This window comes from Ursus americanus, chromosome 4 (assembly GCF_024610735.1).
Source record: "Ursus americanus isolate L20-20 chromosome 4, mUrsAme1.1.p, whole genome shotgun sequence".
In the NCBI taxonomy this organism is placed as follows: Eukaryota; Metazoa; Chordata; class Mammalia; order Carnivora; family Ursidae; genus Ursus; species Ursus americanus.
The window spans coordinates 73,354,039-73,642,396 of record NC_142130.1 but is presented as its reverse complement, the minus strand read 5'-3'; the positions used below and the strand labels follow the sequence as shown (position 1 = coordinate 73,642,396).

General features: G+C 36.0%; 1 protein-coding gene across 6 annotated transcripts; it reads right to left on the bottom strand.

Annotated features, from left to right (window-relative positions):
- Positions 1-132,338: 132,338 nt before the first annotated feature.
- On the bottom strand, positions 132,339-271,045 carry USP25 (ubiquitin specific peptidase 25). Of its 6 annotated transcripts, none has more exons than XM_045785447.2 (27): positions 270,560-271,045; positions 248,505-248,582; positions 244,901-245,045; positions 240,455-240,538; positions 232,299-232,422; positions 223,039-223,201; positions 214,204-214,290; positions 206,476-206,613; positions 204,547-204,623; positions 197,782-197,855; positions 191,362-191,510; positions 185,684-185,811; positions 185,193-185,288; positions 183,753-183,911; positions 182,932-183,158; positions 179,761-179,831; positions 178,872-179,100; positions 177,045-177,245; positions 167,671-167,810; positions 162,506-162,619; positions 160,522-160,617; positions 150,053-150,231; positions 149,068-149,146; positions 145,924-146,003; positions 141,854-141,977; positions 140,435-140,630; positions 132,339-140,133 (listed from the first exon to the last, which is right to left on the bottom strand). In XM_045785447.2, exons 1-27 carry the CDS (start codon positions 270,602-270,604, stop codon positions 139,961-139,963), a joined length of 3,456 nt encoding a protein of 1,151 aa, XP_045641403.1. In that variant the 5' UTR covers positions 270,605-271,045; the 3' UTR covers positions 132,339-139,960. The 6 variants fall into 6 exon arrangements, with proteins under 6 accessions (XP_045641403.1, XP_045641406.1, XP_045641405.1 ...); XM_045785450.2 differs by having other exon boundaries at positions 244,901-245,040; positions 270,560-271,043; XM_045785449.2 differs by lacking the exon at positions 160,522-160,617.
- Between the last annotated feature and the right edge of the window lie 17,313 nt (positions 271,046-288,358).

Genomic DNA, 288,358 nt, shown 5'->3' with positions numbered 1-288,358 from the left:
CTGTGGGCTTAAAAACAAAGCTATTATTTAAAAATTTTAAAAGAACAAGCATACCAGCAATGCTATATATTTTTATCTTTTTTTATAATAATTTTTTATTATGTTATGTTAGTCACCATACAGTATATCCTTAGTTTTTGATGCAATGTTCCATGATTCATTATTTGCGTATAACACGCAGGGCACCATGCCATATGTTCCCTCCTTAATACCCATCACCTGCCTATCCCAGTCCCCCATCCCCCTCCCCTCTGAAGCCCTCAGTTTGTTTCTCAGAGTCCACAGTCTCTCATGGTTCATTCCCCTTCTGTTTACCCCCCCTTCATTCTTCCTTTCCTTCTCCTACCAATCTTCCTGCTATTTCTTATGTTCCATAAATGAATCAAACCATATGATAATTGTCTTTCTCTGCTTGACTTATTTCACTTAACAATCTCCTCCAGTCCCGTCCATGTTGCTGCAAATGTTGGGTAATCGTTCTTTCTGATGGCTGAGTAATATTCCATTGTATATATGGGCCACATCTTCTTCATCCAGTCATCTGGAAGAAGGGTATCTCGGCTCCTTCCACAATTTAACTATTATGGACAATGCTGCTATGAACACTGGGGTGCACATGGCCCTTCTCTTCACTGCATATGTATCTTTGGGGTAAATACCCAGTAGTGCAATTGTTGGATCATAGGGTAGCTCAATTTTTAATTTTTTAAGGGACCTCCACACTGTTTTCCAGAGTGGCTATACCAACTTGCATTCCCACCAACAGTGTAAGAGGGATCCCCTTTCTCCACATCCTCTCCAACATTTGTTTTTTCTTGCCTTGTCAATTTTTGCCATTCTAACTGATGTAAGGTGGTATCTCAATGTGGTTTTGATTTGAATTTCCCTGTTGGCTAATGATTTTGAACATTTTTTCATGTGTCTGTTAGCCATTTGTATGTCTTCATTGGAAAAGTGTCTGTTCATATCTTCTGCCCATTTCCCTAGCAGGTTGTTGAATATATACTGCCTCTAGCATTTTACACTCCATTTATGAGCCCATAAAAAGAAAAATCCTATATTTGAACATGTCAACATAGTAAACATGCATTACCATATAGAATTTCTCAAGCCAATTATTTCTATATTTAGTACACACACACACACACACATACACACAACACTTCACTGAAATATGTATTTTCCCCATATCAAATACAAGTGTATAATGGAAACCTTTCTGCTATGTATTTATCCCATCTCTACTCATTCCAGTATTACTGAAGAGAGAACAGCTGGCTACCATCTTCTTAACATTTAATTTGTATATCTGCATATAACAGACATATTTCATACATGTGAATATATGTATTGATAGTAATAGTATTTGTGAAAGCTGTACTTTTGCTTCCATATAAATAAATTCTTCAAATATTACACCTACATATGAATAAAATGTTAAAGGTGAACAATATGGGATATAATATTTAGGAGAAAACATAATAAAATATCATAATTCATAGAAACAAACTTAGAGACAAGATGATTAAAAGCACAAGAAAAAAAATCATTGAATGTTACAAATGGACTTGCATAAATCCTAACATTTGACTATTTTGCATCTCCATTAATTATACCAGGGAAAACAGATATATAAAATGAGTAATAAGGGAGCATATACTGACAGCTTCCAACATGCAAAGAAATGATGCTCTGAAAGCTTCTCTGTAAGTAGATCGCCGGAATCTCAGAACTTATTTTCATTGTTTTCTTTCCAATGTTGAATCATAAAAATTCTAAGCTTTCAACAAAGTTGAAAGAATTTCACAATGAATAAGTGTCTCCTCCCCCACCTAGATTATCTCATTAATGTTTATTATAGTCACTATAGCATATATCTCAAAATAATTAAATAATTACATTTTCCTTCCGATGGCAGGCTGCTGTTCTAGGTCACATAAATTGAATGAAGCTAACAGCACGGCAAGAATTTACATTAGGTTGTTTAACCTTCTCCAAGAGAGAGTTTAAGTGGTGGTGGTGCATTTGTGTGATAGAAAACTGGGAAACGTAAGAAAGTAGAAGAGATGGGCCATCCATAACTATATCAGCAAACATAACCACTGCAAATACTTACAAAGCATTTGAAACGTTTTTATTTTGCTTTACATAGAACTAATTTTTTATATAATCGCGATTATGTTTGGTAATTTTCGTAAGATTTACATATAACTTCTGCTCTCATTTTAAATACAGTGTATTAACAACATATTGAAGGCTAATAGCCTCTTGAATGCTTGTCCAAAACTTACTTAACCATTACTGAACCATTACTTAATTCCCTTGTAATGCACCATTTGGGTGGTTTTCATTTCTTACTATCATAAAAATGCTGCAGTGAATTATTTTGCGCTTCAATTTTTCTCCCTCATCCGGTTTTTCTTAGATTCAGAAGTGAAATTACTGTTCTAGTAGGAGAAAAAATTATTCTTATTTACCCAATTCATATAATGCATTAATAAACACTCCATTTTTTATCTATTTGTAAACTTCCACTTTTGATATCAAAGGATGAAAAAAACCAATAACATCCATCTTCTGATATTTAAGATATGTCTCTTTTAGGGCACATATGGCATGGTGCACTGGGTGTTATACGCAAATAAGGAATCATGGAACATTACATTAAAAACTAAGGATATACTGTATTGTGACTAACATACATAATAAAAAATTATTATTTAAAAAAAAGATATGTCTCTTTCCCATTTCAACAAAAATGTTCTATTTCATACTTCTTTACAGGAGGAGGGCTAGTAATCCAAAAATATAGTATGTTTTTGAAGTATACAGAGAAAAAAATCTGGAAGGAGTATCTGTTGCCACAGATGGAGATGGAAAGATAGGAATACGACCACTCTCTACACTGGAGAGCCATCCATATATCACAAGAGATACATTAAGGTAACCTGTACTCAACAACACTGCTGTGTGTTTCAATTTGACTTGGTGCTCATAAGCTATTAAAATTATGGAAAATAAAAACATCAAAAACTTTAAAGTAATTTATGGCAGCTTTTAAGTTGCTGTTTTAAGTTGCTGTTTTAAGTTGCTGCAGTGTGAGAGTTGTGTTAAGAGTAAAAAGAGGAATGATTTAAAGACGATAGGAAATAAATTATTGGGTGAGAAATACAGTAGTCCTCTCTTATCTGTGGAAGATACTTTCTAAGATCCCCAGGAGATGCCTGAAGCCGCGGGTACTACTGAACCCAATATATACTATTGGACCTGTGATAAAGTTTAATTAGTAATTAGGCACAGGATGAGATTAACATTACTAATAAGATAGAACAATTATAACAATATACTGTAGTAAATGTTATGTGAATCTGGTCTCTCGCTCAGAATATCTTATACTGTACTCACATTCCTTCTTGTGGTGATGTGGACGACAGCCTGCCTACGTGATGAGATGGAGTGCGTCTACTTATTCAAAGTAGATGTTCGGAAGCAGCAGACGCTACTCTGGCCTCCTGACCAGGAGCCCAAAGGAGGATCATCTGCTTCCAGACTTGGTTGACTGGGGTAACTAAACCCAAACCAAAGAAAGCGAAACTGCGAAAGCGAAAGCTCAGATAAGGGGGACTAAGGGTAAAAGTGAGAGGAAGTGTCTGGCAGATTCAACACCAGAGGAAGCAGTACATTCACAACCAAAGGACAGAAACCTCAAAACCTCTCTGTTACACATCGTAAGACTGTTACATCATTATGATTGTTGCCTCGGAATGTGCAAAGGTTTGTACCAGTGATTAAAAACCTTGTTGTCTGTACAATGGAGGAAGAGTTCTTCAAACTCATTAATAAAAAGCATTCTCAGTCCTAAACACGTTTATCCAATTCCAAGGTCTTAAAGCAACTTTTGGAAATCCTTTCAGTGATAATCATTAGAGAAACGGAAAGCTTACTTTATACTGGCTCACAGGGAAAGATGTCCCACCCAGTGTCACAACTGCAGGCTCCATATAGAATACTGCTTCATAAAACGTTACATTAAGGCCTGCACACTGCCTGCTTACATCTGTCCCCAGCCCCAAGACACATCATTTGAACTCAACCATCACTACCTAAAATCTAAATTTTAAAAAATTGTGACTATATCACATTGATGGGCAGCTAACCTCCTTCTCCGTGTGCTACATTTCCCCATTCTTAATGGAAATTCTCATCGATTACTTAATCTTGTTGTGCTTTTGCTAAGTGAATTAATATGCTTAGGATGTTAAATTGAAGGATCCCTGTTCATCTGCTTTAACTTTATATTTTCACCAGGTTGACAGATTAATTTCTAAGAAAAAACCATTAGCAATAGTCTCCTCCCTGCTATTAAACATGACATATGAAATGAAAATAATTTGAAACAGCTGGAGCAAGACTTTCCAGGATAATACTTAAGGACTATGCCAAGTGAAACATGAATCCATATTATTATGCTGGAATAAGTTTTGCTATACAATACAAAGTTCGACATAACTTTTAGAGAATTGTCACGTATCACTGGAATGGAATGTACAGCAATGGAAAGGAGTGACAGGTCTCCACTGACCCTAGCCAACTACAGAAAAGAAGAGACTAGAAACTCAGGAGAAGTGACTAAAAGGATAATAAAAAGATATTTGATACACTTTCATTATAACCGCTTTTTGCTACAAATCATTGCTATTTGTCGAATGTCAATCAAATTTTAGTTTTCATATTTAGAAATCACTCAAAGTATACTATCTTAAGTCAAAGAAGTATTAGAAGTTCATTTCCTAACATAAATTTTTACAAACCAATTGGACTCTTTAAAAGGAAGTGCTGAGTCCTTGAACCTTAGAGTTGGTGAAAAAATACTGAAGTATTTACAGACAAATTGATATGATTGATACTTAAGATTTGCTTATTTCAAATAAACACAGCAGGGTGAGAGGATTGAGAGGAGTGCAGAAGGTCAAGTTAGCCATGTGTGGACAGTTGTGGAAACCAGGCAATGAGTACATGAGGGTTTTCATATCCTCCTATCTTATATATTCATCATCCACAAAATGGGTGTTTTTTTAAAGTACCTTTACAGCATTTATTTAAACCAACTCTAGTGACAACATATGTAAACATACGTGTGAGAGAGAAACAAAGAAAAGAATACCCAAAATGCTAAAAATACTTTGTTTCCTAATAGACAAGAAAGCACTCCTCAAGAAAATACTGAAGCCAGAAAGGCAAACTAAACTAATGACCAGGTCAACAAAAGTAATCTAGAGATCAATGCTAAAACTCTACAAGTAGTGAGAACTTCAGGAATTCTCTCTTCTGGTTCCTTCTGAGCAAACTGCACCCAAGAAGTAAACTCCACATGGTTGGCAGTTAGTTTTTTGGTTAACAAAATGTTGTTGAGTACGGAACATGTGCTAAACACGGTACTAGGTGTTGAGGATACCAAAAAGAATAAAACCATCCCCTTCCGTGAGAGAGACAGGTATTCAAATAGATGATTACAATATATATAGTAAGTAATGTAGTAGGATTATGAAGAGTACTCCAGGAGGAGAGAGAACAACCTAATTCTTTACGGTAAGACCACAGCAAATTTATGACGGAGCTGAACCTGGAACACATGATTTCTTATTCCTAGTTTAAGGTTATCTTTGTCAGAACCTATTGGTTCAGGGGGAAAAAATCCTCTTCAAATTCAATTTTCAAAAAGATATGTCATAAGGATACAGAGAACACAACTGCAGAAAATATAGGAATAATTGCAGAAACTAGAGGAGCACAACTGCAGAAAATGTGAGAAATATAGTAAAATAAAGGATTTATCAGACAGGAACTCTGGGGCCACATTGTTTCTCATCTCCACATGTTTCCTGTGCTTGTTTCTGTTTCTACAAGCGAGTATCTCTCCTCACTTATATGCTTTTATATGAACCATATCATGGCTACCCTGAAGTAAAAGGAAATCTGTTTCATCCCAGCCCAATCTCCTACAATTAATGGACTTAGTCTAGGACTTCATTCCAAATTTCCTGGAGAGGGAATGTTATGAGTCATATTTACATCAAGTGCTCTCCCTCACGTCATCTGCTATGGAAAAAGAGACTATTGGAGCTAAGCCCTTCCAAGCTGTGGCTGAGATGCAGTCTCTCAGAAAGGAGCCTGGTAATGGTAACTATTTCCTGGTGAAGAGCTGTGTCCACTCCTTCCTCAATAAGTGTGTTATGCAAATTAATACAACCCTAACAGTAAGCTCTCTGAAACTGCTAAAGAAGAGAGTTCTCTGGTAATATTATATTACACTATGTTAACATAAGCTTGTCTTTTGAAAAAAAAATCAAATGATAAAAAAACTAAATCAAGAGAGATATAAAGTACCTTGTTCTGTTCAAAGGAGATTGGCTGATACTTTTTGAAAGGTCATCAAAGCAAAACAAAGGTAACAACAACAACAAAACAATACAACAATAGGGGTAAGGTTTAATTCATGTTAATGAAATTTCCCCAACCCCAATTCTTTAGGGTTCATAAAGGATTAGAAAATAATTATATAGGGGCACCCGAGTGGCTCAGTGGTTAAGCATCCAACTCTTGATCTCAGCTCAGGTCTTGACCTCAATGTCTTGAGGTCAAGCCCTGCATTGGGTTCCACGCTGGGTGTGGAGCCTACTTAAAATAAATGATGATAAAAAATAATTACATAAAGATACAAACATTATGGTGTTATACTCCATCTTTCTTAAATCTACAGATTATATGATATTGTATTCAGAAAGGGCAATGTTTTTCAACACAGAGAAAGGTTATAAATTATGCCTTTACCATATACTTGTTCAACAAAATAGGTTTTGTAAACAAAAAAGGAAAAAAAATTAAAATGTATTCAGGATCAAATGTGCTTCATTTTCTTTGCCAGGAGCAGTTTGTTTGACATTTCTCTGATACTTCAGGCTATAAAACACATATTCCTAAGTAGTTTGCAGCAATGAGATCATAGGACGGATTATGTGTGCGAGAAAGAATCTCAGATCAACAGAGGGGGAATTAGGAAGAATCTCATGCTGGGGAAGAGATAACCCCAAAATAACATCTGCCCACAGAGTATGGGAATGAATTCGAGTAGAACAAATTAAGTCAAAGGACATGCACATGCGCACAAACATCGCCACCACCAACGAAATATTAGGGATGGCTATCATCTAGATTATCAAGCTACAGAGTTCTAGAAAGTTGCTGGTCACTTGTGAAAGGGAATTCCGATAAAAATGGAAATTTAAGAACTAGCTTACAAATAACCCTATACCAAAAATTAACTGAAAAGACCAAGTAGAAACTAGAAGAGAAAGAGAAACCCTTCTAATACTCACTTAGAAAAATATTAAAACCACATGTCATAACTTAAAGGGACTTTTATCAAATACACACGATTTGGATAAAACTGAAAAAAATATAATAAACTGAAACACAAGAAAGTGTTTTATAGTAAATAAGCAAAGAAAGTTCCAATGAAGCTAATACCCCCAGCTTGGAAAAACAAAAGAAGGGGGTGTTATACAGGGCATGGGAGACTCAGGCCCTCCTTTCCCTCCCACTGATCAACAGCCTTCCACGGGCTTGGCACGTGATGACAGCGGGCCCGTCCTCCAACCCAAATCCCAGGAGGAGAGGATGGATTGTCCCATGACTGCAGAGGACCCAGGCCTACCTGCAGAAGCGAGATCTGGGGGCAAGCAGAAGTCTGAAGTCATCAGAAATAAGAACTAACTTGGAATAATTTTATACTTGCAGACAGAGAGCAGCAAAAGACGTTGGGACAAAAATATGTGGAGTCTTAAAACAAACAAACAAACAAACTAGTAGTCCATAGCCTTCTATGTTTGTCTCTCCAGTGTGGTTAGTCAAAGAATTAGAATCCTGAAAGTCACCCGCCAATGAAATAGCTACCCCTCCCCAAACCAAGAGACATTTAAGTATAATCATTTCTATGAACATAGAGGAGTAGTTTTCAAAGACCAGTTTCTTCAGCTGTGACTATTCATGGCTGTACGCTTTCCTCATGTCCCACAAGCCGTGAAACAATTCAAGAGGATCCTCCAGGGATCTTGGAAGAAAATATAAATGGGGGCAGTCATCAAGAAAGTTGACTAACATTGTTTTGGGGCAGGTAGACCTAAATAATCCTGGATAAACCAAGTCCCAATGTACACACACACACACACACACACACACAGTAGGACTCACACAAAAAATTCTGCAGAACAAGAAGTAAAGAAGTAAACAGCAGGGCCTGACAAGTGGCTTCAGAAAATTAATTGGCATTTTTTTCCCTGCGTACTTCTTCAGCCATCCAGATGTAAGGAAAACACTGTGTCTTCACTGACAACAACCACCCTTCTGGAGACAGTGCTCCGAACCCCGCATGGTGGCCAAAATGTGTTTGAGGAGAGGGACTGATGACAGCCCCGCATTCGAAGGAATACTTTTAGGACAAATAGTTGTCTGTCCAGGAATAGAGTAAGCCCATGGGTGTTTTGAGGTTTCAAAGGGAAAGTAACACAACAGGGAGGTGGATTCTGGGGATGCAGGAAAGGAGGACTGTGGAACTGAGTACATACACAAAAAAAGAACCTTATGTCAACTCCAACACAGCACCCTAGACCTGACAGCTGAAGGAGTGAGTTTTCCAGGCAAAGCAAATGAAGAATTTCTGTGAGAGAAATTGTTTTTATGGATCCTGTGGAGGCAGGATCCAGTCCCTACCACTACACTCTGATCTTGAATTTTTAGACCAGCTACTAGATACGGAATGAATATGACAGGGAGATAAGGTGATCAGCATGGGGCATATAGTCATGGTACTGTAATAGTGTGTATGGTGACTGAGGGTAGCTATCCTTGTGGTGAGCATAGCAGCAGGTATAGACTTATTGGAATTACTATGTGGTACATCTGAAACTAATTTAATGCGGTGTGTCAAATGTACCTCAATTTAAAAAACACAACCCAGAGGCGCCTGGGTGGCACAGCGGTTAAGCGTCTGCCTTCGGCTCAGGGCGCGATCCCGGCGTTGTGGGATCGAGCCCCACATCAGGCTCCTCCACTATGAGCCTGCTTCTTCCTCTCCCACTCCCCCTGCTTGTGTTCCCTCTCTCGCTGGCTGTCTCTATCTCTGTCAAATAAATAAATAAAATCTTAAAAAAAAAATAAAATAAATAAAAATAAAAAACACAACCCAGATACTAGGATCTTCCCTGCTCCCAGGCTCCGGACAAACGCTGGGGCTGCCTTGGCTACACTGTGAGACAGGGGCAATAATGAGCTCCGGACATCGGCACTAGCACAAATACCTGAAGTCACCCTTCCCTGCAGTCACTGCGGAACCATACACAAAACATACATAAATACGATTGTACTCAATTCTCCCGCACAGATAATCCTAAAAGGACTTTCCAGGACACGACAGATAGGGTGTTACTCTGATCATGCTACTAGTACCTGAAACTGGCAAACAGAGGTGGTGGGCGGTGCACATGCTTTTGAACTCAGAGGCAGAACTCATGCAAATTAGCTACACTTTTGATTACATGGCTTGTCTTAGTCTGTTCCAGTGGCTACAACAGGATTACATAGACTGAGTGGCTCATACACAACAGGAATTTGTTTCTCTCAATTCTGGGGTCTGGGAAGTCCACGATCAAAGTGTCTGCACATTCAGCATCTGGTGAGGAGGGAATGCTTTCCGGTTGACTGATGACACCTTCTAGTCTGATTTCCCATGGCAGAAGGATAAAGGATCTCTCTTGGGCCTCTTTTACAGGGCACTCATCCCATTCATGAGGGCTCTACCCTTGTGACCTAACTACTTCCCAAAGGTCTCACTTCTAAACACCAGCACATTGGGGTATGAGGTTCAATACACGGATATGAGGGGAGGGACACAAACATTCAGTCCAAAGCATGGTTATAGCGGGAGGCACACTATTTACAGGTATAAAGAGGAAAATCTTACCTGTGAAGATGTAGCCCGAAAAGGAAAAAAATTTTAAACAGTGACTGCTTTGATCTTTCAATATTTTAAGGGTTAAATATTTTAAGGGTCCTATATACAAAAGATATGGAAAAAGAGATAATAAAGGATCTCAAAACAAGGGACAGCCAGGAAACAAATTAAAAGGATAAAGAACCCATTCAAATCAATAATAAAAAAAAAAGACAAACAGCCCAATTAAAAGGGGGCAAAACCCTTGAATAGGTACTGCATAAAAGAATATATCCAAATGGTGTCTAATATATGAAATATGCATTGGGGAAAAAATAAAACTGCAATAAGCTATTACTAGACACCAAAAATGACTGCTATGAAAAAGATCATAAATGGTAATGCAGAGCAAGTTGAACTCTTTCTGACTGCTGAGGGGGATATAAGCTGGGACAAGCGCTTCAGAAAGCATTTGACATTAAATGCCAAAGACGTACATTCATATAACCTATGACCCGGTAATGTTATCTCTAGAAAGGCACTCATGTATGCAACAAGACATCTCAAACACGTGCATAGCTTTATTCTTACTGGTCTCAAACTTGCAGCAACCCAAATGTCCATCAACAACAGAATGGATAAATAAATTCATACAAAAATACTAGATATCATTGAAAATAAACACACTAGTGCTACATTCAAATATCAAACAGATGTAATATTAGGCAAAAGCAGCCAGACACAAAAGAGTACATATTCTAGGATTCCTTTAAGTGAAGTTCAAAACAGACAAAACTAATCTGTGGTAAAAGAGGTCAAATGGCTGTCATTGGGTGGTGGTTCTACAGGCTTACCCATTCATAAAAATTCATCTAGCCTGCACATAAGACTTATCAACTTTACTATAATTATACCATACTTAATTAGAAAATTAAGAAAATGATTTAAGGAATTAAAAACACTTGAATCTGCACTAAAAATGGCCATAGAAGGAGGCAAGTGCAGAATCACTGTTACAGAAAATTAAATCCATCGAATCAAACCGTCCAACAATACAAATGGAAATGAAAATGAAAAAAAACGTATTGCATGGTGCACCAGGTGTTATACACAACTAATGAATCATCGAACTTTACATCAAAAAATAAAAAATAATAAATAAATGTGGTCTATTAGAAGATAAGATTATGGAAGGCATATAACCATGACGCAATCTACAATTGTTAATTTAAAAAAAAAATAACATAGCAAAAGAAACTAAAAAAAATAGTCAAATACATAATAGATAAAATCCTGACCAAAGTAAAAATGTGAATCTTCGGATCAAAAGCATTCACAGTGTGGTGGGGCTAAATGGCAAAACACGAAGCACCTAGAGAGTCTGGTAACGTATTAAGTTTTAAGGATAAACGAGGGATTCTACAAGCTTCTGTTCATTAGCACGAGTCATCGGAAGTCTACCTTCACCCACGCTCTTCCCTGGAAAGATGGCAGAACAAAGAGCTACTCGCTGAGGACAAAAATCAAACACGTAAGACTTCCTCATCACTCTTAGAAGCCAGGAGATGGGACAGCTGAAGATAACTGACAGAGTGAGTAGATTTGAGAACGCTATTGTCATTCCAGTTGATATTCCTTTAGTAGAGCGACACAAAGAATGAAAAATACAGGAAAGTAGGAACTATATATCTTCACTGTTTCTCTTCCATGGGAAAAAAAAAAAAACTTATCTGAGGAAATCTAAGAATAAATCCAAATATTGAACAAACAATTTTAGAAGTTGACAGAAAAAAACTACCTATAATAATTTGCTATATGGAGGGTGCATGGGTAGCTCAGCTGGTTAAGCATCTGCTTTCGGCTCAAGTTATGATCGCAAGGTCCTAGGATCGAGTCCTGCATCAGGCTTCCTGCTCGATAGAGAGTCTGTTTCTCCCTCTCCCTCTGCCTGCCACTCCCCCTGCTTATGCTCTCTCTCTATCTCTCTGTCAAATATATAAATAAAGTATTTTTAAAAATTTAATAATTTATTATATGGAATTTTTACTTTGAATTTTAAGACAAGAGTCTAGGTGAATTAAATCAGATCTTTAGTTTGAATTATAGATGGTCACCAACTTACAACAGTTTGATGATTTTTCAACTTTACAGTGGTGTGAAAGCTATACACATTCAGTAGAAAATATACTTCAAATTTTGAATTTGAATCTTTTCCTGGGCTAGCAATATGTGATATGCTAGCATGATGCTGGCGATGGCGGTGAGCCACAGCTCCTAGGGAGCCACGTGATCACAAGGGTAAATAACTGATCCACTTATAACCATTCTGTACTCACACAAACAACCTGTTTTTCACTTATAGTACAGAATTCAATAACTCATGAGATAGTCAACATTTTATTCTAAAGTAGGCTTTGTGTTAGATGATCTTGCCCAACCGCAGGCTAATGTAAGTGTTCTGAGCATGTTTAAGGCAGGCTAGGCTTAGCTATGGTTGGAGGGGTAAGTGTATTAAATGCATTTTTGTCTTAACAGTATTTTCAACTTATAATGGGCTTATCAGGACACAAATCCATTGTAAATCAAGAAGTTCTGTATATTGTTCAGTAGGGAGGTCCGGGGGGAGGAATAAGGAAAAAACATTAAGTTTGCTGTAATTGTGTTTATAGGATGCGGCTGTAGCTGATCAATTTCAGGGAATTTGATCTTCAAAATCTGAAGACTTGGGTGGTTGTCCCATAGGTACTTTGTTGCAGCAGGAGATAGTTTCCTGGGCTGTCTATAGGGTTTTGCTTTGAGGGTAACCTCTTGGATGGAAAAGATGGTATAATTCTCCAGACTCAGGATTTTTGAGATGACCTGGTCAGAGAACCCTGTGATTTACAGCAGCACAGAAGTGACTGTTGTGCCCTGTGCCTGCCCCCTAGCTTTGTGCCTTTTCCCCATCGACTTATCACACAGACCTCACAAAAGATACAACTGCTTTCCTATATCTTATGTTTTACTTCCCCCTCACTGTATGATAGTTAAAATACTTACAGCGACAACCAAGCATCAAATTCATTTTTTAAAAGTAATAAACATGTAAAAATGGTTATACAGTAAATGCCAACATTAAAATGATATACCCTGTATGATAACATTCAATGTGAAAATGATCATTTTAGTCAAACGGACGGGGGCCCAAATCTCAGAGCATATCAAAATGTGAGATGTGAAGGAAGCAGGAGCAGATAAGAGGAAACATAAGTGTGTTAGCTATCTAAAATTCCATAGAAGAAATTAATACAATTTAGTCCTGAAATTAATAAGTTGCTGAATACAAGTAGAAGCATGTTACTTATATCTATAAAAGAGCCATTCATACAACAACAACAACAATAACATCTAAAGTCTGTGTGCCTTCCGTTAACAGATGACACGGATCAACACAGATCCTCTACAAAAGGTTGTATTCCAGCTGTACCCGGGCTAACTAGATTGGGCAAGTTATTCCTACCTTCCCAAGCGCACTGTATAGGAAAACACCTGTAGGACTGTGGGAGCGATATTTAAGTCTCAGAAATATTCATGAATCTGACATAGCTGGTGAGAATGTAGAGTCCCTTTAACCACAGCGAGAACTCGCATTGCTCACAAATCAATATATCTATCATTAAAGGAATGGTATTTAAATACTTGCTTGTGTCAACAACCCAGGACGGGGAATTACATGAACTATTTTCTGTCTCCTGGTGACCACCTTGCCCCCACCAAAACATAAATATACAGTTTACAAGCAAAAATAAAATAAAATAAATTAAAATAAAGTAAAAGTAAAATAAAATAAAAACAACAAAAAACACTGAATTCCAGAACAATTAATTTCAAAGGAAGTTTTCCCTAAGATCTGCCCAAGTACCCATCGACTTTCTTTTTTTTTTTTTAAGACTTTATTTATTTATTTGTCAGAGAGAGAGGGAGAGACATATACAAGGCAGAGCGGCAGGCAGAGGGAAGGGGAGAAGCAGGCTCACTCCTAAGCAAGGAGCCCGATGTGGGACTCAATCCCAGAAGTCTGAGATCATGAGCTGAGCTGAAGGCAGATGCTTAACCAACTGAGCCACCCAGGCATCCCACCCATCAACTTTCAGAAGACAAGTTCTTTTTTGAAATTTCCCCAGTATCCTGAAAAAGAAAAAAGCACCAGGAGAATGAAGAATGGAGTCCTTGAGTCAAATGGTCGTTAGAGGAATCTCCTGTCTCCCAGAAAGCAGATTAAGTATCCTGGTTCTGGGAGCAGCTCATAACCAAGCGTGGCCTCATCACAAACACGCAATAGATTTTGCCTGACTACGGCCGTTCGTCGATTATATTTCCCATAATTAAATACCTGTGAATCCATGAACACCAAGCACTTCAGGCTTTTGCAAATAAACAAGCTGCATTAATAAAAATTTAGGATGGTATTCACAAAAGCTTTTTCTGTCAGGAAATTATTTTAAAATAAAAGTCTCTCTCACACACGTGTGCATGCACACACACACACACACACACACATGCACACTGACTCATGTACATTGTTCTAACAGTGTATCGACCACTAAAAAATTAGCCCCTGAGGAAGAATGGAAAGAAGGTAGATTTCTTTCTATAACTTTACCATCCCTAAAAGGATTAGACTAATAAAAATATGTAGATTGCTTGCCTTGCCCTGAAGTTATTTAAATCTGAAGGGAAAAAGGAACCTAATATTTTTCCTAGATGTATTACATATGTTATCTCAGACCTCCTCATAATACTATTCTGATATATGTATAATTACCTCTCTTTTCAGAAATGAGGAATTGGAACTCCAAAGATTTTTAAATTGGCTTAGCACAATCATTAGGTTTTAGACCACAGTCTGGCAGCCTTTAAATTTATTCTACTGTACTCCTTTAGAATCTTCCAAACAGTTTTAGACTTAGAAGAAATAGAATTCAAATTACTAAGGAAGTGAAATTTTACCACACAATATAGCTTATAGTTCTAAAAGACACAAAAGAAGAAAAATTCAGATAAACATACTGCTACAAAAATTCTCAGAGACCACAGAAAGGAATTCATTACATAAACTATGAAAAAAAGAAGAGATGAGATATACTATTTGGCAATTATTGACATGTTATTTATCCCAGAATCCTTATTAACTATGTAAAGAGAGAACAATAAATTCTTCACACCATGCAGACATGAAGAGATTGAATATACCTCATTTGTTTATCCAAACATCTATGAATGTTTATTTGAGTTATTTTCAGTTTTAGGCTACTATGAAAAAATTTATTATTAACATGAACATACAAGTCTTTCTGGGACATCTGTCTCATTTCTCTTAAACTATCTACAAATGGAATGTATAGACTGTAACAAAGGTGTATACTTTTTAGTATTAGTTATTCTAATGCTTGTGTAGTGCTGTTTCATTGAGATTTTAATTTGCGATTCAATAATGATTAACGCAATGGAGCATATTTTTATGTACTTACTTGATGTTTGTATATCTTCTGTTCAAATATTCATCTGAGGTGAGTACTTTCCAGACCATACACTCGCGCTTCCTTGTTGAGTTTGTTTATTGAGTAACAACTAACATTATTGAGATTCTGCGGCACCAGAGAACGGGAGCCAACCACATACCTCTTCCAGGTATAACAGCTGAAAGTGCCCACAGAGTTTATGGCTTCTCTGAATTGAGGTGTTTTAAACTTGCCTTAGTTGCTCTCTTGTGATCACATTCATCTCAACAATAAACTAAGGATATCAGAAGGCATACTTAGGAAACTCAAGACCTCTGATTTATTGTTGCCATTCATGCAGTGTGGCCTGCCACATATCCTGTCTTAAGGCCAAGTAAAATTAGTCCTGGTTGAAACTTATTTTGACTTCTGAATTTGAGAATCCATCAGAACTCAAGAGCATGCTCCTGTTCAGGTGGAATGGGCATTACACTGATGTTCTGTGAATCACTGAGAGCTCATGTGGTCATAACTGTAAAAGTTCTACAGAAATCCTAGAAAAGCAAATTCAACTGTGCAATAATGCTTTTAATGGTGAGGAACCATCTCAAATGGGCTTAGGTATTGGCCCACAGAAATCAAAATTCTAGAAGTAAACTTCAGGTGGAATTCTAGGTGGGTCTGCCTCAGTTCTCTAATCTGAATTCCTCCTCTATGTGCTTGCTGGCTTTGTCATGGGTATGAAACAGGTACACTTGTTCCCAGCATTGAGGCCGGACCCTTGGTTCCTGGACCTGTTTTGAAAGTATAAGCAGAACTATAGTTGTATTCATTGCATAAGTAATTTAGCTTCACGTTCTGTTTTGTTTCCTACTTAATTATGTTTCATGCACCTCTTAACCTCATGCACAATCAGTCATTAACTTTGTCTTTTTACCCCTACTCCCTGTTTACCCACTGATTGTAGAAGCCTAATGGGGACGGGAAAGTAACATTGGTCTTGACGTATCTGATTGTACCAGGTCTCAAATAGCACTTCATTGTCTGGAAGAATGCTTACCTCCAGGTTTTTCAAGACCACCCCCATCTCAAGGTTTCAAGGAACCCCTTACCTTCTTCTCATGTATATAAGCTGTCCCTAGGGTCAACAGGGGCAAGGCAGCTTTGGGAATGATCCTGTGCCTACTTGTTGGGCTGTCCTTCTAATAATACAGCTTTCTTTGCTTCAAAACTGGTGTCTCAGACATTGGCTAACTGCACATCAAGTACATGGACAAGTTTGAATGACAGTAACAGTATGACATCTTCTTATAAAACCAACCAGAAATAGAGTCAACATCTCTCAATTAAAAATATCAAACGAAATTCATGGCTTCATGCCGCAGAATCTCTTCATTCTAAGAAGTTTAACAGTCACCATAGTCAGAGGAGAGATATGTACTAATGGCTTAGACCCAGCCTCCATGTTCATCACTAAAGCAAACATTGCAGCATGGGAGAGACGATTACACTTGCTGGGTTTTGTTTTGTTTGTTTGTTTCAAGGGTGGGGATGAGAATAGATATAAGATACAGAAGCTCTTTCTTTCCTTCCCAAGTGAAGAAACAGAAAATAAGCCACAGGGACAGATACCTGGAGAGCAACGTGTCAGCCATTTTTTGTATAAACTGAATAGAGAATATGGCTTAGATTGGGACCCAATGGGTTTGCTCACATTTCAGTCATAGATCTCTGGCAACCTTTATATAGGCAAAGCCTGCACTACTAAGTTTATCCATGCTGACTTGCTGAAGGGGGAGAAAATCCAACAAGAGAGAAAAGAGTTGAGTTGAGAACACAAAGTTTCTTTCTATTCACAATCAGCTATCATTCTTTTTCCACAGGAAGACTAAGTGAGGAATGGGGAGTGTTACTCCATCTGAAATCTCTCCATATGGAAAAATAAAGCCATGAACCAGAAGATTCTTGACCTTCCCCATCAACGATGATGATTAGCTTGGGTCAATAAGAGCCCACTCCGTCAAAACTGCAATGCTGGTAAATCTGAAGTCTTGTTAACAATGGGTAAATTCCCTGATGCCAGGGGAGTTCATTGGCTCTGTCTACCACAGACAGTATAAGCATGTATCACGACAAAGACTTCCTGAAAAACATGGCGGACACATTTCTCTCTGCTTCCTCCCCAAACTTGATTAAAATGGAACTTACATACTTAAAAAATAAATAAATAAAAGCATTAACACACAAGACCTTGAAAATGGTAAAGGAAATAAAAGCACTCTAGTGAAGTCAATAAAAATTGGGAGGCATATGGATGGAGTAATAGTAACAAAAAGCTAAGTGACTTCTTGGAGAGATGCCAGCATAAATGAGCCAAATCACATCATAAAATTCTAGAAAGGCTCAGCAATGAAGATACCCATTATCTCCAGAGAAAGGGGAGTAGGGATGTGCGGGTAACCCATAAAACAGGAAGATAGGTAGAGAGTCTGAAACAAAAATATTTAAACCACGGATGCCCCTTTTCCGGCTGTGCAACAACATGATTAACCATTCCTCACCATAGCTGACATGTTGATTTCTAAAGAAGCTGCCCCACAGAGCAAAGAAACAGCTGATAATAAGGATAAGATGTTATACTGTCAAAAAGGGAGTAAGTGAAAGTCTGAGTGCCGAATTACGAGAATACCCCTCCAAACCCTATCGATATCCTGACAACGACCTCAAGCAAAAGAGTGTTGGGAAAACTGACCAGCCCATAGAGAATGCTCGGCCTCCCTTGATAATCAACCTTCATTAAATACAAATGGTTTGCAAGGCTTGCCAGAGCACATTGAGCTTCCCATAAGCATTTTGGTCAACTCTTAGATCTAAATAGATTGCCTAAGCCATAAATATTTGACTAAAAGACTCTATTATTGTAGCTATTTTCCCTTCTGCTTCTTTTCAGATTTAAAAACAAACCAGTAGATGGGATTTAGAACAGCAGAACAATTTATCATGATCTAAAAAATTTAGCTCAGAAATTCCATAATTTTTCAATGGAAAGATATCACAATCACAATTTAAGAAATAAGTGCAAAAATATAATAATTTCAATGAATACCTTTAAAAATACATTGCTCAAATTCACCACTTATTCATAAATAAAAACAATGAAATGGAAATAAAATTCTGATTACTTGTCATGATAAAAAATGTCTATACTAAAGCAACTGTCACCATATTGAAAGGAAATGTACATACCTACAAGAAAGAGACATATCATTATCAAGAAATCAAACTAGAACATGTAATTAAGTATAAGAATGAGACAAGATAATAATATAATACTCAACAGCATCCCTAAATAACCAAGTAGGATAGTTAAAAAATGAAAATGTATCTCATCACAATATTAACTAAAATTATAATCATAATTTAAAAATCTGAATGAGAAATACATGTGACATACTACAAACACTAAAAAGTTCTATTGAAATAAAATTATATTTGACTAAATGTAAAGATACAACATGTTCCTGGATGGGAAGAGACAGTTATGTATAATATTAGTCATTTCTAAAATAATATAAATATTTAATAAAACATAATCAAAATCATAAGCTCCTTCTTGGACCATGGCATTCAGATGACAACAAATTCTATTTTGATGATTAATTAATAAAGAATATTTCAGAACATTCTCAAAAGAAAAATAATGGGGGACTAGATTTACAATATTAAAATATATGCTAACCAATCAATAAATGAAATAGTGTGGTACAAAAATCAGCACATGATATGGAAAAGTTGAGAAAACTAAAAACTAACCCATACATCAAGACAGAAAAAAAAGTTTTTTAATAAATTAAATTATGCTTAGACAATTCTGCAAGTTTGAGAAAAAAGTCTATTCAGAAAATAATAATCCATCACACACACAAAAATAAAAATAACCCATCCCTAAATATACTCTAAATGCACTATGGATGATTATACAAAACATTAACAATATCCAGAATGCCTCAAATAAAATAAAACTGGACATTTGTTTAATGTGGGGCAATATGAATTGTGGTCAATAACTTTTGAATTATGAAAGAAAAAAGGTAATTGCCCTCAAAAAACAAATAAAATTATATAAATTTTTGAAATTTCTGAATTATAGCCATTAAATAAAAATCCAAAAAGGCTAAAAGGAAAATCTAGAGCAGATGTAACAGGAAAAGATTAAAACTTAATTATAATTATTATTTTAAAATTAAACTGAGCATACCAATGAGCAAAGTCATGAGCAAACAATTTACAAAATAAGTACAATTTTAGTAAATAAGCATTAAAATATTTAGCCTAGATTGTATCTCAAATGCAAACTGTAAACTCAGGGATATAATTGCTTACTCTATTAGTAAAATTAAATTAAACGATGCATGCTTTGGCAGAAATATCTTAAAATTGGCACAACCTAGAGAAGGCAAACGTGTCCCCTTATAAAGACAACACAGAAACCCATGAAACATTTCATTTTTAAAATAAACATTAAGAATAGAGAACACAAGCCTCAGTTAATATAAAAAATGCTAAAATCATAATAAAATAATTCACCAAAACACAAGGACAGGGATGTACTGTATGGTAAATAACATAATATAATAAAAATATTACTATGAAAAAAACACAAAGTAATTTGGCATTTACTATAACTATGAAAAAAAATTCCATTATTAATTCAGATCAATGCAGCAAATATTTACCATTCATTTGGTATGTGTTAGGCATTGTTCTAGTGCTACAAAAAATTAACAGTTGAGCAATAAATGCACAGCCCCACTTTTTCTCCAGAAGCTTTTGATCTGCTGTGAATCTAAAAGGGGTAGAGTAAAAAATAAATAAATAAACTTTAACTAAATGTAATACATAATGTTGGAGAATAACAAAACTGATATATACCGTATCATGAGATACGGTATCATGAGATACTGTGTCTTGAAATTTGGTCTAGGGAAATACATTCAAAAGGAGGAAAAATCATAATAAATTAGTTTGCTTATTGAGGTTATTGAGGCAGTCAGAAACTAGAGAGTGTTCCTTGGAAAACTGGTTACATTTAATAATAATTATCAATATCATAGCAACCAAGAGGAAAACTGTTAGACCTACGTAGAGAAAACTTAAGATACATAATTTTAGTATTCTGTTAAATATGTTTTAAAAGTATATATTTGGGGGAAGAATGTAGAAGGAAATAACATAGTAGAAATGAATATGCTCCAAGGTGATTTTTATTGGTATTTGACAACTTTTGTCTTGCAAAAAATATAGACTTCCTCTGGGCAAACATTCTCTAGAGCTATTTAATGCTGTTGGATTCTTTAGTAATTAAGATAATGCAAAGGAGTTTTAGACACTTTGCTATACAAATTTTAGAATCCCAGATTCTCATTGTTTTATCTCCAGTAGAAGTTATATCTTAACTTGTTTGCCAGTTAACTGCTGGAGAACTGAGTGGCAGAGAACAAGGCTAATAGATGGAAAGCCTTCAAGGATTTGGGGAAAGCCTTCAAGGATTTGGCCAAACCCCCACTTATCCATTGAAACTTGACATTTGTCTCTCAACATCCTCAAAACCGGACTTGGATTGGAAGCCTGAACTTCACCCAAGATTAAAAAATCAAAGGCAAACTGGTCTTGTCCAATAACGTAGAAAAAGTGGGAGTAGAACACCATATTCAATGTTGTATATGTGGAAGGAGGGAAACGAGAAAAATTTTACATCTATTTACAATGTGTTCACTCAGAAATTTACTGTGAATAACCTGAGTACCAAACAATAGCACTGACTGCTCTGTGCCTAGAAACAGTCTCCCAACCTTCTCCTGACTGATTTCTTCCAAGAGCGGACACAGTCCTTTACTTGACACCTAGCCCTCACCTCCAAAGCACAGCCAAATGAAATTCCAAAGAAACCTCAGTAGTTCATAGTATACGCCTCAAAGTTCCAGGTGTTCTGACTTAAGTAATCTACATTAGGCACATACAGTACAACCTCAATTTCTCTCTCTCAGAAAAACCATTTTTTTCTACTTTCTTAAGCAAATGACCAGTATTAAAACTGAACTCAATTTAAATTACTTAACCAAGCATTTCATATCCTGCTTGAGATTTAAGTGACCTTTCATTTCTCTAAGGGCAAGGAGTAATAAATTACTTAACTTTGCATAATTCAAAATCCATCTTGTTGTCATTTTAAGTCTTAGATCACAAATAAAATCAACTTCATGACAAGAGACGGCATTTGGGTTTTGATGGGTTAGAATTAGAAAACATTGCTCCAGAATAACTTAACTGAGGAAAAGGGTTTAGAGGCTTTATTCTGCTTTGCTGGTTCAGGGAACTAACTATACTTGGTTCAGAGAGATTTGGGCTTTCATACGGGCAAAGTAATATAGCAGGGCACGCAGCTAGAAATTCATATCAGGAGCTGGCCACAGAAGGCTAAAGGTGCCACCTATGAACCTACATTGCTTGCATTGTGTATGACAGGTGGCCATTCCCTCTTCATTTGAAGCCCCAGAGCACAGTGCCAAGCCTGGCAGATCTGGAGGCATACCGTCGGCTGAGCCTGAACTGTCCAGGATCTCAGCCTATGCCGGTCAGTATCTGATGTTCCCTGAGCCACAGAGACCAAGTTTAGAATATGCATATGATGGGGCGCCTGGGTGGCGCAGTCCTCAAGCATCTGCCTTCAGCTCAGGGCGTGATCCCCGCGTTCTGGGATCGAGCCCCACATCAGGCTCCTCCGCTAGGAGCCTGCTTCTTCCTCTCCCACTCCCCCTGCTTGTGTTCCCTCTCTCGCTGGCTGTCTCTCTCTGTCAAATAAATAAATAAAATCTTTAAAAAAAAAAGAATATGCACATGATAGCTCTATTTTTAACTTTTTGAGGAACCTCCACACTATTTTCCAAAGTGGCTGCACCAGCTTGCATTCCCGCCAACAGTGTAAGAGGGTTCCCCTTTCTCCACTGCTCTCCAACATTTGTTGTTTCTTGTCCTGTCAATTTTTGCCATTCTAGCACTACCGGGTATTTACCCCAAAGATCCAGATGTAGTGAAAAGAAGGGCCATATGCACCCCAATGTTCATAGCAGCATTGTCCACAATAGCCAAACTGTGGAAGGAGCCAAGAAGCCCTTCAACAGATGAATGGATAAAGAAGATGTGGTCCATATATACAATGGAATATTACTCAGGCATCAGAAAGAATGATTACCCAACATTTGCATCAACATGGATGGAACTGGAGGAGATTATGCTAAGTGAAATAAGTCCAGCAGAGAAAGGCAATTATCATATGGTTTCACTTATTTGTGGAACATAAGAAACAGCAGGGAGATCATTAGGAGAAGGAAGGGAAAAATGAAGGGGGGAAACAGAGGGGGAGATGAACCATGAGAGAGAGACTATGAACTCTGGGAAACAAATTGGGGGTTTTAGAGGGGAGGGGGGTGGGGGGGTGGGTTAGCCCGGTGAAGGGTATTAAGGAGGGCACGTTTTGCATGGAGTACTGGGTGTTATACGCAAACAGTGAATCATGGAACACTACATCAAAAACTAAGGGTGTACTGTATGTATAATAAAAATAAAGAAATAAAATCTTTAAAAAAAAAGAGAAAAAAAAGAATATGCATATGACCCAGTCTGGATCAAGATGCCAGCTTGGAGGGTTTCCTGCAGAAGGAATGAAGTTTTCTTGCTCTCAAGGGAAACCTACTGGAAGATTCTCTCTCTTTGGCTGTCAGGTTGTGAAGATGCCCAAACAGGATTGCTTCAACCACTTTGCCACCAGCTGGGAACACTATTGCTGAAGGACAAATCCACACAGATGAGAGTGAAGCCAAAGGAGTTAGGAAGAAATAGGTGGAGACGCTGGCTGAAAGTTGCTGTGAATCTCTTCCTGCCTGTCTCTGGACTTCCGTGTACAGGAGCCAATAAAGCCAAGTAGTACTCAAAATACAAAACAACCCGTATGCTGTGATACATGGGTACATATACCAACATATAATAAATTGCTCATACATATATACTTACACATATTGAAGCTGCTGATTAAGTGATATATGTTGTCACATAAATATAACTCACAAAATATGCAACTCATAAAATCATTTGAATAACTTCCAAATTGATTTTTTAGAAGTTAGAGCTCTGATATGGCTGCCTCTAGATAAATGATGCCTGTATTTGAGTCATAATTTGACTTAAGAACTGTATCAAATTCTAAAACTTCCCCATAAATTGTTCATTACTATTCTCAAGCAGAGAAATGTAATTCATTATATTGAATCCTCTCTATGTCTCTGCTAAATTAGCAAAAGTTATATGCAAATTATTTCTAGCGTATAATACTCTGTGGTTTTTATATATTAAATATGTCTATTACTAGGACACTTGGGAGGCTCATTTGGTTAAGCATCCAACTCTTGATCTTGGCTCAGCCTGATCTCAGGGCCGTGAGATCAAGCCCCACGGCGGGCTCTGCACTAGGCATGGAGCCTGCTTAAGATTCTTTCTTTTGGGGCACCTGGGTGACTCAGTTGGTTAGTGTCCAACTCCAGTGGCTTCCAGCCCTCCGCTCAGTGGGGAGTCTGCTTGGGGATTCTCTCCTATCCCTCCCCCACTCATGAGCTCACTCTCTCTCTCTTAAATAAATAAATAAATCTTAAGAAAATAATCCTTTTTCCCTTTCCTCCTCCCCCCACTCTCCCTTTCTAAATAAAAATGTCTATTACTAATTAATGAAAAATTTTTAAATATAATATTTAATTAATGCTGACATTTATTAAATATTAATCCATAAATAAACAATATTATTTGAAAAAAGCTAAGACTCAATAAACTGAAACCACTTAGAAGTTTATTTAATATTTCACTTGTGATATCAATTTTATGTGATTTATCAATGAATGTAATAGCCTTTTCATTAGAATTAATTTGCTTCAAATGTTATAACATGTGCCTTTATTTCTATATCTTGTTCTCTTTTCCAACTTTATTTAGTTTGATAGATTTAATCATTTTTAGCATGCATTCAATTACTCTGTTAGCTTTAATAAAACAACTTTTAATATAAAACTAAACAAAGTAGTGAAAGCTATAAGACTATTGTTATTCAAACCTGAATCTTGAAGAAAATAAGTCCCCTTTCCAAGTTTTTAATTATTTCTCTTTCAAGTTTCCCAGATAGTGAACATAAAACACTTAAAACTTCCAAACCACATTTGCTGCTCTAGAGGCATCAACTGCCCATACAGGTACAAATACTTTTTCAATTTTCATTATGTGAACTTCCAGTAAGTTAATAAGTCACTCAGTTCTAATGTTTATCTAAGATATGATGAGTATAAACCTCATCAAGAAAGAAAAGTAATGATTTATTATTTACATCTTCTAGTGCCTTATCCAGAAATAACTAAATGTGATAATGTAGTGCTGAATTAAAACATCCAGAAACTTTTATAGAAATCTGTCTTAAACTCCATACTTTCTTTCATATATTTTATACAACTATGATAAATTATATCATAAGATTTTCATGCAGATATTTCTCATTTAATTTTTTTTTGGCCACCACCAATAAAAACAGATAGATTATTTCAGATAATATTCCTTCCAGTTCCATGATCAATGAAAACCATAAAATTACCTTCAGTCCTGAATTTCACATTTAATTGTCAATCACTCTTTTGTAAAACAATTGAAGATTTAGCGAAGAAAATTGAAATTCTATTTTATGTAGCTTTTTCCAAAAAAGCGGCAAAGTTCCAAAACTGTTTCCAAAAATAATTGTAGGTTTCCCTACAAGTAGAGCCATAAATCTAGATTACAATAATATGTACATATTAGTACTATTTTTGTGAAATGTTATTAATATTTTATATCTAGAAATCCTTGAATATTTCTAATATAAATTAAAGTTCTGATGACAGTTTCTAATTTTTTTTTTTACTTTATTGACATTCTTTGAAAAATTCTTTTTGGAAGTTCAAATTATTTCAGTTTATTATGTAACACTGATTGACGTGATATTACGTGAAACTGAGCTGGTGACTGATTAATGATTTCCCCTCTATGATGGTTGCAAATTTTCTTTTTTTGAACCATGAGCTTTAATGGACCATGATTAACATTCTGGTGAAATACATATGCTTGGCCCTTTCCACTTTATTGACAGAAAATTTAGCATTTTTTCAATACTAAAAGCAATAATAAGCTACTCACAAACTTTGTCAAAATAATCAAGATGTTTTTCATTCAAGAAATACAAATGACTTGTTTTTATATTAATTCTTGCACACTATCAAAACATATTCCAGACATTTCTGATTTTTGTCCATCATCAGAAGATATTCCAGGAAGCAGTTTATTATTCTATTTCATAAAATCTTTGCTGTGCTCCCACAGATCTTAAAGATTCATAATTAGGGGCACCTGGGTAGTGCAGTCAGTTGGGCACCCAACTCTAGGTTTTGACTCAAGTCATGATTGCAGGGTCGTGGGAGCCAACATTCAGCACAGTCTGCTTGACACCCTTTCTCCCTCTCCCTCTGCCCCTCCCCCTGAGCACACTGTCTCTCTCTAAAATAAAGAGGTGGATCTTTAAAAAAAAAAAAAAGATTCATATTTATAACACAAGCATCTTTTATTATCCAAACTCTCGCTATCCCAACAGATTCCTATAGTAAGAGGTCCATGTATTTCAAAGCAACAATGATGAGTTAAAGGGCAATGATAAAATGCTGATTCTCCTAAAGCACGGGACACTTTGTAGGCAATGCCCATACTATGACATAGACCTACATAGGAGGTACAACTGCAAATGTTTTGGATCTCACCATAAGAAGACGACTATTTCCCAATAGATTATTGTGACATCAGTAGCTATGGTGACATGTCCTATAGCATCTACGTTAGTTTAATGAGTTTGTTGTGGTTTGGTTTCATCAATGGCCTCACCGCTTTACCACTCTGCATATCCGTGTATTTTTGCCACGTAACTTTGCAGGGCCACCCTACTGTCCCTGGGCCTCACCAAGTGACTTGCTTGGGCGAATGTGATATTGGTAAGTGTGATGCAAATAGAGACTTGGAAGCATGTGTGTGGCTATCTCGCTCCCCTGTCTTTACCATGAGAACACACCTGGGCTGAACTTCTAGAGGATGACGCCTGTGTGGAACAGAGCTGAGCCAGTCTATTTACCCAGGCGAGGGCCATCACAAGAGATATGAGCAAGACCAGGCAAGATCGGAAAGAAGCTAGTTGACATGCAGCTGACAGCAGCCAGTGAGCAAACCCAGCAGAGATCAGCTGAGCTCAGATGAGATCATCTAAATTGTGCAAAAATCATAAGCTAAAAAAATTGTTTTGTCGTATGCCACTGAGAGAGCATATGGCTATAGAGAGCACCTACAAGTTTTATATACTAATTTCTTTTCATTAATTAATTTTACTACTTATTGCCATTACTATTATGATTTTTAGCAATCAATGAAAAAGTATGTCAATTCTTAAAAACCTAGTATAGCTATTCTAGGAAGAATTGGCTAAACATCAGCCCAACTAATGAGCGTCAGAATTTAGTGCTGCTTGAGTGCATTTTCTGTAACCTACAGCCAAAAGCAACATAAGCGATGTGATTTGTGCCTTTACTCCAGGAGCAACGACAAAGCACTGAGTGATGGCAACACTTCAAAGTCTCACAAGGAAAATGGCCGACACTTTGCCTACATTCTCTGCACATCTACTTGATCCAGAAGCAAATTTTCTTTTTTTTTTTAATTTTATTTATTTATGTGACAGAGAGACAGCCAGCAAGAGAGGGAACACAAGCAGGGGGAGTGGGAGAGGAAGAAGCAGGCTCCCAGCAGAGGAGCCTAATGTGGGACTCCATCCCGGAACGTCAGGATCATGCCCTGAGCCGAAGGCAGATGCTTAAGGACTGCGCTACCCAGGCGCCCCCAGAAGCAAATTTTCTAATTTGAATTTGAGTATCTCACCTTCTCGCTTCCTATTGTGAGTCAAGTAGGATCACAGGACTTTTAACAACTTAGAGTCGTCGTCATCACTGAGGTCAACATCCAATGGGGTCATATGAGGCCAGTAGAAACTTCAGTATAACCAACTTAACTTTTATAAATTTGATAATTACTGAATTAAAAATATTGGAAAGAGACTTTCAAAAACTATTATGTGGCAAATGGAAATCCACATCTGTGCTACATTTTTAGACCTTTTGAGAGGAAATAAACCTGACAAATATTATCTTAATTCTAGGAAAATAATTTCGGAAAAAGCTTACGCTGAAATATGATTTGTTTCAATAAAATGACATCTAAAGTGGTAATGATATCATCAGAATGAGGAAAAAAATAATTTTGAAAATACTGCACTTAAAAAATGAAAACAGGGCACCTGGGTGGCTCAGTTGGTTAAGTGTCTGCCTTCGGCTCAGGTCATGATCCTGGGATCAAGTCCTGCTCAGCTGGGAGTTTGCTTCTCCCTCTCCCTCTTAACTTCCCACCCACTCGTGCTCTCTCTCGCTCACTCACTCTCTCTCAAATAAATAAAATCTTGAAAAAAAATAAAAGAAAACACCAAACACCTTTCATCAAGTCAGGAAATACTTACAGTAATGATAACCGTGGCTGGAGAGGGTAGCAAGGTGTTACAAAGGTTTTGGAAACAACTTATCAATGTGAATGACAAGACTGAAAAATCTTCCTTCTTTCTGGGCAAATAGATTGTGTACATTAGCTCTGCTGACACTAACTTAAGGGAAAGCAACAGCCACTGGTTATTCTTTCAACTGGGTAGTTCTGGTCACTTGGGCGTCAGCCTCGGCTACCATTCAGGGAGGCTGCGCTGCTTCTAGACAATTGGCTGGAGCAACGGGGGCCCATGAGTTATGTGCCTCTCGTTGATCAGCCGCTGGTTGAATAGCAGCTGGGATTCCAAGAATCAGGACAGAAGCTGCAAGGCCTCTTGAGACCTAGGCATGGAACTGACACAGTTGTCATTTCTGTTGAATTTTATTGGTCAAGGGAAGTCACAAGTTCTGCCTCAGGTGGTCGGGGAACAGATTTTCCTCCCTGTTGACAGAGCTGCAAAATGACATGGGAAAGGGGTGTGGGTGCACGAGGTGTGGAGAACTGTGCCCAATTCTGCAAACTAATATTTATATTCTGACAGTATCTTCTAAGGAATTATCCTTAGTATGAAGGTTGGCAGTACTCCATGCACAAAGATAATTATGGAAGTAAAATTAGGGGAAACACTATTTCTAACTCTTTGCAAAAATGCGCACATACGTTATGAGAAGTTTACTTTGTGGAATAAGATGCAGACAATACTAAAAATACCAAAAATAAATATTTATAAAGTCAAAAAACAAACTAGAAATGAATGAAAGTAGTAAGATTACACCTATATCAAAATGTATACAGTAAAAGTGGGGAACAAAACTATGTTTTTTTTAATTGGTGTATTTTCCTGAATTTCATATTTCTCTGCATGGACAGCCTCCAGGATATTGGACATAAAGTGATTAAAGAATAAAATCCCCTTATCTTATTCTTTTAGAAGCTATTTTAAAGATGATACATGGAAAGTAGCCTCACACTTCAGAGTGGGGAGAGAGGTCTTTTGTTTCTTTTCCAAGCAGGAAGTGACCCAGACCACCTGGAACTCCAAACCTATCACGATCCTGGAGCAACCAGAGAGAACCCAGGGACAGACATAAGGCACGATGGGGAGAAAGGCAGAGAACTTCAGTAAAGAAGCCCACAATTCTCATTTAACATGTAACCTCAGAGCTGTTAGCTGGTAGAGACTTAGAACCTTAAGCCACTTTGAGGAAGTGCATAAGTAAAGATTAAGAGAATTCTGTCATCAGTAACTAGGGTCTTGACGCCAAAGTACTTACTCAGCCCCGATCAAACTACAGAAATTGGTAGTAGAGAAAAAATCAGATGGACAGAAAACTAAGACTTTAGCTACTCCCATTAAGAATTCTAAAGCTACGTAGTGAGAATGATATAAACATTATATATGCTTAATAGCTTCTTAAATACCATTATATATAAATAGCATAGAGCCCATAATCACAGTCACAGTCAACAAATTAGGAGCTTTTGAGGGTGTACAAGGTGGGGAATAGAGCTATGGTTTTGCTGTTCTGTGCCCGTTACAAGGCACAGTTGGGCCCTAAGCAAATGTTCTTTTTTTTTCTTCACTAGTCTACGTGTTCCGCAGATCTTTAGGATGATGGAGAAAATGGTCTTCCAAGATCCTTTCTAGCATTAAACTTCTATGATTTGAAGGTTGAGGATTGAATGTTCATTTCCTAAACACTGGGTCTTGCTGGGACAGCACGTTCACTCGTTGGCTTGTTTAAGTTAAAGTTTAGGGTTTGAGGAGGTAGGCACCTCTTCCTAGGAAACTTTGTCTCATTCTGAAGAAAGTTGTCCAGTGCTCTTAGGTAGTCCTAGAAACGGTTAACTACAAACATTAGGCTCTAGACCAGGATGAAATAATCATTATGTTATCTTTCTAGTCAGTCGTCCATCATCGGTTTTCCCTTAGTCCCCAGACCAGAAACTGACAGCTCCTATTTCTCAACTGGACAGGTGTTTTTTTATACATAGCATTGATCTTGATGCCCTGCAAGTCCAGACAACTATTGTTATTTGGACAAACGAATCTATGCTAACCCATGGCCTTTCCAACGGTGCGACATGTCATTATTAGAATCAGACTGGGGTTTGTGGTAATTTGTTACGGCAGCAATGGAAATGAATACACATAGCGCAAAACCATCATATAGTCGGCAAGGACTGAAGTGCGTATATATCTTCTATATTTCTACCTACGTTTGCTGTTTAGGCCCCTGGAATGGACTTGACCAAATTTTGACATTGCAGAGAGTAATATATCCCCCTGAGGCACTGTATTAGAAAGAGTTGTTTGCATTTTATTACCCAGAATGTATTTTATTTATGGGGAAAACCACTTAAGGGAGAGTGACAGGAAAATAATAAAACTCTTCAGAATTCAGAGAGACACACAACAAACTAAAAATCTTCACAGGAAATAAAAATAGCTAAGAGCAACCAGACTTAAAATATACATCATGATGGACAAAGGAGATATATAAAATAAAAAAATAAAACAAGCGAACAAGGGAAAGACCACTGTTCCTTTTCTACTTAATGTTTTGATTATCCCCAGTCTTCCAATGAGTCATGTTTTATCAGATAGATGGAGCATCTTTAGTTGCTGAACTTTTTTAAAGGTTTTTACATAGTTAACTTGATAAATTATACTATTTCTAAATGAAAATCTGGCCAATTCATTTTTATGCCAGCTGAAATAAACAAGAGTGAAGTATTGACCTTTTCTCACTGTAACAATTTTAGCGATTGTCTTATGCTCCAAGGAGGAACTTTCAGTTTGCTAGGGAATGTTTACTTTAGAAGAAACTAATCATCTCAAGTTTATCAATTATGTAAAGAACAAGATAATGAATAGGAAAAAACACCTGAAAATTAATTGCATAAATTTTAATAATCACTTCATCCAGCTAGCTATGGAGGACTTACATGACAGAAAAGAAAAATCATATTTTGATGATACAACAGAAATAGAACAAAGGCATTTGCCGATAGTTTAAATTCAATTTCTGACCTTCCCACAAAATACATAATTCAAATCCCTACACACTTAAGACCACAACTATTTTTCTAATCCAATCCCATTTTTTCTACGTTTTCTTCTTACAGACCATATCGTAAGTCAGTAAATTAGATTCTAAAACAGCCTCTGACTGTTCAGCAGAAGCAGAACCGAAATGCTAGATTACATTAAGTTTTTTAAACATATGGTGCCTTCTTTCTTTTAATAAAAGACTTTTAAAATGTCAATTCTTAGATAATATGACTATATGTAAATTGTTAAAATATTATATGATTCAAGTTACCCTGTTTACACCTCCTATCTATTTCATAGATCACAGCACAAGTAAATTTTCTTTGTCACTTAATCAATTCAAAACGAAAAGTATATTTTGTCCCTTCTATTTGGTAAGCCAGAGATTTTGGTAATCTTTCATAAAAATACTCCCATGTGCTTTAGCAGAAGTAAAAAGTTCAACATAGTTTATAGGTGATTAAAATAAAATTGTTAAAGTGGATATTTATTTTGCAATCTTCACTAGAATGGTAAAAGATTGTACTTCATTTAATCCTCTACACAAACTAGATCATACTTTATGTGTTTATATCAGGCATAGATGCTGGAAAGAACATGTGAAGAAGAAGGGTAAGAACAAACATGAGAGGAGGGGTCTGACCACTGAAAATCTTCGATGCCATAGAAAATGAGTGTGAGTTTGATTCCATAGGGATTGTGAAGCCATTGAAAGATTTTACATAGAAGAGTAGCATGACATATTTATATTCTAGCAAACTCATTCTGGATCAACAGGCTGGCAGCATAGAGAGAATGATCCTCAAATCAGGGAAAAGGGTTCGGTGAGATAAGAGGAAGTTCTATACTATGATAATAGTAAATAGACTTGACACGATAATGACTGATTCATGCTGGGAGCTAAAAGAGAAACGTAGAGAATTATCCACTCTTTCTCCTTGGGTAGCTAGTTGGAAATGCTCGCTGACATAAGAAATACAAAAAGTCAGAAGAACTGTCAGGGGCAAAGGGTGAAGGCAAAGAGTTTGATTTGGGAAGGAAGGACTGCATATGCCTGTAAATAGCCAGCTGGAAATGTCTTGTAAATTGGAACTTGGTAAACAGGTGGAAGATGGAAACACAGATTTCATGATTATAGCTGATTGATGATCCCATGAGAAAGAAGGATGTTGGTTAGGACGGTTGTATAATTAAGAACATGTTCAAGAACAGCCTGGATGATACAAATACTTGGAGAATGGGGGGAAAAAGTCCAACAGGGAAATCTGAGAAGAAATAGAGAGGTAAAAAGGAAGAAAGAAGGGTCAAGAAGAGAAGAGTGGTCAACACCATCAAATACAAAGAGGTCAGTTGTGATAAGGACTTAATAAAATTCATTGATTCCATTCTCTGTATTTTAATAACACAAAGCCTTCTGATATATTAAGTCTCTTGCCAATTATTCAGGTAGAAATATTTTTATGCCTATTTCAAAGAACACAAGACAACATTTTAGCCCCAATATGAAGTCCATTTTGATTAACCGTTATGTTCTTTTTCTCCAGTTTCCTAACAATCATTAGTAGAAACCGATCCTGGACACTCTTTTTAGTATGTCTACACAAAATACAAACACATAAAATAAACGTATCTGTTTTATATAAACAAAATATCCACTTCCATTCATTAGGTCTTCACAGAATAATAGTCATAGAATAATATTCACAAACATGCACATTATGGCCTCATTTCTCTAATCAAAGATGTTGACCCAAGGGCCAGTGATGACAACTGCAGTGAAGCACTCCATGAACTTGCACACCTCTCGAAGGAAAGGAAAGTGATCAGTCTTAAGTATTGGGAAACAGAAGCAAGAAACCCAGCAGTAGGGGTGGTCCCAGAGGATGTAGAGAAGCCGAGCTATCATTCACCAAAGCCATGCTAGTCAGAGGAGAGAGGACGGAAATGCCAAGCAGAGCAACCACAGAGCCCAGAGCAAGCTGGAGCAGGAGACAGGACGCCTAGCCTACTCCTGAGAAGACTCCATTTGCAGTCCCTAAAGACTCATAAGAATCTCCCTTGTACTTTCAGGTAACGTGAATGAATCTATTCCTTGCAACCAATCTGTAAAGACAAAACCTATCAGATAGTTGACAGGCAGGGAAGAGAATTTTTAGCTCCAGAAAGAAAAAGCCAACAAATGCACAAGGAAGCAAAAAGAATACAGCAAAGCTGCTCGGAGAAGGTAATATTTGAACTAAGCCTTAAATATGCTGGCCTGTCTGGCAAGCTGGTTTGCCAGTATGTCTTTCAGATGGGAATTTGAGAGTCTTAGATCAGGCCTGTGATCTCCAATGAAGAGTATATTGCATTAATGAACTCGATAAATATTTCCACATTGCAAAAAGGATATGGAAACATGAGAAATTGTCACAAAAAGTTCACTTCAGTACAGCTAAATATAAAAATAAGTGGTTCGGTTATAAAGACAATTTAAGAAACCGTTAACAAAGATGTCTCCCCACATTCCTTTAGTCCTGGAATTAACAGACCATTTTTACATAAAAAAACACCCCAGCATTTCTCTGAATGTTGTTGTAACCAACGTTTTATTCCATTAAGGACAAAAAGAGCAAAAATGGCTCCCAAGCCTTTTTAAACATGTCTTTTATTAATGTTGTATCCTCCATCCCAGATTTTAAAACCAACCGAAGAAGTTAAAAAAAACCAAAAACCTTAGTCTCACTAAGCCAATTTCATGTTTTTTAAATTCCATGTTGCTTGTAAGCGTATATGCAACTACTAGAAAGATTTCAAAAGCTAAGCTAAATAACCCTGTAAACAAGAGGACTTATGATGGAAATATTTGAAGTTCCTGATCGGTAATGGGGTTGCTATTGAGAGCAATCGGAATATCTCACAAAGGATTCTAAATATATTGTGTCACTTTCAATAAGCAAAAGTATTTTATTCTTCCGCATGATTCCTTAGCAAACAATCTCATCCCCAAATATCATGGCACAGGGGAGAAGTGGTGTTGGTTTAATTTAGATTTGATTTATGTGCTATATCATCAGGAACAGATAAACCTGCATAATAAACAGCATATGTTGGCCTTAACCAACATGTGGATTCTGTTATATGAAAAGCAAATGTTCAAGCAACAAAATTAATATTAATGTGTTTTGCAAAATCAAAGTCAGGAGTTACTTTTGGAGGAGCTGAATAATCAGACCCTACTGTAGGCTAAATCCCACTTATTTAACATAATAAAAGAGACCTGGTGGTCTCCAGTATGGGATCCCACAGGTCTAATAACCAAAACTAAGGTTTTTTTATTCTTCATATAGAAAGTTCCTCCATGAGAAAAATAAGTTTTATAAAAATGGCAACTATAGTCTTTGACAACAAAAATGGAATTATGCGGACGGTAACCACCACCGTTGCAAAATTCTTCCAAGCCATAATCAGTTACTCTGTGTTCGGGTTGCTTCACATCATCTTGGAATGCTCAACTGCAAAGATCGTAATAGGCAAGAATAAGCCAGGAAAGAAATTCCCTTTAAGGACAAGGGACAAGGCAACCGTGTTCAATGTTACCCAAATCTTTGCCACTGGAGACACATTTGTGATCACTTAAAACTTCTACAAATTATAAATGAATGTTTGAAACTTTTAACACAGCTTAACCCCGAGAGGCTAGATTCCCTGCAATCCCATGTTTTGATCTCACTTTTGATTTCTGGAATCCCATTTACTCATATATATCCTATGCACACTTCTCCGTATTCACTGCTTCTCTTCTTGGGTCTTTCTGTATCTCATTCTGTCCACTATGACAAACAACAGTTGTCAAGGCTCCGCTCTCTCCACAGATGGGACATGGAAGTGGTTTTCTTTTTTTGACTTTTTATAAGACAACTCCTCCTACAGTGGGCTGACAGCCAACCTGATTAGAACCAAGTGTTCCATTGTCGATATTCCTCCAAAACAGTCAGAAATAAATCTGCCAATTTAATATTAATGTGTACTCATATATTTAGAAAAAATCAGAATAAAGCACCTTGGAGTTCTATCACTTTATCCAACAGAGAACTTTTCAAACATATCCTGTGGTTTTCCCCATCATTAAACCACCCAAATAAATCCCCTATCTCAGTGCTTCAAAGTTCCCTATCTCTTACCTCATGTGGGCGGGAAGAGTAGAATAGAAGTAAGCTGAGAAACTATCAAAATGTTCCTATGTTTAGTTATTTACAAAAGCAAAAAAAAAAAAAAAAAAAGAGGCCACTCGCCAAAAAGGCATTTGTTTGTACTAATTTCAAAATACCAATCAACTATTTTAAGATGTGGTTTTAAAAACCTGCTGCTGAGGTCCTATGTCAGAAATCCAGGCATTGATGATGTCATTCATTTCTTAAAATAGGGTTATTATGTCTCAAATATAAAAAATATGCTTTCTACAAAATAATTCACGGGAATAAAGCAAAACATGGGGAAATCAAGATAGCCTGTGATCCTTTACCCAGATATAACCATTATTCGTTCTTTTATTTATGCAGCTTTATAGTATGTATGTGTGCACGCGTGTGCGTGTGTGTTACAGAAGGAGGATCATACAGTTGCATGAGCGGCATTTTACACATGTCAACAAATATGTCATGAGACTCTTTTGCCTCTAATAAGTCTATTTATAGATCACTTTTAATAACTACACAGTATCCCATTGTACACCTGTTGCACAGTTTTTAAATTGGCAATTAGGATGTTTCTAATTTTTTCCTATTGAAGATAAGGCTGTGTTGATGATAGTTGAAAATACATCTTGGGACACAAATCTCATTACTTCCTTAGGATACGTTTTTAGAAGTGAAATTGCTGAGCCAGAGAATAAGCACATTTTAAAATTTGAACCATATTGTCCAACTGGCTTCCAACCAACGATAGACAGTTGAGCTCCCTTGTCCTGTCTCCTACTCATTTTTCATGGAGACAACATTCATCGCATGCTTCCGATGTCCTGGAGTCTTGGTACAAGATAAGGAGATATGGAAGGACTAAAACATGTTTCCAGCCAACTTCTCCCGCATGGTTTAGTAATAGTATATACACGGAATTTAAATGCAGATTATACCTGACAAAGTCTTAGCCATATGTGCACAGCTGATTAAGGAAGATAAATAACATTCTTTAAATATTCACTGAACTTGCTTTAATATGTGTTACCTCATTTTCTCTTTTTTAACGATTTTTTAAAAGATTTTATTTATTTGAGAGAATGAGAGAGAGAGAGCACGCAAGCAGGGGGAGCAGCAGAGGGAGAAGGAGAAGCAGACTCCCCGCTGAGTGGGGAGCCTGACATGGTGCTCGATTCCAGGACCCTAGGATCATGACCTGAGCCGAAAGCAGATGCCTAACCCACTGAGCCACCCACATGCACTCTTGTCACCTCATTTTCTACTACAAACCTCATAAGAGATGGGCCTTATTATCTTCATTCTACATAGGAAAAATCTAAGACCCAGAGAATTTAATAACTTCCACTGGCTTGGCTGCTCTGGTCTCAGTTCCATAACTCTTGGACAAGTAAACACCTCTAAAATAAACCTCAGTTCCTCATGTCTAACTTGAGGATAAAACAAACTTCCAGATTTGTAGCAAGGACTGAATTAAGTGTGAATTCTTGTAAAGCATTTGGCATAGTGCTTAGTATACAGTAAGTGCTCAATAGATGTTATTACCCTAAATACTTCCGCTGTCTCTACTAATATCCCTATCACAAAAAAGAAAGACTACTCTGCTCATGATCTATTTCATAATCAAAAATATTTCTTTTATGTTCAATCTAAATATCTTTAGTGGCCTTCAGTGACATGAACTTCTCTTTCTTAAGTAATGGAAATATCTCTAATGTTTTCTTCCCATTTATTATTTACTGATTCTTACTTAAGTTATTTTTATGAAAATCCCACTGTCTCTTAAAGATACACCAGAGTCCTGCACTTGGTTTTCAGCATACGAAGTTCTTCTAAATAGAGTTCCTAAAGTAATCTAAAATATATTTTTAAAAATGTTCCAACAGCATGAACAATGAGCTCACATCATTATCTAAGGGCAGGAAGAACAGACTGCAGGAGAGTTAAGTAAGTTACAGATGTAGAGGTTTTGTTTGCTTGTTTGTTAATTTTTTAAAGATTTTATTTATTTATTTGAGAGAGAGTGAGAGTGCACAAGCCAGGGGAGGAGCAGAGGGAGAGGGAGAGGAAGAGACTCCCACTGATCAGGGAGCCCAACACCAGGCGTGATCCCAGGACTCCAGGATCAGGACCCACGTGGAAAGCAGACGCTTCACTGGCTGAGCTACCCATGTACCCCAGAGGTTTAGAGTTTGAAGGTAAAAAAAACCATCTTTTAAAAAGGCATTTCAATTTTAGCATTTCTCATTCATGTAAATACATAAAAATTCGTAAGGGATATACTCTGAACCTCTCAAGTAATCTACTAAACCAGATCCTTTTTTCCATAAACTGTTCTAGAAATTGCTTACAGTGCAAGGCATAGCTGACATTTGGTTCTCTTGTTTTAATTTTGATAGTGTTTCTAAATAAAAATAAGCATGCTACTTTTGCTTATTTTTTGTTAAATAGAAAGTTTTGGTTGGGAGAAAAGTTTTAATTTGTATTCATGCTTGCAATATTCAAATTGATCAGTTAGGAGGCTCTATTTGGTTTTGGAGTATGGATAAAATACCCCTCAAAGTGAAACTATCTCAAGCTTTCTAAAGATATAGAGATGTTCCTCATCAAACGTGTACAAATGCAGGGAAATTATCTGCCTAAAAATGCTCAAGTATGAGTCTAAGAAAGGCTAATACCAGTATCTTAAATTGTACTATCTAAGGCATCTGACTACTTAAACCATCAACTATTTGTCACTTACCTAAAGTTAGCTCAGTGGAGTGTTTCTTTAGTAAGCTCACTAATTATCCTTATCATTTTTGAAATATTATTTTAATTTCAAGATTTAGAGTAAACAGTTTTGGTGGAATATTTGTCCCAAATTCCAATATAATTTTGCTTTTGTTTTCCATAATTTAAGGACTGTGGATCACTAAGCCTTATTTATTACAATAGCAAAGAAATTCATTTAAATCATCTCAACAAACAGTTATCCTTAATGTAATATCATTGCAGTGGGAATCTGAGGGCTCCCATTCTACCTCACTAGGAAACATACACAAATGACCTGCAATTAATGTAACTCATGGAATAAAAAAATATTGTGTTTGATCTGTTACTATTAGCATGAATATTGGGTTTTTAAAGCCATTTATAAATTCAGATTGCAAAACAGCAATACAAACCTACTCCTAAAAATGAATAATACTCACTTCTTTTTCCCATGTGAAGTACAACTTTAGAGAGCCTCTCTGACCTGAAGAGAACCATGTTACCCAATTGTAGTAAACATCCTTTTCCTAGAAACATCAACCTTGCAAATGCAGTATCAGTGAACTCTATTACATGGAGCTTGAAGCCCAGCAAGCTCTGGCTCCATAGGGAGGGGGGAAAAAAGATTTATTTTCTCTAAGCGTCATACATTCCTTCGTTGACTTCAAAGTCAGACCCATTTCCAGTCCTCTAAGACATAAACTGCAGTACTCACGCCAAGTGGATTTTCTAGTGGGTTATTTATCTCCATCTGTCTTATGTTTGTGGGCAGGTTGAATAGATCGGAGTCTGCTTGAGAGAGAGATGAAAGATGGACTCTAAAGCAAAAGCTGAGTTTAAGCAAGAAAAGAAGACTCCACGATAGCAAATGAAACTTAAAAACCTTGGGGAAATTCTTATTCAGGCAATTTTATGTGCACATTTTAACCCGCAAATACTGAAATTTGACCATCTCTACATTGTTATATATAACAGTGAGAAATGATAATTTATGTAAATGAAAATGATATGTCTGAGTATTTCCTAAGAAGCACGTTCAAGGTGAGTTTTACCCGTTGAATTTCTCATTGTTCTTGTAAAACTGCTTCAATTTCCCAAGGTCCCCTGCACACACACCATCCACTCTTACTTAGCCTTCGCGTCTCCTTTCATAGGAAGTTCCATTCTTTGTTAAAACTTTGCACCAATAATTAAGCAGAAAAATAAATGTTCTGGTGCAGTTGCACGCACCAGGTTCTCGACTCCTCATTACACATTAAACTCGCACACAATTTTTGTTGGTGTTGCGGCAGACTTATGTCCTTTGAACCTTTTTAATAAGCAAATGCTTTATTTCCCTAACGTAAACACGGCTGCTCGTTCAGATTCTTATAAAATATTTAACAAATTACTCTGGTGTCCTTAGGTAAAAATAAATTAACTTACAAAATGAGGCCAGCCTAATTAAATCACATGCTAGGTAGCTTTCTACCTGTCCATAATTATAGATGAAAACCAATACTTTGTATTAAAAAGAAAAGACATACAGTATTAATTAGTCTTCTAGGATGGCTAAAATGTTAAAAAAAATTAGATGTATTTAGAATCAAATTGACCTCCCTGTGATTTAGGAACAATTGTCAGGGGCATGAAATACAGTGGGAGGGGGTCAGAATCTGCTGCATGGGAGCTTTTAGCTTTCTCCTAGCTCAAATCTATACTAGACAGTTTTTTTTTTGTTTGGGGCAGCTTTTACTTTCTTATTTAAGTGATCTACACCAATGTTTAGTGGAAACAACTCCAGGTAAGTTTTCCAACTAGAAAACCTTTGTAAAATTGATTAAAAAAAAAAAAAGATTAACTCCAGATCTCAATGGCTTAGCACAAAGTTCTCTTCCTGCACACAGTGTTCAAGTCTGACCTGGGTAGACTGATCTTACCCAGGGATTCAGCACTTGCCAGAGCAAGGGGAGAAAGAGCTGAGAGAAATCGGCCACTCCCAGGAAAAGCACATCCTTTCTGTTCACAGCTCGTTGACATAAACTCCAAGGGATGTTGGGAAATTATCAAGCACAGGGAAAAATAATCAATGATGATAAAGTCTGGTAATCTCTATCACCTTCTATTCACTAAATGTTCAGTTCCCTCCTCTTCCCACGCATAACACACACTCGGCAGCTCCGCAAGGAGACAGCCTGAAGACCATCCAGTCCAGCCCCTCTAGATAAAATTCAAGCTCCTCTGTGGCTTCTCGTGGCTTGGAGACCTAGGAATTTAAGCCAAATCACCTGCTCCTACACACGCACACACACACACACACACACACACACACACACGCACACACACGCACGCGCACGCACACACGCACACTCAATCCACAAAGGTGTGACAGGGTCAGGATAACTACAATAATATACTCACTTTTAGAAAGAAGACAAATGGGACACAATCAGCAGCTCCTATAACTCCTGAGTCCTGCTGAGCATGCAGCGAAGGCCCCCTACCAGTATGTGACTTCGGTCTCCACCCTATGACAAGTTCTCTTTTACTTCTAGTCCCTTCTTTGACTGTGTGAAATAAGTGTCCTCAGGGCTGCACCGTGTCCTTGCTCACATGAGGTTGTGTGCACAAAGTTCATTGTCAGCTTCATACAAAGGTGTCGTTAGTCCAGGCTTGTGTTTCTTAGGCAGTACATTTCTCCCCAATACTTAAGAGGTTTCTTCTCCATTTGTTTCCAATTAGTTCCACGTGCAGTAACCACACCCACACTTTAAGATACCTAGTTCTCGAGGCATCTGGGTGGCTCAGTTGGTTAACCATCTGCCTTCGGCTCAGATCGTGATCTCAGGGTCCTACGATCAAGCCCCGCATCAGGCTCCATGCTCAGTGGGAAGCCTGCTTCTCCCTCTGCCTCTACCTCTCTCTCTCTTGCGCTCATGAATAAATAAGTAAAATCTTTAAAAATAAATAAATAACATTTAAAAAATAGGGGCGCCTGGGTGGCACAGCGGTTAAGCCTCCGCCTTCGGCTCAGGGCGTGATCCCGGTGTTGTGGGATCGAGCCCCGCATCAGGCTCCTCCGCTATGAGCCTGCTTCTTCCTCTCCCACTCCCCCTGCTTGTGTTCCCTCTCTCGGTGGCTGTTTCTATCTCTGTCGAATAAATAAATAAAATCTTTAAAAAATTAAAAAAAATTAAAAAAAAATAAAATAAAATACCTAGTTCTAATCTCCGGTAGTTCTTTGTTTTCTTGACCCCCTATCTTTTCCTACCAATTTGATGGTGGCTACCTAAAGCTCATCTGTAATAACAGATAGGAAGACCTCCCTTTTAAAACTTTCTCTGCCTTAAGTACTATACTCAGCTGAAAGGTTTTGTTGCACATAAACTTTCTTTGTGTTCTGTTTGGGTCTAGAAGCAGTTGGCTTTTCCAATACCGTAGGAATCTGTATTTCTATATCCCCTTTATTTCTTCTCAGTCCTGCTTGTGAATCAGCAAGTTCTTTCCTGAATTCACCTTTACCTTTGTACCTGGCCAAACCCAATGGCAGTTAGCAGCCACTACTTTGGTTCTGTTTTTACCTCTTCCACAGGAGCTAAATTTACCTAAGCACACAATCTGCCTTCCAAATTCTGACCTACAGTAGTTTCACCAAATATTTTTCCACTCAATTACATACATATTCTTTTTTGTCTCCTCCAGGATCATTTTTCTCACTGTATGTCCACTGCCTTTCAAGTACACATCAAGTAATTTAATTATAATACAGCCCCCCCCCCATGTCTAATACTAATTTCTAAGTTGATGAGAATGGTTGAGGTTATATAATCACAACAAATTAGTCGTAGAATCTAAGTGGCTTAGATTCTATGGACACAGGTCCATTTCTTGTTCAGGTAAGTGTACAAGTTATGAGGAAACTCTCCTCCAAATAGTCACTCAGGGAACCAGGCTATTGGTGGCCACATTGTCTTCAGCTCTGCCATCTCAACCTGTGGCTCCCAACATTGGTCAAGAGGAACTCAAAATCATGCTTAAATACCTCAGACATGAAGTGACGCATGTCACTTCCTCTCATAGCCAAAGTCCACAGTTAGACACATGACCCTGCCCCAATGACAAAGTAGGTAGAAATTTACATGGAGGGGGAAAGGAAGGAGAAGAAAACTGAATGTTGTGGGGTCTAGCTATTTCTCTCTCTTTGTATGTTTAATGTTCAGATAAATATGGAAACACAAAGAAGCCACAGTAACATTATTTGATCACCGTGATGGAGAAATATTTGTCAAAGTATTGGATCATATCCTGTGTATAATTGGGAAGCACGAATTTGATCCATTTCCTCAGGTATAAAAATACCTAGGGACTAACAGGTATTTTAAAAAGCTACGTAACAATCTAATTGGCTCTTAATTTAAAAAAAATAAAAAAGACTCCCTCAGAACTAATGATACAACTTGGAAAACAGATTGAACAAAAGCAGACACTAGCAGGAAATAATAAGAAGCAGAAAAAAATGGAGGAAAAAAATGAATGAAAAGGAGAAAGGAAAGAGAGAAACCATATAAAAACGTTCAAGAAAGATTTAGAGTGTTATAAAACATAAGGGATTACTTTTTTAAGATTTACTTATTTGAGAGAGAGAAAAAAAGAGTGAGCAGGGGGAGGGGCTGAGGGAAAGGGAGAGAGAAAATCCCAAGCAGACTCCTTGTTGAGCAGGGAGCCCCATGCAGGGCTCCATCTCCTGACTCCGAGATCAGGACCTGAGCCAAAACCAAGAGTCCGCCGTTTAACCGACTGTGCCACACAGGCACCCCAAGGAGTTATTTTTAATAAAGCCAGAAGTCCATATGAAACAATGCTTTACAGCACCAAACGTTATCATAGCTAGGATATCAAGGTTCGGTACAAATAGAAGGATCCTAAATGACTCTCAGAAATGGATTTTTTTTTTTTTGAAGATTCCATTTATTTATTTGACAGAAAGAGAGAGAGCACAAGCTGGAGGGAGCGGGGGTAGGAGAGGGTAGAGGGAAAACCAGACCAACCTGCTGAGCAGGGAGCCCGATGTGGGGCTCAATCCCAGGACCCTGGGATCATGACCTGAGCTGAAGGCAGAGGCTTAACGACTGAGCCACCCAGGCGCCCCAGAAATGGATATTTCTTAACATCCAGGTCAAGAATGAGGGTTGTGAACATTTTGGTGTGAAAGTGACGAATCAGATAAAAAAAAATTGGCCCACCCATAGTCATTGTAGAAAGGATAATAGCAGCCCTTCTAAGTTAATGAACACTACATGTGTCATTCCAGCACCCCAGGCTCAGGGGGTTTGAGAGAAAGAGGGAATAGGAATCCCTTAGAGGAGAAAATCGCCTGGGCCTGATCAGGCAAGAAAATCACTTGAAATAAAATATCTGCAAGAAATATTTCAAGCAAGAGTTAAAATCCTTACTAAATAAATAGCTCGTTCAAATTGATAAAAGCAGGTCTTAAAAACAAGACCTCTAAAACATGAGGAGGGGTCCTCAAACTCTTCCTGTAGAAAATCAGAAAGTAAATATTTTAGGCTTTGATGGCCACACAATTTCTGTCATAGCTACTCACCCCTGCTGCTGCAGCAAGAAAAAAACACAGATGATATGATACATAAATGATGGGCCTGGTTGTGTCTTGGTGAAATTTAATTTACAATAATAGATCATGGCTGAATTGGCCAGCAGCCCATAGTTTGCCAACTCCTGCTCTAATAGAGGAAAGGGTCAAGAATTGTAACAAAATTGTAAAGTAAACTGGTCAAAGCAAAACAATGTTCAACCCTACTAGTAATAAAAGGGATGCAAAGGAAAACAATGAAATCTATTTTTCCCTAAAATATTATAAAATACCATGATACGTGACTAGGAGGGAGAGCATACTGACATAAGCTTCACAACATTTCTGTAGATCAAATGCACATATATGTGTGTGTATGTACAGACACAGACATATATTTTATACACACACACACGCACATGTCCAAAAACATAGAATTAGAATTTGGAATTCTTACCAAGGATGCATGGGATTTAGTTTGAATTTTAGAACTTGAATTAGTCCAAAAGCTATTTAGAGATGAATCGAGAATAAGACAATACTTCTTGGGGCCATAATAATGATTTATTTAGTAATATATATGCCCCTTCCTAGCCCCATTATTTACCTGGAGAACAAAAATAGGTAAGAAGTGGGAAAAGTCATACAACCTGTCTTCTAGTAGTAGGAGTTCTTAACAATGGGACTATGATGTCTCCTACTCAGTCTCCCCCTCATCACCTTCCTTCATCCCATGGACTAAGAAGCTTCTGAAGAAATCATATTAAGCAAAAGGAAGAAGCATGTACTTCTAGCCATAGGACTGTCCATCCCATATGAGGAGTTTTAATATCCCCATCGGTCCATAAGTCCAACAATTTTTGCATAAAAATACTTTCCTAATACCTTTGAACTGTAAGTAGAATAAACTACAAATTACAAAGTTTCGTGGGTACTAAAAAAAATGAAGATTCCACTAAGATGTAAAATTCAATTCTGATACACTCTCAACTATTGTGAAAGACATAGATTTGCAAAGAATATCATAGCTAATATTTTTTCTTTTTGAAATTATCTTTCTTTCTTCCCTGTTCACAAAAGTAACCATGAATCACAATCAAATTTCACAAAGAAAGAACTTAAAAGAAACATGATGCCAGTACTTAGAGACAACTACTCTTGATATTGTGAAGTACGTGACCTCAGATTTTTATATTCGTGTATCTGTGTGTATTTACCAAACTAAGATCTACTAAACAAATTAGTCTTTAATTTGCTCTATTTCACTTAAAAATAAAAACAAGTTTAATGTACACAGGTAAAAATGAGATCTTCCCCCTTTTAACCACATTGCATTCCACTGGAGTATATGCCATAAATTATTTATGTCATCTTCTACTGATGGACACTGAGGCTACAAAATTATTTTCACCATTTTCCACTGTAACATGAACATTTCAGTATACATATTTGAGTGAGTTTGCCCTATTACTTCCCTTAGGGTAAATTCACAGAAATGCAATTTTCTATGTTGAACAGTATCTAAATTTAATATTTTGCATTATATTAATAAATTACCCTCTAGAAGAGTTGTAACAATTTACTCTGTCCCAAAGTTTCCCATATGAGTGTGTTTAAATAAATTATGGGATTTTCCACCGACTAAAATACTGTGTTTCAAAAATTAATGACATGGCAAGCTACACATCGGGTTATATCAAGTAAAACAAGATACAAGATGTAAGAAAGCATACCATTGATAGGATATATCAGTATATGAATTATTATATGTATATGTGGAGAGGAATAACAATGTTGTATAATATATATGTGTGTCAAGATGTGGCATACTTAGGGAAAGGATTAGAGCAAAATTTTTAAATTATCTCTTATGTTTTTCTATATTTGCTAAATGTCCCAGAATTTGTGCAAATTTTAGTTATAATCTGAAAACCAGTAGGTTAAGGAAATATTGGAAATCACAAAGCTGAAGAAACATATTCTCACATATTTTGTAGCTTGCCTGATATTAGACCTACAATTATAAAACAGAAAACGCCTAATGTACCCCAATCAGGAATATTCAAACATACCAGACTGGACTACCTTTTCCCCAACAAAGGGCTTGTTCTAATTCATGAAATGTCTTCATGCCTAACAGCAAACAGAAGAAAACCTTTCTCTTCTCCACTGAGAAGACAAGTAAGCAAAACGGTGAGTCTCTGAAAACAGAGGAAACTAGCTCTCAGAGCTAGCTCTAATCCTGGCTGCAGGCATTTTGGAAAGCGTCTTGCAAGGGAACAAATCATTAATAAAGACTCAATACTTACAGTGACCTTTGAGCAATTCCAGATGTAGACGTGCAGATTTTTCCACAAATAATAAAGACGGGCCGGCTACAAGAAGTGACAGTCCGAAACAGACTTGCAGGAGGCTAGAATTACATGGGACACAGAAAAGAGACTGAGCAGAAATGAAACAACGCAAAAAGAATCCAGATCCTTCACCAAACAACCAGAGATTTATTCTCTTACATGAGTTTTTACCAATTCTTTCCTTCGTGGAGAGGAAATACTGTGATTTTATATTTTCTGGGTATGATTATGGTTTTATCAGTCTTGGTGATGCACTTCGTCTCCATCCTAACACTATGTTAAGTTTTTATACAGAATGACTCATTTAATCCTCATATAAACCCAGCTTGGTAAAGACGATTATTCACATTTTATAATTAGAAAAGTGAGGCACAGACATTTAGGTAGCTTGGCCAAGATCGTGCATCTAGAACAGGGGTCGACAAAGTTCTTAAAGGGCTAGAGAGTAAATATTGGATTTGCTGATATCAGGTCTCGGGCACAACGGTCCGACTCCGCTGCAGAGTGTGAAAGCATGTGGAGACAGTCTTCAAACCCGTGAACGTGGCCGTGTTACCCAAACAGGTGGCCGGTTCACTGGCTGTGGTTTGCCAACCCGTGGCCTAGAAAGTCGTAGAGCAAGACTCAAACTAAGTCTGTGCCTGTCATAATTAGACTGCCATACAATAGGGGAAATAAAATCAATGTGATTCTCCTTCCATAGTCTGGGCTCACTCCTTCTCAAGTATTCTTTTGGCTCTCATACAGTCCTGTTCGAAGGAAACTGACCACTTAATGTGAGTTGCCACTTACTGTGATTTGGTGGACAAAAAGAGTGGGATTCCCAGAGGGCATAAACAAGGTAGGTAGCTTTCCTAACAAAATGGGATTTAGCCATATTTTATCAGGATAGACGTACAGACCTGAAATCTGGGCAATACTTGGCCTTTGAAAATGGAGGGGGAAAGGAGATGATTTGGGGCCCATTCTTAATTTAGAAATATTTAGTTTAACAAGTCTTAGGACCTCAATACTTTTTCCTTAACTTCAAAACTATTATCACTGAGCAAATTTGTCTCATTAAGTATAATAATATTGGGAAACATAGCTGTACTCATTTTAAATTGCTGAAAATTCAAAGTTGTGAGCAAAAGACATTTTGATAATATTTAGCTTTTCTGGAGTTTATGGAGTAGCATTGAAAAATAACTGAAAAACTGTGCCAGTTATTTGATTTTTTAATAATAAGGTCTTTAGCAGAATTTATTTGAAAGCTACATCCATGAATACAGAATGCATCAAGATTACATAAGACTGCTAAAATAATTGAGAAGTTACATGATCTATAGACAGGAAAAAGAAGAGTCAGAAATTTAAACCCTCAGCCTTAATGTTATTATGGCCCAGTCAACCGACTTGAGCCATTCTCTTTAAATCTGAATCTTCCATGGGAAAATGGCATTAATAATCACCTGCTAACTGACCAGGGCTTTCGTGAAATTTCTATGAAAAAATGCAGAAAGTCACTTTGTAGATTTAAAACACTATCTTCATTAAGGTAGTCGTCTAAAACTTACAATTTATTTTTACAAAAAGAAATATCTTTTTTTTTTCTTCTATCTTTCACTTAACTGTAATTTCTTTCACCAGAAACATAGTAAAGAAGACACCCAGAGTTCCGAGTCTAGGCCAGCCTATCACTGTGAAAAAGCGAAATCAACCCATAATCCTATTACCATTTCAGTTTTCAGGACCTTTAAAATTTTTTCCTTACCATTGATAATCACCATCTCTAAATATTCTACTTACTAGATTCCTAAACGTTTTCTCAAAGGCTAAATAAAGACTAAATCACAAGAACATTTAGAAGAACACAAATTGTTTTAAGTAGTTTACACAAAGCGATTAACTAAAATTTTAGCTAGATTTCCAATATCATAAGGATGCTGTAACAGATTGTGTTATTTTTCTAAATATTTGCAGCCCAGCTCTTGGGAAAGATTATACTCCCCCACTTCACTGATGTCAACCTTTGTCATATGACTCGTGAAAAGTGAGAAGTAACATGTGTCACTTCCAAGTAGATATTTAAGAGCCACTATAATTTGCCAGTTTCTCTTTACTTCTGTGCTAGAAGCCTAGATTATTCCAGATAAGGGCTCCATCAAGCAGGGGTCCAGAGTGAAGACAACATGGAACAGCAGCACTAGACCACCCATGAGACTATGTAGAATGAGTGAAAAATAAAGTTTTGTTCCTGCTAGTCATGGTATTTTAGGTTACCTGTTACCACAGGATAATCTAGGCTGTCCTAAGTGACTAATTAGAGAACACCAAAGTCCAATTACATGCTGTACTTTGACACTTTAATTATAATAATATAAAGATGGCAGCAGATAAAACATCTCATTTATTCAGAAAGAAGCATTTTAATGTTTCCTATACGTTAACACAATTAAAACAGGATATAAAACTAATTTTTGTCTGCACGAAATGACAAAAATGGTATAAGGAATTCAGAATCCTAAAGAATGTTTAAGTTATTTACAGGATAGGAAAACATATAATCAGAGAATCACATCCAGAAATAATGATGGCCATTATTAAGGGGTTATCTTTAACCTGGGAAGATGGGGCTCTCACCATGCCTTTCTATAAGCACTTTTTTCTTTTCTCCTTTTTAGCCAAGAAACTTCAAAACTATTTTCAAGGAAAAGAGAAATGACTCTCAAAATGTATTAGCAAAATTCAATAGATTTCCTTAATCCAAAGACTAATAATATGTACATTTCTTTGCCTAGAAGCTATGCCCTAATATTATGCAGGTCATATCAAGATTTCTGTTTTTAATAAAGAGTAAATTGTGTCATCAGTATTTTGTTAGACCTAATATCTCTAATATCTGGCTTGACGCAAGACACATACTGTTTCAGGGATAACATTAGACATGCTTTACAATTTCAAGAACTTATCAACACAGTACCAAGGATACCCTGCCCTCTGCTGTCTGTATTATAATTTTGCATGTTTAATAGTTAAATCGCTTCATATAAAATCCAGTTTTTTCCCTCCACATTGTGGTACTTAAACGTTGTTTCTATTCTATTAGCTGTTTTCTTAAACTACGTAACCTGTATATTTCACTTAAATACTAAAGTCGTTATACTGCTCCTGAGTAAAGGAACCAGAGTGCTTTAATGCTAACTAGTCATTTCTCAAGTTGGAGTCTCTTGTTGGTTCCACACTAATTTCTCTTATTTTTACCCCATCAATTATAAGATGTGATTATTTCATGTGGTAAATGTTGGCTAATAGTCGCACAGGCATTTTCTATTTCATGTAATTGCTTCCCTCCTTGCATGTCAGACTTTCCCTTGAAATCACTTCATATTTAGTGCGGACCTGATGTGAAATGCTCCCTATTATTATTTGCAAAAATCTCTAGTTTGTCCTTCTTTAAAGGTTCCGTAGAAATCCATTCCAGATAAATAATTCTTTTCCCTGACTCCTTGGAGATAATACTCTCTAGTCTTCTAGTTTCCATTGTTGCTACTGATACCACTCATCTCCATACTCCAGCTCGCCTCTCTGGCTCATTTAGCTATTTACCAATAAGTTGCCCCACTAACAATTGAGTCAGGCTTTTGTCACCACCGATTTAGGGGAATTTCCCAGAGAATTGGGAAATTTCATTTTTTCATTGGCTTTCAATATCACCTGTATTGTAGGTTCCTCCATTCTATTCTGTTCCTGTCTGTATCTGTCATTTCATATAGTTTCTAGAATTTTAAATGCAGATTTAAAATGCATGGTTTACATAACCTGCATTTATGTCAATGAAGAGGAAATGTGTTCATGCACCACCATTTAGTATTTCACATTTTCTTGGTATTCTATACATATCTCGATGGTGGTCTTATACAATAACATTCCAGTTTTTTTAAATCGCATACTTGTATTTGTCACAAAAAAACACAGTGCTCTCCCCCAGTTATCATACTTTTTTGCAAATTACATGCAGTACTGGTATTAATCTTAACATTAAATAGTAATGAACACATTTTTTAGACAAGTAAATTTAAATAGAATATATAGAATAGACTTGCATAAAATCTGAAGTGCATATGCCACCTGGTATCATAATGGGTCTTCGAAACTTACACAGGCAGGCTTTCTGTTGGGCAGTCTACCTCATAGCAGAGCTAGCTAGCTGTGTCCTTTGGACACTTTAGATAGCTTCAGACACTTTTAGATAATTCAAGAAATAAGTCTGAAAAAATGCACACAAAGTATTATTATTCTCTTTTTTTTAAGATTTAGTTATTTATTTTAGAGAGATAGGGAGGGGTGGTAGGGGCAGAGAGAGAGAGAGAGAATCCTCAAGCAGACTCCCTGCTGAGCACAGAGCCCAACGTGGGTTTCGGTCTCACCACCCTGAGATTATAACCTGAGCTGAAATCAAGAGTTGGAGGCTCAACCAACTGAGCCAGGCGGGGGCCCCTAAAGTATTATTATTATTATTATTATTATTATTATTATTATTGATTAGTAAATATGGTACCACTCAAATAACATTATGTCCCAACCAATATGCAAACAAAATAGGTGAAATATTACCACGAGTCAAAGTGGCCCTCACTAATTCAACAAAATTTGTCTTATACCTGACATGTGCTTGATAGAAATGCCAAGTGATAGAGCAGGAGAAAGCAGGCCTGCCTGAGGTCATAGATTGTAGTCTCCTACGAGAGAGTAACGATTATCAAGCCCAGACAGTAAAGTGTGGGGAGGGCTACAATGGCAAAAGTAGAGCCCATCATGTGAGTTCTTAATTTCAGAAACATTTTGAAAAGATTCAGGCTCTTATGATTTGGCTTGAAATCGCACCATAGACAGAAACTTGAAAAGCATCTGTTTTATTTCTTAGCCCTGAGAATCACATCATAACTCATTTGTTCTCTCTACATTATTTGAAATCCTAGATGGCCACTAAAAACGGTTCATAAAAAATTAAAACTTATTAAAAATGTTAGTGATGATTTACAAAGCTTGGTACAGATAGTTGCAAGTCAATACCAGTTTGAAAGGGTATCTCTTGTGATGGATGGGTTCACTCAAAGTGCAGATTATTGGAGATTTGGTAAATCATACAAATATATCTGAGTTCTCTGGAATCAAGACAGAGTGAGAACACAGCAACTAAAAATAGGTAAGAGAGGATATATGAACCAAATATACTTTTAAAAGTGTACTGTATCAGTTTAAAATTTAATTGGTGTAATATAATCCTGCACAAATTTAAAAAGCATAGAAAATTATCAGGATTAGAGACTCATTAAAATGGAGGTTCTATTTTAAATACCACAACCCAACAAGCATCATCTTGCAATGAAGTGAAATGACCCATTTTTTTTCTCTTTGTCTTCTCTTAACACAGGGAAGTTAAAGCAGCAAGGGGGTAATGCACATACATGCTCTCAGAGGTATGCAATGATGTGTTCGGGAATTCACCAAGTCAGAGTAAAAACACAGCTCACCTGACTTCCTGGCACGTAAGATTTACCTAAGTGTATTTAATTGAAATATTTAAATAGATTACATAGAATACACACCTTTGTGTAAAATTGTGATTGGATATATGACTATATGGTTGACTTGTGTCTGCGGTTGGCCATGTCTGGTTGTGGCCTTTCCTTGGGGCTATGTGATCACAGCCTATCCGGGTGTATTTCAAGAGATCTGAAATGACCATTGCTGAGAAGGAGCACCCCGTCAGACACAGAAGCCTGGGTTTAAGGATCCCTCTTACACTGAGTTTAAGGCTGTGGACAAGGCCCTAAACCTCTGGGCTGTTGGTCACGGTGTCCAGATCCCTAAAATGGGACCTCTGCGGCCCTTCCTATTCTCACAGTCTGTGTTTGTGCGTGGTTTCTGCTGAGGTTTATTAAGTCGCAAAAGCAGAGGCACTCTACCTTCCTAAAAAATATTCTTTGAGTACCCCAATATAATAATGGACTATATTTATTCACTGCCAGCTCATGTTCAAGGAATTTATAAGGTTGGGGCAACTGGGAAGGATACATGTGTATAAATATCTATACTCAATATTGTCTTTTATTAGTCTTCTAATGTTTATTATCAGTCTAATGTTTATTCATTAAATTATTTCATCCCAGACGGTAAACCTTACATTGTAGGAATTATACTTTTTATTCTGCCATCCAGACAGTAAGTTCTCAGGAATTTCTTGATTAATCACCAAGTCAGCTTTAAACACAATCAAGCAATTATTTGGTACTTAGAGTTTTTACCCGCTTTACTTCAGACGAAACTCTGAGGTGCATTTCTTAAATATAAAATAAGAACTTAAATAGTACTTCTCACTTTTATTCCCACAGTAGTTACTGGAGGAAGAAGGTAAAGAAAAGAATGAAACATTTAATTCTAATACAAGAGTGGGCAACACTATCATTTTATTAATACAAACCCATACCTGTCATTTTCATGTTAAACATTTAAGATTAGTAAATTGGTACATGAATTATTGGTAAGGAAATTTTTCATGAGGAAAACAGCCTTTAAAGTAAATCTTGTGCAGTGTGTAAGAGTATGTGCATAAGGAGATGGAAGGCAACTCTCAAAGGAGAAAGCTGTCTGAGCTTTTAGGTATGAATATAAAAAATCTCCCCTCGTTTCACCTCTTTCCTCAGGGCCAAATTGTTCTGTGAACTGAGCCCATTCCAACTTGAATATACTTAATATGAATGAACATTATAGCAAATGTTAACAAGGCCAAATTCTGCTACCACAAAAATTTTAAAACAAATAATCACCATAAGGAAAATAGTCATAAACCCTGGCTTATGGCCCATGCTTGGTTGGCTTTCTAAAATATGCTACTCAAAATAATTCCACACAATTTTATCAAGTTCTTAACACTCATTACTCCAGTGGCTTTCAAGTTTTTACTGTGACCTCCAGTAAAAAATATACTTTACATCATGGCCAAGTGTATGTACTTATGTGTGTGTGTATATATATTATGTAGAGTTATATATATATATATATATATATATATAAACTTCATATATATATATGAAATTATAAAATGGAAAAATGTTTTATAAAACACACCTACCCTTACTGCATGCTATACATTATACTTTATATTCTCTATTTTCTTTTTTAAAAAGGCTGTTTAAGCCCTAGTTAATTGATTTTGCAACTCAGTACTGTATCATAAACCAATGCATAATAGAAAACAGGGACAAAATATTCTTTCCAAGAACATGGAGAGCAAATGAAGGGGCACCTGGGTGGCTCAGTTGGTTGAGCGTCCAACTCTTGATTTCCAACTGACTCTTGGTTTTAGCTCAGGTCATGATCTCAGGGTCTGGAATCGATCCCCGTGGTAGGCTCCGCGCGGAGTCTGCTTAAGATTCTCTCTCCCCCTCTGCCCCTCCCCCCTTAAAAAAAAAAGAGTAACATTCCATTTCATTCAGTAACTCTGAGAAGTCAAGGGCTTTTTAATTATATTTATAATTTATAAATTTTTATTTCTTTAACTGGCACTTAGTTCATAAGATTACTCAACAACTGTGCAAAAAATATAGACTTCAGAGTTGGAAGCCCAAGTTTTAGGTTTGAGTCCAGGTTTTATCACTCTTTCAAAAGGGTAAAGGGCAAAACACAGTAGAAACACTTCGTAAATCAGATCCCCAAAACAAAGTAGCCAACCCTCAGCAATGATAGCACCATTATATTTTCAGTTGTTTAGAGTTAGAAAAAACTTTTCCATAGGAGAGCCCATTTATAATACGAATCTCTTTCTCCTTTTTCTCAATCATTCTAAGATCTTCCCTTTCAATTTTCTGGCTGCAAAACAGTCCATTCATAAGATTTGACTTTTTACTTGCCTGTTACTTCAGAAATCCCCTCTTCTGATCTGCAGGACTCAGCAAATATCATCTTGAAATCAACCCGTAATAAAAACAAATGTTTAGATTAGACTGTCTTTTGAAATTAAATGATTCAGAATCTTCTACGCTGCAGATATTTCGGTGAAGTAGTGGTCTTACTTTTTCTTCTATTAGGCTGAGACTTGGTAAAAAAAAAAAAAAAAAGTCTGTACCTTAGTGCATTTTATTATCTTCATTACTAATTATTTTCTAGCTACTCTACTTCTGTAGTTCTCAAGGCAAGAAAATCTTTAGATCTGAAACCGGAGGGAGCTTTTGAAAACTATGGGATGAATCGGTCTCATTTATCTGCCCTGGGGTGGGCCTTGGGCATTGATTACTTAAGTTCCCAGGTGACTCAACTGGGTAGACAAGATTGAGAACCACTGCTTTCGTTTATCCCACTAATTAAGAAGCAGCTAAGAGACTCAAAATTCAGTCAAGAGACTCAAAATTGATTCCGTCAAGAAACTCAAAAATTACATCCTTACATTCCAGTGAGAGGAAGTTATAGCCATATCAAAGATCTACCAAGAATCACTATCCCTTTTCCTACATCAATAATTTTTCCCTCTGAATATTCGGGGAAGCATAGAAACCATCATTTGTCCCATCTTTAAAAAATTAAAATGAAAAACTTTTCCTAATCACACCCCCTTCTCATCAACACTTCATTTTGTTTTTCTTGATACCAAAACTCTTCAAAAAAGGATTTATACTGGCTGTTTTCACTTTCTTTCCTCATTTTCTCTGGAACTTACTCCATTTGTGATTTCCCCCACTACAATCATGTCCTTGAAATTGTGTGTTTCAAAGTTGCCAATAATTGGCATGACCCTAAATAAAACAGCTAGTGCTCAGGCTTCCACAGCCTTTGGTGGAAGTGGCGGAATTTTGACAGCTCCTCCCTTCATTACACACTCTTCCATCACTTCCAGGATAAAGTTTCCCTGGTGGCTATTCCCCCTCCATTCCCTTCACTGGCCTATCCCTTCTAACCAGCTCCAGCTGACGCTCAGTACTCAGTCATTGCCCCTCTGTGCTCATTTCGTTTCTGGTTCCCAATCATTCTTAGAGCGTTAAACACCATCTCCCTATTGAGAACCAATGAATTTAAAAGTCCGACTCTTTTCTCCTCCCCAGTGTTTTTATACCCAACTGCCTACTTGACATCTCAGTTGAGCATCGATTAGGCATTTCAAGCTTACCATGTATGAAAACAAACTCTTGCTATTAGCTCAGACGTGTTCTGTCTCCTGGCTTCCCCATCTTGTCTTCCCCATCTTTCTAGCTCTTCAGGCCCCACACCTGCGAATCATCTAGGACCACTCATTCTTTTATACACACATTTGTTCATCCAGCAAGCCCTGTGGAGTCAGAGTCTACCTTACAAACAGATCTAGAGTTCAAGTCCAGCCGCCTGTACTGCTTCCTCCCTGACCGTTCCCTCTCACATGGGTCACTACAACAGCTTTCTAAGAGAATCTCTTTTCTTCTTTTACTGTCTACAGCCACAGAGAAGCCAGAGGTAGCATTTTCAAATACATGTCATATTTTGTCTTTCCCTTGTCCAAAAGATTTATATTCTGTTTTACTAAGAACTGAATTCAAAAGATTTGCAATTGTTGATAAGATCCCATGTGTTTTAACTCCCTATTCCTTCCCTAAATTCATTTCCTGTGCTTTCTCGTCATGCACGCTGCTCCAGGCACATTGGTCTCCATGATGTTCTTAGGAGCTGCAGATACGATGTCATGTCATGGCCTTTATGTTGGGCTCTTCTATTTGCTAGAGATTCTTTTGCAACCCTCGCCTAATACACCCAGATTCTTCTAATGGTTTGTCTCTCAGTTCCTTCAGGTCTTGCTCAATGGTCTCACCCGGCCAAACTACAAAAATTATAATACCTCTCATAATCTCTATACCCCCTTCCTTGTCAGCTGATCCATGGCACTTATTAACTTATCACCATCTAATGTACTGTAGGTTTGGTTGTGGGATTCCCACCCCCATGAGAATGTAAACTCCATCAGGAAAGAAATTTTTGATTTGGTTTTGTTTTGGTTTTGGGTTCTTTTAAGGTTCTATTTTTTTTTTTTAGCTCTATTGAGGTATAATTGACAAATTGTAAGATTTTTAAAGTGCACAGTGTGATGGCTTGATATGTTGTATATTTGAAAGGATTCTCCCCAAAAACTTAATTAACAAATCCGTCCCCTCACTTTTGTGTGTGTGTGAGAGAACATTAAAGTTCTACTCTCTTAGTAGATTTCCATTATACACTGTGGTCACCATATGATACATCAGATCACCAGAACTTACTCATCTCATCTCGTAACTGAAAGATTTTATATTTTAACCCCTCTCTCCCTTTGCCTCTCCCCTCTTCCCGCTTTAGCCCTTGGCAACCACTTTTCTACTCTGTATGTATGAGTTCAACTTCCCCCCCCAAGATTCTACATATAAGATTTGTTCTTTGAGGTATCTTTTCAGAAATCCGTCTCAGTTTCATTGTCTTTTTATTGACTTCTTAGTGTCCATTATGTCCATTCTTACCTTTGTTATTCCCTTCCTTCTGATAACTTTGGGCTTAGTTTGTTCTTTTTCTAGTTCTTGAGGTGTAAAGTTAGATTGTTTATTTAAGATCTTTCTTTTTTCTCAATGTAGGCATTTATTTCTACAAACCTCCCTCTTCAAACCGCTTTTGCTGTATCCCATAAGTTTTTGTGTGTTGTGTTTCCATTTTCCTTGGTCTCAAGATATTTTTTGATTTCTCTTTCGATTTTTTCTTCGACCCATTGGTTGTTCAGCAGCATGTTGTTTAATCCCCTAGTTGCAATTTTTCCAGTTTTCTTCCCGTAATGGATTTCTAGTTTCAAACCATTGTGGTCAAGAGAGAGGCTTGATGAGAGACACCTGATATGATTTCAATCTTCTTAAATTTATTAAGGCTTGTTTTGTGGCTTAACATATGATATATCCTGGAGGATGTTCCTTCTATACTTGAGAATAATGTATATCCTGCCAGTGTTGGATGGAATATTCTATAAATGGCAGTTAAGTCCATCTGGTCTAATGTGTAGTTTAGGTCCAATATTTCCTTACTAATTTTCTGCCTGATGGATTTATCCATTGTTCAAATTGGGATATTCAAGTCCCCTACCATTATTGTACTGCTATCTATTTCTCCCTTAAATTTTGTTAATATTTGCTTTATATATTTTGGTGCTCCTATGTTGGGTGCATACATATTTATTAACTTTATAACCTTTTGATGAATTGGCACCTTTATCATTATATAATGACTTTTGTTTCTTATTACAGTCTTTGTTTTAAAGTCTATTTTGTCTGATGGTAGTATAGCTACCTCTGTTTTCTTTTGGTTTCAATTTGCATGGAATATCTTCTTCCATCCCCTCACTTTCAGGCTATATGTGTCCTCAAAGCTAAAGTGAGTCTCTTGGAGGCTCTGTGCCTGGGCAGGATTTATGGTAAAAGTGTGCCTTCATCATTTCTACCCATTTTGAGGTGGGTATTTTCTCATTTGCCCAATGCGTAAGAGTCACTCAACTAGTTTCTGCATTTCTTTCATAGGTAATTGATCTGTATGTCGTTGTCCATTTGGCATGTCCCAGAGAGGAGGGGAGTTCAGGATACTCTTACGTCACCTTAATCCAATCAGCTTGTTTTTGTTGGATTTTTAAACAGTGTAAATAACAGTGCATAGAACTATGCTGAGCAAATAGTTGGTATTCAATATTCATTTGTCAAATAAATCAATAAAAAGTTTCAACTTTGTACTGGACACTTTAATCTTATAAATTTGTCCCTAATCTATATATTGGCAATCTCTAAATTCCCTCTTGGCTCCAAAGTTATATGACTCCAATGGTAACATGTGCTCAGTCTGCTTGATGACCCTTTTCCTGATTCACTACAGCCAAGTCATTGTGCTCCTCTTTCTGCCTAGAGCATTCGATTCTTGCTTATAATATTAGCGTTTATCATAATATTTACTGCAAATTAGACCAACATTTAATCAAGGGCAAGGCATGTTTTTATGTTTCTTCACATCCTTACTATAATATACAGTGGTGTCTAGCACTTATAGTGTTAGGCTTTCAATAAATACCAATTCAGTGAGTGAGATTTGTATAAAATAATGCTTTAGGGGCTGGGAGAGAAATAATGTTTCTTTTTCATTTTTTTACATCTAGCTGAAGAGTAGAAATGGGAATATCTGCATAGTGGGTCATTGAGAAGCCTTTTTAGATTTCCACTATTCCCCAGTCTTGAAAGTCAAGCACTCAAGCAGCACATTTTTTTCTTCTCTAGGATGTTTTCCTTTGGGGGAATTTAAAAGTCATCATATCCTCTAGTGCCCTGCTAGGAAATTAGAAGTTTCATTTAAAAGGAGAGAAGCATATCTAAGTCTGGCCAGGTAGATAAGTGAGAACTAATCCTAAAGCTTTCAAGAAATAGATATTGCTTGAATCCCCCATTTTTATATTTTATTTCAATAATTTTTGAAAAGAAACAAACTAGGAAATACCTATCACTGAGTATCCTTTTAATTGCATACTCTAAATAACAATATTTTTAAAATAAAGGGAAAGACATAACTTTGTACAATAAAATTTTAAAGAAAATTTTTTTCAATTCACATGTCTAAGCTTAAAGAACAACAAGATTTATGTATTTCGTTTCATTGTACATCTATGATATGAATTCATACTTCAATAGTTATTGCAGTACAAAATAGCATTATTCTGTCAAAAGAATGGAGTTCAAACATGTTTAATTTGAGCTTATCATTCCTTTCCTAAGACTTACTTGCTATGCATACAAAATAAACTAAATCTATTTGCAGTTGAATTTTCTCCTCTTTGAAAATATCTCACCTTTACCAAAGCAAAAATCAGAACTCTCTTAAGTTTGTTTTGTTTTTAACTTTCCATGACTGAAAGTACTGACTCACCCTAATTCCAGATATATTCAAAAGGCAGAAAAATCAGTTATAATACTAATAGCATCCACGATCTAAATATATGCTTAAGTTAAAGGAAGATCTTATTAGAATTTATTTGGAATTTGCACTCTAAGTCAAAAGAAAGTTGAGGGATAGGACTTTTTCTGATATAAATTTGTCTTCGCATTCAAAATAGTCATTATTACTTTTGAGAATTTATGTTTTTAATCACACTGGGGAAGGATGAAATTAAACATCTTTAAAAATGTCTTTACTAAGCCAAACAAAGCTATGTTTTTATTGGAGGATTTATCTAAATTATCTAAACTACTCAAATGAACATTTTCTAAATTTTTCAAAATGATGAATTACTATCATAAAAAGCTTTCATCTAATGAACTATAGAAATGATCCCTGAAAATATAGTCTTTAAAGCATCCATCTGAATAGCTCAATCATTCCCCTAGTGAAAGCAGAGGACTTAGACTTTCCTTGAAAGGATCTCTCTAGATCATCCCCATGCTCTGTTGGACACACATGCATCCTATAATCCTTTATCAAGCAACTTCTGCCATTGTGTACCCACTTTTAAAGATCAAAATTCTTGCTTCCTTCCATAAAGAACCAACACACAAACAGCAAAAATAATTAAAATAAAATAAATGCTTACTAGGTATGAAAAGTCTGCGACACAGGATAATCCAGGTTTTGTAGGGCCTGAAACTTACTCTATTTGAGGGATATTTTTTATGAAAGAGAATATAAACTTACAAATATAAACGTAGGCGTGTATGTGAATATTTAGGATTAGAAGATAAATCATGAAAAACTGCAAAATTTTTAAAAAGCTGAAAATACTACAAATTTTACAAGATTCGGTAATTCTAGTATAAAGATTAGTCTTTTCTCCACTATAATTTATTGAAATTATTCCAGCATTGATAGTTGAGAAAACTTATATCTTCACAACTTGTTATTAGTAATGCAATAAAAATGTTTAGGATTGTTACCCAATTTAGAGAGTCTTTTATCAAGTTTCTTTCATACAAATAAGATTTCAGGCATTTCAAGTATGCAAATATACATGGAGCATCTCACATTTTCTGAGTTGACAACACGTATCAGCCAGTTTGTCACAAACATCTTCATTGCTTTGATGTCTTTAGGAGTTTCATGTTATCCTCATCAGAGTCAATAATGATGTCCAATCAGTAATAAATTTAAGTCTTTTTCCAATGGGCTTCTATGACTCATTCTTTTTCATTAATTTGATTATCTAATGATTCTGTAGCTATTCATTCCCTTGCCCTGGAAAATATCTCCCTCTTTTACTAAGTTACTACTTTAAGTATGATTTGAACATGGTTTTTTACAATTTGCTTCTCATTGTCAAGATAATTTTAGGTAATTTTAGTGAATTTAGTTAATTATTCCCCTTTTTTGCTTTTGTTTGCATATTTCATTATTTTTACATGAAGTTTCTCCCATTTTTAAATATAAATGCCTCAATTTATCTATAATGTCTCACTTGTTAGATCAAAGCATTCCAAAAAGTATTTCCGTATAATAGCTAAATGTCTTCCCCTTAGCTTTATCCTAAAAATGCTTAGTGACTGTGTCTAGTAGAACAAGACTCAAATCGTAACTAATTGCAACTGAACTATCTTTTACCTCATAGTAAATACGCATTTATGGAATGGAGAAATGGAAAAGGAAACCAAATCGTACCAGGTAAGCTCTTGGAAGGCATCACAAGGTACATGAATATTAATGCCGACTCTTAGAAAATCAGTTAGTGTTCATGAAGCAGGGAAGAACTGTGGGCAAGAATTTGTGCAAGAATTTGTGCAAGAGTTCAAAGCCCCACAGCACTAACCATGAACCCAAGGTTCGGACCCTGACGTCACCATCTTTCTCTTCTAGTTAGTTATCCAGCATCCTTGTTTCTCGATTTCTACCTCCTCATGTACAGTAGCAATTGTGGTTATTATAACTTGAAGGCAATTAAAATAAGCCATGTGACATACAAATTTCTAGGTGAAAATAGGATAAAAGCACTTTAAGATGTTGGGGTCGTAAAGGTAAAGACCATGTGATGAATATATTTGAAACATATGAAACCGTGAAGGACATGTTTGTTTTCAAGCCCATGGTACCAAAAAGGAACCATGTTCTGGAAACTTGAAGGAGGTATTTTTGGAAAATGAATGCACAGTTTTATTCAGTGGGTTTCATCAACCTGGAAGGAGTTTCAAGAAAGCTTAAATGACATCATGGATGAGAGATCTTTATGAAGAAGAAATTGTATCTACTTCTAATAAGGTTCTAATATCCACTTCTTGTGGTAAAGATCAAAGAAAGGGAAGGCCATCCTCTCCTCATAAGGGGTCTTATGAAAGTCAGATGCTCTGGCTTTGGATGGACTTTTGCAGAGACTATATGATTCCGATGTACTTAGTTTCTCAAACATCTCTAAAACCTCTTAGAAAAATAGATATCAACATCAAATCCCAAAGATTGGGAACAAATGTGCACTACACAAATGGTTTCTTTTTTGATTGTGATGGTTAATTTTATGTGTCAACTTGACTGGGCCACACAATGCCCAGATATTTGGTCAGACTATTCTGGGTGTGTCTGTGGTAGTGTTTTGGGATTTGAAGATTAACATTTGAATCAGTAGACTGAGTAAAGCAGACTGATTACTCTCCCCTGCTTGAATGGGCCCCATCCAACAGTTGAAGGCCTGAATACAATAAAAGGCTGACCCTCCCATGAGAAAGAGGCAACTTCTCCTGCCTGACGCTTTGACGTGGATCACTGGTCTTTTTCTGCCTCCAAATTCAAACTCAAACATTGCCTCTTCATGGGTTTCTGAGTCTGTCTATCATTTCTCCTGGTTCTTAGGCCTTCAGACTTGGACTAGAGGCTCCCCTGGGTCTCTAGCCTCCTGACTGCAGATCTTGGGATTTCTCAGCCTCCATTATCATATGAGCCAAATCTCTCTACAGATAGATAGTTATCTAGATATATATATATAAAAATATAAAATTATATACGTACATATATACCAAAAAATCTATCTTTCCATCTATGTAGAGAAAGATTTTTTCTATTGATTCTTGTTTCTCTGCAGAACCCTAATACAACTGATAAAAACAAGGCAGAATTTAATAAGGTAACTAAGAAGAGAATGTCTAAATTAATATTCACACACACTTTAACTAGTCTTTATGTTTGGCTGGGAGATACGGCATAAGGAAACAAAAGCAAATCCCATCTAGCAACATACAATCATGGAAGTGATATTTGGTCCACTTCATAGATAAGGAACACGAAATGTAGTGAGTTTAAATATTCTCCCAAATATATACAGCAAATCAGTGGCAGGACCTCAGTAGCACACCTTCCCTGAATTCTAGCCTAGTGTTCTGTCCTTCACACCAGGCTGCTAATTTCACACCTGATTCTTCTTATACTTCAGTGGTTTAATAGGTAAAATGATCTCGGAAGCTAACTCACGCTCTCCTTTATTGTGCACCAATCTTTTCTTTAGAATAAGTGTGTTCCGCTGAACAAGACGGGATCTTAGGCCGGACAAGAAGTGTGCTGATATTTTAGGGAAGGTACGGCAGCGAAGGGCCAGGAGAGATGAGCAGAATGCTTCTGGCTCCTGCGAGTCAGTCACAGAGAACACTCTGTTGTCCTCTCTGAGATGGAAGGGAGTAAATACTGAGCTGGTGCCAAGGTACTCAACTGCAAGGAGCAGGGAGGGGAGGATGCCAAGGCCTACAGAGAGCCATTGTCCCGGCAGCCTCCTGAAATCACCCCATCTCCACAGAGGGCTCTGGTGACCTGAACACGCCATAAACAAAGCCGACACTGCCACTACTAAGCACAAAAACTTGTTTCCAAGGACATCGCCTGAATATTCTTGTATGAGGCCCTCACTGTGCGTCAACTGACTGCTTTGGGTAAATTTCACCACGATGCTTATTTAATTTTCACGCCCTTGGAAGTCTCACTCAATAGTTAATGATACACTGGCTTGGCAAAATAAAAGAAACTGTAGATTATTCCTGTAAAACACATCTGCTTGCTACAGAAAAAAAGGTGTGGAAAGAAAAATAAGACATTGATTCAAATGTCCCCGGACAGCTTTTAAAGCCAGCTGAGAAAAACAAATCATATCAAAGAATACTTTCTAATTTCTAAGAAAGCAAATAAAACAGCCATTTAGTAAGTGTTTATCACAACTAGCTATACATTTTTAGTCAAATCTATAATAAAAGTTTTATTTATGTAACTGGATGTTCAGTATACTTTCCCTGGTCTACGATTTCAAGCCAGATTTTGAAAGTTAAATTATTGTAGATGTTTACAGGTGTTGTATGTTTTGCTGGATCACTTCTCCATTGGGCCCCTGGTCAGAAGTGCAGCACCTACCACCCATCACAGCTGTTCCTATGGGAAAAACCAATCTTTTTGACAATGGAATAAGTCATGACAATTTCCAAGAACATCCTCTAGTGAAAAGCAAGGATGGTTTGTTATATGTCTCGCCCACATAGAAAGGACCAGAGGGAGCAATATCCCAGTGTTTACTTTGGATAAATCATCCAGATTTTATGAGTCCTTGCATAGATCCATTTCCTCCATCAGAACCAGCCACATGTCCCTGAGAGGGTTTTACAGACCTCCATGTGCTGCTGCACTACGGTGTCCCCTGTCCGTAGGTAGGAAGGTCAATATCTAGGATGACTCAGATGAAGTGTTTGACATATTCTATGGTCAGTGTTGGATATATTCAAGAGCTTGTTATCAGTGACCCTCATTGTATATTCACTCCTGGTGCCCCTCTCTTTGGGGATGAATGAGGGATAAATTTAGGTGGGCACATACATGGAATCAAATGCTTACTCTGGATGGTGGTGAGATACTCAAGAAGAGGGGCAGTCTCATTAGAAATAGTCAGATATGAAGAATAAACTGTATCAAACCCACAGAAGTTATTTTTCCAGAAGGATCTGTGGCTTAAAAGGTGTTTGTGACATCTGGACACTTATTTTCTGACCAAGACTGTCATAAAGCAAAAAAACCTAAATAAATATATCAAGACTTAACAAATTAGATTCCACTCAAAACTGTCCTTCCCACATGATGCTAACTTCCATTCCTATCCATCACACCAACCCCTTCATGGAACCAGCCTATCAGTTTCTTGTCAGGAGTCATGACAATCTGACAGTGGATACTGATTGCTAAGTGAAATGACAAATTTTGTAAAAGATGTGGGGTTTCATGAAGTCCACGAAAGTGATTTTGGAGGGCTGCTTTTACGATATGCACAGACACTGACAATGAAAACACAGCTGGCTTACTTTTCGTTACTAATTGAAAAAAAATTGACTCAAAAGAAAATGACTTAAGTATCAAAAGGTGAAGAGCAAAAAAGAGAATTTAGGAAACTTCCATTGTTTTCCAAAATATTACCAAATATTACCAAAGCAAACAAACAATATTTTTTATTATCATAGTAGTAAATAATACAAACTACAGAAAAGAAAGCTTATGAAATGTTGTAAGTGGTAATATGCATACAATTCTGTGATTTTTAAGAAGGTTTATTTAATGCAATTAAAAAGAAGGGAAATTTGAGAATTTTTTTCTAAGCTGCCTGTAAGTAGAGAAAGGGGGAGAAACACTGGTATTTGTAAACAGGCAAAAATATTTTAAAGTTGGGAGAAAGCAAATAAAATCCATCTAGTCATTTGAGGTTTGACCAAATCTACTCACTCTAATCGTTTCCTCTAATCAAATGACAAATAAGCTGATTTAAAGGTGGTGGATCTATTTTGACATTCTCTCCCCTCCCACCTGGATTCAGACCGAGCCTCTAAAATTGGCTCCTTTATCTGATGAACAAGGATGGCCAGGGAAAGGCAAACATACACATAACCTCTTTGCAAGCTCAATCTATGTTTCTATGTTCTCCTGAAGAAACCCTAGTGTTCAAGGCAAGTCATGTATTTACATTGGTCTTAACTATATTTATAAAAGCAGAGCAGAGTTCCTCCCTTGATCCTATAACTCATTCTGAGTTCTGGGAGGTTTGTATAAAGGTCAGCTGTCATAATTGTTCATTTATATGGGAAAGTATTTTAACATTTTTATTGAGATCTTGGGATTCCTGATATAGGGATATAAAATTTCTTTTTTTACTAAGCCCTTTGGACAGTCTAGGAAACAGTACGGGATTTAAGCAACAGAATTTTGAAGCTAGACCAGACCCTAGAGATCATCTCGTTTCCTCATTTTTATAAATACAAAAATGAAGACCCAGAAAGCTAGAGTCTCAGGCTCATGCTTCCACAGCCATGTTGCAAAGTAAAAGGTAAGACTGTAATTCCAGGAATCTGAACTTAAATCATTACTCCACTATTTATAAGCGTGAGATACTGGACAAATCATGTAATCCCAAAGGAAGATATTTTAATGTGACTAAAGTTAAATAATTTATCCATCTATAAGATTAGGACAATGATACCTAGCTTTCAGGATTATTGACAGAAATACAGATAATATTTAGGGGCGCCTGGGTGGCTCAGTTGTTAAGTGTCTGCCTTCGGCTCAGGTCATGATCCCGGGGGGCCTGGGATCGAGCCCCGCGTTGGGCTCCCTGCTCAGTGGGGAGCCTGCTTCTCCCTCTCCCACTCCCCCTGCTTGTGTTCCCTCTCTCTCTCTCTCTCTCTCTCTCGCTGTCTCTCTCTGTCAAATAAATAAATAAAAAATCTTTAAAAAAAAAAAAAAGAAATACAGATAATATTTAAAAATGCTTTTAAAATGTTAACTCTATTTTTACTTATTAGACAAAATTCAAAAAAAACCTTGAATCTCAGCCTTTTGCTCTAAGAGTATGATGTCAATATGAGTTTTAAGTCAGATTCAGGGGTGCCTGGGTGGCTCAGTCAGTTAAGTGTCTGCCTTCAGCTCAGGTCATGATCTCAGGGTCCTGGGATCAGCCCAGCATCAGGCTCTCTGCTCAGTGGAGAGTCTGCTTCTCTCTCTCCCTCTCCTTCTGTGCTTTCTCACTCTCTCCAATAAATAAATAAAATCTTAAAAAAAAAAGATAAAAGTGAGATTCATATTTCTTAAATCCTTTTAGTAAAAACCTCCTATTTCTTGATAATGTCCTCCAACAACTGCATAATTAGGCCTAGATCACTGTTTGACATGGAATGGGTCTCAACAGCACACTCAGAATGCTCCAGGAAAAATTATGCAAATAATTCAGGAAACACTGTATGCTATGGCTCTAAACTAAGGAGAAGCAGAGTCTATGAACATCCAAAGGTTTCTGAAAATCCTGCAGCAAAAAAAAAAAAAAAAAAAAAAAAATCTGCATATACTAGCGTAACCAGTTTCTTTGCACACTTAAAAAGTGACATCTCCTGGGATGCCTGGGTGGCACAGCAGTTAAGCGTCTGCCTTCGGCTCAGGGCGTGATCCTGGCGTTATGGGATCAAGCCCCACATCAGGCTCTTCTGCTACGAGCCTGCTTCTTCCTCTCCCACTCCCCCTGCTTGTGTTCCCTCTCTCGCTGGCTGTCTCTATCTCTGTCGAATAAATAAATAAAATCTTTAAAAAAAAAAAAGTGACATCTCCTAATATCCCCCACAGACTTGTGTTACGTGGACCACCTTCTTCCCAAAAATAACTTACAAAAGTGCTGCTAAAGGCACAAGGTAACTAAAATAATATGTATGGATAACTAAAAAATAATGGCTTTAATGCCTTCTAAGTGTTGAGTAAGTAAAATATCAAGTCGATTGATTTATTTCTACCTTGAGAATTTCACACATAGGGCTACGGGGTGGGGGAAGCGGGGGGGAGACCGTCCATGAGTTCAGAGTTTTACCTTGGGGTTGTACAACATTATCAGTGTGCTAAATGACACTGAAGTACTTCCTTTAGAATGGGTCCATTTAGATTATGTGAATTTTAACCTCAATAAATTATCTTTTTAAAGTTCACAAATGCATAAAAAGTTCAACCTCGAAGTATTAAGTCTAAATATTTCAAGCGTTGTATGAGAAACCTACAAAAAGTTTCACAGATTTAAAACAGGTATTATCACACGTATCGACTCATTACGTTGCACACCTGAAAGTAATATAATGCTATGTCGATTATACCTCAAGTTTAATTACCAAATCAAAGAGCAAGTTTTCTAAATGGTCTCCAAAATGTCTGTATGTATTTATGAAAATAAAAATCAATGTTTCCTTTAAGCTCTGAAATTGCAGAAGCTATATAATAAAGTCAATACTAGGGGGAAAAAAGGTATTTTCTACAGGTAGCTAATATTTTACAGGCAGATTACAAACCATCCCAAAACACATATTGACAGAGATTGACTGTGCCTGGTGTAACTTAATCTCAGCAGTCGTGATCTCAAACCTCTTGAGTCTCACTTCATGGTTTATGATATAGTTACATCACAATCCCTCAGTAGAATTACAGCTTTGTCACTAATCTCTCCCTATCAGTTACCCCGTGAGGAAGGAAGCTGCAAAGGCACCACTAGAAAGAGGCAATGGCATGAACGATTGCATTCAGTCTCTTTCCACAACAATATCTGTAAGTCTGGGAGTGATAAATGGCACCCAAGTTATAAACGAGCAACAAGGTCAGTAGCACCAAGCAGCCAAGAGTTCAAAGAAAAGTCACAATTCTGACAGGTTCAAGAAAAGGCCACATACTGCTGGCATGCATCAGCAGAGATAAATCCTCGGAGATGCCTTACTGCAATTACACAACAGACTTAGAAAAAGCCTACTATTGAAGAACAAAGATTTTTGTCCAGTAATTGAATGAAGACATTTATTAGCATAAAAGTCAATGTTTTTATGGGGAAAAAAATGATGAATTTAGTAACATTCCATGACCAGTCAAGAATCTTGATAGGAAATATCTTAAAATGTTAAATAATTCTTTGACAACGAGAGATATGACAATGAACAGCACTAATTTTCTTCTTGTTCTCTTTTCCTGAATCTGTCAAGTATATTTGTAGAGTCCAGAAGAGACATGGAGAGAAATGGCCTCTCAAGGATTGTGTTGGGCTGTGTCTCTATCTCTTTATACATGTCCTTAATGAAAGTGATTTTTCCCTATAAATTAAAATATACAAATCTTCTAACAATATGACAAATAAAAACCACTCACTGAATGGTATAATGGAAAGTCGCCTGAGAATTCTTATTTGACCTTTCACGTAATTGGAGACCCAGAAATGCTGATGGTCCTTCCCAAGGTCATGTCACTGGTAACTGGCAGATTAGGATTAAAATCACTGAGTTCCTGATGTCTTCATCTATGTTCTTTCCACTTAATAAAAGTTCCAATGGCTCAAATAGATAGCTACTGAATCTCTTGCAGCATCTAGGTCTCTCATCGGATGGCTGTAGTCTTCAAACTTTTATGTTTTTATATAAATTTGTAATAGATTTCATTAATCTTTGCTATTTCTCATTTGTTCATGGGGATCAAGACAAATTGTATCATATCGGAAAATTTGCTAGCCCATTGTGAGGCAAAGCTGAAGAATACAAGAGAAGACAGTCATTGGAATCTCCACTACTCCTCAGAGAAAGAAGCCTTAAAACAGAGTGGTCTTGAAGATATTGAAAGAGTTTCCCTCCATCTCACTCCATTTCCTCATGAGGAGACTCACCATATCCTAGGACAGCCACGGGGATTCTCTTCCTTATTTTAAGAAGCCATGTTTAAATAAAAATATTTCATTTTTTTAATAAAAATAGGATAGAATATTGGATAAGAAAAGGACAAAAAATATTGCATCACATCTCCCATGAGTGATTAATATTAACATTATGATTAGCACAATGCTTTTCCCTGAAGCAACAAGATATGAAATGTTAAAAAGCTGTTTGTTGCATCCAGCAATGGTAATTTAAGGCATATTTTGTATATGTGTGCTTTTAAGATTCAAGACGATTTTACAAATTTTTAATGACGGGACACCAACCAATGAAAAAATACAGTATATTTTCAACAGCAGCATAAAACTCTAATTAGTGCTAATCAAAGGACATGGGAGATCTTATTATCCAAATTGGTGGACAACCCAAGAATGACTTACTTGTCTTTAAGACTATTTTTATATGTAGTTATTTTGTGCATGTCTAATGTTCTGGAAATACTTCAAAGTAAGTACTGAAATTTTACCATAAAGCTTTGAAGATGTATTTTCCCCCTTGTGTCCCATAACTGCCACTACAACACTTTCCAGCTCTTCAGGAGAGCACCTCTCTGACTGGCATGTGATCAGGCCCAAAGAATTTCTGCAAACTTGCTGACTCACACCTCTCCTGAACATGTATAATAACGGTTTTGCTTCCAAAGTATCTCTCTCCTTGCTATGCTAAACTTGAAAAACATAAAATGGGTATTTCAGTCAAGCACATAACTAATAAGCCTAGAACATGAAAGTGAAATTTTTTTAATGGACAATGAAAAACGTGGGTGATCAATAGAAAGCCACACAGCTTCACATACGTGTGAGAATTACGGAAAGTGCTCGCACGGGGCAGGAAGATCAATAGAAAATGCAACCACTGACATGTTCTGTGTGCTCTAGATTCTAGAAAAATTACAGTCCAAGGCAAATCCTTCCACAACCACTTCAAAGATTGTCTGAATTCTTTCTTGGTGCTGGAATGTTCTAATTATGATGGCTAGAAACACCAAGTTACAGGATAATTAATCACCTTCTCAGTCAGGATTGGACTAAAATAAAACAGACCTCAAGTGCCCCAGGACTTCTCTTGGCACCTTTTCTTTAATTTGAGTAGGTTCCTTCATGAATATGCAAAATACAGAATTAACCGTCATTTCGTTACTCCATGACAGAAATTGCTCATGCTAATTTATCATGTAAGCAACGCGGCGTGTACTGCTTTGCTTTTTTCCTCTTTTTGCTGTGGGTCCAGGGAAGCTGTTCACTCAGTGTCACCGTAAATGCTTCCTTTAGTCCTTGCTAAGCTAGAAAAACCTGTGCTCCATTTTCATGGGGGGACATCATGAATAGAGAAAAACCCAGCCAAAGCGCTTTTTAACTTAATTAAGACTAATACTGTAATGAGCACATTAAGGCATAAACATTGTTGGCAATTGGCTGGAGCTGAGAGACTTTTTTTAAACCTGTGGTGGATTTTATTTTGTAATAATGGTTTTTACCATAATGAAATTTAATGCATTACCAGGAAAGAGCCATGCCCTGTGGTAGGGCGCTGCTTATATCCCAAAACACGTTAGTGTGAAGCTACACTAAGATCTAATAATAGAAATGAACTTGCCTAAAGATGTATTGATTTTTATATTAGGTCATGTTGCGAATTTACAAAGAACATCTAGTCCATGAAAAAAGAAATCCTCTTGAGAATAGCATTGATTGCAAGAAGGGTAATATTAGAAAAATGGAAATCCCTCCCGAAATGGTGTACATTCATATAATGGATTAAGTGCACTAGGTAGTTTAGGAAAGGTCATCTTTCAGATAAATGATAAATTTGATAAATTTCAGTAGATTTAATCACCCCCTGAGGTTTGATCAAAACAACAATGAAGTAAAAAAATAAATAATATCCAGCTCACCCATATAATTTGCTTATTAAAAACACCTCACCCATATAATTTGCTTACTTATTCTAACTTCTGAAATTTTAAAAATTATTTCTATTATCATGAAATATTAAATAAAATTCCCCACAAAATAAATTCCTACCATGTTAATACATACTTTAGTCATGGGATGACTTCAAAGAAGATAAAATTATCTCTCAGGCAAAATACCCAGAAAGAGAGGGAACAGAGTGTTAAGGCAGTATTTGAATCTATCTTTTACAAAACCAAAGACATAAGAGACTAGAGAGGGAGGGTTACTTTCTTATGCCCACATTAGAAAGTTGGAATCAGCATTTAACAGTTTACACATATGTATATATTAAAAAACAACAACACTCTGCTAACAGTTTTTTTCAGAGTTGTGTATTTCTGCATTTCCAGCATTCTAGTTTATGTTGTTTATCCATATTCTCTACTATATTCTTAATGTATTTTGTTTTGAAATATTAGGTCAGTTTTCATTTCTTGGTGGGCATGCCTCTGGAGTGTTTTCCTAATCTGTAGGGATATTCTGCTGCTCTCTACTCTCCTTTTTTCCAATATTAAATTGGTATGAGACACAATTCACTTTTTCTGTTGTTCAATTTTAAGTAAAATGAGCTTTCACGTCCTTTTCGAAAGAAGGGATGAACCAACTTCACGGCTCTAGAGCGCCCTCTTTTGTTGCTTTCACAAAGTGATTAAAACAACATGGAGTCCTACTCTCTGAGATTAGTTGCCTTTGCTTTCCTTTCCTATTTTTACCCAGATCAAGGGAGGTAAACCACAGCAGGTGAACGAAATATGGACCTCTGGCCTGTGTTTGGTACTTCCCTCAAGCTAAGAATGTTTTTAAAATATTCTTTAAAAACATAGAAAAGAAAAAAGGAAGGAAGGAAGGAAAGAAAGGAGGGGGCAGGGCTGGAGAGAGCAGAGGAATAAAGGGAGGGGTGAGGGAGGAAGGAAGATGATCCAACAGAGAATACATATGGCCCACAGTCAAGCGTGGATACTTACTATCTGGCCCTTTCCAGAAAGTTTGCCATCTCCTGAAACCTATGTCAACATTTTCCTCTTGAACTTGTTGTCATTGTCCTGTTCAGTTTGGATTCTACTGCCAGAATTTTCTCCTGGTTCAAGACTTTGACCTGGAAGAAAGTTTCCATCTTTTATTAGCAAGTATTCTTGGGGTCCAGACCTTACAGTGGTTGCCACCCACTAACTAGTAAATCAGATCCAGAGAAACCCCTCTAGCTTTGCTGTTGTCAGATTCCACACTTTTCAGTTGGTTTTCTGTCTCTTTATTGGTGGGAAGTCAGGGAGAGCCGAAATTTAGGCCACTGCTTCCATCTTCCCAAAACCTTGAGTTTTCGGTTTTTGTTTTTGTTTTTTTTATGATACAGAGGACCAAGAAAGACGAGGAATCTTCTGCATTCTCTTTATGAACTGAAATGTGGTTTTTTTAAAGGACTAAGTGTGTGTTGAGTAAATGCTTATTAGTTTGTTTCTTCTTTATCTTTAATAAAATATTCAATTTTTATATGTTAGTAAAACTGAAAAAATAATTAAATTTCAATTTACATGCCAGTCTACAATAAAATTAAATTTCCCTGAGAGATAGCAGAGTATTTCCACTGGGTTAATTCTCTGTATCATCTAATAATAAATGCTGCAATCTCAGAGAGTTTAAGCTCTTTTACTCTGCTTCAGATATCCTTTTCAAGGATGAAGGCTAATATGAACCATCATAGTTAAATCTATTCTAGGAGTGTGATAGACCCAGGTACTATATTGGACCCATGGACAGGTAACTATTCAGAATTCTGCACCAAGTATAAGAAGTAACTCCTAGGAGGCCCGTTAGAGTGAGCAAGAGCAGGAAGAAACTGGAGGGCATTTGACTCTCTCAGGAAGGAAAGGAGCTGCACCAGGACAAGTCGTTGTTCGCTAGCTTTGCACTGAGTCTAGGCAGCACCTCGGGGAGGGGGGGGAGGGGTGGGGACGCTCAAGCCAGGCTCAGGCCTGCGGACTGCAGAAGTCAGAGCGTCAAGTTTGGGCTGCTAAAGGGCTGAACACCGAGAGGGAAAAACCAAAGCTCAACACCACAGAGCAAAAGATCCTCGAAACCGCATATACACTCCGACCAAAACTCCTGGCTGATCCCTGGGTATAGCCTGGGTGGGAGATGGGGAGCTGCTGGTTTGCCACCTCGGGAGCTCCGCTGGTGCGATCGGAAACTGGCCAAAAAATGAAGGGCAGAGAGAGACCGAAGAAAGTGGCAGCCGCTCCAGATTGGTAGGTGGCAGGTTTAAAAAGCAAGGGCACTTACGGGGCTTTTCTTGGGTGGCTGCGAGATGCGTAGACGTGGTATATAGAAGCTGTAACGCGGGTCCGTCGCATATACGTCCCGGAAGCCGCAGCACATTCCTCTCTCAAGGCTGTGTCCTTGAGGTGGCCCCTAGGGTGGGAAACGTCAGGGAAATCTACATTCCACGGGCAAGGGAGGGGGGAGCCTCCCATTGTGGGGGTCCAGCTCTCAGGTCGACCAGCGGTCATGCCCTCCGGACGGCCTCCTCCAACAGGAACTTCGAGGTTTTGTGTCAAATGTAACGACTGGGGAGGCTAAAAGAACGAAGCAGTTTCATTAGCGGCTTATTTCAGGTCAGTTTCGAGTTTAAACCCAGTCAAAAATGAACTACCTGCTAGGACAAAAATCAGCACTCTTCAAGGTTTCAAAACCCAGAGTCTCTCAGGGGGAAAAGCAGACAATAGACCAACCCTTCACCTGAATAACCCAGATGTTGGAATAGCAGACAAGCGTTTGAACACCTATTATGAAAATGTGCAAGGACTTAAGAAAAAATACAGACATAATCAATGAACGGGGGAACATTATAGCAGAGAAAGTGAAAATCTATGAAAGAATAAAATGGAATATCTAGAACCAAAGAGTAAACTATATTAAAGGAGAAAGTACCTGAATAAAGTTAACAGCTAATTGGAAATGACAGAAAAATTATTATAAAAATGTAATTATTAAATTTTTTAATTTATTATATTTATAATAATTAGTATTAAATCATAATTATCAAATTATAAAATATTAAAATATAACATTATATTTTCATATTATAATTTAATTATTATTAAATATACTCATATGTGCTGAAATATAAACATTTATGATGAAAATTGCCAGCTACTGTCAAAGTCTGTTTCTAAACACCAGGTCCTGAATGCTATCTGAAACTCGCTCTTCTTTCATATCAACTGAGTAAACCATCTAATACAGATCAACACAAACACAGAGTCAGTCATTTATCTGTGAAACCAGGAGGAAAGAAAGACCATTATCTGACCCTCATCCACAAAAGGTTTTCATAACAAGTCAGTTCAGACTATGAACCTGAACCTTTAATCTAAGGCCTGAAAGTATGATCATAGGAATTAACCTAGGTTAGAGAAACATGATTCTTAAAAGTCTGGGGAAAAAAATCTTTTTAACTGTCTTAACATCTTCAATTTAATTTTTAACTACCTACAATATATGTAACTTTGCCTAAGAAAATCCCCACTATCTCACCATTTATTTATTCATAACTTTGGTAAAGACCTGTAACATGTCCTGAGATTGCACCATGGGAGATACAAAGTGAATGAGACAAATTCTCAGCCTTCGAAATAATTTAAAATCTAGGTTAGATGCTAACGTGTACATATACACAAGCAAAAAATAAAAACAATCTGATAAGTAAGTTAAGAACAAAAGAACCAGGGGACTGTAGTCATTCAGAGAAGGAAACATTTGCTTCTAGGGTGATTGTCTAAAAAAGATAGCGTTTTAGGCAGCTTTTGGAAATAAAAATCTCAGTCTGAGTTTTGGCAGGTGCACATGTTTGTATAGGGCATTCTAGTGGATAAGGCCATGTTGATAAATGTGGGCGAGTTAGATAAAAGAACAGGTTGCAAGTTCAGACACTCTCTTTACACCATCACTATTCTGCCAAGACTTATGTAATTTGAATTTTATGTAAAATAAAAATAACCTACTTTTAGATTCACCCACAAACAAATCTCACTACTTTATTAATGTTATTAAAACCAAAGAATCAGATTTTAATCACCAGCATATTCAAGAAATTTCTCATGATTGCAATTTGAGTTTTAGGTTAAGTTAAAAACAGTCTCTTTTTATATTCAGTCATGAACAAATCTCACCACTTTATCAACATCATTAAAACCAAAGAATCAGGTTTTAATCCCAAGCACATCCAAAAAATCCCTCATAACTTACTGTTTTTAGAAATAGAAAAAAAGAAAGAAAATCATACAAAGGTATGAAATTTATGCATGCTACAATCCATACACTACTTCTCAAGTGAAAATAAACTGCATTAGTAATGAGCATATCCCGTGTATCAGGCATAATGGGAAAGCAATTTATGGGAATCATGGTTTCATATATGTATCTACTGTATGCAAAGTACTATGCTAGATACTATAGAAAAAAAGAATACAGGGCTCCATCCTTTAAGGAGTTTGCACATTAATAAGGGAAACATACAAGTTCAGTTATGCCTGAATCTATGCATTTATCAGTTCAAAGTTGTAAAAACCCTTGGCTATTCAGAAAAAGAGAACATTTTTCCCTTCCCCCCATCTGGCTTATATCCTTTTCATCAGAATCTCCATTATAGTACTCTTTCTGCATCACAACACTTCTCAGGCTGCATTTTAATTGTGTGCCTGACTTGCTCTGATGGGCCAGGCCAGAGCCGCCCCCTCTTCTTGCCTCTCAGAATCTGGGAAGTCCTTGAGTACTCCATTATACAATAAATATTTCATTAAAGGAGGAATAAATGCATGAGTGGTAACTTCAATTTTTTAAAGATTTATTTATTTATTTGAGGGAGTGAGAGAACACAAGCAGGGTGAGGGACAGAGGGAGACAGAGAGAGAATCCTCAAGGAGACTCCCCACTGAGTGGAGAGCCCATCACGGGGCTTGATCCCAGGACCCTGAGATCATGACCAGAGCCAAAATCAAGAGTTGGTCGCTTAACCAACGGAGCCCCCAGGCAACCATGAGTGGTAACTTTAAAATCATTTCTGATTGTAAACCTTGATTTAACAAAAGAGGACCACGCATGGTTATGACCATAGAAATTACAGAGCTATAGAGTAGAATGGGATCCCAAAATATCTAAGGCATTTAAATATATACACTGCAAAGGATAACCTATCATATATTTTGGTATTATATGCCAAAGTTCAATTAAATATTTGGATTCATACTTAATCTAAATTCTACTCATAGGAAAGTTCTCATCTTTACTCCATAATAGAAATTGGAACCTAACATGTGATGCAAACCTTTTTCTTATAAACGTTCCATGTCTTCCTTAGCATTTAAAATAATAACAAAGTTTTTCAGGTCTTTCCTACTTTTTCTCTTTTTTTGAAAAATACAGACTGTTTTTACATGAGGGCTCACTCTTGATGGGGTACATTCCATAGCTTTTGACAAACATATTCTATGTATCTACAATTATAATATCATAGAGAATAGTTTCCCTGCCCTAAAAATCCTCTGTGTTCTGGGGCGCCTGGGTGGCTCAGTCGTTAAGCGTCTGCCTTTGGCATTAGGGCGTGATCCTGGCGTTCTGGGATCGAGCCCTGCATCGGGCTCCTCCGCTATGAGCCTGCTTCTTCCTCTCCCACTCCCCCTGCTTGTGTTCCCTCTCTCGCTGGCTGTCTCTATCTCTGTCAAATAAATAAATAAAAAATCTTTAAAAAAAAAAAAAATCCTCTGTGTTCTGCTTATTCATCCCTCCCTCCCCACAAACCCTTGGCAACCACTGATATTTTTGTTTTTTATATACAGATTTTATTTTTTATGGCAGTTTCAGGTTCACACCAAAATTGAGTGGAAGGTACAAAGATGTCTCCTCTACCTCTCGCCCCCATGCAAGTACTTTTTCTCTTTAATCATTTCCATTATACAAAAAGAGGTTAATGCAGAACCAGAAGCCAAATATACTCATTTTAAATCATGTGTTCTTCCTTTCATTTTATAGCAAATCCACTGTTCTAAGCAGAGTCCCCACTGTAACAGGCTGGGCCTTTGGACCCACTGTGTACAAAGTTCATTCAGGAGTGATTATGGCCCTAACTAGTTTATTAAAGATTCTCCTGAGAGAATCATAAGTTACACCATTGCAATCTTAACCAAATTTTGGTGAATACAAATAATTAGCATTCAATTTTTTGTGAAGGCTCATCTCTCAGAAAGAGTTCTGTGTATTCGGTCTACGCTTTCCTTCAAAACGGCATATCCTGTTAATAGGAAGTCAGTTACCTGGTAAGGAGTCAGTCAACAAAGTTCCTTCATTTGTAATAAAAAGACTTTAGGACTAAATGACATGTTGGTTTCTTTCCAGCAATAAATTTAGTGACCGCACCATCCCTTTCCCCTACAGAATAAGAATCTCTCAGAAAGGGGCGCCTGGGTGGCACAGCGGTTGGGCGTCTGCCTTTGGCTCAGGGCGTGATCCTGGCGTTATGGGATCGAGCCCTACATCAGGCTCCTCTGCTGTGAGCCTGCTTCTTCCTCTGCCACTCCCCCTGCTTGTGTTCCCTCTCTCGCTGGATGTCTCTGTCTCTGTCAAATAAATAAATAAAATCTTTAAAAAAAAAAAAAAAGAATCTCTCAGAAAAAGTTTATTAATTTAGAAAATTTAAATGTTAATAAAATATTTTTCTATTCCAGAAGTGATATCTTCTTCCAAGATTCAGCAAATGGGATAAGATTATATGAAATCAATTGAACAGTGTACTGGATGATATTCAATTATTGATAACAAAAACTATTATTTAGATAATAATTAGTTATATAGGAATTATATTAGTTTTTATAATGTTGGTTAATAATAATTATTGTCATTATTATTATTAAAATGAATTGATGCCAATATCAGAAAATAAATAAAAATATTAGACCAGTGGAGGGCATTTATATGTTTGTAGAAAAGGTAAAATTATCATTGGAATCTGCTAGGAGACAGGATGTCTGAAGGAGAGGTTTATCAGTACTTCCCATCAAATAACAGACTTCTAGAAATAGAGTGACTTACCCAGATCCCACCCAGCCCCAAGATAAATTGGGGAAGAACCTTGGACATATTGGAGAGGAACTTCCCTGTAAGTTGTTGATAAGACACCCAAATGGGCAATGCACCATCCAAAGCTGTACATCTGACTGGAGCACAACATCTCTACCGACAAGAGAGGTTGTGAACTCCCCCTGCATTGTGAAAAGAATGTGCTTCAAGGCCAGAACCTCTCAGGAGCATTCTGTTGGCATCATATACAAGGCTGACTCTTTCATGAGATTGTGGAGTCCACTTTATTGATCCAACTCAAAACAAAATGAGAAACCATGTAGATGGTGGTGGTGCCTGGAGGTGGCTGGTGAGGGGAAATACCTGGAATTTGGGGATGAATAAATCCCTTTAAAATTATAATTTTGTGTCCTAAGGTACCTTTCTTAAACTGTCCTCTGAGATTAAACACTATAAAAAAATTAAAATGTGGGTTTTTATCTTTAATTACTCCATGCATCTTAAGCATGCTGGTTTTTCAAGATGCTTATATTTAAAAAATTGGATACTATCTGTAGTTCAACTTTGTTTCTACCTGAAAAAAACGCTACCAAAGATCGAGGACGTCACAGGTTAAGATATGCAATGAAAGGTTGCAGCTCAGTGACCATTCTGAGTGTGAAAATGAAGGTGGAAATTCCAAAAATACCAAGCGTTATTTAATGATTCATATGGCTTTTCCAGTTTTTATTGAAACTATCAAGTGATGAAATTGGTTTTATAGAAACTAACTTCTGGCTTATGTGTGAAATGATCCAATAATCCAGTTTTATTCCTAGATAGTAGGATTTCACATAGCCACATACCCACCACCCAGAGATCTGACCCTCTTGAAGGGAAAAAATCACAGTGGCTCCAGGAGCCAGGGAAGAGGCCAGTGTAGGCACTGCCCCCACTTCAGAAGAAACCTGACTTCTCATCTTCTTTATAAAACAGTTCCTAAAACTTTGTAAGATGATGATTTATGCCTCCTTTAATCTGAAGCTAGTCAGGTTGGTTAAGTGATTGAAACAATTACTCTTGATAAGGTAATCATATACTTGAATGCTGGTAAAATGGCAAAGGACGTTGGCTAAAATGAGGATCACAATCTTCTGATTCCAAAAACAGCCTAAGTAAAGGTTGCTTTAGCCTTTGCTTCAGTTGAGCTATCTACATAGCTCACAGATGCAGTCAGACATTGCATCCTCTATTGATGAAAAACAGGAAGTTCAAGTAAGTTCAAATGAGAAATGTATACAGGAAGAAGTTCAGGGTATGCTTGTATGACAGAGTCGATTCAGCTCAATGCCTCATATTTTCTAAATCTGAAAAAAGGACTATAACTGATTTTAAGGATTAGCATGAAAAACAAAAGTTGTTTTGTAGGACATATGGAGAGGGAGATTTTATGCATTTAGGGAAGAAAGGTTATCCACCAAAGAAACCCAAATGATGCTAATATTTACAGGGTCAGCCATGGAATTACTAGAAGTTTTTAAAGTGAAATGTGTACCCTGACTAATCAAGTCATCTCTTGAAATTGTAATTATCCATTACATCTTATTTCTCCAATGAATGAAGTTATTTTGAATAAATATCAATTCCAAAGGGAGTAAAAATATAAATCCCAAAGTGAATAAAAATAAACCCCAATAGCACAGTGACCTAAACTTCTAAAAAATTAAGAACTCTTGAAAGCAGAATTTTAAATCACTTGTCCCAACTCTGCACCTGTTAAAATACTATACTAAAAACACTCCTTTCCTGCTGTTGTCTATCAAGTTACTGTACAGGTCATTATTTACTTGTCAAATAAAATATTTAACACTAAAATTAAATAGTAGCATAGCAGGGCCATCCCAAATATAATTTTTATCCCTGAGACCTAATCAACAATGGAATACAACCTTTTTCAGCTGCATCTGCTCCTTTTCCCCTATCCCACTGCCCCACCTCCATCATATCCTCTTTCCCTCACCTCTCATCATAGACGCATTCACTTACAAATGTATTTCCCTGCCCTTCACTTCTGAAATCAAACACTCCTGCATGTTTAAACAGTTTGCATAAACTCTCTCTTCTCACCCTACTTAAAACCTGGCTCTCTCCTGAATATACCATTTTCTCTATAAAAATTCTGCAATTACAGGAGCCACTGTAATCCAGATAATCTAGGGCTCCATTCTATCTCTGCACATGGAGTCTATACAGACTGGGAGAGGAAACAGTAAAGGGCATTGATCTTGTGATTCCTCAAACCATAATCATCTACTCCTCACCGCAGTCACGATGTTGGTGTTTGATGATGATGATGATGATGTGAGCTGACTGGGAAGGAAAGGAGAGACTTCTCCTCTGTATGTCATTTATACCTCATCTTCCATCTTTTCCCAAAGAGAATTGACATTACATCCCAATGACAGATTAAGCTGTTCTTAATTTAAAGTTGCACAGAGTTCAAGAATGATATTAAAAGTAGCAAATACAATCTGAAACAGACACCTGGCAATCAACCACACATTTTCCTGGAATTCCCAACAATATCTTGAAACAGTGACTAAATCCCTGCTCCTCTTGTGTATTTTATAAAGTTCACAGACTCTGTCAGACACTTTCCAAGGCTTTTCTCCTCCATCAGGTGTGCAGTAAAGATGGAGGAGCTTTGGTCTCATTGTGTCTGTTGAATGGGGATATGAGGTTTTCCACTTCAGGCTGCATTTTGAATCATCTAAGTTATCTAAAGTAAGGCATCTCTCACACTGTGGGAATTAATTTCCTTCAAATAAACTACATAAGATACTAAACTTTTTCCTACTTAAGTAAGCTAATCTCCAAGAATAACCCCAATAAATTTTTCCCACTCTATCTGTACATGCTACTCTTCACATCAAGAAATGAATCTGATTTCCTGTCTCCTTGAATCTGGTCTGGGCTTGGGACTAATTTTGGCCCAATGAAATGCGACAGAAGTGATATTCTGGGACTTCCAAGCTGTGGCCTTAAGAAGAATGACAGCCTTAATTTCTTACCTCCTGTGAGAATCTCAAGCCACATGGATTGACCACATAGAAAACAGTAAGGGCACTTTTGTCAGCAACCCGAGTTGAGCTACCAGCCAACAGTCAATAAAAATTGCTAGCCATACGAGAACACCATCTTGGATATTCCAGCCCAGTCAAGCTTCCAGATGCCGCAGATCCATCAAGTGAAGCAGAAGAATCACGTAATTGAGTCCAGTCAACTCACAGAATTGTGAGAACTAATAAAACTGGTTGCTGCTTTAAGCCACTATGTATAGTACTAGTTTATTATGTAATCATAGATAATCCAAATACCTACTAACATAATTCTAACCTTATGCCTTAGGAATTTAGTTTATTAAATGCATAAAATAAATGCTGATGTTGGATTAAGTAGGCATTGCATTCAGGAATGCTGAGTAAAATACTGAACCCAAGAATTAGATTTACCCACTCATTTATAGACATACTAGGACTTGCAAGTTATATAGCATTTGGAGGGGAAGAATGAAAGTTGTTTCTAAAAGGAAAAAGAAAGAGTCTTGACAAGACCTCCTTAGGTTCTTCTTTCAAATTCATTAGAGTATGGTATTCCTCTGCCTCTGAGAGAATAAAGAAGAGAACACAGAGGTATAGGAATATTATGATAACAAACTTGCCCAAATATGAAAATTATCAGAAGTGAGAAAGATATTGCCTTCTACCACCCACCTATCATTGTTCTTTGAGTGATATCAAATGGTAATATTAAGATAGACCAATAAAAAATAATAATAAAATAAAAATGAAGTAAAAAGATAGACCAATAAACTTTCACTTTCAGTTGGATTTTGAAGGGCTTAGAAGAGCTTTTCTCTGATTACAATAACAAGAAAATCCCAGATAAAATTAAAACACACACACACACACATCTTGACAGAGTTAGAGAAAAGCAGTTGATGCAAGAAAATGTTCAATGACTGGTCTCAAAGAAATGGACTATATCAAATCATGGAGCCACCTGAGAATTAAAACTATTTAACTAAACAAAAATAATTATGAGATTATGAGACACAAGATGAGCCTTTTACATGTAACCAGAGAGTTGCTCCAGTGTCAATGAGTTCTAAGACAAATTCTAGCAGCTAATATATGTGTATATGAGTGGAGAGGGCAGAAAAAAATATTTGAAAAAATAATGATCAAAGATTTGCCAAATTTGATGAAAACTATAAACCTACACAGACAGTAAATTCAGCAGACTGCAAAAACAAGACACAAAAAGAAAAGTATACCAAACTATAGCATAATCAAACTCTGCAAAATTAGTGAAAAAGAAAATCTTGAAAGTAGTCAGCATTAAAAAAAAAAAAAAAAAACCATTACATACAGAGGAACAAAGTTAAAGATGACAGCAGATTGACATCAGTATTAATGACAGTCAGAAGACAGTGGGCCAATATCTTTAGGGTCTTGAAAGGTAAAACAATCTAGAAATCTACATACAGTGAGAACAGCTTTCAAACACAAAGTCAAAACAAAGACTTCTTCAGATACAAAAATTCTGAAAGAACTTTCATCATATCTGTACTATAAGAAATATTAAAGAATCCTTCGGGTAGAAGAAAAATAATACCAAGATGTAATTTCATATACCCAAGAGAATGAAGAGCATTGCAAATTATTTGTAAATATAGAAGACTTTTTTTGTTGTTATTAAAGTTCTTCACAAAATAATTGAGCATATAAAAGTCACCAAGCTGCTTGATAAATTATTTAACATTGCTTAATAGGTCTTGTCTATACTCTGAGTCAAAGTAAAACCTAATAATACTAATATCCTATAAATAATTCATGTTGAAGTCTTAAATGACTAGTTTAGTTCATCAATTAAAATGCAATGTCCTAGGAAAAAAAGTGTCCAAAATCACAGTAGCTTAAATAAGGTTTCAGTTATCTCATGCAACAAGTCTGCAGGTAGATTAGTATTGGATTTAGGCTGGCTACTCTAGGGTAACATCAAGAACAGAGGCTCTTTCCATCTTTTTGTTCTCTCATCCTTACACGGTAAGATTTTTTTTTCAGGCATATAACTTCCTGCTGCAAAAAAAAGAGAGAGAGAAAGAAAGAGGAAGGAAGGAAGGAAGGAAGGAAGGAAGGAAGGAAGGAAGGAAGGAAGGAAGGAAGGAAAAGGAAAGAAAAGAAAAGAAAAAAAGAAAAAGAAAAAGAAAAAAGAAAAGAGAAAAAAATGGCTACCACACTTCCAACAGTCACATTTACATTCTAGGAAATAAAAGGGAAAAAGAAAGCAGCATCATATATGCCTCTCACTTTCAACAAAATCTATCCCGAAATCCATCAATAGATTTTTCTTAGATCTTACTTGCTGAAATTTGGTCACATGATCCCCCTAGGTATAATAGGGCCAGCATGTGGCAAAGAAAAAGAGGAATGCCATGTGTGGCGTAAACCAATAATATTTTATCATGTGGGGCTGGGAATGTTGGCATCCGCCACAAATCAGGAATCTAGTAGCAAGGAAGAAGATAGAAATGGATGTTGACTAAGCCACTGTGCTTACTAGTCAGTGACTGCAAATTACCCATTGTGAAAAGACTTAACGCTAAAACTTAAAGAAGAGAAAATGGAGAGTTGCATGTTGTTCTTAATGGATGACTGCCAACATTTTCACGTTTCATTTCTTCAGTGTATTGTGTAATAATTCTATGAAACTTATGAGATGTGGCAAAAAAATTTTAACAGGATGACAATCAAAGGAAGAGTGATAGAGTGGAACGTCTTACTAGAGAAAAGTTTGTCAGTTTCATCAGATAAATTGCCTGGCCTGATGTCCAGGGCTTCTAGTGACTATCTACCAAGGCAATCTACTCCATATTTGGAATACGGACAGGAGTTATTTCTTATATTTGACCAAGTAAGAATGTGGTAATGAGTTTATAGCTGTGCGTAAAATAAAATATCTCTATTTTCTGGTGGAAGGTAGAAGCCCCTCTCAGTAGGAGTTATGAGATTAAATTATAGGCACTCTGCAGAATAACTGACCTTTTACTCCTAGAGAATAAGGAGGAAAACGTGCTGGCATAAGATTGACATAAGTCTCGCAAACTCCAGGAAGGCACTGACATTAATCGCTGATGAGAAATCAACAGAGACCAAAAAGACCCCTTCCAAGCTGACCAGCACCAGGAAATCCCAGCATGACAGCCACCAGGTGAAACAAGTATACTAAGAAGAAATAGGATGCCAGCCTGTCTTCCTCTATTACAACATTTAAAAGTCATTATATGAAAAAAGAAGTCATTAATGAAGTAAAAGGAATCATATAGAAACAAAAGTAAATGGGAAATCTTATGTCTCACAATCTCATTATTTTTGTTTAGTTAAATCTCTAATTCTCAGGAGATGCCATGATTTGATATATTCCATTTCTTTGGGAGCTATTACATCTAATGGGAAATAGTTTTATAGGCAGCTAAATAACAGTACGAGAAAATGATGAATGAATAGGTTACATCATCAAACGCTTTGTTTAATAACTTTCTGTAACTAGTTATAGAGTTTTTTCTAAATATGCTAGAAGTCTAAAAAACTAGAGGCTTCTTTGCCTAATAGTACTGCTAGGAGCAATTAGGTAAAGCCTAAGAGATCAGAGTTTTCTAGTGACTATACAGCTCTAAGGGTAAAAAAGCATGATCACAGAAAAGCTAAATGAAGTCTTTCAAGTTAAGTTAAAGATCTTTCACTTGCTTATAGCCTTAAACACAGGGGTGATAATGATTCATCTCACTACTCAGAATTAATTCAATGTAATCAACACGTAATGACTAGAGTTGGCCATATGTTAATTGATCAAACTAAGCAACAATTTATAAATGGTTGGCTAAGGAATTCATCAATATTCTAATCAAGAAACGAGTTCTGTGACCAAATTTGAGTTGAAAGTAGGCAATATTATTAACATAATTTTAAGGTTATCGGCAAAAGAATTAGTCCAAATAGAATATTTGGGGTAAGAGTTATCGAGTCGGGCCCAGAATTACTCCACACTCTTTAGCAGAGTCTTGAACATTAAGGCCACATCAGCAAGGCCTTGTCTACAGAGTATTTAAAGTAAGTTTTCTTGTGCAGAATATCTCTTATTCTGATTCTTTACTCACTAAGTGAACTACCAATTATGATTGATTAAGGTGCCTATAAGTAAAGAACATTATAGCCTGCCAATATCTTATCTGGCTGTATAGAAGTAACACTTATTTTTTAAAAACAAACAGAAATTGGCATTTCAATCTATGCCTTAGACCCCTGTGAATTTAGATTAGATAACTGATAATATATCGATTCTGGCCTTCCAAACCAGAAAACTTCCAGAGGGCTAGCCGCCTTATGTTGGCTACATTCCTCTTCCTCACCCTTTCACATCCATTATCCCACACTGTCCTCTGAATCTGAAAATTATGTCATTCGTCTACTCTTAATAAGAGGACCCTAGCAATTCCTCTAGAATTCGAGATAGATTGTGCTGAACAATCAATAAATAGCCTTTTACCAATAGAATATAATTGAAACTCAATCTGGAAAATGAAGGTATGACCTATGGCCAATTTGGGAGACTGAACCTTCAACTTTAGCCTACTTAGTACCTACTGCCAACTCATACCAACCCAGACGTTATCCAATAAGGCAGCCTCACTTGGTTGCCAGGGAGGACATGGATCTCTGGGTAATGCTAGCAACATACTGAGACAAGACCCCCTTTTTATTCTCTCATGTATTTTAAAAATTTAATCATCGTCTTTTTCCTGTTGTTTTTCTTTTTGACTACCTGTTACACTAATCATAATTACTGTAACATTGACTTACGTTTGCTTAGCAAAAAATTTCAATAATCTTTAGCAAAATGCAGAGCATTTTATGTCTTTTTGATGATCTAAAAGATTAATCAACACCAATTAAGGCATTAGTTTTCCTGTTGCCTGGTACAAAAATGTATAGATTCAAATACAGGTTGTTAAGTAACTTTCAGAGACCATCAATGGATGGATAAAATAAAGGATTTCTGATGTTTCTGAAATTTAGCTCACGTTATGGTCTGTCCATATCACAATCAGAGCGATATTTGGGGTCGTGAGCCAGCTGGAGGAGAATCAGACTTGAAATATAATAAACCCAGGAGAGGAAGCCCAGGACAGGAAGCTGGAAGCAGTATGGTGTTGGCTACTGCCACACTCAATCGTCTGCTAGACTGAGCTTTGGCCAGGTCAGCTAGCTGGAGGAAAACGGTGAAGCAGAAACGTGCTCATTATAGAGGTGTGAGGTGACTAAAAACAGACTAATACTACTTAGTAATTATCACCTTTCCTCCAACCGGCCCCCTCAACACACATCTAATAATGGATGGATATATTTGACCACAAAATGAAGAAGCAAAGGGTCCAGGAATTGTGTCTCAGGAAAGAGCTCAAAAAACAGACACTCTGAAAATCTTCATTTTGCTTCCCTAAGTTTATTGATGATGGTGTCCTCAAAGGACCAATTAGGATTCTCTTCCCAGATTCAAGAATCCTTCTAGGTCCTTTTTTTTTTTCAGACCAAAAAAATCTAATATTTTGAAGCACTTACAGCTAAGAGGGGAAAAATTTCTTTTTATTCACTCTGTAAATGACCATTCGCATTCGTATTTTGTCTCCTAAAATTCTTGATAATGCATGGTAAAAGTAAAACAGCAGGCATAAGATAATGTTTTAAAGTCATACAATAAAATCTCGTTGAGGAATGTTGCCCTCTCCTACCTTCAAAACATAGAAAGATATTGACCCTGATACATAATAAGTAAACTGTCACTGCATTTATAAGGGAGAAATAGGGCATTTCCTAGAGACAGAAGGATGTAGACTAGACATTTGTATTCATACAGCACTACTGAGAAACTGTTAGCATTTTTTGGAAAAAATATTTACTTCGCAGAAGAACCAGAAATCGGTGTCATCAAGGGTTGCACACACCTGATTCCTTGTTCCTAACTTGCCATTGTTATCCCTTTGCTTTGACAGTCTTCGTATTCTGTAATTTGGCTCTATAATTTGGGTTTTGACCCACTTCCTGCTTAATAGCCCATGCCCACGCTTATAGCCTGAACCCTAACCAGCAAGGGAGACCTATGCCTACAGACAGTTTGGCTCTACAGTGACCACCTGTACACTTGGCTCTCAGTAGTTACTGTTTTCTGATTTACCTGCTACTGATCTGACTGGAAAATGACTACTATCTGCACTGCAAATTAGACTGCAACGCTCCTCAAAGATGGAGCCCCCAAAATTCATCCCCTTATACCATTAGCATCTGTATCTGAGCACTGCCCCTGTCATTTCTTCCCCAGAGAACAGATTTTGTGCTGACACCCAAACACGTGAAGAACAGGTTTTCTGCTCTGTCCTGGCTCTAGAAAGACCATCAGTATTTGGCATGAAGTTATCCCAGGATGTGGCATTATGGTAGGGATAATTCTAAACATTAGAATTATGTTCTAATTGGTGGGAGAATCTGCCCTGCCAAGATTCTCATCCCCTGATTATTTAAACACTAATCTAGGCACCGTTAGGAGATGTAATTAAGGTTACTAATCAGTTGACCTTAAAATAGGGAGTTTATCTTGGATTATCTGGGTGAGCTCAATATGACCCTATGAAGAGAAAGATAGAAGAATTAGCTTGGAGCATTAGAGGAGAAAGAAGAGAGATATAGCAGAAAGAGGAAGTCAGAGAGATTCCAAGCAGGAGAAAGCTGTGACTGTACACGTTACTGGCTCAGAGATGTGGGGGCCCACAGGCAAGAACCTGAGAAAGATCTCTAAGAGCTAGTGGGGGTGCCTGGGTGGTGTAGTCGGTTGGGCCTCCAACTCTTGGTTTTGGCTCAGGTCATTATTTTACGATCCTAGGATCGAGTCCCGAGTCTGGCTCCCTCTGGCTCCATGCTCAGCACAAAGTCTGCTTGAGATTCTCTCTGCCTCTCCCTGCCTCTCCTGCTTGTGCACTCTCTCTCTCTCAAATAAATAAATCTTTAAAAAGAGAGAGAGAGCATGCGCTAAGGGCAAATCCCAGCCAACAACCAGCAAGGAAATGGAGATCTTGGTCCTAAAACCATGAAGAACCGGATTCTGCCAACAACCTGAAGGATCTTAGAAGGGGATTCTTTCCCAGAGGTTCCAGATAAGAGCCCAGCTCTTGATTTCTGCTTTGTGAGACCCAGAGCAAAGAAACCTATGAAGCCATTCTGAACATAAGACCTGTAGAACTGTGAGTCATACATTTGTATTGCTTTAGGCCATTAATTTTATGGTAATTTGTTGTGGCGGTAGTAAGAAAATGCTTACAGACATAAAATACATTCACACAATGTTTTGTGAAAAAAAATTTTTTTCCTTACGAAAATGATACCTCTGGTTAAGCTTAGCATCAATATTCTTTTTTATAAACACAGTTAGGAGTTTAACTTTCTTAAAGTTCTTCCACCCCTGAACTATTAGCAGCTTTTTGTAACCATGTATTTTTTCATTCATTAGACATTACTGAGCATCTCCCACATCCAAAGGTCTCCAGCATGTACAAACCATCTCTGCCTACGGACCCCTCCTTGTATGGAAGATGAGCTGACCTTGACAGAACAGAGTCTAAATACGATAGCACAGCACACAGTGTTCCATCATCTGCCGTCTGCCTGTGAGTCTCCACTCAGCCAGTAAGACCCAGCCACACGTGACATCAGCTGCTTTTGTAAACCCTTGCTTTCCTTTCGTGCCTTGAAAACTCGCAACTTACAGTGTCATACGTCAAGGTGGCTTTTCCTTCATCTGGAATTCTCCTCCCCCCGATATCCAGAGGACCCTCTCACTTCAATTCTTTGCCATATTTTGCTCTTTAAAAAACGTCTACCCTGATCATTCTACTGACCCTTGCAAACTACCTCAACTTCACACTCCAAATCACCCTTATCCCTGCACAAATTTTACTCCATAACAATTAGCAATTTCTAATGTACTATCTTGCTCATTTATTATACCTTTTAGGTGTTGTCTCTCTCTTTCCCTGATAAAATATAATCCTTTTATCTTAAAGTGACTTTTATCTGTTGTGTTCACTGAGTGATCCTTAGCACCCAGACAGTGCCTGGCTCATAGTAAATAGACCCTTTATAAATATTTGTAGAGCAATTGAATGAATCTTTTCAAGGCTACAAATAGTTTTTTTAAATAGTTACTTGTAGGGTGGAGTTTGGCAGAGCCCAGTTAATGTCCATGCAAAATGGAGGATTCACTGGGAGATGCACTGGTCACTTTGTTAAGACCAGGAAATAGGCCTAGGACTCCACAACTGCCAAGTGTTGGTATGCTAAGTGTTCTTCTAGAACTGGTCTACAAATAGGGAGAGCATTGTTAGACAGGTTTTGGTGAAATGAGGGCCAATCTTGCATTTATAGAATACTACCAAAAATGAACATCCTTTGAATTCTTGAAAGAGAACAGAATAGTTTGAGTCTCACTCATAAATTCGTTTCCCTGTTTGTCCCTTTATATTTCAATAAAGACAAAAACAATGCTGAATTGAGTGCAATATTTATTACTGCTCTAGTGCTATTCCTCTTGGCTGCCAGCATCCTTTCCAATACACCCTTTAATCTATGAGGGACGGTTTCTTCTTGTCTTTTTTTTTTTTCAAACCATTTTACCTTGCTATTCATATACCAGGAATGCAAGGATGAAAACTATAAAAATTAGAGAAGACTTTTTCTTTCTTGTTACAAATGCAAGTTGTTCAGTTTATTCTTTAATATTTTCTAACTGCTGACTCATTATTCTAAGTTGTATCTAGGAGAAAAAAGTTTGCAAACAGCTATCAAGCACCTACAAAGCCATATATGGCTCCCCACACGTAAGCCAAAGCCACAAATTGATATTTAAAACTTCAGAAGTTTAAGGAGATTCGTCTGGGATATGTGGCTGGAAAGTACTAACACTGTCAGTGACAAGGAGCTAGTGTGCTTACCGGTAAAGAAATTCTAGCTCACACTGGCCTTGAACAACATGCTTGAACTTGCCCACCATTTAGTAGGTTATAGTTTGCCAACTTTACAAAGGAAAGGTTTATTAAGGAAAAATTCCAAGCTCTCCATCTTTAGCCTTCTGTATCTTGTCCAAAGCCGTTTTGCCAAAGCCAAAGGTTTAAGGGCTGGGCTCAATTTCTCCATTTTAAATAGGGACCACAAATAAACCTGTCAACCAGTAAGAATAAATGTAGTGAGCTTCTTGCCCAAAGTGGTAGACTTAGTTTGGCTAGCAGTGCCAGAGCAAATACATCCATAGGGCTCATTCAAAGACTGACAAATTTTGACTTGGTCCCAACAACAGCAAGTGGAAAAAAATCAGTCCTTAAATCACCTCCTTGTGGGTTTGCATGTTGCAAGTTATGCCTGCTGCTGAGGCTTAACTAGCAGCTATTTCAGACATGTTTTCATCCCCCAAATCCTAAAATGGATCTAATCACAGAGTTTCGTACTTAAAAGCACAACAAGAAAACATGACCAATTTTCCCTTAAAGCTGGAGGCATAGCAGATAAACAAAGATAGCTTGAAACCCAACATGTTTAGGCATGAGGGATGAAGGAATCAGCACTTTATTTCAAAAATCCATGAAAATTCATTTTTTAAAAGAACTTCAAATTTGCCTGGCAAATTTCAATTTTAAAAGCAATCTCAACAGTCTGAAAACTCTATAATAGATACGCCAAAGGGTACTCGCAGTAGAACAAATGATATTACTACAAAACAGTTGATGTTTGCATTTCCTAAGGTAATGGTTGTCAGTACTGACTATTAGAACTGCCTGAGGATTTTTTTTTTTTTTTTTAATCTGATGCCCAGGCTCTTTAGACTAGAATTTCTGGGAGTGAGGTCCAAGTGACTCTAAAACTCAGCCAGGGCTGTAAATTGAAGTCTACAGACAAAGGGAAGGTAATAAGAATTGTAAGAATGTTTTCCATCCTTGCCTGATGATCAGTGTTTCCTAATACCCACCCGGACCTACTATGTGCCATCCTCTGGGAAATGTATTTTTAAACAGCAACACAATCGTATGTATCATCAGGAATCTGGTCCTGTAAGGAGAATGTGAGTCCTTGTAAGGGCTTTAGCAGAGATCTGTGGAAAGCACTTGAGAACAAAATGTTACTTAATCTGACCTCCAAATCACCACCTGAGCCTTTTCAGGAAAGTTGAGGTCTGCATTCACCGAGGCACGCTCTAGAGAAAGCTCAAGTTTACCCTCATATTTTCAGTGCACCCCCAAGGAAAAGGAGATGTGAAAAAAGTCAAGAACAAGACAGAGTCTTCAGAGTCACTGAGCCAAGGTATTAGAGGACGGGCAGAGATTTTAGTGGGAAGAATTGGATTGGAGCAAATCCTGTGTCATTCTCTTGTCCTGACATAGAGTCAGTCTGTTCACCTGACACCGTATTGTTCAAGCCTTTGTGGATTGAGCCAGGGCCTGGAGCACCTTCCAGTAGCCGGTGCCTCCAACTTCACAAGGCCTGAAGACTCAAGGCTGCGGCCATGTAATAGAGCACCGAGAGATAGTCGTACCAGTTTAAACGGCTGCATTCTACTGTCTATTTGTGTTTACTATTTTTTCTATTTTACTCTTTTCCTTTTACTAACTTGTTTTACTCTTTCCCCTTGCAATACTGGGGTATAGCAGTATTCATTAAGTATCCCTCTAACACACTACAACCACGAAGAGAGAAAAGACAGGCTTTCCCACTGCACCACTGAATTCCCTACATAATCTGCCCTGCGGGACCACATGAAATCAGTGGCAATGCCCAGTGGACCAACAGAGAAGCCTGGTAGGGACAGGAATGTTCTGCAGCAGGCTGGAGGGATACATTTGTACTAGTAGGACATGGTAATACCAAGGACTGCACTGGGAGGGATGCAAAAGGGCACCTTAGGGGCAAAGTATCCACTAGCATATTCTGACAAAACTTTGCTGCAATTTGAATAAGACTTGAGGTTCTATAAAGAAGATGAAGGCAAAAGACAAAAATTCTAGAGGTTATCATACTCAGAGTACCCTTATCTCTACCCAAAGGCAAATGAGGCCCAAAGATACATGAATTTAATCAAAGGTGTTTTTTTTTAAGTAGGATATTATAACATATACCAAACAATTTCAGTTTTGTTGGAGAAATCTGGGTGCATATTTTAAAAATTTAATGATGTAGGGGACATTGTTAAGTGATTATCTCTGAGTAGCGGGATTATGAATGATCTTAGGGATTTTTTTTTGGCTTAATTTTATTTCCTAAATATTCTACAATGAATATTTATGTTTGCAATAAGACAAAATGTTAAAATTATAAAAATATTGATTGTTTAAATTTTATTTGTATGCTATAGATCTGTGATTTAAGAAAGTTACATTTTTAAACCTCAAAATCTAAGGTAATTTGTTGGTTTTAAGCCATTCACATAGTGACAGCTTGTTAAAGAAATAAATGTGTATACTATGGAATTCAAGTTATACTTCAATTCAAAAAGGTAGAGGAATAATTAAGTATTCATTATCAATTACAAAAAGTTGCAGGATTTTTTTGCTAAATACAAAAATTTTTCTAAAATAATTATTCATTGCATTGGCTAATATTTTTTCACTCCAGTCTTATTCCATTAATCTAGCTTGTCTCATGAGGCATTAATATTTTCAACATCATTGACAGTGAATAAATGCAAGACTCAGGCTCTTTAGTTCTGGGACCCAAATCCTAGCACTAACTCAACTGTCCAGCATGCTCACCATCATAGGGGAGGGAATGGGATGATTTGAGAACAATTGTTTCAACTAAAAGTCATATTTTTAAAAGGCAGAGTAGAAAATCCATGGTTCTATTTGGTCATTTCTTAAAAAAAAAAAAAAACAGAATTTCATAATATACTTCACTATAATCTATCACTATTTATATTGAATTAAATATATTAACCTTTTGACCTTAGTTAAAAAATAAGGTATTTTGAAAAAGGTTGCTGTGGCCGATGTCATAGAGGTTGCTGCCTATGCTCTCCTCTAGGATTTTGATGGATTCCTGTCTCACATCGAGGTCTTTCATCCATTTAGAGTTTACCTTTGTGTATGGTGTGAGAGAGTGCTCAAGTTTCATTCTTTTGCATATAGCTGACCAATTTTCCCAACACCACTTATTGAAGAGACTGTCTTTTTTCCACTGGATGTTTTCTCCTGCTTTATCAAAGATCAGTTGCCCAAAGAGCCGAGGGTCCATTTCTGGGTTCTCTATTCTGTTCCATTGATCTATGTGTCTGTTTTTGTGCCAGTACCATGCTGTCTTTGTGATCACAGCTTTGTAGTACAGCTCGAAATCTGGCATTGTGATGCCCCCAGCTTTGTTTTTCCTTTTCAACAATTCCTTGGCGATTCGGGGCCTTTTCTGGTTCCACACAAATTTAAGGGCACATCTCCAAAGGCAAGAGAAACAAAAGATAAAATGAACTTGTGGGACTTCATCAAGATAAAAAGCTTCTGCACAGCCAAGTAAACAGTCAAAAAAACTAAGAGGCAGCCCACGGAATGGGAGAATATATTTGCAAATGATACTATAGATAAAAGACTGGTATCCAAGATCTACAAAGAACTTCTCAAACTCAATACACAAGAAACAAATAAACAAATCATAAAATGGGCAGAAGATATGAACAGACACTTTTCCAATGAAGACATACAAATGGCTAACAGACACATGAAAAAATGTTCAAAATCATTAGCCAGCAGGGAAATTCAAATCAAAACCACACTAAGATACCACCTTACGCCAGTTAGAATGGCAAAAATTGACAAGGCAAGAAAGAACAATTGTTGGAGAGGATGTGGAGAAAGGAGATCCTTCCTACATTGTTGGTGGGAATGCAAGTTGGTACAGCCACTCTGGAAAACAGTGTGGAGGTCCCTTAAAAAGTTAAAAATTGAGCTACCCTATGATCCAGCCATTGCACTACTGGGTATTTACCCCAAAGATATAGACGTAGTGAAGAGAAGGGCCATATGCACCCCAAAGTTCATAGCAGCATTGTCCACAATAGCTAAATCATGGAAGGAGCTGAGATGCCCTTCAACAGATGACTGGATTAAGAAGATGTGGTCCATATATACAATGGAATATTACTCAGCTATCAGAAAGAACGAGTTCTCAACATTTGCTACAACATGGACGGCACTGGAGGAGATAGTGCTAAGTGAAATAAGCCAAGCAGAGAAAGACAATTATCATATGGTTTCTCTCATCTATGGAACATAAGAACTAGGAAGATCGGTAGGGGAAGAAAGGGATAAAGAAAGAGGGGGTAATCAGAAGGGGGAATGAAGCATGAGAGACTATGGACTCTGAGAAACAAACTGAGGGCTTCAGAGGGGAGGGGGTGGGGGAATGGGATAGGCTGGTGATGGGTAGTAAGGAGGGCACGTATCGCATGGTGCACTGGGTGTTATACGCAACTAATGAATCATCGAACTTTACATCAAAAAAAATTAAAATTAAAATTAAAAATTAAAAAAAGGTATTTTAACGAGTAACTATTAACTATTATATAATATTCAATTCTTGTTACATGTAAGAATGACATAAAAATGTCATATCTTGAGGATTTCCATTATAATTCATATTTTCTCTTTGCTAAGCAAATACTGAAGTTTTTGTAATCACAACTCAATAGCTATTTTAAGAGAGAAGTTACAGTACAGTGCCTGGATGACAGTATGACCAACAGAAACAATCTCGCATAATCTTCAGACCTGAGTGTAGTGGGTGACAAAATAGGGAGATAGAGTTACTTACCAACATAGCATCCTAAACTAATAACAACTAAATATACTCATCTCCTCTCTTTGTGATAAGGTACATTCTGAAATGGAATAAACTTTTATCAGACCCAGTAGGATGGAAGTGTCTACCGATTTAAGAAAATTACCTAATGAAAATTTAAGTTAGCTAATTTTGTTAAACAGAGAGATATATAAGGGCACATCTAAAATATTGCCATTTGAAATTATAAGTTTATAAGATATAGCATACATTTCATTATTCTGTTGATTGATGTCTATGTTATTGGTAAATTACCAGAATTTTGTTCAAGCCTCTGTAATTCTCAAAGACTTTCCCGGGTGACATTCAAGAACAATATGCCCACCATTCTCCCCACGGCAAAAGTCATCATCAACAATATTAGCAGCAGCATCATTAAAATTATGATCATAATAATCCTAGTTATAGCAAATAAACTATAACCAGAAGCCACCATTTTGAATTTTATCTGTGGCTTAAGTCCTGGTATGGCACCCTCCTGCCATGTAAGGTTAGCCTTTTGAGAAATAATATTCAAAATTAAAGATGTGAAATACCAAAAAACAGCTAATATTTTAAAAACATATTTCGTATATGTATCTTGAATCACAAGAATATAAGAATTCAAAGACATAATTTTTATATATTTAATTTTATATTCCTAATTTTTAAAAATGCCATATTGAATCCCTTCCCCTGTGCTCTTATTCAGTATCTTTGAACATTATCATTGCCAGTCTGTTATCATAAGGAGTCTTTCATTGGAAAATAAGTTAAAACTATGGAGCTGAATGTATAAAAATGTTGGCAGTAATATCACTTGTAGTACTGAGGATAAAAATGGGTAAGTATAACTAGAGAGAGAAAAAAACGTGAGTAGAGATTCACTGAAGCTCAGTCACAAACAATACATAGTAGGTGGAAAATCACTGTTGCCAACAGAACTGAATGCTCCATAGCCATAAGAAATTTTATTGAGCCATATTTTTAAGCAAAGCTACAGGCAAAATGTATGTCTAGGAGGCATATTTCAATTGTGATAGACAGTTGAATAGTGACTATAGCAATGGGTATTTGAAGAAAGACTATACTTATACTCCAAAGCATAACATTCACCTGTGAAAACTGGCCTTTCTAATCCTACCTGAACATGCAGTTCACACTTTTCACTCAAGCCAAGCCCATCACTAAAACATGAGAGGATAACAGGATATATTTATCATAAGGGGCCAGGATACAACCATGTTGAACATTGCTTAAACTAATCTGTATTAAGGAGACTGATGGTCAAGAAAGAGTCAACCAAGAATTATACAGGTGGAGGATCAGTTGACATATGTCAGTGACTAAAACACAGAATTAAGAGAAAGGTAAATAGCAGGCAGTACAAAGGAACCAGCCCTGTTTTGATTCAGGGGTACTAAGCGAAGAAGCAGCATGCAGTAGAGAGCACAGATAGCATTCATGATAGTACTTCCCATGGTTTGTCTTTTCAATTTCTTAATGGTGGCATGTAGAGGTCATTTAATTTTGTTCAAGTTTAAATTATTAAATTTTTATTATGAATTATGCCTTTGATGCTTTCTTTAGGAAATCTTTGCTTAACCTAAAGTCATGAAGATTTTCTCTTTTTTTTTTTTATTCTAGAGGTATCATAGCTTTGCCTATTGCATTTAGGTCCACGGTCCAGCATCATTTCTTGATAAGACCAGACTTTCTCAGTTGGATTACCTAAGCAATTTGTCAAAAATCAATTGGTACAGACTTACTATTTTAAGATGGCAATATTCCAAAAATTGATCTACAGATTCAACACAATCCTTATCAACATCCCAGTTGTTTTTTTGTTGGTTTTTTGTTTTGTTTTGTTTTTTTAGAATTTGACAAGCTAATCATAAAACTCATGTAGAATTGGAAGGAATCCAGAACATCCAAAACAATTTTGCAAAAGGAGAGTGAAATTGAAGGAATAGCTCTTCCTGATTTTAACACTTACCAAAAAACTACAGTAATGGAGAGTCCAGAAATAAACCCTTACATTTATGGTCCATTGATACTCAACAAGGGTACCAAGTCCATTCAATGAAAAAAGAAAATTCTTTTCAACAAAGGGTTCTGAAAAAGCTGCATATCCACATGACAGAAAAAACAATAACAACAACAAAAAACTTGGAACTCTTCTTTATACCGCACATAAAAATAAACTTGAAATGATCACGGACCTAATTGTAATAATTAAAATTATAAAACTCTTAAAAGAAAATATAGGAGTAAATCTTCATGACCTTGGATTAGGCAGAGCCTTCAGAGATAATGACAACAAAGCACAAGTGACAGAAGAAATATTAAATAAGTTGAACCTCATCAAACTTAAAAGCTTTGGGGCTATAAACTATATCATCAAGACAGCAAAAAGCCTACAGAGGAGGAGAAAGTATTTTTAAGTCATGTATCTGATAAGGGAATTATACCCAAAATATATAAAGAACTGCTACAACTCATTAATAAAAAGACAAACAATCCAAGTAAAATATGGGCAAAGATCTGAATCGACACTTCTTCAAAGAAGATGCACAAATGACCAATAAACACGTGAAAAGTTGCTCAACATTAGAAACACTAGCCGTTAGAAATACGCAAATTAAAACCATGATGAGATACTACTTCATGTCCATGAGGATAGATATAATGAAAAAGACAGATAACAAGTATTGGCAGAGATGTGGAGAAATTGGAACTCTCACACATTGGTGGTCAGAATATAAAATGGTGCAGCCACTTTGGAAAACTGTTTGGCAGTTCCTCAAAACGTTAAACACGGAGTTACCGTAAGACCCAGTAATTCTACTCCTCAGTATATATCCACAAAAAAAATGAAAACGTGTCCACACAAATACTTGTACACAAATATTCATAGCAGAATTATTAATAGGAACCAAAATGAGAAAACAACTCCAGTGTCCATCAACTGATGAATGGATAAATCAATGTGATATATCCTTCCAATGGGATATGATTCTGCCAACTGATATTTTACAAGGATGTAAAAACAACTCAGTGAGGAAACCTTTTCAACAAATGGTTCCGGAGCAATTCGACTTCCAAAGTCAAAAATTTGAATCTCAACCTGAACCTCCTATCTTATACAAAAATTAAGTCAGAATGGGTCACAAACTTAAATTTAAAACTATAAAACTTTTGGAATAAGACACAGGAGAAAATCTTCAGGATCTAGGACAAAACAAGCAGTTCTTAGACTTTATACCAAAAGCACAATCAATAAATAGAAAAACTGACAAACTGCTCCACATCAAAATTTAAAACGTTTGTGTGTTTAAAAACCCTTTAAAGAGGATGAAAAGACAAGCTACAGATTGGGTGAAAATATTTGCAAAACATATATCCAAGAAAGGATTAATATGTAGAATATAAACAGCTTTCACACCCAACAGTAATAAGACAAACAATCCAATTAGAAAATGGACAAAAAACATGAACAAATACTTCACTGAAGAACTTACAGAGACAGCAAATGTGCTCATGAAAAGATGTTCGAAATCATTAGCAACTAGGGGAATGCAAATTGAAACCAAAATGAGATATCACTACATAGATCTCAGAATAGCTAAAATCAAAAATAGTGACAACATCAAATACTGGTGAGCATTGGGGAAACCGTCACCCATACATTGCTGGGGGTGATGTAAAATAATACAGCCATTCTTTAAAATAACTTTGCAGTTTCTCATGAAGCTACACACATAACAACCGTATGACCTCACAACTGCACTTTGGGGCATTTATCTGAATGAAGTGTCGTATGTGAAGTTCATTCATAAGGAATAAGGCTGAGACAGAGGCTGCTTCCCGTCAGCCCCACCCCCTCTACATTCCTTCCTAACTTCAGCTCAGCCTGAATATTTTTTACTTGAATGATTTGGACAAAAAGTATGGACGTGGATGGGGGAATGGGGAAAAACAGTAGTGAGCTTTATCTCCGATTGTGCAGTGAAATTCCTGCACATATGTTTTTCATAGCACTTATATTCTGATAGCTCAGTAAATAAAATATAACATATGAAAAACATTAAATTGCAAAGTACCAAGTACGTATATAAAGATATTCATTGTTAAGGCAATACTTTTGGTTAATTTTTAAGAAAGATTTATTTATTTATTTGAGAGAGAGAGAGAAGGAGAGAGAGTGGGGTCGTGGGGGAAGGGAAAGAGGAAGAGAGAGAATCTCCAGCAGACTCCCCACGAAGTGCAGAGCCCAAAATGGGGCTCAGTCTTACAACCCCGAGACCATAACCTGAGCCAGAATCAAGAGTAGGACGTTTAGCCGACAGAGCCAACCAGGTGTTCTGCTTTTTGCTAAAATTTTACTGAGTAACACGCATAAGTTCAAAGTTGTAGAATTTCAATTGCATTGGATATTGACATAAGTACTTACATTTTAGGATTTGTGAGTATGTTTATAAAACATTGTTTTATTAATTGTTACAATGATATGGCATATTCTAACCTTACCAGCAGGGACTCTGTTAGGCAAACATAGTTTAATGGTATATGTTTGGAAAAGAAAGCTCTTGAGACAAAAGTCTGCTGCTTTCTAAATTGCCACCCAGACACAAGAGTTCCCCCAGTTCCAAAATCCAACAAGGTTGTGTGAAATGACTGATATTTGCTTGAGATAACATTATTTAGCGTTGAGCATCCTGAGTTTATATTTTGCCTGAGCTTTACATTCAGAATAACTCACGTTTCTTTAGCATGTTTTTGCAGTGTCTGTTCTACCTAAGTCGGTTCTGTAAACATGTCTTCATTTTCATTAGTTTCATAAAAACATTTTCTAACAATACAATTTTGGGTTAAAAGGGATTGTGGAAGGGGCGCCTGGGTGGCACAGCGGTTAAGCGTCTGCCTTCGGCTCAGGGCGTGATCCCGGCGTTATGGGATCGAGCCCCACATCAGGCTCCTCCACTATGAGCCTGCTTCTTCCTCTCCCACTCCCCCTGCTTGTGTTCCCTCTCTCGCTGGCTGTCTCTGTCTCTGTTGAATAAATAAATAAAATCTTTAAAAAAAAAAAGGGATTGTGGAAGAATTTTAATATACTCTCCCATTACCCTTATGAAGAAACCATTCTTATCAATAGTTCAGACAGTGGAAAGGGGGTCCCCACGAATCCATTAGTTTTCTCCCTCGTCTGCATAGATATTTATTAATTACTTGTGATCATTTCATCCTCTGTCACCACACCCTGAACAGCCGTAGGAGACACAGTAATGCACAGTCTTTTCTCTTACCACCGTTTGCAAACTGTTCACATGAAACTGAGGATCCTTTCATGTTTATTAAACTCCACAAGATTTGTCCACCTTTGAACAGTTGGAATGGAAGGAGTTACTTTCAAGAAGTGTGTTTTCAAAGGCAGCAGGACGGGAAGGACTGGGCAGCCGCCTGGTGAGCAAAACACTAAGAGTTCCGTTGTCATCTCGACCTCGGTGACCCCTTCACTTCACTTCCCTCAGCTGCAAAAACACTGAAAGCTGCATTACCCTTGCTTATGCGTGGACATGAAAAGGAAACCAGGCAACAAAAACGAGGGGAGGTCAGATTTGGCCGCGAAGTCTTGTGTGAAGGGGGGAGTTGAGGATCAGAGGACCTGCGCACCGTTCTCTGCTCTCAGGACGATGTGACCACCATGAGGCAACACTTTCGTGTCTTCGTCACACAATGGCCACAATCACAACCATCTCAAAGTGAATTGCAGACTTTGTAAAAGAGGAGCACTTCCGTAGATACTCTAAAGTAGAAATAAATGCTGAAGTAATTTCATGCAATTATCAAATAAATAACAGAATGAGCTCTGACCTCATACTTCATTTTTCTAGCTTTGAATAGGAACCAAATGAATTTTTAGTCTTAATGCAAATGTCCTTTAGTCAAAGGAGTTCTAAGGTTTTACTCAATAGGGAAAGAGATTACCAAAAAGCCAAAGAGCTTCCTAAGGGACATTAGTTATTGGGTATCAATCTTTAAAAACAAAGCTGTGATAATACACTGAAGTGAATCAGAACCCGGTAGACTGTTCTGTCAAATGATTCTAGAAACAAAAAACGTTTACTCAGCTATGATTGGAATTTTGAGAAAGACAAATATGAAACATATCTTATGCTGTTTTTTCTGATGCTAATAGTTTGTAGTGATGTGTTGAAAATTACGTTAAGACTTTTAAAAAGATGTCACTAAAAAAATGTAGCAATTACCTTTAACTTGAAAATACCTACTACCTAACAATTAGCTAGCATTATTGTCATTTTTCAAACTCAAGGATTTTTAATGACTCCAGCAAATCAACAGCTTAAAATCCATATCTTTATATGTGCTGTCAATTCCAACATACAACACCTAAAGTCAGTATGAGTTAGGAATAGTATCTGAGGAAGCTTAGAAATGCCACACAAATACTTTCAACTTATCTGCCTCTTTTCTTGATCAGAGACTACAAAATGCCATGCACTTACTGACTCTTCCTTCTGAATATTAATAATAATTTAATCAAAATATTATGTACTATTCAATAATCAAAAACATAATCTTGTTTTATTCTCCTAACTGCATTAAGGCTGCAACATTTTCAATACAGATGGTCTTCACATTATATGGGCATTTGGACACAAAATCGTTTTCAGGAAGTATTGAAGTGACTTGAAATCCAAGCAGGGATGAAAGGGAAGTGACTGAGTTTTACCCACACCGTAGTTCTCTTTTCCTTGCTGAGCTGCTTGCTCTCTCATAGAAAATGAAATTATGTGGAGAGTGAATGAAATAGTAAATGTGTATTGCGACTTTAAAAGGGGGGGTTGGGGGATAACAGAAAACCACTCATGGCAAGTAGAAACTGTAACAGAGAATTGGAATGCAAAAACACAGAAAAAAACAATTGCCTTACTGAACTCAAACATTATATCTTTTACTACAGTAATTAAATAAACTGAAATCATAACCTAATTTTTGCCTAATTATAGCTTATAAGATACAATTATAATTGAATTTATGCCATGGTTAAGTGATGACTGTTTCACTCTAGGCTGTATCATCCGGGCTACTCTGAGGCACTTACTCCCAATCAATGTTAACTCCGTATGAAAGGAAGAAAAGTCTTCAGCAGGCTGTTCATGCAATCATCCTCAATTGAGTGAGTTAAATGGTAGTTGGCAAATTTTTGATACAGTAGCCAAGTGTGGGATACCAAAACAATGGAGCTTATATCTGTGAAATGTTCCTGTTATGCCACTGAATTAATAAAAACTTGAGCACAATTTTTAAAAATATATATGAAACTTTAAAATTCATCGATTCATGGAGCTGTAGGGACAAAATCATGATCACTTCTAACCAAAATAGCTAAAGCATCTTTTTTACTACTTCAGCCAAATTGGCTTTTAACCAAAATTAGCTAAAGCTTCTTTTCTGTTATTCACCCACTGGCATCAAGGAAGTAAGGAAGCTGATATTTCTGGGGCACCTGGGCGGCTCAGATGGTTAAGTGTCTGCCTTCGGCTCGGGTCATGATCTCAGGGTCCTGGGATCGAGCCCCACATCAGGTTCCCTGCTCAGCGGGGAGCCTGTTTCTCCCTCTCCCTCTACTGTTCTCCCTGTTCCCCCTGCTTGTGCTCTCTAGCTCTGTGAAAAAAATAAATAAAAGCTTTAAAAAAAAAAAAAAGGAAGCTAATATTTCTGGCATCTTCTTTTTTATAGGAACTTTTAAGTACTTTCTCATTTAGTCCTTACAATAATCATATGAGTCAGCTTTTATTATTTTTATTTTTCAAATGCGGAAACAGAGACACATACACAATTTTCCTATGTAGAGGACAAGGAAGTGATCAAAATTCATTTAGCTCAAAGAAATTTTAAGGCAAAAATGCTGAGAAAGTGTGATAAAAAGATAATTATTAAGTGGTATTGTTTTTTTCTGTATTTTCCCCAATTTGTGAGTGATTTCATAATACAAGTCACATCACCTAAATAAGGGTCAGCAGCTGTTTACAAAGCAGTTAGTATATTTCAGAATCAGATCAGTGCAAGGAAAGACTGACCACTCCATACGGATAACTACATTTGAAATGATGTTCTGTATCATTCACTAGTGCCATCTGAATCAGTTTTTTAACAACAGAGGCCCTGTGAATTCTCCAGAATATTTTAAAACCTGTTTTATTTGTTAATTTTTTTAAATCACATTGATGATAATCTCAAAGTCATTAATTGCATGAGCACCAACACTGCCTTCTGTTCTGGTCTTGGTGCCCGCATCTCCTCATATGTAAGCTCTACTGATACACTTCCTAGTACAGACAACGGGAAAGCAGAAACCAACAGAAGACTTAACTGATGTGTTCACACAAAGTGAAAGGCAAATGAAATCAACATATACTGTATACATGAAGTTTCCTGAAAAGAGAGAAAGGCCTGGGAGAATTTATAAACCATGCAATACATGGAAATACAGACATGCTAAATATTTTTAAATATACAACAGGAATCAGAATTATACCCTAATAAGCAACATTTTAGTTTCAGGAAAAGAAATCATCTGTCATATTAAATTAAATAAAATGCATTATGAGGTATTTATTACACACACACAAAACCACTTCAGGAATAATTTAACAACACATGAGCAACTCAAGCATTGAAAACTGCAGAACACTGATGTGAGAAATTAAAGAAGGACAAATTTGGAAGACTTTTAAGCTACTGATTTCAAGACTTACTAGAGCAATTACAGTAATTAAGATATTGGTGAAAGTGAGAACAGATAAGTAGATCAAAGTAATAGACTAGAAAGTCTACAAATAGACCCACATATATATGATTGACAGATTTTCAAGAGAGATAGGAAGGTAATTCAACAGGAAAAGGATAGTGTTTTCAACAGTGCTGAAGCAACGAGGTCTCAGTTTAGGACCAACTATCCTCGTTGCTCACATCATACTATGCAAAAATATTAACTTAAAATGGACCACAGATACAAACATAAAAAGACCGCATCAAATTTAAAAGCATCTGCTCTTAGAAAGACACCATTATGAAAATGAAAATGCAAGCCACAGTCTAGGAGGAAATATCTGTAATTTACATATCTGACAAAGCACATGTATCCTGAATATATAAAGAAATCTTACAACTCAATAGTAAAATAAAATAAAATATTTATAAGGCAAGATTTTGAATAAATATTTCATAAAGATATATGAGTAGCCAAACAAGAACATGAAAAGATGCTCAACATAGCTAATCATCGAAGAAATACAAATTGAAACCACAATATGATATCATTCCACTCTTACAAAATAGGTAAAATTTAAAAGGCAGACAATACCAAGTGCTGACAAGGAGGTAGAGCAATAAAAATCTCAAATATTACTGGTAAAAGTGTAAAGTTATATAAGAATTTTAGAGAACTCTTTGGCCACTTCTTATAGAGTCAAACATCACCTATCATGTTACCCAATAATAAGTAAAACACCGATATCTAAAAAAGATTTGTAAGTGGAAGTTTATACCAGTTTTATTGAAAATAATAGCTTGAAACAATGCAAATGCTCACCAACTATTGAATGGACAAATAAGTAATGGTATATGCATACAACGGAACCCCACTCACGAATTAAGAGTCAGATTACAGACATACACAACATGGATGAATCTCAAAAATATTACGTTCTCCAAGAACCCAGATACAAAAATGTGGATATTGTGTGAAATTCTAGAACAGGCAAAATTAATCTATAGTGGCAGAATGCAGGTGAGTGATTGCCTGGGTAGGGTGGGTAGGGAGGAATTAACTACAAAGGGACGGGAGGGAACTTTTTTTGATAATGAAAATGTTCTATATCTTGATTGATTTTGTGTTTGCATAGGTACATATGTCTGTCAGAACTCATGTACACTTAATACAAGTGCAATTTATTGCATAGAGATTATGCCTGAATAAACTGTATTTAGAAAAACAAAACAGCACCCTGAATAATGTAGATACAGAATGTCCCTGAGACTTGTTTTCTTGGTCAGAACTGGAATAATGTGTCATGGTTGAAAACTGCCTTCTAGTCCCCTCTTATAGAACTTTTTGTTATAATTGTTTTATCACCCATTTGCCGGAGTCTAAAATGTCTTTATGCCCCACCTTTAAGGCGAATCAACAACAATGGTGAGGACCTGTTGGCCCCTGTGGATGCCAGTGTTTGCTTCTGCAGCTTTGGTTTAGGAGGGATAGAAAGAGAGCCTGAGAATTAAAAGGCCACAGATTCCAAAGGAAATACTGATGATTCTATAGTCACGGGGCCATATAACCACAGGAACTGGTCTTAAACGCGTCTGATCCACCAGTGACAGTTATACCACAATGGTGACACAATCGGTTTTAAATCTGTCTACTTGGTTGGTGACAATTCACTTCAGTGAATATCTCTCTATAACCAAGAAAAATCAGGCTCTCAGAATGCCATCACCCTCCTGATTCCATTAGCAACATGCTTCTGTGATTGACGTCAACCCACTCGTGCCTCTATAACTGGTACAACCCAACACAAAATCTTTCTCAAGACTGTCAAGCTAATGCTCTACAGAGTTATGCCCACTCAGCAGAGCTCCTTCCGGTATGTGCTGCAGTTTGGGCACTCAAATTGCACATATTGAGCAAGACAGTGAGTCTTACCCTTGGGCAATTCCCAGATCCTATTTTATAGATGAAGAAAATGAGGCATGAAGAAATTAAAGAAAAAAATTTAAATAAATTAATTTATATTAATTAATTAACTAAGAAAAATGTTTTTAATATAACTAATGATTATATAACTAATATAATCCAGTAGGAACTAAATGCCCGTCTACTGAGAGGAGATCTGGCAGTCTCCTCTAGCAGTCACATATGTACACGTGCACACACGTGCTCAGACATAATGGATAAAAATTTTTTTTAAATAATATTCACTCTATAAATTAGTTCCAAGGTTACTCAACCTTTTCTTATTTAGGAATAAAGAATCCAAAGATGAATAATATGCCTCCTAGTACCAACAGGGTCACAGTTTTGTGAAGGAGACATGCGAGTAAGAAATAATAGCAAAATAATATGGTAAATAGAAACCAGATAAACCAGATTTGTTCTAGACTCATTGTTTATTAGCAATATAATGCTGAATAAGTTACCTGTCATCTCAGAGTGTCAATTTTCTTACCCATAAAATGCAAACAATAAAACAGACTTTGAAAGATTATCGGGGAATTTGAAGATTCGTAATAAAATAGCTAAAAATCACAGCGACAGAAACAAAAATCGTTGCTATTCTCATTTTATCAACACCATCATTCCTAATAAAATAGGTAGGAAGTGTTTTGTTAACAGACATGAGAGAATGGTTGCAATTTTGAAAAGAAGGTAATATATGGTATGGGCTGACAAACTGGATGAGTAGCAATTATTTGAGTGGAAAGAAAGCCTGAGGGGGGAGTGGGAGGTAGTAATGAAAGCATCCCAGGCAGTGGCTACAGGACACATAAAACCCCAGAAGTACAAGTAAGTGTAAGTAGTATTTACAGGATCCACGCTCTCCACTAGGCACTGTGCTCTCATTAATATAGTACCCCATTCACTGCCTACAACAATCCGAAGAGGTAGGTGCTTCAGTACTGCCATTGTACAGATGAGAAAACAGGAGCACAGAAAGATACTGTACCTTACCCAAAGTCACAAAACTATTCTGTCGGAGGCCTGGGAATTAAACCTGAGTAAAACATGATAGCTAAAACTCTAATCCATCATACGATGATATGATAAAGAATGTATTTTAAGGTATATATTACTTTATATAAATTTCAGAACTACCTATGTCAGTTAAGTTTTTCAGAAGCCAATGAAAGCATTTAGAAAGCTAGCATATTAAAAAATTTAACAAATCCTTAATTTCTTTTGCAATACAATTAAATAATTATGTGTTGTAGGCACAAAACACAGTATAAAAATCCAGGTGTGCACAAAATGCAATTTTATTTTTCTATTACTTAATTTTCTGTAATAAGCTTCTAAGTAGTCAGATCACAAAAATTTAATATTCATTAAGTATCCAAATCACTGGGGTGGGTGGGTAGGAGTTGCTGGGCATCTGGCCCTTGTATTACATTCTATTCACGCTGGCATCTCCTGGAATTGGCTGAAAAATTCATAAGTCATTTTCCATCAATTTCTGCCCAATTTCTGCTAAGTCATTGGTCCCTCCCATTCAAGAGGCCTCTTTCACGCATCCTCTCTCGAGGCTACCTCCCACGTCTTTTCGGGTATGTAGGATCATTCCGCAGCTCCTCATCTCACAAGTCACAGAGACTTGCAAGATGAGAGGCTATCTATGATCTCTCATCACTTCCTTGCTCCTCTTCGTTTCAGGGGATGTTTCTATTTCTCAGGTACTAACCTAGGGTGTGAACAAAGTGTGTGTTGTCATCATTTGAACAGAGATGTTTATCCACTTGAATTCATTTTATCTTTTTCCTGGACCAATATTCCATCCTCCCTTGCTGGGAGAGGGGACCATATAACTGAGTTTTAACCAATGGGACATACAAGCAGAGATCATATGGGCCACTTCCAGCCTACCCCCAAACCTTCCACACAGGCTCTTCTATGTTCTTCCTCCCTCTGTTGTCGTGACACAGACAGGAAAGGCCCTAGAAGCTGCAGAGATACAAGCTGCACAAGCTAGAAAGGGCCTTGCTTCCTAAATGAGAGTCATAACCCGGAACAACCATGAGGACTGCTACTGATCAAGAAATGAACTTCTGTTGGAGATGCCTGGGTGGTTCAGTCTGCTAAGGTCAGACTCTTGATTTCAGCTCAGATCATGATCTCAGGAGCATGAGATGGAGCCTTGTGTCAGCCTCCATGCTCAGCTGGGAGTCTGCTTGTCTCCCTCTGCCCTTGCTCTCTCTCTCTTAAATAAATAAATAAATCTTTTTTTTAAAAAAAAAAAAAAGAAGAAGCATTATGTTTTTGTCTAGCCATTACTTTATTAAGTCCAAATTACTAGATTAAATCTGTTTTGTACCACAGGCTAGTGTATCCTAACTAATACACAGAGCCATCTGATTAATATGCTAAACGGTGGTTTCTATTCTGTAATGCTGATGTCACCACGGGGTGTTGGGAAAGAGCATACAGGTATCACTTGTACTCCAATCCCTCAAACTTATCTGGAATGTCTGAATGAACCCCTGAGTTCCTCCAGGACAAGGAGCCATCTCCCTTTTCCTAAAGGACTCCTGTTATTTATCCACTCATTTCTTCTCTATCTTATTCCGCTCTCCTCCCCGCCCTCCAGCTCCAAGACCCTTTATTATTTCAATGGGCAGGTAGAAAGTTTTGGGTTACTCATCAAATACGCTTTTTTGTAAAAAATCGTTGAACACTACATCAGGGGGCGCCTGGGTGGCTCAGCCATTAACCATCTGACTTCAGCTCAGGGTGTGATCCCAGGGTCCTGGGATCGAGCCCCACATCAGGCTCCTCCGCTGGGAGCCTGCTTCTTCCTCTCCCACTCCCCCTGCTTGTGTTCCCTCTCTCACTGGCTGTCTCTCTCTCTGTCAAATAAATAAATAAAATCTTAAAAAAAATCATTGAACACTACATCAAAAACTAATGATGTACTATATGCTGGCTAACTGAACATGATAAAATTAAAAAATAAATAAAAATGATGTTGAAGAGATTAAAAGATCATAATTGATTAAATACTTTGGAAATAAGTAAGGAAATAAAAATAATGTTCTAGTTGATTGAGAGAGTATAAAAAATAACAAAGGTAAGAGAATCTCTATTCATAATTCCAAATATTAACCCATAATATTTGTGGTGTTTTATCAAATAAATCACACACCTAAGAAGTGCATTATCTCTTAGGGTCTTGGTGATAGACTTGAGCTCTACCCAGAATGTGGGGAACTGTGATATTTGAAAATTATTATTTTTTGATAGTGAGGAATTTGGTCAATGAACACATGTTTACTGAACGCCTAGTATATATACCAGTCACTGTTCTAGTTATTGAAATCTTCAGAAGTACAAATATTTGTAGTGAAAAACCAACAATCTCTATTTTATTTCAAAATACAAGTAGCCCATAGAGATACCCTCCCTCCTTCAAGCATGACCCACACTGAAAGGGGAGAGCAAGACAGAGACCATGGCAAGTTTTTATAAGTTTCCACAGATGTTTTTATAAATTCATTTAAGGTACACCTGGAAACATCTAGGTATGCTGAGATGTGACAATATGAGTGTATTATTATTACTTGCATTACTTCTAGAAAACAGAACCCCTCAAATCCAGTTCTTGACTTGTGACACATTTTCTTTTCTCCCCATCCTCTGCAGAAGTACACCTGAAGTTTTGTGGTGTAGGACTCAGATATCTAAGAAAATTGCTAACTGCCTCAAATTCTCTTAAGGCCGGCCTCACTTCCTAAACTTGAGTAAGGGAGCACACATTCAAACTGTATACTTGACACATGCTTGGACAAACCCTAGTTTGCTGATTAAATATGCAGAGCAAATTCCAACACTGGTCCCAGGTGATACATTGGGTGTTAAGTTTCCTAAAATAATTATTTTATTGATTTCTCAGTCATGAATCTCTCTTGGTATTAAACATCAATCCATACTGTGCAAATTCTCAACCCAGCTGGCTAAGCTAAGAGAGTGAGAAATGAAAATCAGATATGATTCTCATGTTTTATTACATGAAAATTGTGACTTCAATGATGGAACACTGGAGAACTGAAGGCCAGGGGATTTTTAGGTTTCTGGGGAACTTCCTTCTTCCAAAAACAACTTGATTTGCATGGGTTGGGATATTTTGAGGTTATGAGTTGTGGGTTAAAATAAAAGCTCAGGGCTCACAAGTCTGGTAAAACCATGAAGTTCTCTTTTAAATGGAATTTCTGGCAACACCAAGATTTGTATTGCTTTTACCTGGAACCATAATGAGGGAAGTCAAATTTGCAAATGGGTATAGAAAAAAGAAAATAAACAAATAACGCTTGTTTATCCCGTAACCAAGCAGGCACGCAATAACCCTGGTGCCAGGTCTGCCCAGCACTTAAGCAAGAATCCTGGAGAAAGTTTCGGTGAGCCACTACTATTGCGTTAGCCAGTTTCTCCCCAAAGATTTGGGCATTTCCATCCCATTGTCCCAAGAGAGGGCCTAGGGGTAAGTCTGCATATTTGTGGACAATATGACCATGGTTGGGAAATACCATTGTGAGAACATGCTGGTTACAACAGCCAATGTACAATTTCACCGTATTCAGTCAAATTCATCCCTGTCTCCTGTCTCTCACTTTTTTGCCCCCACTTTTTAAATGATTTCCTTTCCATCCTACTCCCATGTGGCTCAAGCCTCCTTTCTTTTTCTTTAATACCTTTACAACTAATCACTAAAAAACTCATTCTCAATTTGGAAAGATGGGTTAGAGGCACTTTTCCCTATTTCTCCTACTAGGTACAGCTAAATATTCTGGATACTATATGTAACAAAAGAAGGCTCTGAACAGTGGAAAGAAGAAGACAAACTGGCTAAAGGCTGTGAACCCAAGGAATGATACCACGGTGAGATCCCTGGGTTTTCTTTCTGCTTCCTATGCCCCAGACTTGCAACCGAGAAAGATGGCAAACAGGAAATGCTAATGGGCACAGACAACTAAGCCTCAGCCAGTCTACTTTTCTCTGCCCAAAGGACCAGGAAAGGGGCATCTTAGACAGTCACAACTCAACACAAAACAAATGCCACAGAAAAAAACTGCCACCCCCATGCCAACCCCACACCTCTGGGTCAACACGGGCTGACTGAAAGGTCTAGACTTCCACCCTGACCCTGACCTGTTGGTGTGGTGTTGGAGAAGACTGAGTGAGGAGGTGGGAAATCCATCTCCTTCCAGCATTAATGAGTTCCACCCTACTCTGCAGGCGTCAGTAAACTCTGGACTTCTACCCCCAACACTGTGGTAATAAAGTACCCCTCCCCCCCATGTTTCAGTGGTGTCAGATAAGGACTAGCGGAGAGTCAGAACCCTTAGCACTTTTAAAAATTAGAGAAGGAAAAATAATCTATAATCCTTCTAGATAGATCCAATATCATGTGGTTTTTGATATTATAAAACTGTCATTTCAAATGCATTCAAATAAAGAAGAATCATGGATTACAAACTAATAAATAATAGATAATCTATATCAATCAAATACAATAGAGAGAATAATTGGGTTTGAGTCTTGTCTACTCAACTTCCTCAAAATGTATTGGAACATGTTCATTATTTTTTTCATAACATGTTGTTCACTAATTCTCTTATTCATTAATAAAGCTTATTTGGTTTTTTCTCCCTTCATACAATATATCATCTTCCAAATGGTGAAAAGCCAAAATTTTGCTTTCACATCTTTTTACTGTCAGTGTCCCCAGAGCAGTATACATTAAATTACTTACCTTGCTATATTCTTGTACTTGAATTGTCAGAATTGTGTAATTTAGTAAGAATAGAATAAAAATTTAACTTTAGCTCTAAAGTAGCATCTTTTATTTTTAGTATCGATTTTCTTGTTTCTTTGAGTTAATAAATTAGTATTTTCCAGAGTTACCCAGGTATTATTGAAGTGATGGTTTTAGTTGAATGGATAGAATTGGTGTCTATTAGGAGAATCATACAACCTCATTGCAGAGACCATATCGGTGGGGATCATATCTTAATAAAGAAAACTAAAGCATATGTGTGGTCACAACCAATCCTTGTCATTATGCCATGAAAGCCATAGGATTTGTGATCAAAGCAATGGGCTTATCCTAAACTGGGATATAACCTCTGGTTGAACCTTTTATTTTGTGGGATGATACACTACATTTTGACCATGTTACCTGCCTCTAAGACCCATCTGCCTAATTATATGAAAGAGATTAAAATTATTGTCAGCAAGAAAAAGAAAAAAAAAAAAACCTTAGCACTGCTCAGAGGTAATGAAGCCACCTCTATCCTTGCCCCACATATCCACAGAGGCCACTTAGGAAACAATAAGCAGGCATTCTAGACAAGAGAGGTATCGGCAAAGGTTTAGTGGAAAACCTGAATTTTCACCCTAACCCAGAAGTACTAAAGTACCCTTCAATAATCCACCCCCTGCATCCAACTAGGGTGTCAATAGAGGCCTGGTGGGAAACCTGGATTTCTACCTTCTCCCAGCATTACTAAAGAGGTACTCATATCCCTTGCCAGTGTTAGAGAAGGCTACGACAAAAGATTTATATAAGATCCAGTTTCATAACATAATATTCACAATGTTCAGGATACAATCACAAATCACTCTTCATATCAAGAACCAGGAAAATCTCAACTTGAATGAGAAGACAGTCAATAGATGTCAATAGCAAGATGGCACAGATGTTGGAATTATCTGACAAAGAATTTAGTATCATTCTTAGTTAGCAGATTTACTGTAAACAGTTTCTCAGTGAAGTGGGAAGCTCACCTAAAATAAGTCTAACGAAATACAATTCACATGTAATGAAATGTATTTGTAAAAATGGTCACTCACTACCAGCAACCATAAAGAAGTTAATGACAGCAATTAATGATGGCATTTGACAAAATGAGACTGGAATATATGTTAAAATATTAAGAACCAGGGTAATAAAGTATCCATGTTTTACCTCATCTACACAAATTATTATCAAATCATTGTCCACTGAGTTATATGGATTGGGGTTCATTTGTCCATAAGCACTTACTTCCATATTCTCTTTCACCATCCCTCCCAACCCTGCTTTTAAATTCCATAATCACTTCCAAGTGACTATCTAATTGCTTATAAATTAGAATTATTCAGATACAGTCAAACACAATTATGAATATTATTTTTTTGAGAATGGAACCTAATGAAGATTAGGGCTCTCCAGAGAAACAGAATCAATAGGATCTATCTATCTCTCATCTATCTATCTATCTATCTATCTATCTATCTATCTATCTATCTATCTATCAATCTATCATCTATCTTTCCATCTATCTTTATCTATACATCTACATGTCCATAACTATTTCTATATGTTGAGAGAAGGAGAGAAAAAAAGAGAGATTGATTCATTATGAAGAATTAGCTCACACAATTATGGAGGCTGAGAAGTCCCACTATCTGCTGTTGGCAGGCCGGAGACCCAGGGTAGATGATGACGTAGTTCAGTCAGAGTACAAAGGCTTGAGAACCAGGGCAATGTGTGGTGTGAGTTCCAACCAGAGGGCAGGAGAAAACCGATGTCTCAGTTCAGCAGTCAGGCAGAAGGGGCAAGCTGTCCCTTCTTTCACCTCTTTTGTCCTATTCAATGGATTGGATGATGCACATCCATGCTGGGGACGGCGATCTGTTCTACTGAGTCTAAGACTTCAAATGCTAATGTCATCGCGAACCACTTTCACAGACCCACCCAGAAACAGTGCTTAGCCAAAAATCTGCACGTGCTCTAGTCAGGATGATACACAACACAAAAGACAAGTGGGCCACAAACTTTAAGTTAAATAGTTAATTTTGTATTTGTTCCAAACTACTTTCCTTCCTTAAAGAGTTTTCTGTACCTAGTTCTTTGAAAAACAAGCCCCAAATTATTTCACTGAATTTGATAATCTTTAAGATACCATTTCACTATAAATAGTATTCCTCTCTCTCTCCTTTTATAGTCAAATTTTATTGAGTCTTTATTTACGAAATAATGTCATGATTCAGAAGCAATACAAGGCTTTTTATAGATTGTTTTTCCCTCCAAGATAAGACTATGAAAGTTCTCATAAACCTCTCCACTCTTAAAAGCAAGAGTTGGCAGAACCTGCTAGGGTTTCAAAACCGTTGGATAGCTTCAATTGCATGGTCATTTGTCTTAACATGATATCTTTCACCTGGTTTTTAATGTCAAGAGAAAAAAAATTGTGGATGACTAAATTTTTCATTTAAACAAATATAAAAAGATAAATTTATCATTCTCCACTTTTATCAGTTTTCCTTGGAGTTTTGTAAATCTCAGGGTTGGGTCCTGTAATGAAAAAGAAGGAGGACATTCAACCTGAATATAAAATAAAAGAATGAAGGAAGGAAGAAATGTAGGAAGGAAGGAAGAAGGGAGGGAGGAAGGGAGGGAGTCAGTTCTTTTCTTGTGTAGCAGCTCTAACATGTTACCATATTTGTAAGGAATTGTTTCTTGTCTTATAAAACAAATAAGACCGTCTGACTGAACTAACTAACTGTGAATAAAGTTCTTGAAAGCTGCCCAAAACACAGAAAATGTAACTTTTCTACCCTGGACTCAGTCGTATTACAGTTTTCTCTGGTAGAGTACACTGATTATAATTCTTTCCAAATTAGCAAACCACAAAAACGTAGGAAGCAGAAAATTACTTGCAAGCAAAATGAAACCAGTTTTTACAGTAATTAAAAGATGAGGAGTTTGGGAGGGATTAATTTAAAGAGGGCGAATCTATACTACTTAATTAGATAACAACACTGTTACAGAAACTCTACAGAAACCAGCATGTGCTAAGCAGCCCACGCTCCACTCTCTGGTACCCGAGACATCCCCCCTTACAGCTATACAGTTTAGATGGAAATATGCGATGCAAACACTTTGGCTTTACCCATGCTATATTTCCTTTCTGCTTAAATTATTAATGATTATGGGAATCATGGGAATTGGGAATTCATGCGAATTGGGGAACATGGTAGTGATGTCTAGAAACTCTTAAACCTTTATGAATTAACTTTGAGATAAGGTTAATCCTTATGTTGGTAGGTAAACTCTGGAAATCTTAGCACAAAATGAAGAACTTAGAAAACTTTCTTTCTGATCTTTGGGTTAGTCATATTTCTGTGTAACATCTTGGGAAATAGCAAACCTCGGCTCCAATCAAGTTCTCTGATTGGTTCTGCAGTCACCTCAAAACAAACTCTGGACAATGAGGATTCGGAACATTACGAGGGTAGGATGAAATGCCGGGATTTCCAGAAAAAGGCCTGGGGGAGGTGGCAGCTGTCTGAAGTTCTAATAATGTTCAGACCCACTTGGGCAGGAGTTAGTTTTCCTGCAGATGATATCGAGAATCTGTTACTTTATAGTAAGTTCCAAGAGTCCCAGAGTCATAAAGAGTAAATTGTTAGTTGGCCCACCTGTTGAGCCCTGCCATGTCGCTTCAACAGCTTTTAAGAATCATTTCTGAAAGTAGAATTGGAACAATTTTATGGGAGTTAAATGACATTGGAGAAAGCAAAGTCAAAACAGAAATCCTTATGGAACAGCTTTTACATACTGCTTTACAGTTTACAACATGTTGTACAAGCAACCTTAGCCAATGGCCTAGTTATTCCCATCCAATCATGTTGGATGGGATACAATTCCATGTCTAGATGAATCAACAGTACATAAAAATCAGCTTGGCCTTCACCATGCAAATACAATCTGAACTCAATTTTTAAGAAACCACAGATTTTCCCCTTAGGGAATGGACCGTTTGTGGGCAGGCTGTCTCCCTTATAAGAAAATTATTCTCCAACAGAGCTTTTCACAGACTAAAACTAAGAATTCCAGTATTTTCCTTGCATAAATGTACCTAAATATTTCAAAAGAATATTCCAAAACTTAAGCATGATTTTTTTTTTTTTTTTGCTAGTTTAAACACCTATATGAAGCTCTATGTAAAATTCTACTTGAGGACTGATTGCTCTGATAGGATAAATTAATGGACTCTAAGTTTTAAAAAATCCTTTGCTTTTACTTAGGAAAAAGGAAACAATCTTACTGATCTCGTGCCGGTGATCCATTGATTGCGTCTCATTTCCAAATCCATCTGCCATCACCCTACTTATGATATTGGAGATGGATCCCATAAACATGTCCCTTTTCTCAGGTGACACAATAATAAATGTTGTCAGCAGATGGCTAGAAAGAACACTGCAGGAAAAGCGAGGCTCGTTCCACTGTGTTTTTCTCTGCTTGCTGCTGTGCTGCACAATATCCAGCAGTGTGTAAGACACCCAGTGGTGTCCCCTCCCCACCACTGAGTTCTGCTGCATGGCACTTCCCCATGGAGAACTTCCTCTAGCATTTCAGAGGGCAGCTTCCCAGCAAATTCCATGAAGTAATACTTCCCTATGGACACTTTTCCAAGCACCTGGAAGGTGGCTTTCTGGCAATTTCTGCTGGCGTTGTACCTCAGAGAACCTCACCATCAAATGGGTCATGGCCATAGTCATACCACTCCATTGGAGGGGAAGAGTCTCTCTTTCAGATTTGTTCCCTTGTGCTTTGCCTCTCCAGCTTATAGGTAACAGTTTTTCCCTGTATCTGTTGTTCTATTATTCTTCAGTTTTTTCTGTGGCAAGTAACTGGCATTGATTATAGTTATTCTTCATATTGAAGTTTCTTTGTTAAAATTATGCGATTCCTCTCTCCTTATTGGACCCTGAATGATGACCCAGTTTTTAATTCAATAGTACCTGCCAATATAAGCACGAAATTGTCTCCAAAAAAATCATGGCATAATAACACAGAAAATCTAAAACACTATCTTAAAAAAATATGATCCCACAGTTATTCTTTAAGTAGACATTATTTTTAAAGTATCCACTTACTGCCAGCATAAATATACCATTTAATAGAATAAATATTATCAAACTAATTTGTTGATCTCTGCTGTTTGAAAGAAAATTTCGTTTAGAGGAAATGCTGCTGAAATATCTACACAGGTATTGATTAGTAAAAAGGCCAAATGAAATGAGATCGACTCTGTACTTTTAAAAAGAAGTAGATTTGCTTATATGTTAGATTATATAACTTAAAATATGTCTGAACCTGCCAGAATAGAAGGCTGCCAATGCTATCACTAATGGAGACATTTTAAAGCACACGGAACAAAGGAATTGGGATAATATTTAGAGATATTAAGGACAACTTTTGCCTTTAGCCAAATAAATATGTAGGTTAACATTTCTTTTCATAATTTTCACATTATTCACATAATTTCACATAATTTCACACCTCTCCTCCAGGTGCAGAATACCGTCAAGATGTCAAAATTTAGTTTTGTAACTTCTTGTAGATCTAAGGTTATTTAGTTGCAAGCAACAGAAACTTACATTGTCCAATTTAAGCAAGTATGAAATTGACTTTAATGTTATTGGGCAGTTTACAATATTAGCAGGAAGTCGGGTTCTGGGAAGTCTGAGGGTCAGGCTCTGGAGAGTCTTGGACCAAGGGCTTCTCTGGAGTTCCAGGCAGCAGGCATACTCAATAATCCTGTCAAGGATACCTGCAAGAAGTAATGAGTTACGAACACTCTTCCGTCCTTAAGTCTCTCTACTCAAAAGTCAAAGTTCTCAGGATGGAAGCCCAGTTTCCCCAGCCATATGCCCATTCCTTGCTTGGAAGAGAGAGCATTGTGATCTTTCAGTCTCACCAAAATGACACAAATTGGGAGAGTTAATTAACTCAATGGAAATTAGGATGACATTAGCTGATATAGGGTGAAAGGATACTGGAAGCTCAAAAATCTTTTTCACTATATACACCATCAAGATTAAGTCTCTCATTCCTTAAGCATCACAGCTAACAGAAAAGTGATAGATGAAATACACTCCAATAGTAATTGACTATAATAGTTCACAGTCTAGTAAACTGAGTTCCTTGTGGGCTATCTATGTTAAAAGAGTAAGATGACAACCCAAAAAAAACCACCGAAGGGACAAACCTAATTTGCATGTTGCTCATGCATGCTTCATCCAGCCAATAACATCAGACATGATAATATAGCATCCATGACTAGAATGTTCTCCAAGGAGGATAAAGGAGGTCTGTCCTTTCACTGTCCTTAGGACCCACTCCAAAAAGACGCTCAAAGAGTCCCTGAGTGTATTAGTTTCCTGTAATTAGTCTAACAAGTTACCACAAACTTGGTGACTTCAACTGACACAAATTTATTCTCTTACATGTGTTGGGGCCAGAAGTACAATGTCAGTTTCCCTGGGCTGAAATCAAGGTGTTGGCAAGTCTGTGCTTCCTCTAGAAGCTCTTGGGGAGTATCCATTCCTTGCCTCTTCCAGCTGCTGGTGGTTACTGCTATTCCTTTGCTGTGGTCCCATCACTCTGCATCCATCTTTACACGGTCTTCTCCTTTTCTGTCTTCTCTTCTTCTGTCTCAATTTCCTTCTCCCTCTCTCATAAGGACACTTGTGATTGCATCTAAAATTCATTCACATAATCCAGAATAATCTCCAATGTCAAGATCCTTAATTTAAGCACATAGGCAAAGACTCTATTCTTTTATAAGGTAACATTGTTATGTTCTAGGGATTAGGACCTGATATCTGTGGGTGGCCATTATTTAGCCTACTACACTGAGCATCACCTAGAGAGCTTTGACTTTTGTCTAATAATGTAATAGCTGAATGACTCCAGGCTATTTTCCTTGGTGAGAGGGTGAATGTGTTCTATACTGGAAAGAAAAAGATGGATTATGAAGCAGCTGCCCCACTAGCATCTAGATGTAGTCTTGCGACTAGTGTTGTTCAATGAAAAATGAGTGGAAATGATTGACATATGTCATTCTGGGCCAAAGATACTAAAAAGCTAGTATACCTTCACAACAGTTTCTTTTCCTTTCTGCTGGCTGGCTGAAGGCTATGAAAAGTGAATCATTGAGACACAAAAAGAAAGAACTGAGTCCCTCAATGATTATGCAGGTGAAAAATATCTGTCAGTATCTCTCAAACAGGAAAAATACAAAGAAATATACACCTGGAAATATTGTAGTGAAAATGTAAACACCAAACAAATAAAGAAGATTTTAAAAACATCAGAGAGAAAAGGCAGGCCACCTACAAAGGCATGAAGATTGATTGATGATAGACAGATTAATGATAGAATTTCCAACATTAATAAGGGAAGGCAGAATATACCAGAAAGACAAAATGTGAGGAGAAAATACATCAACCAAGAATTGTGTACCCAGCCAAACTCTGTTATTAGAACAAGGGTAAAGACATTTTAGAAATCAGAATCTCTGAATGTTTATCACCTTAATGAGAGGAACTTCAGATGTACTTCAAAAAGAAGAAAATTATTAGAGGATGACAATTGGAACATAAGAAATATTGGACAAATACAATGATTAATGTGCTTATAAATATAAAATAACTTGCCTGTATAAATTATTAATGATAATATCTACTTTTAAAAATTAAAAAAAGGAATAGAACTAAACTACTAGGTAGCTACAGCACAGGAGTTGCAAGGCTGTTACAGTTGTATTTAAGTCATCAGCCAGTTTAATGTGTACACTCGAAATTTAGATTCTACCACAGGTTACAGCAAAGATCTGGCTGGGGATGCCTGTTAAAAGAAATAACCAAGGAAACTACTTACTGTTATGAAATGAATTTACTTTCATTCAACAAATTAAGCAATCAATCAATTAAGCAAACAAGCCATGACAGCTGATAGACTGGGAAGGGATGTACTACATTATGTTTATTATTTGACCAGACATTCTATCTCCTTCGGCCATTGTTTATTTCCAGCTGATCTTTTGTTCACAAGTATTCTCTGCCCAAACAGAAGTAGGTGGTCATAATAACCTCACATAAATGTCTTCAGCAAGATCAGTGCATTCTGGAGACAGGCAGGGAGTCCAGTGTTGTTCTTGTCTGTTGGGTGTCAGGCTAAGCACTTTATGCTAACTACGGACTTAGGCATATTTGATATGCCCTTACATGGACTGGTTAAAAATTAACATCAACCTTATCAGTGCCTTTATATTCAGAATAAATTAGATCTATACAACAGATCTTACTTGTTTACAAATTTTCTATCAGGTATCTATCGATATCAATTTTTTCAGAACTCTGGAGATTAATCAATCAAAAGTTTTCCATTAATGGTGGAGGAAAGTTCTATCAGAGGATGCAACTCACAAGAAGTACCTATAAAACTTGGACTAATGCAGAAAGGCAATGGAGAGGGACCTGAGACAGACAGAACAGGATGTGTAGTATACCCTCAAGGGAAGGTAGTGGAGCAATTAGAAGGACGCACTTTTAGCCTAAAGTTAATTGCAGTCCTTGAGGCCATCCAGCGGTAGTGGGGGCACTTGTAAAAAATCACACTGTATTTCTGGCTGAGAAGAGCCAGAAAACTGATACCAGGAAAATACCACTGAAGTGAGAAAAGACTCTGGGAAGGAAAGAGACAGCAAAAGAACATAAAATCCATATCTCTAACCTCTGAACAAACTCAAAATGGCCCTCTTCTCATATGTGTTCTGCTGGACAAATTCCAGCAATCTCAGCCTCTGTGCCTTCTAATTTCTGCCTTCTCAATTTACCAAGACCATCATACACCGCTTGATTTTCTTTTTGTGAGAGATTAAGGTCTTCTTAGATCTTTCCTGGCCTGGACATACCATAGCCTTGCCCGTGTGCCTGACCTTCTACATCCCCAGGACTTTGTCAGAGCTTTTTAAAACCTCGTATAAACATCTTACTCTCCAAATCGCCCTTTTATGTTTTGGGGCAGGCTCTTGTTTGCCCCAGCTGGTATCACCACCTCAGTCAGCTACCTGGATGTTAAATAATTGTCACTGTTTTTCACAAATGCTCTGGGCATAGGACCTTTCCCACTGAGCAAAGTCTGAGTCAGTTCAACTAAAGATAAATCCTTTGAAGTGGACTTCCAGGTAGCTGCCAGACAGGTGAAGTAGTAACATTTATCTTGGGATGAGGCTTTTGGAGAGTACCAAACCCAATCTGTCCCCTTCAGCAGTTACTTAGCCCCTGGTTTTCAAGGCTACTATGCAGTGGGAGGAGGGGGATGGGAATAGGGCAGGTTAAAATGCCACAGAGCTCATTCTTCTTACCTAGATTGTCATTTTTGCTGAATATACATTCCTCAGATTGTTACAATCCTTTGATTAATTTCCAGAGTGCTAAAAAAAAAAAAAAAGTTGGTTTTGACCATTTTCTGTAATGTTCTGATAGTTTTTCTGGAGGAATATATTTTCAAAGGTTCTTATTCCACCATTCCAGAAGTGTTTTTTCTCCCATATATTTACTTTTAATTTTGCTCATCATTCTTTCTTACATTTCTAATTGCCATTTGAAATTTTCTATTTTGCCAATGAATTCCTTCCTTGAACCTATTTATAACACTTAAAATTTTTAAAGTCTTTGCATGATCTTTTCATGATCTGGTTCTCCCATGTATCTTTTTCTACTGATTTTTCCTTGTCATTTAAATTCAAGGTTGTGTCTTCTTTTCTGCTAGTTTTTCTTGTACTTATTTGCTTTGTCTGATTCAGCTTGCTTGACATCGTATGTAAAGTTTGAAGAGACCATATCAGGCTCTGAATGATGTATCTTTTATTTCTAGCAGACAACCCAGCTAGAGATGCTAGCAATTCACAGTAATCTCATCGTCATTGAAAAGACTCAAACCTGGGCTTTAGTCCCTCCGAGGGCCTATTTCTCTTTACCCTTGTTCTTGAAGTATAACCTTTCAAAGTGCCAGCACAAGGTGTTTTCCAAGGTCTCTCCCTCTATATGGGTCCCGAACTGCAATCCTTCCCATCCTCTCAAGCTTCTGAAGTCAGCCAAAAGCACTGCTCAGCTACACCACCTTGGAGCTGCCTCTTTAGGAATTAGTAAATGCATCGAAGAGAAAAGCAGCACCTGATGCTGGGCTTATCCAACTTGATTCTTTCCTGGATTCAAGCCTGTGCAAACCCTCCATCTGCATTACTTAGGTAGTTCTCCAATGCCTTCACATAGCTATATGTGCTTCATTTTGTGCAGCTTTTTTTTTTTTTTTCTTTTCCAAGCAGGAATGACTGCTTTAAAGCAACTGATTATGCCATTCCCCCCAAATAAAATCTCACTCGGAAATTTTGTTCTTGATCTTAGTTTTCTGAATCAATTTGGGAGAGTTATTTTTGTTTATTTTTGGTTTTGTTTTATCTCAAGTAAGAGTCACTTCCCACCAGTTTTATGGAATCCAAAAAAGAGAATATTGGCCTATTCATGCCACAAGAGACCGCCTTGCTTAGAATCAAATCTGCTGACCCAATCTTTGTGTGTGTTGCTTAGATTTGCATTCTACAAAGTTCCTCTTTCGTTTTTAAGCAAAGGGAAGATTTGAGAACATTTGCACTAAAGGAAGAAACCAAAAAGATCATCCAAACATTGGCTGGTTTATTAGGTTATGAGGGTTCCATATCAGAGTACAACAATTTGAGGGACTTAAAAATGGGAATTTATTTTCTCACATTTCTGGAGACTAGAAGTCCAAGAACAAGGTGTTGACAAGATTGTTTTCTTCTGAGGCTTCTCTCCTGGGCCTCTAAATGGCCATCTTCTCCCTGTCTTCACATGATCTTCCATTTCTACGTGTCTGTGTATATTGCATTTTCTCATAATTACCCTTTAATAACCCTACCTACAAATACAGCCATATTCTGAGGAAATGGGAAGTTACCGAAATTGTTAGTAAATCTTCATGTTAAGAGAGCCTCTAGTTCAATCATTTTTCTTTGCTTTTTTGAGTACTATTAACCAGGATGATCACACCTGGATGAACTAGTTTGGATTCAACTTATGGATTTTAAGGAAACACAATTCAACTATAACACCTGGGGTAATGGATCTTGGCTCTCAAGGAGAAATATCATTATTTCTCTACATTGGTGGCCATTACAACGTAGGGTCAAATCCAGAGGACTCCTATGGAGCCTTCAGGAAATGGTTCTTCAAACCACTAAGCTCAGTGATAATGTGTAGAGACAACTTCCCCAATGAATGTCAATGGTTCTTATGGGCTAAGTCCCTGAGACTGCCTTACTTTTTGCCCTTGCAAGGGCCTGAGTGTTCAACATTTTCTTGAAAGTAATGGGACATCTCAGTATTTTTTGAAAACTATTTTTTTAACTTAAAATGATCTCATCTAAATTTTTTAATTTCAGAAAATAGAAAGTTAAAAATGCTTTAACTTCTTTAGCAGACTTTTAAAAAATAAGTGAAATACTTATAACTTTTTTCAAAAGAATTTATATCATTCCATTAAAGACCAACCCTATGGGGAACATACATCTACAGATTCCTGATGACTGAAGTATCACAAGCATTAAATTACCAAAATAATAGACCTCATGCTGTAGATACCTAATCTCTGGCATATGGGAACATTTCAAGGAGAAGCTAAGTATTTAAATTTAAACCTTTGTGGGGTTACCAAACAAACAAACCCCACTAATCCATGGGCTCTATCTTCAAGGGGTGTATCATCTAGCTGGGAGATGCCGAGAACATGAAATGTTACAAGGCATGTTGAGAGTCATCCTTACCCTGAGGCCATACTATCTCTGAGTTATAACTATAATACATTAGCATGTAGTATATTGTCCAAGCAAATGTAAGGATTACTAAAGAGTAAGGTAGGAAAATTAAGACTACAACCGATTCAGCTAGAAATAGCTGGATTTCCCGCAAGGTCAATCACTTATGATATAGATAGTTCAAAAGTGTAGCTAAAAGTAGAAAACATTTTCAGTGCAAAATAAAGGTTATAATGGTCATAATGACAGGTCCTGCATTCCTGTTTGAATTCCAGAACAAAAATAGTTTCTTTTTTCATAAGTCTAAGATATAAGAGCAAAAAGAAAGATTCCGGGAAAAAAAAAATTTTGGAAACATTTTGGCCGTCCTACTCTTCTGATTGTGTAGTCTTGTATAACTCCAGAGAATAAAAGAATAAAATGCTGTCACTTACTACATACCCTTTGTAAAAATATGAATTAAAACATTTCACAAAGAATTAAGGTGTTTATAATAGTGCCACTTTAGAAGAAAAAGTAAAGAAGCTTCTAAAATGAAAGTACATATAGTTGAGCAAGTATATTAGCGTTTTCTTTTTTTTTTTCCACTTTATTTTTTTAAAAAAATCTATTCCCTAAATACAGTATTATGACACCACCTACTGGGAATTTAGAAGACAACAATCAAATTATTGCAGTGTAACTATCCCTTCTTTAACTAGAAGTGCTTTTAAAATTATCAATAAAGTGATCAAAAGAATGCCCAATAAACACACACCAGCGAAGGCATAGAAAAATTTAACAAAATTGCGAGTAAATTTTCATGTTAAGGGAGCCTCTAGTTCAATCACTTGTCTTTGCTTTTTTTGGGTACTATTAACCAGGATGATCATACCTAGATGCACTAGTTTGGATTAATTAAACTGATTATAGATATTTATTAACCAGAACACAGACTTATTAACCTGTAATGAGAGATAAACTCTTATAAAATGAACTTAGTGCTATTTTTGCATCAATATACTTGAGAAATCTATCTATCACATCTAATTGGGTAAACAATGTCACCAACTGAATTTTTCCAGAAGCTTGCACTGAGGCAGAGTCTGTGTGCAGAAAATAGATGATCACCTGTGGAAGTGATGGGGAAGCCAGAAGTAGATAGCGAGAGAAGGACAAGAGTGAGGATCAAAGCCTTTGCCAAGCCATTGGGAGAGTCTGGAGCATACATGGCCCTGCACTGGGCCAAAATGGCATGACCTTTATTTACCCCATGCATCTGTGGGACCCCAGTTGTGGGCAAGGCCAGGATGGGCCTGCCCTTGGATGAAGCAGCCCTTTGCCCTGAGGCAGACCCTGTAGGACTGCACCCTACCAAGGGAATCTAGGCAGCGTCCCCCTCTGTACCCACCTCAATGTGGGATAAGAGAGAGTTGCTAAAGATATTTTAAGGCTGCGTTTATTGGAAGATTTATCAATCTGATAAATGGGATCATATCTGTTGTGCTATTCAACCCTTCTACTTGCTAAAATTCTTCCTTCCTAATGCCTAACTGCCATCAAAACGGGGACAAAGTCTTTTCCAGCATCAACATCTGAAAGGGTTCTTTATGCCAATTTCTGCAAATGTTTATATTTACCTCTTGGTCATGGCTTATATAAAATGAATTTAAAAACCATGTTGCTGAGGGCCAACATTTTTCATTTTCTATTTTCAGTCCTTCTGGGTATCAGTTGCTGGATGCACAAAGGATTTGAATTTACTCCTGCTGCCAGATTCCTGCTGCCACTATCAACCTGGCACCACTTCAAAGGAAAAAGTTCTCATCTTGAGTTTTTCAGACCATGGATGCAATGTCAGTTCTAGCCTCAAACCGTGTCCCCAGACAAGCAGCTTGTGGCTGTGAATTTCTCCCTCCATCCAGAGCAAAGGATGAAAAAGACACATTTCTTTACTGCCTTCTTTGGGAAGAAAGTTTTTCTTCTTTTCCCTAATGCTTTTTCTTTTTCCTGGGCTTTATGTTCTTTCCCCAGCTTCCTGGCCTGAATTAAATTTTATGGGCCCAAAGATCCAATTTATGGTGGGAGGAGGAGCTTTTAAACAGAAAATGTAAAATTATGTAGGAAAGTTAGTATTTACTGGAAGAGGAAAAGAAATAGCAAAAATTATAAAAATATGACAAATACTAAAAAATATAATTAAATCCAGTCATCTCAATAATTTTTTTCTGACATTTTTGGCCACATCTCTTCACATGTTAATGATTTTGTAATATTTTCTATGGGGAGACTAAAAAAGTAATTTAGTCTTCCTTTTGGCACAGTTGATCTGAATGGATCCAAGCTTACATGGTTCTTGGCCATTGAGAGTATTCCTTTCTTCCCAGCCTGAGGGATGCATTAAAACTGCTCTAATATTTTATCCAATATTGTAAGTATCTTGTTAATGACAGTGCTTTCTAACTGCACAGTCCCTGATGAATTCTTGAAGACGTGCTATCATGCCTTCTGTCCCCGCCACTCCACTGAGATAACCCTTGTCAAGATAACTGACTCTTCTGTCCCCATTTCACTCAGAAACACTTCTTATAAGTGACCAGTTCCTACTTGTAAAAAACTCTTCTGTCTTAGACTAAGAGACACAAGAATTTCCTACTTCATTTGATATTGTCTATTTCCTGGTTTTCCCTCGAGCACAGGTCATTTATGCTTCTCAAAACTCAGCCCTGGGCCCTCCTCTCTTCTCTCTACATCATCTTATTACATATCATGGAAATTCCCTTCACTTTAACTGCATCTCAGAGGTGATTCTCAAATTTATATCTCCAGGGGACAATTCTGCTCCAAGCTCCAATTGCAAACTTACATACATACAGAAAATGAAAACATATCAGATCATAAGAAATTGGAAGCAAGTCTCCCTGATGTCCTTTTCCAATCACACATCTTTCCTCCCTCCTCAGAGTAGCCATTGTCCTGACTTATATCCTTTTCTTGTTTTTTATTTCAATGTTGCCATTCATGAATGAATTCCTATATGTTTTGATTTTACCCAGGGTTTTTTTGAACATTAAATAAATAGAATGAGACTGTATATTATTTTGTCTTGCTTCTCTCACTCAGTGTTATCACATAAGATTCACCTATGTTGACATACACAGCTGTTGTTTGCTCCTTTTATTGCTGTATAGTATTCCATTATGGAAATATACTACAATTGATCAGTTTACTGTTGATAGCTATTTGAGTTGTTTCTAGTTTTTGCTAGTATGAACAATGCTTCTAAGAACACTTTTGTGTGTGTAAGCTGATACACATATACCCAAACATCTTTAGGAAAAATACTTAGGAATTGCTGTATAATGTACTTGTAACTTTAGATATTCTAAAATAATGTTAAATGTTAAAAAAAAATGTTTTCCAAAGTGCTTACACTAATTTACACGCCCACCAGCATAATTTGACTGTTCCTGTTGCTACATGCACATCCCACCAACATTTGGTAGTGCCAAAAGTTAATTTTTTTTGCCAGTCTTGTGGGTGTTTGGTGGTATCTTGTGGTTTTAATTTGCATTTTCTTGATTATTAATGAAGTGGAGCACTTTTCCATATTTACCAGTAATTTGGATTTTTTGTAAAACCACTATTCAAGTTCACTTTTTTATTGGCTTCTCAGGCATTTTTATATAACATATGTTGTATGTATGTACACACACACACACACACACACACACACACACATTTGCTTTGTGGCTATTTCCCTTCCGTGCCTTCATCATAGCCTGAGGTGTGTCACCTGTTAGAGCTGTAAGTCCTTTCCAGAATTCCAATCCAGAATTTCCTTTTCTGTGTGGTTGCTAGTTAGCATTGGTCAAACGAATCACAAGATTGGGAAAGTAGAAGAATTGGCCTTTCTTCTCTGAAGGCTACTGGTTAGATGTGGTGACTAACACACGCAGAGATGCCAATATGTTCTAGTTTGTATCTGGTCTCCTCCACTCCACACTCAGCTCTTCGCTAACTCTGCTGTCAGTTGCCCCAGGACCATCACCACGGCGGAGGTGGTAGTTAAACAGGCATGCCGTCTCACAGATCTCCCTGTGAGCTTCTCCCCAGAAGCATGCTTGGCTTCCCGGGTTGACTGATCAGTGACATTTTCTGTGATTTCTCAACTTCTCTCCTAGAATTTCACTCTCGGATCCTCCCCAAATTGTGTAGTTTTAATTATCATAAGTGTTTTTATCTCACAACTCATAGTAGTTCTGCCTCCCTCATTCTACCTCATAAATGCAGTTATTGGTATCAAAAGCGGTTCCAGGGTCACAGACTCTTCAGTGTGATAATCTGTAATTTTTATCCCCAATCTGATTAAAGTGAATTAATGTTGCTTATCATAAAGGCACCGGTATGAAGGGGACACTGGTAATCCATTGATTGCAATGGCAAAATTGTGACTTAAATTATTACTTGAAATCACCTATGTTTAAATGCTTCTAGAAGGCAAGACTTTGACTTGTAACTAAGTAGCTGCTGCCATATTTTAGTGAAATTGGAGTAAAAAGGAACTGATTGGTTACTTTTTATTTAAATTCAATTAGCCAACATATAGTACACCATTCGTTTTTCATGTAGTGTTCAATGATTCATTAGCTGAGTATAATACCCAGTGCTCTGAAGAATTTGAAGAAAGAAAATTATGAGATCGGGGCCTTAAACTGCCACCTCAAAGTCTGGGTAAAGGACAAGAAAGCTGCAACTATCTTACATGAAACCCTTGTCTCCTGTAGCCTCAAGGCCATTTCTAAAACCATACCTGAAGTTTAATTCTGTGGGTGGCTGAATTAAAAAGCAAATTGAATTCACAGAACTACAGGAACTCTTATGTTAATATTTAGGTCATTGATTGGGAAAGAGTAGGACCCTGAAAATTGGAATGGGGACATGGGCAGTTTCCAAAGAAGCTGAGGGCCTTAAACCCTAAGTTCTACTAAATAAGAGCAGCCTCCCTCCCCTGTCTGAGGCTGGATATCCCTTGCTTGGAGAACCTGAGGCAGCTGCCTTGTAGGAAACTGCTGATCATTTTCAACATTTTCACACTTACCACCTCTTATTGCTTGTAGGTCTATGTTCAGACTCAAGTCCCAGTAGGTCCCAGGGTTCAGCTGTGAAGTGTGACCTAAGAGGAGACATCACACACATAAAAGTAATGCAAAATTTTGTCAATTTATATTGACAGAATACAAAGGACTATGTGTGAAAATGGATGTTTGATCAGGGTGAGGGAATATGCTGTTGGATTTGGCGGAATCTACTGATATGAAGCACAAGCAGACTCTGGACTCAATTGTTGGCTATGAAGGCTAGGAGCAGCTCTAGAATTTTCTTGGTTATTTGTCTGAAACTTGGACTCACACATAGCCAACACCGAACAAAATTGAGATGCCAAAACTTGCTTGGTATACCACATATGGAGTTGCCAAAAGTTTAGGGAGATTGCAATGCTGAAGTAGATTTACTATGTAAGACCTGCTCACTCACCTACTAGGTCTACTGGAGAGTCCAGGAAATACTCGAATACTCTGCTTATCAAATCCTTGGGAAACATATTAGTGAAGTCATCACCAACATTCTTGACAAACTCTTGGGGCTAGTCTCTGTGCATCAGAAATGACAATGGGAAATGTCCTAGAAATAGGTTCCCAGAATTCAATGGGAATAATAGGATCACAGAGAGGTAGGAGTCATGTAGATCACTGAGGTAGCGGAGACAAGGTGGGAGTGGTTACTTTAATGGCACCACAGCCAAAGTCAAAGGAACTGGAAGATGTGATCTTTGGCAACATCTAATTGTTATGGTGTCCCAGGACTGAAATAGTTAAGTGGCCAGTTAAAGAAGAAAAGATTGTAAATCTGTTGAATGGGAGTTCAACTTGAATGACCAAAATGAAGTCATGGGCCCTCAGCCAATCCCAAAATGCAAGAGTTTGTAGCCCCAGAGCAACCTGAAATAAGGGGAGAGTTAGTCCCCTGAATAAAGTTCCCAATAGTGTGGCAGAAATATAAATACTCCAAGTCATAACCTTCCCCTAAAGGGACCAGTCTCCATTTACCAGCGTGACTGTGCACTGGGGGAAAGATACAATTGAGCACTTCAGGTATAATAGACACTGTATCTTCACTAATTCCTAGGAACACAAGAGCGCTGTTATGCTACATCAGGAAGAGTAGGAATTTATGCAAGTCAGATGATTAATAGTTTTGGGTTAGGTCCATCTTAACTGGATTCTATTCCCAGCAGCTTTTCCCCCAGGATGATTTTTGTCCTTCTGAAATAGAGTTTTGTTTCTGACCATTTTTTTTCAATTTCCTTGAGGGTTAGACTGCCTCAGCCCCCTCTGATTTCTTGCAACACCTTAGTGCTCATGTCCTTTTGTACTCACCCACATACTGAAGCCAATGGAGGCTTCTGTTTTGCTAATTGTTCTCAGATCTATTTGGAGAAGATTCCAGATTGGGGATCTTCTCCGTTTATGGATATTTAATGGTAATTTGTTTTCTGGATGTCTTAGGACACACGGAATTTCCCTTTTTCTTTACTCTGCTAACTCCTCACATCTGCAAAACCTGACAAGTCTTGCCAAAATATTGTGGTCCCCCATAGTTTGATTCCATATACTTGTATTTTGTACTTTATGAGAATGCTTTGTCACTTAGTTTTGTTGAAAAATGCTGTCTATTGGTTTTTCTTAGCGATCTTTGTCGATTTTTTAATGGTAAGCATCTGGGAACATTTCAGAAAGTATGTCAGATTTATCTTACCCAAGCCATAAGTCCATTCTTACAACATTTTATTAATGCATTGTCATCTTTCATATTGCAAATATCTTCCTCCACTACATTGTCTTGTCTTTTCATTCTCCTTAGGGAATCTTTTGATGGATAGAATCCTTAGTTTAATGTGATTAAATTTATCAAAAATTTCCTTCATGTTAAATTCTTTTTCTGTTAAGAAATGCATTGTTATTCCAAGATCTTAACAATATTCCTCTCTATGCTATCCTCCCAAGAATTTATAGACTTCTGTGGTTTAGCCATCATGGAACATTTGATAACAGAATAACTTTCCTGTCATCAATAACCATAACTGGATAGAAAAATATGAAGCAACCCTTTTCAGTGTTTGGATATTGGACAGTACAGGGTTGCAGTAATTGAGGGCAGTAGGTAAGCTTTTTTCTTAGAGACATTTTCAAAATATGTGGTAAAGGAAATGCAACCCAAGCAAAGAGCAGTTGTCTTACTGTGAAATTTCCAGGACTACTGAAGGGGTACTAAAGTTCCAAATTGTTAAACTTGGACAATTTTTATTTTTCAAAGAAATGAAATGACTTCTTTGAAAAATTATTCCTATTTTTAAAATCAATTTTAGTGTTTGCTAGTCTGAGTTTTTTTCATCTGACACAATAAAATTTTTTAAATTTAAATTCAATTAACATATAGTGTATTATTAGTTTCATAGGTAGAGTTCAGTGATCCATCAGTTGCATATAACACTCAGTGCTCATTATATCACGTGCCCTCCTTAATGCCCATCACCCTGTTACCCCATTCCTCCAACACCCAGTCCTTCAGCAATCCTCAGTTTGTTTCCTATGGTTAAGAGTCTCTTATGGTTTGTCTCCCCCTTGGATTACATGTTGTTTTATTTTTCCCTCCCTTCCTCCAAATTTTAATTCTATGTGTTGTATGGAAGTGTGAACACACCATAATTCTTTTAAATAAGTGTTGGGGGCTATTGTAGTTAGTACTTTATTTCAAGACTCAGGCTTATGGTTTAAGCACACCAGCCTCCAAAAGAAGGACCAGGAAAAAACCAGCTATTTTTCAAAAATATATTATTTTTTAAATTATATTTAAAATCAATTAACATATAGTATTTTATTAATTTCAGAGGTAGAGTTTAGTGATTCAACAATTGCATAAACAGCCAGTGCTCATTACATCACATGACCTCCTTAATGCCCATCACCTAGTTATCCCAACACCGACCCACTTGCCCTCCAGCAACCTTCAGTTTGTTTCCGGTAGTTTAGAGTCTCTCATGGCTTTTCTCCCTCTCTGATTTCATATTATTTTTCCCTCCCTTCCCCTATGTTCACCTGTTTTGTTTCTTAAATTCCACATGAGTGAAATCATACGATAATTGTCTTTCTCTGATTGAATTATTTCACTTAGCATAATACCCTCTAGTTCCATCCACATAGTTGCAAAGGTAAGATTTCATTTTTTTGATAGCTAAGTAATCTCTCTCTATATATAAATACACACCACATCTTCTTTATGCATTCACCTGTTGATGGACATCTGGGGTGCTTTCCATATTTTGGCTATTGTGGACATTGATGTTATAAACATTAGGGCACAGGTACCCCTTCAGATCACTATGTTTGTATCTTTTGGATAAATACCCAACAGTGCAATTGCTGGTCTTAGGGTAGTTGTAGAAAATATATTATTTTTGTTAACATCAATGTTCTGTTGATATTTTATCACTGTAAAATTGATATTATCAATTTTTTACCATTTCAATTCTAATATGGTATTATCAAGATATGACTTGCCCAAACAACAGCTCTTTTAGGTCTTCAATAATTTTCAAGTGTGAAGAAGTCCTGAGACCAAAAAGGTTGAGAGCTGAAATTCCATTCCAAAAGCATTCAATTAGAAAACTTTTTTTTTAAGTTAGAAAGAGAAGCTCATTCATAACCACCATAAAAACATTAAAACACAAATGAAAATAATTTCAGAACTCCAACTGAGGAAACTATGAACCTAATAAAAAGACAGACAATATTCTTTTTGGATAGTAAGATTCAATATTGTGAAGGAACCATGATTTCTCTATATGCCAATATAGGTAGGCCAAAGTAATTACAATCAAAATGCCAAAAAAAAATTTATTTGAAGATTAAATAATTCTAAAGTTTATCTGTAAGAGTATAGAAAATTCTGGGGAAAAATTAGTATTAATGGTGTACGTGCTGGGGAGTAACACTTGATGTATTAGATAGGAAATTGTTTATTAGTTATAAAACAAATATTTTAAATCAATGTTAAAACAATAGTGATTAAATTAGTAATGACAGTTGAATAGACAAAAACATAAATGGAACTGAGTGTTTATAAATATCAAATATAAAAATTTATTATCATCTAGTGGAGATTACATTTTAGATCAGTAAGGGAAAAGAGGAATTGTTTTATAAATGGTATTAGACAACTAGATAATCTTGGCAGAAATTTATGAATCTTTACCTCACTCCTTAAATTAATAAAATTTCCAACTGCATTAGGAATTGACATAAAAAATAAAATCATAAAAATATCAGAAGAAAACATGGATGAGTATTTTTATAATCTTGGCCTGGGAAAATTCTTTGTAGACAGAATATCAAAGGCAGAAACTATAAAGCAGGTCAACAGATTTGATTACATAAAAATAAAAAGTCATAAAACAATAATATTATAAGCAAGCTTAAAATAAATGACAGAAGAAAAATTTTTGCAATGTGCATAATAATTAATGATTTCTAATATAAGCTACTATAAATTCAGACATGAACGACCCCCATAAAAGTGCAAAGCAGTTAACTACACACAATAAATACAAACAGCTATTAACATATTAAAGTATGTTCACTCTCACTAAAAATAAAAAAATAATACAAAAATCTTTTGTTACTGAAAACTATCAAAAACTGGTAATATTCTATGTTGAACCTGTGGAAACAGACTCCCATGCTCTAGTGGTGGCAGTTCAGATAGTTTTGGTGAAGGTCCGTTTGACAATTTAGCTCAAAATTTTAAACGTGGACACTCAGTAACTCAGAAATTATACTAGAAATTTACTGGAATGACAAAAGGCATGAAAACAATATTAGTAGGCACATAGACATAAGTAGCAGCCTATATTGTATGTCCATGAATAAGCTATAGTTCATTTTCCTTATAATCAAATGCTGTAGAGCAGTGAGAGATCTATACACCTTTTCTTGAAAATGTCTACATTATATTTTTAATGAAAATCATTGGTTATGTGCATGTGTACATGTGCACATACATAGATGTGCAGAAGGATCAACATAAAAATGTGAATAGTCTCTAATTTCAGGTAGATGGATTTGGGTGGATTATTACTTTTGTCTTGCTAAGTTTGTCTTATGTATGTACTCCTGGTAGATTGTGTGGTATGTGGCATGCATGCAAAAAAAAAAAAAAAAAGAAAAGAAAAGAAAAAATATATATGTGAATGAATGGTTGGGAGTGAATTCCTTCTGATACTGATTTTAAAAATAAAGCACAAATGGATCATTAAAAGGTTTCATTTGATAGAAAAGAGCAACATGATTTCAATTAGAACCAGTGCATTTACTCTTGAGGTCCCAGAGATAGTCTACAAATATATTCCTGAATATTTAGCATTTTCGGGATTAACATCTTTGGGCAAAAAGGAATTTTTAAAAGGAAACTAATGTGTTCTTTACCTATTATCTCTCAGCTCCAGTTCCACCTTTCTATCCTTTGCTCTGTGATGCTGGGGCTGGGACTCCATAAACTGCATTTTCCTGACCCCCTTGACTGCTGCATTCCATTTAGATTCTGCCAGTAAGTACTAGAGAGAAGATGGAAGGTAGGAAGAGGAAAACAAGATTTACTTCTTTATCTTTGCTTGCCCAGCCTACCAGTGTGGACCTAATAATGTCAGTTGATTCCAGTCTTCAACTACTTTCCGAGGGTCTGGAACTATCTTCACTGCATCCCTCAGAAGTAGCAAGAGCAGGTGGGTGGTGAACTGTCTCAGAGCTTTGTGCACTAAGTCCATGCGGACTCCTGTTTAGGAGCTCCAAGGTTCTGTCAACCCCAACTCCCCCCCCGCCCTCTTATTTCCTCACCCCCAGGAACAGTGGCTACCTCCTGCAGTTAGGATCTCTGGATTGTCCTCTATGCCTCCACCGCATCTCCTTTGTTCAAACACCTACTGTGGGCTCTCCCAACATGCGCTGAGAGGTGCTAGCTAAAGAGCAAATGCAGAAAAGTGATTAATGGCAGGATCAAGATAAAAGATATAAATGCTAAAGACTGGTTTGCTCAGGTTAGCGCTTTAAAGGTGCCTGAATATTCTCATGCTGTCAATAAAGGAAAATGTCCATATCAGCAAGGGTCTTTGGCAGCTCCGTTCAATAGAACTTTCTGTGGTAATGGAAATGTTCTAAAACATGTTATCCAATGTGTTGCCAGTAATTTCACGTATCTATTGAGCATTTGGAATGTGGCTAGTAGGACTAAATAATTTTAACTTTATTTGGTTTAAATTTAAATAGCCACATGTGGCTAGTGGTTATCATATGGAACAATGTAGGTCAAAGATGGCTGGCTAGAAGGCCAGAGAACCTGTAAGACTACAGTACTCAATATTAAGTTGCCAGATAATTTAAGAGATGCTGTGGTTACAAACCACAATACTATTTCTCTCTAAAGGAGTTCTGTCCAGCAATCCAAGACAAACATGTAAAACCTCTTTGAAAGATCGTTCTGCCAACAGTGTAGAAGATGGACTTTAGGGGCAAGATCAGTGACAAAGAGGCCAGTGTACCAACTGTATTTCACCTAAAACAGAGGGCCATTCAGGAAAAAACCTAATTGTCCAAATTAAGAGATGAGAGATCTCATCAACAGTACTAGTGAAGAAATGCATGAGCAAGGTATTAACAATTTTGACCTGTTGACACTTGTTAATCAATGGGAAATAAAAGAACTGCGAATAATTCCCCATGTCTGGATTATTATATCATTCACCAAGGGAATATAAAAGAACTAGGTTTGGGAAGAAGTGATGAATTCAGTTTATGTGCAAAGTTTGAAGTACCTGTGAAATATCCAAGTCTGTATGTTGACCAGACAATTGGAAACATATATGGGTCTAAAATGCATGAGGTTGGTTTGGCTAGAAATTAGAGACACAGACTTGTGAATCATCAGCACGCAGGCAGTACAAGAAGACAAACTAGTAGACACGACCATCCAGAAAAGGTGAAGAGTTAGAAGGGAGTCAAGTACAGAACCTTGACAACACTCATATTTAAGGAATAGGAAAAAAAAAAGAAATGACAGGGAATGCAGGTAGGAATGAGAGTAGCCCAAAGAAACCTCAGGAAGGCAGATTCTGAAAATCAGGAGTAAACAATAGCGACAAATTATTAAAAAGGCTAACATTAATTGAACACTTACTATGTGGCATTTTCCAAGAATTTTATATATAGAAACCCATTTAAACTTTTAAAAGAGTCCTAGTAAGGGGGCGCCTGGGTGGCACAGCGGTTAAGCGTCTGCCTTCGGCTCAGGGCGTGATCCCAGCATTATGGGATCGAGCCCCACATCAGGCTCCTCCGCTATGAGCCTGCTTCTTCCTCTCCCACTCCCCCTGCTTGTGTTCCCTCTCTCGCTGGCTGTTTCTATCTCTGTCGAATAAATAAAAATAAAATCTTAAAAAATAATAAAAAAAAATTCTTAAAAGAGTCCTAGTAAGGTATGTTATATTACAGTCCCATTTTAGAGATGAACAACTACAACAAGGCACAGAAAGGTCCAAGAATAATAGCTGGTCAAATAAACAGCTGACCCAAGATCCACACTAGGCAGTCTGGTTCTAGAGCCTGCACTCTTAACCACTCAGGAAAGAGCGAGAAGTTCAGTAAGTTGGAACTGAAAAGCATTTACGCATACCTTGGCTACAGCACATACTAAAATGGACATGCTCTATGGCTGAGGGGGCCATCGGCAAATGTAAGTCCTTTCCCTTTTCATGTGACATACAAGAATGCAAAAAGCAAATTTTTCCATCCTGCTTTAGCCAGGCTTAATCAGTCTCTCAGGGTAAGAGCAGAGTTGATTCCTAGAAAAATTAATGTTGGAGAAACACCTACCAAATGGTTTCAAACTAGTTCTCACTTAAAAGTCTTTTAAGAATCCGCATGCTGGATAGGCCCTAGACCCCTTTTTTAAAGAACACTCCTCATGTGCTTTTGATGCACAACCAGGGTTAAGAATACCTGCCTAGCCCTAGATTACTGAAAAAGCGAGAACCATTTGCTAAATGGCAAACTGATGTTTTATAGGCTTTGGGCCAGTATAAGGCAAAAAGTTAAGCTTTTTGAATCTTACAGAAGAGCAACCATGTCTCCCAAATAATGGATGTACTTTTAATTTTTAATGTGTAAGTTCATTTTACACTACATTTGATTTTATATTTTCCTCATAAACGGTGGGTTATCAATAATACCCATCCCTTAGTACATCTTGGTTAACTAACTGTAAATGTGTGGGTATGATGTTATAGTTGAAGGGTATCATACCCAATGGTCCCTTTCCTTGGTGAGGCAAAGGAAAAATCATCCTGCTTTACTGGAGCTGGCATCGAATAGGAAGTGGAGGATGGCAGTGATTTGAACTAGCCATTGAGAAAACCTGTGCGTAGAATGAATAAGGATACTTGGAATTCCAATGTGTATGCATGTCTGTATTCAACTATGCACACAGTTCCCTCAGTCATGACTCATTTACTTTTATTAGTGTCATAGTTTTTATTATTATTTGATCACTGCCACTTCTATCAAAGTTCATTAGAAAAAGAAGGAACTGAAGGCCAGAAAGTACAGGAGAGAGGAGAAGAAAGGATGCATAAAATAGATGACCCTTTCCTCTTCTGCTCCCCAACAAAAACCCAACACTTTTGTGTATACACTGCATAACATTACCCAAACATGGAAAAACATGCGGCCACAGTGGTTAACAATAGTTACCTCCAGGCTGGGGGTGGGAAGGGGGATGGAAAAGGGAAGTGGAGCAGGTAAAAATAAAAACACTAGCAAAATAGAAACAGATCCATGGTACTAAGTGGAACTGATGGGAAAAAAAAAAAAAAGAAGAAGAAGAAAACCCACATAAATAAGGGCAGAGCAACATAGACTACTTCATTCATTCAGTAAAGATCTGTTCAATGAAAACACACTGAACTGATACTGATTAGATGAATGCATTGTGAGCAATTCCTAATTTCGTCTGCTATAACTTTAAAATAGTTTTAGAACACCATGAAAGTAAAAGAAAACAATAAAGCAGATGTAACAGCAGAATTTTAGATATGTGCATTGTAATCATGAGGCTAAAGGGAAGAGGCTAGCATACTTTTGTGTCTGGAAAGGAGGTACATAAACTAGGCCGTCACACACTGTGGACTGAATTGTGTCACCTACCCCTAAAATTTTATGTTGAAGCCACTCCTTCCAGTGTAACTGCATTTGGAGATAGGGCTTTTTAAAAAGACTGAATGAGGTCATAAGGGTGGGGGTGGGGTCCTCACCCGGTATGACTGTGAGAAAATAAATTTGTTCCATAAGCCACCCGCCTAGTTTGTAGCGCTTTGTTACGGCAGCCCTGAGAGAATATACATACTCTGGATGAAGTTATCATGGGCACAACAAATGATATTTGATCTGCTTAATGATGTACAATAATTTTTTTAAAAAATGATTACACAAGGCTATCCCTACTCACTGCCCGCAAGCATCGGAGTGACTGTACTTTTGGGGGATGGCAGGATTCAGAGCCAGAAGTCAACATCTCTGAATCACAGACAAAGACACTGAACTCTGGGGAATTAGGTATAGGAGGAGAAAATCCACCTTAGTCTCAATAAATCTAAAACTAAGAAAACAAATTTTTAGTTACTTCCTTGAAATTGCAACTGAAGGAAATACTGAAAAGTTTCCAACAAACAAGGGATCAGAGGTAAATGGAAGTTAAACAGCATCAATTTAAGTGCATAAAATGTTACTGACTGTTTCATCTAGTGCCCTGGTTCTAGTTTAGACCAGACTGAAACTTACTGATGCAAAAACAAGTTGCTTCCCCAGGTCTTCAAAAAAGTCACTTTTTAAAATAAGTAGTTCAGGTTTATTAATAGGAATGAATAAACTGGCTTTCAAGTAGAAAAGTAAATACAATAATAATACTTACCTTTTGCACAAGAGCCACATATGATTCCCTGGATGTGCCTTGGGAAGGGAGTAATTTCCATACGGTGTTTGGACACTTTGTGTCTCAGTAGTCAATTACACACATAAACACAACCAATTTTACCATTAGGGTAGAATATCATAAAATACTGAAGATACTTTACAAATGCTTTGATGATACCTATGCAGTTCTAAAACTTTGGACAGGACCTGAAAACCAATGTAGAATATTACTTCTGCTCGGTAGAGAATTTAAATCTAAACCAAAATACGTTCTGATAGCTTCAATGTGCAAAATCTAACCTTACAACAGAAACAGTACCAATTCCTTGTCATTAACACCTCAGTAGTCATTGATACCTTGATAAGGAACATTATATAATGGCTTAATATTTTCTTCTTCCTCCTCTGTTGAGGATCTTTTATGAGAGGCACTTACAGAGTTCTAGTTTTGGCGACGCTACAACAAACATACACATAGTATAATGATATATTTTACTATGCTAACAAAGTATCATTTATAAAGAAATTTTTATAAATTCAAAAATAGGTTATTGGTAACATGATTACCTTTAGAGCATTGATTTTGATTCACAATATGACTTCATTCATCTTAAACAGCAGTTCCATCTACAAAATGTTCTACAGCTTTTTCTTTTTGAAAAGGAGGAAAATAGAAGCAAGGAAGATACTCATAATTTCTAGTTCAACAATATCAACTTCACTTCACAGCATTGATTAGTAGAGAACATTTTCAATTAAAGTGGTATACAATTTACAAAAATAGAATGATTATATAATGCAAAACATTGTCCTCCGTTATGAAGAATGTGTGTGTACTTGTGTATATGTGTGTGTATATACATATACAGATTTTTTATAAGTTTCACTATTAAATAGCCCTTATTCAAGTACTTTTTTCTGGTATCTCTTGAAATAATCACCTTGCTATATTATTTGTAAATACATAAAAAAATAAAAGGTTAATCTAAGAAAAAGTTAAAAGTTTCAGTGTGGTTGACTTAAATATCAGCCGCTCACTTCAGTGAAAACCTGATTTGAATTCAAAACAGGTTTAGGTGTCATACTAAGTTTAACAACTTAGTCAAAAATACAGATATATTTAAGTGTCAAATACTTAGTAAATTTCCAATGTGCTAACAGAGAAAAATTAAAAGTTTGTATTAATCTATCTATTCATCCAATCTTACACAATCCCCAGACAAAATTCAGTTATATATAACTAAAGTGATACACTAATATACAATATACCTGCTTACAAACACGTAGGTAGCCATAAATAAAACTTTATTCTTTAATTTCATTTACAAGCTACCAAGTATTATGTATTGTACACAGTGCTGAACACTTAAATGGCTGTAGTCATGGAAGGATCCAGACTGAATGGAAAGCTGTAGATAAAGAAAAGATAAAAGCAAAGTAATACTGTAACAGAAAGGTGGCAAAAGGATGGTTTTGCCATAATGAAATCAATCAGTTTGTAATCATACATCAGTTCTGGTTAAAACAAAGTCTGAGCGCCATGCGATTCTCAGCTTTATTGTTTGCAGTCTGGCTAAAGTCTGTATAGTCATTTTGTCTTTTGCAGTTATTAAAATAAAAAAAGTTAAAAACTGTAGCAGCAACAAGCAAACCCTGTGACAGGAAGGCAAGGGTTAAGAACTAAAAAAAGTTTATACAGTGTGTTCAGGGGAAGTGTGTGCAGTTTATCTTCCATCAGCAGGAGTTCGACTGAGGGACAACATGATTCGGGCAAACCGCTCACACAGTTCATGGGTGGAATATGAAGGTAACTTCGGTGGCTCATGGAACCCTTTAATCTCAGTAGAACAATCAAGCAGTTTTGGCAGAAAATCTGTCAGCTTCTCTTGGAGGTTTGCTGTAAATACAAACAATTAGATGTAGCTAAAGACAGAGTGGGAAATTACCATCTTTAACATGATTTGTTAGAGCAATCAACTGAGGTTTCATTTCAAAATATGCAAAATCATCACCATTTGGTGGAGAGAGGTAAAATATAAATGGCAAGACACAACTTGGTTTGTAAATAAGGAAAACAAGTAATGATGCAAATGTAAAAATATTACAGAGCATAAAAAATTATAAGGATAAATAATGTCTCATTCTAACTGCGCTTAACCCCAACAACTGAGGTGTCCACTCGCAGTGGTTAAACTTACATTCCATTTCTTGTCCAAGATAGGAACACCATCGATTTCTCATGTCTTCCACGGCAAGTATATCCTTCTCTTCCATTTCATCCACCAACAGCAAGGGCAAAAACGGGACAATAAACTCGTTCATGATAATCAGACCATTGTTTACTTCTCGATCCTCTCCAGATTCAAACAGTTCTGCTGCTTGCTCATTTAATTTCTTAATGCAAGGGGGAAAGGAAGAGTTTTGTTTCTTTTAATTAAATACAAATACTTGTGTTAATACTGAAGACAACGTAAGTATGTTTATGAACAATATTAGAACAAATAGCAATCGAGAAAAACAATCTCAACCTATTCCAGCATGAAGTCTCTTAGAAAAAGCTATGCATAATAACAAAAACAAAAACCTTTTGAAACTGGCCAAATTAAGAACTATCCTCCATGGATACAAACCACTAACACTTCAAGTTTTAAAATACACTCAGATACAATAAAAGCAACTGAGAGAAAAATGGTAAGATCACGACCTCCTAATATTCTTATTCAAAAAATTTAAAGACTTTAATATTAAAGACTACAATTAGCTTATACTATGAAGTTCAACTGAAAGAAAACATTTTATCAGCACACCTACTTAAAGTTGTTTAAAGTACACTTAAACCATGTAACTTATAATAGGTTCAAAAATCATACATTCTTGAATACTTTTGTGCATGTGTGTGTATTCTATAAAGGAAAAAAAATCACAACTTAGGTGTTCAAAATATATAACAGAGTGATGTTAATAGTTAAGAATGAATTCAATGAGAAAAATGTATAAAGATGGAATTTGTGATTTTATACATATTAGCTAACTAGACAAATAGTAACAAAGTACTCCAGAATCTAGAAAGTAATCTGGTGCAAAAAAACTGCTAAAAACATTTTTTAAAGTTTATACAACAATAGTAATATTTCTGCACATGGATAGTAAAAATACTTGAAGAAAAAAAAAAACTACCGACAACTAGGTGAGAAAAAAGGATACTGTATTACAATAAATCTTTTGACATTATGTATACCAAATATACTATTTATAAAAACTCAGAAAATTCTATTATTTTTCTGGAATAATAGTAATAATTCCTCATGCCCTGTGCAGCACCTCTTCTCTCATCAAAAAAGGGAACAGCAGAATGATGAAGAAATTTAAATATGAAACTGTAATTATTTTGATCCCATTTTAAGAACATTTCTGGTTTATCACCTGCAATATTTAGGATCAATAAAGAGAAGGGATAAAAAAAGAATTGCGTGCATCCTCACATCTGAAGGGATTAAACCCAGATTATAGACACCAAGACAATGCTTTCCCCATCAGAATTTGTAGTCGATCACTTGCACGAGTCTGGAAAATGTGTTCAATGTAAAACAAAACGATAAAGCAAACATTCAACTTACTAGTAAACATTCTCTTCTATAATGTGATATCAATTCTTCATCATGTCCTCTGTTTGGACCTTTGGACAAGAGTTCCTTGTTATTCTGATACGCACAGATAAGGAACAGCAGGGAATCTATATAACTTAAAAATTAAAAGAGACACAGAGCATTAGTATTTCATCTTCGTAAAAAAAAGCCAACTATAATTATAAAATATTTTAAGTATACATTTATGTTTTGATTATTCAGAACATTACAATAAAAATATCATCTGATGCACTACAAGCCTGAGAGCATCTTTTTAGGAACAGCCACATATGAAACCAGTTATATAGTTATGTCATAAACAAAGTTAAAAAAACAAAAACAAAAAATGGAACTAGGGATTAAGAAAAGACTGGGAGGAAAAAGGCCATAATTGTTGAATTTAGATAGTTCCCAGTCTTCTTTGGTAATTGTTTACATCGTGTCTTCCATTTATAGTCAAAATTAAGACTGATATGAAAGCTCAGAATCTCCTTTTTTAACATTATGTCATTTTTGTTTGAAGGAAGGATCAGGTTACTCTGTTTCTTTATCACAAACATCATTTGTTTCATTCAGTGACCATTCAAGTTTTCTCTATGTGTAGCCACAGTTCTCATCATTGAGAAAAATGTAAACTGGTAGAGGGGAGAATATCCTAAGGAGACCCAGGGTAAGTAGAAAGGGAAAAGAATCCTTCTAAATCTGAAAACACCATCTAGTGGGATACAAACAAAAAAAGAGCATACTAACATAAAAGCTGGCAGTGAGGTCTTTTACATTTGATATAAGTAATATTAATGTTACATTAATGTAAACCTAGAGGTTATGAAGTTCAAACTTGGTTTTAAAAAGGGAGGAGGGTAAAAATGTTTGAGTACTCTATTTGCCTCTAAAATAATTATCCTCTGTTCATATGCTGTAAGAAATGAATTAGCTATATATTTATAACTGAAATACGAACAATATAAGCTATCTCCTTTGTATGAGTTTTTCTAATCATAACATACCTTCTTATGGCTTAATTCAGAAAAATGAAACATCCTAAAAGGTGAAATACTATAAAACACTTTTAAAACTCTAGGTTACACTAAGTTTTACTGTTTATTATTCAATTTCATGTGCTCAAATATAAATCATTTCTACACTTCAAATATTAAATGTAGAACTGAAATTAATGACAACTTAAATTATACACCTGAAACTATTTCTTAAAAAATAAGTTATTTCAGGGGCGCCTGGGTGGCACAGCGGTTAAGTGTCTGCCTTCGGCTCAGGGCATGATCCCGGCGTTCTGGGATCGAGCCCCGCATCGGGCTCCTCCGCTATGAGCTTGCTTCTTCCTCTCCCACTCCCCCTGCTTGTGTTCCCTCTCTCGCTGGCTGTCTCTATCTCTGTCGAATAAATAAATAAAATCTTAAAAAAAAAAAAAAGTTATTTCATATAGTTTTTTGAAAAGGCTTCTACCAGGAATTTGTTTTTGTGAAAACTTACGAATATGGCATTTTATTTTGAAATAATACAAATGTAGCCTCAGCTAAAGACTTTCTGTTTTATTTATGAAAGAAAAAAAAGAAGGGAGTGATAATAATATTAAATGTTTTACACCACTAAATTGAGGAAGTCTGCTGGCACATCTACCTTTTCCTTTATAGCCATTAAGTTTCCTATTTAAAAGTCTTGCTGAATGACATTCCTATCTGGTCTTCAAGACCTGAGTCACACCTCTCTAAGAATAGCTCTGAAACCATGACCTTGTTCCAATTTTTTACTGAAGTACACAACTTCCATATTTTATCAACAACCTCTAAAGTGCCTACAAATGTATATTCAAACAAATGAGAATAAGACTCAGCAGTCCAGGTACCATATTCTTATTTTAAGATAAAACAAGACCATGTAGCCTGTAGATTATCTTCATTTATACTACTGTAAAATTACGGTTCCTAAAAACATGATTTCACTTCACTATTCTCAGACTTGACAATGGACTATCAATCAGTATTCCATTCAAGGCTTTCAAGTGTTATGGTTTTATTTTTAAAAAAAGTTGGAGAGAACCTTTGGCAATATTTTCTAACCTGCTAGCTGTGGTAACTGCTATATTTAAAGTGTAAAATTAACATTTCTTTTTATAATATTCCATAAATATTATTTGTCACCATTACTAATTTTCTAGTTGACCTTTCCAATTCAATAACATCTGCTACACCAGAATACTCACTTTCTGAATAAGTATATATTTGAGAATAAGCAAATTATGAAATTAAAACATATTTCCAAGTTGTATCTCAAAGTCCTTTAACAAATGTTAACTAAGAAAAGCTAATATAGAAGTTAATGCAGAGAGCAAGAAAGTGTCAGTTTCATCTTTTTAATTCTTAGTGAGAAAAATAAATACTTCTTGTACTATCTGACTTCATTAAATTTTACAAGAATACAGCTCTCTATTTCAATTTTTCTCTCCCTAGTTAATTATGTGACCTTGAAAAAGTTATTGCATCTCTATGGAGATAAGTGTAAGTAAACACACTTTAATCTATAAAATGGAAATGGCTTATTCATCTTAGATACTCTGTTCAATTATAAGATCACATGACTATCTTTCTCAGAAATATTAATCTTAGATATCCTAAAGTGAATTTGAATATTCCTATTATAGAAATAAAACTCTGACCAAAATAAAAAAACTCATAAAATGGAGCTACTAATGAAAATACTTTTCTATTTTGACCAAAGTGAATTATCTTCAATTACACAGTATTTGTGCTGAGCACTGGATGTCATATGTAAGTGATGAATCACTGAATTCTACTCCAGAAATCAATATTGCACTGTATGTTAACTAACCCAATTTAAATTAAAATAAACAAATTACACAAGGACTAGGACTTTAATAATTTGTATCCAAGTATTAACATTATTTTTTAACTCTGGGTAACTTCTAAAATCTTGCTAAGTGTAAAAGTGATGGCACTGTGCCCTGTCCCACAAATAGAGCAACGTGGTCCAACAGAACTTTTATGGGAGTGCTGTGTCTGTGCTGGCCGATACGGGAGCCATTAGCCACAGGTGGCTAATAAACATTCAAAATGTGGTTAGTGTGACTGAGAAACTGAGTTTTTACTTTTAAAATCCTTAAATTTAAATTGTCACATAGGGCTGGTGGCTACCAGGATGGCCAGCAAAGCTCTAGAAGTAACAGCCCGCGTTGTCATTTAAAAACAAAATTGCATTAACATCTCAGTGGAGGTTTCCTATACTTTATATAAAACAAGTGAAGAAAAGAAAGAAAAGAAGGAATTCAATAACCCTTTTACTTGAATGCACTATTAGAGAATATTTAAAATATAGCACTTTCAAAAATAATCACTAGTCAAGTACATTCACGTTAAAGAATATGAATTAAGAAATATGTGGATAAAATGTAAACACAAACTAGTGAATAATGTGCAAATAAATAAATATCCATCTTTTCTTCTTAATAACATTTAAAAGTAAATAATAGTTTAACAAGCAGAAATTCCTTTAAAACCATCTGTAATCTAAATGAAAAATGATGTTTGAAGTCACAATACTTAGAAGACAAGTGATCAATTCTCTACAGCGATATTTTTTTATAGTAACTGGAAGTTTGGACAAAGAGACAGATTAGAAAAACACTATCTCTGCTCTGAAATCAAGATTAGACTCAGAAAGAATATGAAAACGGCTGGAGACTGAAGACACAATACAAATTCCCTGTGCTGGGCTACCAGCTTCTTTGGTCCCAAGCAAACTTCTAGGCTTCAATCTAATTCTATTCCATCCTAAACTTCAACTGTAATATTTGAGAGCTGATAAAAACAAAGACTAACTAATGCCAACCTTACAGATTTAATTGGAAAAACAAAATATATGGGGTATACAGGAACATTTCTGTAAACTATACAGTTTCTCTGTAAATCTAAAACTTATAAAGTTAAAAGTTTATCAAAAATATGTATTGTGAATATTTTCTACAGATGAAGTCATATCTGAATAGAATTAAGTACAAAAAATAATATTTGACTACTATGCCTTACCTTTCTTTTTGAAAATTTTCTAGCCCAATTATGAGATACATGGTTGTCTCCCTGAATTTCCTATAATCCTGATGCCACTCCTGTAGGTAAAAAAAATTTTAAAAGAATGCAGAATAGGATATTAAAACCACAATGAAAACTGTTCATAAAGTAATGCATTGTTCTGACAAGTATTCACATTAATAGAACCAAATTGAATTATCCAGTTCAAAATTAAGATAAACTAGACCTAAATCAAGACTTTCATTTTTGATACACAAGATTATTTTATTAGTATAATAATAAATGTAAAAATTATTGGAAATGAATGAGGAATTAAATCATGATTCACTGTAACAGAAATACAAAGGCAAGATAATCTACCATGTTTTTTGCCTCTCAAAATTTTTTCTGTATAAAGGTATACTATTAAAATATTATTATAGATGTGTATCACATTGGATGCAGAAGACTACTATTTGATGAAGAATGTTAAGGAACTAAAAGAAAAACGTTATAATAAATTTATTTAACCTTTTAATTTTACCAAATTTATGTTACATTTTATTTTAAATATGGTAGCTGAATAGTTTATTCATCTGAGATATGGTGAAAAGAATAGAAGCATGTCACATTTCAACTGCCCCTCCTTCCAAAAACCCAATTATTGGGCATGTAATAGGATTCAACGATTCAGAATTGACACCCTCTAACTAGAAAACAAAATCAGGATTTTTCTTTAACTTATTAAAAAAAAAACCAAACTACTTCAAGGAAAACCATAACTAAATTCAATACAGGATTTAATAAATAATTAAAGTTAGCTTTTCTGGGAAAGTATTTAAATTGCCACTCTACTGTCATCAGAACTGCCTAAGAAGTTGTTAAGTTTCTTCTGTAAAGGCCTCGCCAGTAAGTGTTTTAGGCTTCGCAGGCCACGCAGTCTCTTGTCACTATTCAACTCTGCGACTGAAATGTGAAAACGTTCGTCCACAATATGTAAACAAATAGTTGTGTTCCAATAAAACTGTTTTATAAAAACTGGCGGTGGGCTGGATTTGGTCTGTGGGCCACGGTTTCCTGGGTCGTCACTCAGAGCAAGATAAAGATATGCAGGACACACCAAATCTGAAAACATGCCACGTAAATACGTGTCAGATTTAATGGCTCTGCAGTTAGAATGTGAGGAGTGCTCAGAACAAAAATATGTTGAATCTAATCGGATGAAGCAACCCTGGCTCCGGAGAGACTGCAGAGTCAAATCATAATTAAAAATCAAGTCCCATGCAACTTGGATCTTGGGGACAAACAGAGCAAGTAACCCACTTGCTTGGCATCTCTGGCATATATCATGTGTACATTTATTTGTGCGTATGTTCTCAGATTTTCCATTCTGCTATATTGTTCTAAATTACCTACCCTTATGCTATTATTATTATAAAGCATAATGGTTAAGAATGGTATCTCCTGATTTCTAGTAGAATAAGCTTTCCTACTGAGCCAGACTGAGATGCTCGCATTTCATAATTTTTTTTAACTTTTATTTAAGTAATCTCTATACCCAACATGGGGCTCAAACTCATGAAGCTGAGATCGAGCTGCACGCTCCACTGACTGAGCCAACGAGGCACCCCTCATAAAATTTTTGAAATCAGCTTTTCAAGCCACATCAAACAACTTGCTAGAAGTTTGACAGGCACTGCACAGAATCAATAAGCTACTCTGGGGTAAAATGGCCCTTTACAATATCAAGTTGTCCAAACATGGTATGTATACCCATTTATTCAGGTCTTCTTTAATGTCTCCTGAAGTCATGCACATCTTTTGCTAAATTTATTTCTAGTTACTGCACACTTTTTGATGCTATTATAAATGATGTCATTTCTTAAAATTTCACTTTCTGACTATCTGCTGCTGGGTTAATGGAATAAAACTGGTGTTTGACATAGGTTCTGCATGTTGCAATGCTCTCTTATTAGCTTCAATTAATTAATCTGTAGATTTTGTTTGTATTTTCTAGGTGTAAAATCTCCAAATAATAACTTTGCTTTTTCTTTTCCAATCTTTTACTTTTTGCTTATTTTTGTTGCCTTGCTGCCCATTTGAATTTCCAGTAAAATTCTGAATAGAAGTGGCTGCAGACATCTCTATCTTTCCTGATTACAAAAGGAAAGCTTTCAATGTCCACAATTCTATATATTTGCTAGTTTTGTGGTTTTTTGAGACACTCCTTAGCAGATTAAAGCGTTACACCTTGTATTACAGGTTAGCTAAGGGTTTTCATCAAAAATGAATATTTTTCTTATATGTTAATGTGGTGAATTACAGTAATTGTTTAAGGAAATCTAAAGTAATTAAGTTTGTAAATGGGATCAAATATTAATCAAAGACACTATGAAATCAACTTAAAATGTACTAGATTTATAAATTTAAAGCCAATGTGTTGAGACACCTGGGTGACTCAAATGGTTAAGTGTCTGCCTTTAGCTCGGGTCATAATCCCAGGGTCCTGGGATCGAGTCCCATATCGGGTTTCTTGCTCGGCAGGGAGCTTGCTTCTCCCTCTGCCTGCTGCTCTCCCTGCTTGTGTGCTCATTCGCTCTCTCTTTTTGACAAATAAATAAAATCTTTTAAAAAAAAAGTTTAATAAAAAAAGACAATGTATAAAGTTAAATTTAAAAGGCTGAAGAAATACTAGGTGTTTGAATTGGTAAATTAAAAAAAATATATTAATTTTAAAGCCAAAGAACACAAAGAGTATTTTGTGTACAAAAATTACCTTAAGCATGACATGAGTGTGCATGCATGCTCTAGCTCACGTGTACAACACTGTCCAATATGACAAATGTATATGGCATACGGTGAGTAAAGCAACCTTGCAACTTCCTCCCTAAAATAATCTGATGAGGCAAACAAAGAAGAAATACAGCATGGCTTCAGTGACCATAACGGCATTTAAGAATGCAGGTTCTATTACATTAAAAAAAAAAGGATGCAGGTTGTGTTAACCAAGCTGTGATCTGCTGGCTGTGAAAGCTCTGGGCAGGTTACTTTACCCTCTCTATGCCTTATTCTCTCCTGTGCTCAGCTGTGTAAAATGAAAGGGAGATCAGGGAACTACAGAATTCCTCAATCTACAGTTCAACCTCTCAAAGGGCACATTACCTCATATTCCTCCAAGTTTACTTCTTCAGGTTTGATCATTTCAAGTTTAGCTTGAGCAACTTTCATTATGTTGTGACACCTTCAAATAAAAGAAATGCATTCCTAAATCAAAAGCAAAATTCATAAAAACTGAAAAATATGTGACACAAAACTAAACTACCCAACACATATGAAAATAAAATCCATATACCATACAAAATATGTGTTAATCGACCGTTTATGTTATCAGTAAGGCTTCCAGTCAACAGTAGGTTATTAGCAGTTAAGTTCTGGGGGAGTCAAAAATTATATACTTTATGTGCAGATTTTTGACTGCACGGAGAGTCAACGCCCCTATCTCCACACTGTTCAAGGGTGAACTGTAATTAAACCATTTTAAGGCTTCTCTTGATATCAGAGGGCATTAAACTATTTTACTTGTGTATACAATTAAATACTTTTCTCTAGTGATTCTCAAACAAGGTAATTTTGTTCCTCAAAGGATTATTTGGCAATATCTGGAGATACTTTGGGTTGTCACCACTTGTGAGAGGTGCTACCAGCACTTAGCAGGTAGAGGTCAGGAACACTGCTAGATATCCTACAAGTTATAGGATAGCCCCCCACAATAAAGAACTATCTGACTCAAATATACATAGTGCAGAGATTGAGAAATTCTTTATTTCTCTAAAATACTGAGTCCCCACCAAAGGGCAGTGATTATATTATATCCCTCTATACATCTTTATGTTGCTTAGCTCAGTACCTTGGTCAATAATTAAAATATACTAAAACAATCTAAATTATTTTCAGCTCAAACTTTTAAAGGTCATGACTATAAACTCCAAAGAAATTACAAAGCAACTGTTCAAATTAAGTTTTGTGCTGTATTTACTGAAATAGGTCTTTTTGTAGGTATAAAATAAACATTAAAAAACCGCATAGAAAACTATTTTAAAAAGACAATTTGAGCATGTAAGTTCGATATTTCACATTTTTAAATTACCTTTCATCAAAACCCAAATTTCTATCTCCAAATTGTTCTAGCAATGTTTTCTCAATGATTTTCTTTGGCGCTTGGTTCTGGATAAAATAGACCACTACATGATGTAAACGATAATCTGTTTCTGGTGGGGTATCTTCTTGGGCCAATTTAACCAATCTTGAATACTCCAACTTAATTGCCTAGAAAATGTAACAAAATGCCAATTTTGGTTAATTATAATAATTAAAATCCTTCAATATTACAGCTTTAATTATTCTTGTGTTCAAATACATTTTTTCTTTTAAAGTATTACAAACAAGGTAATACATCTATAAACTACTGTCCCATATTCCATAGTTTAAAAGAATTTTCTAAAACTGACCATATGTGTATTTCCTTATCCCTTCATTGTAATAATGTTTTTTTGTTTTCACGTAGAGAAGTATTAAACTAAACAATAACCTAAGTGCACTACGCGAATAATTTTGTAAAACTTATCAGAGTCTGGTGGTCTGAGTAGAAGCATCCTAAAACTGCGATACTCAGTATCTCTTATCCTATGCTTTCCAGTATCAGTTTCATGTGTATCTTGAATATCCCAAATTTTAGGGTTGAAATTCAGCTTCCAGGAATACCCATATCTGAAAGAAAATGGCTGGCTCTTACATGCATAATAATACCATTATAATTACCTTTTAGCTGAAGAGTCTAAAAAGAAAGAATGAAAAAGTAAGCCCTGAGACCGGAGTTACCACAGAATGAATTCCTTGTTGCTTCAAAGATATTTGAATTTCATTCGTATAATAATGAATATTAGCACTATTATCACCTTATACTTGAACTTCCTTTTTCTTTATAAACAGAACACCTCAGAATTTATAACTAATTATAACAGGAAATAATATTGATACATGTTTCTACACACGAGCAAACCATTTGGAAAATATTGGCTCATACAGAAACAAATGTAGGGTTATATATCGAATACTGCTGTATACAAGAAACCTGTATGATTAAAAATAATACATTTTATAATATTCATTTATATTGGACTTATATCTAAATCCTAGCTCTATAAACCAGAAAGCATTTTGGGGCCACATGCAAAATAAGTCACAAAAAATCAATTCTATTAGAAAGGTTACTTTTTTTTGTTGGTTTTTTTGTTTGTTTGTTTTAAAAGCATGCCTTTCTTAAGCAATTCTTGGCCATCCAGATGCTGTGCTATATTTTATAAAAGGGAGAAAATGTAACTGACAAACATTAAATGAAACATTCTAGTTATACATTCTTATATTTCATTAAAGGGAAGGCTAATAAGTTCTTTCTATATAACTTAGCATTGTAAACAGAATTATTACTTTATAGCTAAAATAAGTTGTGTTCCTTTTTTTTTTTTTTTTTTTTTGGTTATACATACTGTGGTTAAAATAGCCATGAAAACTATATTTTCACATGTAGGATTATTAAGGCACTTCAATGCATACCTAACTAGCACACATAAGCTTTGCTTAGAACTCTAAAATCTTCCCATTTTCCCAATTTGGAAAAAAAAAAAAAAGGCGCACATAATTTAATAACCAAACTATACTGAATTTCAGAATAAATATAAAACAAAACCAATCAATAACTGTTCTTCCTTATTATGGTCTTCAGACAATGACTGTCATAAATTATTCCAAGTTTTCAATATTTAAATATTTCAGGTATCATGCTTTTGGCCAAAATTAATATGACCAAAATAAAATAAGTTTGTATTGAGTCTCTTAAAGTAATATTGTAGGTTTAGAGATAAGGAATTATAACACTAAATGGATACATCTTTTTTTTTTTTTTTTACCTACATTCAAAATAGGAACTTTATTTTTCATAAGGAGCAAAGAGATTTCTATTAGCAAGCTGGAATACATATCCCTCTTTAATTCTAAAATTATATTTATCTCTTAATTTTGTTCTATTTAAGATACTCCTAATTTGCACAAGTAAATGCCAAAGTTAAAATCTATAGATATTTAAACTAGCAGAGGTTAAAGGCACATCTAAATTTCTACAATTTTTCAAACACACAAAAAACACTTTTTACCAGCACAAATTATTTTTTATAATTATCAATTATTTTTATTTATGAACTTCCTTCTAAAAACTTTTTCTGTTTAAAATATACTGCAATCAGATCTATTCCTTAAAAATTTCAGCAGATGTTCCATGTCAGTATATTTAGCAGAGTTCCTCACTATTTATCGTTAGGAGTAAAGTTAACACTGCTGAGTTGTCAAATTTGATTCATACTACTTCCTCAGAATCCTGCCCTAGAATTATTCTTGTCCTTTCCATACTTTGGCTGCCTATGAAGGTAATTATTTAAATTAACTGCCACAGATACTGCAATGAAACTACCAAACATTTACAAAATGAAATGTAATACTGGTCATTAGGTGATAGAACTGCTTTGCAATTAATTTTTAAAAGTCAGAGTTACCTATCAGTCTTATTCCCTATGACTCTTCAACAAAGACTTCCTTCCACTTAGGTCAGGCTTGTCTTCCCATAGATGCACACATGCCCTCGTTTCCTAAGTTCTCTAAACGCATTATGTCCTTTATTATTTGTTACCCATCTATCTACAGATAACCCATTCAATAAGACTAGTTTCTTTCTTTTTTGAAATCTTTGGTTGCAAAGACCCAAATGATTACTACCTAGACTTTTTCTACCTTTCTAAATCATATTATAAAATCATATTCTAAATGTATAATTTTTACAGACTTTATTTTTCTGTAGTATATACAGACATCGGAAGATACCAAATATATAAACATACAATATATTCTGGAGGCAGAAAGATCTAAGGGAAAAGCAGTTAGACTAAGACTCAGAAAGTTAGGTATACCACTTATTAATTGCAATATAAAACAAGTTACAAAGTTCTCCAAGTCTTAATGCTCTTATCTCTGAAATAAGGTTAGTTGACTTCACAATGTGTATGTATGTGTGAGTGTGCATATAAATTAAATGCTTATAGACTATTTTTTAAAAAACTGACAGTGTACCAAAAGATGGAAGAAAACCTAATTCACATTCTAGGGGATTATAATCATACAGGCTACATGATTTGACCAAAATGCAATACATACAAGAATTAAAAATAAAGACAACTCCCAAACTAAACTCTTAGGAATTAAAATAATATTGTCTTAAGTTATTCTTGGGCCAAAGGAATCGAAATTATATTAATATTGGGATCATAAGATATCAAAACCTATAAGGACATAGCCAGACTGGTAGTCAAAGGAAAATTCCAATTTAATCAGTACATTTTCCAAAGTACATTTCAAGAAGCTGGAGGGGAAAAGGGAAGAATAGAGAAAATAAACTAAAGTGAGGTAGAAGACATAAAATAATGTGGCAACTAGATAAAAAAGTCAAAAGCTTTTCTTTCCAAAAAGCTGATGCAAAACCAAAGCATGGGCGAAAACTCACCACCGCATATAAGAAAGGTGACAATACCAAAAATACAAAAAAAAAAAAAAAAAAGCTTTAAAAATTGTTTTAAAAAATAATACATGAAACTTATGCCAATAAACTACAAATTTTTAATTAAACAGATGATCATTTAGGAAAATACAAATTACCAGAATTGTTTTAAAAGGTAGAAAAACCACCAAGTTCTTGAAGAGACCCAGTACAGCTACAGAAGAACTGAAAAGGTTGCCCAAGGTCTGTACCCGATAAAGGAATCAGGCCCACATTGTTTTAAAGTTGTGCTGTTAACATCAAATCTTCAAGGACCAAATGATTTCTCTATCTACACTACTCCAAAGCCTGAGAAAAGGGAAAAGTCTCCTGAATGATTACACAAGGCCAGCATAATCTGAATATAAAATATTGACAAATATAAAAAAGGAAATTGGAGATCAATTCATCTATGAACACAGATGCCAACAGTCAACCATTTTTGATAAACTACACTGTGTACAAAAAGAATATATAGAAACAGTGTTTACAATGTTTAAAAAGGGGGGGGTCAATGTTAAAATCTTTACATTCTAAGGATTAAGAATTACAAAGCAATCTGTTCACATTTCAAACAGATACCTTAGAATATTTCTAAATTCCAACATCAATCGGTTTAGAAGAAAATCTTTTAACTATGAATTTGAGAAAGTGTTTTTAAATTTGTAAAGGGAAATCTATTAAAAAAAAAACCAATACTATACATCATACTTGAAAATAAAACACTAGAGACACGTGCATTAAAATCAGAAAGTAAGCAAAGGAGCTTATTTCTAACATTATTTTCATATTTAACTATATTCTGAAAAGTCTGATTAACATAATAAAAACAGAAATGAAATAAAAAGTATAATGGAAATTATCCCAGTTATGAGATAATTATTGGGCGCCAGTGTACATACTGAAATAATGACAAGAATCAACTAAAAAATTATTAGAAAACATAAGAGCCCAATAAGGTAACTAGATACAATATAAATAAATAAAATTAATTAGCTCTCGCACTACCTACCCTACCAATGACTTGGTAGAAAAAGTAGGGGTAAGTGACTCAATTCATAAAAACAAACTTTTTTTATACATCTAGGAATAAATCAAACAAGAAAGGTTTAAGACCATTAATAAAGTAAAATTATAAAACATACATTGGATTGAGGACAGTGCCCTGATATTACCAGGTAATAAATATGTCTTGATATGCCCATCAAGAGAATGGGAAAAAATTACAGGATAGTCATACAATGGAATACCATGAGAATTAACTACAACTATATCCAATAAAACAGCTAAAACCCCAAACATGTTCTTAAGCAGCCAGACAAAAAAAAGACCAACAGTAGAAGATCCCAAGTGTATAAAGGATAAGAAAACTTATTTATGTTGTTAGAGGTCCAGATAATGTCTACTTTTGGGTAGTGGAAGAATGTAGTGAGTGACAGGAAGGAGAAACAAAATTCGTTTCTGAAGTACTGTAGTGTTCCAGGCCTAACTGGGAATTATACGGACATATTCACGCTGTGGTCACTGACTGAGCTGCACCCTAATGAACTGTACTTTTTGGCATGTTTTATATTGTAATAAATATACTTTTATATCTTTTGAGTAAACAAAGGGGTAATAATAATAGGCATTTCAAAAGTAAAAAAAAGTGATAAAGTTATGTCATCTAGGAACAACTATTGGAAACAATTGTTAGGATCACCAAGAAAAAAAGTTTCAGGAATACAGAACTGTTGGTACTTCATTAAAATTCTAAGGACACTTTAATAGGTATAGGCCCCCCTCCAAAAAAAAACCAAATACAAAAGCAAAAAACAAGAACAAAAAAACCCACAAAAATATTTTAATGTCTGTCAAAGTAAATGAAAAAAAGTATACAAATCCCATGATTACAATTATGATATGACCCTCCCACTGCCACCACCGCATGAACACATACAAGCAACAAGTACTTTGTGAATATTTTCCTTCTAGTTTTTATATTTGCTCATCATAGTACTCTTGTACTGCCTTTCTCTGAATTTCATCTTTACATGGCAAAAACTTCTCTATAAATTGGGGATTTTCTGTTAACAGTGGAAACTAATCATAACATAGTCAATTGGGAAAAGAACCCAAATAAGCATCTTTCTTCATTTATTCTTCCAGCTCTGCCTGCATATTAACTCTCATATTATGTGTTTATAGGGGGCAGACTCCCATGTGGGAGGGCCTGTGGTTAATATTGTATCTGTGATTGAGCTGGTGACTTTTCCTAATAAAGAGGTTAAACCTTAGCAAGTCCACTTAGCAAGTTCCATTCTCCAATTTATCTTTTTATCAGTAAAAACCAACATTTCATCACATGGTTTACCACTAGCAAACATATAGGACATTTTGAAAATTGATCTAATCATAATACATATGGAAGTGCATTTCTAGAAACAGGCAGAGTTGAAAAACTTCTCATAACCAAAAAGCTAAAAATAAACCCAATAAAGATATTTTTGGTAATGCGACAGAAGAAGAAGATATACAGCTGTGTCTATATTACTGTACTATACTATACTTATCTATAATTATGTATAATAAAATAAACAAATATTAAAAATAAAAATTAAGAATATACTATAACTAATTTAGGAAACAGTAAGATATTAGTAGCTATCATATGTTAGTTACCGGTTATGTATATATTTTGTGAATTAATACGGAATGTTCATAATGATTAGAATCAATTGCCAAGAAAAGAGAACATGTTTAAATAGGTCAATCACTATAGAAGGAACAAAAAAAATTTTTCAAAAAACCTACAACCAAAAAAGGGGCTAGCCTTATACGGTTTTACAAGTTCTAACTTACTCTTATGAAATATATAATTCCTATGTAAACTACACCAGAGTATAAGAAAAACAAAAAAGCTTTCAAATTCATTTACTAAACATAAGCATAAAATCAAACCCGATGAAGATAACACAAAAAAGAAAAATACAATTAATAGATGATGTAGAAAAACCCGAATAAAATGCTATTGAGTAAATGATGGAAACATCTGAATTCATAAAAATAAAAATTTACTAAGAAAAGTGCTTTAAGAAACTAATGCAGAAAACTTATAATAGCTTGGGTCAAAGAAGACTTTTTGTATAGCAATGAAACTCCAGAATCCAAAAAGGAGCAGAAAGATTGGAAAGCACAGTGTTTTAAAATTTTCTTTATGAAAAAAAGATACCATAAATGAACTCAAACAAAAATGGCAGACTGGGAAAAAACAGGATATATGTCCATAAAGAGGGTAATATAAAACAAATGAAAATACACATCTATACTGTGGAGTACTAAATGCAGGTAGAAAGGATAATGTGGTCGATATACTGCCTTCACTTTAAGAATGCCCACAATATATTTCTGAGTGACAGAAGTTACAAAATAACATGAATAGTAAAATTTAAAAATGAAAAAAATTCCCTATTATATGCATGATTGTATAAACAAAAGGAAAACATCAGAAAGGTTACACAATAACAGTGGTTACACAGAGCGATGGTAGAGACTGCCATTATTGGTTTTAATTCAGACACTTATATATTACTGAATGACTGCACTGTGTACATATTCTTTTGTTATTTACATGACAAATTTTCTGAAATTACATAATATCAGCTACAATTTTCCAAAATGCTAATCATTTACCTACACCAAAAATATACATTAATTATAAACAACTGGTAATATTTACATGAGATTCTATATATGTGTGTGTGTATGGTGTGTGTATGTATATACGTGTGTATGTGTGTGTGTATATATCCCTCAATTACAGATAGGTGAAAATAAATACACATGGATATAAACTTCAGAGATTTGCTGCTGCCTCAAAATCAGAGGGTAAACTGAAAAAGAGAAATATATGAAATATGGAAAATACATAAAGGACAAGACACAAAGGGCATCCCCAGGTAATGGTGAATAAAGATCCCAAGATATTAGTTATACACTGGGGGTAAAAGAAAACCAATGGAGACTGAAGCAGGTTACAAAGCTCTGGAATAGACTTATAGAAGATGTCTATTCCAGAAGAAGTTTAATCCAGAATAAATTTCCCCAAGAAGGTAAAACTGACAATGGAATATGAGAAGATTTAAACGACTGGCAGAGAGTTTAGAAGTACATCAGTAATACATATAGAAAACTAAGCAAACCAAAAAATAAAACTCCAAGGAAAATGAAAGCTGAGGGGGGGAAAAAAAGTCAAAGTAATGTTTATGACTCCGCTTAATCCTGAATAGCATACACAGAAATAATACAAACTGAGAATTCTGATTTACTCCAAATGACAAAATTTTACACGTGTGTGTGTGTGTGGCACAGATAGATGGAAGGGTGGGAACTATGGTGGGGAGCAGAGACAGGAGGAGAGCACATTGTTCACATCACCTAGTAGGGAATTCAAAAGGAAATGTGTAAACTAAGAATCACAAAAACTCAAGCATTCTGTGTTTTCTTAAAGATATGGAATTCATGCCAAGAGGATTAGATAAAATAACCGGAAGCTGTTACCACAGCAGGGGTGCGGTGGATGTACTGTTGTTTGTAGTGTATATAATTAGCTGGCTCTTTAAAATATATGCAGGCATTAATCTAAAAAATGTGAAATACCCAATTCAACATAAAGATACCCAACTTGAAAAAAAAATGACAATGTCACTGTAAATGACAGATAATTTCCACATGACAAATAGAGGAAAACTTTAGAAGACATACATTCAGTGTATTTTAAGAAATGAAAATGTAGACCAGCTGGAAATAAGGTGACTTTTTAAACAAAATTTTCTTTCATTTTTTTCAATAACAGCAGTTTTTCAACCTTTCTTACTTAATAGGGTGATCAACTCATCCTGCGACCAGTCTGTCTAGCACTTAAAACCCTGTATTCCAGAAAACCCCTCAGTCCTGGGCACACCAAGGTGGCTGGTCGCTGTAATTCTAACAAGTTCAAAAGTGTTTATTACATAAGGCTACTATGCACAAGGCCTTTTTTTGTATTAAAGAATGAAAGAAAGGGAAAATAAGTAGCTTTTTGAAGATTGAGTTGGATAAGGGAAGAATATAGAAAATTAAGGAAAATTTTAGATTTTTAAGATCAAGAAAGAGAGCATACAGCTTATTATAGTGAAGTATACCTCAATAAAGCCTTTTTGTTTTTTTAGGAAAAAAAAAACACTAAAAAGGGTGAGAAGTGAAAACAACTTGAAGTTTTTGGTAAATCAAAATAAAAAGACAAAATATACAGTGCTTTCATCTTTCAAAAATGTAAAACCAATAATATTTGTAATTAAAATATATTAAAGATCTGGTATTAGAGGATGTGGCAAACAAAGGCAAAAGAAGAAAAAAATTAAACTTCCTTACAACTTACAGCCCACTCATTGACAAGCCCTTGAGACAAGCTACATGACCTTCCTCTAGGAATTGAACTGCCCGGATGTGACTACTTTGCTAAGGGCGAAGGCAACCTTATCTTCACATTAGCCTGACCTCCAGGATCCTGTAAGTCTCCTTTAATATATAAAAATTCCACGGGGGATGTAATGTATGGTGACTAATATAGCAAAATAAAAATTATAAAATATATATATATATAAATTCCTTTGGAAACTTCCTTTATCTCTAACCTCCACCACCCACCAAGATATATGTTAGCAATCATCCTCCAAGCATATGGCCCACGGATATACATCTGAAGGGTCTCATGACTAACGTTTTACTAGATGGTGATAAATGACCTTCTCCTTACAACAGCTAGCCCCTCAAGGTCCTGAAAACCTTGCCTCTAAATTCCTTAGAGATTTATGCTATCCCTAACTCCCTCCCAATTTTAAAGTATATAATCAGCCACCCCTCACAACCCCAGTGCAGCTCTTTCTGCCCATAGGTCCTGTCCCCGTGCTTTAATAAAACCACCGTTCTGCACCAAAGGTGTCTCAAGAATTCTTTCTTAACCATTTGCTCCCAAACCCCAACATTTTCACATCATTAAAGGGAAAAAAGATTTGGTCATGGAATAATGCAACTGCTTGATGGTCTCACCTTTTTATTTTTTTATATTTTTTTTATTATGTTAGTCACCATACAGTACATCCCTGGTTTTTGATATAAAGTTCGATGATTCACTAGTTGAGTATAACACCCAGTGCACCATGCAATACGTGCCCTCCTTACTACCCATCACCAGCCTATCGATTCCCCCACCCCCTTCCCCTCTGAAGCCCTCAGTTTGTTTCTCAGAGTCCACAGTCTCTCATGCTTCATTCCCCCTTCTGGTTACCCCCCCCCCTTTCGTTATCCCTTTCTTCTCCTACCGATCGTCCTAGTTCTTATGTTCCATAGATGAAAGAAACCATATGATAATTGTCTTTCTCTGCTTGACTTATTTCACTTAGCATTATCTCTCACATTTCTTGAAACGACTAGGATATTATAAATTAATTCAGGAGAAAACGTAAGTGAATAAGAAACATAAAATAAATGAACAAAATCAGTTTTGAAACAACCAAGTGAAGAAAGCAGTTTAAGAATCAAATGATAGTGAAATTTGAAAAAAATATTGTTAATATTGATTAATAGTATCACCAATGAGAAGAAAATAAACTGTATCAGAAGTAATTACTCGGTTCCTGTTTTCGCTCATCAATCCCTTTATTCCCTTCAAATAAAAACACAATTCAAATTTCTGCTAACAACCCAACGGTGCACTATAGGGTAACTCTAGTAAAATGCTTTGTTCTTTTTGTTGAATTATCTGAGTTACAAAAAAAAAAAAAATCACTTATCACTCTCACTTCATGGATAGTAGAAACCCTCAGAATATCAGGTGGCCGTGGCTAAGATAGGAAAAGAGAAATTATATAGGAAACTAAATTTAACTCAAGGAAATAAAGTATTTGAAGAAGTTCATTTAAAAACATTAAAGAATTAAATGAAAATGTTAATTGTACCTTAAAGAACCCTGCTTCAGGGCCACACCTGTCATATACATTCCTGGATTTACCTATCGCCATGATAATACCTTGCATGTTCGGTGTCATCATGATCTGCCACAAGGAATTTAAAGTAAAAGTTTTTGAATGGTTAACATAAAAAGTATCAAAAACCAAAATAATATCTTGGCATGCAAGTTAAAAGTTCTTTTTTTTTTTTTACTACTTATAGATTAACCACTGCATATTTTATGGCAAATATGAACCAATATGCATGTAAGTATCTTTCAAAATCATCCATACAGGGCCACAGCTAGCTCCAGATGGTGCCTTTGTGCAAAGTGCAAAAAGGCATCCTCTCTAAACTGAAGAATTCTAAAGGCACCTCCTTCTTGACAAACAAATCAAAAAGTGCTGCTCTCTGAGAAGCACTTAGAACAAGCAACACTCTTTTTATTTAAAAAAGTGCCTCTTCTTTAAGGTTTGAGGAGCTCAGCATGAGCTCAATTTCAACTCTACTTTGGCCTGGTGGCTGGGCACCCTTGCACGACTGTATAACCTAACCATCTATGAGCTGCAGCCCTGTATCCATACGACCTAAAGTTCCCGGGCACATGCACTGTTAAACCGTCACTCCAATCAATTACAAAATGCATCTCTGCCAATAGCATAAGCATTTGCACAAAAGATAGTGTTAAATGATTAATCACAATTCTATATTTTAAAATGCCAGAAGGCTTACTCTAAAACAAGCACTCAGGTGCTTGGTCAATAAATTAACATTTTTATTAAACCATGCCAGTTTCTGTAATTTTCAAGCAGCAACATGGTAATGAAATAGTTAACTGGAATAAGGCACTGCTATTAAGTATTAAATACTTAATAAAATAAAATACTTAAATAAATAAAATAAAATAAATAAAATACTTGTTTTTGTAATAGCTTATCATTCTTAGCTGTTCATATTTTTAAATCCCTGCAAAATGAAACACAAAGCACTACGAAACTATCGTATTAGAGCAATCGAGAAATTGCATCCATCACCTCTGATTCACTGAACCTGTCATCCAAAGTTTGATTATACACTGAGAGTCACAATATACTAACATCTGCTTCAGAAAAGTCATCTGACCAGTTCCTATCTCATAAACCAGTTTCTTCTTCTCCTTATGGCCCATGTCATCTTAATGTCTTTGTGACACTTCTAGTTTTGGTGATTAACTCTTACATAATCGCTTACTTGAAATTTTGAAATAAGTCTTAAAAAAAAGTTACTTGAAAAACTACTTAATATATATTACATTCTCATCCATTCCAGTAAAAACTAACAAATGATAGAATTCAAGGTCTTCCAGGGGTTACTATTCAGAAACAGCTTTTCTGGCCCTTCCCTCAAATATAAGAAAGATCAAATATAAGAGTCTTAAGAAAAAAGTGAAAAAGGGGGGGATCTGATGGGACAAGGACCATAGCACATTTTCATGTGGATGCTCAAGAACAGTGCAGAAAGCACTGGAAGGCATTCAATAATGATGAATCGCTCAATTCACATTCACACGGAGGTCGCAGAGGCAAAAATATCCACCATCTCTTCGCAATCAGGCTGCAGGGCTTTTTGGCAGGAAATAGTAGGCAAAGTATTAAAATACATAATTCAAGTAAAACAGGAAAAATTATTTTTAAATGTTCAAATGTTTTGCTATTTAATTAAACAGACCTTATGGTAATCTATCAACCTGAGAATAAACTGATCGTAAGTCTGCATAAAAGAATTAACTCTAAAACATTATTCTTTTGACAAATTCCATAAGCTTTCTATTAAAATTTTCATTTGAAATTCAAAGTTCTGTTAGCAGTTGGTAAGGTAATTTCAGACCGTAGGTGGCCAAGCTGTATGTTATGCAGCAATACAAGTAAATGTGAAGGTGCATGCACGCCCAAAGTACGTGTGTTAAACAGCCAGAGAGAAGTAGAATAGTGCACAGGTCTACAATAAAGGTACCTCGTCATCATAACCCCCCTCCTTTGACTCAATCATGAATTTCCCTACATGAGGAATCGCCACCTCTACAACTTGCTGGTTAGAAGGTGGTTGGCTTGTGGTATTTTCAGGTTTCTGCAGAAAAAAATTATTAGTATGAACATTAGAAAAGAGAACAATGGAAGTACCAAGTATAAAGGGCAGAGATTCCTGAGTCTTTAAAAAATATCTGCATTTGCTTAGCATGAAATGAAACCACTTAAAACCAACACTAGAAGTGAATGAATTAATCAAGTAATAACATAAGATATACAACTTTCCTTTTATAACTCAACCACTAAATTTTCTTTTTTTTTTCCCCACAAAGCATTTTGGACACCAAATCCTTAAAAATAATATACTGGATTTGCATTTCCTACTGCTGTCTATAAGTTACAGCCAAAGTTTTTATTTTTTTTTTAATTCTAGTAATTCTATAAATCCTTTCTTAATAACTCCATCAAAATAAGACATGACCTTCTCTAAACCCATGAGAGTTTGTAGGTTTTCTTTCTTATGGTTTTACCTATCCTTTCTAATAAATTAATAGTATATCCAATTTATATCGATACTCTATTGTGTTTAACTCACTTTATACAGCCTATGACAGTGTTGTACAATGTATTGTACGATGTATTTATATGTGTGTCTGATGAATTCTTGCTTCTGAAAAAGATGCTGGAAAGTGACAAAATTTTTAACAATTTAATAAAATTTTTAACAATTGAATCAGATTTCTTTTTTACTTTTCTTTGGTAACAAATTCTATGAATTTCCCTAATCCACACTAATAGAACAGAAGCCAGTATGAAATCCAGAAAAGTCCACCCAAAAGTACTAATATGGTTCATCCAAAATACTGTCCAGATTTCACAGAGATCTTATATTACTGAATAAATTTATAATTAGCATATTCACTATTTATATAATATAAATAAATTTCACAAGTATTTAAGGTGCTTGAAAGAAGCTTGCTTAAGTAATTTCAATTTGCAGCTTCAGTTTTCTGAAGCAAAAGATAAACTTTAGTCTTGACATAAACAAAATTTTTAAAAAAGCAATTAAAGGGGTTTTATTTCAATCTGAAATATAAGTAAATTCTAGAGATGAGAACATTTTATGACTTTCCAGAAGTACATATGCAAAAAGAGTTTAAACAATAAAACAAAACTAACTGGCCAAGACTGACACTGTCCCTTTCAAAAGAAATACTACTTTTAAACACAACTTTTTAAGAAAAGATTTCCTTATTTTGAGTCCTCAACTTTTCAAGAGGAAATAACCAGCCTACAAGGTGGTTGTGATCACAAGAGAAAATATTCAGCTAATCCAATTCCTCATATATAACAGTTGTTCTATAACAAGTATTACCAATATTGTAATACTATCATGCTACTTTAAAGTGCTTGTATTTGAATAGAATAACCCAGTATTACTAGCATACATACCTAGAGAGATATACTTAGTATCCCATGACACTTAATTAAGGATTTTAAATCCTTCTAGCATATGAAAGAAGAATAATTATGCTAGGTCTCTAACCACAATAGTGAAATTTGATCAGGTAAATTAGAAGATCTGTCTAGACTTTGTGGTGAAACGCTTCTCAGAATCAAATCAATCTAAAACAATATTATCTTGAGAGAATATAAATTTAAGTCAAATAGCAACTGGGAAACTGACAGTATTAGAATACTGATCCTTATAAAACAATATATGGCCTTTGAAAAAAAAAGTTGCACTTAAGAAAAAATAATGTTTAATAAACATTTTCAGTTACCACAGAAGAGTTTCAACAGCATAGTACAAGTTGTATGCGTGCAAGTTGAAAAACCAAAGAAACTTTGGGTGAATATAATAATTCTGTTGTATCATTCATCAAGCTTAGATATCCTGAGGTACCATAAAAATTTTCCATATAAAGAACTTGAGGGCTCTTTAAAGTAAAGTACATGTGTATTTATCTTTTTCTATTATTGTCAGGCCCTATATAAACACCTTAACAAAAGCTAAACTTGAAAGGAGTTAATAAGTGTTTCAGTTAATAAACATTCCCCAAATAACTGAAATACAAAGATTTTTATTAATTGCCTGAAATTCATTAAGTGGATTGTTTTAAAAAGTGGTTTTTCATGAAAGGGCTTTTAGAAAGCTATATAACTACAACTACTTTGACCCCCCCCCCACCTGTTAAACCAGTAATTCAACTATGGGGAATCTATTCTAAAGAAATAAATCGAAATATGGAGAAAATTTCATTTCTAATAGCCTATTTATAATAATGTAAAAGCAGAAACAAATATACAGTAGGGGAATGGGTACATAAATAAGAATTTAATCACTCAATGGAATAATACCCAACCATTATGGGGAAATGGTTATGTCACAATGCTAAATGATTAAAGAAAAAAAGGCAACATATAAACAAAATTGTATATGCAGTAGTATCTCAGCTACAAAAATAAATCCCAAACCTGTACATAAAAATAAGAATGAAAAAAAAATACCAACATATTACATGATTAGAGCTTTGAGTAGTGGGACTACACATGATTCTTTCTTAAAGTATACTTTTCTGCATTTTTCAAATTTTAAAATATTTCACTTAGAATTAAAGACATTCTCCTAAACAGTAAGCTATGTATACATTTAGAGACTACTTCTCTATGGTTTCTGTGACTATGCTTTCTAGGGAATTCTTAAGCTAACGTTGGAACTTAATATATTGCATTTTTGTGAAATGGTTTGTATTTAAGTAACAAAACACTACATGCTAGGTACTTTCAAAAAATAATCTTAATCCCACAATGATCTCCATTTCATGTAAAAGTAAACTGATGTTTAGAAAAATTAAGCACCTTATTCAGGTTTGCAGAGCTAGTGAGAAGTAAAACCAATGTTCAAAAACCCAGGACTATCTAATCCCAAAGTCTGAACACTCTTTTCATGTATGCAATTTAGTTTCTAAGGTATATTTTTAAGTGAGAAAAACCAGTATGTGGTTATTAGGATCCAAAGCAACTAATCATGAGACCAAGAACAGACTGCTTCAGACAACCATGATTAACATATTCTTAGACATGTTGCAAGATTTATACAAACAACTCGGGCCAACTGATGGTACTACTCCAGAGGATACGCCAAATGGAAAAAAATTTGTGCTAGCTGTCTATCATACTCTCTCAATGCCATCCTCCTTTCTTAAGTAAAGGTGAAGCAGTAGATTGTAGGCTTATAAAAAGATATTCGTATATATATATTATATATATCAGTTATATACATTATGTATGTATTATATATGTGAATATATTATTATATATAAAAATATATTCAAGTGCTGGTTTCTGCAAATTTATGTTATACATGATTAGCCAAACTAAAAAATCATGTTTCTATATTAAGTTAAATAATACCTTTGGCTTTCTGATTACAGTTAAAAGGACGATATTTATTAACCATAATGTAGGCTTCCACAAATAAAATGCCTAATTAGCAAAGGGCCAAGCAAATTACATTTTTAGATCAGGCAAAATATTTTTCCCTTGTGTCTACTTCTCTGCCCTTTCCACCTCCCTCAGTTTTCCTCTTCTACCACACCCCGAGAAGTTAAGACATCTCAGATCCATCACTAGAAGCATTTTCCAGGAATGCTTCAGAGTTAGCAGGGGTTGATCTCAAGCACATTCAGAATCTCCAGGGCATTTGCAAAATTTGGAACAATAAAAAAACCTATACTAAAACATTTTTATAGTAAAATAATATAATCAAAATTTTTCATACAGGAAGTGAAATAAAAATGTAATTTCTGATTATTCATTTGTCAAAACATAACAGAATACCTCATTAATTGAACATTTTGGTTAATCAAGGTCCTATCATATTAAAGACCTCAGTGCAATTAGCAGGTTATTGTTGAGATTAAGTTCACTAAGTAGAAAACTGTGTTAAAAAAACTGTATGTCCTGAACACCCGTGTGGCTCAGTAGTTATGCATCTTTGGCTCAAGTCATGATCCCAGGGTCCTAGGCTTGAGTCCCAAATTGGGTTCCCTGCTCAGCAGGGAGTCTGCTTCTCCCTCTGCCCCTCCTCCCACTTGTTCTCTCAATCTCTCTCTCAAATAAATAAATCTTAAAAAAAAAAAAGAAAAAGAAGAACTGTATGTCCTGTTTCCTTTAGGTCTCTAGGAAGGTAATCTTCAAATACTAAAATTAGCTATCAAGAAATCTGCACACAGCTGCTTGTGCTCACTAATAAAAAAAGTAAGTGACTACAGCAACTGAATGTTTTTGTAGTATGAAATTCTTGAATTAACATCTCTCAGGTCATACACACTGAAAACACAGTACAATACCAATCTACTCAATTTATTGTTACAAAAAGACACGACTGAGAGTTACAACACACTTGTTTATGGTTTTATGGTTTATGCATATAAACCACTTTGCAAGATGACATTTATCCTGCTAATAATACTCGAACCTAGAATTTCTAGTATTTTACTATTAAACATATTCTATGGGACAATAAAAATTACTACCTTATATTCCCAACTATTGCAATGTAATAAGACTAAAGACAGAGGGAAGGGGTGAGGGAAAAAAGAGAAATAATGCCAGATCTTATACTTCTCTTTTTAAGTTCCAAATCAAATGATCAATTTAGTCTATGATTATGATTTTTCATCATTCTCTAACAGGAATACAGAAATTTATTTTTAAAAAGAAGCTTTGGGGCACCTGGGCGGCTCAGTCAGTTAAGTGGCCAGCTCTTGATTTTGGCTCAAGTCAAGATCCCAGGACCCTGGGATTGAGCCCTAAATCGGGCTCTGAGCTCAGCAGGGAGTCTGCTTGAGGGTTCCCTCTTTCCCTCTGCCCCTCCTGCTGCCTGGGTACTCAAGCTCTCTCTCACTCTCAAAATAAATAAATAAATCCTTAAAAAAAAAAAAAAAAAAGACAGCATTAAAAAAATTACAGCTGAGGAAGCTACAGCTCAGGGGTTAGGTGACACCCACAGTCCCTGACCACGTTACTGGCAGCGCTGTCCCTTGGCCCTGTCTCTCCTGACTCCCAGGCAGGCTGCTCTCCATTACAAGGCTGGAAATGTCATGAAGATGGCTATGTTCAGAGAGCCAAAAGAAAAGTTCTTACCGACTGCAAAACTGTTTCAGGACTTTTATCTTCATGCTCATGTGATGCCTTGGTAATTATTCGAATAGTTTCTTCTTTCAAGTGCTTTGAGAAATCACCTCTTGATGGCTGCTCTAGATATTCTGGTTCTCCTGCTTGTGCTTCATAAGAAAAGAATCAGTTGTGTATCTAATACAAATCACAGAGAGCTATCTAAGATGAATCTGCTATTTAACTCTAATTCAAAGTTATAGAGTAACCAATTTTACTTTTATGTAATATACCACTCAACATATAGCACCTACCCCAGAATTTAACCCCCAAAATCAGGTTCAAGAGTAGTCAATTACTGAAGAAAATACTCATTGTCTCATAGTCTATGGTTAGAAATTCATAGCAAATTTTTCTGTCATGATAAATACCAAAATCTCATTTCGGAAAATCATCAGCATCCTACCAAAAAGAAAAAAAAAAAGACTGAGTTTGTATAACAATCCTGGTCTGAGGTTCCACAGAGAACACAATAGCTGTTTCTCTGGCTACAAAATCCTTTTTCACACCTCCCTGACCAAACCTAACCCCGAATGAACCCAACCTTCTATCTTTTCTGAACCTGCCCTGGTAACTGAGTGTTGTCAGAGGAAAAACAATTATAACCTGGCAAACCGATACTAATATAAATTCAAGACTTCAAATACCATCCTTGCAAAGAACTCTCAAAGTTTTCTCTATCATCTGCTCTGAGCTCCAGACCCATCAATGTGACAATGTACTCTGAACGTCCCACTAGATGCTTTATAGACAACCCCAAATGCTCTATATAAGTGGGCCTCTGCCTATCTCTCCAACATAACTTTGTATCCTTTACTCTGTGCTCTCCTTTGTCAGGGAGGTTTTTCCTTTCAACCTTCAGATCTTTCCACATTTTCTTCCCTCTGCCTATACATTCAACCCACTCTCGGTCTTCCATCAAAGAACTTCTGTATGTCTTTTTGTTTAAATACCACTTATCGAAGTATTCTGGATTATACCAATTTTAGAGCAGGGCTTCTCAGCTTCTTGGCACTACTGACATTTTGGTTCATTTTGATTCCTTGGTGTAGAGTGGTCCTGTGCACCTGACTACCCACTCTGGGTAGTCAGGTGATACTGTCCCTCCAGGTGTGATAACCGCAAATGTCTTCAGTTTGTCAAATGTCCCTTGGGGGGCAACGTCCCTCTCGAATGAGAACCACTGCTCTAAAGTGACTTACTCTTTTTAATAGCACTTTACCACAATTATGACTTAATTACTATTGTATTTGTTTCAAGCCCATATCCCCTGCTAGACTAAGAATCTCAAGAGTAGGGATGTTATCTCCTTTTTGTATTGCTATTTCTTCAACACCTAGCATACAGTAAGCACACAATAACTTAATGGAACAAATGAATTAACAAATAATGGATATAAGGAATAAGAAGGTACACCAAAATGTCCTACAATGCTATTGGGATTGGTTAAGTGAGCCCTTCCAAACCAACTGGTTTGACACAACAGGACTACTGCCATCCTTTTCAATATCTGATTTAAAAAAAAAATAAAAAACTCCCAAAGTGAAATATTAAATTTTTAAAAAATACTATAATTTCAACACATATGCATGGTAATCCATCCATCCAATAAATTTTAATTAAGTATTTAACTATGTGCCAAGCACTAGGCTAGACAATGGGACTCCCAGTGTGAACAAAGCAGCCAGTCTCTCACCCCATGAAGTTTAGAGTCAGCTATGGAGAATGTCATTAATCAAAGAATCACACATATGAATTGTGACAATATTATAATAATACATGCTAGGAATAAAATGGGGGGAACTTAGATTATGGAATATGAGGTAAACTGACTTTTTAGCTGAAGGATGATGGGTCGATCATCCCATTCCTTGATGGAAGGATGATCTGAAAGGCGGCCAGTGTGGCTGAACTACAGTATAAGAGGAGATACAGCAAGAGATGATAAGGGCAAAATCAAAGGGTCTTTGAGTCTAATAAAAGTTTTAAGGATAAAAGGAAGTGAATAAATGTTTTAAATATAATGGCAATGTGGCAAGATTTTTTTCTTTTTAGGATTTTATTCATTTATTTGAGACAGAGAGAGCACAAGTGGGGAAAAGGGTCAGAGGGAGAAGGAGAAGCAGACTCTCTGCTGAGCAGGGAGCCTGACGCAGGGCTCGATCCCAGGACCCTGAGATCATGACCTGAGCTGAAGGCAGATGTTCAACTGATTGAGCCACCCGGGCGCTCTGCAATGTGGCAAGTTATAAAAAAACTATTCTGGCTACAGTGTGAAGAAGGGATTCGAGAAGAAAGTAAAACTAGAGGTCAGTGAAGTACTAGAAGGTACCAGGGCAATATGAGCAAGAGATGGTGGTGCTTTTGGACAACAGGGGCAGCAAGAGAGGTAGAGAGAATTAGTAACATTGAAGACGTACTTTGGACACAAAGGTTTGGAGGCTGATGTGACAATGACTAAGTTTCTGGCATGAGTAACCAGGATGATGGAGGTAAAATGTACTATGACAAGGAAAACTGGAGGAAGGAATGCTTACAATGTGTATGACAGGAGGGAAGTTTAAAGAAGTCAAATGCCCTCATTTCTGTATTTCCTGACTTTGCACTGCAATGTTCTTTCAGTGTCCTGTATGACGGATAAGGTGAAGAAAATTTCAGACTATACCACCAGCTGATAGTAGGATGTGAACTTAATGCAACAAGGGCCAAGAAATCCATCTGGTCTGGCACTGGTCTAACACACCGAACATGGACAGTATGTAAAGTAAGTCCTTAGGAACAAAAGTAATTTTATCTGATCAACACAGTCAAATATATCTTAGGTCCCCAGGGTCAAGATTCCTTCCCACACAGGGATTTAAGTCCACAACCAAATGAGTAATGTTGAATGATCTTGCCTCAATGTTACACAGAACTATTTCTTCTAGAGTTTTCCTTGTGTATGTATGTTCCTGGGAACTTACATTTGAATGGTGCTGTATAGTCACTAGGTGAATCTACAAGGATTTAACATCTGGGAGTTTGGAAACAAAAACCCAAACTTCATCTAGCATGTTTACTGAGCCCGTGCCATTTATATTAGCAATGAAGATAACTGACATAAAATTCACTCATTTTCAGAACTCTCAATAAAATCAGATAAATATATACTCCATTATAATACAAACTATTGAATGCAATAACAAAGTTATACACGAGGTTCCACAGAGCACTGTGGGCCCAATACACACACTTGAGATGATGTTGCATATTAGGAAAGATTTCCTAGAACAAATGCCAACTGAGCTGAATCTTGAAGAATTTGTAGAGAGGATTATCTTGTAGATGAGAAAGGAAATTCCAGGCAGAAGGACAAGCACATGCAAAAAGTCACTGAAAACGGATAAAAGATTAATAATATTCTTGCTATTAATGAGCCTTTACACTGGTAAACCAAAATATAGGTACAACATAAATGTGGTAGTGAGAATAGTTGGGATTAAGAGGAAAAAAGCTGCTACAGGGATATATGAGAGGGACTTGTAAAGGCCTTGGGATATGACGAAGGTCTTAAAGAGTGGGCAAAATTTCTAGAATACTGATCATCAGAGGATATTTTTTAAATGAAGGACGCTTCATGAGAAATGCCATAACGATAGGAAAGTTCCCCACAAGGAAGAGTAATGGGGAATAATATGGTTACATGAAACAAAATATTCATAGGGAAGTAGATTTGGAAGAAATACAAGGGAGTCAGATTATAACACATGGTCCTTATGAAAAAGAAAAGAGGTTTTTGCCTTCATTTTGTCAAACCAGAAAGGTAAAAAACATGTTTACTGGAACAAATAACCAAAATGAGGAAAATAAAAAGTTCTTTCACTACCCAGAGATAAGCACTACTAGCATTTTTAGTATTATATATTTCCAGACTTTACCCACATTTTATAAAGAAAAGGAATGATTCTGAATATACTGTTTTTAACATAACAAACTTTTTTTGTGCCAATACTAATTTTTACTGGTTATACTGTGTTCTTCTGTATGGAGGTCTCATATAACTCATACTCTACCTATTGCACATGGAGGCAATGTCCATTTCTTTGTTAAAAACAACGGCACAAAGAGTTTGGCTTTGTGTGTCTGTAAATACATACAGTGCTTTTTGTTCATCCTGTAACCCTATAGAAGCCTCATCACCGTTGGCCTGTATAAATAGTAGGAATTTAATTAATGGAGACCATGCTATTTTCTTTACCTGCATTCTGACACTTTATATACTAATTGGTCCCTCAGCTTAATATATTCTTCAGGCTTCAATTTGGAATACAGCTGGTGATTACCAATTTTCTATGGAGGTATATAATATCCATGTATCTAAAGCATCTCTCACATCATTTATTTGTCCTATGGGTACTTCACGAAGATTTTTAAATGGTTATCCTCCACATAAGAGATTTTCCAACCATGCTCTAGGTTCAAGATAGAGGGTCTTCATTCACCTATTTGGTTAAAGAAGACCCAACATTCTACAAGTACTCTGAGCCTGCTCCTTTGGTCCACCTTCATAATTAGTAAGGGACTGGGAGGGTTTGGGAGTGTTCTATTTATGTGTATTTCCTGGTTATGCTCCTCAACATTTTAAGAGGAGAGTTAATTCAATAATCAATTGGCTTTCTGTTACAGCACAAGGATCTGCTTTTTTCTTCTTTTTCTTTTTTTAAATTTAAATTCAATTAGTCAACATATAGTACATCATTAGTTTCAATGATTCATCAATAATTCATCATGTGCGTATAACACACAGTGCTCATCACATCACGTTTTTTGTTTGTTTTTAAGATTTTATTTATTTTATTTGACAGAGAGAGCACAAGCAGGTGGAGCAGCAGAGGGAGAGGGAGAAGCAGGCTCTCTGCTGAGCAGAGAGCCTGATATGGGGCTTGATCCCAGGACCCTGGGACCATGACCTGAGCCGAAGGCAGATGCTGAACCGACTGAGCCACCCAGGCGCCCCTCATGTGCCCTCCTTAATGTCCATCACCCTTCCCCATCCCCATCCCCAGAATCTTAAATCTACTATCTTAAATCTATTAAAAAAAAAAAAAGGAGCAACATCTCCTCTTTCAGATTTAATACCTTGCCTTACTGATGAGCCTTATTACACTCACATTTAGAAGAATATTTAAAGAGGATTACTTCAAAGATATGCAAAACATTCATTTCTAGAAATGTATTTAAAATCAACGATTCCCCAAAAGCAGTCTATAAAGAGCCATGGTAGGCTGGCTGCATAGAATCACGAGAGAAACTTTTAGGACTTCAATTTCCTGGGTACCACCACAAATGGAATCATGGGAACGTGGCGGGTGGAGGCTTAGGAACCAGAGTTAAACCTAAAATTTACCTAGGACAGAGCTGCATCTGTACCACACATTTTTAGTCTGCTTCTCTAATGTATCTTTATTTTGGCTAGACTTCTAAAATGTTAGTATTCCATACAATGAGGATCACTTCTAGGGAACTCATTATTGGAATCTCCATTGGAAATGAATTCAATTCAGAAAACATTCAAGGGTCATCTACTATATGTCATTTATTATGTTAGATTCTGGAGATATAAATAAGAACATCACTCAGTTCCTGCTTTAAAGGAACTTGAGAATATTGAGGACATTGTTCATTCTACCAGGTCTTACTCTCAGGAACCAGCTGTACTTTCCTGGAATATCAGCTTGTTTTTAATTTGTGGACAGTATCTGTAGAGAAGTCCCAGGGCCAATTCTGCAAGCCCCGCTACATAAGTTTATGAAATCTTATGGAATGTATTTCATACCAATATTAACCATTTGTGCTTTATTTTTTCCACCTTTTTAAAAAAATTGGGTATGCTACACAGGTTATGAGGACTTCAATAGTTTTTCCAGAAACAATATTGTACCATATGTTAACTAAAATTTAAATTTAAAAAAAGTAAGTTTTTAAGGGTGCCTGGGTAGTGCAGTTGGTTAAGCAAGTCTGCTTGAGAGTCTCTCTCTCTCTGACCTCTTCCACTCCCACTCGTGCTCTTTCTCTCTCTCTAATAAATAAATAAATCTTTTTTTAAAATGTTTTTGAATAAGATAGGAGGAACACAAGTAAAAATGCAAAGCTCTTCTCTCCCGAGTAATTTTTCTGTTTTATAAATAAAACCTGGAGCCACACTGTTTAACCAGAGGTACTTCTCAGAATTATCTAAAGATCTTTTTAAAAATATATATTCTGGATACTTCCTTCAGACGTTCTGATCCCAGTTAAGTCTTAGGTGATCTTACTTAGGTGGGGTGTGCTGTTTATACTCACAAAAAAATTCCCCAGGTATACACCGTATACCCTGTTATAAAGAACTGTTGAATAGATCTGTAAACATAAGTGTTCAGCAGTAAGCAGATTTAAGGAGGTAGCATGAAAAGGACCAAATAATTTTTGGTCCCATCATTTATTACTTAGTTTCAGTAAGACAAGGAATGGTACTAGAGAAGTGAGGTCTATGGATTTCTTGGTCACATGTAAGCATAAGTGGAACAAATACTCATTTAATTAATATATAAATTAATATTCTTATTTGGAGTATCACACAGAAGAAATTGATTTCAGTAGTTCTCATTTTATAGCTTTATTGAGAAGATCTGAGAGGAAAGGAAAATCTGATGAATTTTAAGAACAAGACTTCCTTGTATGACTTCCACTAGACACTCATAATTCTAGTGCACCCCTAACAGATTTAAATACAGGTTCTCTTTAATACGCTGAAAATATCATACCAAATTGAGCAAATTACTTTGGAAACTGTGAAGAGAAATAAGATGATGACATGGGCATTAAATTAAAATTTCTCTACTAATGACTGGGGAGATGAGTGGTGCCAATAAACATTAATGAGCTCCCTAATTCAATTGTGATATGTTAAATTGCCCTGCAACACAGGACGGACTTCTGAAGAGGGTATATAAAATAATACAGTAACAGAAACCAATCTTTTAAACAGTGATCTCACTCCCCAATATTACAGACTTAGCACATTCTATTCCTACGCACTCAAAGTGTGCGTTTCCGGCAATCCTGTGGGGGGACACAATGTTTGCACTGAGGCAGCTACTGCGACAGCCTTCTAGAAACCCAATCTGGAAGATAATTATCCTAACAGTTACATGTGAATTGACCATTTCTCTCTCTTTTTTAGTTATTCTGATTCCTCTCAGAAATATATCTCCATTCTCAAGTACTTTTTTTAAATACTAAAAAGAAAGACATGAAAATATATGCCTAATACCTACTCCTGGCTTTTTAGATTACAAAACAGCATTTGAAGTATATGGTAGGAAGTATTAATCAAGATAAAGAGTATGGGGCATATAGATTTTGGCCTTTTATACAGAGAGAATATAAGCTAACAAATGTAAATGGTAGGGCAAAGTTGGCTAGTCCTGTCAGAGAGGAATACTAATGGGGAATATGTATTAGTATGAACAGAAATAAAATGTGTTAAGTCTGTAAATTTAGTCTTGTAAGAGACAAGATGAAGAGAAGGAGACCGTATAACACTTAATAGTTTGGTGCCACAAAATCTAAGTGAGCCAAGAACAGAGCTGGAGCTTAACCAAAGAACACAGGATTAACCTTCATCTGAGAGCTTAGGTACCACTATCACTTAGGCCAATTAGGCAGCCACGTCCTCCCACTAATAAGATAAGAACAGCCACATGCAAATGGTAGGCATAAAAGTTAGCGGACGTACAATAAAGCAACTCCATTGGGGTAAATTCTGGGGATCGATTTGAGGAGGATTATGTACAGATGAGAAGGGATGAAATCACAAAGGGGTGAAATTGGCTCAAAAATGAAAAGAATTATAATGTATATACTGTGATTTGAGCACAAAAATCTCTTGATATCTATTGAGTCATTTCCTATGGAAGTAGACAAAGTCACTATAAAGAAACTGCATTACTGTGAAACCACAGACCTTCATGTGGTCTACACGGTGGCTCCTAACATATGGAAAGAAACACGGTCCCGCATCATGGTAGAGCTTACCACACTACAAGGGTGGTATTCAGATATACTATATTGCATTTAAGTATCATAATATTGTATCTTTGTCAGTATAATACCATTATCTTGGTCTTCTAAAAATTCTGAATCAATGCCTTTTAACATCAAGATCAAGGACTCAACTAATCAATTTACATGAAAACAAGTTAACAAGTCTGGACAGATCTGTGTGTGCCTGCTTTATTCACAATACCATATTGCAGTACTATACATGAACTGAGAGAATAATTTCTTCTAAAGTTCAAATGATAACACTAAAATTCACCTAAGTAATGCTGTATGGGAACTGGTCTGTAAAAGATGAAATTAAACAAACACCTAAAATGCTTTCTTAAAAAATAAAAACAAAACACGCAGATGTTGCATAAAAAGGCCACTCAAAAAGATCCACTGAGAGTTACAAAAGAGACAAATGAGTTCAACAAAAACATCTGTGTTTTTCTCTTCTCATTCCTCCAACTACTACAGAAAAATAGCACTTTTTCACAGTAGAAAATATGTTGCCCTAAAATATATTGACAAGTCTGTGATGATGAAAGTAATCTTTAAAAAAAAAATCAGAAGCCTTTTATTTTCAATTTTGTTAGAACATGTTTATTTTTGTACTGTTTACTCTGAACATTTTATTAATTTCATCAGCTAATAACTTTAGAATATTTTTAAATATTTCTATTTTTATACATTGACCTTTGTTTGTTTTATGGGTCTATACATATTTTAACTTGGAATATATTAAATACTTAGTTTCAGCTTATTTTTTTAATTTTAAAAATTCTGAAAAAATCAAATAACTGCTCTACAATAATAGCATAATTACACAAAAATTACATAAAGTGTTATACAAAATATACAGATATACCAATAGTGCTATTTTGTTCAAATGGAAAATTAGTACTAAAGTTCACTCTCTTGATAGCTTTAGTGAAAAGATTTGGATAACTTGCTGGTTTTCATGGCTTTTCTAAGCTTCTGGCCAAGAAGGGTCAGGCCCAATCAAAATAGGCAGGATAGGGAGAGAAAGTTAGCAGAATCATCTAATTTAACTTGAAAAAGGTATATATGTATACAGCAGTGCCTGGCAAAGGGGTAAACTAAATTGTTACCTGTGGCAACTCAGAGGAGTGATGGAATTTCAGATGATTTTTACTGTCTTCTTCATACTTTAAAATAATTAAAAGTTCTTTTTTAAATGCACATATATTATTTTTATAATAAAATATCAATAATAAATATATTGATAATAAAACACAATTTAATCAAAATTTACTAACCTGTTGTTACAGAAGATTCTGACTCCCTCAATTTCTGAGATGCTAGAAGTTTTTCCTGCAAAGCCTTCTGGGCAAGTTGTGCATCCCATTCTTCTAGTTCTTTTTCAAATCGCTGGTTGTCTTCCTCAACAAAATCTCTTAAATCCGGTGGTAATGTTTCTATTCCAACAAGAGCCTGCCCGGTTTCTTTATTTAACTCCTCTGCAAATCATATTTCAAAAACTAATATAAAATTAAGAATTAAAGGAAAAATGCAAAGCTCAAAATAGGATGCATTTCAAATGGGATTTAAAGTATGAATTATTACCATTTAACAAATCAATATTCAAAATGAAAACTCAAATGTTTGGATAAGCAATGATGCAAATATTTGATAATCTATTATAGGAAATGTTCTCAGCTTTTTCTTTTTTAATCTCTAGATTAAGAGAGAAAAAAAATGGAACAGGATATAAAGCCAAAATCATTTGCTACTCAAACATTGACATAGTACTATATTTTCCATTGTAAGAAATACTAGATGTTTTATTATTCATGAAATCAAAAAATTACAAAATGAGAATGATAACTCATAACCTTATTAAACTCAAAACAGAACTAAAATTCTTTTTCATCCAAAGCAGTTAAGCATATCAATATACTTACAGGTATTTTGAAAACTAACCAATATAGCAAGATTTTCAAAAACATTACAGAAGTAGTATTTAAGAGAGTTACTGAACCCCTACTGCTCACATACAAAATACACTACGTAGCTTTCAGCCATAAGTGGACCACCTAGCTAGTGTTGCTGAATGTTTAAACACAAAAGGAAAGTTGATTTTTATCAGTTTCAACAAAACTTTATTAAATATTTTCTATATTCAAAACCTATATTAGAATGTAAGAAATAAAACGATTAAGACATAGTATGACATGGCCCCCGGCTTTGAGCAGATCAGAGAAAGCAGAAAAGACAAGTCAACATACAATTCCAACACACATAAGTGCGCCAGAGAGATACGCTATGACAACACAAGGAGAGATATTTTCTGGTAGAGGTCAGAAAAACCCTGGCAGAGCAGATGACACATGAATGGAATCTTGACAGATGAGCAGAAATTAGACAAAAGAGGAAAGAAATAAGAACATTACCTCAAAAAATAAAAAAACATAAAAACTAAAGATATAAATGTGTGAAATCATTTGGTGTGAAGAGAATACAACAAGAAGTTCAAATATCAGTAAAGTATATACAGTTTGAAATGGACAATGGGTATAAATGAAGCTTGAGAGACAGAGGCCAGAAAATGGAGGCGTTATATATTAGCTTAAGTGGCTTAAATAGGAGTCAGTGCATGATGCGATCCTTAAAGGGATTTTAGCGAGGAGAAATAGGTCAGATTTACATTTTATAACAGTTACTAGTTAACTTTGAATACAAAATATATTCCAATTGTCTACCCTGATTATACTACTCTTCAATAAGCCAACCATACTTTCTTTTGTTTTGTTTTTTTTTAAGATTTTATTTATTTATTTGACAGAGATAGAGATAGCCAGCGAGAGAGGGAACACAAGCAGGGGGAGTGGTGGGAGAGGAAGAAGCAGGCTCATAGTGGAGGAGCCTGATGTGGGGCTTGATCCCATAACTCCGGGATCACACCCTGAGCCAAAGGCAGACGCTTAACCGCTGTGCCACCCAGGCTCCCCAGCCAACCATACTTTCTAATGATACCCACACCCTCTGAGTCAATTACACTTAACTAATCACACCAGAGACTGGAGTCACCTAAAAGAGCTACTTATTTAAAAATATAGACTACCCTATATATTTCATGTTCTTACCTTTTATTAAGAATTGTGCCTTATCATTTATGTACATTAAACAGTATGCACTGGCATTTCTATAACCACCAAAAGAGTCCCTCACTAGCTCTTCCCATGATGACTTTGTCACTGCAATATCATTGTACTTCATCCACCTGTTTTCACGATGATCAAAAATATATGCCCAGTAGTGCCCGGCATTAGCTTGGCCTTCGTGAACTAAAACAGCATGTAAGCGATAAGGAACCTAAATATGAAAACAGAAGAGTTAAGCCACAGTTAAGTAGTCTATTAATACCACATTCCATGAAATCCATAAACTATCTGATTGAAGAATACCATATAGAAAACTGGCTGTGATTAAAATTTTGAAAAAAATTACACTATGAAATAAAAAGGGGAGAGATAAATAAGCTAATGACATGTAAACGAGGTGTATAAATAGGATGATTTTTGAAACTTTGAAAATGTATTTCTTTCAAATGAAGAACTTATGATGAATATTTTGTATATATCACGACTTGTCTAAACCTTCACAATTATAATTGATGACTGAATTAGCAATATGGCCTACATAATGTATACCAAAAGTTAACATGTAACTGAGTCCTATACTTTCACCATCTTAATATCCTTAAACAATCATATAATTTCTCCCATAAGATTTTTTGTAAACACTAAGACCTTCTGAAAATTTTTGCTAAGTTTTACTATAAAATAAAAAAAAAGAAACAATAAATATACTATGAGAATATAACTCAATGTGGGAAATATTAATATGGAATCTTTAAGATCAGCAATTTTATAACAAACATTAAGAAGAGTTAGCTTAATAATTAGGTTAATCATACAAATAAAAATATGTAAATAATTTTGACAGTACTTACCAACTCAAAATTTAACTTACTTGGATCATAGATTTGTCAGAGTACATTAGTTCAATTGTTCGATGGATTCTAGATATGCTTTCCTGCAAATCTAAGGATAGAAAATGTCATTTAAAATGATTAACCTCAAGTACGTCTCTAATAGACATAAGATAGGAACTAATGGTTTTCCTACCAATATGTTAGAGGAATAAGGAAAAATTCCTAAAAGTATTCTTACAAACATTACTATTTGGAGTCTTTAACAAAACGAAATATAGTTGTCCTTAATAAAAGATATATAGCACAAGTTCATAATTAAAAACCAAAACAAATACGGTTCACTTAAAAAATGTACCGAGTCTATAAAAGTGAACTTTATTCAAATCTGTAAAGGAAAGTTTCAATAAAAATGGAACATAAAGCCCCTTACATATTTACATAAAACAGGAAAACTACGGAATGAAATAAAATAACTTTGCCACAAACCCTCTCTCTATATATATATATGTCATTGAATAAAAAATCTACCACAATCACCAATGGAAATAATGTTGAAACTCCCATTACTTATTCCTTCTACTTCCAGTAGAAATCCATTCTACAAAATTATTTTGTATTTTGTATTACTATATTACCCATAACAATTAAAAAATTAGAGAAAACCTAAATACCTATTAATGGGGAAATGGTTTAATTATAGTATAACCTATACTATGAAGCTATGGGAAAGAATCAGGAAGAAACCATGAAAGACTACGAAAAAATATTAGTAACTTCAGAGTGGGGCAAGACCTTTTTCTGAGCCTGACAGAAAATCCAGTAACCGTAAAGGAAAAGATAAGACTCTCTCCCCAAACTTAAGAAAATCTACATTATAAAAACAAGGCAAAACCAACACCAAAAAAGTCAAGTGACAAAGACAATTAAGAAAATAATCTACAGCATACACTATAGGCAACAGGTTAATAACCATAACACCAAAGTTTCTATTGAGCAGTAAGAGAAAGATAAATGGTTCGATATAAAAAAAAATGGGTGAATGTCACAAACAAGAAATTTACAGAAAAACAGAATTTCACTCATAATCAAGGAAATGCAAATTAAGACACTAACATAATTAAGACACCAACATTTTTTTCAACATTCAGGCTACCAGAATTTAAAAAGTACCCAAGGCTAGGAAGGATTCTGGGAGACAGGCTCTTCCACACAGTTAGTGGGAATAAAAACTGGCTCAATGTTTTGGAGTGAAAATTTTAAAACAATTAAAATTTAAAATATACACACTCTGGACCAGAAATGATACTTTTAAGAATATATCCTACTCACAAAAGTGTGTCAATATGTATGTAGAGGGCCAGCACTATTTGCAGTGAGTATCAATATAGAAATTAAATAAATTACATCCTACTCAGATGTTGGAATATTATACAATAGTTTAAAAAATAATGCTAACAGCTAATAATAGGGATAAAAGAGAGGAAACAAATATTCCAAGGAAAATCTTACCCAATCCATTGTACTAGGTATTAAGGTCCAAACCCTTATTGGATGAATGTCTCTCAAGTTCCTCAAACTTAAAATGGCCAAAAGTGAACTCATCATATTCCTACTTCCTCTCCTGAGGTGGGGACCTGCTCACCCACCAGGCTGCCCTTTTCCAAAGTACATTCCATCTATCTATTCATACCAGCATGAAAAATTAAGGGAATCATCCCTAATTCCTCCCTTTCGCTCTCACCTCTTGTCAATGACCTACGTCCGTCAGTTATCTCCAAAGAGTAGATCATATCCCTTCATTTCTTTCCTCCCTCAATGCCACTACCTTGGTGTCAAAAGCTTCCTACCTTCCACCCTTCAGAATGTCATCTTATAAAAACAATCTGCCAAGTCCAGTAGAAAATTATTTAGTACCTAGTACAGTGTTCAGGAAACACAGTGTGCTCAATAAATGTTTACTAATGAATTCAAATGTAAAATATTCCCTTATATATGAAAAATACTCAGGGAAACATTTACAGCCATTAAGGCTAATTGTTAGTTGCCATCACGCCCTATATACGTTACACTGTATTATATTAGGACTGCTATTTACATATTGTCTATAATGAGTCAAGTTGGGCATCTAAAATCCAACAATCCATATTGTTTAAAATAATTCCAATCTTTTGGTATAAAAGAGTAGCTCCTAGATTTTTCTTTTTTCATAGAATAAAAGAAGGATAAAATTGGGTGACAATAATAGGATATTATATTTTGCCGTGTAAGGAAAAATTATAATAAAATCTACCATAAAATACATCACTTCATTTAAAAAAAGAAAAAGGACATTTTAGCAACAGTAAAGTAGCAAAGACATAATTTCAGAATAAAGGAGAGTTCCTTCCAAGAAAGGGCAGATGGCAACTTAACACCAACACATATACACACACACGCGTACTCTCATACTCCCAACAGAGCATTGTCCTTATTTTTCTTATTGTGCTACATGCCAGTTAAAACACATTACAGACTGGCACTGAGCTCATAGATCATATCAGGAAATCTCTGTTAGAGCAGATTTAAAATTAAAATTCACATTTCTGGGGCGCCTGGGTGGCTCAGTTGGTTAAGCATCTGCCTTTGGCTCCGGTCATGATCCCAGGGTCCTGGGATCCAGCCCGGTATTGGGCTCCCTGCTTGGCAGGGAGTCTACTTCTCCCTCTCCCTCTGCCCTTCCCCCCACTCATGCTCTCTCTTTCTCTCTCTCTCAAATAAATAAATAAAATCTTTTAAAAAATAAATATGATTCACATTTCTAATTCTTAAACGTAAAACAAAATTTTTATCACTTCAACTCATTACACAAACATTAGGGGAAGGACGTAATTGATAAATACATAATTTAATTGTATGAGGTTTCGCAAATGGAGTAGCTGTGAATACCAGTTTGATATAAATTTAGAGCACTAAACAAGAAAATCAGACCATCTGCTATGTCATTAATCAACTAAGTAGTCCAGAGGAAATCTGATGGTCCCTCTGAATCTGAAGTTAAGATCATAAAAAACAGGTAGTCAGGCTAGTTTCTCTTATAGAAAACATTTTCTAGGAAAAAAAATACGTGATAATATTTACATATGAAATCCAAAGGTGACTTTCCATCTCAATTTTAATATTATACATATCCATCTGAGGCGACAGTAGCTATGCTGTGAGAAGCTTCTTACCTCTGGTGTCATTTTCTATTTCTGTCCTCCAGCGATGTAAACAGCTTTCTAGCACAGAAAGTTCTTCTTCTGTTATGTGCCTTGGGGCTGGATGCATGGGCAAATCTGGAGGTATCCGAGACTGAGTGAATGGTTTATGTACTACTGATCTCGATGACACGGCAGCTATGGAGGCAGGGGATGTGCTTGGCAGTTCTGAAGAAGGGGCTCCCTGTTGTTCTGTTGCGCTGTATTTTTAAAGCATAAAATATTTATTATTTAACTTTCCAAGTTAAAGCTCTGGACAAAAATTGTGCCAAACACATAGCATTAAATTGGCATATAATTTCAAAAAGAAAAGACCTTTAAAAAAAGAGAGAGAGACATGTGGATTAATTTAATATCCAATGAGATTCTTAATATACAAGGAATATATTTATTATCAGGATGAAATTGTGGCTTTATAGAAGAAATGGCTTAATCGTTTCAATAAATCTTATGTGTACCGGAATTATATAATACTTACCAGCTTACATTACAGGAAAAACTAAGTTAACAGTATTTTCATGGATAAAAGGTGGAAGTATACCAAAAATAACATATAATTCTGAACAGAAAAAAATGTGATAAAAATTTCAATCCACAACCATAAAATCTACTGAAACAGTGAAATAAGAAAGCACCCAGAAGATATACAATCTTCTAAGTGAATCTAATGTTTTTAGAGTCCACTAAAATAAATCACAATGTGCATTTTATAAAACCTTCTTTAAAGGCATCAATTACATTACTATGTAATGTAAGTAACATAGCCGGCTGGCTCTTGAATCAGAACTTTTTACCTTGGTAATGTCTGTGGTGTGGAACCACTAGGTGGGGAACTAGCATCAATATCATCAACGGGAGATGTACAAACAGGTTTACTTGAAGCAAATTCCAACGCGTACTGTAGAACATCTACCAAGGGGAATCGTTTGGGACCGGAACCGTAGCTTAAATATCTGTTAACCATAAAATGTATAAATGCTTTTAGTTGTATATAAAGCACATCTGGTTGTTTTTAATAATTGTTATAAAACGTGATAAAAGCACTTTAATAAATCTTCCTCAACAATGCACTTAGTTTTGTTTTCAAATGAAGATGTTAAAACTGAAGATACATTCAAGAAATAACTTAAATATTCTCCAAATTAAGGAAAACAAAGTTCATTACAACTGAATGTGTCTGTATACTGCTGTAAATTTTAAGTGCTGCTCTAAGGTGTAACTCAATAGGAAAGTGAAAACTGACAGTTCCATTCCTGAGACTGATTTTATTTTTAGATCTGTCATCTGGTCTCATGATTAGGATGGTAACTAATATTATCCTCCTACATTTTACCTCTGATTAGTTTTTAATATGATTACTGATACCTTTTAGAAATAAAAATTATTGAAATATAATACATTATTTTTGTTTAAAACATTTGGAGCTTTTAATTTTCAAATTAATACTAAAATAAATACTAAAACAGATTAATCAGAGGTTGCAAACTGGGATCTCTCAAGCCACATTCCAGCCTGTAGACTTCTGTGTGAATTACAGAATATTTGTCTAGATTCCGGCGTCTTTTGGGAAGCTATCAAAAACAATGACCTATTCACACGTGGTACCACCCACTAGTGCAGATAAGCTCTCTAGGCTTCCCCTCGCCCACCAGCTTACACTTGACTTGCGTCCCTTCTTTGTAAAGTCTCCATGAGGCCCTAGTAGGCATATGAATTTGTATCTTCTGTATCAAGGAGAAAAACTCAGTCACCATTCATTTTAATGGAAATCTCAAGAGTGATGTTTAGTCTCATACAAGAAGAAACCTTAAAATTTAGATTAGTTTAACTTTTTTTTTTTTTAAAGGAATCTCTTCACCCAATGTGGGGTTCAAACTCACGACCCAGAGATCAATAGTCGCACGCTCTACTGACTGAGCCAGCCAGGTAGCCCTATTTTTGGATTTTTTTTAAGATTAGTTTAATTTCGTATCTATTTTCAGCACCATGAGCATTACCAGTGGACAATGAAAATATTTAATTTTAAACACTAAAATAATCACTAATGCCAACTACGAACTATCTTAGCTTCTAACAAAACTCAGAACTAAACTATTCACGCAAAATATGAATCCAGAGTCATTACTACTAGAATTATAAATCACCCAAAGCAAATTTAAAATGAAAGATTCCAGACAGTCACTAAAAATATCACTTCCTATAGTTAGCTCATAATTTCATAAAAGTTACAATACCTTTCTAATCTTTGTTGTAATACTGTGAGGTAATCTTTTAGTCTCTTGATTTCTTCCCTCTTAATTCTTGTTATTTCTCTGTTTCTGTGCATATATCTATCAGGAAAAAGAAAAATATCATTACCATTTTAAATATCATGGAAATAGATACAATATTAAGTCTAGCCAACACCACAAAAGATCAATTCATCTAAAATTTTAGAGTCAAATAGACAACACGAGAGAGTATTCCTTAAAATTCTTAACAACTGTAATACCAATACAAAAATTAATTTTTTAACTTCCTTATAACATTATTCCCAGTAACTACACTTTTCTAAATAGAAAGAGAACTTAATTTTCCTTGACAAACAGTATTAGACATATTGTGCATAAAGGTAAAGATTAATTCTAAAGAAATTAAGCAAAACCTTTCTCTAAACACAATAATAATTCTTTACTTGGTTACTAAACAGTTTCAAAACTAAGTCATGCTGTATACCAAACCATACCTGTCCAGATATAACACTTGAGGAAATTCTAATTTGTTGTGAATTTTTTCTGGTCTTCCCAATGCCTGATTGAATTCAAATCTTGACAATTCAAATGTTAACACAGGTGGTAGTTTGGTGAACCAATGCTGAAAGAAAATAGTAACAAAAACCCTTAATATCACCTTTTTGTTTTCTCCACTGCAGGGCTAGACACATGGTGTCAGCACTGGCATTTTTTTATGTATCATCACAATGCTGACGCCACAAGTACATGACTAGGTACACAATTTAGTTAAAGTCCAGCTTCCTCCCAAAAGTTTTCCACACCTCTTGGAAATTCCAAGGATGGGAATAATACCCAACCAGGAAAGAAAAAAAATCTTCTAACAACTCTCCTTATTCCACAATAATTTTTTACATTAAAATATCTAACCTAACGTGACAGACATTAGTTAAAATTATGGCTCAGCAGCTCAAATTTTCTGGCTTCTTCAATACTACATCACTATTACTAGCAGGAATGGTGCATATACTTATTAACCAACCACACTTCAAAACCCTTGACAACAAAACTTGTAGACACGGTACACACACACACACACACACGCACACACACATATATATATTTTTATAGCATAAATTATCACAATTCTTACTAAAATCTAGAAACTGATATTCCCTTGTTTTAAATTTAACTTTCCTCCTAGAATTCTAAGTAATTTAAGAAAAAGGTCTATTACTAACATGGAGTTTATACTAATGATAACTATACTTAAAATGTTTTTAAATGACTAGTGTTTAAAGAATTAAATGTCTCATTGCTATGAGTCAATTCCTCCACAAACTTGGCAACTGTTCAGTTAAGCATGCACTGTAACAAAACTACAACAGAGAATTATTTGCATAAAAAATATTTCACTTTTAAACAAACGTATTTTTAAAGAGAAATGAACAAAACTCATGAATCACCAAATACGGAAGTATAAAATAATGTAACAAATGTTTTTAAATGCTTATTATAAACCACATCATGTACTACTGTAAAAAGTAATTGCCATACACTACATTGTGTGTGATACTTTCAAGTGCCACAAAATGCCACCACACAAATATCAATTAGCTAAGAGTACATTAATTTAAATTCAAACATCCAAAAAAAGCAGTAATAGTGCACATTTGGCAAACTGGATTTGACTAAGCTCTTGCAAGTTGCTATTTTTCTCTAAATAAAGCTAATAAAAATGGTTATTCAAAATTATTTCTCCCTCCCAAAATGCTAAAGCCTACGCGAACTGAAATTTCCTGAGTTAGACTTGGTTTATCTTTAACCAAAAGCTGAAGTTTAAGAAATGTGTTTTATATGGCTATTAAAACTGAAGTTGACTAGAGAAAGTTATAAAAGATCTAGTATCAGAAGAATCTCTTAAGTCTTAAAATTTCTTGAGCAAAGTCTGCTTATTTATTTTGTTCTCACATGGCACTGGCAAGAATTTTACTTAATTCTAATATACACCTAAATTTACTATTAAGAATTAAAATATACTCCATACCTATCACAAAGGAAACTTTCGATGCCTTAGGATAATAGTCTCTACTATACTTTATGATACTAAAATAAGTAAGTAGGTTTCAAGAACTATCACTTTCATATTTTATTGCCGTATTTTAAATGTCACCATTAAAATTGAATAGTTACATACTTTAATTCATGGAAACCTACCATGGTCAATAGAAATAAAATCACCCAAATTGGGGGTATGCTTCTCGGTAGACCATGAAAAGTCCAGGAAATAACTTCCATACCTTAAGAAAGAATGTTCATAATAATTATGTAGTATGTCTCTGTTGTGAATGTATTTCCTTTAACAGCAGTGACAGTTTTTTCCTACAGGAGTGGAAGGATTTCACTTTCTTATGCTAAAGCTGATGGGGATAGAAGAGACAGCCGGACATTCCCTTAATTCATCTTGGAAAATATTATGGGTTTGTCTAGCTCTGTGATTTTAGGATTATAAGTATAGCAGTATATAACTAGAATTTTAAATATACAACGAGATGTTTTTCTTTCAAAATATTATTTTTCCATTCAATAAAAAACTATATTTGCTTCTCTAACTGGTATGCCATGCTGTGAGACACAGATCATTAAAGGTAAAAATAATGCTTATAGTTTCCATGTCTCTAACATTTTATTATTACTTATTATCATATTATATTATATAATGAACCTACAGAAGTAATAAATTAGGGCAGTTAGTGAATAAAAAACATAATCAACATGGGCAACAAAAGTGATCTTGAACTTATTTAACTTAGCAAAAATATTTTCAAGAGAGAATGTAGTCATCTTTATGAGTTGTAATAGCTGATTTTTTATTAATATATTTTAAGTTCCTTGCTTTTCTGAGATTACATGAATGCAGGAAGCAAGGGACAGAAAAATCAGACCTACCATTTCAAATTCCCACAGAACAGCAAACAAAACCAGGATATAAATCAAGCACAAGAAGCAAACTGCTCCTATCCCAACTCGAATAGTTTTTGTCATTTAACTGGGTTCACCCATTTACCCTTTCGCTCAAAAAAATAAATTTCCCATATAACATCTACATGTATCTAATATGGTACTACATGTAGGTACTGTTTCTCTACTTTAGTTTTTGAAGTTCCATAAAGTTTCTGTTAGCACTTTGACTATAACTTAGTACAACTTTGTGAAGGGAAATTTGGCAGTACTTATATTTTTAAATGAGTACGCCTGGTGACCGAAAAATTCCACTTCTGACTATCCTTCATTCCTAAGTTCTCAAGGGTATTTATAGAAAGACATTCCTTGAAATAATTCTTTGTCCAACTACTGTCTCAGAGAAGAATTAAGTAAATTTAATTTTAGAAATACAGGCTATGTGATACTATGCAGGTTTTAAAAAGAATGGTGTAGAGCCATATATACTGATGTGGAAGCATGCTCGTGATATACTGGTGAGTAAAAAATGCAAGTCACAGGACAGTATGAACAAATACAAACACTTATATGTACATAGCAATAGTCTAAAAGAAAATGTACAACACATTAGTAGTAGTGAATACCCACACGAGAAGTAAAGTATTTACTACTGGAAATTTTTTTGCTCCAATAGGCAATCAAAAAAAATCTCTGGGTTTCCTAGAAAGTTTGATTCATCTATAAATTGCATTCCATTTGGTTAAAATTTGTGATTTAGAAAAATATTTTGTAAGTGGTTATCTTACATATAATCATTTTTAATTTATTCAGTTGTCTCTTGGTATAGCATTCCAGAAATTTAAACTCTTACAGGCCACTGGATATTTTAACATGAGTGATTCAGGAGACTAGAGGTCTCCCTAAATTACTTAACCAGAGCTATTTCAGCAAAAGAGATGCTTCCTGTATCAAAGTAAAATCAATAACTTTTACGAAATAATAGTGTAAGAGATAAAAGGTGTTATCATCAGGGACTATGTCAATTTACAAACAAGCCTGAAATGTTACTCATTGGTGTTTATAGATACTTAAGAAGAAACAGAACAGTTATCCTGAAGGACATTAAGAAATAAGACCATAATTTAAGTACACTATTAAAAACTTTTAAGATAGTCTACTTTAGCCAGTAATAGTCTCTTAAACCAGGCTGAATTATTATTGAAACTATTGTGTCCTACAAATCTAGGCAACTGGTAATAAGAATACAGGTAACTGAATTGCTCTTATTAAGACCGCTTACAAACTGCTGAACTCAGAGACGGAGACAAACCACTATATCTGTTAGGTTGGATGTAAAAACCTAGACACAAAATATACATGCAACATAGGGCACTCAAAGTGAGAAGCCAAAGATAGAGGACAAACTAGAATTTTTTAAATAAATAATGATATTCAGATTCAATATAAGAAAACACATTTTTAAAAGCTGGGAATACGTAAGAAAGATTATTTACCAATTAATTACTAAATTATTTACCAATAAACCAATGTGTATTTCACTTACAAGCTACTGTGATAGTGTAAGGAGAGTGCCATCTCTCCTTTTCCTGCCCAAACCCATCATCCTTTTGTTTAAAAGAAAAGAAATCACACGTTAGGCAAGGGGTCTGCTTTCCTGTTCCATTATGGGGTCCTGAGAGAGTCCCAATCTTTAGTCCCAATCAATGAAATAAATAAGCTTAATTTAAATATTCTTAATTGGAGGTCTATCTGGGACTCACTGGTGGAGCTCTTAGGCCCACGTACCACATTCCTACCCTAGATTCTGATTTGACAGCTTTGAAGTATGGTCTAGGCATCTGCTGAGAATCACTGAAGTAGATGATCTATGAGGTAGAGAGAAAAACGATCTCAAATATTTTCTCTCTCTTTCCCGTTCTCTCCCCCCCTTAAAACAAAAAAAGGCCAGGAAAGAGTAAGTATTATTTATTTATTTTGGGGGGGAGGTGTATAAGGGAAGAGAAGGAAATGAGGATGAAGTTACAACAGGAAAGAGTTAATTCCATCTTTTTGGAAAAACACATATTCAGATAAAAGCAATTTCTTTTCAAAAACACAAGAATTCAGTCCGTGTTTAGAAAAACACAGAGGGGGGCGCCTGGGTGGCACAGCCGTTAAGCGTCTGCCTTCGGCTCAGGGCGTGATCCCGGCGTTATGGGATCGAACCCCACATCAGGCTCTTCCCCTATGAGCCTGCTTCTTCCTCTCCCACTCCCCCTGCTTGTGTTCCCTCTCTTGCTGGCTGTCTCTATCTCTGTCGAATAAATAAATAAAATCTTTGAAAAAAAAAAAAAAGAAAAACACAGAGGTATCATCACTTAACATTGATTAAGCACCCATTTGGGGATAAAGTCCCCAGAAACTTTTCTGATAACACTGAGACATTTCATTCATTCAGTCAATAAATACGTATTATGTAATTCTATTTGCAGTCACCGTACTATCCACTAGAAATATAACAGAGAATGACAAAGACGAAGATCTCTACCCTCATGCATGGAGCTTACAAGTAGACAACTATCAGCAACTGCTTAATGAGAACTGATTTTGGAGCAAATGATCTGTCCTCTGCCTTGCATTAGAGTAACACATAAGGATGAATATATGTATGGGTGGATGGGTATGCAGACGGGGCTAATGACAGGAATAAAGAGAGAGAGATGGGTGGCAAGACAGAGAGCAGTAGAAACAAATAAACAGGTTTATATTTTTCGAGTTTTATCTTTCTTGAGAAAGCAAGTTCTTCTATCTGCCCTTCATGCAATTACACAGCAATTTTACAAAAAAAATTTAAGGAATCTAGACAAATCCCAACACTATTTGATATAAGTAACATACGTCTATATAAAACCCCACCCTAATGTCAGTGCTTTTCTTTTTTACTTCCAGGACTAGCATGCTGCAGTGACTGGTACCTTCCCTAAAAAGTCTAAAGAGACTTAACAACAACAAAAAAAGAGGATTTTAACAGAAAATTTTAAGCTAAATTGTTACGTGAGAATTTAACATAGATTACAGACTTGTTTGTGTCGGTTTCCCAAATGTCTAAACTACCATAATTAAATCCAAACACATGCTCCGAGTATTCTCCCAGTTATTAGGCAGCTATGTAATTAGAGCTCTAAACTGTGCTTTACCGCACTGTAAGAAAGACCTGAGCAGAAAGGAATAATGAAGATGTTAAACTCACCTCTTGGCCTGATTTTCCTGAATTCTCTGAATGTAAGGACTCAATTTCTCCTTCAATCATAGCAGCTTCTAGGCACTCATGTAGATCTTTGAATCCATTGACCTGAAGCGGGTACTGACCAAACATTTCAGTATTTTCAAATTTTTTACCTATAGGTGAAGGGAAAGTTAATCATTACTCAATATGGCCTTTTAGTCACTAAAAATAAGTGTGTATATGAATTACCTCCTGAGCCTGAAAACCACCACTCTATGTTCCACAGGGTTACCACTGTCATTTTCTTGGTTTATACATGCACTACATGCACATTCACATCCAGCCGTAGGTATTAATTACACACCTGCATGTATGTAAGTAATCACATGTATGTGTGTGTGTATATATATTCTTTCAAAAAATACCTCCTAAGGACAAGATACTATGCTAAACATTGAGAATATGTATAGCAGTAAACAGAAGAGATATATATGGTCCCTGAGCTGAAGCAACTCTCAGCCTCTTTTGGAAGAAAAGCATTACATTACATGTACATTACATTATATGTACACTAACTGTACATATAATTATGAACAAAAAATTATTTATCCTTGTTAGTGTTATAAAATATGTGATGAGACAGTGCTGTGAGAGGGTATAAAAAGGAGCACTAACATAGTCTTTAGAGCAGGAGGGTAGAGCAGGGAAGACTTCCATAGCAAAATGACATTCACACTGAGACTTGAATGGTGAGTAGGAGTTAGCCAGGCCAGACTGTCAGGGTGCTGTGGAGAATTCTTGGCAAAGGAATAATACACACAAAGGCTTTAAGGATGCAAAGAACGTGGCCGGTTTGAAGAACTAAGGGGAGGACATTATAACTTAGGGGAGCAATGGAAGGATGACAATGAAGAATGAGGTAGGGAGTCAAAATCCAAAAAGTTGCCCTTAAGAATTTTTTCTCTGAGTATATTCTGTATATAACAAAGTCACTGAATAGTTAAACTTGAGAATAATAGGATCAGATTTATGTCTTTGAAACATCCTTATGGCTTCTGTGTTAAGTGGGTGATAGGAGATTATTATAGAATCCATCCAGAAATAAAGGTAGTGTGGAAGATGGAGTTAATAGTAAAAGTGTACAGGGGCGCCTGGGTGGCACAGCGGTTAAGCATCTGCCTTCTGCTCCGGGCGTGATCCCGGCGTTCTGGGATCGAGCCCCACATCAGGCTCCTCCGCTAGGAGCCTGCTTCTTCCTCTCCCACTCCCCCTGCTTGTGTTCCCTCTCTCGCTGGCTGTCTCTATCTCTGTCAAATAAATAAATAAAATCTTAAAAAAAAAATAGTAGAAGTGTACAAAAGGAGATGAAATTACACAGATAGACATTTATACGTATATGCAGAAGGAGTAAATATGATTGTCTGGTGGCTGGCTCACTGGCAGGATGGGGGGCAGAAGAATAAGGCAGATATCAAGAATGATACTTGATTTCTATCATCAACACCTGCCTTGAAAGGGGCTCCACTAAAAAAAGAGCAGAGATTTTTTTTTTCCTTTTGTTTTAAGGTAGTAGCAGCAATCATTGTTTTAGAATGGCCCGTGGGATTTCAAGTTGAGAAGAGAGCTGGATATGAGTTTGTAATTAAAATTAATCTTCTGGTCTGAAGCTATAAATGAGAGAATCTCTGGCTACTGACAGCAGTTAATCAAGGGAGTGAATGAGATTGCCAAGGGAACTGGCAGACAGGAAAAGGTAGGGGGTAGGAGCTTAGTCCCAGGCATCTCCCACCTTTAGGTAAAAGAAGAGGCTTTAACTACAACTTCTAAGAAGTACCCACAGAAGCAGGGCGGGGGGGGGGGGGGGGCGGGAAGAGAGACAATAAGGTGCCACAGAAGCCAGAGAAGTGTTTTTAAGGACAGAATATAGGAAAGAGGAAAAGGAAGAAAGAGTAAATAGCATGAATAGTTGATAAAGAGTTTAGTATGAGAACTGAGTGGGACCCGGCAGCCTTGAACACATGTTGGAAATTGATAACCTTAGAAAGATCCCTTTTAGAAGAGGCCTGGGGTCAGAAGCAAAAGTGGGATGGGTTGAATAAATGGGGATTTAGCAGGCAAAAACAAACTCCTCTATTGAAAGGGGCTTAACTGAATAAGATTAACTGAAAAAGACTGTGTGAAGGGAGTTCTTTTTTAAGATGTGAATTACCAAGACCATGTCTAAAAACTGATGAGGAAGACAGAAGGGGAAGCTGAAGATATAAGAAAAACGCAAGATAACGGAGTCAGGTCTGAGTGAAAGCATGGGGGGATGAGATTCTGAGGACATATAAACAATAGCCTCCTGATAGAAAACTGAATAATTCTGTATTATCTGGAGGGACAAATAAAAAGAATGCGGTAGAGGTAGGAATGGATCGAGGTTGTGGAGGCTGAAGCTCACATATTTGAGAAAGTTGTGTTTACGTACTATGATACAAAATTACAAACACAAAATTAGATTCAGGACCTTACACAGGACCTATGGCTAGATTTCACTAGCTTCATGGCAAATCCATAAAATCTGTGGGAAGGTTTTTCTCAGAGAATGAAGAGCCAGTGAAGTTAGAAGCAGAAAAGATAAAAATCATTATTGCAGAAAATGGGATAGAAGACAGTGATTTAACAAAACAAGTATGACTGCCAGTAGTGTTACAGGATTTGGACCAGTGAAGCTTAGTTATCTACTACAAATTCATGATCCATTTACAGTTAGCCCATCTGAGTGATTTTTCTACAGTAATATTGAGGTACTCGGTGCACAGAGAGAGAAGATGAATAGCTCAGTGGTGGTCAGAGAATAGTTACAGGGTGGGGGGGCGGGGGAAGGGGAGTGTTAGAGGTTTGTAAGAGTGGTCATAATGGGCAAAGAATAAAGAAAAGAAAAGGGCCAAGAGGAACAAAATGAAGGGGTCAATGGATTAGATGTTCTGGAAAAGTTGAGGAACTTTTGAAATGAGAGCACTTTAGTAAACAAACGAAAATCACCTCCAATTGAGAGTTGGTCTAAAAGAAAGCATTAGGAAAATATTTGTAAAAGTGATTAACAAAGAGCTTGAAAGCAAATCATTTTTACTGAAGCAAATACATAGTTCACCTGGAAATGTATTAAAACCACATTTATGTAGCACAATTGTTTGAAACAACTAATATCCAGTACAAGGACTTCAGCACTGATTGACTAACAAATTATTTCAATGAATCACTTTAAAGAATCAAATAACACGATTCGGGTCCTTTTCTGGTTCCACACAAATTTAAGGGCTGCTTGTTCCAGTTCTTTGAAAAATGTCATTGGTATTTTGATCTCGGGATGGCACTGAAAGTGTAGATTGCTCTGGGTGGCATAGACATTTTAACTATGTTTATTCTTCTGATCCATGAGCATGGAATGTTTTCCATCTTTTTGTGTCTTCTTCAGTGTCTTTAAACAGTGATCTGTAGTTTCTAGAATATAGATCCTTTACCTCTCTAAGTTAATTCCGAGATATCCTATGATTTTTGGTGCTATTGTAAATGGAATCGATTCCCTAATTTCTCTTTCTTCAGTCTCATTGTTCGTGTATAGAAATGCAACTGATTTCTGAGCATTGATTTTGTATCCTGCCACATTACTGAACTGTTCCATAAGTTCTAATAATTTGGGGGTGGAGTCTTTTGGGTTTTCCATATGGAGTATCATGTCATCTGCGAAGAGAGAGAGTTTCACTTCTTTGCTGATGTGAATACCTTTTATCCCTTTTTGTTGTCTGATTGCTGTTGCAAGGACTTCTAGTACTATGTTGAATAATAATGGCGAGGAAATATTGAAAAGGAAAAACAAAGCTGGGGGCATCACGTTGCCTGATTTCAAGCTATACTACAAAGCTGTGATCACAAAAATAGCATGGTACTGGCACAAAAACAGACACATAGACCAATGGAACAGAATAGAGACCCCAGAAATGGACCCTCGGCTCTATGGGCAACTAATCTTTGGCAAAGCAGGAAAAAACATCCAGTGGAAAAAAGACAGTCTCTTCAATAAATGGTGCTGGGATAATTGGACAGCTATATGCAAAAGAACGAAACTTGACCACTCTCTCACACCATACACAAAGATAAACTCCAAATGGATGAAAGACCTCGATGTGAGATAGGACTCCATCAAAATCATAGAGAACACAGGGTGTAACCTCTTCGACATCGGCCACAGCAACTTCTTTCATGACACATCTCCAAAGGCAAGAGAAACAAAAGAAAAACTGAACTTGTGGACTTCAGAAGATAAAAACCTTCTGCACAGCCAAGGAAACAGTCAAAAAAACTAAGAGGCAGCCCACAGAATGGGAGAAGATATTTGCAAATGACACTACAGATAAAAGTCTGGTATCCAAGATCTATAAAGAACTTCTCAAACTCAATACCCAAGAAACAAATAATCGAATCAAAAAATGGGCAGAAGATAGGAAGAGACACTTTTCCAATAAAGACGTACAAATTGCTAACAGACACATGAAAAAATGTTCAAAATCATTAGCCATCAGGGAAATTCAAATCAAAACAACCTTGAGATACCACCTTACACCAGTTAGAATGGCAAAAATTGACAAGGCAAGAAATAACAAATGTTGGAGAGGCTGTGGAGAAAGGGGATCCCTCTTACACTGTTGGTGGGAATGCAAGTTGGTACAGCCACTTTGGAAAACAGCATGAAGGTCCCTTAAAAAGTTAAAAATAGAGCTACCCTATGACCCAGCAATTGCACTACTGGGTATTTACTGCAAAGATACAGACGTAGTGAAGAGAAGGGCCATATGCACCCCAATGTTCATAGCAACATTATTCACAATAGCTAAATTGTGAAAGGAGCCAAGATGCCCTTCAACAGACGAATGGATAAAGATGTGGTCCATATATACAATGGAATATTACTCAGCCATCAGAAAGAATGATTATCCAACATTTGCAGCAACATGGACGGGACTGGAGGAGATTATGCTAAGTGAAATAAGTCAAGCAGAGAAAGACAATTACCATATGGTTTCACTCATTTGTGGAACATTAGAAATAGCAGGGAGATCGGTAGGAGAAGGAAGGGAAGAATGAAGGGGGGATAAAGAGAAGGGGGAATGAACCACGAGAGACTATGGACTCTGGGAAAAAAACTGAGGCCTTCAGACAGGAGGGGGTGGGGGGTTGGGATAGGCCGGTGATGGGTATTAAAGAGGGCACATATTGCATGGAGCCCTGGGTGTTATATGCAAACAATGAATCATGGAACACTACATCAAAAACTAAGGATGTACTGTATGGTGACTAACATAACATAATAAAAAAATTTTTAAAAAAATAATCAAGTAACACAAGTAGAAAGGGTATAAATACTGCATAGTCACCACCTGATTAGAGCTACTCTACTGCTTCGAATATATTGTTCTACTTCAAGTAAAAATCAGTATGACAGTATGGACACCCCAAACTGGAAAGGACATTATATAATGAATATTTAGTATTTGAGGCAAAAAAAGAAATGTACAAACACTTCAGTGTAACATTTTAAATGGCTGACTAAATCCTGAGTTGTTATCTGCCTTTTTCTGAATCCCAAACTCTAAAAGTTGTATTCAAACAAAACTTCATAGGAACCAATTACTTAAAATCCTGGAGGAAAACCAATTTTCCAAATTATATACTTCAGGTGATTTGGGTTAACTTTCCAAAAGCTGAAGCATTGGGCTATTTGGAAAATTTGTAAAGTTTTTCAAATGCTTCAGATTTTTTCAAAACTTCATGCTTTGGGATTTAGTAATTATTATTATTTGAAGTATACTTAATGAGTCAGTTCCCTTCCCTTATTAGGAAAATGAAAGAATAACTGGTCAGACCCAGATTTTAAGTAATAAGCATTTAGGATAGATGGAGTAGTATCACTCTCAAATGATTTTTTAAAAGATAAGAGTACGATTCTTTCTTGAAAACTAGAGCCTAAAGAATTTTATAATCACCTGGAAAGTGTAATACCTTCACCACACTAAATTGTTAAATGCAGCTTTCAACATTCATAGAGTTGAAACCCTCAAAAACAGTAACCATCATACCCAAACCAGTATTCAACTCCAACATTATTTTCCAAACCAATTGCCTCCTTAATCCCTATACCCCAACAATTCACAGAATCACAGAAGCTTTCTCAGGAAAGAACATCAGGATAACTATCAATTAGCATGTGATAATGTACCCTGTACCTTCCTTTTCATCACTCAATTCAATCTTTTCTTATAAATGATTAGTAGTAGCAATACAACAGGCTACTAGACAGAGTAAATCAAATTAAAATTAAAAACCATTCAACAAGGAGTCACTATCAAGACAAAAGCGATTAGATAATATCTCTTCAAATGTCACAAACATGTGTAACCATACCTTCAAGTACTCCCACAGCAAGGAATCTTCCATAGAACAACTCTACCATGGGGTTCTTTGGCTTCTCTTCATCCCTAAAGCACGGCAAAAAAAAAACATAAATGTGGTTATAATTTTTGGACTCGTAAGTAATAGAGCATTCAAAGAACATTAATACCTGCCAAGATGGTGACATTGATGTGGCTGTCACTCACTGACATTACCTTGGACAAGGCACTTACTACATTTACTCTTCCATGTTTTCACCTGTCAACTGAGGACAATAATAGCAACTGAACTCCAAGGGCTGCTGTAAGGGTTAAAATGAGCTGCTGCGTGGGACGACATTACAAGAGGACCTGACACAGTCTGTGTTCACGGAGTGAACTATTATTATTGTTCATTTCGACCTCACACTTTTAGTCTGGAGCAACAGATTATATTTGGACTTGCTAGGAAGAAAGAAAAGCCACTCTTAATCAGAGTAAATTTCCATAAAACTTTAACATGGCATTTCCCACATTTAAATAGGAGAGTGCAGACCATTCAAAAATAGCAGCTGTCACCAATGAAGGAGCAAAACTCCAGCTTTGACCCAAAGCAGCTCAGCAGCTAGTCCACCCTTCATGCTGCAGGCACGATTAGTCATTTGTGAATTTTCCAAATTCTTTAACATGCACATTATTTTTTTTTTCCTTTTTCGATTGAGGCAAACAGAAGTTAACAATTTTTGAACCTCTTCTTCTTTTTATGTTCTGTTCTCTGTGGTCTGAAAACAGTTTATCTTGGCATTACTACATAAAAGTGTGTGGTATCCACAACTGTGTACAGAATTTATCTTCATGAATTTTGTGTTTAAACCAGTAAAACTGATATAATGAATGAATGAATGAATCAACGAATGAATAAATAAATAAATAAATAAATAAATAAATAAATAAATAAATAAATAAATAAATGAAAGACATGCCTCTTTATAAATATAGTACATGCATCATCGTTTACTCCTTAAAACAACTGGTGGGAATTACTTCACTTTATCCTCACAACAATGCTCTGAGGTAGTGATAACTCAAAAAGATTTCTGGCCCTCTACTTCCAGTATGTGGTTAAGACGTACTTTCCCACTCACGCTGTATTTAAATTTTAAAAATTTGAATTGTGGTCAGATATACATAACACAAAATTTACCATCTACCCATTTTTAAATGGTTGGTGGGTAGGGTTAAGTATATTCATACTGTTGTGCAACCAATCTCCAGTCTTCTCATCTTGCAAAACTGAAACTCTACACTCACTGAACAACTCCACATTTCTCCCTCCCCCAGGCCCTGGCAACCACCATTCTTACTCACTGTTCCTTTGAGTTTTACAACTCTGGACACATCATGTAAGTGGCATACGGTTTGTCTTCTTTGTGACTGGCTTATTTTACTTAGCATCCATGGGGTAGCATGTGTCAGAATTTCCTTCTTTTTTAAGGATATTGCACTGTATGTATGCCACATTTTGTTTATCTATTCATCCATGGACATTGGGTGGTTTCCACCTTTTGGCTATCGTGAATAATGCTATGAACAGGGGTGTTCAAATATCTCTTTAAGACCCTGCTATCAATTCTTAATATATACCCAGCAGTGAAATTGTTGGAGCATATGGTCGATCTTTTTTTCAGCTGCATGAGGTATAAATGACAAAGTTTAAAGTATACAACATGATGATTTGATATACATATACATTGTGAAAGGATTCCCTCCAATAGCAATTCTATTTTTAATCTTTTGAGGAGCCACCATGATGTTTCCCAAAACAACTGCACCATTTCACATTCCCACAAATAGTGCACAAGGGTTCCAATGTCTTCACATCCTTGTCAACACCTGCAGTTTTCTGGGGTTTTTTGATAGTAGCCATCCTAATGGGTGTAAGGTGTTCCCACTCACTTAGAAGTTAGGCAGACCACATGACTTGCTTTGCCCAACAAAATGTGAGCAGAAGTGATGTGTGGTAGAAACTTTGAGAGCCAGTGTACTTTCATTGCCGTGGTAACCCCAGAAGTGGTGATGAGGGGAAGCGTCTGTCAGCCTGGGGCCCTGACTGAAAGAATGAGCAGAGCCCCTTGCTCACACGCACTGGACACATCATCTAACAATATAATATAAGCCTGCAAAGTCTTGGGGTTGTTGCCACTGGACTATCTAGCCCACGCTAACTGATAACAGATAGTACAATTACTTCTACTTCACTGAATATAAAGCTGTAGAGCAGGTTAAGTCACTTGTCCAAATTCACACAATTGGTCAGAAATCAAGCTGCAAAGTGAACTTAAATCTGACTCCAAAATCAATGTATCCTCTCCCACTACATATACTTAGTCTTTGGGCATTTTAACTCTATGGGAAAAATTTATTTCATACCTTATACATCTTATACTGTGAGAATAAAAAGGACTTGAGAATGACATGGGCTAGAAGAACGATCTAAAGATTCTCTCTTTTGATGTAAAATCTATGAATCTTTAGATATAAATATTAATGGGAATCTCCTTCCCATGGCCTCTTATTTTTATGTAGAAAATCAACATTCCATACTGCTAGACACATACCCCATGGAAAGAGGTTGGTGACTTTGCCAGAACGAACTAGATACGGAGTGGCTCTTCGAATTCTGAATTTTCTTTCCAAATCTCTCCTCAAATCTTCCTGCCTGAATTTTCGCTTCCTCTCCACTGGTCTGTGAAACACTGACCTTCCCTAAACAGTCATATAGGAATCTTCTAGAAATTGTTTACCTTGTCCTTCTTTCCAACCTTTCAGAGGTCCTATTCTTTGCCCTATATTTAAACTGTGAATCTCAGAGGCCCAGACTGGTTATGCTAACAGAAATATAAGGAATACAAGTGAAGAGCAATTAAAAAGACATGAGATTCCTATAATAGAAATGAGAGACCGGGGCACCTGGCTGGCTCAGTTGGTTGAGCGTCTGACTCTTGGTTTTGGCTCAGGTCATCATCTCAGGGTCATGAGACTGAGCCCTGCGTTGGGCTCCTCTGCTTGAGATTTTACCCCCCTCCCTCTACCCACCACCTCACACGTGCACACACTCGCGCTCTCTCTAAATAAACCTTTAAAAAAAAGAAAAAAAATGAGAGAACCACCACTTACATGAAAGTGGTAGATAAGATAGATTGACACAAATAACAAAAACCAAAAGAAATCACTATAGAAAACTTGTATCAGGGACATCTTACCTTGGGAATTAGTCTGGCACAGAAGTTCAAAGGTCTAGGGGAGATGACAAAGCAAACTACAATGCTTTGGGTTAGAGCTTCCCAATCTTTTTAATACCATTGGTGTATGTGTATATATATATATCTTTTTGTACATGTGTGTATATATATATATATATATATATATATATGTATATGTATGTATATGTATACATTTGTGTGTGTACATATATATGTATACATATATATAATATGCAGAGAACTTTGAGATAAAAAGATATACTTTCTCATGATCACAGATATAGGATCAGTATCTCCACAATCCATAATCTGGTTAACCATGGCACACCAACTGGAAAGCTCTGTTCTAAACAGGGAGAGCACAGAGATTCAAAAACAGTTTTAGCTCCACAAACAGTAAAGAACAGATAGAAAATGATGGGGAAATGAACAAGGAGAACATATTTCAAATAAACTTAAGATTTCAGATGAACTAGAATGGAAAAGTTCTAGCTTCTTTTAAAACAGTGTTAGGAAAAAAGGGAGATAATTTGTTAGTTACTAGATCAGAAGAGGTGACTAGAACCCAAAGAAAATTAACAAGTAGATAAATAATAAGCAAGATCTCCAAAATCAGCATAAAATGACCCCCTCAGAAGGAACATGGATTTAGGCACTCTTCTGAGGCTACAGATAAAAAGCAATGGGGGTCATGTACTGAAGACAGGATAAACTAAATGAAGTGCTTATAGAAAATCTGGATAGATTTGAGAGGAGGAACTAGGGATTTCAGGGTGAAACATTCAAAGAATTACTGAAAGAACCTCAAAGACTCCATTATCACAGATAAGGATACAGATACTGTTCACACTCTGAGGAAACACACAAAGAATTTTGATATCAGAACTCTCAGGAAAGATACAAGGGACGTGAGCTGTACTAGAGAGGAACCAGCCTGGACGACTGTCATTCGTGAATCACTAACTCTCATCATGAGGGACCTATTGAGACAGTATCAGAGGAGCGAGTCAGAGAAAAACAAATGTAAAGGCCAGAAAACAAACCCAAAGAACAGGAAGAAAAGACACATATCCATCGAACAGAGCTGGCTCTGCATGGGATAGAGGCTAAGAAGCACGTTATACTGTTGAAAATTCAGCCAAACCTTCCTAAAAGAAGAATAAAAAATATATATAATGTATGTGAACTTTAGAGGCATGTGCCACCCAGAAAACAATGCAGCAGAGAGAGACATACTCTAGGCCTAGAACATGCCAAAGCTGAGCACAGAGTGTATCTTCACGGGATGCTGGGACCCAGCTTTCACAAGCAGCAACAGCAGATTCATTCCAGGAATCTGATGGGGCGATTTTCCAGATGAAAGGAACATGAAGTGAGAAGCTAACAAGAGAAGGAAGTAACCTAAGAGGCAGGTTTCCCAGGCCTAAACAATTCCATGGCCAAAGGCAATGGGCTCAACCCTGTGGCACAAAAGTAGGTCACTCAGTGCAGCACTCGGAGCCACAAACTGAAGAAGCTCCTAAGGAAAATGCAACTAAAACTTCTGGGGACAAGAAAGTAGCTGAGGACCAGAGCTGTCAGCGTCATAAGCTTCCAAACACACCAAGAAGAAAGCAGCATTCAAATGCCCCATTCTAAGACAAAATTTACCAAAAATAGAATTTTTTTCCTCAAACACTGTAAACTTAGCACCATAATCAATCTCTTCAGATCTCTCTCCCAACTTAGTTTAAGTTCACATATAATTGTTGGCAAGCAACTGGCCCTCAACGACAGGCATCCAGGCAGAATTAAACCACTGATCTGTTGTTTACGACATCTCCTAAAACTTCTGCTACAGACTTTGGCAACAACTTGAGTCTGGACTGCACAAAGTTCCGGGAATATTATATACATGGACTGAGAGCTAGAGGGCTGAAGTTTTGCTTTAATTCTAAAATTTCAAAGGTAAGAGACCATTCAGTGTTAATCATGTGTGTCCTAATAACCCCCTGAAATCTAGAATTCAAGCGCATGAAACTGACATCAGAAGGACAGAAGGAACTATACCCACCCCCATGAGGGAACCGGCTGCAGAATCCCAGCTCTATGCAGGCACAGAAATAACATGCCTATAGCTGAGACTGAACAAACTTAGAAACTCAGAAGTGACTTTTATTTTTCATTAGACTGCAACCACAAAGGCAAAAACAATGTGATTTTTCAAATATAAAATTTCTTTGCACTTTACCTTAAAACATCAAGAGAAGGGGCACCTGGGAACCTCAGGTGGTTAAGCCTCCGATTCTTTTTTTTTTTTTTTTTAAGATTTTATTTATTTTGGAGAGAGAGCACTCATGAGTGTAGAGCAAGGGGACGGGCAGAGGGTAAGAATCTCAAACAGCCTCCCCACTGAGCGCAGAGCCCAACAAGGGGCTGGATCTCACCATTCCATGGTGATCATAGAATGATCTGAAGATCATTGACATGAGCTGAAATCCAGAGTTGGACGCTTAACCGACTGAGCCACCCAGGGGCCTGAAAGTGTCACACTCTTGACGCTGAGTGTGGAGCCTGCTTAAGATTCTCCCTCTCCCTCTGTCCCTCCCCCTGCTCTCACTCTCTCCCTCCCTCTCTCTCTCAGGAGAAAAAGAAAAAAAAGATCAAGGGATATGGGAAACTTACTTTTCCCCTAAGAATTGGAGAACGAAAGGAGGAAGTCTATATCTATATTAACTTTTGGGGGAATCTCTTATTGATTAACACTGTATAAGTAGAATATATTTTATTTTAATTTAGTCTCATTGCAGACCTGTTATAATGATGTTTCCTGAACAATAAAGCTGGCTATAATTTAAAAATAAGAAAAAAGAAAAGGGAGAGAATTTTCAGCCTTGGATTTCCACCTGTCTTCTTGGTAGAAGACCTTCTAGGCAGGTCTTCTACGTGTATCTTCTTGGACCACATCAGAGCCTATAGTGGCAAGTCCTAAATGATCAACCAATGTTTTATAAAGATACACAAAAAACCAGGGGTTGGTATTAGGAGAGTGGCCTCCTGGGAATGGGAGTAGGACCATCCTGAAAGTGTGCAGATATCTTAAATAACCAAAGTCTTATTGGTTCAAGCTAATGGAAAGAAAATAAAAAGCTAGAAAATGTTAAGGAGGAACTTCATATCCTTGTCGTTGTGATTCCATCTGAAAGGACTTCATCAGAAGTAATACTTCTGGAATCTTGTCCCACCACTAACTCATTCTTCCTCCTGAAAAAGAGACTGTTGAATCCAAGGAAAAGAACTGGGCATGTGGAATTAGCCATTTTATGGGTTGCTTTTTAGATCTTTCTGGCAAGATTCTAATCTTACAACAGAAATCTAAAGCTACTCAGCATTTAAGCCACAAATTTTAAACAACTTGTCAATACAAGTAACGTTTGGGTTCCCATACATCTCTCAGTTTTCTATTTCTCCATAGACACTGATACATAAAAGGGGAAAAAATGAGTGTTATTTATCAGTCTCCTAAAACCCCATCGCTAAATTTCATGGTCACTTACGTCTCTTCTTCAGCTTTCATTTGGAAGGCATCTTCTAACCAATCTAATAATTTGTGTGTAAACTCACTCACATCTTGCTGTGGAAAGAAAAAAAAAGTCTTTTTGATATTTGAGCCTACTAATAAAAATACCAAATACTGCAACATAAAACTTACAGCCAGTCACATCAAACATAGAATTACTCACTCCTCACAAAAATATCATATGAAATGTTTCACATCATATGCAAGAAATATTTATAATGTAACCAGAGAATAAAATCAGTATCTGAGAAAAATAAGCATTATATCGATAATCAGAGTGACTGGGTTTCACTATGAGAAAATAAACATAAATTCATTATGTTATATATAATATATACAACATTATATATACACACAAATATATAAATTCTAACTTACATATGTTATTTTTAAAAATAATTATCACCCCCAAAAGAGTTCCCAAACGAATCTTTATAAAATGAAAGACCCACATTACCAAAGAGCTCTTCATTATATAAAGATTATTACTGGCTTCTTAGAAGGAAGACATGTTTTTCAGCAATTCATTTTCTTAATTCAACTTTTACACACAACTTTTTATGCCACATCCACTTTTACTAAGATATGTTAACCTGGACAGGCTTAGTCTAATCAATCACTGACTCCTGACTACCGAGTCCACCATCTCATGACCTTCAAACGAATTCTCCATTCAGAACTAGCACCTGCATCACCTTTCGCCATCCCTTCTTTCAGTGCTAGTTCCCCAACCATGGGAAAATGGGAACAGGCAGTGGCAGTTGTATTCATCAACTACCATAATTCTTTCAATAATGTGAGGTGGAACACAGAAAATAGGTTCATCCAGAACCCAGGGAGGGAAAAAAAAAAACAATCCTACTAATAAGACTGGTTCATCAAAGACAGATGAATCGGTGCAAGCAATCTGCCTTTATTTACTAAAATAGCCCCAAGAATTGAACAAGTTTGCTATCATATATTTTTCCAGCTAGAAGTTTTCTAAAGAGCAGCTGGGTCAATCCATTCACCTTTAAAATATTAAAATTTGGATCTAAGAAGCTTAAGGAAATTGTTCCAAAGCCATATAGTTAAAGACAACTAAACTCAGCACAAAAATCCATCCATACCAACTGTTGTAGTTTAAATAGTGGCCCGCCAAAATATATGTCCACCTGGGACCTCAGGATGTAATCTTATTCAGAATATGGGTCTTTTTTTTTTTTTTTAAACGATTTTATTTATTTAGTTGACAGAGATAGAGACAGCCAGCGAGAGAGGGTACACAAGCAAGGGGAGTGGGAGAGGAAGAAGCAGGCTCATAGCAGAGGAGCCTGATGTGGGGCTCGATCCCATAACGCCGGGATCACGCCCTGAGCCGAAGGCAGACGCTTTTAACCGCTGTGCCACCCAGGCACCCCCAGAATATGGGTCTTTGAAGATGTAATTAAGGTAAGGATCTCAACATGAGATTCTACAAAACGATTGGAAAATTAAAGCAACAATAACAAAGTTAATGTAGTTCAGAGTTCTGAGTAATTAAGGGACCTACTTTGCGCCAACAAAAATAGGCATACCAAAGACATGTATACTACATAGGCCATGGGTTTTTCACATATTTGTGAGGATTTATAACTAACATTTGTGAACATTCCTAATTTTACCCACTGTTTTCACTTATTAATTTCTATCACAATATAAATTACAGCTTCATTTATCTTAACACTTTCCAAGATCACTGTTACTTTTTTCTTAACTTAGAAGTAAATCTTCCAAATAAACAATGTTTTAAATGGCTACAACTTATTTTTAATAAAAAGGAATAACAACATCTTCAATTGTCCTGTGTCTTTATAAAACTGCTTAAGGAATGATCAGATTAAATAAAATACAAATGTTAATAAGTAAGTAAGTAAAGAAAACCTACCTGCTGGGAGTCATTTGATTTGAAAGCGTCCTTAAGAATTTCAACTGCTCTTGATGGATCAACATATTTCCTTTTAGTACCAACAAGAAGTGCAAATAGATACCTTAGCTCACGCATAAAAGGCAAATTTCGATGTTCCTATTGGGGGGAAAACAACACTTAGGTGAAGATTAACAAAATCTTTACTGGAAAACAGATTAGATATTCATTTTAATAAACCAAAAATTTAACGAATATTGATTAGGGAGGAGTCCAGCACTCCTACAACATTATTAAAGAAGAGTGTTGTGACCTAGGACACTTTTCAAAGGAGTCCAGGATGAAAACAGCAGAAGACCTAGGCTTAGCTCACAATTTCAGCACAAATGCCGCATTTTCATAGCTAATCATATTATTACCCAGCCAAAAATATCCTCTCCTCATTCAAGTCTATTTATTATAATCCTTTCCATTCAGCAAGGCCCAGCTGCTGTGGACAGCAATAACAACAGCCAACATTCAATGAGTGCTTACTTGGTGCCAGGCACTGTTTAAGTACTTTTCCTCAATAAGCCCATTTAAACAAAGATCCCTCCTCCTCCATGAAGCTTTCCCAGACCCCTCCAAGTCAATGATTCCTTCACACTCCACATCTACTAAAATGAATGTCTTTCACTCAGCAATGAATCACCAACTGGCACTGTCATGGGACAATCCTAATTATCAGACAAGATTAGTCTAGATACTAATATTAAACGAATGTATCACCCTTCTAGTGTTCCTGTGAAATCTCAACTTTTGTTTCTCAATAAGACTGTAAACTTCTCAAACACAAGAACTTCTATATTTCTTCCATAACTTTCTGCTACACAAACCAGGCATTCAATTCTTACGAACATCTCATTTCATCAAACCCTTAGAGAAACTAACAATCCAATATTATCAATCATGAACAATTTATTTTAAAACAAGGAGACTTTTATAAAGAATGTAATTCACATACCTCAGTGAAATAATTTATGGTAACAAATCAAACAAGCAGTTCTTACTATAGTTAGCTCTTGCAATAACAATTTTAACAGGGAAAGTTTATATATCTATTTAAATATTAGAAAAAAATTTCCAAAAGTATATGGTTGGTGTTCTCAACATCATAAAACTGTAGGGGTGTGTGTATATGTGTATAGTTGCTGTCCAGAATAATATAATCAATATAGAAATAGTTGTTCCTAGAATGCATTTAAAAAAAAAAAAAAAAAGGAGTCCTGAAAAAAATAGGTGTAAAGGAAAACATTTGACTCCAAATACTTGTCACTTGATCCAAAAATGATATAACATTACAGCAATCACAAAGTGCATTGTCTGAATGAAATCACTAATTTATGAAAAACATGGATTTATGTAAGTATAATAAATTCCATCATCGGGGTGCCTGGGTGGCTCAGTCAGTTAAGTGTTCGACTCTTGGTTTTGGCTCAAGTCATGATATCTCAGGGTCCTGAGATCAAGTCCTGCAAAGGGATCCATGCTCAGTGGGCAGTTTGCTCGAGATTCTGTCTCTCCCTCTGCCCCTCACGCCCCCCAATCCCCGCACTCACTCTCTCCCTAAAATAAATAAATCTTTTTAAAAAAAATTCCATCATCAATGATAAAGTTTAAAAGTTCTAAATGAAAGAAAACTAATCCATGATTTTTCTGTTGTACTTTCTACTCCCCCACAATTGCCTTACATAAATATTGGATTTTAAGAGTGTGAACTCAAAGAATTTTAATCCTAAAAATAATTTTCAGAAATTATTTCAGAATTTTCTGAAAAAATTTCAGAAATATCCCTAATTTCCTGAGATCAATTTCTCTTTCTTTTAACACTCCTACATCAGTGCAGTTGAGACATTCCTTCCTAAATAACAAGGATGAAATAAATGACTTTTGAAAAATAACTGAATTTCTGCTCAGAAGCATACTGGAAAAGTAATGTAATATACATATATACATATATATATATATATATAAATCAATGAAACATTTTTGCTCTCAGCCAACTTCCGTGGCTAGAAAATCTTTTTGAATTTCAAATGTTAAATTGTAATTGATGTTAAATGCAGCTCCCGCATACGGCTAAACTATGAAAATACAACCACATGCTTAGTCTTTCTTTTTTAAAGACTTATCAAGGTATAACTGATACACAATAAACTGTACATTATAAAGTATACAATTTTATGAGCTTCAGACATGTAGACAGCCGTAAAAGCATCACCACAGTCAAGATAATGTAACTATCCATCACTCCCACAAGTTTCTTCAACGCTTACTCCCCTCCCTGAACATCCCAAAGCAACCATGGTCACTTGGTATCTTCTAGAAAGTTATATAAATCAAACCATACCCTATGTACTCATTTTAATCTGGTTTCTTAAAATAGAAGTGATTATTTTGAGGTTCATCCGCATGATTGTGTACATGACGATTCATTCTGTCTTGTTGCTCAGTGGTATTCCACTGTATGGATGCCCCACACTTATTTATCAAGTGACCTATTTCAGATGCTGTGGATATTACTTTAAGTGTCTTTGTGTGGACATATGTTTTCATTTCTCTAAAGTAAAAACCTGGAGAGGGCCTGTAGATGTCTTTAAGACACAACCAAACTATTTTTACAACAGTGTTATACTATTTTATATTCCCACCGACAGCATAATGGAAGTTCTAGATCCACATTCTACAATATTTGGATATGGACTGTATTTTTCGCCAGTTCTTCCAGTGAGTCCAATGTGGGACCTCTAGTTTTAATTTGCATATTCCTATGACTAATAATGTCTAGCACCTTTTCCTGTAGTTATTTAGTTTGCATACTTTCTTTGGTGAAGTATCTGTTCAAGTATTTTTTCCAATATAGTAATAGGTTATCTTATTGAGTTACACAATTTCTGTATATATTCTAGACACAGTTCCTTTATCTGATATATGTTTTGCTAATATTTTCTCCCAGTTGTGGCTGGGAGAAAATTTTGTATAAATTTTGTATAAATTTTTTCAAGATTACAAGTTTTTAATCTTGATGAAGTCCAATTATTTAACATTTTCTTCTATGATTTGTGCCCTTGTTTAGTCCCACTTAAATCTTTTAAGCCAAAACTATAAAATTTTCTGTTTTCTTCAAAAATTTTTAAAGTTTTAGTTTTCTGTTAGATCAATAATCCATTAATTTTTTCATATATTTGAAAAATAAATGAATATGTTCTATAAGGGTTGAGGATTATCTTTCTATGATACCATTAGTTTAAAAGATTCTCCTTCGCCTATGAATTATTTTGTCAATTTTAATTAACTCACCCTATATGTATAGGTCTATTTCTCGACTCTGTTCTGTTCCATTTATCTATAGAACTATCTTTTCACCAATAAGAGTGCCTGAGAGTTGATTCCTCCAACACTGTCTTTCTCTTTAAAGATGGCTATTCTATATTCTTTGATTTTCCACATAAGTTTTATATCAATTTGTCAATTCCTATGAAAAAGCCTGCTGGGATTACCGTTGGGATTGCACTGAATCTATAGATTAAACTGGGGATAACTGATACCATAACAATATTGAATCCTCTGATCCTTGAACATATCTACTTCTTTACTCAGCAATATTTTATGATTTTTCCATAAAATTTTACCCCAATAGTCCACACTTATGCTACTGTACATAAATATTTTTTAATTTAAATTTCCCATTGTGTGTTGTTAGTATTTAGAAATATAATCGATTTTTCCATGTTCGCCTTCTTTCATGTAACCTTGCTGAATTCATTCCCTCTAGGCCACTGTTTAACAGCAGTGGTGAGGGATTACATCCTTGCGTGTTCCTGATCTTTGGGGCAAAGCATTCAGTCTTTCACCATTAAGCATTATACTAGTTAGTTGTAGACTTTTCATAAACTATCTTTATCAGGATAAGAAAACTTCCTTCAATTTCTAGTTTCTGTGAGATTTTAGATACATTAGCTTTTGTCAAATTCTTGTTCTTTATCTACTTAGACGATCAAATGGTTTTTCTTCTTACTCTGTTAACATGGTGAATGACACTGATTTTTAAACACTAAACCAATTTTGCAGTTCTAAATAAACCCCAGTTGCCAATGAAGTAGCATCCTTTATTGATATCTCAGGATTCAATTTGCCAAAAATCTGGCAATCATTCATGAGGAATACTGGTCTTTAGTTTTCTTTTCTTGAAACATCTTTTTCTATTTTGGTTTCAGGGTAATGGTGGGCTCATAGAAAGAATTGGGAAGTTTCATATTTTCTCAACTTTCTTGAAAAACATGTAGAGAATTGGTATTATTTCTTCCGTAGATGTTTGGTATAATTCACCAGTAAACAACTTCACTGTTGAATTTTTTGCTGAGTAGGTTCTTAACTAAACATTCAATTTTTTTTAATGTGATATAAGGATGTTGACTGTGTATAATATTCCACTATTCTCTTTTATTGTCTAGAGAATATGTAGTGATGTCCCTCTCTTTCATTCTTTATATTGCTAATTTGTTTCTTCCCTTTTTTTTTTCTAGCTCAGTCTACCTAGAAATTCACTAATTTTACTGACCTTTAGAAGCAGCTTTTGATTTCATTAATTTTCTCTACTGTCTTTCTCATTTCTATTTCAATGACTTAGCTCTTTATTATTTTCTTTCTTCTACTTTCAAATATTAATGTGTTTTTTCTAATTTCTTGATGTGCCAAATGATGTCATAAATTTGAAACCATTCTTATTTTCTAATGTGCTTAGTTCATGCATTTTTCACTAACCACTGCCTTAGCTGCCTCCCTCTAATTCTGCTATGTCATATTTTAATTTTTATTGTTTAAAATATTCTAAAATTTCCCCCTTCTGATTTGCTCTTTGTCCTCTGGGTTATTTAAAGATATATTACATAATTCCCCTACTCTCAGGGGGATTTTCTAAATATCTCTGTTGTCAAATTCCATCTTAATTCCACTGTGGTCAGAAAACATACTTTGTATGCTCTGAATCCTTTAAGATTTACTGAAACTTATAAATCCAATCTTGTACTTTATTCATAGCTAAAGACAGAAATTCCAGAATGCCTCTGTTATTCATAAAATTCAAAACTCCTTCAGGTATTCGCTCACTGGTATTCAACTAAACACATTCCCTGTTCAAATGCTTCTCATCTCTGAGTAGTGGAAAGTGTGGAAATCTTGTTTATTTGGAAATATTTGCCCTTAATTCAAGACTTTAATTAATATAACCTTATGAATAATAAGGTTTTAGCTATTTATATGGAGATTACCTCTATTATGAACTTATGCATCTTTGTTTTCTCAACATTTAACATGTTTTGTCATCAGTTTGTGGCTTTTTAAGCCAAAAGACACTATGTGTGGGAGTGGGAAGGGATGAGGTGTTTACAATGAGAATCCATCTTTAAATTTCTAGTAACCTCACAATTCTCCTAGACATTAAAATTACAAACAGTACAATAAGTATTTATGTATAAAATTAGTTTCAACTTCTATAAGTAATAACCAAGTCTACCTAAAATACAAACTGATTTCAAAAACTCCACCTCTTTCTCTCACTCAATAAGTATGTAATATTTATGACTGATTTACCTGCTGATAAAAAAAATCCTAAAAAAAAAAAAAAAAAAATCCTGATTAGCAATGCATGCAAATGACATCTCTGTGATCTGACCAAAGTGATCCCCAAGGGTATCGGGTATCTTAGCACATTATTTTTCAAACTCAGTGTAGCAGTAAACATTACATAAATTGGATATAAATTCATTATGAAATAATAAGTAGCAAGAAGTCACACTGACATCTTTTTAAAAACCTGTGTCTTTTATCATCTCAGATGAATGTAGCACCAATCAGTGGCTGATAACTATCTCTAAGTCACACATGTTTGCTTCAGAAATGTCAAGTTATATTATGTATTGATATCACCATGCCAGATTAAAGAATAACCTCATTTGTGGAACCACCTTTTATAAAATTACACAGAATTCTTCTAAATAAGTGTCCTTTTCAGAACGGAAGTAGAGATCCTTTTAATTCCTTAACCTAAAGGGACCCCTGGACATGCTGCCCCTTCCATTGCAAGAAAACAAATTTCTCTAGAAAGGTGCTAAAGATTGGATTTACATATTTCCCTAGTACTCAGCTGAACAATCTTAAAATTATAGTACATACAGTACATGGTACATAAGGATGTACCATTTTTTGGTACTGTTTTTTAAATAGGATTATAAAACCGTTTTTTAAATAGGATTATAAAACTGACTTAGTCTTACTCAACAGTTTGAAGAATAAAATAAACTAACTCTGTAAAGCACTAAAATCCAGAAACAAAAAAAGAAAAGGTCAAGATACATATGAATACCTAATTGGAAGCAATATTCCCAAATAATGACATGTAAATTATAAATCTACTTCAACTGAGATCTCAGAAGAGAGAACAGTGATTATTAACAAGTTGCAATAAAGAGAAGCAATATTCCAAAAAGTTTCACTGCAAAATGGTAATGAGTGAAGGGGTTTTGCTTAATTTCTCTGGAAGTCTGTGGGGTTGTCAAGTGATCTTGACTCCCTTTTGAAAATGGCTTGTTTACCAGTCTGATACTTTACAGCTCAAAGATTATAGCCTGAAAAAGCAAGCCATAAATTGTTATATTCCCACTAGCTTGCATTATAAATGTTTCATGTTTGCAAACAAGTGGTTCTCAAATTACACATTAAAAGAGAAACATGATTTAATTATGTATCATTAATACAGTAAGTCACACAAAGTTCAACACTTTACTGAAACCTAAAACTTTAACTTCTTTGTGCAACCAGTCACCTTTAGGGCTACAATTTCTTTATGACAAGATCCCTAAAGCCCTAAACATTCACATACATCATCTCCATAATTAACTTTTTCCATTAAGTATAAATTTCTGCATCTGAAAAGCTAATATGAATACAGTAACTAACATCATCTGAGCTGCTTACTATGCAATAGGCACTTCTAAGCTCTTTGTACATTTTATCTCATTTCATTCTCACAACTCTATAAAATAATCACTATTATTATTTACACCTTTCAGATAAGGAAACTAAACAGACAGGTCAAGCCCTAGGTCCACAGCCAGAAAACCCAGGCAATCTAGCTCTGATTATCTGTGCACTCTGTCACATTATATTGCCTAACAGTATTAATTTACAAAATAGAAGTTATAGATTTGCACTGCAAAGACAGCCAATGCAAAACTAATCCTTTAAAAGGCTCATCTACACAAACAGTTGAAAAAAGTTTTTCTTCCCACACTATTTTTCAGGAGGCAACTGAAGAAAGACCTTGAATTATAAATTGAAACCTATAAAGTTTACTGAAATTTGACAGTCCAAAAAAAAGGAAAAAAGCAATTACTAAAGTGACACAAAAAATTGGCATATTACTGACACACGTGTGAAGAAAAATTCATATTTATAACATACTGATGAAGAATAGAAAGTTACTGTAGTAACTGAGATTAATGGATTGATATTCAAAATTAAAAGTTCTAGATTTGATGAGACAAACTGCCCTAAAACCAAGCACAGATAAAAGGACAGGATGACCTATACATACATATATACATACATGTGTATATATGTATGTATGTATATATGTATGTATACATATATACATATGTATATATGTGTGTATATATATATACTCAGCTTAAAAATCTTTCGTAATTTTACCTTTTGGTTTCGGGGTAAATCTTGAGCATTTGATGGAGGCTTGTAATTCAGAACTAATCTTCTAAACTCCAAAAGATTGAATAATGACTGAAAAAGAACAAAAATTTAAGATAACCTAAGGGAAAATTCTATTAACAGAACTATAAAAATATGACTGGCCTCAGAGATTTATTTTTGATTATACTACTTATTCACAGGATTGTTACCACTAGCACAAGACCTATCTTCTCCTGGAGAAAACGTCAAATTTCTTATATACTGACACACTATTCTTGATCATTAACAATATTTATTATACTGGAAAGCAGAAAATTATATGTGGACAACTCAAAAAACCTAGTATATTTCATATTATTAAAAGCTGTCTTTCTTTAGGTGCTTAATAGGCAGTTTCCTAAAATAAAAGGTACACAAATGCAGTCTAGAACTTTTTAGACATGTTCACGGAGTTATCTTGAGGTATCAATTCTACAAAAATATAGTACAAATAAATTTATGAGCCAGTTGCTAGGCGAAAGGGACATAAAGAAATTACGTATTATCTCTATGCTCAAGGAGACACAGCCTAGAAAGGACACAGATATTATAACAACAGAAATTTGACTCCAACATACAATAATACTGATCTCACAGGGTATGAGAGCACATGAAAGACGCCCATGGAAAGGCTTCCTAGAACTGTTTTTTAAACTATAGCTTGTAACACATTATCATCATGATGAATATTTGTTTAAAAAAATGAAATAAAATAAAATTGAAAATTTTAAAAGACGTCATAATGGTAAATACACCACAGAATATTGTTTGCAAAATTTTCATTGTACATATTTTACACATACCTATACGTGTCAAGTGCTTTACAATGTAAAAAGTATTCCCTTTTGAGAGTCACAACTTAACCTTGAAAATCACTATAGAGGAGGCAATAATGTACGAGGTGTTAGCAAAGCTGTATGAGCCAACATGAAAGAAGATAAAGGTAGCAACACAAATCAATGATAAAACAAAGTTTTGTTTAGGAGCTGGGTGTTGGGAAAACTGGCCCACTATACATAAAGAAATACAATCAGATACAGACATATATACATATGGATGTGGTTTAAAGACCTAAATATGAAAGGAAAAATCATAAAGCTGGTTACAGAAACTGCAGGAAAATACTTTGGTTATCTTGTAATCTGGAAGTATTTCTTAATTAAACAATATGAACACATGAGATAATTCATTTATTCAGTCATTTAATAAATATTTATGGAGCACCGACTACATGCAGACACAAGAGAGGCAGCAGAAAATAAAACATACTGAGTCTCTGACAAAATAAGAATAGCATGGAAAGTGAGGAGTATACAGTTAAAAAGAAAAAGGAATCGAAAAGCATGTGCTTTCAAACATAGCTGTGTATCAGAGTAATTGTGGAACTTCAAAAAATACCTGTGAAGCCTCTCAACAAAGATATAAAGTACCACAGAAAACTCTGAAGTACATCAAAGAATCAATGGCAAATTTCAAGAAGGACAAGATTAGCAATTCAGATCTTCTTGATTTACGATGGAGTTCCATCTAGATAAACCCACCTTAAGTTTAAAATATCATTTAGTTGAAAATGCATTTTATACACCTCACCTACCAAACATCATAGCTTAGCCTAGCCTACCTCAAAAGTGCTCTGAACACTTATATTAGCATACACGTGGGCAAAATCTAATACAAAGCCTATTTTGTAACGAAAGTGTTGAATATCTCATGTAATTTATTAACTACTGTACTGTAAGTGAAAAACAGAATGGTTGTATGGGTACAAAATGGTTGTAAGTCTATCAGTTGTTTACCCTCACGACCACGTGGCTGGGCAGGAGATACTGTGATCACAGTATCATCACAACAGAGTATTGTACCACATATTGCTAGCCCAGGTAATGATCAAAATTCAAGGTAAAGTTTCTACTGAATACATATTACTTTTGTACCATCATAAGTCAAAAATCCGTAAGTTGAACCACAACAAGTTGGGGGCCATCTATACACTCAAATGTTGCCAAATCCAATAAAGGGCAAAAAAATAATCTTTGGATTTGGCAATTGGGAAGAATGGTAGAAGAAGAGCAAGAAATGAGTACTGAAGAAAAAGACTAAAAAGGGAACAAAGTATGGACTGTTTTTAGGAGAAATTTAAATAGGAAAGAGAATAATGACAAAATAGGATAATCCCAATCCCACTTCTTAGCTCTAAATTCCCACTGAGGAACATTTTCTTTCTTCCTGAATACTTTTTCACTATTATTACATTTGTTATGGTGATCGATGATCAGTGATCTTTGATGTTACTAATGTAGTTATTTTGGGGCTCTACAAATCATGCCCCAAAAGACTGCAAACTTAATTGATAATGTTGTAGGTGTTCTGATTGCTCCACCATGTGTCCATTCCTCTCTCTCTCTCTCACTCTCCTCAGGACTTGCTATTTCTTGGGACACAACAATATTGAAATTAGGCCAATTTATAACCCTACAAGGGCTCCTAAGTGTTCAAGTGAAAGGAAGATTCAACTGATGTGGCAAACTTCACTGCCATCTTATTTTAAGAAATTGCCACAGCCACCCTAACCTTCAGCAGCCACCACCCTAGTCAGTTAGTAGCCATCAATACTGAAACAAGACCCTCCACCACCAAAAAGATTATGACTCATTGAAAACTCAGATAATAATTAGCATTTTTAGCAGTAAATTTTTTAAATTAAGGTATGTACATTGTTTTTTTTTAAATGTAATGCTACTATATACCAAATAGCATAAACATAACTTTTATATGCACTGAGAAACCAAAAAATTCATTTGCCTCACTTTGTTAAGATATTCACTTTACTGTGATGGTATGGCACGAAACCCATTATATCTCCAAGGTATGCCTGTACATCTTTTCCACCTGGCTACTTTTAGGATTTTCTCTTTGTCTACAGTTTTTTCCATTTTATTTTGATGTGCCTTGGCACAGTATTCTTTATATTTATACTACTCGAGTCCTACTGCTTCCAGAATCTGAGGCTTGATCTCATTTATCAAATTTGGAATATTCTTCATCATCTCTTCAATTCTTTTTTTTTTTTGCCCTGCTCCCTTTTACTCTCCCTCTGGAACCATAAATACACTACGTTAGAACTATTCGCCATGCCCAAAATATCTCTTATTTGCTCTTATCTGTATTTCATGGCTTTAGTCTCAAAATGTTCTTCAGACCAATTGTCCAGTTGGCTAATTCTTTCTTCAACTATGTCAAATATACTGCTGAAGTCATCCATTAATTTCTTAACTTTATTTTTTCAGTTCTAAAATTTCTATTTTGTTTTTTAATAGTTTACTTTTCTACTGAAATTCTCAATCTTACTTTTAGTTCCTTGATCATATTAATAGTTATTATAACAATTCAATTTTCAGGTTTCACATTGCTGGTTATTTTATCTTGGTGTTTTTAGACACACTTTATTTCTCGGTATGATTGATTATGACTGATTTGAGTGCTAAACATTTATTTTTATGTGAAAAGTGGAGAAAATTCTAAGTTCTAGATAATATTACCTTCTAAAAGAATTTACATTTCCTTCTGGCAGGCAGCAAAACTGGGGCCATTTGCAATCCCAGATCAACTTAATCCAAACAATTCTGAGATGATGCTGGGATTAAAAAATTATGAAGCCTGGCCTATTTGCAGTTCTCATTAATCCAAGGTTCTAGCCCTCTAGAATTTAATGGAAGTGTTTATTAACACTCCAAGTCTGTATGAAACTTTGCTTACCTTCCTAGCCACTCAGCGGCCACTTCTGGAATTGCTCAAGGATAAAATCAACCCAACAAATGAAGCTTAGCCTAAAAATCCTGTTCTCTCAGAGCTTAGCCTCAAAATCCCACACTGCTTTAGTGTTATGTGACATAGTCTTCAAAAGTTGATTTATTGTTGTTGTTTTGGTGTGGCTGGGTTAGTTTCCAGCAAAATATGACCAGGTAGACAGTCTAAAACAACCTAATAAGCTATTACCCAAAGTAGAACTTGTGACCATTACGATAAACCATGGAAATTAATGTTTTTAAGTCATTAACACTTTATATCCTCAATCACATAATAGTATTGGTCAACATATTTTTTTCAAGAAAGATGGAAAAGGGTAATTGTCACGACTGCCTAAATTGTGTTTGTGATTGATACACCCTGAAAACAAGTATCCTTTCATTCGGTCCAAAGCTAAAAGGTATATTTTGAAGAGCACTTGGTAAAATGGAATTTGGCTAAACTCTTGCTAATAACAGAAAGCTACGAGAGATGAGATTTCAAAAACTTGTGGAAAACAAAGAGTGATGATAAGAGAGCAAAGGGATATAAACTTCCTATAATGAAGATACTGAGGAGAAGCAAGATCAATTCTCCTTGCTGGACTAAAAAAAAAAAAAAAAAAAAAAAAGGAATAGTATCACTAAAGTTCAAGGTAAGGAAGGGACTGAAAACAGATGGCATGATTAAAAGATAAAAGTCTGTATACAGAGCAGTTAAATCCCCATGTCCTTCCCAGATACAGAAAGGTAGACAAATACCACCTCCTTCTGCGGGATATACGATATTTAGTCTTCGGATATAATTGAACTGAACTAACTCGGGCTCAGAAAAATCAGTCATAGTGTGTGTGAGAGGGAATAAGATTCAGGGCTACAAATAGGAGGATTAAGTAAAAATCCTGCCAAGTGATCCCCAGTCAACCTTCCCACAATCTCCTTTCTCTTAGGTCTGCTTTGGAAAGCCAGCAATCGTGCTTCAAACACAAAGAATAGGAATCCAGCTTGGACTTGAGACAGAGAAAAACCTTCCGTGGTAAAGGGAACCAAATTTAAAAAGAAAGAAAGAAAGAGAGTTAATATGTTTACACATATGGAACATACTATTAAGACCATAACAGAGACGTTAGAGTACTTAGAAAATTTTAAGAGTAAGTATATAGAAAATAGAAAGAAAAAAAGGTGTTTTCCTGACAACACCAGGAAAACAAAGGATTCCAAAGGGGTACTCTCAGTAAATCACTGTAACGTTTACAAAGTCATAGAAAAGGTAAACACTGACTACTATTTTAAACTTGTTATATAACTATGTTGGAAATGAAGGAAAAGGCAAGTCTAGGTATATGAAATGAGACAGCTAAATCCCCATTTATCTCATCAGGAAGGCATGCCATTTAGAAAAATGAAGATAAAAGGAAAAACAGCTAGAACTGGTTGTAGTTGCTATTAAGAAGCAGGACTGTGAAGGAGGGAGGTTTGGGGCAAATTACTTCTGTTGTTCATTATAAGCCTTGTATCGCTATGGAATTACTTATTTTCTCTTTGAACTGGGTACTTAAATACTTTAATGAAAACTAAGGATAAGAGCAAATAATATGAATAAACATGTTAAATGATATCTTCATATTTTTTTGAAAACGCAGCATTTTCTCAATTTCATTCATCATTAGAATGATAAAAGCATCTTAAGTCGTCAATTCCACCATAAATAATATATCCTCCTTTCTTCAATGTGTCAAACACTGTATTACATACTCATATAAAACAATAACCTAGAAGATGTGTTCTCCGCCTTCAGAATGCTCATATTTTAGTCAACCCGGAGTTAAATGATTTATGAGTAAGGTGACCATATCCTTTATCTTCCAACTCACAACCCTTTTGAGTGTGAGAGCTTTACGACTTAGGAACAGGCACCAGTACATCTACGATAAAAATAAACTGGAGCTGTACAAAGCAAACTGAGAAGGATGAACACCTTACTTCTGAGCATCTCAGAGGCATCCAAATGGGAAAGGTACCAAGGGTCATCATGAGAATCCATGAATTATACCCCAAACTAGCAAGAGAGGAGTATACTTCTAAGTAGCTACCTCATTCACTGATACCCTGGTGGAGAAAAAGCAGCCCCCACTAGTCCTTTCTAGATGTTAAGTTCTGGGATAAAAATACTCCTGACTAGATAAGGGGTTAATGCCCAATCTAGGACAGTCAGGCGAATATTGCTAGCATCCAAAAGATGATTTAAGCCATCCTCTGTCCCATCGTCTCCTTGCTTATAGTCCCTTTCTGATACTGTCCCTTTTCTCCCAAAATATTGGTCCCAGTACCTAAAAAAAACAAGTATAAAGCTGTACCCTCTGTAGCCTATCCCTGCTACCTATTTTGCAGTTAGAGTTTTATTATCCAAGTAAATTTCTATAATTGGCAGATAGACTTACAAGGAAAAGAAGTCCCAATTGTATCACACTAGTCCTGCCAACTAAGTAAATTCCACCCCTGAGAAAATTTTGTAATTGAAACTTTACAGTACATTTACATCATAGTTTGAACAAGTTCCAATTCACTTGGGAAAATACAATAAGAAACTTCCAACACTAACAGAAATTTCCTGCCCAACTTTTCTGTCATAGGTGAAAAATTCCACTTATGATGATAAACTTTTATATCTAAGATGGTATCTGTGAAATTAAACAATAATGTCACAAAATGAAAAAAAGAAAAGATTTTAATTACTAGAGATGAAAATGAAAAGCTACTTAAACAGAATACAGTAAAATTACACTAAGAAAAAAAAAACCTGAAGTGATCTTTTGACAAATTTTTCTTCCCACCTACAATTTTCCAAAACCTGAAGTTTAATGTATTTCCACACACCCAAAGCCAATGATCTAATACTTCACTATAACCCAAGTTTTTCAAGGCTAAAGGTCACTTCTCCAGGTATCCAGATTTCTCCAAAAAAAATTAAAAAATATATTAATAACAATAATCCCAAGAACCCTATCCTAGCCTATGTTAGGATGCTATACCAGTTAAACAGCCACTAATTTAAGGTAAAATTTAGAAATCAGTAAAATTACTTCAAATTTTAAATAGAACAAACAATTTTTTCCAGTCTATTCTCCTCCCCACCAAAAAAACACCAAAAATTTGAAAAGTAAAACAAAAGCTAAGATCAGCAAACACCACTTCGAGTAGAAATAGATGTACAGCTGTTTCAAAGTTGAACTAAGATACTGAAAGAAGTTTATCCTATGAAAACATAAAGTGGTTATCCCCATTTGTTAGTATGAATTTAGTTATAATTTCAAACAGGCCTTTCTTACAATATGGTGTAGAGAAATAAAAAGCACCTATTCTAACTAACAAATACTGATTATTTGTAAGTACCTTCTTCTAACAGTTTTCTGAAAGAGGCTTCTAATCAATAAGCCTCACTAATTGGCCATTATAGCGTAGAGCTGGCATCTACTTGTCCAAATACAAGAAGCAAAGTGTATTCATGAAGATTCACATCACAGCCTTAAAACTGTGCTTCATACTTTTAAATATTGTCTAAATTATGAAATTTAAATTGGACAATAAATGTAAAAACTCTTACAGTGCAAGTAAAGCAAGACAAAGAGACTAATAAAATTTTAGATATTATGAATATCTACGTATTCATTAATAATTAATCAAGGATAGGAACAAAGGTATTATTATAGATTTATATTAATTCAGGTATTCCTTAACATTTTAATAGCCTGAAAAATAAATAGCGTAGCATACTACTAACTAGTATATATCACAGAATATTAAAGAGTGAGACATAAACCTAGAAAACCGAAGGATATCAAATTGAACGGTATTATGTGCCAAGCAAACAAGTGGGGGGAAAGTTGGAAATTATAACACTGAAGTAGAAAAAAATTTAAAACTACAGATTAATCACCTAGAGAACACAATTAACAATCTAATGAACAAAATAACCAGTTAGCTGCTTTAATATCACAAAGAAGTTTATGCCATCATACATACAGGCTTGGAAAGCTACAGAATGAAGAGATATTTTGAAGAAATGGCATACAAAACGATTTAAATAGTACTCATCAGGAATACTAAATAATAAGCTACGATTCAACTGTGTTAGGAAAATTAAACAAAATATTTTCCTAAAGGGTAATAAAAATTAAGAGGATGTTATTATTCATAGATTGTTTTAAGGAGATCATTTAATTCAATGTTTTGTAATCTGATGGATAACATTATCAGTGTCTAACTGAAAATGGTAAAGAATTATGACAATAGTCATATCTCATAAAGAACTAAAAACACAAGAAAGAAAACTAGTCCACATTAAGAAGATGCATAACTATGCATACAAAAAATTTCATTTTAGAATAAGGATTTCAAGAAACATTTCATAAGGGCCTTCCAAGTTAAAAAAAAAAAAAGATTATCAATATATTTTCTTTACATCATTCTCACATATGCACTGAGAATTATGTCAATCTAAACCCTCCTCAAACAAAATGCCTCCTTATATTAAGAGTATTTAAATAACTATAATTCTATGAATAACATTTGCCATTTTATACAATAAACCTGATTTAATTTGCAATAATAACAACAACAACAAGAAGAGATCTGGTTTTATATCTTGGTTATCTCCTTCTCAAAGTTTGCGGAGAATTACATACAAAAACATTTTCACTCTTTCCACTCTGACAACAATTAGCACAATTGTTAATTGTTAATAATTAGCACAACAATTAGGAAGGAGGAGAGATTAATTCCAAATAAGTGAAAGGCATAGGCAGTGCTCTACTGTTAAAACTCCATACTGGGGGTAAGGACAAGGGACAGGTGAAGAGTCCTACAATCCACAAATTAGTTCATTAGACAGAAGGGCATATTAAAACCTTGCCTGCACTTATATTTAAAGTACACAATTTAAAAGAAACACAACCACAACCCACCTTCCGCTGCTATCATGCCCACCAAGTAAGATCTTTGTAAAGATCCTTACCTGAATAACAGCACTAAACCAGCAAGTATTGCCAACATTCTTCAGTCCAACAGGAGCTTTGTCCTGCCTTTTTCTATCGTAAGGGTTTCGAGAATCCCTCCAAATTTCTGTAGGTGTTCTCTTTAAACATGCTTTATTTTCTGCTATGCTGGCTTCAAGAACTCTTAAGCAATGGGGAGAAAATGATGAAAAAAAGAAAAATACGGTATTAATTTCATGCCATACCCTGGGAAATAACACACCAACCACAAACAGGATTCTAATTACATAAGCTCTGGATAATGTATTTGGGGAAGTACTACTAAACACTAACTTGACTCAAGCAGAAGTTAATTTTCTTTAAGAATATAGCAGTGGCAAACAGATGAAGAGACATGTAGCCTTTTTTCCTAAGAAAAAAGGAAATCTCAAATGCAAAAAGACAGTGTTATAAAAACAGAAAATATGTTAAATGATGTTTCAACAAATTTGAGGTTTAATACCAGGAATATAGCACCTAGGTAAGTTTTCTAAGAAATCACTGTAGTAAATATTTACAAAATAACATAATGACTAGTTTTTTATAACAATTGCTTTGAATCATCAGGAAAACATTAAAAACTGAACAAACTGCTCTTTTACTCCTCTGACCATTCATTTCCTTTACTATAAAAAAAAAAAGCTATGGTAAATTCTAGGGTTCCTTTCAGTTCTAGAGATCTAACTAAAGAGAATATTTATGTGTTTACTTCTTCACCCAAAAGTTGACCTACATACATATCAGAATAATAAAAGGTTTACCTCTTCAAAATAAGCTTACCTACAGAATATCTTAAATACATCTCAACATGGCACGAATAATGCGACTTTGCTTCAAGTAGCATTTACATGCTGTTCTTGCTCTTAAACATGCTGGAAAATCCTGATTCCCACATTTGAACTAACAAAGGATTTTGCCTGCTCAAGGCATATGTTATTAGTTACTCTAAATAAGCATAAGTAATATTCGGGTGTCTTAATCAATTTTGTGTTAATTTTAAAAATCTCAGCATGAATGAGTTTTTCCAACATTTTGGCTTAAGAAAATCTCATTCATGCTACATCATCCTTATTTTAAAGATTTTGGCCTATCAGATTAATGTCAAATTAATATAGCTATATTCCTTAATTATGGGGAAAAAGTAAATTATATTTTTATCTCTAACAGCATTATTTTCAACATGATGTTAGATACCACGCAATAGGATTCAAACTTATCATTATTTAAAATAACTTATGTGAATACAGGATAGAGCCTTTCTTTGGGAATCAATGAAACCACATCCCAAAAAAATAGCAGGTAAGAACAACATGGTATGTTATAATGCAAAGATCAAAGTACATTCACACATTTAAAAATGAACAATTTACACCTCTGTAAACTATTAAAAGTGGCCCAACATTAGCAGCAGTTCTATACCCAAAAATCAGCTCTCACATGCAACCACAGCCCCTAGAAGGCTTTTTCTTATAAGCCATTTACCACTAAAAGGTACCACAACTCCATGGAAGATACTTAGTTAGGTGAATTGGAGCAGAAGAAAATCAGAATTTACCTAGAACATCCCACTGTTACCAAGTTTTCAAGAACGTTAAGAGGAAGATAAAAAGTCAAAAAGCCAAGCTGAAAGACTTCCTACTGTTCAAGTTGTACAGTTCAGCATAATATCATAAGAATAAACTGGAAAAAACTGATTTTGTACAAGGCAACTAGTTTATGCGCAAAAGAGAAAAGTGAATACACAGTATACGAAAGGCAAATAGCACACAAAAGACTGCTGTATATAAGAAGGTATATTTAATTTTTTATTGACTTCTATAATAAGTATTTTCACTTGACGATTTTGTTCTTTTTGTAATGTATATGTACATTTAGAAGTATAAATAAGGGAAAACTATTTCCACCTTGGTAATTAGAGATGAATGAACTAAAACAAGCCATGCATTCTGGGAAACGTAGCAACAATACCACGAACAGGACAGAAAAATTAGCACCAGTGGTCATATATAAAAGATATCTTCAATTCAGTCATATGGTAGAGCTCATCATTCATTATAATACGGGCTTTCAAAAACTGGTTTATTGTAATATTCCTTAACCATACCATATGGCAGAACTACCATACTGAAAGATGTGGATTGAAGAATGCCATGACTTTGTGGTCTTCTTGATTTAGAGCTTATAACAAAGTTTTGTATCACCAGGAACTTACAACACACAAGAGTTTCCTGCCACCTCTTCCTGGCTCCTAAAAATCTGTAAATACATTCATCACATTGCATCAAAATTATTTACTACTCAGCATCTGGAGGGTAGAAACACAGAGCTGTTTCATTCCTAAAGCATACATGATAAATACTAGGGCCTAAACAAAGTTTGAAATGAATGATTAAGATATTAGATGTTGCTACCTCTTTGCTATTTTTTTTACCAAAAGCCCAACCTCTATCCCAAATATTACTCTCTTCCCAAGCCCCCAATCCCTTTCTGTAGTCCAGTATTGCCAAAATGAATATAAACTTTCTATAAGGCCAAGTGCTGCATAAGGGTTCCTTCCCCGGCCTCACCGAAGTGAAGCCACTGACACTGCCCAGGCTTTGAAGTATAAAGTATGCAACAGCTACAAATCCATGTATTAAGTCTGTCAGTAGAGAAAACAACAGCAACAACAAAACTAACACTGCAAATCTCAGAGAGCTCAGAAATAGCTTATAACAAAATATAGCATGCCAAGAGAGGCAACCCCAAAAGCCACAAATCAAAAACCAATTCCCACTACCCATCATCTGCTTTCTTATCTTCCCAACACTAGTCATGACCATACAGCAACATAAAAGGATGACAAAATGTTTTGCTCTTTTCCTTCCACACTCTATACAGAATATTTAAAGCACTTACTTATGATAAATGTTCACCTTCTCATTAAATTCTTATTGTACTGATTTTGGTTTTTGGGTTTTTATGCTAGTTGTATTATGTTTGTGTTGTTATTTAAATATAAATTATTTAAATTGCATTATAGCTGTAATGTTGAAAACATCCCACTTTAGATCATCTAAGTACATTTAGGGAAACATCATACTAACTGAAAAACATACATATCATTTCAGCTGTAGAGACCAACAAAAAAAGAAAATAAGAAAGAAGGAAGGGAAGGGAGACAAACAGGGAGGGAAGGAGGGTGGGAGGGATGGAAGGAATTAAGGAAGGAATGAATCATTTTGTTGATTTCCTTTTTTCAAAAAAATATATTAGAATCACACTAAATGCATGAGTTAGTTCACAGAGAACTGACCATTTTTACAATGTTCAGTTTTCCAGGATACCTGGGTGGCTCAGTCAGTTAAGAGTCTGACTCTTGATTTGGGCTCAGGTCAAGATCTCAGGGTCGTGAGATTGAGCCCCACGTGGGGTTCCACACTGGGTATGGAGCCTGCTTAAGATTCTCTCCTTCCCCCTCTCTCTCCGCCCCTCCCCCTCTCAAAAAATTACAATGTTCAGTGCTCCAATTTGTGAAATACATTTCCAATTATTTACATATTCATTAATGTGTCTCAACGATATCCTCTAATCTTCTTGGAAGTTTTTGCACATTCATTAAATGTATTCTTGGTCTTTCACAGTTTTATGTTATAAATGGTAGCTTTTTAAAATTTCTCCCTATCATTCTTTTTTATACATAGAAATACAGTTTTTGCATATTGATTATCAAACAGCTCAAAACATGCTTTTTTTGGAAAAAGTACTTTGTAGAGGGATAATCTGCATATGATAAGATATACAAGTCTTAAATGTACAGCTCAGTGAAACTTTGTACATATGTATACACCCATGTGATCACCACCCAGATCAAGATATAGAAAATTTCCATTATTCTAGAAAATTCTCTCATACCCCTTTTTCAGCCAACAGTGTCCTCTCCACCTGCCAGAAAATCAACGTTCTGACTTCTATCACCACAAATTCGTTTTGCGTGCCCTTACACATCACATAAATGGAATCACACAGCAATTACTCTTTTGTGTCAAGTTTTAATTGTTTATAGTTTTTAGTTATTATCGATAAAGCTACTATGTACTCCTTTCTCAAGGGTCTATACCTAGGGGTGGAAACACTAAGTATTAGCATAGTATAAGTTGAAATTCATTAGAAATTCCCAGTTTTCCAAAGTGGTAATGCCATTATACATTCCTACCAACAATGACCATTCCAGTTACTCCACATGCTCACCAACACTTGGTATTTCTTCATTTTAGCCATTGTGATGTTCTCTAATGGGATGGCTCAGCAAGTATGCACTACCCAGATGACCGCCACTGCTGCAATCTACCATCATACCCAGCAAGGCAACAACATATCCAGTCATATGCTGAGGACAAATTAAGAGACTCTGTGTTTCTGACAGAGACTACCACTCCCTGCCAAATAAGCCAACCATGATGAGGAAGGATACACCGTACGTGGTGTGACTCCTGCCCAATTCTGGAAGACTGACTATATAGAACTTTGACCACCCAACTCTCCCCTTACTCACCCCAACCCTTCTTGGAACTATCAGTGGTGCCTCATTATTGACATTTTTTCAAGTTACAGCATTGCTATTCCAGTCTTATCAGTCAACTCTGGCCACAGTCTTGTAGCCCTTGAAACAGGTTAGTTTCATATTTTCAATTTTTCCAGACCACTTGTAATCTGACAGTGCAATACTTTTCTATCATAAGAGCCACTCAAAAAATGGAATAATAAGCATTCTATGGATTTTCAATAATTCATAGGCATGTGGTAGTGTTGAGCCCTAGAATTATTTTCACAAATCAACTTAAAAAGATCTGTAATTGCCTCCCTCACCTACTCTTGTTCAACACATCTTCTTAAGGCAGTTTCCTCTCATAACAGCTTTCTTTTTTTATTTTTTTAAAGATTTTATTTATTATTTGACAGAGAGAGAGAAAGAGAGCACAAGCAGGGGGAGCGGCAGGCAGAGGGAGAGGGAGAAGCAGGCTTCCCACCGAGCAGGAAGCCTGACGGGGGGCTCGATCCCAGGACCCTGGGATCATGACCTGAGCTGAAGGCAGACACTTAACTGACTGAGCCACCCAGGTGCCCCTCATAACAGCTTTCTAAATAATGATCAGGATGGAAAGGGTGGGAGCTATGAAACCTATTTTAAAAATCAGAATCCCACCCTAACCATTCCTGGACATGATGCTATTTTCTTTGCCCTAATGACAACTCCAGGCCATTCTGGTGGGGAAAACCCCCAGGTGGCTCCCAAACTTAACTCCAGTTCAGACACCTGGACTTCCTTGTTGGACTGGTCTTGGAGTGTAAAGATAATGATTAGTTGGCTGAGCACACTGCTCACCTAGTTCCTCTACAGTGGTCCATGCAGGCCAAAATGGGAGGCACAATGAGTCCCTGCAAATTCTGTAAAAATGCTTTTCTCCCTTCTTGTACCTACCCTTCTGGATGAAAGGTCAGGTTCAAGTAGAAAATTACTACAAAAAGAAGTAAAGGGCACCTGGGTGGCTTAGTCGGTTAAGCATCCGACTCTTGATTTTAGCTCAGGTCCCGATCTCAGGGTCGTGAGATCGAGCCCATGTTGGACTCTGCACTCAGTGGGGAGTCTGCTTGAGATTCTCTCTCCCTCTCCCTGAACCCTCTCCCTGCTCATGTGCTTTCTCTCTAAATAAATAAAATCTTTTTAAAAAAAGGTAAAATTACCACTACCGGAATGGAACGTACTGATTTTGGAGCAGTAGGGGCAGTGCAACCATCCCATATTCAGTCTTTCAGAACTGCTTTTGGAGGCTTAATTCCCAAGTTGAGACTCACTAGACCACTAAATCAACACAAATTTCAGCTACAAAACCACGGTACAACCTTTCAGGAGCAAGTCCCATCACCTCTAACTGTCTTTGTAGTCAGAGCCAAAGAAACTATCTTTGTAGTGCTCTAGGGTCTCGAAGGGGGGATACTTAGACCTTACCCTTACTGTAAATACATCATCCTTTGACATAACCACTTAATAAGGGAAATGATCTCCTATTATCCCCACCTTAGATAGGCAACGGCCTTTGACTTCTTTTTCCCACATTCAACAAGGATATCATTAACTGAAGTTCAAGTTTATATGCACAAGTAAATATCATGTCAAAAAATGACTTTCAGTGTTCTGAACTTAATTCTTTGGGTTCCTCCTTTCACTTTGATTTAGTCTGATTTTAGTCTTTACTATCTTAATACTGCAATACTTTTAAGATCTTAAAATATTTCATATTCAACAAACAATACATTCTGGCTGCTTCCATTAGAAAGTTCCTTATACCACCACATTTTTTCTTGAAATAGTTGGAGTTGTATGTAACAACTTTAACTAGAATCTAGCCCAATCTTCTACCCAACTAATTCAAAATCATTTCATGAGGCAAGTCATTTTCACAACAAACACATCACAGACACAAATCAATTACAATGTAGTTTATTAGCAAATTTCAACTATCCATATTCCACTTGTTCCCTACCTAAGCATTAGTAACCAAGAGATAATTATAATTAATACATTCAATCCTGACATTAAGGAATAATTATATTAAGAAGCACACTTTAAAAATGTTCAATTTCTTAAGAATTTCACCCTGAAATTTATGAGTACTTTGAACAGAGGATTGTAAGATACAAAAAGACAGGCTGTAACTCATATAATTATAAGGTAGTATTCCAAATGTATGAATTCATATTAAATTATGCCTGCTAAAATATAACCATCTTCATATGATTCTAGGAATTTGGCAAAATTTTGTTATGTGAACCTAAGTAATGAATAAATTTAACTATTTATTCATATTAAGCATGATATATAAACTTTTTCTTAAAAATACATCATTTTCCCGTTTGAATTTAGAATCCTAAGCCTATTAATAAAACCCATAGGAACAAATATCTCTTTGCCAAATGTTTAGCTGGAATTCTTACATTTCCTTTTTTCTGACACAATGATTTACATATGTGCTTATTAACTGCACATTTTATATTTAACATTTTTTTGTTAACTGTAAATTATAAAATCTATACGTACCACAAAAAATTTACATTTTGCAACAGTAAATTAAATTAATATGACTTTTTACTTCTACAGAACATAATTTTACATAACATTTTATGGCATATTACATTACACCAAATCTTTGCAATGTTATGTACAATAAAAATATTTATGAAGTATTCACTATTTTAAGAGTATATTAAAATTTAGAAGATCAAGAATAAAAAAGAACATTATCTTAAGAGATATTTGTTTTCATCTGGACAAAAATGAACATCTAAAACAATATAAACATATACATTAAACTTAATAACAGATTAAGAATAATTTTAATCCTTTAACTTTCAAGTTACTTTTACTTATTAATTAATTAGGATATGCAGTTTTAACTTGAAAACACATGATACAAAACTACCGACACTATTTGGTAATAAGCTTCCAGACTTTATTCTATTTGTATACTAACATAAATTCATTTAAACAAAAATATACATATACCTTTAAAAACAAGATCTGGTATATATTATGGTATATATTTATGTGCATATATATAATATACAAATATGATATGGCATATATTCTATTTATAATCTTGTACACATAATAGATCATTTCCTTTAAATATGATATCCAACTCATGTATTTCATGTTTAAAATATTTCTCATCAAAGTTTAAGTAGTCAACCTTTATAATTATTCAAGACAATTATTTCATTCCAACCCATTTTTTGAGACAAAACTAATTTTACAATTTCTCTAAATCCTTCACAAAATAAGCCTAATTACAATGTCTAAAGCTAATGTATAAATTTTTGCTTTTTCATTTAAAATTACTGGCATTAATTGATATTATCCCAACTGAAAAGGACAATGAATTTTAATGTAAGTCTTTCCATCTTATTATAATGTCTTACGAAGTAACATTTCCAAAGTAACACTTAAAGACATTAAAAAGTATTACTAAGAAAAATTATGTGCCTTTGCTAAACAGCATTTTGAGACCTCTCCTACCATATACTAATCTCGGATTACTTAGAAAGAAGTATACTATTGATACCATACCAAGGGAAATTATCTGAGAAAGCTGGTACATTCCAAACAACTTGTTATAGGGAAAAGAACAATGGAGTCACAAGATTTACCTTAGCTGTGTACTTTTGGAAAATCATTTAACCTCTTAAAAGATCAATTTCTTCTTTAATAAAATAGTTACCACTACCTTCATAGGGTTGTTTAGAAGATTATGGTTGTATTTTAAGGATTTTTTTTAAATGAACATTGCTTCGTGATAAAATCAAATTTATTTTTATTTGATCCATAAACGAATCAAAATGTTTCAACCTAAAAAGTTTTCATTATTAAATCAAAAGATGCATTCTATCCCACATCTTAGAATCTTGCCTATTTCTTTTAAAAACAAAAGAAAACCTATAAGGGCACCTGGGTAGCTCAGTCGTTAAGGGGCTGCCTTTCAGCTCAGGTCATGATTCCAGGGTCCAGGATGGAGCCGTGCATCTGGCTCCCTGCTCAGTGGGGAGCCTGCTTCTACCTCTCCCTCTGCCTGCTGCTTCCCCTACTTGTGCTCTCTCTCTGTGTCAAATAAATAAAAACTTAAAAAAAAAAAACCCTATGAACATAGTATTATTATATTATATAGATCAGAAGATGGAGAGAACTATGGCCCATGGGGTAAATCCAGCTGGCAGCCTGTTTTTTAAAACAAGATTTATTGGACCATAGTCACGCTCATTAAATTATGTATTATCTATGACTGCTTTGGCACTACTATACTGGAGTTGAGTAACCGTGACAGAAACCAAATGGCCAACAAAGCCTAAAATATTTATTGGCCTTTTACTAAAAAGTTTGTTGACCCCTGCTATACATGACGACACTGAATTGGACAATGTGTCCAAAAGAGATGAGGAAAGAAAAAACAAATCAAAAAAATATTAAAATATACACCTAAATTAAATGCCTCTTAATGCTACTCCAAAATCCTAAAAATCTAAGCTCCAAATGCAATAGGAACTAGAATATGAAACTTTGGTTACAGAAAGTATAAAAACAATACTAAAGTTTATTAATGGGTTTATTTAGAATAACAAAGTATATCTTTGTGACTCTTGAAATTAATGCCAATTATTTCTATTATAAATAGTACTTATATCTACTTTATACAAATTATGTTTTTACCTGCTAATGGCTTGCTCCTCATCAGTTATTCCAGTCTCCCTGAATGCCCTGTTTGATTCCGCCAAACTCAAGGCAATTGCTCTCTGAAGATCATCTTTATCATCTCCAGTGAGATCAATCACATCTGAAAAGCAAAACTATCTTTCTCAAAATTAAAAGTCAAACAAAATGAAGGTAATTCTTATCATGGGGATTTTATACCCAACATATCCTCTCAAACCAAAGTCAGCACCAACATAATTCTCCATAACGGCCTCTCTGAAGAGAATGCAAACATATTTTAAATTGGTTATATTTTAAAACTTAATGTTCTTCCCTAGAGAATATGCCTAAAGCATTAAGATCATAAACATTTTTCACTGCACTGGAATCTAAATATTTACTATGAAGCCTCTGATTAAAAGATAAGCAGAAAAACCACTAAAGACAGGTTTTTACCAACAAAAATTGAAATCAACATATTAAACATTTACATTTATGCTTTCTGAAGTTAATCCCAATATACACACATTACAGTTCATGCATACTACTACCTAGACATTATCTAACAAAATATAATAATGAGATCTCAAAAATTATGCTTCAGAAACTAACTGACCATAAGTACATGAACACAAATGTTTATGTATACATTTTTTAAAGACTGGAAGAATGTACTAAACTGTTAACAGCGGTTAATTTTGAGGAGGAGGGTTATGGGAAGAGGAAGGAAGTATCAGGACCTTTCACTTTCTATTTTAAACACTTCTCTACCATCCGAATTGTTGAATGAACATGCAATCCTCTCCATTTAAAAAAACTTTTCATTTCACAAAAAGAAATATACAAATAAATGATACCATTTTCTTTTGTTAGAAAGAAAATAGTCTTGATGCTGTTAAGTATTCTTTTTACAAAGAACAGAGGCTACAGCTATTACTACGTTCAGAAAAAACTTTTTAATCTAATTTCCCAATATATACTGGTCAATTTCCTTCACTCAAAAGATGGCAATAATACCCCCATTACCATAAAAACAATAATATATTGCTAAGTAGACGATTACAAAACAGTATAATAAGACAGAATGCTATAGCTTTGCGTGGTTAGGCTTATGCTTACAGGTATTTTGGGTACGTTTTATATTCATTTTGTTTATTTGTATTTCAGACATGTTAAAAATTAAATTTTTTCTTTGTAATCTTGCAAAAAAAATTTGCAAGAGGGGAAAGAAACATAAAAAGGGGTAGGGGATGAAAAATAAAATGCCTGCATTTTACCATCTGACTCCAGGGTTATATGTAGTTACTCAAAAAGAATATGCAAGACATAATGTATATTGACAGTTTCAAAAGTCTACTTCTATTGTTATCCACACTTTTTCTCTGAACAGTTGCTTACAAAAGAATATTAAAAATATTAGAAATAACAGCTGGCTATGGAAGGTGTTTTTTATGTCTTTAGAGAGTATAATAAAACCTCCTGAAAATGTAATAAGTAGGGTCCGAAAAAATTCAGTCCAGTAAAATGTAGAACAGAATACAAGAAGGTAACTGGAATGATGGAGCACGCCTCCCTATACCAGCAGGCTGCAGGTGTCCTAAGTCTTGCTTGCTTACAAGACCCAAGTCCACCTAGATCGCAGTTGGGGATGGATGTCACCTGGGTGCAGCCATCCCGTCCAGCTTAAAAACTGATCAAGAAGCTAGGGCAGAGAGGCATGAATGCGCCTCAAAAAATGAGAATGATCTTAGTTATTAAATAATGACTAGAAAAGTGAGTCAAGAGAGAATAATGGAAGTAAAAAAAATAATTCCAAAATCACAAAGAAGCAGAAAAACCGGTTTGGGGAATATGATTAATTAGCACTCAGCTTCCATTCCCTCATCCTCCTAGTGTGCTTTCTTCAACTACAGAAGGTAGAAAGATTAAAACAAAAAAAAACAAATCTATTTTCCCAGTTCACTTACAGTTATGGTTCTGAATAGAATTTAGGTTCCCCCAGCTTGATGCACTAACAGGGGACACAGAAGGCAAAGTGAGGGGGATGTCATTACCCCGCTGCTTTGGGCTATTTTCTCCAGCATGACTGAACAGATACAGGTTGTTCCCCACAGCATTCCAGTGTCCAATTTCCAGAGTCGGGAATGTCAAGAGATAGAGAGTAGAAGTGGCAACCAGACTCTGCATTCCAATGTTCAGCCATAGCTCAGTGGCAGTTACCTAATCCTGCCTGCTTGTTCTCGGGGCTGCAGCTCCAGAAGTATGTTCTTGAACTCGGTAGTCCCAGAGGAGCCTCCCGATCCACTACCTTCCTGATAGTGGCAGAGGGAGCAACTTCCCTGGCTGGCCAGTCCTGCAAGAATCTGGGACTCATTTCACAAGACTGAGCTAGGGATCCTTCCTCCAGTCTATCCAGTGATTTTTCTTTTTTTAAGAACCTAATCCCCTGTATTAAATTTCTTCTTTGAAACTATCTGGAGTGTTTACTGTTTCATGTCTGACAAGTAAAAGAAACTGGCTAGAGCAGAAACTCATTTAGAAATAGCAACAACTTATAATTAGAGCTTTTCATAATTTAATTGTAACTCAAGCAACATAAAAGCAAAAAACAAGGCAAGGTGTTTTTAACCCTATTTCATAAAAAACTGAAGTTGTGACAAATGAAGTATACCGTCATTAAGAATAATCGTGGACAGGCTTTAAATTTAAGTCTTCTAACTATTAAATCTTTCCTCTACACTAGCAGATCTCCAAGAGTGGTCAATGGAGCCTTGGGGATTCCCCTAAGACCCTAAGAGAGAAGGGAGCTCCATAAGTAAAAAATATTCTCATAAAAATACTAAGATGTTATTTGCCTTTTCTCCCATATCATACTTGCACTGATGATGCAAAACAATGGCATCTTTGCACAAATCAAGGCAGTAGCACCAAGTTGTTTGGGCAATTCACTGTACTAAAGCTATGCATACTCACTACTAAAAAAAAAAGCCAATTTCTCTTAGATCTTTGATAAAAAAGGAAAATTTTATTTTATTAAATTTCAAACACTCGTTTACATGTTCTTTTAATTCTACATGACAAAACAGGAAGTGTGCATGGTACTTCTGCTGCATCCAAAGTAAGCTTGCGCTCAAGAGAAAACACTAGTGCAATGCTTGAGTTGCAAGCATTTTTTTTTTCATGGAACACTATTTTTACTTGAAAAAAACAACAAACTACAAACTATGATTACTCAAGCTTCAGAATTTGGCAGATATTTTCTCAAGAATAAACAAAGTGAGCCTGTCACCTGCGGGAGAACAAATAATGGTATGTGTTGCCAATGAATAATGTGGACTTTTCAAGCAAAAATGGTAACTTTGGAAAACTTGTTTCTACCACTATGCACACATCTTCCCAACATCTAAAAGCTTTTCTGGAGAAATCAAGTGATATTAATAATTTTGATTTGTTTTATAATGTAGACATTCTTCCAACACTTAGAATGAAATCTTTTCCATGGTATGATAAAAGCAAGCATAGTTAAATCCATTCAAAGAGCAAGGTAAGTTTCTAATATTTGGTCTTTGACCCATTTCCTGACAAAGAGTTCCTAAATCATTTAGGATTTCCTGGGTGACAGGAGCATCTTTTGCTCTAATGAGATGACTCCTGGTGGACTCTTGTATAGCTTCAGGATGAATGCTGGTCACCAGAAAAGCCAAACCATGATGAGAAGCTTGGAACTTTGAGAGGAACTTTTTTTCTCCAGGGAGGGAGAAGGCCTAGAGATTAAGCTAATAATCAATCATGCCTACCTGATGAACCCTCCATAAAAGTCCCTAGAGTACAGGGTTCAGAGAGCTTCTGAGTTGGTGAACATATTCACATGCTGGGAGGCTGGCACACCCAACCTCCATGAGACAGAAGCTCCAGTGCTTGGGACCCTTCCAGACCTTGCCCTACGTACCTCTTCATCTGGCTGTTCATCTGTATCCTTTATCATATTCTTCTTATACAACAAACCAGTCCATGTAAGTGTTTTTCTGAGTTCCAAGAGCCATTAGCGGAAATTATCAAACTCGAGGAGGAGGCTGTGGGAACCCCCAATTTGTAGCCAAGTCAGACGGAAGAGTGGGTAACCTGGGGACCCACTACTTGTGCCTGCCATCTAAAGTGGGGGCAGTCTTGTGGGACTGAGAGCCCTTAGCTTATAGAATCTAAAGCTAATGTCAGAGAGTGTCAGAATTGAATAGAATTGTAGGACACCCAGCTCGTGGAGAATCAGTCAGGCGTAGGAAAATTCACACATCTGGTGTCAGAAGTATTTTGAGTGTAAGCAAAGGAAGAAACAAGCAATAGTATTCTTTAATGCTAGAATGATAGGTTAATCAGAGATTATTGGTCCTTAACCGAAAAGCTGGGGCTTTTTCCTTTAAGCAATGGAGGTTTATTTATTATTTTTAATTTCATTATAATTACAATAACTTTCTCCATGATGTTCCCATTACTCCATAAAGCTTCTTCTTTCCATAGGATATTTAAAAACAATACAGCAATCCTCAAAGACTATTATAACCTACTCATATACCAAATACATATGATTTTAAGACCAGATATTAACAAATTAAGTGTTATTTCAATAGAATGGTTAAACATGAGTTTCTTCTTTTTCTGGAGTTAGAACAATTTCTCCTAAAACATGAAATATGTAATGAATATTTGTTTCACAATGAAGACTAGCCTTCTATGACTTTCTTATATGCTTACACTCGAAAAGGAACAGTGAATGCACTTGGCTATAAATTATTTCTAACTGAAACAATTTCTAATTTCAATTATAAAAATTTAGTCTTTTTAAAATTCCATCCAAATACCAGAGTACCATGAATATTTTTATACCTGTATCAAGGGAGGACCTCAGTGAAACACCAAACTTTCTTTCAAACAACCCTCCCTCTAGTACTAGTATGAACACAATTCAAGGGCACAAATGTGTTAGTGTTAGCTGAGTAACACTATACAAAGTCTCATGTTACAAAAGCCTCCATCATTTTCAAGTCTGCCCAAGTTAAAACATTCTTTTCTGTAAAGTTAGAAATATATATACCAAAACAGAACATTCACCCTAATAAATCTTTCACTCTCCAAAGAATGACCATTTGAGTAAAACTTAAATACCAACTATGAAACATTTCTCTGCTTACTCTAAAATATAGGCAGTCATGAACTTGACAATGAATTAGACTTCAAATGTATGCATTATTTATAACTCATAATTAATTTTTCCATAAGAACAGTATGTTAAATGACATGAGGCTTCCAAGTTAGTTTACAAAAGTCAGTTTAGCCCATAATATAGTTGAAACTACAACACATGTAAAGATTTTGATTTTAGGAGAAAAAAAAAGGTCTTCCACTGTTTTCCTTAATTACATAGGGTTAAACCTAAGGGAAATCCTTTTTTTCCCCCCAATAAGTCAAGTTTATATTTACTACCAGCAAAGATTTCTAGGCAGGGGAATGATATGAGTAGAAAGAACTGTTTGGGGAGTTAGCAGTTAAAGTACTGAATAAGAGTCTGACAAGAATTGTAATAATATATACCAGGCAAGAGCAACTGAAGGGAAAGTATGCAAAAACTGACAGAACTGCAAACTAAATGATTATTTTGGGAGAATAGGTAGAGCTTGTTTAAAAAAAAGAAAAAAAAAATCGCTGGGCCATGAGAAGAATGAGGATGCCCTTAGGAGAGAGAGGCAAAATGAATGAAGAGATGGTCTGCAGATCAGAAACAAGAAAACTACCATTCTCACCCTCACTCACTCTGCTTCACCATGGCTGTATCCACACCACTCATCTCTTGAGCCAAACATACTCCTGTATAGCCTGGGACGCACCTGCCTCGGACACCCACAAGGTTTACTCCCTAACTTCACTCAGGTATCCATATACATGTAAACTGGTCCAAGAGATATTCCCCGATCGACTCTCTTAGTATGTCTCCTGCCTGACGTTCAACCACATCCCTGCCACCCTCTTGTCCCTTTACCCGCCTCTACTGTTTTTCATGAACTTACTACTACCTGACATTATTTATTTATTGTTTACTGTCTTTCCCCTATGTAAACTGAGACTCTGTTTTCTAATGGCCTAAAAAACTACCGGATACAGATGAGGCAATCCGTAAATATTTGTTAAACAAATAAAGGCTAAATCTAGACAATGGAATAGAGATAAAAATGAGTGAATCATCTTCACAGTGGCACTAATTATAAGACTTAAGAACATATGCTTTTCCACCTAAAATTTTTTCTAGTAAGTTAAAGGACAAACAACGTGATAAAGTATCATGAGAGAAGAACAGTACTTAAAAGCAAGAAGACATACACGATGTAAACTGTGTTTCCACTCCACTCTCCCATTCTCCTCTGCTCCCAGTCAGCTCTAAAGATGTTCCCACTTTTCCAATCTTCTCACTGCTGAACTCAGATTCTCTCAAACAGCAAGGTCCAAAAGAACCTTCTGTGATGATGGAAATACACTATTAGTCTGCACTGTCCAACATGGTAGCCGCCAGCCACATGAGACTCCTACTGAGCACTGAAAGTGTGTCTAGTGCAACAGAAGAACTAAATCTTAGCATTGGTTTTAATTTATATTCAAATTTAAGTTGCCATGTGACTATAGGCAACTATATTGAACAGCTCAGCTCTAAATGGTCTTGTTCTGTTTCTAATAATAGCTGCTGAGGGAAGCCTGGGTGGCTCAGTCAATTAAGTGCTGGGTGGCTCAGTCAATTAAGTGTCTGCCTTCGGCCCAGGTCATGATCTCAGGCCTCTAGGATTGAGTTCCACATCCAGCTTCTTACTCAGCGGGGAGCCTGCTTCTCCCTCTGCCTGCTACTCCCCCTGCTTTACTCTCTCTCTCTGACAAATAAATAAATAAAATCTTTAAAAAAATAAATTAATAATAGCTGCTGAAATTATAATGACAGCATTGGTAAGAAAAGTGAATAGTAAAGGAGCTGTTCCTGAGTTTTGTCATCAACTTTATGGTTTTCCAACTTGGATTGTGAAAAAAAATTAAAGTTAACGTTCAGTATTAGTCAACAAAAGCTATAGCCCATGGCTATCATTCTGCCATCAAATTTAAGAAAATTCATAAAGTCACTTTGCAGTACATGTCTAACAGAATGCTTAGAATAAAATAGAAACCTAACCTACTTGCATCCAACCAGTTACAAGTAACTTTCATACCACTGTAGCATCTCATTTGTAAGCTTAACCTTGACTTTTGGGGAATCATCAAAACAGTTTTATGCATTAGAAATCTCTGTGGAGGGGCGCCTGGGTGGCACAGCGGTTAAGCGTCTGCCTTCGGCTCAGGGCGTGATCCCGGCGTTATGGGATCGAGCCCCACATCAGGCTCTTCTGCTGTGAGCCTGCTTCTTCCTCTCCCACTCCCCCTGCTTGTGTTCCCTCTCTCGCTGGCTGTCTCTATCTCTGTCAAATAAATAAATAAAATCTTTAAAAAAAAAAAAAAAAGAAATCTCTGTGGAAAGGGGCGCCTGGGTGGTTCAGTGGTTGAGCGTCTGCCTTCGGCTCAGGGCGTGATCCCGGCGTTCTGGGATCGAGCCCCACATCAGGCTCCTCCGCTGGAAGCCTGCTTCTTCCTCTCCCACTCCCCCTGCTTGTGTTCCCTCTCTCGCTGGCTGTCTCTATTTCTGTCAAATGAATAAATAAAGTCTAAAAAAAAAAAAAAAGAAATCTCTGTGGAAAAAGAGATTTAACTTTCTTCGCATTGATTTTTTTCTCTATCCATCATTACTCGTTTAACATTATTTGAAGAATGGGAAAAATATAAGCGTTCAATTAATAAAATCCTAAACTGCTTAACATAAGCAATTACCCTTAGAGACGAATGCACTAGACTTGGATCTATTTATCATTTGAGCTTTAAATCACTGTTAGGCTGGCCAAGCAATATAACCAAAACCAGAGTTCTAAGACAGAGCCTCTCACTTTCTATGCAATCCTTACCTAATAATTCAATTCCTTTTTGGGGGAAAAAAAATACACTGATTCTAAATTTGTGAAGGGTCAACCACTTAACGGTCATTCTGATGTGTTATACCAATTTCTCTAAAACGTAAGCTAATATGTGGAATTACTTTCTGTGTTAAAATTACCTACCCAAATCCCTCTCATCTTTTGATCCACACTTTGATTGCTCAATTGTAGTACATCTTGTTCTGGTGGGCATGTACTGTTTTTTTCCTGTTTTAAAAAAGTTCAAAAGAATTTAATGGTCATGAAAGAAAGAATATTACTATTTGATTTCAAATTGGGCAAAAGCCTTCCATGGTCATGTCTATGACCGAGTTTGCCATGACACAAAAACTTAGCAGAATCTATTAAGCATATACCTATGGTACCTCAACATCTTGCATTGTATCCTAGTCCGCTCTGCATTAGTATTTTTTTACTGCAAAACTCCAACACAATTTTATTTCCAATTTAAGCTGGAGGTGGGAAGCATTCATTTGACAATCCACAATATCCAATTCTGGACAAGAGATCTAAGTAGTGAAAACAGATGCCTAAAATTTTTACTAATATTACAAATGATTTGGGCCTTTCCTCAGAATTCAGTAGAGTACGGAAAATTACAAATGCCATAACAAGACACCAAGTACATCACTACTTAATTCCTTCTTATGCAGAGTATAAGCTTTCCTTGAAATGTTTTCTTTTTCTCTCAAAAATGAAAGGTAGAAAGAATAATCACAGTCCTACTATTGAAAATGTAATTATATTTTCAATATTAAATAAAGCTTCACAAATACGTGTTAAATCTTTATAAAGTGAGGGGCGCCTGGGTGGCTCAGTCGTTAAGTGTCTGCCTTCGGCTGAGGGCGTGATCCCAGGGTCTTTGGATCGAGCCGCGCATCAGGCTCCCTGCTCCTCTGGGAGCCTGCTTCTTCCTCTCCCACTTCCCCTGATTGTGTTCCCCTCTTGCTGGCTCTCTCTCTCTCTGTCAAATAAATAAATAAAATCTTTAAAAAAAAAAAAAAAAGAAACTTTATAAAGTGATATAATTTTATCTTCTGACATATCTAGTTATGTATAACAGAAAATTTCCCCACAAGCCCCAAATGAGACTTCTATAGGATATTACTTTAAAAGCTAACCTTTTCTAGTCATTAAAAAAAAGATGTATTTTATTCCTTCTAAGGGGCTTACATCAACAAGGAATCTTATGTATTTAGCATTAGAGACTTTTATTTCAAAATATAGATGTTTTTTGTCAGCACCATAACCAACAGATGGCACACTTAAAGTTAGTACAGCTTTATGTTTTAGCCCTGGTTGTAAGAGACTTAATACTTAAAAAAGAAAAGGAATAAAAAAAATTTTTTAATTAAAAACATGCCATATTTGAAAAAATTAAGTTAAACTATGGTCAACTTTCAAATAACAATGTATTTCATATAAAATTGAGCAAATGCTCAAAAAGGATTTTTATATCTAGAACAATCCCTTGAGAACTTCCTCACACTCTGATTGCTCCAATACACCACACTCCTGTAGCACTTACATAGTTTTCTCAATAGAGGTCTGTGTTTGAATATATATTGGTAATTATCTCCTATCTCTCCTCCTCACATGTTTTACCACTCCTTCCAAGAATTAAAAATGCACAAAGACCTCATTTCTTCTTAGCACTAACAGCACAGTAATTTAAAGTATCTGCTGAGTGCATGACATCTCCTTACTTTCTCACTGCTACACCACATACCACTACCGTGATACTGCCAGATTTAAATGCTGATTTATTTCCTAAAGGCAACTGTACTTAGAACTTCATGAACTATGGTACAAATCTGTTAAATGGAAAAGAATGTTACCCCATCAGGTATTTTTTTCTCAGTTTGATACTATTATAATACAATAACAATACTGTTATTATACAATTGTATAATACGATACATTATATTTTTACAAGGGTTTTTCTCAATAATCTGCAAACAACTTTATGGACACACCATCCAACTTATTGAATTACTAAGTATAAATTAGCACCTTGGTGAGAAGGATAGCACATTTTATTGATAAAGAAACCACAACAGCACACAATTTGCTCAATATGATAATCAGTTGTAATGAAACCAGAAACTCCATTTCTCTACCATCTCTTTAAAGTGAAATAAAACTACTTGATGAGGGGCACCTGGGTGGCTCAGCGGGTTGAGCGACCGACCCTTGGTTTCAGCTCAGGTCGTGATCTTGTGATCTCGTGAGATTGGGCCCCACATTAGGCTCCGCGCTCAATGTGGAGTCTCTCCCTCTCCCTCTGCCAACCCCCTCGCATATGTACGGGCACACAGTCTCTCTCTCTCTCTCAAATATATATCTTATAAAAAATTATTTAATGAATATTTTTCAAGAGTTATACACACAAAGCCACACACACAATTTTTAATTATCATTCATATGGGACACACACCTTCTGATATTAGGTTTGCCTTCTCCCTAAGAGCATCTATTCAAATCTCTTTTGTCATAACATTTTCACTATTCTTTGTCAAAAGTCTTGAAGAGGTGTTAACATCTGGCTTAAACAATACTTTCTGACTTTACAGAGCAAATCAGACATCTTTTATTTAGGAAAGTCTTATAAATCCTAATTCCCCCACCTACCTATATATACTACCTCATGTCACAAAGTCTACCATCTATATTAAGAATTCACAGCTATCAGTCTAAAAGTTTGTCATCCTTTCCACTAGAACAGTGAACCATGTTTAGTCAATTTCCTGTTTCCTTCACTTCAACCAGTTGCCTTCAGTCAATAACTTTTTTTCCTTTCTCTACCTAATTTCATTTTCCCCCAAGTCTCAGAACCTTGAAAGACAGATGTTATTCTCACACACTAATTCTTCCACTATTTATACTACTTCTCTTTTTTCTAACTTCTTGCAACAAGCTTCTCAACTTCATTCCTTTTCGTTGGTTCTGAAACAGCTTTTTACACAAATTATCAAAAATAATTCAATGAACACTTTTCGAGAAACTATGCAAACTATTCTAGCATGATGATAAGCACATCAATGGCCTTTTGCTCTGTTAAGCTTTCTGTTTGGTAAGAAAGAAAGGCACAAGCAAATAATTTCAAAAAAAGACAGTACTCATTAAGACCCAAGTATGCTCTGGGTGCTAGAGAAACACTTGCTCTAACATAGAAGCCAGGAGAAAAATTCTAAAGCCAGAAGCTCCTGACCTAACTCTTACAATACCAGAGGTAATTAACGTGGGGGTAAAGGCTAGAGGGGATTCCAGACAGAAGGAGCAGCAAGTGTAAAGACCAAAGAAATTAAATAGCACTGGATGGGAAAGAACTCCAAGCCATCCTGAATTATCGCAGTTTTATAAAGTAAGAAGAGAAAAACAGTAGAAAATGAAGTTAGAGATGTAGACAGGGTCCAAACCACAGTTTGTCTTGAACGTAGACATAAACAATTAGGTCTGTCTCACATACATAAAATTTCTTCTATCACCTATAACCCATGTGAGGTAGGACTATTTCAGCTTTTGGCACATAAGATCATTTGTGAACAAAAATATTAAGATTAACCTGAAAATTTAAAATTAAAATATTTTATCAACAAACATTAAAATAATCTTTACTGACAACAGTTATAAACAACCATGTAAATGTGTTCTTCCTAGTTGTTTCCGAACTCTGAGAAAGTCTATCAACAAAATCAGAGGGGTGCCTGGCTGACTCAGTCAGTAGAGCAGGCAACTCCTGATCTGGGGGTTGTGAGTTCAAACCCCATCCTGGGTGTAGAGATCACTTAAATATAAAATCTTAAAAAAAAAAAAAAAAAAAAAAAACGGAAATTCTCTTCAAACAAGTTGGTAATCAAACTTCTTAAATACAGAATGCATAAAAATAAATACCTTTAATTTTATAAAATAAATACATTTTATATAGTGTAGTTATTACATCATAATGAGATACAGAAGTAACTAAACATATTTTGAAAAATTCAGCACTATATGTAAGCATGAACCATTCACATTATAAAGAAAAACTAGAATCCCACATAAAACTTTCCACATATATGTGTATATGTCTGTGTGTGTGTGTTTACTTTGTTACATGGTAACGCACTTTTATCTAAAATCTTCATTTTGGGGAGGGGCGAGGGTTAAGGGAAGGGAAATTCTGTTAAGTGGTAAACTTAATTAGAAACAATAGCTTACCTTCAAAAATACTACTAAGGCCTCTACCAACACTTAAAACCCATAAAACAAATGTTTGTGCCCATTTAAAATCCTGGAAATGTTTGTTGCTTTCATGAGTAACACCTATAGCTGTTCTGTATCTCAAAACAATGAATACTAAGTGAAATGCTCTATGAAAGGACACATAAATACAATCTTTTACGCTTGAATTGGAGAAAACAATAATGCAGCTAATAAAAACATATACTCTTCTCAACTACACTAAAAAGAACCAAGGTTAAAGTAAAGTGGTTCTCTGTCCTTCACCTCTGCTTAAACAAAATATATTCCCAAGGAAAGTTTTTGATTACATTCTTATTAAATATTAAGAAAGAAAAGTAAACTTACTTGTGTCCGCTTGGCTTCCCACACTGATGTATCTATCATTGCCAGGAAGTGCTGTTTGGTAGTAAGTTGTCTCCTCCTGCTGAGGGGTCTTGGCATTCTTTGCAGTAAGGAAAGCCACAGCTAATTCCAAGTTTCCATTACTATCCTTCAAATATCAAGAATGGAACATCAAACATTTTGGAATAACTCCACACATTCTCACATGAATTATTTAATTTTCTCCATAACAACAAATACTTAATAGCAAAAATCACTTTTACATTTGAAATCATTCTATGTGATGTTAATTTTATAAACTGATCATAAACAAAGTATAATCTATCAGTAGTAATTCCTTTTTCTATTAAGACTACTAATATAAGAATCAATTCTATAATTTCTTAGTTTCCCATTACTTTCATTTCTCCTTAAAGTCAATCACAAAACTTATGCTTCTGAACAAATAAACTAAAAAATGTTTTTTGGAACTTGCCATACAAAAGGATGAGAATGAATATTTGAAACAGTACTTCTGCAAAGAAGAACTATAAACTTCAGTATGGTTGCTGAATGCATACCTAGAGGCAAACTTAAGCAAATGTCAGACTTGTAGGCAGAAAACAGCAAAACATTCTGAAGCTTGATAGTATGGAGAGACACACAGAACTAGACAGAAATACTCAATCCTGTCAAGGTGACAATCCTACCCAAATTAAGTATATAAATTTAACATAGTTCTCATCAAAAGCATATCTGGACAAAATTATTCTGAAGTTAATTTAGAAGAAAGCAGGTATTAGAAAACCAAGAGTTTTTATAACAGCAAAATAATGAGAAGACACATGACCAGTTCTATTTCTTTATTCTCTGTAGAGTTAATAATAAATATAACAGTAGCTCCAGGACAGCTAATTGAAACGATATTAGGAAACGAGATATTAATAATGAAGTGATCTTTGTAACAGAAGGCCAGAACACCTAAGACTATGCAGGCCTTATGAACCTTAGCATACACAGAGACTGGAATAGGAAGCCAGTGGAGGGTTTTGGACAGAAATGACATGGTATGACTTACATTTTAAAAGGATCGCTCTGGCTGTGTGTTGAGAATAGACAATAGGCGAGAAAGGGCTAAAGCAGAGAGTCCAACATTATTTGTTATCACATTAAATGTGAAAGGTGGCAAAAGGAGGAAGATCAAGATGATTCCAAGATTTGAAACCTGAGCAACTGGAAGAATGAGGTCCCCAACCCACCCCAATTCCAATTCTAGTTACCCAGGGAAGAGAGGAAAAAAAAAGTAAGAGTGCAGTTGGAAAAGCACCACTGCTTTAAACTTTGTATCACAACCATTATAAGACTCTTAATGACTCACCAGAAATATAGATATAATACAATCTATAGCTAGATAAGTAAAATAGCGGTAAAGTAACATACAATAACAATGGCTACATTTATCGAACACTTACTACATGCCAAGAAATGTGCTAAGTGCTTTTTATATACTATCTTATATAATAATAATAAATTGGATGCAACAGAGATTTATACAACTTGAAGATCACTTACTTTGGAGGGCTAAAAATAGATTCTTAAACTAAAAGTACTGAAATCAATGACATCGTGTTTCCCAAAAGTAGATTCTTTGTCAGTATATTACTGAGGAAGTCAACTTATTATTAAACATCTTACAAATTTATACTGGGTGATGGTTAAGGTTTAAGTACACTGACCACTCCCCCCCCCACCACCAACTACTGGTAACTGAGAGCAAAGTTAAAAAAAAAAAAAAAAAAAACTATAGCACACAACTTACCTCAAAGAAAATGTGGACAATAGTTCATTTGATTAACTCTTTATGTTCATTTAATTGAACATATTTTACATGTTTCCCAAGTTAAAAAAAGGGAATTCCCCAAACTTGCCCTGACAAGAGATGGGTATAGCCTCACACTCAGAAATGGAGAATGGTAAAGGCACTTTCTGAAAACAGACATGGAGTGACTGAGTCATATTTATCAGAATAAAGAAAGGGCTGGCAATCATCTAAATGTCATAATCATAAAAACTGAGGTCTGACATTTTTGCTTCCTCTCCAAATACAGTTGCTTCATAAACCCTGCATTAATGCTCTAAACAGTACTGTCTCATCATTTTCCTGATAGGACAAAAAGATGAAGCAAAGCTTGTAGTAAAAGTGGAAATTCAGTGTGGCACCCAGGCTCAGGCTGCTTGGTTTCTATTTCAGCTCTTCCAGCACCTACCTCAACAGACTTAACAGGAGGATGTTAGCCCCATAAAATACTTTGAACAGCACCAGTACTATAGGAGCTTAATAACTGCTAGTTATTATTATCCTGATTACAATAATCTAAAAGATAAGATTATTTCTAGAAACAAATGAAGGACTTTTGGCTCAGAATCAAAAACTACGGGGCGCCTGGGTGGCACAGCGGTTAAGCGTCTGCCTTCAGCTCAGGGCATGATCCTGGCGTTCTGGGATCGAGCCCCACATCAGGCTCTTCCTCTATGAGCCTGCTTCTTCCTCTCCCACTCCCCGTGCTTGTGTTCCCTCTCTTGCTGGCTGTCTCTCTCTGTCAAATAAGTAAATAAATAAATCTTTAAAAAAAAAAAAAAAAGAATCAAAAACTACATAATTAAACTCATCTCATAGAGCAAGTTCCAAAGGACTGAAGTTGTATGTATGCCTTAAAACAGCAAAAATACTATATTGCTGTTAGCCCTCAGGAGCAATATAGAAATAACCTTAAAATGCAGTTCCAGTTCGTTTTTTTTTTTTTTTTTAAGATTTATTTATATCTTATTTATAAGAGAGAGAGCAAAGGCGGTTTGGGGGAGAGGGAGAGAGAGAATCTCAAGCAGACTCCCCACTGAGCAATGAGCCCAAGGCAGGGCTGGGTCTTACTACCCTGAGATCACAACCTGAGCTGAAATCAAGAATCGGAGGTTTAACTGACTGAGCCACCCAGGTGCCCCTGCAGTTGTAGTTCTTAAACATCTTTTATTCACTTGATCTTTTTCAAGAGGGCATATCCATGTGATTTGACTCATCTTGGGTTTCATCATGTGGAAATGAGGGACCATCAGAAGATGCAACCAAAAGGAGGCATTTTATTTACTGCATATACTAACATTCAACTTGCTGTTGAATGTTCTTAAGGTGCAATCAGTTCAACGTTAGCCAAGTTTTATTTCTCCTTGGAAGGAAAAAATGTAAGCTTCTTACCCTCTATTTTCTCTCTCCTCCTCTCCCTCCCCGTATTTCTGTACCCCACCCCACTCTCTACCCCCATTTAAACTCTAACATCATAGCTCTTGAGTAAAATCAGCCACTGCATTTGGATTCCTATCCCTCCATTTTGCATGAAAAGTGTTCCACATGGAGAAAGATTATCTGTCACTCCAAGGTTATCTCGGAACATTAGGCTGCTAAAAACAAACATGCTCAAAATTACAGCCTAAGTAAGTCTCTTACATTATAAAAGTTCTTTCCTCTATCTCTATTACTACACCAGAAAATGTAACTAAAAACCTTTCGAATATACCGTAGGCAGTAGGGATGAGAGTGCAACTTCAACTGCATGTCACGAAACAGAGGCCATACCTGTAAGGCTTGCTGGAGTATCTGGGCATCGTTAATCCCAGTGATTTCTCTCAACTGATTCAAAAACGTCTGCTGGTGCTAGAGGAGAAAAACCGAAACCATTACACTTTTAAAATCTGAAAATATACAAGAATAAGAAAATAAATGAACTTTGGGTTAAAAAAAAAAAACAGAAAACACAAAATAAACTAGTATAGAGAAGAAAAAATATAGAACTTGACGAAAGACTCAACAAATTTCACTATTTCAGGAAAAATAAACCATGCAGTGGGGAGCCCTTACTCCATTCTCCTGTTTCCAAAAAGGAACTTCTACATTACTTCCCAAGAAGTCTTACTGAATTCATGGCTTCTGGCCCCTTCCTCACTGACTAATTTATTCCTCCCAACAAGAAAAGGAGTGATATGCACAATGGTTAAGCCTAAGAAGAATTAAGGAAACCAGTTTTATCCATGGGCTACTTTCAATAGGGGCTGAGGCCCCCAAATGACATCCTGGCTGCTCTAGCATCTCCCTGTGCCCCCTTGGGTCAGCCAACACCTGGTCACCTAGGATGTCTGAAAAAGACACGCCAAAGGACAGGCCATGCACGAGGGATGCATTTTACATCACGGGGATCCTAAAATCTATTTGAGGAAAAAGATCATCTCACTCTCTAATCTGTCATAAGAGATACTACACAGAATTAATCACTTGCCCCTATTTGCTTCAGATCTGTTGGTCTTTATGACCTATTATACTCTGTTGGAGAGAAAAAGAGAAAAGGGGATGGGATTCCACTATCAAACGCTGCCCTGAACATGCCTAATTAAGAACCGTGTTCCTTCCTCCATCTCCGTATTTCTTTAAACAAGTTCCCCAAAACTGTAAAACTAAAGAAAGCTCAATGGAAATGAAATGGAAAAGAAGTCATCACTAGAATAAAAGGATCTGCTGAAATCTTTCTCAAAGATGTTTTACGTTCATCTCAGTAATGAATCAGTCAAGAATCAACAGATGATAAAACTACGGGGTAAAAGTTTGATGAAAAACAGGAGAGTTACACAGTTTCAAACTCCTACAAATTATAAAGGGAGAAAGAGTATAACTTTATAATGAAGAAACACGACAAATACCACCTCAATCAAGTAATCAAACTTAATATTACCAATAATGGGATAAAATGACAGTATATGCCGTCTGACGTTGTGTGATACACCAAGACGACAGCATCACCTATGGTATTCCTGCCCAAAATTCAATAACCTGAATCTAAACTTGCGGAAGCATCAGACAAATCCAAACTGAGGGACATTTTACAGGTAATTCCTCTGTTATCTTTAAAATGTTTATGTCATAAAAGATAAAGAGTGAGTTTCCAGATTAAAAGAGACAAAAGAGGCATGATAATCAAATGTAATTGATTACCAAATTCAATTACAAATTGAAAAACAAACTGCATCTAACGCTAAATGCTATACAGGACAATTACTGGGACAACTGGAAAAATAAGAGTATGAATTGTTTACTAATAATATTTATTAATATTAAATTCCTGAATTTGATAACTGCATTATAGTTAGAACTGCATGTAAAAATATATCTTTTTTCTTAGGAAATACACCCTGAAGTTTTAAAGGGGCATGATGTTTGCAATTTACTCTCAAACAGTTCAGAGAAAAAAAAACTTGTAGGGGCGCCTGGGTGGCTCAGTCGTTAAGCGTCTGCCTTCGGCTCAGGGCGTGATCCCAGGTCCCTGGGATGGAGCCCTGCATCAGGCTCCTCTGCTGGGAGCCTGCTTCTTCCTCTCCCACTCCCCCTGCTTGTGTTCCCTCTCTCGCTGGCTGTCTGTCTGTCAAATACACAAATAAAATCTTAAAAAAAAAAAAAAAAAAAAGCTTGTAGAAGTTCTTTGTACAACCCTGCAACTTTAAATTTAAAATTACTTCAAAATAAGGTTTTAAAATATTCTGTATATAGATTTGCTAATGTTATAATTGTAAAATGTGCATTTCAAAACATACTTGACAATTTAAATATGCATAATATATATACCTTCAGAGTTGAAGGGTCCTAAACAAATTATAAAATGAAATGAAAAAATAAAGAGCCATTTGAAAATCAGGTTTGAGGTAACCTACATCTAAAAATCTTTTATAGAAACCACATGTATAAGTTAGAAATTATATTCAACTACATGTAACAGAGTCCCATCTAAATAGCAGCTTCGACGTGCTGCAGTGTCTGTTTTTTTCTAATATAATTAGACTGGAGGTGGGCAATCCAGATCTGATAAGGCCTCCCACGTGTTAAAAAAGATCTAAGCGCCTTCTGTCTTCCCACTGAACACTCTTATATGTGACATTCATCAAACGTCTGTCACTCCAGGTCTCCTCAAGCATCCCGTCCAAGTTCTAGGTAGGATAAAAGGAAGGGCACAAGACAGAGGGCATAAGCCAATACAGAAATTCTGACTTCTTTAAGAAGACCCATCTAGTGACTTCCACTTAAAGCTTCATTGAGCAGAACAAAACTGCATGGCCACTCAAGGTTGCAAAGAAGGCCGGGAAATGTATTTTTCAGCTAAGCAAAAAGCCACTTTGAAAATGAAATCAGGGTTCTGTTCGTGAGGAAAAGTAAAGAATGTGTATTAGATAAGCATGGGTAGTATCCACCATGCCATCAATGAATTTTCATTTCCAAAAACCTTATTAAAGAGCTGAAATAACCAAGACTATCTAACAATAAAATAAAAATAATAATGTATATAAACAAGGTCATATAAAATGCCAGGAAGAATAAAATAGTTGAGTAAAAAAATCAAATTGTCAAACTTACAGAGGTGAAAAAAGAATTCTCTTTAAACCTGTCAACTTTCCTATGTTCATTTAAAATAGTACCAATAGCTACCAATGGTAACATGACTAAGTTACTCAATACTGAACATCATAATATTAAAGATGTAGAAAAATTTTACAGAAATTCTTCTTATCTAAAGTCTCATTTTACTGAACACAAAAAACTTAGAAATATGCCTCTCTCTAATCTCACCACAACCAGCACTCCAAACTCCATTCTTTACACGGAGCATTACTTCCTTCAACTGCAAATCACCTGGTCATGGATCAGGGAAAAACTACTGAATATCTTCCCCAAATCAGTCATTTATACAAATGTTACCAGCTATTATTTATAATGCTGGAAAAATGGAAATAATACAAATGTCCTCCCACTAAGGAAGTGGTCCTAAACTTTAGTGTGCAGAAGAATAACCTGATGAGTTCAAGAATAATCAAGATTCTCAGGCCCCAGCCCCAGAGACTGATTCCAGAGGGGTCAGGGTTGAAGGCTAAGGGATCTGCATTTTTAATAAGGATCTCAGGTCATTTTTATACAGACAGACCTAAAGGCACAGTTTGAGTCAAGCAAACAACTGCATATTTTTAAACAGCAAATATATAACCTATATAGAAATTACCTTCACAAAATCCTATTTAGCTAAAGTGATGGAACACAAAGTAGTATATATACACATTAATGACTATAAGGTAAAATGTAAACATGAAAAGAGCCGGTGTTAGACTCCCATTCTCTCATCTCTGTATCCATACCCTTTGCCACTTTTAACTTCCTCCTACTAGAGAGACAATTTCCTTGCTGCACTGATGATGGGCTAGGCCATGTGACATGCTTTGACCAATGACATATTAAAGACAGTCATGGAGATATGAAATGTATTTGCATGACTGCGCTTCCCTCCTGAACTTCTTTAACTTCCTTAAAAAGAACATGACCCTGGGTAGTCCACTTGCCCCAGAAGAATGAGGCACGTGTGGAGAAGAGCCACCCCAACCAACCTGAAAATCTGTGAATATGATGACAGTATTGTGGTACACCACTAACTTTGAGTAGCCTGCTATGGTGAGAGTTGACTGATAGAGACTGCAATTTTTATATTTAAAATTATTTAAATTTTAATAAGCTACTTAGTATTGTATTAAAGAGAAGCAACGTCTTTGAAATTTTATAGCCTGTAGCTATAATTTGATGTTTTGTTTATCTTTTCAATAAAGTCAACTAAATATATTAGAAAAAAAAAATAATCCCCCAAGCGTATCTCTAGCATAGTTCATGATCTCGGGAATTTGGGCAAAAAAATGAAACGAGGAGAAAATGACAGGTGGAGAAGAAGACTGAGTGGGAAGGAGAAAAGGTGAAAAAAATTTTTCTTAGTTTAGTTAGCAAGAAATGGGAGAGAGATCAGAAGAGGTGAGCTATGAGGAAAATTCTAAGTTTATGGCACAGAAGCCACCTCATTTGTAGTTTTCTCCTTTGTTACTGGGATCTTCTAGCTGTGCTTTTCCTGTCTTTGAAAACCTGCACCTTCATTTCCTACAATTATATGTCTTTATGGTTGCTATTTCTGTTGTAATTAAGACCCTGGTCTTTCTTTCAAGGTTTGCACCCTTCTATTTATCACACTTCCGGTCTGCATATGCCCTGCTCCTCGACTAAAAATGTCCTGCATATGGGTTCTCCACTCCTGGACTAGAAACTTTGGATCCAAGATGGATCCAACCCACTTCCCTCTCTAGAGCTCCTTTTCTGAGCTCTGAGGTCTTTTTTGTATGAATTTATATACTAAAATATAAGGAGGAGGATGCAATCTGTTCACACTGCTGGACCAAGAAAGGCAAGACACAATGTTCAAAGAAATTCAGCAGCTGCAAACACCACAGAGCTCAGTAAGCTAACAAGCCAAGACTTCACACAGGCCTTCAGATTCCTTCCTCAATGTTATTTTTATTGCATGATTACATCTCTAAGTGCCCACTATGTGCAAAATACAGTAGTATACACACTTCTGGGAAAAGGAAGCATCAGTAATTCCAATATAAATTAAGATCAGAGTTCTACAGAAATTCTTTTCCTCCCCAATTGACCCTACCTAATGTTGGGTCTGTTTTAAATCTGTTTCAGTAAATATACAGCATATTTAACACTGGTATAACTTCTTGAGAATGCAAAAAAAAAAAAAAAAAAAAAAAAAAGAATCACTGGCTTAGACCAAAGAAAGAAGGTAAGCATTCATTATGTTCTTGCTGTATGCCAAGTGTTTTAAGTGCTGCCAGTTTATAATCTCACTTAATAGGCGCATACATGCACACATGCGTGCACACACACACCCTCCAAAAAGTTACTCTTATTTCATGGCTAACAAAGGCTTCAAGAGATTATTAAGTACAGAGACAGGAATGAAAAGAGGTTTTTCAAATTCCACGGCCTGTGCCCTTTCCAAATTTTCTCTATACTTGATTTTGAGATTAAAGATTCAGTGAAAAATGAAAACTTGGTGCAAAAATCCAATATTATCTTCATGTAAAATACTTAAATAATGGCACAAAAAAAGTGGAACACCACTGACTACAAGGCAGGAGAGCTTTCTACAGTAAGGGGAGAATGACTCATAAGCCAATGGCTCCTGAATTTTCAAGTATATATAAAATTTGGTTTAGTGCAAAAGAAAGAAAGTCAAAGGTTTCCATCTTCAGGAGGAAAAAAAAAGACAACTCTTAGAATGACCTCTAAAAATATTTTCAAGTTTTTTAAGAAAAAGAGGAAAAAAATCCTAATTTGATAGAAAATTCCAAGGCATTCTTAAACTTCAGGATCACATTCACCAAAAAGCACTGCCAGGCACCATGTGGTATTTCAGTCATCTATCAATGAAAGGATCAATCATACCACTACCTTCAAGGCACACAACCATACGTGTATACATCTACTTTTGCAAATACCTTCTGGATCTACCTAATAACACTAAGCTGCCCATGTTCATGTTATCTCTTCCCATAACAAGAAATCCCCAAACTTACTAGGCAGATAATTCCAAATACATAAATTTGTCCATCTCGGGGCTTGTGAGCCCCAAACCTGCCTCTGCCTCTAACCAGTTATATAAGCCAAAACAAAACAAAATGGACTGCAATACATTGAGGACACTGGTAAAAACCTTTCAACGTGCACTAGGCTCTTCCAATAATCTATGGGAGCAGTTCTGTACCAGAACCACACTGATTTCAAAAGATACCACCTATTCCACATTCTCTTTATCCTTCTCTACCAACCCAAATTTACGTACCACTTGCCTTCTGTTAAGTTTGGAGGGTCTCCTGGAACTTACCACAGATCATCATAATATACCATGGTTAATCACCAGACTCTAAGTCTCAAGAGGGCACAGACTATTTTGCTCATCAATGTGTTCCTCGTAACTAGTACAGTGTCTGGCATGTGTAGGCACTCAGGAAATACTGACTGAATAAATGACTATAGCAGAGTATGCAGAAATAAATTGGAGTAGGTCAGATCATAGGCCTTGAACTCATCCACAGGAAAGAACATACTGATTATTGGAGATAAAAAGAAGCACACATAAATCAGGCCCACTTACTAAACAAACTTTCCAGACCCCCTTACAGTCTATCTAGAACTCCACAGAAAGCTTCATTTCCTAGTTTTGGTCCTGTCAATCCTACCTGAACATGAGTATACAGTAAAATATTGTTAAAACTTTCAACTGCAAATAATCTAGAGTGTAACTCCATAATGGTTGGGGTTATGCTGTATTTTCTAACATCACACAGTCAAGGCTTACCTCAATCTTTTTGGGTTAACAGCACTTTGGCATTAAAAAAATATTAATCAGGGGCGCCTGGGTGGCACAGCCGTTAAGCGTCTGCCTTCGGCTCAGGGCGTGATCCCGGCGTTCTGGGATCAAGCCCCACATCAGGCTCCTCTGCTATGAGGCTGCTTCTTCCTCTCCCACTCCCCCTGCTTGTGTTCCCTCTCTCGCTGGCTGTCTCTATCTCTGTCAAATAAATAAATAAAACCTTTAAAACAAAATTAATCATACACCTTTATGGGTGTATAAATCTGAAGGCATGCATTTTCATTCTTCGCTATTTACATTTAGGCTTAAATATTCCAGAAATTCTGAGCTTAGAAAGACTTTCCCTATCATTTTATAGAATCCCAGGGCCACTAACAATCTTAAGCACTTGTGTAATAAAATTAAAAGATTTAAAAAAAAAGGAAGAAGAAAAGAAATGAGATAGGAGCTAAGAGCAACCAATACAGTTGATTTTTTCCATCCTTCCTCACCTCAGTCCATATTCTTACCTGCCACCCCAACTCTTCAACCAATCTAACAGCTGCCTGATGTCCATGCCCCTAATAAAAGTCCCCCTCCGTATTAACTGGCAGATAATAGAAATGCATCATAAACAGAAATTCTAAATGCATTTTTCGCCAAAAATATTGTACACAGTACTATAATCTAAGTTCATAGAGTTAAATACATTTCCAGGACAAATAAGAACCCAATACCATGAAACATGACTTCTATGGGAACATGCATTCCAAAACCCCAACTATCCCAATCTTTTGGGATAGACAATGTTTTTAAATTAGAATGCCTATATTCTGGAAAACATGTGGGTAAACAAAAGCTTTGTGAATGAAATCGTATCTTTGAACTATAAGATCTGAAGTTTAAATAAAATATATATTCATGTTATCACTAGTTTCTCACTTAAACTTTCATAAGGAGCTTGCAACCCAAAAATAAAACAATATTTTGTTTTATTAGTATAATATGCTCTACATAGAACTCTCAAACAAGAATACTATATAATTCCTCACAGCTATATGTGTCACAATTAATTCCTTTGTTAAAGCAAATATAGTTTTTGGTCATACTAATTACATACATAATACACCCTACTACCAGGAGCTCCAATCACCTAGACATAGTGCTAAGTTTAATAAAGCATATGCTCTAAACGACTTTCTTTCTCGGACCCATAAAGCTATCTGCAGAAATGTTCCAGTCTTCAGCACCTCAGCGAACATGTGGCCCATCCAGTGGGCCTTGATCACAACATCTACAGCAAGAACTGAAACTCAGTCTTGAGTGCAGACCTCTCCCAAATTTACTCCTTCCATTATTCTTAGAGTTCTCTTTACATTTTTGTAGCCAATCATATGTTACTGGTCAATACTTCCTTATATTAAACTTCCCCTATTCAAATTACTGTGTGGTTTCTGTATCCTAATTGGACCCTTATTAATACAACTTCCTTAAAAGCAATTTTCATATTCTAACAATATATTAATGACGTAATTCTGTATTTCTAAGGGAATAAGTCTCAAAAACAATTAGGAAGGAAAAATTAACCATATATACTAAGTTCTAGCCTAGAACTACCATTGAGCATTTTTTTTTAACTGAGTACTTATTAAAAGTATGGAAGGCACTAGAGATTTCAATACATAAGTATGACTGACTAAATCATTGGCCATTGGTGACTGAACTCAATCGTCAGCCCTTCTCCTGGCCATTGGACTGGGGAGTGGGCTGAAAATTCTAACCCTCTAATTAATCACAAGTGGCTGGTTTTCTGAGGTTGGTTTTAGAACCAACACCAGAAGCTGCCTAGTCTCCCAACTGGGAGTCAACTCATTAGCATATAAAAGACAGCAAATTCCAAGGATTCTAGAAACTCGGTGGCAGGAACCAGGGAAAAAGACTAAATATTTTTTTATTTACCATATCTAGCCACATGAAGCTACTGGTAGATAACAGAAGGCACCAAATTGTTCTGTTTGTTTTCCCTTGCTCATGGACTTCCCTGCCTAGAATACTATCAATTTATCTAGCAGTCTTCCTTTCATTTCAACCACTCCCTCCTTTTTTTCTTTTTTTTTTTAAGATTTTATTTATTTATTTGACAGAGAGAGAGAGACAGCCAGCGAGAGAGGGAACACAAGCAGGGGGAATGGGAGAGGAAGAAGCAGACTCCCAGTGGAGGAGCCTGATGCGGGGCTTGATCCCAGAACGCCGGCATCACGCCCTGAGCCCCTCAACCACTCCCTCCTTGACGAAGCCTTTCCTACTCTTCTTAGATCCTCTTCTTAGTCCTGCCAATACATCTTATAAATACTTCATTTAACTTCTAATATCATATATGCATTTCTGGCTCCCACCACCACCAAACTATAAGCTTTCTGTGTAATACTTACTTCTCAATCTGCTTAAAACAAAGAAAGAATAACTGAATGCATGGACATGATAATGAGATGACTAAATATCTAAACAAAAATGTACAATAGGCAACTGACATTCTGAAACTAGAGTTTATGCAAGCGTGTAACATTTAATTAATTTTGAATATACAGACTCAGTGTAATGAACATATTGGAGTGAGAAAGTACATGATCTCTCAAAGACAGCTTACAAAGGAAGAGAGCAGAAAATCAAAGACTAAACCTTAGAAAATCCCCCCAGTTAACATGTACAAACACACTGTATTGTATTAGCTGCCAAATTTTACTGTACAACATAGCCCAAATGTGAACAGTTTATATATATGTACTGACAGTTCACTTAGCAAAAACTAACATACTCACAGAAATCTTGCCCAATAGCTGGGCCTATACGCTGTCTTTTTACCCAATAATTCTCAACATTTTTGTGTTTGTCATATGCATTCAGACACTAAATATTTTTGGCAGCACACTTGAAAAGATTTAAAACCTTCACCATGAGAAAGTACAACAACCCCTAAGGCAGGTAGCAATAATTACAACACATTATTCCTCCAGTATATAATATTATCTCAAGGTGTCTGCAAAAGCAGTTATCACACGCACAGCAGTATCGCATCCTCTTGATTGTCCAGGCCCTAAGATATGTTCTGAAGGCAAAGTACTCACGGGTTCTAATAAACAATATTTATTGGGCACTAACTTAAAAGTAAGCTATAATTGTTACCTCTGATTCACAGGAAGTATACTCCACTCTATACTAAATCACACAACCTGTTCAGTTCAACATTCTGCTTCAAAGATACTGCAATAATTACATTTATAGAGCGTTAGCAAAAAAATAAAAATAAAAAGACAAAAATACTTTAAAGTGGGACCAAACATGGAGGTACATCTGTGAAGATTTTACAACAAAAAGGCGGAGAACACCACTCTAGGACAATGGCTATCAACTGACTAACAGGGTCACAAAAGTAATGTGGATGACAACAGAGTAAAACCTACTTCCAAAGTTGAAGAATAATATCTTACAAGAATATCCTGATACACATCTATTAATTTCCTTGATTGAGTTGCAAGTGCTTAAGTTAGCTTGTGTAAAACACTCCCATCTGTCAAGTTAACTGTGTTAATCTAAATTTTACTAATTTTCTAGCTTTGCTTAATCTAATTTATTAGTTGGTTTTTGGTTTTAGTGCATAAGAGCCATACAATAGAACATAATAAATTTATGCCTAGTTATATTTATGCAAACTTCAGTAAAGCTATAATTAAAAAAAAAAAAAAAACTTTGAGAGTCCCTAAGATCAGTTTTCCTTTAAAGAAGGTCTCAAGTCAAGAATAAAAATCTTGTCATTAGGCGGATGGAGTATTAATGGGGAGAAAGACGAACTTTTCAATAAAGTTGCCGCTCTTCCAGAGGTGAATTTGGCCACCTACTCAAACGATGTGTAAAATGCAAATCCAAGTGGAATAAGACTTAAATACTAGGGCAAAACAAGAAAAATGGCAGAGGACAATAAAAGAGAGAATCTTTATAAAATAGGGTATGGGGGGGGAGGGCGCCTGGGTGGCTTAGTTGGTTAAGCGTCTGCCTTTGGCTCAGGTCATGATCTCAGGGTCTTGGGATCAAGCCCGCATCCCTGCATCCGGCTCCCTGTTCAGCGGCAAGTCCGCTTCTCCCTCTTCCTCTTCCTCTTGATCTCTCTCACTCTCTCTGGCTCTCAAATAAATAAAATCTTTTAAAAAAGAAAAAAGGTATGGAAGTTCAAGGAAACTAATTACATATGAGACCAAATTAAAATAAACTTCTGTTCATGAAAAGCACCATAAAGAGAGAAAAAAGGCCTCCTGAAAATGGGAAAAGATACTCTTAAAACACGTAAATGGGGGGAGAAAAGTATTTAGACTACAACAGACTCCTTCAAATCGACAAAAAAAAAAAGGTAAAACCAACCCAAAAGAAGAAACAAATGTGAATTCCACAGAAAAAAAAAAATCGCAATGGTCCATAAACATAAAAAGGTAAATGAATAACTTATCAGCAATAGAACACTTCTGGTGTATAAATGAACTACAACACAAAGGTTCATTTATTTCATATGAACCTTGACTCTTACACCTCAGAACACACACAAAAGTAAACTCTACATAGATCACAGACCTATGTAAATGCTAATAAAACATTTTAGAAGAAATCACAGGAAAAAAACTTTTATAAACTAAGGTTCAAGAAAATTGGGTCAATGCACTAACTGTGAAAGAAAAAAATGGGACAATTAACATCAATGTTAAAATACTGAGCCTTCAGAAAAACTGATAAGAAAATAAAAAAACAAGCTACATACACATTAAGAAAAAAATATATACATATAATGAAAGACACTTTCAGAATATATAAATTCCTACAACTCAATAGCAACATACAAATTATTTGTACATGATATAAAAATGATCAATAAGGAAAACATGGAGGCAGCTGGTTCCCAGTATTTCCCCACCAAACCCCCTGCCTGACTCCAGACCCGCCCACAGCCCCACTCCCTCTTCTCTACTGAGAGCCCCCTGAAATCCTAATGGAGGAGTAAGAGGAAGAACAAAGGTTCTGTTGGTAGCCCCCTCCCTTTGTACATTAAACCCAGAGAGAGCTCTATGAACTCTACCAGCTCTTGCAGCAGTACACGGGGTAGAAGGTCCCTGATCACCACAGGCACGGCCTAGAATGCACAGGAGGCATTCGCTTCCATCAGAAAACTGTAAACCTTGAGGCTAAAGTTTGCCTGAGCCAACCTCCAACCTCAAGATGGCCAAGAGCAAGCCAATGGCAACACCAAATAGAATCAATTTTCACAGAGACCTAGGACCATACCTCCTCACACAGGACCCCATGTCCTGAGGGTCTACTCTGGTTCCCACATCCCTAGAAATCTAGACTTCCTACCAAGAGTTGAACGTGGCCATCTCACATGCTGCCTTCATCTATCCAGCCAGAGCTGTAACATGCTCAGGTGCAAGGGTGCCCTTACTCTGATGCCGCCAACAAGAATGGAAACACATACTGTCAGTTTTCTGTTAGGTCTGCAGTTTTATCACTGATCTGAAGTCCTGGTCCCACTGGGGAAGAAGCCCAGAAGTCAGTTCTGAGAATCCATATGGTATGACTAGAATAGGCACAAAGAGTATCCACTGACCCCAGGAGGCCTGTGCAGAGCTGCTTCTTCTAAAACATGTTTATGGTTTGTAATATTCATATAATGAAATATTACTCAGTATTAAAAAGAAATTACTAATACATGCAATAATGTGGCTCAACCTCAAAAGCATTTTGCTGAGAAAAAAATGTCAAATGCAAAAAAAAAAAAAAAAGAAGAATTTTAAGATTCCATTTATGTGAAGATCTAAGACCACCAAAACTGGCCTGTAGTGATAGAAATCTGATCAATGCTTACCTGGAATAGGAGTGTGGAGAAACTAAATAGGGTGACACAAGGATATCTTTTGGAGTTGCCAAAATTTATCTAATTATATATTTTAAACGGGTGTTTTTATTTTATTTTTTGTAAACTATACCAAAGTAACATTAACTTGGAAAAGTCATGATAGCAGCTAGCAGGATGTGGAAGGAAGGGACCAGGGACCAGCAGAGTGAGGCACAAAGGAAATTTCCAGAATAAAGGGATGTTCTATTTTATGCTTAAGATGGTACAAAGGGTAGTAATGTTATTATATTTTTTTAAGATATATATAAGCTTTCATATGCTTTGGTTCACACACACACACACAAACTTTCAGAAATGATTCATACGCACACACACACCCCAAAAAGGAGAAAAACAGGAAGACATGCAACCTTAGCATGTACAATTGTTTCCCAACTCCTTGATGTGTGAGTCAATTAACAGAAAGACTAAATGTGCCCTACTGAGGTTGGGAGTGCGGGGCAAGTGTCCCACTTATACACCTAGAGCTTTGGGTTTCCATACAGAGGTTGGCCATGAAAGCCTGAGGCAGGAGGCATTTCCCTTACAACAGGAAAGCATATCAGTGAACTGATGGGGAGAAACACCTGAAATAGAAGAAAGCCTTATGTTCAGAGACTGCTCCGCTGTTAAATTGGGTCTATTGTAATAATTCAACCCCTGGAGGAGCCCTGCATGTCAATTTACACAAGTGCTAAAGAGTTCTCATAGGTAAGAATACTAATTAATTTCAACTAGTGGTCCTCAAACTCTAAGTACAGAAGAATCATTTGGGATTCCCATTAAGAATGCCCTAGTCCAACCCTTGGGCTTGAAACAATAAGTCTGGGGTGAGGCACAGAATTCTACAGTTTTAGCAAGCACTACAGGAAATGAATAGTCCACAAACCACACTATAAGAAACTCTGATCTAAACTTATATCCACAAGGTTAAAAAGACAAGGAAAATATTGCTGGACATTTTTAAATATTAAGACAAAGTAATTTTTAAAAAGCAGATAGACTGTGCTAAAACAGTTAATTGAAGGAAGAAAAGGAGAGAACTTTCAAAAATTACCCATCATATGTATAAAACAAGATATCCTGACAAGGAGAATAATCTTGAAAATTAGGACAAGTTTGCCAAAATAAACACAAGTGGTCATTTTATAAGTTCAACTTTCACTTCATCTACTTAGCCACATTGCATAGTGACATTCCAAAATGGCTTTCACAAGCCAAATTTGATCTTTCATATATTATATACATTAATGACGACTGTAAGCTATGATACCATACTCACCATGTCTGATTTTACAGGAGGCAGGATGACAGAGAAGTAAGTAACTGACAAACCAACTACCTCCTGACAAACCAACTATCTCCCAGGGGGCCTGGAGTGAAACTTTCATGAGTCACCAGGACTCAAAGGAAAAAGTATACGCACACATCAAAACTTAAAATACTACAATATTCTTTAGTTCTTTAGAAACAGAACTCTTTTTTAACATGTAAGTTTATACAACTAACGCATGTAAAAACTCATTAGGTACCAAAGTAGGGAACTTCCTTTAAAATCCGTAATAAGACAATATCCATTATCATCGCTTCTAAGCAACATTAAGAGGTCTTACCTAGTACAAAAAGAAAAAAATAAAATTACAGGCATAAAAATTAGAAATAAATAAAACTATCATAATTTACTCATGATATAATCTTTTACACAGAAAATCCAAAATCATCTCTGGAAAAGTATTAAAATAGAAAAGTTTAGCAAGATGGCTAGATACAAGACCAACATACAAAAGCCAGTTGTATGTGTGCACACCAGTAACAAATAACAAATATTTTAAAGCACCATATAATTATTATCAGAAATTACCAACTATTTAGAATAAATGATGTACAGAAATTCTACAGTTAAAATTCTAAACTGAAGAGATATTAAAGAAGACCTAAATAAAAGAAGTATACTCTGTTCGAGGACAGAAAGACTCAGTACCATAAATGTTAATGATCCCAAAATGGTCTACACAACCACCTGAATTAATAAAAATCTCAAACAAGCGTTTTTCAGAGGAATTGGTAAAATTATTCTAATATTTCTAAGGAAAATAAAGTTTCATGACACTTTGGAAGAAGAAAAGCAAACTTACTTTTCCAGTACTAGAGATTATTATGAAGCTACCGCAATGAAGACAGGATGGTACTCACAAATGAATGATGAAACAAAAGACAGTGCAAGGGGGAAAAGAGCACCATGGAAAGCTTTTGTATATGATAAAAATGGCATGTCAGTTCAGTGGGGGAGAGCATTAACTTTTCAATGAGGTAAAACTAACAACACCAAAACAAGAAATCATATATAATAAAAATTAAATTGGATTCCCACCTCACACCTGCTACAAAAAGCAACCGAAGATGGAGTAAGGTCTAAATGTTGCAAACATAATTTTAAAACTCTCAGTAGAAAAAACAGGTGAATATCTTTTAGCTATGAAGGTAGAGAAAAGTTTCTAAAGTTAAAACAATGAAAATTAAATTTATACACCTTTAAGAACTCATAGAGCTGCAATAAAAAGGAAATCAGAGGGAGGATAAACACAGGATTTTAGATTATTACAATCTCAAATGAATATAGAGGGATGGAAATGAAAAGGAGACTATTTGGTTAGATATAGGTTACTTTCAAAGTTATAGCTTTTGTTTTAAGTAGGATTCATGTGTTTATTATTAAAAAGTAAAAATTCATGAGTATTAAAAATTAATAAGCATTTTATAAATAAATGAAAACATATTTGCATGGAAAACTGATCATAACCAATATTTATGATTAATCTAATTCTGCTTATTTCACAACTAAAATGCAGATTGCTAAAACAAACCCTCAAAAAAGTATATGACCATCCATGGAAGTAGTACGTTTAGAACTGGCATTACAAAAATAATAATTTGTACAATCAAACTAAAAATTTATCTCAACATGTAGGACAAAAAAGGAGAGAAATTATAAAATAAAATTTGTAGTAAGTAAGAGATGAATGCTATTTAATATTCAAATAATGTCACTATAGAAGGAGGGCAGGTGAGAAGGAATAGAGTAGTAACAATAATTTTAAAATATGTATCTTTTTCCTGAGAACAATGTGAAAGTTTTCAGACCAAAAATCCTAGGCAGAACTGTTAGGAAGATACACACACACAGGGGCCCCTGGGTGGCTCAGTCAGTTAAGCATCTGCTTTGGGCTCAGGTCCTGATCCCAGGGTCCTGCGATTGAGCCCCACATTGGCTCCCTGCTCTGCAGGGGGACTGCTTCTCCCTCTTGCTCTGCCTGCCGCTCCCCCTGCTTGTACTCTCTCTCTCTGTTAAATAAATAAAATCTTTAAATTAAAAAAAAGAAGAAGAAGAAGAAGATACACACACACACAAACACACACAATTTCTGGATTCTAAAACCAAAGAGAAAATCTTACAAGCTTACACAAAGAGTTAACAACTTATCTACAAAAAAGAAGTAGAGTAACATCAAACAGTATTAAATTTTCCAGAAAAACATAAAATTAAGTACCTAATTTTTAAAAACCAATTGGCTACTAATGTGCCTATAATGCAAGTAATATTTTTGATGTAAGGTGTATCTTAAGAAATTTAAAATGCCATCATTTAGAATACAATTCCATATTAACCCAACAAAATCAGGAATGTTGTAAATAAAAATATGCTATAAAGCCTTTCTTATTGGGGACAGATGGAAAGAGAGAAAAACTATTCTGACACTATCAGAAAAATATAGATTTAGATATATATTTGTTTAAAATTTAAAAAGGAGAAAGGAGAAAGAGATTTACTAATCATAGAAAATATAAAGCGGCAAGGGTGGGGGAGGTGATACGTGAAAACTTCATCAATCCATCAAAAGTGAGTGGGCAAAACAAAACTAATAAATAGAAACTCAGATGACAAAAGAATTATTTTTATCAGTTACCACCACATACATAAATGATGAAATCCTACTAAAAGACTAGCAAAAGCACCCAAGTTTAGAGTAGATCCATTAGAAATAAAAGAATTTGATGAAACTACATTAAAATTAAATCAACATCTCTCGGAATTTAAGAAGACAAGAGAAAAAAAACATGAAATATTCAAATCAAACTATAAGTGTTCATTTAATACATATAGAACTCTAACTTTCAAATACACATCTTTTTCATATGCTCATTAAAACCTCACAGTCATAAGAAAATCTTAATTCCTAAAACTATTACAAATCATGTTTTTTAAACAATACATTGAAACTAAAAAGCAACAATTTAAAAAATACAACATCTTAGGTAGTATACCAGAAAAAAAAAAAAAAACCTTTTAAACAATGAAAGAAAAATGAAGTCAAATCCCAAACAAAATCAGATGAAAACCCACAGCCCAAAATGCTTGTTACTAATACATGACGGGAAACTCACTAAATGTTGAATTCACATATAAAAAGAGCAACAATAACTACCCCAAAAAAAGTAGAAAGGTGGAAATATTAAACAGAAAAGCAAAAATTAATAAATTAGAAGATAAACAGAACTTATAAAGGAAACAAAGAACTGGATTTTAGAAAGATGAGTAAAATAGATCAACATCTGGCAAACATTACTGAGAACAAAACAAAACAATCAGGAATAAGAATGGAGTCTATCTACATAGACAGATTTAACAGAAAACATCAGACCAATACATATATACATACATACACATCTGAATGAAATCAAATCTAAATTTTAAAACTGACTCCAGAAGAGGTAGAATACCTAAAAGTCAATTATCAAAATGTGGAAAGCTTATCTAAAACTTGCTCTAGATAAATGGTCAGCCTACTATAGTCATATCCACCAAATCTTCAAAGTAATAAGTACTGAAGTTAAACAATAAAACATGGCTAAATACCACCAATGTTGAATGATTTAACCTAATCTTACACTAAACAATTCCAAAAGCAAAGGAAAACCTAAAAAGCTTTCTAATGATTTTATGAGCTAACCTTCCCTTGATAGCCCGCATGCACAAAAGCATACTTTGTAACCAATCTCATTTAAGAATACGGATACTAAATTCCAGATTAAAATTTAGCATATTGAATCTGGAGGCATCAAGACTAAATGAGAGTTTACCAGACAGCAATATAGCATAATGGTTAAGAGCCCATGAGTCTCAAGACCCTGAGTTTAAATTCCACCCCCAACACATTCTAGCAATGAAATGTTCCTTTAGTTCTTCTCTAATACTGTTTCCTCAACCACAACATGCAGGGAAAAAAAAAAAAAAAATGCTCACCTAATAATAATGTGTTTGGGAAGATTAAATGAATAAAAAGTTTTTAAAAATCTAAGCACAATTCCTTAACATACGTATATATAATATATTCCATATATATTATCTATTACAATTTTTGTGTTTATTTTTTGACAAATTATCACATCAGTAATTGAAAAAGGAAAAAGGCATTTAAGAACTAACATAATATAATAAAAAAATATTATAAAAAAAGAATTAACATCTAAATCTGATTTCAAAACATTTCAAAACATTAAGACTATAGGGAAATCTCCATATCATAATGAAACAATACATAACAGAAACTAACACTAATCCTAGCAGTATTCTGTAATCTTAGCTAAAGCAACAAAAAAATGAAAAAAGTCTGAGTATTAACAAGGAATAAATCAGAGTGATAATTACTTGCAAATGACATGAACTATATACACAAAATATCAAAGAAAATCAACAGAATATTTATTAAAACTGATGAGACTTCATTAAGGCAGCTGGATACAATGTTAGTACACAAATCAAAATTAGGTGAGAAAGAGAAGGAATAAGCGAACAAGCAGCTGGATCCCCGTCTCTTTGCCCAAACCAAGTCTTATGCTAATAACAACATAATCAACTATTTAGTACCAAGGAATATCCCTTTTATGCAATGTTTACAGTGATTTACATAATGTTCACTGTCCTTTGAAATGCTATATTGCATTTTTACAACTTTAAATAATACCTAAATTAGAAAATACTACATAATTTAACTAAAAAATTTACCCTGGATCCAGCTTGTATTGTTTTCCAAGTTTTGCTTTAATTCTTAAATTGGCTGATCTGTGACATCTGTGCCACCTGACCCCCCACTGTAATTAAGTGAAAGTTGATCGCTGATCCGTAAAATTGCTTCTGCTTCATCCTCTACTATTTCTTTTTTGTGCCCCCTGTCCAGAAAAAAATGCGTGCTTAGCTCCACTAAACCCTCAGATCTAAAAGAGTTGCTCGTGTCTAATCATACTAACTTTAAGGCTTTAAGGGAAGAGTCAGAGGCAATTAATGACTTGCCCAAGGTCATAGAATGGTGATTTAGACCCAAACCACACCCTACAGTCTTTTCACTACACAGCCTATATTCCAACAGTAGTCCACAGTTTCTCAATAATTAAATCTTGAGATTCAGTTAGGAAACTAAAATAATTACTGCACTTACATTCCTTTTAGAAAACATTCGCTCATTATTTTACTCATCAAATATTTACTGAAACATACTATGTGCAAGAAACCATTCTAAGCTCTAGGATGAAACAAAATAGGCAAAATACTGCCTTTATGAATCTTGGACGCATTTAATGTAACAGTACCCAGCTCATTTCCTTCTATAAATCAATTTGGTCCCTAGGAACAAGCCTTCTATTGCTGTCCTAAAGAATCCTCATTTGGGACCTGAAGCTATGTATGTATTCAATTTTTGAGATCTAAGGATGCTACACTTAGGTAAAATATCAAGCACAAATGTTGAAGATAACTGTTCAAGACCAAAATTATGAACAGGATTTAACCAACTCTACCTAATCTGGATAGCCTAAACCTCAGAAAAGGACCTTTCTGCAGTTTTACTACATCTCATAACACCCTGCCATGGCCAAACTTCAGTAATCAAGCAAAGAACACATCAGAGGAAAAGACTGCCAGCCCCTTACCTTATACCATGACAAGCTACTTTGCAGGTGAACAAAAGACCTATGAAAACTTTGTGTTGTGCTGCTTTAAAATACATACATATGTGTGTGTGTGTGTGTGTGTGTGTGTGTGTGTGTATTACTAATCATCCTTCTGGAAGAAAGAAAAATAGAATCTTGAAAATACAGGAAACTATTCCAAACACCAGAATAGAACTACATACAAAAAACTAATACACATGTGCATTCACATACATAACTTTTTTAAGGACAGCAGAAAATAGGCTAAAATTTTGGTTATGCAATATGCACTAGACACTTCTTGTTTTCCTGATAATTCATAAAGTTTCTAAGTGAAAACAAAGAGTTTCACTTTTGTTTCTTCTGAAGTACGAAGTTCACTTCCTAGTTACTAGCTTGTAGTCCCCTTCCTAGTTTCTAATTTGGTGAATTTTAATCTATCAATTTATTTGTACTGGATGGTTTAAAGTACTTACACCTATATAAATATTTTTAAATAGTTCTAATATGAGTAACAAAGTAATAGCATATTAATGCAAAAAGCAAACAAACACAATGTTTCTTTTCAAAAAACCCATAAATACCATTATGAAGGTATAAAAATAAATGCATAATATTGCTCTAAAAAAATTCCCCAGTATCTCTAAAATGATCTGACACACACACTAACAACAGCATCATAATGGTAATATTTTGGATTAACAACTACTCCCTTTATGTAAGGAGGGTACTCATTAAACTAGGAAACTGGATTTGATGGCCAAGATCATTTTCAGTAATTTGATTCTAGACCTTACAATTTTATGCATAAACCTCTGAACCAGGCAGATCTGCATTATCTGATGCTACGCTAAAAAGTACTTCAGTCAAAATCAACTAAAAAAAAAAAAAAAAAATGCAAACTTCTTGCCATTGTTCAAACTTAAAAGATGTGAAAAATAGGAGCCACGTTTCCCACTTTCAAACAATCAGGCTTTAATATTCAACACTGAAGAGAACTATAAACAAAAATGATACCAAACCTATTAAATACTGCTTAGCATACATATGAACACAAGATCCTGCTCTAGGTATTAACACTTTATCACATACTTAACATCAAAAACTAAAGTTTAAGGTATTCAAAATAGAATAAGGGGATTAGGAGATAAACTGTTCTAAACTCCCATTATTAAATCTAGAATTATTTCACTGTAAATAAATTGCAGTCTGCAACAATCTTCTGAATTTACCGGTAACAGTTAACTAACTTACACAAGAGTTCCAAAGACAACTTTCTCAAAGTGCCTAAAATAACAATGCACTATCCTTGCTTTCCAAAATTCCTGAGCATCTTCAATTACCTCAAGTACTATCATAGAATTCTAAAAATAATCTCAAAGCAAAAACTTAGCAGACAGTGAGTGTATAGACAGTCCGCTTTAGGACAGCAGGCCTTATTCTGAAATCAAGCACAGGTAGGATACAAACTACGCCAAAATTACAACAGGGTGGGGCATTCATTACTCACCCAGATAAACCAAACACAGCTTTGACAGCTGCTCACAGTAAACCCTACTTACCCCCCCAAATTCCAAGACGACTAAAGCAATGTTTTCCTTTTGCCCAAAATGCTTTTCACAAAATAACAAAAAAAAAAAAAAAAAAAAAAAAGTCATAGCCAACAACTCTTCAGGATATGGTGCAAGCCATGATAGTGCACTTGACATTCTGAAAACAGAATCTCCAATAAAAGGAACATCTCTCACCACTCACTCTAAAAGACCTGAAGCTTCACATTCACAAATTTTATTTTTTTACTTAAGTGAGTGACCATCTGAATATGTGACTGAGGCAAGAGTACAGGGTGAAGGATGGAATAAGGTCAAACTTAGGGGACAAAAGATTCCTGGAATAAACATGGCCAGAAAGGTTTCCTTTCTTAGGGACAGTTTCTATACTCAGAAAGAAAACAGAAAAAGGAAAAAGAACAAACCAAATTCTCTACTTCTACAAAAGTCCACCTGGTAAATGTACCTGCCCCGCCAGGCGGGCAACTCAATTCTAGTGGCGACCCCTTTTGCAAAATAGCAGGCCTGGAATGCTCCCACCTTCGAAATACAAATTGTGTGCACAAAGGATGACAACTGGCTATTTTTCAAAAAAAAAAAAAAAAAGTGGGGGGGGGGGGGACGAAGTGAATAAAGTTTAATTCAGAAGCCCTATAGAGGAGTGTAGGAATGTGAGGGTCGCTCTCAATACACAGCCGGCACTGTCTGCTACAGGAAAACAATCGGCAAGAAGGAAGTGGATTGAAACCCACTAACTACACCCCACTTCCCACACACAGCCTCGCACTGGGCGCGACGCCCCCAAAGGCGACGGGCGGCGGGGGAGCAAGCCCGGGGCAGCCGAGGCCCGAGGGGTGGAGGGGAAGGCCGGGGAGGTCCCGGCCAAGGCGGGTGAGAACAGCACGTCGGAAGGAGGAGCGGGGCCCGGCCGCGCCGGCTCCCGGGCTCGCCTCACCTTCTGCGCTGCGCTCTGCTGCAGCACATTCTGCTCCACGGTCATGGCCCCCGCGGCGCCAGCGGCGACACAGGCGGCGGTGTGCGGCTCCTCGCGCCTCCGCCGGCCCTGGCAGCCGCGCTCCGCCGAGCTCCAGGGAGCGGCGCGGACCGCCGGGGAGTACAGCGCCCCCGCCAGCCAGGCGCGAAGGCGATGGCGGCCGGCGTGCGCGGGCACCGCGGGCTGGCGGCGAGGCGCGGACAGCGAGGGCCACGGCGGCGGCCCCACGACTTCACGCTGCCCGCCTCAACGCGGCTGGTGCGCCGCGGCCGGGACCATGAGCGGGCGGCAGACACTGGGGCGCGGGAGGGGGCAAGCAAGCCGGGCCGCGTCACGCGCGCGCACTCCTTCGCTGGCGGCTCGCGGGCCACTGCGGGGAAGGGAGAGGGAACGGAGGGAGCGGCGGGCCGGAAAGGCGCTGTTCTCCTCCCTCCCCGACTCCTCCTCCCCTCCCCTCCCCCAACCGCCGTCACCTCCCCCGCCCCGCGGCTCCTCCCCCGCCGATCCCCGCCCGCCGGCCTCCCTAACCCTATATTGTGACCCGCGGGGCGGCGGGGCGGGGCCGGGCCGCCTTGGAGCCCCGCCCCCAATCCCGGCCCCGCCCCGCCTTGCGCGGGCCCCGCGTTCCCGGGGTGGGGCGAGGGCGCGCCCCGCGGGCCTTGCCTCGGAGCCGCCCCTGCGGCAGGTTGCGCGATGCCTGCCCTTGGCTCTGTGAAGCTCCAAGCCGAGGCCCAAGGACAGCGTTCTTTCTGTGCCCAGGACTTGGATCGCCAGCTTTCCGAACTCCTCCAAGACATAACCTTTCCCTTTGAGTCTGGTAACGTCCCAAAACCGTGCAGGGTCCCGAACCCCGGCTCCTTTTTATGTCTCCGGTCCTCTCCTCTCGCCTTTCTAGGAATTTCACAAGCAGTAAACTTGCCCGAAGGGAAAAGTCAACTGTGATTTAAGCAAAGGGCTGTCAAAAGTCCTTACGCTGGAATGTACTTTTCTCCTTAACTAATCATTACATAAATGAATATTGACATTCTCCGTCTACTGCGTTCACGCAAACACGTGCCCATCGCGGCGAGGCTCTGGAGAAATAAGGTTTATTTCCCTAAGATTTGATAAAAATGGAATATGGTCTATACAACATAACAGAAGTACCACTGCCGAGACGGTACATAATTCTAATATACTAGTTGCCAAATAATTAGCAATTAACCTTCCTGCATGGAATACTTGACCGTATATGGAAACATAAGAAAAACTTTACAACGAGAAACTGATCTCTACCCTCAAAAAAATCTTTAGCTTCACAAGCTAATCTGGGGCTAGGAGGTGAGGGTATGGCAGCGAGGGGGGCAGAATAATCAGTGCATATTGTCACAAATGCAATGATCACTGAAATACTATCTGGTTTTATATAATAATCATGGATCATAGTGATTCTTAAGGTTTTGTGACAAATCTGTGCACTTTACAGCCCTCTTTGCTCTGCACCTCAGATATATTCAACCACCTTTTGAGATCTTTCCCTTGATTCTTCATATGTATTTGCTCATTTGATTTTTGACATATTACAAATTTTTATTTTATTGATATCCTATGTTTTTGCCAGAGGAATTTGAAAAGTTGTGAAGTGGCTGGAAATACAGAATTTTAGGACTAATGCAACAGTCCTGATAGAATGCACAATTTTGTTGTGAGAACACTGAGACCCAAAGAAGGCTACTTGCCAGAGAAAGCAAACTAGAGCCCACTTTACCTCATTTATAGACCAAAGTTCTTTCCAACATATCATCTTCATGTTTCTCTGTATTATGGATTTTAAAAAAAAGAACTCTATCTAGTTCATGACATGTGAATACAAGAAAGTTAAATTTAACAAAAATCTAGTACTGTGATTTAAAAAAAAAAAAGATATTGCCATATACTAAAGTTAAGTTTCAAGAATTTGGCAATGTTCCTCTGAGTTAAATTGTTAGTTCCACAAAAATATTATTTTACCAGCGGTTACCAGATATTAATTAGATAAATCTCTTTAGAGGATAGTCATACTTGCCCACTTTGATAGTCATACTTGCCCACCATCATTTGATGGTTTCCTACTGAAAATTTTAAAATCTTTATTTTAAAATTTTAAAATTTCAAGTGTCCTTATAGGCATTCTTTTTTACAAAGCCTATTTGAATGAATAGAGGACGGAAATTCGAAAATTTGAGATAAATTTGCACATATGACACATTGCCAGATATCCTAATTCATTTCAACAATAGTTCCCAATGTCAGTTTTTCTGTTCATGAGTCGGCCTTAATATGTATGGTCATTAGAAGCATATAACCTTATGATATTATTTAATAATTCCTAAATTGTGTTAATCTGGATTTTTGACATGCAGGTTAACACTTAAAGTGACAGAATTCATTACAATTAAAAATTTAAGGGCTCCCCAGTGGCTCAGTTGGTTAAGCCTCTACCTTCAGCTCAGGTCATGATCCCAGGGTCCGGGAAACGAGCCCTGAGTCAGGCTCCCTGCTCATCGAGGAGTCTGCTTCTCCCCCCGCCCCTCCTCCTGCTCGTGCTCTCTCTCTTTTTCTCTGAAATAAACAAATAAAATCTTTATTAAAAAATTAAATTAAATTAAAATTTTAGTTTTTAACACCAAGTCTGTTTTTCTATGTGGGATCAGAATGATGTTTCTAACAATATTCCATATTATGTCTTGTGTGACCCAAGGCAATTGGTATTCTATCTTGACTATTTATTTCTCTTTGTTTAGAAGGAGTTTGAATATCCATTTCTGAACACCAAAAGTCTAACATGTTGCCAAAGCACATTTGTAAGCCATGAGTAAGAGAGAAACATTTCAATCGCAGTGTAGATTTGAACAATTTCCTTGACAAAAGTCTGGTTCCTAACTCTCCTCTTGAGGAGGATCAGAGTTATTTTCCTTCTTTAGGTGTATTGACTTTCTAGGATGATTTTATTTCCACCAATAAGGGAACCATAAACAATCATTGAAAGAGGAGGTTTCGATGATGTCACAATGGTACCATTCACTGATAAGGTACTCATAAATTAGAACCTGTAAGAGTACTATCTGCCTAATATATGTACAATAAAATGCTATTGAATTAAATGGGTAGTCATGAAGGAGAGAAAACAAGTTTATTTATGCTTTTGTAAGGCATGGCTAACTCTAACTTCTCATTCCAGCTGGACAGCTCTGTGGTCCCAGCAGCCATATTGTTTATCTGACAAGGCATATCAATATTGGTATTTCCAGCTTTCAGTGGTACCTCATACACTGAGAGTCTCCAGATGTTGCTTCTTTGGTCAGCATATTCATTTTCTAAGGCAGCCATAACAAAATACCACAGACCGGGTGGCTCAACCAAGAGAAATGTATTCTCTCACAGTTGAGGAGGCTGGAAGTCAAAGATGGAGGTGCCAGCAGGGTTGTTTTCTCCTGCAGCCTCTCTTCTGGACTTGCAGATGCCACCATTTTGCTGCCTCTTCATATATTGTTGATCCTCTGTGCACACACTTACCTGGTGTATGTTCTTCTTCTTATAAGGTCATATTGGATTAAGGCCCCATTCGAACAGCCTCATCTTAACCACCTCTTAAAGAACTTATCTCCAAATAGTTATATTCTAAGATATTAGGGATTGGGACTTCAACATATGAATTTTGGAGGAACACAATTCAGCCCATAACAGTCATACTCAAGCTACTTCACTTAATCCTGCACTTCATACCTATGTACTAGCAAATACCATTTTTCCTGCCCCATCTCCTAACCCCTTAGATTAATAAGAAATGCATTAAAACATTAAAGAATAGTACCTCCACATTTTCTGTCAATATTCACACTTCTAGTCGGAGTAGTTTTGAGGGAACAAGATCTGTGAATTGAAAAAGGAATCCAATCTAATATGAACTATTTCTTTGCAAGATCTACTTTGAAAGTAAGGTCAATATGGAGAAAAAAACTATACTTTATCAACAGAAAGCCAGCACAAAGTACAGATCTCTTGCATGAATCACTTGTTCCCCGTACTTTGAACAAGCCCAAAAGCATACTCTGACACTGAAAATGACTTACAGTTCCCAGACCCTTCCTCATTTCTTACCTTTCTTCTGCTTCTATGGTGGTAGGCACACATTTCCCTGAAGGTATCCTATCATGTATATGGACAGAGGAAAGTATGTAGTCAAAAGTGATTAATGTCACTTCCTAAAACCTGTATCCCACAGGGGATAGAGTACATGATTCAGAGCACATGATTGCTGCATATATACAAATCCCAAAGAACAACCCAGAGACAGACAGCTCTGTAATCTCGGCAGATTGCTTAAACCTTCTGCGTAATCCTTGTCTATTTGCTTTCAGTACATTTCTTGCACTTCATTGCTTTGCTCTGAATCACAGAAAGGACTACCCTTGCATATCCTATGCTCTCAGGTCAGCTGGCTTCAGAAGGGATTTGGCATAGGTGGGGTATAGGAGGGTGAGAGAAAAAGAGAATCCAGGCTATTTCTCTTTCTCCTTCTCCCTCTCCCCTTGGGTGGCTTCTCCTTCGGCTGTAGCTCTTTGGTGGGTCCAGCTCCCACCAAACTGGCCTACCCTGGTTCAAGGTCCTCCTGGTGAGGCAGGTCCCTGAGCCCTGGAAATCTTGCCTCCTTCTATCACCCTCCAAATTAAGAGTCATAATGATTTCTCGATGTTGCCAAACTGGTTTAACTCCCTGCCCCTGTTTGGCTTCTTAGGTCTTTCACTACCGATATAACCAATTATTTGGATTAAGTATCCCTTGATTTAAATATTGAGGGAGTATTCTGTTTTTCTGACATGAACTTTATTGACATATGTTCTCTGGGTCAGTTCTGTCATCTATAAAATGAGAATAATAATATAGGGCTATTTTGATGATTAAATGATTAAGTACATATAAAGTATTTAAAACACCATAAGGCACAAAGTGAGTGCATAGTAAAAGTAAGCAGGTTCTTGCTTTTATAATAATGATAATAATAACTATTATTATTAGGTTTTCCTTGTGACCTGTACATTGAGAAGTTAAAACCATTAGGTGAGCACCAAAAAGAATTTGTCAACTAGGGTTGAATATTCTTAGTCTAGAAAAACAAGACATGAAGCAGAGTTAAGTGAGGTCACTTTACAAAATCTTACAGTCTAAGAAGAGACTGTTTCACTGACATTTCTGTAATAATTTCATATCAAATCATGTACAAAAGAACCTGCTTAGTTATTCCTAGGCAACTACTTTACCACTAGTTTCAGACACTTAGTGATTATTTGTATTCTTTCTTGGATAGTAGAAAAGACACAAAGGTCAGATGTAGACGCCTTTAATTTTTAAAAATACATACTAGAGATACGGCAAATCAAAATTTATTTTGGGGTGAGCAATATTATTAGCAAGTAGAAACAGAACAAAGGGAAAACTTAAATATTAGGCCAAAATGCTACTCATTTTTGGTTCTGCACAGTGACATACTGAAAGGGTGCTCAATATGTGTAATTGAAAAGAATTTATAAACAAAAATGAAAACAAATTTTTTAAATCTCCTTTCACACTTTTCAGGCTTTCGGGAAATGTTTTTAGTATGTTTAGTATATCTGATATCATTTTATAAAATGAGATGTAAATAATAATCTATTGTCTCAACATATTAGTTTGGTCTGTCTTTCATCAAGAACAACATATGGTAGTTAAATGGTACTGTTCAAATATACCATAGCTTTCAGTTTGGGTTATCATATTATAAACATCCATAATTGTATGGAAATACTGACTGGGAATAAATGCTGTATAAATAAAAACAGGGTAGGATGTTTTAAAATTAGATTCTATTGGTTTCAACTTCAGAACCTTTGCTCCAAGACTGGCCACACAGCCAGGTGAGTTGAAATGGCTATTCTAGGCCTTCTCTTTTAAGGGGAATACAAGAAACAGTCTATGATATTTTAGAGTCAACTACTACTCTTTCTATACTTACTATGTGCCAAGACCCATGCTAAGTACTTCACACTTCAAACAACCTAATCTTTATAACAACCCCATGAAATTGGAATTATTACACTCTTTTCACAGAGGACGAAGCTGTGACTTACTAAGTAAATTGCCCAAGCACACACAACCGAAACATACTAACCTGGTGTGAACCCAGGTGGGAGGTCTGTCTGACTTCAAAACTTCAGCATTTAAACCCCCTACACTGTGGACCAGCCATTTTCTAAGTGTAGCTGATCGATTCCTGGAGATATTCAAAACCCTTCCAGGGGGCTGGCAGGATTCTCCCTTTTCCAACTATATATCTGTGTATATATACACAGATTTTCCTCTTATACTTCAACCCAAACAATTTATGGTAACAGAACGAAGAAGCAGATTAGAGAATTATGTTGTCCTCTGTTAAACCAGACATTAAACATTTGCAAAACTGTAAAGCAGTCTTATTCTTCTCACTGATCTTTTTTATTTTGAAAAATATAGTTATTGTCATAAAAGTAATATTTACGTTAAAATGTAATGGGCTTCTTGGTTTTACATGAAATAATAAATGTTTGAAAATTCCCAGTTTTAACTTCTAATACCATAAAGAGTGATAGATATAACTTACAGATATAAAACCTCATTGAGATTCTCAATAATTTTTAAGCATGTAAAGCAGTCCTAGGATCAAAAATGTTGAGACTCACTGCTTTAGATTTCCATCGTCATCAGTCATTTTGGAAGAACTAGCAATAAAACTGATCTGACAGCTCTTTATGTCTCTCAGGGATCATGTATCACTATTGTGATCCTTCAAGAAATTGAAATAGAACTAAATTGAATCAAAATTTCTTACTTATCCAAGTACAATTCAAAAACTAGTTTATTTCTAGGTTTAGAAATTACCATGCAGAAAACTAGAGCCCTAGAAATGTGTGGATGAAAAAATGAAGTATCTGTTGTTGAAAGGATCGAAGATGAATTATTTCAAAGTGGCCTGAAAATGGTAAAAGATGATTCAAATGCATATTGTTATAAGTTATTATAATATAATATTTTGGTAGTAATCAAATGATGGTACTTAGGAATTGGCTTTAGAAGATAACCATAGTGCTATTTAATAAATATAATTTTATTGCACTAATATAATATATTACTATATTATATGTGTTATAACAAATATAATAAATAAAATAATTTTGCATTTAAGTGTTCTACCACATATAAGTCACTTGAACATACAGTATGACTCTCACTAGCCGTAATAGGAGACAGTGCAGGACCTACTCTATATTCATTTTACAAATGTGGAAACCTAGTCTCAGAGTGGCTGAGTGACTTACCAAGAGTACACAGCAAGTATGTGGTTGTGTTAAAATTTTTACCTAGCATAATACATCAACAAATATTTATTGAATTAAAAAATCAGGTCTTTTAATTCCTAGTCCAGTGTCTTACCTCAGGGCAATGTATTTTGCAACACTGCTTCATTTGCCAATACTATTCAAAATGAATTCAAAAAGGCACATTGTGGGTATTCATTTAGAACTCACTTACGGAGATCTTTGTCAGGAGAGCAATAACAGATGAAGATGATATGCATTCGTTTATTGAGGGCTTGTAGTCAATCCTCAAATTTATTTTTTTTCCATCTTCAAAGAGTTAGTGATGTAATGCTAACTGTCTTTCACATGGCATGTTAGGATTAACTTCTAAAAAAACAGGAACACACACATACACACACATGAGTTTCACTGAAATTTCAAAAGTATGATAATTTTGCCAAATAAATGGTAGTTTAGTATACATCTTGTTGTTGTTTTTTTGTTTTTGTTTTTTTTAGATTTTATTTATTTGACAGAGACAGCCAGCGAGAGAGGGAACACAAGCAGGGGGAGTGCGAGAGGAAGAAGCAGGCTCATAGCAGAGGAGCCTGATGTGGGGCTCGATCCCAGAACGCCGGGATCACGCCCTGAGCTGAAGGCAGACGCTTAACCGCTGTGCCACCCAGGCGCCCCTAGTATACATCTTGTTTATGACAAGTCCATTTAAGACAAACCAATGATCCCACCCTATTGGCTCTTTAGAATTTCAGTACCATGGACAAAGACGGAAAGAAAACAATCTCTACCCCCAAAAAGCTTATGGCCTGATGGGGAGTCAGCTACAAACACAGTGTCATAGTGTACAAGGTAATGAGGAAACTAGGAATAGGATTAATCCAACTCTTGCTAATAAGATGGTCTTTACTCTGACACAGTTCACAATCTGATGAGAAAATCAGGAATATAGATAACAGAATACCAGATGTTAATAAGCAAATTTATTTACAAATTACTGGAAGTCAGAGGAAGGAGAAATGGATTCAGTCTGAGAAAATAAAGCAAGGTTTCACAGAGGTGACATTTGATATAGGCATTGTGGAAAAAGAATGAAGTAGAAGTAATTGACAACAGGATCCTCAGGTCCCAGCCTACTAAAAACTTAACCTTTCCCTCACAGAAACTTGAAGTAAAAGATCATGAACCTGTTGTAATTTTTTTTTAATCCAATTACCCACATGTGCTGAGCAGGAAATCCTGTTGACAGAGTCTCTACAACAGTTAAGCTGGTGAGTAGGGGACAAGGACAGGAGATACCCTCAAGAATGGCAATCATACTTCTTGAACATTGCAGAACCATCATTTCAATTAAATGGAATCATTCACAGCTGTGTATATGAATAGCAACTTCTGGGAAGACAGGAAGTCTCCAGAACCCTTTTGTGTTATTTCCTTCTTCATGTAACTACTGCCCAAAAATGGCCATACACTTGGCCATTAAATAATCTTACTGTTATGTTTTAAAATTCTCTGAGTTTAGGGGCACCGGGGTGGTGCAGTTGGTTAAGCATCCAACACTTGATCTCAGCTCAGGTCTTGATGTCAGAATCATGAGTTCAAGTCTCATGTTGCACTCCTTGTTGGGTGTGGAGCCTACGTTAAAGTAAAGTAAAATAAAATAAAATATAAAATAAAATAAAATAAAATAAAATAAAATAAAATAAAATAAAATAAAATAAAATCCTCTGACTTGATTTCAAGTCTTTCTTGCAAATCATATCTGCTTCACATTTTTATCAACAATACAATCAAACTAAGCCTATTTCTTGAAAATGCCAACACTTTGTATTGGATGTATCAGGCATTATGTAAAGGCAGCCCACTATCCGACCCCCATGTTTGGACAATTGACCATTGTGTCCTGGTGAGAGGTAGGGCCCCACATACTGCCACAGAAACCAAAAATGACAGATACTTGGTATCTCAGAGCCACAGAATGGACTCTGCCATTCAGATGTTCCCCCAGGCTCACTGAATCTCTAGGTAGTGAGACAAAGAAAGAGATAATTTAGAATTCTTTCTAATGGTGGGAGTATTGAGGGTAATGGAAAGTGGTGGTCATAATGAGTGCTTCATGAATAGTGTCTACTATCAAGCCAAGGACGTAGCAATACACCTCAGTGGCCTGAAGGTGATCTCTTTAACTGGAGTTCTAACCTTCCCCACACCTTAGTTCCTATTCATTTTCCAAGCTGAATTCTCTCTGCTACCTTTTATTCTGTCAGCTGCCAAGTAGGTTTCCAACACACTTTTTTGTTAAAGGCAGAATTGATTTCTGTCACTTATAACAAGGAGCCCTAACTGGCCCAGTTTTCCCTAAGTAACAGAATGTATAATGTAATTGCATCTTGTAGTACTTCTAATTGGAAAATTTCTATGAAAAAATGCATTTTAAGAATTTCTTAACAATTGTTAAGTGACAGGTGATGGCATCCCAAAGGAAGGATGTCTTTATGTTGAATATGAAGAAAGATGCATTGATTTGAGTAGCTGGACTCCCAAACCCAAGGGGATAAACTTTCACTAGACTTTGCAATTCCGATGCTTGCTAATTATAACCAAAACATAGCTGGTTAATGGATACAACTCATTCTCCAGTTGTGAACAGGCAGAGGAAGGAATAAAAGTAGGAGATGGGCAGAGCAGTTTCTTAGCAGGGTTGAACATAAAAAGAACCAGGATACTACAAGAAAGAACTCATCCACTAATTAATTCATTCAAGGAATATTCAAAGAATGCTTGTGTCTACGTGAAGGAAAACACAGAGAGAACCAAAGAGGAGTCCAGCTCTCAAGAAGTGAATGAAAATAGAGATATGTAAAAATATAATGACACAAAGCTGTCATAGTTACCTATGATATTCCAGAGGCTTGGGCATTAGTTTTCTGTACTACATCATAAGTTACCACAAACTCAGTGGCTTAAAATAACTCATTGTATTATCTCACATGTCCTGTGAGCAAGGAGTCTAGGCCAGCTTCCCTGGGCTCTCTGCTCAGGGTCTCACACAGCTGCAAGCAAGGAGTCACCAGGACTGGGGTCTCCACTGGGCTGGAGGTCCTCGACCACGCTTCCATGGTTGTTGGCAGAATCCATTTCCGTGTGGCTGCCCCAAGGCTGGCAGTTTCCTTCTTCAAGAGGGGAAGGAAGGAGAGAGGCTCTAACCCTCTGGAACAGGGCCCATGTGATTAGGTCTGGCGGTTGCCAGAGGGAAGGTGGGTGGGGGATGAGCAGAAGAGATAAAGAGAAAAAAAACCCACACAGACTTTCAAAGCATTTCCATAGATTGAAGACACTGGTAAAAATCTGTGGTGTGCGCTAGGCTCTTCCAACTTTCAGTGGGGGCAATTCTGTACTAGAAGCACACTGATTTCATCAAATCCCATTTAATCCACATTCTCTTTATTGTTACCTATCAATCTAAGTTTGTGATTTGTTTTATTGCTCATTTGAAATACAGAATTCTTACAGGACTGGCTGGTACACTGGGACCTTGATCCTAAAGACCCAGGAAATAACTATCCCTTATAAAGTACTAGCCTTCTTATGACTCCCACTGTTTTGTCTGAACAGTTAACAGAATTGCAAAGGATTTTGTTTGCAAACTTTTATTCTCTAAAGTCTAAATTATATACTTGATGGTGAGATATTAATTTATTATCAAAAATAAGCAAAAGAAAAAAGCAGACTTAAATATCAATAACTACAAATTTCAATATAAAAAGGATTTTTCTTTCCCCTTGAAATTTGTATTTTGTTCAAAAGCATATAGCTAAACAAAAGTTTTAAGAAGAGCCATCTTAATTTTCCAACTAGTTATATTGTTTATTCAACTTGGGCCAAAATTAAGGTGGAAAATATTTTACACTGAATAGACTGCAAGGACCACACACACACACACACACACACACGCACACAAACATCAAAAAGCCTCATATCTGAGAATCCCCAACTTATGGTTAGTAACACTGGAACAGTAAAATAGTTTCCATCTTACTTTAGTTAGAATTTACCCGGCACAAGTACTTTGTTCTTTAAATATTTATTAATGTGTTTAAATATTAAAAAGAAATCCTCTCTGATACTAGGCATGCACTAAAACAAATTGAAATTGGTTTCTGTGTTTCAATATTGATATTCTCTTTGGGAACAACTGAGAAAAAGAAAAAGAAAAAGAAAACAATGACAAAAAGTTGCACTCAGGGACGTTCTCAAAGCCAAAAATAAGATATATAAACTATATTTAGATTGATAACTAAAAATCCAGGGTATTTGACATATTCTTATTCCTGAACTCAGCTAAATAAAAACTTAGTACACTTTCTCATTCTTAAACTAGGTGGTTGTGGAATGCAACTAAAATGTACATGGTTGGGAATTATTTATTGTCTTCTCTCTGGAGGTATAAAGATTTTTCAGATATCTTATTATTTTTTGTTATTTTGGTCCTCCCTGAACATAAAGTTGGCATTTGGGTGAGTATATTCTGCCTATATTTTGTGACACAAACATTTATTGGATTTACAAAGTTAAATAGTTTCCTTTCATATTCTGGAAAAATAGCATATTAGTAGTTGCTCATTTTCCACATCTTAATCTGTTGGGTTTTTTTTTTTTTTTACTAATTCTATTAAGGTGATCAACAGACTTTTTTTCCCCTTCTCTTTGTATCTTGATGAATAACCAGCCAGTGCCTTAAATTTAATCATAAATGTGAGTCATACAACGAATATGAATAAATCACAGGGCTAGAAATAGATTTGTCCCATTTCACCACAATTGAAAAAGAATTCTAACAATCTCAAAGTTTGAATTCAGGTCTATGCTAATTCCAGGGTATAAGTGGTCTGTTCTGCAATGATTTATTGCCTTAGCTTAGGCTGTTCTCATTTTTTTTTTTAAGATTTTATTTATTTATTTGACAGAGATAGAGACAGCCAGCGAGAGAGGGAACACAAGCAAGGGGAGTGGGAGAGGAAGAAGCAGGCTCATAGTGGAGGAGCCTGATGTGGGGCTTGATCCCAGAACGCCGGGATCACGCCCTGAGCCGAAGGCAGACGCTTAACCGCTGTGCCACCCAGGCGCCCCAGGCTGTTCTCATTTTTAAAAGATAGTGATAATTTTTCACAAAATTCTTGTCTGTGAGGCATTCCATTTTAGTGACATACATTCAAACTCAAATGTATGTCCTATTTTTTAGAATGGGTTTTAATTTAGAAGTCTTTCTTATTGCTTATCAATTTTTCCTGGCATCTCAACCATATTTTTAAAGTTTAAATTGATTTTTGTAACACAGGGGAAATATTGCCCTTCTGTTTGATAATTTATTAGATCATTAATGACACTTCTAGAAGACAGCTGCCAGCTAATTATCATGTTATACATATAGATGCCAATTTTACATACACTCCGATAGTGGAGAGGTTGTTTATTTTTTCAATAAGTCAACACTATAGCTGGAGGTGTATGAAATTATTCTTAATAAGAACAATTCTATTTGTCAACAGAATGGAGACTTCCAGGAAACTTTGTTTTAAATTAGGATCCATTCAATTTTTCTTCCCCAGACTTTAGAGAGCCATCTCAGACTTTAAGAAGTAGTTGAAAATCACACATTCATCCTGTAATACACTATTGATGCTAGCTCTGACTAAACTACTAAGGTTGGATACTTACCCAACACACTTTAAAAATAGAATACAAAAGTGGGGAGAAAAAGAGCCCATGACATACTAGCTCTTCTCAAGCAGAAGTCTGCCTTAACGCAGACTATACACCTACACTATTTTTCTTTCATCAAAGCCTGCTGCCATTTAAGTTTGGAAATAAACACTCAAATGAATATTCAGCCAAAGAGTCAAAGGATATTTACATTAGCCAGGCAGTGGCCGAGGTTCAAGAGCAAATAAGGACAATAGTCCTTGCTCTCAAAAAGCTTATTTTCTACTAGAGACAAAACAGGTAAATACAAAGTGAGGATAGGTGCAATGAAATGAATATGTTCAAGGTAACAAAGGCAGATGTGATCCCTTCAAATGGGGAAGATCAATGCGGTGGACTGGTGTCCCCCAACAAAATTCATATGTTGAAATCCTAATCCTCCTTGTCATGGTATTAAGAAGTGGAGGCCTTTGGGAAGTGATTATGTTGTGAGGGCAGAGCCCTCATGAACGAAATAATCCTCATGCAAGGACTAATGCTTTTATAGAAGGGACCTCAGAGAGCTCGCTCACCCTCTTTCAACCATTGGATTCAATGAAAGTCAGCAGCCTGAACCCAGAAGAATGCTTTCCTTGGAACCTGACCACCTGATCTTGGACTTCCAGCTTGAGAACAGTGATTAAAGAAACGTCTGTTGTTTAAGCCACCCAGTCTATGACTCTTTGTTACAGCAGTCAAAACAGACTAAGAGAGTAAAGTCTTCATAGCAGCACTGAGAGAAATTGTACCCCAAATGGGTGTAAGTTCTCCCGGGTGAATGGACAGAAGAACACAAGTAAAGGCACAGAAACTTGAAGCATCAAGTGCCCTCTGGGAACCTCAAGGGTGCTGGTTGGCAGTTTGAAGCATGGCGGGATAAGGCTGGGAAGGCTGGTAGAGGCCAGGAAATGTAGAGCCTTTCACCAGGAAAAGAAGGTTAAGCTTGTAAGACATTATGTTGTCTATTACTTGTTTCCAATATTTTTAGAACTACTTCTAGAATTGGAGCTCCTTTTCCTAGGAAATACCATGTAGAAAGCCAATGTATAAAATTATACTTAAGTGAGGCCTCTCTCATTGAGTGCGAGGTGTCCAGAGTCACTATAGTGATACAAAGACCTATTTCAAATGCTTGTTACATAAATACATATGTTCAAAGAGCAGGCACCTTGTCTTTTGAACATTGAAGATGGCATGTCCACTCAGCCCTTTGCCAACAGGATAAAGACTTTTATTCCCAGTTCTATAAAAAACATGAAGAAGTGCTGCAAGAGGGGAGAATGAAGCCATATGGGGAAGGTGTCTATTGTTAATTTAGACACCTCCACCCCCACCTGGGAAGAGACCTGCTTTTGTTTGAAAGGGTCCTGAGAATGAGGTTGGATGCAGTGGCTAGTGAAGCCAGCTAGGAAATGCATTACTCTCTGAACTCTCCAGTTTATGTTTTGTTCCAGTTCTTTAAACTTGGGATTGCAGTTGATGCAAGTAACAAAACAGAGGTTTGCTAGATTCTGTGTGAAAGAAGAAAGGAGGAAAGAAAGAGAAGAGGGAAAAACTATTTAGATTGGGAAGGAAGCATTTGAGAAAGAAAAACAGAAATGTCTAATGTCTGATGAAGATTTTGCTTATGTCTAATGAAGATTTTGCTTAAGTTTCTGCAGGGTGGTATGTAACATGACACATTCTCCTTCTCTCTGCAAAACCTTAACAAACCATCCATTTCTCATTACTGCTTGACAGAGTGTTGAGTGTTCTGTGAGAGATCCAACAACATGCTGAAAACAGCCTCCAGGTAGATAAGGAGCCAAGGGTGAGGCTGGCCAAGAAGACTCCAGGAGTGAGTTTTGGAAGATGGAGTGATTTAGAGTTTATTCTGAAACCCACCCCTTCCTGCCATATTAACTTAGAAGATATATGTTGCTTTGACTAACTGTTATGGTTGTGTTGTTAATTAGGGCTATACTGCCATCTGATCTCAAGCTTTCCCTGCTACTTGGATTCCAAGTCGTAGCTGCTTTTACCTCTTCCTCCTGCTTGGTTAGCGACTGGTACTGAATTCGTACCAACTGTGGACAACCATGAAGGGACCAGGGGTTATTTTGAACGTCAGTCCTTCGGACCCTCTTTAGGAGCTATAAAATTTACCTACACCAAGAACTGATTAGGATAATAACTACTAGGGATACAAGCTCATATTTCCCCTGGCCAGAAAAGTTCCAGCTTCTTAATTTCCCGTCTTAGCTCTGTTGAAAGTATCAAATGCCAGACTGAGGACAAATGAAGAAGCAGCCCCGAAAGGAGGAGGCTTAGCTCAGTTCCAGGGGGCTCACCTTCAGAGCACACACACATAACATTCACCCTGCTATCAACCCTTCAGTGAAAAGTAAAAGGGGCAAGATTTGGGGATTGTTATTTCTGTCTTTGTCAGGCCCATGAAAAGAACCAACTGAGGTGAAGAAGAAGGAACGAGTAACTTTTGATATATGGGGGCAATATAATGGTTAAAAACCCAGACTCAGACACAAGTCCTTTTCAAACATGAATGAACCCATACATCACCTGGGAATCTCATACAAAGTGAAATTCTGATGAGTAAGATTAGAATGGGGGCATAGGATCTGCATTTCTAATAATATTACCAGTGATACAATTCTTCTGGTCCAATGACCCCACTTTGGGTGACAAAATTCTAGAGTCAAATTTCCTGTGTTCAAGTCCTCATTCTGGGTTGTACCAAGCTATGACCTTGGGTAATTTGATACCCACTGTTTTCTCATCTGCAAAATGGGAATAATACTATTACCTACATCCATGAGTTGTTGTAAAAGTTAAAAGAGTTAATATAAATAGCACAGAGAAGAGTGTCTCGCACATGGTAGGTGTCAATAAATATTTGGTGAATGGCAGCCAAGCTATGGAAACAACTCAGGTGGTTATCAACAGATGAATGGATTAAAAAAAATGTGATATACATACACAATGGAAGAGTAAAATGTTGGTTACCAGCTAGGGAAGTAGGTGGGAGGTAATATTGATTGAGGGTACAGAGTTGTAAGGAATAGTAAATAAGCCACAGAAATCTAATAAACAGTATAATGAATATAGTCAATAATTCTGTACTATAATGATGTAATGTGATAAATATTGCTTCAATGGTAATCAAATTACAATATATAAGTATGTCGAAGTAATACACTGTACACCTTAAATTTACAAATTGTTATGTGTGAAATTTATCAAATAAAAAATATTTGGTGAATGAATTACTTAGCAGCAGGATATGAAGATAAGAGGAGTAAAAAGGGTCTGTGCTTTAAACCCAACTCTTCTACGTCTCCCCAAAAGATTCATCTGCCCTAACTCGGTACCACTGGATATCTTTGAGTCAACTCTGTAGAATCCTTAGGGCTCAAAAGAACAAAATGGGAAGCCTCTGTAGAAGCTAGAGGAGTTGTTCTTTGTTTTGTTTTGTTTTGTTTTTCTACCTGGAGTGGAAAATAAGCAGATTTGTGTTTAAGAAAATCACTCTGAGAGCAGATGAGAGACAGATAAAATGGACAAAATGAGGGCTGGGGAGATAAGTTTACAGACTCAGAGTAGAAAAGTGACAAAAAGACCCTGAGATTAGGGCAGTGGAGAGAATTGGGGAGGGGGACAATACAAGTATGATTAAGGAGGTTGACCTGGCAAGACGTGCCATTAATTGCTGAGCACAACTGATGATTAGGGAGAAGTGTGGGAAAGTCTCCCAGTTTTCTAGCTTGGGTAAAAAGACTAATTTGGGGGATCATTTGCAGAGATAGAAAGTAAAGGGAAAGGAAATATGTCATAAAGGAGATGAATAAAGCAGGAGGAGAGTAAGATGGCACTGAGATTGATTTTGGACATGATGGAAATGGTTTTGGAGCTAGATAACCACAGGCAATTGGCAATCCAGGCCTGGAGCTGAGGAGACACACATGTTGACCAAAGAGACTTGGAAGTCATCAGTATTTGTGTATTAAGGACCTGGAAGTCTACCCAGCAAAGTAAGAGCTGTAAGAAGTGGTAAAAAAAAAAAAAAAAAAAATGGAGGCCATGGAAGAGACTGACAAAGAAGAGAGAGGTAGAAATAAACTCAAAAAGGAGGTACAGGAGAAGGCTAGGGAGGAGAGTGCTTTAGCAATGAGGGAATGGTCAACAGGGCCCAATTCCACAAAACAACAGTTACTCTCCCAGAAACCAGCCCTTCCTTCATGATTCCTCTATACTGCTGCTGGGCCCAATATCCTGAAACACCTTTTTCATCGTGCCATATTCATTCTCTTCCATACTTTACAATATATTTTTTAACTTGGAAAATATATCTTGTTTGGTAACATAAGCACCTATGTCTCTAAAGTGTTAAGAAATGCATGACAATAATAAATACCAAATTTAGGATGATAATTACCTCTGCAGAGGGTGGGACAGTTATTATCGGGGAAGGAAGCACTCAGATTTCAACTGCATTGATAATGTTTAATTTTTGAGCTAAGTAACAGGATCACGTATTTAAGTTTCTGAACACTTAAATAATACCAAAAAAAAAAAAACCCACCAACAAAACCTATTTAAAAAATACCTAATAATGATACCAACCTGTAAGTCACCCTGAAATTTTTAAGGTCTTCACGGTTTGGGATCTCTGTCT

Bases quoted from the DNA above. Each gene is read 5' to 3' on its own strand.
- USP25 (XM_045785447.2), bottom strand. From the start codon at position 270,604: ATGACCGTGGAGCAGAATGTGCTGCAGCAGAGCGCAGCGCAGAAG. The intron at 162,620-167,670 runs GTAAGAACTTTT...TTTTTTCTGCAG, and splicing joins CTGAAACAGTTTTGCAGTCG to AAACCTGAAAATACCACAAG. The intron at 149,147-150,052 runs GTAATTTAAAAA...TTTTATTTGAAG, and splicing joins AATTTGGGTTTTGATGAAAG to GTGTCACAACATAATGAAAG.